The sequence below is a fragment of the Rousettus aegyptiacus genome, unplaced genomic scaffold (genome assembly GCF_014176215.1).
Source record: "Rousettus aegyptiacus isolate mRouAeg1 unplaced genomic scaffold, mRouAeg1.p scaffold_m13_p_6, whole genome shotgun sequence".
Lineage (NCBI taxonomy): Eukaryota > Metazoa > Chordata > Mammalia > Chiroptera > Pteropodidae > Rousettus > Rousettus aegyptiacus.
This window is the reverse complement of record NW_023416309.1, coordinates 115,235,520-115,500,677: the sequence shown is the minus strand read 5'-3', so window position 1 is coordinate 115,500,677 and position 265,158 is coordinate 115,235,520. Positions and strand designations below refer to the sequence as shown.

Below are 265,158 nucleotides of genomic sequence, written 5' to 3'. Positions count from 1 at the left end.
ACCGATCGTTTCTGGACACCGTATGGCAGTAGAGAATGAATATTCATGATCGCTCAGGTGTTTATAATAAAATACACACCCGATGGCATCAGAACATTTATTTTTATTGTGGTCTACACTCTGTTATTCTCAAAATGCACACAGGATTGCTGCGGAAAACAAAATTTATGTATACGCTAGTACTTGCACAATGTCCACGAGATGGCACCAGAGGACAAATTGCTCAAGACATGCGCTGCTGTGTTAGTCCCAAGATTCACACGAAATGGCAGCAGAAAAAAAAAAAAATTATAACGACATTCCCTGGGGTGTTATTTTTTAAATGCGCACGAGATAGCACCACTTTTTTCCCCGTGACATTCTCTATGGCATTATTCCCAAGTAACCACCAGACGGCCTCAGAAAATAATCCTGTGCTCACGTACACCTGGATGTTATTTTCGAAATGCCCTTGAAATGGCAGCAGAGAATAACCTCATGACGTGGCCTCCCGTGTCTTTACACAGATGCAAATGAAATGGCAGTAGATAAAGGTGATTATAATGACGTTACTTTGGGTTTATTTTCAGAATGCACCTTGCACAGAAGCAGAGATAACATTTTAGGATCTGCGCTGCGTTATTACTCCCAGAATGCCCACCAGATGGCAGCAAGAATAAATCTTATGACACTCGTGTTCTTCTCAAGATGCACAATGCATGAAGGCACATAAGGAATATTTACGATAACCTACACCAGGTTTTATTCCTGAAAACTCCACCAGGTGGCAGCAAAGAGTAAACTTTTTTATTTCGTACAATCCGGTGTTATTCCCCAAATTCCCACCTATGACGGCAGGAAATAAATTTAATGATGATGTACACTTGGGTGTTATTTTCAAAGTACCCACGAGACGGCAGCAGAGAAACACTCTTCATAATGACATGCCCTGGGTGTTATTTCCAAAAGGAACATGAAAAAGAAGCAGAAATAACTTTGAGCAGCCCTGTCATGTTATTCCCAAATTTCCCACCGGATGGAAGCAGAGAATGCATATTCATAATGAGCTACACTTGATGACCGATTTTCAGGTGTTATTCCCAAAATGCACAGCAGATGACTGCACAGGATAATGATTAACATTTCATGGCCAACACTCTGCTGCTATTCCCAAAAAGTCCACGAGATGGCAGCAGAGGATAGGGAATAACATTTCATGGCCATCGCTCGGGGGCTATTCCCAAAAGGCCCACGAGATGGCAGCAGAGGATTAGGAAAAATATCTCAGTACCTAAACTCCGGTGCTATTCCCAAAAATTCCACGAGATGGCACCAGACGATAAGGAATAATATTGCAATACCTAAACTCTGGTGCTATTCCCAAAAAGCCCACGAGATGGCAGCAGAAGATGGGGAAAAACATTTCATGGTCGACACACTGCTGCTATTCCCAAAAATCCCACGGGATGACAGCAGAGGCTTCGGAATGATATTTCAATACTTAAACTCGGTGCTATTCCCCCCAAAAGCCCACGGGATGGCAGCAGAGGCTTAGGAATAATATTTCAATGCCTAAACTCTGGTGCTATTCCCGAAGAGTCCACGAGATGGCAGCAGAGGATTAGGAAGACTATCTCAATGCCTAAACTCTGGTGCTATTCTCAAAAATTCCACGAGATGGCAGCAGAGGCTGACGAATAATATTTCAATCCCTAAACACTGGTGCTATTCCCCAGAGAGCCCACGAGATGGCAGCAGAGGCTTCGCAATAATATTTCAATACCTAAACTCCGGTGCTATTCCTCAAAAAGGCCACGAGATGGCAGCAGAGGCTTAGGAATAATATTTCAATACCTAAACTCTGGTGCTATTCCCAAGAAGCCCACGAGACGGCAGCATGGGCTTAGGAATAATATTTCAATCCCTAAACTCTGGTGCAATTCCCCAAAAAGCCCACGAGATGGCAACAGAAGATAGGGAAAAACATTTCATGGTCGACACACTGCTGCTATACCCAAAAAGCTCACGGGATGGCAGCAGAGGCCTCGGAATAATATTCCAATCCCTAAACTCTGGTGCTATTCCCAAGAAGCGGAAACCCGGATCCGCGGAACCCCTGGGAACCCCTTGGTCCGCGGAACCCCTGGGAACCCCTTGGTCCGCGGAACCCCTGGGAACCCCTTGGTCGGCGGAACCCCTGAGAACCCCTTGGTCCGCGGAACCCCTGGGAACCCCGGGTCCGCGGAACCCCTGGGAACCCCTTGGTCCGCGGAACCCCTGGGAACCCCGGCTCCGCGGAACCCCTGAGAACCCCTTCGTCGACGGAACCCCTGAGAACCCCTTCGTCGACGGAACCCCTGGGAACCCCTTGGCCGCGGAACCCCTGGGAACCCCTTGGTCCGCGGAACCCCTGGGAACCCCTTGGTCCGCGGAACCCCTGGGAACCCCTTGGTCCGCGGAACCCCTGGGAACCCCGGATCGTCCGGAACCTCGGAACCCCTGGGAACCCCTGGTTCCCCGGAACCCCAGAACCCTTTTATCCCCGGAACCCCGGCGCTCCCGGAACGCCCGGAACCTTGGCACCCCTGTATCCCGTGCCCCGATACAGGTCGGGGCTGAGGGAGTCTCGTTGTCCTTTGAGTCCTGCCAAGGTACCACCGCAGACAGGCAAGACGCACAGGCTCCCTGGAGTATGTGTGTGTGTGTGTGTGTGTGTGTGTGTGTGTGTGTGAGAGTGTGTGTGTGTGGCTGTTTGCTGCGGCCTGTGCGAGCAAGAAGGCTCTCGCCGCACACGCGTGCGCGCTCTCGTGTGTCTCGGCCTTTCTGACGCAGCTGGTCAGTCCTGCTTCTCGTCCCGGGTGTGCGGGCCGGCCTCGCGCTTGGGCCGAGGGCACCTGGCTGTCGGGTGAGAAGGGCGGGGAGAAGCGTGTCGGAGGAGGTTTGAGGCCTCCGGCGGGGCGGGGCTGGGCGGGACGCGGCGTGGCGGGTGGGGGTGGCCGGTCCCGCGTCCCGGGAATGCGAGCACACTCCCAACGTGTGTTAGAGACGGTGGTCCTCGGGGCTCGGTCCTACGGAGCCCAGGAAGGAAAGGGCCTGGAGCGGTGAGAGGAAACAGCCCGGGGACTGGCTGCAGGAGAGCAGGTGAGGGCGGGTGAGGGCGCGGGCCCGCGGCCATTGGAGACGCCCTTGGGCTCGGCCGCCCGCGGCGGACCACAGAGACAGCGAGCAAGTGAGTGAGCAGAGCCCAGGGACATCCAGGGGCCACCTGGCTAGAGGGCGGCAAAAGGAGGGGGCGGCAAAAGCCTACGGCACCCGGCCTTCCCACATGGTCTCCCACCCAAGTAATAGAATAACCAGGCCCGACCCTGCTTAGCTTCCAAGATCAGACAAGTTCAGGCGCATTCAGGGTGGTAGGGACTTAGACGGGAGAGCCTGTCGTCTGCCGCCCCAAGAGACCGAGCCTGGCCTCCTGGCCGCTGGAGACGCCCACGACTACACCGTACCTCCTCCTTGGGGGGAGCGCTGGGGGTTCCGCTAGAGAGGTGGCTGGAGCGAGAGCCAGCCGCGCTAAGGCACCACCACAGCCCTTGAGGGACTGAGCGGAGGGACTGGGCGGGCGCTCTCGCATCCCGGACCTGCCCAGGCCGCAGACCACTTGCCTTCCCCGTCTTGGCCGTTCGGCAGGACCACGGCCCAGGCGTGCCTCGCCCATCTCTCGGCCACCTGGGCAACAAGGAAGGTGCAGCCCTGATAAGTTTCGACCTGGCCCTGAACCAGATCCACCCCTCCTCTGCGCTCCCCGGCGGGGGCTGAGCGTGACCTGGCCAGAACCACGCGGAGACACCGGCCACACCACCAGGCAACGCTTCGCCCGGAAACCTCACCTTCCGCCCAGTGCCCTCCGCCCTTGAGGCTCGCCCCTCCCCCCCCCCGTGGAGCCCAGGAAGCGAAGGGTCCAGAGTGGAGAGGAAACAGCCCGGGTCTGGCTGCAGGAGAGCAGGTGGGGGCGGGCGATGTCGCGGGGCGCATGGACTTTGGTGCAGCCCTTAAGCTCGGTCGCCTCCCCGGGACCCCCGGAACAGCAAGCGACCAAGTGAGCAAGTGAGCGAGGGCCCGGGGCATCCAGGGGCACCCCGGCTGGAGGGCGACAAGAGGAGGGGGCGGCAAAGGCCTACGGCACCCGGTATTCGCGGTCTCCCATCTAAGTACTAACCAGGCTCAACCCTGCTTAGCTTCCAAGATCAGACGGGATCAGGCACGTTCCGCGGGGTACAGCCGTAACCAGGAACACCGTCGCCTGCATTCCCAAAACTTCGAGCCTGGCCTCCCGGCCCCCGGAGACGCCCGCGCCTGCACCACAGCAGAAAATAAATTTTATGACATACACGTGGGCGCTAATTTGAAATGCATGTGATAGCAGCAGAGAGAACTGTTCACGAGATGCGCCGCTGTGTTATTCCCCCAAATCCCACCAGATGGCGGCAGAGTGTAAAGTTTTATGATGACACCGATCGTTTCTGGACACCGTATGGCAGTAGAGAATGAATATTCATGATCGCTCAGGTGTTTATAATAAAATACACACCCGATGGCATCAGAACATTTATTTTTATTGTGGTCTACACTCTGTTATTCTCAAAATGCACACAGGATTGCTGCGGAAAACAAAATTTATGTATACGCTAGTACTTGCACAATGTCCACGAGATGGCACCAGAGGACAAATTGCTCAAGACATGCGCTGCTGTGTTAGTCCCAAGATTCACACGAAATGGCAGCAGAAAAAAAAAAAATTATAACGACATTCCCTGGGGTGTTATTTTTTAAATGCGCACGAGATAGCACCACTTTTTTCCCCGTGACATTCTCTATGGCATTATTCCCAAGTAACCACCAGACGGCCTCAGAAAATAATCCTGTGCTCACGTACACCTGGATGTTATTTTCGAAATGCCCTTGAAATGGCAGCAGAGAATAACCTCATGACGTGGCCTCCCGTGTCTTTACACAGATGCAAATGAAATGGCAGTAGATAAAAGGTGATTATAATGACGTTACTTTGGGTTTATTTTCAGAATGCACCTTGCACAGAAGCAGAGATAACATTTTAGGATCTGCGCTGCGTTATTACTCCCAGAATGCCCACCAGATGGCAGCAAGAATAAATCTTATGACACTCGTGTTCTTCTCAAGATGCACAATGCATGAAGGCACATAAGGAATATTTACGATAACCTACACCAGGTTTTATTCCTGAAAACTCCACCAGGTGGCAGCAAAGAGTAAACTTTTTTATTTCGTACAATCCGGTGTTATTCCCCAAATTCCCACCTATGACGGCAGGAAATAAATTTAATGATGATGTACACTTGGGTGTTATTTTCAAAGTACCCACGAGACGGCAGCAGAGAAACACTCTTCATAATGACATGCCCTGGGTGTTATTTCCAAAAGGAACATGAAAAAGAAGCAGAAATAACTTTGAGCAGCCCTGTCATGTTATTCCCAAATTTCCCACCGGATGGAAGCAGAGAATGCATATTCATAATGAGCTACACTTGATGACCGATTTTCAGGTGTTATTCCCAAAATGCACAGCAGATGACTGCACAGGATAATGATTAACATTTCATGGCCAACACTCTGCTGCTATTCCCAAAAAGTCCACGAGATGGCAGCAGAGGATAGGGAATAACATTTCACGGCCATCGCTCGGGGGCTATTCCCAAAGGGCCCACGAGATGGCAGCAGAGGATTACGAAAAATAGCTCAGTACCTAAACTCCGGTGCTATTCCCCAAAATTCCACGAGATGGCACCAGACGATAAGGAATAATATTGCAATCCCGAAACTCTGGTGCTGTTCCCCAAAAGCCCACGAGATGGCAGCAGAAGATGGGGAAAAACATTTCATGGTCGACACACTGCTGCTATTCCCAAAAATCCCACGGGATGACAGCAGAGGCTTCGGAATGATATTTCAATACTTAAACTCGGTGCTATTCCCCCCAAAAGCCCACGGGATGGCAGCAGAGGCTTAGGAATAATATTTCAATGCCTAAACTCTGGTGCTATTCCCGAAGAGTCCACGAGATGGCAGCAGAGGATTAGGAAGACTATCTCAATGCCTAAACTCTGGTGCTATTCTCAAAAATTCCACGAGATGGCAGCAGAGGCTGACGAATAATATTTCAATCCCTAAACACTGGTGCTATTCCCCAGAGAGCCCACGAGATGGCAGCAGAGGCTTCGCAATAATATTTCAATACCTAAACTCCGGTGCTATTCCTCAAAAAGGCCACGAGATGGCAGCAGAGGCTTAGGAATAATATTTCAATACCTAAACTCTGGTGCTATTCCCAAGAAGCCCACGAGACGGCAGCATGGGCTTAGGAATAATATTTCAATACCTAAACTCCGGTGCAATTCCCCAAAAAGCCCACGAGATGGCAACAGAAGATAGGGGAAAACATTTCATGGTCGACACACTGCTGCTATACCCAAAAAGCTCAGGGGATGGCAGCAGAGGCATCGGAATAATATTTCAATCCCTAAACTCTGGTGCTATTCCCAAGAAGCGGAACCCCGGATCCGCGGAACCCCTGGGAACCCCTTGGTCCGCGGAACCCCTGGGAACCCCTTGGTCCGCGGAACCCCTGGGAACCCCTTGGTCCGCGGAACCCCTGGGAACCCCGGGTCCGCGGAACCCCTGGGAACCCCTTGGTCCGCGGAACCCCTGGGAACCCCGGCTCCGCGGAACCCCTGAGAACCCCTTCGTCGACGGAACCCCTGAGAACCCCTTCGTCGACGGAACCCCTGGGAACCCCTTGGCCGCGGAACCCCTGGGAACCCCTTGGTCCGCGGAACCCCTGGGAACCCCTTGGTCCGCGGAACCCCTGGGAACCCCTTGGTCCGCGGAACCCCTGGGAACCCCGGATCGTCCGGAACCTCGGAACCCCTGGGAACCCCTGGTTCCCCGGAACCCCAGAACCCTTTTATCCCCGGAACCCCGGCGCTCCCGGAACGCCCGGAACCTTGGCACCCCTGTATCCCGTGCCCCGATACAGGTCGGGGCTGAGGGAGTCTCGTTGTCCTTTGAGTCCTGCCAAGGTACCACCGCAGACAGGCAAGACGCACAGGCTCCCTGGAGTATGTGTGTGTGTGTGTGTGTGTGTGTGTGTGTGTGTGTGTGAGAGTGTGTGTGTGTGGCTGTTTGCTGCGGCCTGTGCGAGCAAGAAGGCTCTCGCCGCACACGCGTGCGCGCTCTCGTGTGTCTCGGCCTTTCTGACGCAGCTGGTCAGTCCTGCTTCTCGTCCCGGGTGTGCGGGCCGGCCTCGCGCTTGGGCCGAGGGCACCTGGCTGTCGGGTGAGAAGGGCGGGGAGAAGCGTGTCGGAGGAGGTTTGAGGCCTCCGGCGGGGCGGGGCTGGGCGGGACGCGGCGTGGCGGGTGGGGGTGGCCGGTCCCGCGTCCCGGGAATGCGAGCACACTCCCAACGTGTGTTAGAGACGGTGGTCCTCGGGGCTCGGTCCTACGGAGCCCAGGAAGGAAAGGGCCTGGAGCGGTGAGAGGAAACAGCCCGGGGACTGGCTGCAGGAGAGCAGGTGAGGGCGGGTGAGGGCGCGGGCCCGCGGCCATTGGAGACGCCCTTGGGCTCGGCCGCCCGCGGCGGACCACAGAGACAGCGAGCAAGTGAGTGAGCAGAGCCCAGGGACATCCAGGGGCCACCTGGCTAGAGGGCGGCAAAAGGAGGGGGCGGCAAAAGCCTACGGCACCCGGCCTTCCCACATGGTCTCCCACCCAAGTAATAGAATAACCAGGCCCGACCCTGCTTAGCTTCCAAGATCAGACAAGTTCAGGCGCATTCAGGGTGGTAGGGACTTAGACGGGAGAGCCTGTCGTCTGCCGCCCCAAGAGACCGAGCCTGGCCTCCTGGCCGCTGGAGACGCCCACGACTACACCGTACCTCCTCCTTGGGGGGAGCGCTGGGGGTTCCGCTAGAGAGGTGGCTGGAGCGAGAGCCAGCCGCGCTAAGGCACCACCACAGCCCTTGAGGGACTGAGCGGAGGGACTGGGCGGGCGCTCTCGCATCCCGGACCTGCCCAGGCCGCAGACCACTTGCCTTCCCCGTCTTGGCCGTTCGGCAGGACCACGGCCCAGGCGTGCCTCGCCCATCTCTCGGCCACCTGGGCAACAAGGAAGGTGCAGCCCTGATAAGTTTCGACCTGGCCCTGAACCAGATCCACCCCTCCTCTGCGCTCCCCGGCGGGGGCTGAGCGTGACCTGGCCAGAACCACGCGGAGACACCGGCCACACCACCAGGCAACGCTTCGCCCGGAAACCTCACCTTCCGCCCAGTGCCCTCCGCCCTTGAGGCTCGCCCCTCCCCCCCCCGTGGAGCCCAGGAAGCGAAGGGTCCAGAGTGGAGAGGAAACAGCCCGGGTCTGGCTGCAGGAGAGCAGGTGGGGGCGGGCGATGTCGCGGGGCGCATGGACTTTGGTGCAGCCCTTAAGCTCGGTCGCCTCCCCGGGACCCCCGGAACAGCAAGCGACCAAGTGAGCAAGTGAGCGAGGGCCCGGGGCATCCAGGGGCACCCCGGCTGGAGGGCGACAAGAGGAGGGGGCGGCAAAGGCCTACGGCACCCGGTATTCGCGGTCTCCCATCTAAGTACTAACCAGGCTCAACCCTGCTTAGCTTCCAAGATCAGACGGGATCAGGCACGTTCCGCGGGGTACAGCCGTAACCAGGAACACCGTCGCCTGCATTCCCAAAACTTCGAGCCTGGCCTCCCGGCCCCCGGAGACGCCCGCGCCTGCACCACAGCAGAAAATAAATTTTATGACATACACGTGGGCGCTAATTTGAAATGCATGTGATAGCAGCAGAGAGAACTGTTCACGAGATGCGCCGCTGTGTTATTCCCCCAAATCCCACCAGATGGCGGCAGAGTGTAAAGTTTTATGATGACACCGATCGTTTCTGGACACCGTATGGCAGTAGAGAATGAATATTCATGATCGCTCAGGTGTTTATAATAAAATACACACCCGATGGCATCAGAACATTTATTTTTATTGTGGTCTACACTCTGTTATTCTCAAAATGCACACAGGATTGCTGCGGAAAACAAAATTTATGTATACGCTAGTACTTGCACAATGTCCACGAGATGGCACCAGAGGACAAATTGCTCAAGACATGCGCTGCTGTGTTAGTCCCAAGATTCACACGAAATGGCAGCAGAAAAAAAAAAATTATAACGACATTCCCTGGGGTGTTATTTTTTAAATGCGCACGAGATAGCACCACTTTTTTCCCCGTGACATTCTCTATGGCATTATTCCCAAGTAACCACCAGACGGCCTCAGAAAATAATCCTGTGCTCACGTACACCTGGATGTTATTTTCGAAATGCCCTTGAAATGGCAGCAGAGAATAACCTCATGACGTGGCCTCCCGTGTCTTTACACAGATGCAAATGAAATGGCAGTAGATAAAAGGTGATTATAATGACGTTACTTTGGGTTTATTTTCAGAATGCGCCTTGCACAGAAGCAGAGATAACATTTTAGGATCTGCGCTGCGTTATTACTCCCAGAATGCCCACCAGATGGCAGCAAGAATAAATCTTATGACACTCGTGTTCTTCTCAAGATGCACAATGCATGAAGGCACATAAGGAATATTTACGATAACCTACACCAGGTTTTATTCCTGAAAACTCCACCAGGTGGCAGCAAAGAGTAAACTTTTTTATTTCGTACAATCCGGTGTTATTCCCCAAATTCCCACCTATGACGGCAGGAAATAAATTTAATGATGATGTACACTTGGGTGTTATTTTCAAAGTACCCACGAGACGGCAGCAGAGAAACACTCTTCATAATGACATGCCCTGGGTGTTATTTCCAAAAGGAACATGAAAAAGAAGCAGAAATAACTTTGAGCAGCCCTGTCATGTTATTCCCAAATTTCCCACCGGATGGAAGCAGAGAATGCATATTCATAATGAGCTACACTTGATGACCGATTTTCAGGTGTTATTCCCAAAATGCACAGCAGATGACTGCACAGGATAATGATTAACATTTCATGGCCAACACTCTGCTGCTATTCCCAAAAGGCCCACGAGATGGCAGCAGAGGATTAGAAAAATATCTCGGTACCTAAACTCCGGTGCTATTACCCAAAATTCCACGAGATGGCACCAGACGATAAGGAATAATATTTCAATACCTAAACTCTGGTGCTATTCCCAAAAAACCCACGAGATCGCAGCAGAGGATAGGCAATAACATTTCATGGCCAACATTCTGGTGCTATTCCCAAAAAGCCCACGAGATGGCAGTAGAGGATTAGGAATAATATTGCAATACCTAAACTCTGGTGCTGTTTTCAAAAAGCCCACGAGATGGCAGCAGAAGATAGGGAAAAACATTTCATGGTGGACACACGGCTGCTATTCCGAAAAAGCCCACGAGATGACAGCAGAGGATTAGGAATAATATTTCAATAGCTGAACTCTGCTGCTATACCAAAATGCACACCAGATGGGAGCAGAGGATAAGGAATAACATTTCATGAGAAAAACTGTTGTGCTATTCCCTAAACGCACATGAAATGGCAGCAGAGGATGACGAATAACAATTCACGACCTAAACTCTGCTGTTATTCCAAAAAAGTACGCGAGATGGGAGCAGAGGATAACGAATAACATTTAAATACCTAAACTGGTGCCACTCTTAGAAAGGACACGAGATGGGAGCAGAGAAGAGCATTTCCCAGCCTTAAGGGCTCTGCTCACCATTAAAATAAAAGTCCAGACACTTGGTACTTACCTCACTTTGAAGTAACTCCTGTCCTTTGCATACCCCTTCTCCCTTCGGGCCACGCCCCCGACACTTCCCCTGTACCTCCCCGCCTCGGTGGTGTCCTCTCCCCCTGTCGCTGCTCCCCAACCCCTCCCTCAGGCCCTCCCAGCCCCGCTCCTGTCCCCCTCTCCTGTCCCCGTCCCGCCTGAGTGGCAGGCGGTCTCCGTTAGACCGACCAGAGCCGCAGCGGGGACAGGAGCGGCAGCCATGGCCGCGTCTGGCATGGACGAGCGCTCCCTTCTGCATCTTGTGCCCCGCTCGGGCAGCGTCACCCCCACCGTGCCCCCGCACTGGCCCCAGAGGTGATGCGGTGCAGACCTCTCGCCGGTCAGAGGCTGCCCGCACTTTGAGCCATCCGGCACCGTGCGCACGGCTTGGAGGCGGGGAGGCCAAGGGAGAGCACGCACGCCTCACCCCTTCATTCCAGGCTTTGGCCGGTTCCCGGCCATCCCAAAGGTCTCGATCGGCTCTCTCGCATCCCAGGACTGATCAGGCCCCGGGGCCACCCTCCTCACCAGTCTTGGCCGCTCGGCAGGACCCGGGCCCGGGTGTGGCCCGCCAATCTCTCGACCACATGGGCACCTAGGCAGGTGCGGCACTGTCAAGTCCAGGCCGTGGCCCTCACCTAGACCCGCCCCTCCCCTGCAATCCCTGCCAAAGCCCAGCAGGACCTCCCAAAAAACACGCGGACACACCAGCCAGCCACTCCACCAGACGACACTTTGGGCCGCAACCTCGCCCTCCATCCAGAGCTCTCGGCCCTTGGGGCTCTGCCCGGTGGACGCCAGGAAGAGAAAGGCCTGAAGAGGAAAGAGAAAACAGCCCAGGGCTGCCGGCCACAGGAGAGCACATGGAGGTGGGCAGCGGCGCGAGGAGCATGGACGTTCGCGTAGCCCTTGGGCTCGGGCGGCTGCCCGGGACCCCCGAGAAAGCGAGCCAGCAGGGCCCAGGGGCGTCCTCGGGCACTCTGGTTGTAGGGCGGCCAAAGGAGGGCGTGGCAAAAGTCTATAGCACCCTGTAGCCCCAGGAGGTCTCCAACCCAAGTACTAACCGGGCCTGATCCTGCTTAGCTTTCGAGATCAGGAACATTCAGTGCGGTATGGCCGTAGACGGGAGAGGCTGTCGCCTGCCGCCTCGAGAGCTCGAGGCTGGCCTTCCGGGCGCCGGAGACACCCGCCTCTACAGCACACCACCTCCTGTGGGGGTGCGGGTTTCCGCTCGGGCACCGCAGGCCTTGACCGGTTCCCAGCGGTGCGGAGGTCTGGGTGGGTGTTATCGCATCCCCCGACTGCCTAGGCCCCAGCCGTCCGCCTCCCCAGTTTTGGCCACTTGGCAAGACCCAAGCCCGGAAGTGGCCAGCCATGCTCTCGGCCACCTAGGCACCTAGGTACCTGCAGCCGGGCTAAGTCAGGCCCTGCCCCAGACGCACACCTCCCCTGTCCTCCCCACCGAGCCGTGCCCAACCTGCCCAAACACAAACGGAGCTCCCGGTCACACCCCGAGGCATCGCTTGGGAGGGACGCAGCCCTCGCCCTCCGCTGGGACCAGGGACCCACCCAACCCGCTGCCCCTGGCCTTCACATCGACTCTCTGCATCGAGAGACAGACAGAGAGAGGAAGAGCTGACAGACAGAGGGACGGAGAAACCGAGACAGAGCGAGTGACCAGGAGGGAAGGAGAAAGGAGAACACAGGCCGCCAGGGCGCGAGGCCCAGTGAGAGCCACGAAGGAGGGGACGGAGTCGCCGGGCAACGGGAGGGCCTGCGGGAGCTGGCTGCAGTGAGACACAGAGAGACAGTGAAGATGAAAGGCACAGAGACAGAGAGACGAGAGAGGAGATCCCGCGTCCGAGAGAGCACAAGCCCGGGCCCGTCCGCGCAGAGAGCGGGACAGGACACGCAGACGAGTGCCGCAACGCAGAGACGGAGCCTGGCTGTGACCCCGAGACCCTGCGGCCGCCCTGAAGGGGCCGCTCCCACAGCAGAGGGTGGTTGTGCCGGGGCTGCGATCGGGTAGGGAGGCGGTTCGTGCCCCTGGAACCCCGGAACCCCGGAGCCCAGGAACCCCTGGAACCTTGGCACCCCGGAGCCCCCGGAACCCCGGCACTCCTGGCACCCCAGAACCCCCGGAACCCCGGAACCTTGGCACCCTGGAACCCTGGAACCCCCGGAACCTTGGCACCCCAGAACCCCAGAAACCCTGGAACCTTGGCACCCCGGAACCTTGGCACCCCTGTACCCAGTGCCCCGGTACAGGTCGGGGCTCAGGGAGTCTCGTTGTCCTTTGAGTCCTGCCGAGGTACCACCGCAGACAGGCAAGACGCACAGGCTCCCTGGAGGATGTGTGTGTGTGCGCGCACGCGTGCGTGTGTGTGTGTGAGAGTGTGTGTGTGTGGCTGTTTGCTGCGGCCTGTGCGAGCAAGAAGGCTCTCGCCGCACACGCGTGCGCGCTCTCGTGTGTCTCGGCCCTTCTGACGCAGCTGGTCAGTCCTGCTTCTCGTCCCGGGTGTGCGGGCCGGCCTCGCGCTTGGGCCGAGGGCACCTGGCTGTCGCGTGAGAAGGGCGGGGAGAAGCGTGTTGGAGGAGGTTTGAGGCCTCCGGCGGGGCGGGGCTGGGCGGGACGCGGCGTGGCGGGTGGGGGTGGCTGGTCCCGCATCCCGGGAATGCGAGCACACTCCCAACGTGTGTTAGAGACGGTGGTCCTCGGGGCTCGGTCCTACGGAGCCCAGGAAGGAAAGGGCCTGGAGCGGTGAGAGGAAACAGCCCGGGACTGGCTGCAGGAGAGCAGGTGAGGGCGGGTGAGGGCGCGGGCACGAAGCGGTTGGAGACGCCCTAGGGCTCGGCCGCCAGCCGGGGTCCTCGAGACAGTGAGCGAGCCAGCAGGGCCCGGGGGCCACCACGGGAACCCTGGTCAGAGGGCGGCAAAAGGAGGGAGCGGCAAAAGCCTACAGCACCCGGTATTCCCAGGCGGTCTCCCATCCAAGTACTGACCAGGCCCGACCCTGCTTAGCTTCCGAGATCAGACGAGATCGGGCGCGTTCAGGGTGGTGTGGCCGTAGACAGAAGCAGATGTCGCCTGCCGCCTCAAGTGATCGAGCCTGGCCTCCCGGGGGCCGGAGACACCTGCACCTGCAGCGCACCTCCTGCGGGGGTGCAGGGGTTCCGCCGGTGAGGCCTTGGCCTCTTCGCAGTCCTGCGGGAGGTCTGGGTGGGCGCCCTCGCATCCCGCGACTGCCCAAGCCCCGGGCTGCCTGCCTCCCCAGTCTTGGCCTCTCGGCAGGACTCCGGCCCAAGTGCGGCCCGCGATGCTCTCGGCCACCTGCGCATCTAGGCACCTTTAGCCCAGCTAAGTCCGGGGTCCAGCCCCGACCCAGATGCACTCCTCTCCTGCCCTCCCCGCCGAGTGCTGCGCGACGTGCCCCAAACCGCGCAGCGACACCGGCCACATCACCAGGCAACGCTTTGGCCCGCGACCTCGCCCTCCACGCAGAGCTCTCGGCCCTTGGGGCTCGGCCCCGCGGATCCCAAGAAGGGAAAGGCCCAGAGCGGAAAGAGGAAACAGCCCAGGGCTGGCTGCAGGACAGCAGGTGGAAGCGGGCGGTGGCGCGGGGCGCACAGACGTTGTGCAGCCCTTGGGCTAGAGCGCATGCGCGAGACCCCCGAGAGAGCGACCGAGCAGGTTCCAGGGGCGTCCAGGGTCACCCTGGTCAGAGGGCGGCAAAAGGAGGGAGCGGCAAAAGCCTACAGCACCCGGTATTCCCGGGCGGTCTCCCATCCAAGTACTGACCAGGCCCGACCCTGCTTAGCTTCCGAGATCAGACGAGATCGGGCGCGTTCAGGGTGGTGTGGCCGTAGACGGAAGAAGCTGTTGCCTGCCGCCCTAAGAGCTCGAGCCTGGCCTCCCGAGCGCCGGAGTCACCAGCGCCTGCAGCGCACTTCCTGCGCGGTGTGCGGGGTTGCGAGCGCCAGCAGCACTAAGGGAACGAAGTCCTAACCGGTTCCCGAGTGCGGAGGTCTGGGTCGGCGCTCTCGCATCCCACGACTGCCCAAGCCCCCGGCCGCCTGCCTCCCCAGACTTGTCTGCTGGGCAGGACGCCGGCCGAGGTGTTGCCCCCCATCCTCTCGGCCACCTGGGCACCTAGGCAGGTGTGGCATTGCCTCGTCCCTGCCCTGACCAGCCCAGATAAGACCCACCCCTCCCCTGCACTCCCGCCGTGGCCAAGCCCGACCTGCCCAAAACCAAACGGAGCCACCGGCGACACCACCAGGCAACGCTTCAGCGGGAGACCTCGACCTCCCCTCTCCGCTCCCCGGAGGCCAGGAAGGGAAGGGCCCGGGGCATTCAGAGGAAACAGCCCAGGGATGCCTGCAGGGTAGCAGGTGAAGGCGGGGTGTGGCGCGGGGCACTTGGTCGTTCGTGCAGCCCTTGGGCTCGGGCGCCTGCCTGGGACCCCCAAAACAGTCAGCGAGCAAAGCCCGGGAGCGTCCAGGGGCACCCTGGCCAGAGGGCGGCAAAAGGAGGGAGCGGCAAAAGCCTACAGCACCCGGTATTCCCAGGCGGTCTCCCATCCAAGTACTGACCAGGCCCGACCCTGCTTAGCTTCCGAGATCAGACGAGATCGGGCGCGTTCAGGGTGGTGTGGCCGTAGACGGAAGAAGGTGTCGCCTGCCGCCCTAAGAGCTCGAGCCTGGCATCCTGGGCGCCAGCGGGAAGGAGGTTGCCGGGCGGGGGGTGGGGGTGGAGCGGGTGGCGCCCGCCAGGGGACGGCCAGCCAGCGCCAGCCGAGCTATGGCTCCGCGGGCTTTGGCCGGTTGCCAGCAGTGCCCGAGGTCTGGGTGGCGGCTCCTGCACCCCAGGACTGCCAGGCCCTGGACTGCCCGCTTCCCCAGTCTTGGCTGCTCGGCAGAACCCCAGCCCGGGCGTGGGCCGCCAATCTCTCGGCCGCCTGGGCATCTAGGTAGGTGCGGCCCTGACAAGTCGCGTCCCATACCTGACCCAGAACCCCCCCTCCCCTGCGCTCCCGCCGTGGCCGAGCCCGACCTGCCCAGCACCACACGGAGCATCCGGCGACACCACCAGGCAATGCTTTGCCCGAGACCTCGCCCTCCGCCCAGCGCCCTCCGCCCTTGGGGCGCAGCCCGGCGGAGCCCAGGAAGGCAGGGCCCGGAGCTTTCAGAGGAAACAGCCCACGGTCGGCTGCCGGAGAGCAGGTGGGGGGGCGAGGGTGCGGGGCGCGCGGCCGTGCTGGTAGTCCTTGGGCTCAGGTAGCTGCCCGGGATCCCCGATCACGACCTGGGGGCGTCCAGGGGTACCCCCGGCTCGGGAGCGGCAAAAGTGGGGGACGACAAAAGCCTACAGCACGCGGTATTCCCAGGCGGTCTCCCATCCAAGTACTGACCAGGCCCGACCCTGCTTAGCTTCCGAGATCAGACGAGATCGGGCGCGTTCAGGGTGGTGTGGCCGTAGACGGAAGAAGACGTCGCCTGCCGCCTCAAGAGCTCGAGCCTGGCTGGGCCTCCCGGGCGCCAGAGACGCCCGCGCCCGCACAGCACCCCGGGCGGGGGTTGCGCCCGCGAGGCGGCGGCGAGCGCGCGCCAGCCGCGCTAAGGCACGCGGGCCTTGGCCGGTTCGCGGCGATGCCGGAGGTCTGGGTGGGCGCTCTTTCATCCCGGGCCTCCCCAGCCTTGGGCACTCGGCATGACCCCGGCCCGGTGTGGCCCGCCATCCTCTCGGCCACCTGCGCACGTAGGCACCTGCGGCCCGGCTATGTGCGGTCTCAGGCCCTGACCAGGCGCTCTCCTCCCCTGCCCTCCCCGCCGAGCCGTGCCCGACCGGCCCAAACACACGCGGAGCCCCCGGCCACACCCCGAGGCATCGCTTCGGACGGACGCAGCCCTCGCCCTCCGCCGGGACCAGGGACCCGCCCGGTCCGCTGCCCCTTGCCTTCACATCGACTCTCTGCATCGAGAGACAGACAGAGAGAGGGAGAGCTGACAGACAGAGGGACAGAGAAACCCAGACACAGAGCGAGTGACCGGGAGGGAAGGAGAAAGGAGAACACAGGCCGCCAGGGCGCGAGGCCCAGTGAGAGCCACGAAGGAGGGGACGGAGTCGCCGGGCAACGGGAGGGCCTGCGGGAGCTGGCTGCAGTGAGACACAGAGAGACAGTGAAGATGAAAGGCACAGAGACAGAGAGACGAGAGAGGAGATCCCGCGTCCGAGAGAGCACAAGCCCGTGCCTGTCCGCGCAGAGAGCGGGACCCCGACTGTGACCCCGACACCCTGCGGCCGCCCCGAAGAGGCCGCTTCCACAGCAGAGGGGGGTCGTGCCGGGGCTGCGATCGGGCAGGGAGGCGGTTCGTGCCCCGAGCCCTGTGCCCCGGGACAGGCCGGGCACCCAGGGAGTCTCGTTGTGCTCAGAGTCTTGCCGGGGGTCCCGCCGCAGAAAGGAAAGACGCACGGGCTCCCCGGAGTGTTTGCGGGGCAGGGGTGGGGCCACTAGCTGCGGCCTGTCGCTCTCGCCGCACATGCGCGCACGCCCTCGAGTGTCTCAGGCTCTCTGACGCGGCTGGCCGGTCCCGCTTCCAGTCCCAGGGGTGCGGGACTACCTCGCCCCTCTCCGAGGGCACCTGGCTATCCGATGAGAAGGGCGGGGAGAAGCGCGCTGGCCGAGACTTGAGGCCTCGGGCGCAGCGGGGCGGGTGCTGGTGGTTGGTCCTGCGTCCCGGGGGTGCGAGTGCACTCCCAGCGTGCGTCAGAGACCGCGGTCCTAGGGGCTCGGCCCCGCGGAGCCCCGGAAGGGAAGGGCCCGGAGCGGAGACAACAGCCCAGGGCTGGCTGCAGGAGAGCAGGGGAGGGCGGGAGAGGGCGCGGGGCGCCGGGCTGTGCGGATAAAGCTTCGGCTCCGGAGCCTGCCAGGGACCCCCAAGACAGCCAGAGAGCAGGGCCGGGGGCGTCCAGGGGCGCCCTTGCTCGAGGGCGGCAAAAGCAGGGGGCGGCAAAAGCCTGCAGTACCGGATAGTCTCAGGTGGTCTCCCATCCAAGTACTGACCAGGTCTGACCCTGCTTAGCTTCCAAGATCAAACGAGTTTAGGATGGTATGGCTTTAGAAGGGAGAGATTGTTGCCTGACGCCCCAAGAGCTCGAGGCTGGCCTTCCAGGCGCCAGAGACGCTTGCGCCTACATCGCACCTACTGGGGTGGGGGTGGGGGTCGGGGGGTTCTGCTGGCGAAGCGGTGGTCAGCAGGCACCAGCCGCGCTAAGGCACCGCGGGGCTTGGCCGGTTCCCGGCAGTGGGGAAGGTCTGGGTGGGCGTTCTCCCATCCCGGAACTGCCCAGCAAAAAAAAACTTCTCATGATGACATATACTCATCAGTTGTTCCTAGGATACACACTCTATGGCAACAAATGATAACTTTTCATGATAACATACATTCATGCGTTCTTCAAGTGATGCCCAGGATGACGGCACAGAATAACTTTTTCCAAGGATACACACTTGGATGCTATTCTCAAAATGTCCACCCAATGGCAACAGAAAATGGCTTTTTCTTAACTGTACTCTAATGTTATTCCCAAGATGCACACTACGTGGTGGCAGAAAATGAGTTTTCATGACGTCCAACACTCCGATGTTATTACTAAAATGCCCACCAGATGGCGGCAGAAAATAAATTTTTCTAATGACATACACCAGGGTGTTATTTTCAAAATGCCCACGAGATGACAGCAGTGAATACTTTTTCATGAAATGCAGTCCTGCATTATTCCCAATATTCACACAAAATAGAAGATACAAAATCCTAAACAACATGCCCTCCAGTGTTATTTTTTATATGAACACGAGAGAGCAGCACACATGCACTGTGGTGTTACTGCCAAAATGCAGACTAGATTGCAGCAGAGAATGAATGTTCATGGTCACCTACACTTGGGTGTTCTTCCTAAAATGCCCACCAAATCGCAGCAGAGAGTAATTTTTTTGTATTACTTCTGCTCTGACGTTATTCCAAGATGCACAGTTGATGAGAGCAGAAAATATTTTATCATGATGGCTTACACTGGACTGTTATTCCAAAAAATGACCACAGGATTGCAGCATAAAATTAATTTTTATGATGACATACACTAGGTTGTAATTTTCAAAGTGGCATGAGGTGGCAGCAGAAGATAGTTTTTCATGACATACACTTCCCCGATTTTTCCCAAGATGCACATGAAATGGCCACGGACAGTAACTTTTCGCGACATGCCTTTAGGTATCGTTTTCAAAATGCACATGAGATAACAACTGAAGTTATTCTTTATGACATACATGGGCTGTGGTCTTCTTCAGAAAATGGCCACCAGATGACAGCAGAAAAAGAATATTCACGACAAAAGCTCAGGAGTTATTCTTAAAATGCCCACCAGGTGGCAGCAGATAACAACTGTTATTACTTACACTCTGGTGTTATTTGCAAGATGCGCACTGGATAAGGGCAAAAAATAAATATTCATGATGGCGTACACTCGAGTGTTATTCCCCAAATGCCCACCAAATGGCAGCAGAAAATAGTTTAATGACATACATCTCATACACCTGAGCATTATTTTAAAAATGATCACAAGATGGCAGTAGAGAATAACTTTTCGTGAAATGCACTGTGGTGTTATTCCCAAAATACCCACGTGATGGCGCTCGGGTGTTGTTCCTAACATTCCCACTAGATTGCAGCAGAGAATACCTTTTTATCACATACACGCTGGTGATAACCAAAGCACACAGGATGAGAGCAGAAAATAAATTTTCATGATGGTCTACACTCGGGTATTGTTCCCAAAATGCCCACCACATTGCATCTGAAAATAAATTCTCATGATGACATAAACTTGGGTGTTGTTATCAAAATATACGTGATATAGCAGAAATAACTTTTTGTAGCATGCATTTGGAGTTATTACTAAACTACCCAACAGATGGCAGCGGTGAATGAATATTCATGACACTCAGGTGTTATTCTTAGAATGCCCACCAGATGTCAGCAGAATATCTTTTTATTACATACTTTCTGGTGTAACAAAGCACACAAGATGAGGGCAGAAATTTTTCATTTTGATCTATACTCTGGTATTATTCCCAAAATTCCCACCAGATGGCAGCAGAAAATAAATGTTTATGATGACATATACCTGGGTGCAATTCTCAAAATGCCCATGAGATAGTTGTATAGAATAACTGTATGACATTAACGCCTTTGTTTTTCCCAAGGTGAACACTAAATGGCAGCTGACAAAAGATTTTCATAAAGATATGTCATTGTGTGTTATTTTCAAAATCCACACTTGATAGCAGCAGATATAACATTTTATGACTTGCACTGTTGCGTTATTCCCAAAATTCCCGCTAGATGGCAACATAAACTAAATTTTTATGATGATATACACTGGGTGTTATTTTCAAAATCCCCACGAGATGACAGAAGAGTATAACTTTTCAGGACATGCCCTTGTGTTACTCCCAAGATGCACATGAAATGGCTGCGGAGAAAAACTTTTCATAACAGCAGGCTCTTGGGTGTCATTTTCAAAATTCACATGAGATAGCAGTAGAAATAACTTTTTATGGCATACACTGTGATGTTATTCCCAAAACGCCCGCCAGATGGGGGCAGAGAACGAATATTCATGATGACCTATAATTGGGTGTTATTCCCAAAATACCCACCAGGTGGCAGGAAAAAATAGATTTTTATGATGACATACACCTGGGTGTGATTTTCAAAACGCCCACGAGATAGCAGCAGAGAATAACTTTATGACATGCACTTATGTGTTTTTAACAAGATGCACACAAAATGGTAACTGAGAAAAACTTCATAGCAACAGATCTTTTTCCTTTTTACACATAGAGCATCTGGCGCAACAGGCCTTTGAGTTTAGTTTCAACATGCTCATAAGATAGCTGCAGAAATAACTTTTTGTGACATGCCTTTGAAGTTATTCCCCAAATGTCCACCAGATGGCAGCAGTGAATGAATATTCATGATGACAAACTCAGGTGTTACTTTAAAAATGCCCATCGGATGGCAGTAGAGAAAAAAAACCTTTTTACTATGTTCAATGGTGTTTTTCTAAGATGACCATGAGATGAGTGGAGAAATTAAATTTTCCCGATGACCTACACTTGGGTATTAGTCCCAAACTGCCTACCAGTTGACGACAGAAAATAAATTTTTATGGCGACATACACTTGGATGTTATTTTCAAAATACCACAAGATGGCAGCAGAGAATAACTTTTCATATCAACATGTCCTGGGAGCTATTTTCAATATGAAGACACAAAAAAGGCAGAAATTACTTTTCATGACCAGCCCTGTGGCGTTATTCTCAAATCACCCACCAGATGGCAGCATATAATGAATACTCATGATTACCTGCTCTCGATGACATACATTTGGGTGTTATTTCCAAAATGAACACGAGACGGCTGCAGAGGATAACAAATAACTTTCATGACCTACACTCGGGTGTTATTCCCACAATGCACACCAGATGGCAACAGAGAATAGCTTTTCATCATGACATTCACTTGGGTGTTATTCCTAAAATGTACACGACATGGCAGCAGAGAAGAGTATCTCCCTGCCTTAAGGGCTCTGCCCACTCATTAAAATAAGAATCCAGATTCTTGGTACTAAGCTCACTTTGAAATAAATCCTGTTTTAGGATCTTCACATGCCTCATCTAACGTACTGCTTCCATTTACCAAATGAGGCGGGAAATCTATTATCTCCATTTTACAGGTTTTTAAACTGAAGACTGAGTCTACCACAGTTTTGAGTCCAGGTTCCTACACTAACACAGGAACCTGGACAAATAGAGTAATCCAAATAATTCCTGCAGCATCGGGTTGAATTTTGGTCATTCTCCTTGAAGAAAATCTGCACATAATCCAATGGTCCAGCTTGCCACGTACTCACCCAAGCTGGGTGTTTTGTTTTGTTTTGTTTTGTTTTGTTTTGTTTTTTGTTTTGTGGGACTTGGACAGGTAGCTGGGGATGGAGACAGGTTTGGAGGAAGAATGTGGCCTGCCCCATCACAGGAGTACTACCAGCATCAGAGTCTTTTAACAACTTGCCCACTTCCATTCCTTGGCCAGATAGTAAATTAGGCTTTGTAGCCATATGGCCTCTCTGAAGTACTCAACTCTGTCTCTGTAGTGCAAAAACAGCCATAGTATGTAAATGAAAAACATGGCTGCGCATCAATATCACTATTTACAACAACAGGCAGCCAGTCCACAGGCTGTGGCGTGCTGATCCTTGGTTTAAAAAAGACCTAGAAATTCTAGCTTGAAAAATATGCATGCTACTTCAGAGAGCAGCTTTTACTCTGCCTCTCACATTTCACCAGAAGTTTCACACCCACCCACCCTCCCTCCCACGCACAAAGTTCCTTAACGTGTTTTTCCTTGGGCTTTGCTTGAAGATGTACATATCAAGCCAAAGTCAGAACTCTACTCACTCACATACTCTCTCTCTCTCTCTTAAGCAAGAAATTTCAAGATGTGAAAAACATGGGGGGGATTTAAAGTGGCCAGATATATATATATAGATATATATATATATCTATATATATATATATAGATATATATTTTAGAAGAAAATACTTCATGAGAATTTTGAGGAGAGAAACTTACATTGTAATGCATTAAGAACAGTCCTGAAAAATAAATAAGGGAACAGTCCTGAGATTGTTTAAAATGTTTATTTTCTTTAATTTTGACTTGAGAAGTTTTTAAATATACATTAGCTATACTAAAATCAAGATAATGGGCCAAAAATGGAGTCATTTATGCTAAACCCCACATCACTATAATGAAAATTACTTCGATTACAGTTCTGGCTCTCCCAAAAATGGAACCTTAAAGCAGTAGGTCAGGATTTTCATGATCGGCACTACTGAGGTGATCTGCCTGGTAGAGCCCATGCCAACCCTTAAAGGTGAGTAACCTGCAATAACCCATCCACTGCTTTGCTTAGTACGACTTTCTCATTTCTATCCTCTTCAACCTACAAAACTTTTTACCCTTTATAGCTCCTCTGATCAACTTTCTCTCTGCTAGATGGGATGCTACTCAATTCGTGAATCACTGAATAAAGCCAGTAAGGTCTTTAAACCTTACTCAGTTGAATTTCATTTTATTAACAGCTATGAGGTGATTCTGTGACTTTTTTCAAAATAGACTCTAATATTTTTAGAATTTAAAACATTTCGGTGCTTTTATTTCATCAACGTCAATGACTGCAGCAGCCACTCACAGGGTGTATGCCTCTGTGGCTAGCTGCATGGGAACACTTTGATGCTGTGTTTCCTCATCGGTGAGAACCCTTCAGCCTCCATACTCCAGAACTGTGAGAAATAAACGTTTATTGTTTTAGCTACCCAGTCTATACTCTTCTGTTATGAAAGACCAAGTGACCAAGACACCAAGAAAAATTAAAATATGTGTCCACAAAGAGACTTGTACGTGAATGTTCATAGAACATTTACATACAAAATAGCTTATAACTGGAAACAACCCAGCATAAATGAACAAGAATGGATTAAACAAACTGTGGTATATTTATACAAGGAAATACTCCTCAGCAATTAACAGAAACAAGCTATTATACACACAAAAACATTATGCTATGAATGAAATATGTCAGCCACAAATGAGTATATACTTTGCTATTCTATTTATATAATATCGTAAAGCAGACACAACTAATCTATGATGATAGAATAAAATGAGTGGTTTTGGTGTATGGGGGTTGCAGATTGGGTAAGGCACAAGGGAACTTTCTGGAGTAATAAAACTGTTTTTGTATCTTGATAGAAATATGGGTAATACAGGTGTACGTTTTTATGAAAATATTTAAGTGAATTCATAAGATGAACACATTGTACTATATGTAAATTATACTTTAATAAAAAGGAAAAGAAAGAAGATAAATAGGTGTGAATTTCAAATTGACACATGAGGGTGCAAAACCACATGACTAAAAACCAATAGAAATAATAGAAAAGAGACACGACACAAAACAGCTTCATGTATCAGAGTTATCAGACGTAGGCAAAAAAAAAAAAAATTATGTGCTTTCCATGTTCAAGGAGCTTGAAGACAAGATGGAGAATTTTTACAGAGAACTGTAAACTACCTAAAGTGACATGGCTGGTTTGAAAAATGACCAAATACAGATTATAAAGCTAAAAAAAAAAAAACATAGCTAAAAAAAAAAAAAAAACACAAAAAACTAAGAGCAGATTAGATGCAGCTGAAAAGAGAATTCGTGAACTGTAACATAGTTAATCCCCCCTCCTTGCTTTGGGGAGTTCAGCCACCCTCATCTCACAGCACTGAGGCCACAAACCAGCTCCACCAGCAAGGGCATGCCGGAGTGACTTCTGGTGTGGATCAGTGATGACCCAAGAGCTGTGTGTGTTCCAGGAACCGCTTGTGTTCTCAGGGGAGTCTCACCTAGCCTTTCGTGCCTTGGGTTCCCACACAGCCTCCTGTAGCCACACGCTTCCTCACCCTTTCACTGGCATGGGGGGCTGGAGGGGGTGCCGAGAGGCGCCGTCAGGGCACAGGAAGCTCCCAGCGCATAGACACTGGCCACAGGTGTTCTCCCATCCAAGCCTGTCATTCCACTACGTCCCTGGTATGACCTGTCAGCCCAAAATACCACACCGCAGCTGAAGGCGCGGCTGGAGGTCCTTTTCTGATGGGCACCCTGGGCCAAAGCTGGAGAGACTGGCCTGAAGGGTTGCAGACAAAGACTGGCCACCCCCTCAGGGACAGAGGCCCTCACCAGACAACGTCCCCACACTGCAGGTGGTGCCAGAGAGAAGCTGCCTTTCCTGCCCGTCCTCCAGCCTTGTACATCTGCTCTTCCTCAGTCCAGGGCACAGTCTCCTTCCGCCGTGTTCCCCTCCTCCGAAGCCCCAGCTGCCAGGATGGAGCGTGTGGTGGCAGCTGCCCTGTGGCGGAGTGCCTGAGCCCAGACAGGTGCAGGGCTGACTCCTGGCCCTGCCACCCACTCACTGAATGACTTCGAAGAAATGGAAACTCAGTGTCCTCGTCTGTCAGATGGGGTAACCGCTCCGTGTCAGGGGGCCGTGAGGGTGCAGTGAGGTGGTGATCGGCACTCGCTCTCCCTCCCTCTTCTCTCCTTAGTCCTTTCTTTACCTCCTAGAGGACAGACATATCAAGAATTAAGCGAATCGTCTCCTTTTGGCAGAATGAGCTGTCCTATTGGTGTCCGAATAGCCAAAGTCCCCCTAAATGCTAACTCTGGCACTCGTGCCAGCTTTGTCCTCAAGACGGCACTGCCCACCGCCCCTCTCTGGTCTTCATACCCCTGCTCCTCTCCACACCCAAAGTCCATGCCTCAGCCCTGGCCAGCGCCTCCTCTCACCAGTCTTCTCACTGCTCTCCCTGCTTCCAGTCCAACCTCTACACTGTGACCAGTTTGACCTTTCTAAATTAGGGACCTAATCCTGTCATTTTCTGTGCACAGAGCTGCCAACAGGCAGCACGGACACGACCTTCCAATCTGGGCAGAGAACACGCACTGCCCCGAGCCTCCTCGAGTGCCCTTTTGGGGGTTCCCTGGAACAAGGGCTAAAGGGCTACCGCCGGACACAGCGGGGAGCCTCAGGGAATGTCCACAGCCTCAGCCTGTATCCTGTAAAGAATTTTCAACATCATCGGCTAGAAACCCAACCTGTAAAGACAAGAGGCTGATGAATTGTAGGGCAATTCTTGAGCCCCACCCCTTTCCTGATGGCTACGTGTTACTCAGACATGAGAGCATTCACCTCTGCTGGGGTGGGGGGGGGGACCCAGACGTGGCAGCCCAGGGGCTGAGCACCCAGCGGGCTGCTGACAACCTGCTGTGGCTCAGCTGCCCAGGGACATTGCTTCCTGAATAAAACACAGCCACAGCTGTGTTCCCCACCCCAACTCCCCATGAAAGAGACATGTGCCAAATCCCAACGCTAGTCCAGGGTTGGTAAAGGGCACTGGGGTCCAAGGAACTTCTCACCAAGGGCAAGGAGACTCCTGAGAGAGGACCCCATAGGAAGAAATATTTTAAAAAGGGCCTTGTTATTGCACCATGGGTCTTCTATTGGTCGAGAATGCTGTGACACTCACCAGAAGAGGTTCATCTCACTTCTTCACAGATGACTCTCCGTGAATACCCGAGACTCCTTGAACAAATCGGAAAGCCCGGGTTGGCCGAGGTGGTCACGTGCAAGCCCCAGAGGACCACCCCCCCCTGCTCCAGGGGGCCAGAGGTATGGCATTACTGCATGGAACACAGACCATGGCTGGACTCAATTCCCAACAGGAAGGCCAGCACTGCCCGGCCGGCACCGCCCCGCCCTGCCCCGCCCCGCCCGCGGATCCCAGGCGGAGCGCTCGCAGCGTTCGGCGTACACGATGACGAACTGCAACTCCCAGAATGCCTCGGGCCACGCCGCTTCCGCTTCCGTAACCGAGGACGGCCCTTTTCCCAGAAGTCCCCGGGAAATCTCGGCCTCTAGGTACCCCTCCTGCAGCTCCGGACGGAGGGGGCGGGGTCTGGGCGTCTCGGCCAATCAGAGCCGCAGCCGGAGTCTCCATGGTAACCACCTCCTCCTGCTCCTTCAGCGCTGCGGGGTCGCGGCCGCAGCCTGAGGGCGCCGTGAGGACTGGCGCGCGCCGGGCCGGGCCTCCGCGTGCGACGCCCCCAGGCCCGGGGAGGGAAAGACGGTGTGAAAAGCTTGCAGACACTGGAGGACTCTGGTCCTCTGTGGAAACTGTTTCTAGCCAAGTAATAGGAAAAAGCCACTTCTGAGATAGTTGGGACAGTAAGGAACTGTTGAGTGCGTGGCATTTCGCAGCAGGTGCCTCGAAGGCCATCCGGAGGTCGGCTGTGTTCGTTTTTAATCTGCCAAGAGCTCAGGCAGTCTGGATCGTGGAGCGGAGCAGACCCACGAAGGACTGCAGCCCTTGCCAACAAAGTCCCCTACTGGGCCACTGCAGCAGTGGCGGTGGGAAGACCCATCCGGCTGTTCCATTTTCTCATGTTCTCTCTCTGGCCAAGCCTGCAAAGACTTAGATAGCACTCCACTGAAACTGCAAATGTTTATTTGCTGATTACGAATGTAAAGAAAAAAAAAAGCATAATCATTTTGGAAAATGCAGAAAAGTACATATAGAAAAGCAATACCAGAAGGAAATACTCCAAACTGTTAGCAGTGGCTATTTGGGGGCTGTAGAGATTAAAGATGCTTTTATTTTACCCTGCACACTTTCCCATATTTTCCAAATTTCTGCCATGAATTAGATTTATTGCTTAAAAACTTTTTATTGTCACAAAAAGTTTTTAATACTTATTTTTCAATTTATAGAAAGGTTACATTGAGAAGGGGGGCTTACGGGGGACAGGGAACTTGGCCCTGCAGGCAAGGACTTCTGCCTAGGGGGAGGGAGAAGCTGTGGATGTTTCTAAAGAGGGAGCACCATGACTACATGTCTGTCTTTATAAAGGATATGGGAACAAGGGGACAGCAATGGTGCAAGAAATAAACAAAACACAGAGAAGATCACATGAACTTGGTTTAGGCAAAGAATTACTAGACTTGACTTCAAAGGCACAATCCATAAAGAAAAAGAAGTGACAAATTTGACTACATCAAAATTAAAAACTTATGTTTGGCAAAAGACAATGTTAAGAGAATGAAAACAGACATAAACTAGGTGAAAGTATTTTCAAATTGCACCTGTGACAAAAGAATTGTATTTATAATCCCTAAAGAACTCTCAAAAATCCAATAGTAAAACAAATGACCCAAATACGACTGAGAAAGGGCTTGAGACAAGCCTCCACGGGAGAATATGTGTGGACGGCAAATAAGCACATGGAAAGGGGTTTCACATCGCAGGCCCCCAGGGAAAGGAAATTAGAACCGTGGCGATGGACCGCTGCATACTCACCAAAATGGCCGAAATCAAAACGCTGACAACACTGGGTGCTGACCAGGAGAGGAAGCCGCGGTGCCTCGCGTCCACTCCCGGGAAGGACGCACAATGCTGCGGCCGCCCTCGCCAGCAGTAGGCACTTTCTTTGAAAGTCGGATGTACGTCTACCCCATCACGTCTGGGCATTTACCCCGGAGAAGTGAGAACTTACATTCACACAAAAACCTGTGCGTGACTGTACACAACTCTATTCCACGGTTGCCGTCAAACTGGTCAGCAATCCTGCCCCCAATAAAGAGGAATGGGCGGGCTGGGCCCTGCAACCCACATGCAGCTCAGAGTCCCAGCAGGAAGAAAAGCAGACGGTCAAAGGTCAAAGGTCGCACACTGTGCATCGTTAGTAAAAGACAAAACTGCAGGGAAGGTGGTCCAGGTGTGAGTGGGGGGAGGCTGTGGTTATGCTGTTACATAAATCCATAAATGTGTTACAAGTACAGAACTGTATGCCAAAGAACTGTTAATTTTACTGACTGTAAATTTAAAGAATTAAATTAATTTTAAAATCAATAATGAGCAACTTTACAAGTAAAACCCAAACCCATCCCCACAGAGCCATCTTGCTGCTGAACCTGTCGCAGGTGAGCCCAGAAGCAGGACAAGACCTGAGTACCCAGAAGTCGCAATGAAAACCAGGTGAAAAGCAGGTGAAAAGTTATGGTGGGAAATGGCAGCACCGGTGGTGAAACCCTGAGTGTTTCCACTCCGGAGGCATTCCAGGTGCAGGAACCCCCGCCCCGGCTGGCGAGGAGGGCGAAGTCATGAGTCAAAGGGGGCTCAACAAAGTGTCAGCTCGCAGCTGAGTGTCCTAGACACTGGAGATCTGGTCCAAACTCTGATTGTTTCTTTCGGGCGACCTGTCCCACGTTCCCTCTGCCATCTTCAGTTAGCTTGTGCAGAGAATCATACCAGAGTCCCGAAGCACCAAAGGAGCGAGACCCAGGAGTGTCCCCAGCGGAGGACAGTGGCCACTATCGTGTGGTTCTGGGGAGGCTCGTGGGCTGAGCAGGTGCCGGTGGGGTTCAGACAGGGGGGAAACAAAAGACCAGTTCGGTGAAAAAGCATATGCACACTTACCAGCTGCGCCAAATCCGTACGGAGTCCCCAGACTGTTTTCTGCTCTCTGCAGCCCGTTCGCTGTCCTGCCAAGAGTCACCCCTTGGACCGGGGCTCAGGCCGCTGGTCCCTTCCCCGCACCCTAGCGGGTCATGGCACCAACTGGCCCTCGCTGGGAGCCGGTGTCCCTTGGCTCACACACCCGCAGGCGGCGCTTTGCATGACCTGAAGCATGCCTACCCTTGGAGGAGGCCGGCAAAGTGGGGCGCAGGGGAGGGCCCTGGGTCTCAGTGTCCAGCCTACCCCAGAGCAAGTCTGGGACCAGCCCCGCGCCTGGGGCCAACTTTTGCCTCTGCCTTTCCTGCCTCCCTATGAATTGGGGCCCGGACGCGGGCCTGACTGCCTGCACCTCACGCTGTCGGAACCGTCTGTCTGGGTCTAGGGATTCGGCCTCCGGGCGGCCGTGCACGCTGGGGCCCCGCGGCCAGCAGGTGGCGCTGCAGGCCCGCTCGCGAGGAGCGGCCGGCGTCCCGGTGGGACCCGCGCGGTGGGACCCTCGCTGGAGCCGGGCGAGGGGCTGGCGGCCTCGGCGCGGTGCTCAGAGCGAGAGGCCGGGAGGCGCCATCGGGCGGCGGCCCGAGGCAGAGGGCGGAGCTCGGGGACCCCTGCGCCGCTCCCCGCGTGTTTTAAGCATTCTGCTCAGCCCCGACGCGATGCTCCAGCGGGCGGGAGGACCCAGGCCTAAGGTGCGGACCCGCATCAGCCCCGCTGGGCTCTGCGGGGCTTCGGCCACTTCCTTCCTGCCCCGCGGTCTCGGGGTGCGCCTGGGGCCCGGGATCCCAGCCTGTCCGCCAGGCTGAGGGTGTGAGCCGTGCAAGGGTGCAGGAGTGTCTGTGCATGTGAGTGTGCGGGTGCACTGTGGGCACGTTCTCTGTGTGTGCGGACACGTGTGCGGTGCGTGTGGTGTGGGCGTAAGTGTGCGGACACGTGTGTGCGGTGCGTGTGGCTGGGTGTCTCTTGGGGTGCACGTGTGCCGGGTCTGCACACAGAGGGTGTCTGTGCCTCATCTCTTGCTCAGTCAGATACTCAGACCAGTTGCCAAACTCAGGGGTCTCCAACCTTTGTGCCCCCAGGGGCGGGTGCTCTTCTGAGCACCTAACGGCTAAGGATCCGAGGCGGAGCCGAGGCGGTGATGCTGGCGCTGGGGAGCGGCTGCAGGGGCAGATGGAGCTTCGCTCGCTCCCTGGCCGCTCACCTCCTGCCGTGCGGCCCGGCACCGGTCCATGGCCTGGGCTGGGGACCCCGGGCCTCGCGCATGTGTCCACAAGGCGGTTCTAGGCCATCTCCCCTCCCATGGAGCGTGCCGGTGGCGGCAGACAATGTCCCAGCTCTTCGGGTGACTCCTCCCTCTAAGCCCCGACGCCGTCCCTGCTGGCCCCAAAGGTGCCCCAGACATGGTGGCCACACTTGAAAGGGGACACTCGGTGAAACTCACCAACTGCCCTTTGCTTTCAGAAGCAGCGGTAAGTCACGTTTGCTCACATTCAGCAGAAAGTCCAAGTGCCTGGGTTTGGAGGTCCTGTGGCCACACTTCCCAGAGCCGGAGGGTGACGACTCTGGAAGACTCCGGGGTACCGTGCCAGCTCGTGCCCCCACCCCCGCCACGTCCCGCCTCTGCCCACACTACAGGCACGGCCAGCTAGCACGTGGGTTCCGTTTCCTGGCTGCCTCGCCCACCCTCCTTGGGACACCCCACCACCGTGACCCCCCTGCGGGGTGCCCCAACAGCTCCCAACAGGGGCAGGTGTGTGTCCCACAGAGGAAGCCTTCAGAGAGAGCTGTCCACGCGCTGCACACTGGCGCGGAGACAGCTGGAGCTCTGTAGGGTTCCAGGACGCAGGTCCCGAGCCTTCACTTATGGACTTTGGGGCGCCAGGGCCGGGCAGTCGTGGACAGACGACGAGGGACAGTGGCCGTGGACAGGCTAGGGGGGCGCTCAGAACCCCCACGCAGCCCCAGCGTGGAAGCCAGGACCACGGCCAGGTCCCTCTCTCGGGGCTGCACAGCCTGGAGTCCAGTCTCGGGGGTCAGTCTGTGCTGCTCAGAGCCCCCCGTCAGGCCGCACCAGGGCCAGGGGCCTGGACGGCAACGTGCAGACGTGTAGGACCCAGGTCAGGAGCAGAGCCAGTCCTCACCAGCACCCTGGCCTCAGCGTGCTGGGCGCTGGGTGCGCGAGGCCTGGGAGGCATGCCGTGGTTGCTCTCTGTGCTCGGATGCTGAACATCGCCGTTTAAACTTTGTAAAAAGAAAGCTCGCTGTCCAAATATTCACCACGTGGTGCCGCCCATGGCAGGCGGGCGGCACGGACGAGCAGGGGCTGGGCCCGCGGGGAGTCGGAGGGCAGGGCGGAGCTGGGGGCACCGGGGCGGGGGCAGACGGGGCTGCAGCGCGTGCCCCGGGACACTCCGCTCCCACTCGCGTGCGCTCACAGGCTTGACACGGGAGAGACGTTTGCTACACCCGACCACAGGTGCCCCTCGCCAGCTCGGCGTGAGTGGGGCGGCTCCTTGCTGAGACCAGGGCGGACCCTCCCTGTGCCTTTGGCCATTAGGACCTGCGGGTCCAGGCACAGGGTCTGCAAACTTTTAAGAGCCTGTGAACATAACCAGGGGGAATGACTTTCAGTGGCTCCAAAATATGAAAAGGGGACTGCCTTTGAGCCTCCGTGCTCCTCTCTCAGGGGACCCCACAGGCGTCCGTTTGGGGGGTTCCCTGGAAAGGCCTTGTCCCCGCACGTGTCCCCCTGCAAGGCCTCTCTGCTCCCCGACCCCAGGATGCCCAGCCGGAGGTGGAGACGGCACCCCCCCCCCACATTGCAGATGGGGCCAGAGCCAGCCCCCCCCCCACCTTCCCACTGAGTCGAGCAGATGTGAGGACATCTGGGAGGCGCGGGCCCCCCACCTGTGCAGCCAGCGCCTCAGGCCCTGGGCTCAGGGTCCAGTGCACGAGCCCCCAGGGTGAGGCCCGCACCCGGGCCGGGGGCGGAAGGCAGGCCGACTCCCTTGGAGGCCGCTGGCCTGGTGCCCCTGACCCCCGAGGGACCGCGCTGCTCCGAGCTTCCCGTCAGCACAGACTGAGAGGTGAGGCTGACATCGCGAGGTGATGATTCGCTGCCGGGTCCGCAGGAACGCGGCCTTGGTGGCCCCCACTCCCGACGCGCCCCTCCCCGCCCCCCGTCAGGGAGGAGTCTGTGACTGTCAGTGCTCGGGCCCTGGGCTCCTGTTGTGAGCGCGCTCGCTGGACGTCAGCCCCCAGCGTGACTTGAGGCCGCTCGTCGGCTGCCCGTCCCTGCCCCTGGCATCCCGTGCCTTGCCTGTCGCAGCTTCCTGGGAACCGGGGGCCGCAGAGGCCTCACGCCAGCACCTCTGGCGGCAGAGGGGCAGCTGCCGTCCCGCAGCTGGGGCTCGCAGGGCGCCGGCCCCCGCCGGCCGAGCCGATGCCCTGAGGCCCCCTGGGTCCCCGGTGACCGTGTGACGTTTCCGTGTGGTGCTCGCGCGGCCAGAGGCCCAGCTGTGCCCATCGGGCATGGTGGACGCGCACTCGGTGCAGCCGCTGACGGCCCGGCGTGCGGCCCAGGCGGAAAACCCGGCAGCCGTATCTGTCCCCAGGAACAAGCGTCCCTAGGCCGGGCAGACCTGTGGCGCGCTCGCCCGTGCGCCTCGGGCCAGCGCCTGCGGTTGGCGGCAAGGGAAGAGGCCCCGGCCATCAGTGACGTGGGCGGAGGCGGCCCCTGGGTCTGCACTGTGCTCCGCCTGGCGGGTGCGAGGCACCCGAGGGGCCCGGCCGAGCCGAGCGCCCGGGCGGGGGCCTGGAGACGGGGCGCATGCCCGAGGGGGCCGAGCCTGGTCCCCGTGTTTCCTGACGGCGTGGCATCATCGCGTCCGCTCGGAGGTCTATTTTTAACTGGTTTATGTATTTCTTGTATGAGGAAGACATCAACTTCTGTTTTAGTCTGTTTTACAGGAAAGTGTTGCAACTGTGCTCAGCTCAGGGACAGTGAAGCCGCAGGCGGCAGGGGGCCCGTCTCGCCCCCCCCCCCCGAGGCCCCGCGAGGACTCACCAGGCTCGCCCGCGGAGTGGGGCCTCGGCGGGCAGGTCCTTCTGCGGGGTGAACACGCTGCTTCCTCGTGCTCCAGGCCTTGCAAGGCCGCCTGCGGCGTGGGCCGGGGGACACGGGCTCCCACTGAGGGCCGGCCTAGCCACGACCTGCCAGGGCCCTGGGCAAGGGACCGGTGGCCTGAGCCCCAGTCCGGTCCCAGGCCAGACACCTGGCAGTGAGCAGAAGAGACACGGTCTGGGAGCCTGGAGCAGATCCGGCCCCTGGGGGTCTCGCTGCTGCAGCTGGCCCCGCCCCCAGCACCCGCCGCGTCGGACGCTCGTCCCCCCACTGTGGGGACACGCAGGGCGGCCGGGGACCGAGGGGCCAGGGGTCGCCTGCCGCACCAACCCTTTGGAGGGTCTCGCGACGCCGTGGGTGGCCAGCACACCCCTCCTCAGGCCGGGCCCGTGGTCCTGCCCTCTGACAGAGTCCTTCCCTCGGCGGCACCGGCCGACCTGGTGACGCTCTGGGTGGCGGTGTCCGGGAAGGGTCTCGACTCGGTCCCCGTGCTCGCACACCCTCAGCTCCACGTCCCGCCAGGCCCTCGGCTCCTGCCCCCTCCTCACCCTCTCCCCTTGCACACTCGGACCCCCATCAACCACCAGGGCCACCACGCCTCGTCCACCAGCGACTGCCAGGCTGCCGAGTGGCCCCCAGGAGGAGGGGCTGTGGGCCGGAAGGCAGCGCGGTGTCGGGCCCGGGGGTTTGGTGGAGGGTGGGTTTGGGGAGGGAAAGCCCCGAGGCTGCCCCAGCTAGTGGAAGGGGGCTGCACAGCCAGGGGCCGGGCCCCGTCAGGCCAGACTCTGCAGGGGTCTCTCGGAGCCAGTGCCCGGGGGAGGGTGTCCGCGGCGAGCCACCAGCCGCCAGAGCCCGGGCCCCAGGGCCCTGTGGGGAAGGCCCCGTTCAGCTCACGCAGGTGCTGCCTGCCCAGGGCAGGGCAGGCTGCCGCCAGGGCCCACCTTTCACAGGTGAGGCAGCTGGGAAGCGAGCCGCGGGTCCAGGGCCACACGCGCAGCCCCGTCTCGTCCTCGGCTCTGGGACCCCCTTGGCTGCTTTCAGGGCCTCTCCGAGCTTGCCTCGCCCAGCTGGGTGTGACCACAGGAGCCCAGACGCCCGGTGTGGTCGCCTCTGTCCTGAGGCCCCCAGGGTAAGTGGGGCACCTGCAAACACAGGTGTGGGTCTCACTCCGCCGAGTCACCTGGAGGCTGCGGGGCTTCTCCCTGCCCAGCCCTGCCCCCAGGTTCTGTTCTGGAAGAGGTGGGAGCTGCCTGGAGGCCCCATGGGACACATGGCTCACCCCTGGGTCCTTCGCACAAAAGTGCCCGTTCAGTCCTCACACAGACCCTTTCGGAGAAGAGAGCTGAGGCCGGAGAGGCTCAGCGAGCGGCCAGCACCCCGGCCACACAGGGCAGGGCAGGGGTCCAGCCCGGGGAGCCCAGCCCCGCGGCCTGTGCCGAGCCCGACGCTGTAATTTGTGTCTTGCAGACTCACGATGGCTACAGTTTCATGTGGAAAAACGGTTCCACTCTGTCTCACCCTATGCCCCGAAATAAGCCAGGATTGGAGGCGGAAGCGTAGCCACAAACGTGCGGGAAGGAGAGAGAAGGGCAGATGCACGCGGCCTCAGGAGCGCGAGCCGCAGACCCGGAGCCGGGGAGTAAGCGGCCGACGGCTCTGGCTCTGTGCTCCGTGAGGCCTTCCGCCGATGGACAAGCCCCGCGGGGAAGCGGAAACGCTCACGACAGCCCGGGGACTAACACCTGCAGGTGCACGCGGGGTCCGCCATTCGTCACGCGAACGGGACCCCGCGGACCGGGGAGAACCGACGACCCAGCAGACGCCGGCAGAGAGGGGCGGACGGCACCTTCCTGAGGCGAGACGTTCACCCTCCGTCCCGGTCGCAGAGGCCGGAGGAGGGGAGGGTCGCAGGGTCCGCGGCCAGTGTCCCTCAGCAGCGTCGCAGAGGCCGGAGGAGGGGAGGGTCGCAGGGTCCGCGGCCAGTGTCCCTCAGCAGCACCCCGGCTGCTTCGCTCCAAGGTCCCCGCCCCACCCCGTTCCGTCCCCTCCCCCCAGCGGTCACTGTGTCCCCATCGCCGATGTGCGAGGCCCCGCGGGGCAGCTGCCCCTGCCCCGCGGCCCCGGGGTTCAGGGAGCGGGGGGTTCAGAGGGTGTAGAGTGGGCGCTGCCCGGCTGCTGGGCCGGCCTGGAGGGCACGTCCCTCCCACCGGGCGACGCAGGCCCAGGCCCTCTGCCGAGCGGTCGGGGGGTGCCTGGCCTCCCGTCCACCCCCAGGCGGGGCACTGCGGCCACCCCACTCGGGGGGCTCAATGAGCCCGAGTCTCAGCCGCCGAAGGCAGGATGGGCCTGGCCTCAAATGCGACTCTGGAACGTCCAGAACAAAGCACTATTTAGGTTAATGTAGCCAAACCGAGGTCCCGGGGGGCCGCTCCCCCCAGCTAGGGGTGTGTCTGCAAAGAATGACCACAAACTGGAGTCCGTCCCAAAGACACAAGCCCCAGCCTCCCCCGGGCAGCAACTGACCACAGGCCCTGGGGGACTGGGGGTGCAGTGGGCACAGCATGGGCTCCGGGGGCCCCAGAGGAGAGGGTCCCGGGGTCCGGGTCTCTGAGCTTGTGCAGCTTCGCTGAGCTCATCTTCCTTCCTCTGGGGCGCCCGTGAACCCCTGGGCCCGCCGGTGCTCGGGGACAGGCATGGTGCCAGAGAAGCGGCCCTCACACCACGCAGCCCCCCGAAGGGCGTGAGGGGCAAGCAGGGCCGCCTCGCCCGGCTCCGAGCCTCCCCCCTCCGGGGGCCCTGCTCCGCCCTGAACGGAGCCCCCAGCTCCCGCCACGGCAGACGCCAACCCGCCAGGGGACCGCAGCGGGGTCTGGGGACTTACACAGGCAGAGCCCGGGGGTCGGCGGGTCCTCCTCGCCTGTGGCAGGAGCGAGGGGCTGAGGTCAATCCCCAGGGCACAGAACAAGGCCCGGCTGCCCACAGGGAGCCGGCTGGGGGCAGCGAGCGGCCGAGTCTCTGCAGCGTCCACTTCAGGACCGCCGCCGAGTGACGGGGCCTCTGTGGACGCCCTTCCACCTCCGACTCGTCAGTGCCAGGTTGCCCGGGCCCCAGAGGGGGGCAGCGAGGGGAGACTTTGTCTTCGCTTCTGACAGAAGCCATTTCTGCACTAGACTGAGGAGGCCCCTTCCCAGGAGCCAGGCCAGGCTCAGCGGCTCACGACAACCTCACGATGCAGCCACGGCCGCAGGTCGACATTTTAATCGGCCTGAAGGAGCCGCGTCCCCTGCGTGCCACGAAGTCATCCCCCGTGGCCCAATACGCACGAGAGTCAGCGGTGCAGGCCGGGCCGGGGCCAGAGCCGGGCCGGGGCCAGAGCCGGGCCAGGGCCGGGCCAGGGCCAGAGCCGGCCCGCGTCCCGAGTGGCACGAACCGCCCCAGGGGTTCAGCCCGGCTCCGTGGGGTCGGGCCGCACGGGCCTCCACGGGCTCCCACGTCCGGCACGTCTCTCGAGCTGTGAGACACATGATCCTGGCCCGTGGCTGCCGCTGACAGGGGCTGGGCTCGGTGTCCCGTCCAGACAGTGGGAGCCCAAGCCTTGAGGAGCGGGGCGTGTTAGCGCCCGTCACAGGGCCGGCCCTCGGCAGACAGACCTGTCATGCCCGGAGCCCGAGGGGGGTGCCTCTCCTCGCCGGGGGACGCAGGGGTCGCAGGGGACACGGGGGTCCTGGGGGACACGGGGGACACGATGGGTCGCGGGGGTCCTGGGGGTCGCGGGGTCGTGAGGGTCGTGGGGGTCGCGGGGGTCGTGGGGGTCGTGGGGGTCGTGGGGGCCGCGGGGGTCGCAGGGGCGGCCGGCGCTGGGTCCCGGCCCCGTCTTTGCGAGCCAAGGGGCAGGCGGACGCGCTCGTCCTGGGTGGGCCCTGCCTCCAGTTTTTGGCCCGTCCTGGGGCAGATGGCAGGGCCCCCCCACAGCCCCGCCCCCTGGCTCGGAGTCTGGCTTGGCCGTGACCTGGCTGACGTGGCGGGGGCGGCGGGGGCGGCGGGCGGGCCCCGGGGGCTCCGTGGGAGGATGGCAGGCGGCGGGCAGCCCTGGAGCGGGTCCTGCCCGGCCACAGACTCTCCGCCGGCCGCTGGGGTCACTGCGGCAACAGCCGACCTTCCGGAAACATGGCTGAGGCACCGCGGGGCGAAGCGGCTGCTCCAGAAAGCTGGGAAATGGCGACTGGCGCGATGTGGAAGGCGCCCGCGAGGCCCCGGGGGCGGGTGCGCCGGCCGCGAGGAGCTCTCCTGGCACAGGCCCGGCCGCCGCGGCGCTCGAGGACAGGGCCGGGCGCCCGGACGGCGGCCCCTCGGGGCCCTCGGCCGCCGGGACACAGGTGAGGGGCCGGGGACATGGGTCGCCCGGGGCGTTTGCCGCTGCGCAGCGCCCGCGGGTCGCCCTGCGAGGTGACTGGCGGGGGCGCGGCCGGCGGGGCGGGGGGCGGGGGGTGCCCTGCAGTCGGGGCTCCTGCCCTCACGGCATTTCTGTGTTTTCAGTGAGAGCCGGCCGCGCGGCCACCGCGTCTGCCATCCTGTTATGAAGGAAACAAGCCAAGGAAGGGGAGCAGAGACAATAAACAGCGGTGAGCCAAGAGGAAGCGCGGGGCGGCGGGCTCCGCGCCCCCAGACGGCACCTGCCCTGCGCCCGCCGCCTCCGTCACTCAGCCCCCGGCGGCGAGGCCGCTCGTCCCTGACCCGCGCTGGCCAGGCCCTCGCCCCTGCTCCGGGAAGGGGGCCTTCCCGGGACCCCTGCCAGCGCCCCGGCGCCCCACACCCTGCGTGGCCTGGCCCTCGACAAGGGGCTCGCTGTGGGAGCTGTGGGGAGGGGCAGGGAGCGCCCGCCTCTGCTCCCTCTGCTCCCAGGAAGGCGGCCGGATGCTCTGAGGGGCCTCGGAGGCCGGGAGGCGGGGGAGGAAGCGACGGGGGAAGCGAGAGGGGTGCCCACGAGCGGCTCTGCGGGAGTGAGGGAGCTGCCGCCCAGAGCCGCCCGCATCCTGGGGGCCTGCGAAACCCGGCGTTTGGCGTTTCGCAGTGATGGATCCACTGTGCTGGAAAACGAGGGGGGGAGGTACCTTGGAACCCAGCGAGGTCCCAGGCTGGACCCGAAGGTGACGCGTAAGCCGGCAACGGGGCCCCTGTCGCTTGCTTCCGGGGGACCCCAGCTCCGCCACCTCGAGGGACGAGCGGCGCGGCAGCAGCCGCGTGAAGAACCGCGAGCCTTTTCCCCCTGTGCCGCGGCAGAGCCGGCAGTTCTCGCGCCTGGAAAGCAGAGCTTTAAATCAGTTTTGATGTCAGCAATGCTATTTTTTTTTAACGTTCAGGTTTTGCATAGCAAGTCCGTCTCTGCTTCCTATAGCTAATGCAAAAGATAAACATCAAGCCAGTTTGTCCAAATTACAACTGATTCGAGCTGAAGCAGATAAGATTCAGATTAATAAGGATTTTTCTTTTCTGAGGTTCTCCGAATGGAAGGTGAATGCCCGCCACCCCCACTCCTCCTGTACCCGCCGTGGGCTCACAGCCTCCCTCAGGGGCCGGAACCTTTGCCCAGCGCAGAGGCTGGTCCCGTCCTGAGCAGCCACGCTGCTTCCTGTCCGTGGACGGGGCTGGATTCGGGGTCACGCCACGCTGTTGCGCTCCCCCTGCTGCAGGCTGCCCCGGCCCAGCTGGAAGAGCAGAGCCCTTCCCGGGGGACACGGTCCCCGTGCAGCTTGGGTGACCAGCCTCTGCCTGACGGACTGTGCTGCCCAAACTAACGGGTCCCCTGCTCAGAACACCGGCCCTGTGATGCGCTCCGCCGTCTGGACGGCTTGGGCGAGGGCATCCTGCCAGGTCTCGGGGCTTCTGTTTGTCTTCAGGGGACCCAGAGGGGTGAGGGCGGCCTCTGGCTCCAGGGCCACAAACCGCGGTTGGGAGGTCGGCTCGTCGAGGACAGGGTGCCGGGTCCCTGGGGGCTGGGCCCCTGTGAGGCCGCACGCGGGCCTGGGGCAGCCGCGACTCGGCGCTGGGCGTCTCGGCGACGCCGCGGCGTGACAGGGAGCGGGGTGAGGATGCTTGCTGGTAGGGGTCCCATGTCAGAGGCGAGAGCGGGGCCCCCACAAGCCTTAGGGTCAGCACACGGACGTGCCTGGTCGGAGGGCCCCAGAAACCTCCAACTCAGGAAGCCACGAAACAGAACGCTCTGTGTCTGCCTCTGCCACGTCCCCGGCCTGTGAACCTCGGAGCGGGGGGCTGTTCCAGGCCCCTCCTCACCCCACCGGCCCCTCCCGGACACCAGCGGCATTCCTGCACTTGCCCAAGCCAGCCCAACGCCTCCTCCCAACAGGGCCAGGCAGTGACCGCCTCACCCCGCTCCACTGCCTCAGCCCCTTCCCCCCCTCCCCCCGCCCACCTCCTTGGGGCGAAGCCAGACCCCCTGACGAGCCTCCCAAGACCCTCCTCCGATGGCTCTGTTCCATTGCCAGCCGCCAGCCAGCCGGGTCCCTCCCTACATCACCACCCAGGCTCCAGACGCAGGGAGCATGTGAGGACACTGCCCGGTGCAGGGTGGCGGGCAGCCGCGCCCGTGGGCACAGGCGGGTCGTGCTCTCCGCCCTGCGCCTGAGCCGCCCGCCCGCGGTGGCTGCAGCCCAGGCCGCCCTGGCTGCCCCTTTCACGCCCTCGCCTTCCCGGAGCCCCCTGTGCGCAGACCTGTTCACGCCCTACATCCTGCTGTCCCAGGAGCCGGGCGTGACGCCCCCACGGCCACAAGGCCTCCGCCCCGCGGACCGCAGCCCGCTCCTCCCGACCCTCCGTCAGGGTGCACGGGCCTCGTAGGGCCCCCCGCGTTGCTCCCGCCAGGCGCAGACACGGCGCCCGCTCCCTGTGGCGCGAGCTGCGGGCTCGGCCGGCGTCTGTCAGACCCGCGCCCCCTGCCCCAGCGCGGTCGCTCCCCTCCGCGGACCCCCGCTCTCCGCCGCGAGCCCCTGACGGCCCCGGGGTCTGGGGACCACTTCGCTGGCCGTGGGCCCTTCTGCAAACCGCCTGTCACACCACCTGCCCGTTTCCCACCGGGATTCCTGCCTTTTCTCAGAGAGGAATTTCTTGTGTTCCAGGGAGGGGTTGTAAAGCCCTCGGCCACACCCGTTGGTCAGTTAATTTGGGCGACACTTCCTCAGTCACCCTCTTGGAGTCCAGCAAGTGGACGTGTGGCCGCCGTGCCCAGGCCCGCCTTGCAAACGAGGAGACCGAGGCTCGGGGACCCGGGGCGCTGCCCGGGGGCCCTGGCCAGGTGCTGGCTGTGTCCCGCCTCTGCAGAACTCGGCCACACAGCTGACCCGACGGGCCGGGCCACAGTGCTCACGGATGCCAGCGTTTGCTGAATCCAATTTTCGGTGTTATGAAAGGAACTTTTATTTTCATTGAAAAGCCCAAAAGGTTAAATTCAGTGAAATCACTTTAAAATGCTCCTTCTGTGTCATGTGACTGGTCAAGCGTTTCATTTTCTGCTCTGACTGCAGCCTCGGTGACCTGCTCCACAGGCGGAGGCGCCAGCGTCTGGTCCCCCACCTTGCCTGAGGAGTGTGCCCAGGTGCCCCCCGACACCCCGGGCAGAAGGCCAGGGTGTGTGGCCGACCTCCACGCGGTCAGTCCGGGCTTCGGGGCCGGACACGCCACCTGGCCCCGCCTGGACAAAGAGCCGGCTTCGCTCTGCAGCGCTGTGACCCCCCGTCCCCCTGCCCACAGCCCGGCCACCAGGTGGGTCCGACCCTGCGCCCGGGGAGGAGGCACCACGGGGCCGTGGCCTGCAGCGTGTGCGCAGGGCGGTGGGCAGCGGGCAGCGGGCACGGCTCTCGCAGGAGGGAGGGGACTTTCTGGACAAGCTCGAGCCCCACGGGCCCCCCCGCCGGACGGAGCCGAGGCCGCGGGTGAGGACAGCGGCCCGTCTGGGCCTCACAGCCAACACCGCCTTCGCGTCCTGTTTTCTCCGGAGCTGGCTCTTGAAAACAGGGTCACCTCCCGGAGAGCCAGCGTTTCCCGCCAAGCGGACAAGATGAAATAGTGCGCCTGGCGCTCAGGCCTGCGCCGCGCCCAGCCTGAGTCACCGGCCGCCGGACCGAGGACGGGCTGGGGGCCGAGGCGGGAGCTGCGGGCGGCTCCGGGCACGGCAGAGCCTGCGTGGGGCGCTTGCCAGGCTGTCGTTAAAAGTGTTTAACAATGAAAAGCACAAGGCCTTCCTAGGAGGACAGACGCGCCAAGGGCACGGAGGAGACCGGACCTGCTTCTCCTCCTCCCTGGGGGTGGGGGGCCCCCGAGGGGCCGGCCGCCAGGCGCCCGCGAGCTCTTGCTCCCTGGCAGCCCGGGCTCGGTGCGGGTCCTGCAGGCGTGGACAGGGGCACGGTGTCCCTCTGCTCTTTGACCCCGAGCCACCAGGCCTGGCAGTCTGAGTGCCTGGGGCTGATGTCTTCCTAAGTCACCTGTCAGGTGACTCCTGCCGGTCGGGCTGGTTCTACAGCGTCTCTGAGAGCAGAGGCAGGTCGGCCAGACCAGACCCTGCTGGACGCGGAGGGCGACCCAGGGCTGAGCAGGCCCACGCGGCTGCTAGACACACGCCTGAGCACCTGCCGGGGACCAGCCCCCGAGGGGCGTTGCTGGGTCCCCGCTGCCCAGCACGTCCTGGAGCAGAGGAAGGCCAGACAGCCCACCCCAACGGCCCCCAGGCTCCGGGAGGCCGTGGGCAGGGCCCATCTCTCGGAAACGGCTTCTGGGGCTGAGGTCAGAGTGCCGCACACCGCAGAGGGTCACTGCTGGCCGTGCACCGCCCCGCGGGCTCGGGGACGGCCCAGCTCCCCTCCCACTGCTGCCTCGGGCCAAACCCGGGCGCCTCCGGCCAAGCCCTCCGCACCCCGCCAGCCCGTGTCGGTCCCCGTGCTTCCGAGAAACCAGGTCCGCGTGCTTCTGAATCATCCGTGCACGGCAGCCAGATGGAGAAGCCCAAGGCGTCAGTCCCCGGGGACGCCCCAGGTCCTGCCGCCCTCGTCCAGCCCCTCCCCTCAGCAACAGGAAGCTCCTGTCGGCCAAGAGACACGCGCCCGGCTTCTGGGAGGGCTCGGCCGGGGCCGCAGGGACGAAGGCCCTGCGTCCGGTGACCACAGGACCTGGGGGCCCAGCACCCGCCATGGGCGGCCTGGGGCGGGGGCCTATGAGCTGGGCCCCGGAGGAGAACCTCCGCCCCGCAGGGGCCGAGCCAGGCCCTCCCTGTGCGTCTCTGGGGTCGGAAGTGGGCGTGGACTGTCCCAGCACCAGAGCAGCCCGGGGGCGGGGGGGGGGGGGCAGCTCTGGCCCTGACCTGGCACCCTGGCTCGGCCGGCACACGGGGTCCCGGGCGACCACCTGTGACTGTGTGGCTGGGTCAGGCACAGCTGAATCCCCACAGCCCGGGGTTAGGGGCTGGGGCTGGGGCTGGGGCTGGGCCCGGGGAGGATGGGTGCCACCCGGCTCAGCCAGCGCCTGAGCCAGGGTCCCCTCCCCGACGACAGGGGCCGCCTGAGAGGTCTGGCCCTGGGCGGGTCCAGGGCCGGCATGCTGCCAGCCCCTCAGGCCTCGTTGTGCCCGGCGGCGGCCGGACCCGCAGGGCTCAGCCAGGGGCCCCGTCACGGCCTCTGCGGACAGTTCTCCCTCCCTCACGGTCCGCCCTGCCTTGATCCCACTCAGAGCCCCGGCCGCTCACTGAGTTTGGAACTGCGCAAATTGTCACCACAAATAAATCGCGTGTGTTCGCAAAGCGACCAAGGGAGTGATAAGCCAGGCCGCCCCTGCGCCCAGCCCTGCCGAGCCGAGCTGTGACCCCGCCAGCCCTGACTCGAGCCCTCAGTGCCCGGGGCCCGGCCCACACACAGGCTGCTGCGGCTCCTGCCTCGGCGTCCGTGGGTCCAGCCCCAGAGCCGGACTCGGTGCCTGACGGAGGAGCTGGCGCCCATGCCCCCCTGCGGGGGCCGCCGGGCGCCTGCTTCCTGGGCTCAGACGGGAAGCGCCTAACGGGACAGTTCCGTTCCCGCCGCGAGGCGCCCCATGTGTGTCCTGGAGGTCGGGGGGTCCCGTGCCACCCTGCACAGGTCTTCGCTCCCAGGGGCGGGGCCACCGAGGGTGGACGGAGATGTCTCTAGGGGTCCCTGGGGGCCCCCAGAGGCCAGGCTGGACCCCCGCCTTGGCATCCAGAAGGTTTAGAAAAGTCAAGCCCAGTGAGTTTGCGCACTAGTTAGGAGCAAGAGAGTTGTCCAGTCGCCGTCCTAGGCGAAGCCGGACAGGACCCTCCACGTCCACTCGGATCTGCCCACGGACCTCAGGTCACGCTTGACGACGAGGCCGGGGCAGCGGTGCGGGGGGCCCACTGGCACCAAGTCCACCCACGAGCCCCTCGCCGCGGCTTTGCTGCTGCCTGTCCACCTGTCCTGCCGGCCGCAGAAGCAGCCGGCCTGGCGCGCGGGGCCCCTAGCGGGCGACGTGCGTCCTGAGCCGGAGGCCCTGCGCCTCATTCCCCAGGCCGTGGGGACTCCACCGATGCGCCCCCTGCCCTGCAAGACCATCCTCGGCTGCCCTCCCCGGGGGTGGAGCCAGCCAGGCTCCAAGGGGACCTCCACTCAGAAACGGCCCTTTCATCGGCCAGGGCTTCACCATTAGAGAGTCTTTCCTTTGGCGTGGATGGTCCCTGCTTCCGATGCAGAGCGGGCGTCCGGATGCGGAGGGCGGCAGCGTGTCATCAGCACCAGCCCTGCCCCGGGCTTTGTGTGCCGCAGGGGCCGGGAGCCGGCGGTCAGTGCGGCGGGGGGAGGACGGTGAGAGGCGCCCACCGGGAGGACGGGGGCTGCGCGGCAGGGCCGGGAGGCCCCCGCGCGCCCCAGCCCAGCCTTCGCTCGAGGCGCTCGTGTGGCCTGAGGCGGCCGACTCCCCAGGGCCCTGGCAGGGCCGCAGGGCTCCGGACACAGCTGCGTCTCTCGGCGCCGGCCCCCGGCCCCCGGCCCCCGGCCCCCGGCTCCCGGCCCCCGCCTCGTCTGCGGAGCCAGCGGGGAGGGTTTCCCACGGCCGACAGGGGCGGCCGTTTGCAGAGTGTTCAGGGTCTCAGCTGTGGTAAACCCACGCGCTCTGTTAGGTGCCCTGCCCGGCCCGAGCTGCCCTCCCGTCCAGACCCCGACGGAGGGAGGATGCGGGCACCTGCCCCACCGGTGCCCGCCTGGGGCAGGGTGTGGGCGGCCGCCCCGCGGACCCCTCGTGGGTCCAGGGTCAGGCCCTTCTCCAGTTTGGTGCAGGGACAGCCGGGCTGCTGGTGTTCGCAGCTCCTGGGGACGCTCGGTGCTCCTCGCAGGCCGAGGCCGCTGGTGTCCGGGCCCTGGGGAGAAGCTGCAGGGCAGGGGCCCGAGCCCACGCCACCGGGCGGAGCTCACGCACCGCCTCCTGCAAGGGCCGAGTGAGGCCTGCACACGTCCACGGACGGACAGGGGAACGAGCCCGGCCCCCAGCCCTGAGCAGCCCCCCGCCCAGACCCACCGCCAGCCTGCATCGGCTCCCCTGCTCAGGGGCCGGGTTCTGCACCCACAGAGGACAGGAGCAGGGGCCTCCCGCCTCCTCATCATGCCTCCAACAACCCTGGGCCAGAGCAGGTCTGCCTGCTGTGAACCCCAACTCTGCCTCAGCCCCCACAGACAGCCGGGCACAGGGAGACCCCGGCCCCTCCCAGCCCCCTTCAGCCCCCAACCCCCAGCCCCTTGTTCCCAGACCCAGAGGGAGGCGCGCCGTCCTCTGAGGGAGCGAGACCCCTTCCCAGCCTGGGGGTCCCCCTGCCACGGAGCCCACTGCACTCGCCCTTTATGCTTCCTGGAGTCTCCTGAGCCTCCAGCGGGCGGCGTCTGCGAGCCGGGCAGCAGGGCGGGCACACTCCGCAGGCCTGACTGGGCACCGAGGGGTCTCCCGGAGCGGGGGGCGGGGTGGGGGGTGGTGCGGGGCCACTGTGAGGAGCTGGGGTGAGTAGGGGTGCCGTAAGGGGCTGGGGCAAGTGGGGGGCACCGTGAGGGGCAGGGGCGTGTGGGGGCGCTCTGAGGGGCGGGGCGAGTGGGGGGTGCCGTGAGGGGCTGGGCCACCACGGGTCCACGAGGAGAGCGGCCGTTCGAGCCCATCGAGGCTGAAGCCAGGCCGGAGGCTCGGAGGCCGGCAGGGCACGGCGCCCAGAGAGTCCTGATCTTGGGCATCAATCTTGGTCTGGGGCAGATGCTTCCGCATTCAAACTGTAATTTTATTCTGTGAGATTAGCTGAGGTCATCGGTTAAGAGATAAAAGACAACAGAAGGAGGAAGGGTAGGGAGAGAAAGGCGGCAGGCGGCCCACGGGGGGGCAGCTGGGGGGGGCCGGGCCCCTCGGCCCCTCCTCCCTGCAGCCCCGCGGTTTCTCTCCCGTAGGGTTCCCTGCCCTTAGCCGTTTGATTAAACTTTTTTTCTGGTTATAAAGGGTTTATGAGTCTATACCCATTTTTAATGGCTGCAGACGGAACTTCACGCCTGGGGACAACCCGAGGTCCAGGTCAGGGCGGCACCCCCACGGGGGCTCCTGCGGAGGGCCCTCCTGCCCCGGCAGCGTCTGGGGCTCCAGGCGTCCCCGGGCTTGCGGCCTCATCCATCAGTCCAGTCCCCGCCTCCTCTGTGCCTGTGGCCGGCCGCCCTCTGTCCCTAGGACATGGTCACTGGATTTAGGGCTCACACAGTTACCCCAGGATGGCCTCGTCTTAGTCACATCTGTGAAGATATTTTTTGCAAATAAGGTCACGGTCACAGTCACAGGCCTGGGTTAGGACGAGGACGTGTCCTAACCATTCGACTTGTGACAATGCCTATTGTGGACAGCAGAAGTACGAAGGGGGAGACGTGCACGTCCCCAAACCCGGGGACCCCGGGGGGCGCTGGCGGTGCCCCCGCGTTCGCCCTTGGCCGTTCCCGGACACGACGCCGGGAGGAAGCCCGGGAGGCCCGACGCCCGTCCGCGTGGGGCCCCCTCCCGTCCCCGCAGGCACCTCCACAGCCCGGCAGGTCGTCCCATCGTGCTCGTCCCCCGAGACGGGGACAGCGCCTCCCGGCCTTCAGGCCTCTTGGCCGCCCGGGTTTTAGGGCCGCACGACGAGTCTGACCCTCGTGTCCTTGACAGTTTGCTGAGAGCTGGCGAGGAGCCAGGCCCACGGGAGCAGAGTCGCCACCCGCCCTGAGCCGAGGTCTGGGCGCCGGGTCTGCCCTTCCCGGCCGTGGCCAGTGCCGTGGAAACAGGCCAGGGGTGACCGTTGTGCGGTTCCCTTCCCCCCGGGCGGCTCATCGAGAACAGAGTGGACGGTCCCGAGGCCGTGCTCCCTCGAGGCCCCAGCGGGGTTCTCCCCGACCTGGTCTCCGGACACAGCAGCCGCTCGGGGCAGCCGCTCGTGGGGATCACAGTGGCACCTGTCTCCACGTATTTGTTAGCAGTTTGGAGTTTCACGGCTCTGAACTGGCCATTCACGGCTTTCGCCCCGTGTCTGCTGGGGAGACACTCTGCCCCAGGGGACAGTCCCCAGAGAGACCGGCTCTGGGCCGCGCCCGCCACAGGCAGAGCCCCAGGCCTGGGTGACGCTGGCCACCCGCTGAGCCCGTGGCCGGCTTCCCCTCCGCCTGCCGGGGCCACCGATGGGCTCCCCAGCTTAGCGCTGTGGTGACGACCCCCGGCTCTTTCCCGGGACGTCCCGCAGAGAACGGCCTCTGCAGGAGCCGCCGGCGACCGCGCGCGCGGAGCACAGACCGTGCCGACCGGCAGCCGACGCGGCGCTGCGTGTGCCGGTTCGCGCGGCGGGAAGTTTGGTGCTGGGGTCCTGCCGGCTGGGGAGAGGCACAGCGCCGCGTGGAAGCCGCTGGTGACGGATCGCAGACAGCTGGGGGGACCAGGCCTCGCTGCGCCCAGAGCTGGCAGCTGAAAATCCACATGTTTAATAAACAGACGATGACTCAGGGTGTGAGAGGAGAAGTGGGAGGCCCTGAGCTGGGGCCAGGCATGGGGCTCGCGCCCCCGCGGTCCCCTGTCCTTGACCCTGAGCACGGCGACCTCAGGGTGGGTGCGCGGAGGCCCCGCTGTCGGTGCCAGCGAGGGCTCAGAGGGCGGCAGGGCCAGGACAGGGAGCTGCAGCCAGGGCGGGGCCGGGAACCCTCCCCTGTGCCAGCCCCCCACCATGCTGGGCAGGGTGTCCAGGACACACAGCCTGGGGGCGTCGGGGAGGACGGGCCCTGTGAGGCCAGGCGGGGCTTGTCCAGAGGCCGGAGGGCACAGGAGCAGGAGGGGGCGCCCTGGTGCAGGGCCCAGGGACAGGGCGGAGGATGGGGGCGCACGCGCCCCTGGGGGAGCCGGGAGGAAGTGCAAGGCGAGAAGTCCCCCCACCACCACCCCACTGCCCGTTCTGCACCCCGCTGAGCCCTGCGCCAGGTCCACAGCCCTCTGTGCAGCCAGGTGTCTCGTCTGTGACGTTTTCCGGCCCCCAGAAACTTCCCGACACACAGCAGGCGCTCCACAAACGCTGAGGGAGGGGGGGACGAGCCAGGACGGCTTGCCCAGCAGGACCGGGCCGGTGCGGGCGGGCGGGGGAGCCCAGAGGCCCCCAGAGGCCCGAGGCTGCCGGGTGGGGGCCGCGAGCAGTGCCGGGCGCTGGCCACACCCAGGGGAAAGGTACAGCGGAGGTCGCAGCCAGCGCAGGCCGGGGCAGCTGCGGAGGCGGGGGGCCCTCGGCGCTGGCGCGGGCGGAGTCGGCGAGGTGAGAGGTGGGGATCGGGTTCTGCCAGACCCACTGACGTCCCCCTGCACCCCGGACACGGCTTCCAGGGCAGAGGCTCACGGGCAGGGCCTTCCCCGGGCCCCTCCCGGCCCTGGCCGTGCCCGGGCAGTGGCCCCACGGCCACACACCTGTCCAGGTCGGATGTCCGGGGAAGGGGCGGGATGGGCAGGGTGGGCACGGGTGCCATGGGGAGGGCCCATGTCCCCCCCCCGTGCCCACCGAGCCGCAGCTGTGGGCAGGCGAAGGCCGGGACCCGAGCTGAGCACGGGGGCAGCTTGCCCCACGTCACCCCAGCAGACGCACGGCGGCACCGGGGGCCGGCTGCTCTCACCAGACTTTCGAAATGACAAATTTAATTTAAAAAACCACAGTGCCCAACAGGACACAGCTGGAGTCGAGGGCACGAGGAGGGGGGACAGGAAGAGGGGAGCCCCACCTCGAGGAGACGTGCTGGATGCCGAACAGAGGCCTCTCGTGGCCACACCTCTGGGAAAGCGACGGTGACCGTGAGCGCTGACTGAGGTGCGCCCCGTGAACACGGCCCTCTGTCACGGCATGACAGGCTCCAGTTCCCGGTCACGGGGCCGGGGTCGGGACACGAGGACGGGTCTGCCGCCCCACGCCCCGAGGACGCCGCGCGAGAGGGGCCCCGGGGTGCGGCGCACGCCCCAGCTGACAGCTCCGCGACGTCTCCCAGCGGCTTCCTCTCACCGCCCCGCCTCCGTGGCCGGGAGTGACGTGGCCCGCTGTGGGACTTCCCTTTTGCAGACTCTGGGTGTCTCCGCGTCTGGCCACCAGCTCTGGCCCCGGTGGCCCGCCCGTGGGCGCGTCCCTCCGCCGGGTCCTGCTGCCCTGCTGGGCCCACGCCTGCCTGTCTGCAGCCCCGGAAGCGCCCGCGCCTCCCAGGACGAGCCAGGCCCGACTCTGAGCCTCCTGGTCTGGGTCCAGGTCGCATGGGCTGGCCCCGCCCTGTGCAGGAAGCCCGGCTCTCCCCCACCCGTCCCCACTCTGCAGGGGGTCCTCTGCGCCCCAGGAGTCGGGCAGACGCGCGGGCCGTGAGGGAACCCAGCGGCAGAGCCAGAGCGAGGCTCCTGACCAAGCCCACGGCCCGCCCAGGCCCTCCGCCGCCTCGCTCACCCCTCCGGCCGCTCCCGACCCGACGGCCACAGCGCGCAGCCCCCTGCCCTCCTGCAGAGGCCCCCACCTCCGTGGGCCCTGGGGAGGCGTGCGACACCGGACAGAGTCTGTCCCCACCGCGTCTCCAGGCCAGGGGAGCAAAGCGGGACCCGCTGACCCCAGCGGGTCCTGAGCCTCCTGTGCCTGCTTTTGCTCCCCGAGTCAAAGGAGGGTCACTGACCATCTCGGGATGTCCACAGTGAAAGCGGGGACGGGGCGTCAGCCGCGCCAACACCCCCGACTCTGCAGGACCCCGGCTCCCAGCCGCACGCGGGACGGGGGCGGGGGGCGCCATCACCTCGCAGGTCGGGGGGCGTCCGTCCGCCGTGGAGCAGGAAGTCCCCACGTGTCCCCACCAAAGGCTGGGGGCGACATCGCAGTGGAACGGCCTCTGAACCCCGCGCTGCTCTCTGCTCCCGAGTTCCCAGCAGCCGGGGGAGTGCGGGGTCTGGGGTCGCGTGCGGCCGCGGGGTCACGGGGCGGCGACCGGGCCGCGTGCTCCTGACGCCCAGCGGCCGCCGCGTGCTCCGCCTCGTGGAAACACACAGCGGCCCCGCTCCGGCACACGCCCCGTCCGAGTCTTAAGCCAGCGGCAGCTTTCCAGTCGCGGAAAAACTGCCTCTGGTTATTTTTCTCGTGCGTCTTCCCTTCCGAGGCCTGCAGCACGGGAGAGCCGCCTGCCCGGGGCCCTCGGCCCTGCCGCCGTGGCGCGAGGGCCAGTGTCTGCCCCAGAGGGAGCCCTGCGGGGCCGGACTGGGCCCCAGAGGCAGAAGGGGACGGGGCGGGCGGGCCGGGACGGAGGCAGGTTCTGTGGGGCGACGTCCCGGGCAGGCAGCAGGGACGACCGAGGTCGCGAGACGCGGCGCCCCGGCGGGCACACGGGTCAGGGCGCGCGAGGCCACGCTGCGGGCGGACGCCTGTCCCGGCCTGCTCCCCCCTGCCACGTCCCAGCTCGCGCGCCTGTTGCCCCTGGAAAACGCATGTGAGACAGGAGCGCGGTGTGGGGGGACCCGGGCGGCGCGGAGGCTGCAGCTCACCCAGGCTGCGGACGTGACGCCCCCCCGCACACCGCGACCCAGGCCGCCGGGCGAACGGCACCCCCGGAGCCCCCCGCCCCCCTCCTCAGACAGGGTGGCCTTCCGGGGCGGGGCTGGGGCTCGGCCTTGTCAGCCGGTGTCCCGGTCTCAGCAGCCGCCTCTGTCTGCACGGGACTTGTCCCAAGTCACAGAATCGGAGTTGGGCAGGAGGCAGGGCCGCAGGCAGCCCCCGCGGGACCCTCAGGAGGCCAGCGAGGGAGGCGCTCGCGCCACGTTGGAGGCCTCATCCCCGTCGGAGGCCTCACTCCCCGGACCGGCCTCCCGGGGCAGGACCGCTCAGACCCCCGCCCGCGGAGGGTGCATCGCCCGGGAGCGAGCAGGGTGTCCCGGCCCGAGCGCGGCGACCTCTGCCCTCCAGTTTCCCCCTAACTCTCTGACGAGTCGGCCACGCAAAGCACAGAAAGGGAAGTGAGAGTGAGGGCCGGGCCGGGTGGGGCTTCCTGCCTCTGGCCCGGGCCGCCCTGGGTGGACCCTCCCCCGCCCAGGACAAAAGTCCACTCTGTCGTCACCCGAAACCTCAGCGCCGCAGGTGGAAGCTTCCGGATCTTCGGCTTGCCGTTTTCTCTTTCAGAGGAAATCGTTACCGCTCGCCACACGGTGCAGCTGGCATTTTGCACGTGATCGACCCGTAACTCCCCACGACGGTGAAAACAGGGCCACGGCTTGGACCGGGCGGGGAGCACTGGGCTCGCGCTTCGCCTGCGGCCGGCGGCCGGGCGCTCCGGGGGCCCCGTGCCCACAGGGACCACGCTTCCGGAGAGCGCCGGCTCCACGCGCCTCCCGGTCCGCGTGTCCGATGAGTGCCGGGCTCTCACCAGGGCTTTGGGGCCGGGTCGCCGAGGGTGGCCTCTGTGGGCTCGTGGGCCTCTCTCCCTGACCCCGTGTGACCCAGGCCCCCGGGCCCCGGGGTGGACATTCCGCAGGCCCCGGGGGCGGTTCGCCTGGGCTGCACCCAAGGTGAGGGTGCCTGGGCCACCACGGGGACACGCATCCTGCCACGGCGGGGGGCCTGTCTGGACCTTCGGCTCGGTCACGGCGAGCTGGGGTGGCAGCGGGGTGCCGTGCTCTGCATCCGCCCCGCGCCCCTCCTCAGCCTGGACCAGCGCCCTCACGAAGCAAAGACACTCAAAAACCCCTGACGCGTCCGCTGGGTTTGCCGCCCGCGGCACGGGGGGGCAGGAAGGCCAGGGACTCCGCGGTGTGGAGCCAGGACGCCGCGGTGGCCGAACGGCCCGCTTCGCCGCTCGCGGGTCTCCCGGGCCGCCTGGGGTCAGGACAGCTGCACGGGAAGCGGCCGGTACCGAGGGGACACGGCGCCGTCATCACTGGCGTAGAAACGGAAGCCGTACGTGCACGCGCTCGTCCTGAGCCGAAGGGCACGTGGGCCAGTGGCGAGCCGTGCCCGGTCCACCGGCCCGAGTCACTGGCTCAGCCCCGGGCCCCGAGGGGCAGTGCCCGGCCCTGCTGTCGGGGTTCGGAGCTCAGCGGGAAGACAGGGACCCGCGAACGCTTCGCCGCGGTGCACGGCGCACCTTGGGGAGCAGGGTGCTCCAAGCAAGGGCCAGTCACCGCCCAGAAGGTCCTGGGCAGGCGGCGCCTGCGTGGCCGATACGTGTCCTCGGAGGAGTAAGGGGGGACAGTCCCCGCAGGCGGGTCACGGAACCAAGGAGTGGTGAGCATGCAGGAGCTGATGGGGATCAAGGGGCTAAAGGTCAAAGAGCGACCCAGCAGGCCGGCGGGAAGTGGGCCCCCCAGGGTGACTATGGGGTGGGACCACGTGCGGCCTCTGCGAGCCCCAGAGAGCACTGAGATTCCCCTAGCCGTTGCTGCTCGCCCGGCCACAGCGGGAGGAAGGGTCCCTGAGGGGTGAGCAAGGCGGCCGCGGCCAGAGCCCTCCGGGTCAGGACCCTGGGGGTGGTGCTGACTGTGTGCCCCGGCGCCCCGACCTGCGCACCGGGGACGGCGAGGACCTGCTTCCTGGGACACGCGCGGCCGACTCGGGACCAGAACGGGGAGCGGAAGACGCCCACGCGCGTGGGGGCCCGGCGCGCGGCAGAGGCGGCGCCTTGGGGCGCGGAGAGGAGACAGACTTTAACGGGCACCATCGGAACGGCCCGGGGGCCACCCGACGTCGGGCGGCTCTCCCCGGACCCCAGCGAACTCCGACCGGGTCGCAGGCCTAACGGCGCCGAGGACAACGCAGGAGAAGCCTTTCACGACCGACGAGACCCAGAAGCCATAGAGGGGGATGAAAACCTCTGACTTAAAAAAGTTTCCCACGGCCAAAAAGTGGGGAGACGGACAGACGGCACGCGGGAGACGGACAGACGGTGCGCGGGAGACGGACAGACGGCGCGCGGGAGACGGACAGACGGCGCGCGGGAGACGGACAGACGGCGCGCGGGCGTCGGGTCCCAGGCGAAGGGCTGGTCTGCTCACACGCAGAGGGCACCGCTCTGCAGGAAAAGCCACAGCAAACGGCCTCGGGTTCGTTCCTGCCGGGGAAACGAGTATTGCAACCGCCCGAGAAGCCGTTTTTCTTACATCCGATCGGCAGCAGCCAAGGTCCGCCACGGCCCCGGTGGGCAGGGTGGGCGGGTGTGGGACGGGCGCAGGCTCCGTGCGGTGGCTTGGACCTCGCACTTCCGCTTGTGAGGACTCCTCAGACGAGCGTGAGAAGTGGCGTTTGGAGCGACACGTCGGTCCAACGCATTCGCACCCTGAGCACACCAAGGAGGAAGCCGGTCAAGTTAATTGGGGCAAGCTGCATGCGAAATAGTATGCAGCTGTGAAAAAGAACAATTTCCGTGCCAGCACGAGAAGATCTCCAGGCGGCAACGTCAGACGAGGCGGGCAGCGCCTGCCGTGGGCTGTGCACGCTGATTCCTTCCGAAGGGGACAGGGCCGGCCACCCCGGTGTCCGCTCGGCCCGGCACCGCGGTCGGCGTGCGCGGGCGGCAGGGGGTGGAGGGGGGCTGCGGCCTCCTCCACCGCAGAGGCTGAAGCACCGGCTGAGCCGTCACAGCGCCCGGGTGCGAGGACCCAGCATCTGCGAGCAGGGTCCGGACGCCGGACATGCGCAGCTGAGCGGGGGGGCTGGGGACGGGACTCGCACGCAGCCAGGCACAGCCCGCACGCCCCGTCCCTGCTCCGCCAAGCCCGAACCCCAGCGCCAGGAAGTCCTGGGCAAACGCGGCCACCACGCCCTCGCCAGGCCACGGTGACCGCCGCCCCACCCCAGGCGGGCCCGCCGCGGGGAGTGAGGGCTCGCGGCCTCGCTCGGGGGCGAGGTCGGTCTCGGTCACGGGCGAGCCCCAGTCACGCGGAGGCTGCCAGTGGGGTGTGCACTCTGCACACGTGTGCGATCGTGTCGCGTCTGGTCTCGTGACACTGGCAGCAACACCTCGGCCCGTGCAGGTCAGGAGAACAGGCTTCAGAGCGGTGTGAGCCCCGCGGGCGTGGGCGTGGGGCCCCCAACCAGGGACACCGCCAGGGCAGGGTCTCCCGGGGGCGGGGGGCGGGCCTGCGTGACTGCCCGGGGGGGCTGCGGCCTCCTCCAGCACAGACACCCCAAGCGGTAAACCTCACTGTGCGTGAAGTGGGCGAGCTGGGACCCCCGCCCGCCAGCCGGCGACAGGCGGACGTGACCTCCGACCCGCACACCTGGCTGAGCTCCTGGAGGTGACATGCATTCTCAGTGACTGTGCGTGGCAAGGGCTGTAGGAAAGGGACATGCGTGGAGGCCGACGGCCTTTGGCTTCTCCGGGGGCCCAGGGTCGAGGCCGGTGCAGGGCCAGCTGAGCCGAGCGGCCCGAGCCACAGCCGCGCCGGCCACGTCACCATCCCACCCTCCGTCTGCCTGTGAAACGGGACGAGGGGCTATCGGGAGCAGCAGGCCTCCCTGGCCGCACGGGCCAGGCCTGACCCGCGGGCACAGCCGCGCGCGGTGTCCCGAGCAGGGCCGGGCGGGGCCGGGGCCTGGGCGTGGGTCGGCAGGGCGTCTCCGTGCAGGGGCCTCTCTGCCCGCCCGCCCTGGGGCTGGCCACACAGGGTGGGCACGTCCCCCACCCGGCCCCCAGAGAACCGGCCTCCTGCGGGAGCCTCGGCTGCTGGGCCCTGAGCGACAGGCCCTGTGCAGGCCACCGGCGCCCCCACTCGTCCCGCTCAGACCCCACATCGGCCCCTCTGCCCCGGGGCCAGGCCGGGCTCCGCCTGCGCAGCCGCGCGCCTCCGCCCCACGATGCTTCCTGCTGACGCCGCACATTGCTGCTGGAGCCCGCGCCTCGCACGCAGCTCCGCGCACGGCCAAATGTGCCGACGCAGCCGTCTGTCCCGTGTCGCAACTCCCCCTCTCAGCAAGTTTCCAGCTGATGCCTCCAGAGGCGCCCAGGCCGAGCGAGACTCTCAGTTCTCTGCCGGGACCCAGGGCGCAGCAGGAAAGGCAGCTCGGGTGACGTGTCAGGGCCCAGGGGACCCACCGCCTGTGAGCGTCTAACCGCAGCCATGAGGAAGTGAAATCCTCTCACTGCAACGTCCCTGGGCCTGGGCAGGAGCCCAGAGGTGCTGGGGGCCCCTCTCAGCAGCTCCTGCACCAGCAGCTCCAGCACCAGCAGCTCCGGCGCCAGCAGCTCCAGCACCAGCAGCTCCGGCGCCAGCAGCGCCGCCCCCGCCAGGTGGGGCCCCAGCGATGAGCCGGGCCAGGGAGTGCCAGGCCGTCTCCAAGGCAGGGCCCGTGTGTGCTCCCTGCTCCCGGCAGCGCTCGATAAAGGCGGGTGACGGACACGGACACAGGGACTGAAGTCTCGACTGGACACTGGGGGACCCGCTCGCCCCCGACCCCCTCGCTGCCAACCCTGCGTCTCCGTCCGGGCTCCCGCGGGTCTGACATCGTCCTCGGCTGGTGCGGCAACCGTCACAGCGCGCCGGAGGCCACAGGGCTTTGAGCCCTTTCGGCCCGTGGCCCGGGCCCCCCGACCTGGACCAAGCACCCCAACACCTCCTCGAGTCGCGCGCTATGTACACAGTGCTTCTGAGCTTCCCGAATTTTTCTACGACAAAACAAACAGAATAACTCCCAGGCGGCGAGGCCAGTGACAGCCCCTCGTCCTGCCGTTCTTCGAGTCCTTTCGCAGGGTCCGGGCGACGTTGCCGCAGGCACAGGGGGCCCCCGGGATCCCGGGGCGCAGGCCTCTTGGGGACGGTCCTGCTCCCGCTCCCTGTGTTCCCCCGTTCTGCACCGACCTCTCTCCCGGGCTTCCGGCTTGGGAAAGCGGCTTTGGTCAGACGACAGCCCTCACACCGTTACTTCTCATACACTGAGCCCTTGGGTGCCACTCCCAAACCCCTCCCCAAATACGTCAAAAAGGACACCCGTGGCCAGAACGTCGACGGGAAGACGCCAACACGTCCTCAAGCCATGCTCCCGGTTTCCCTGGTGGGGAGGCCGAGCAGGCTCAGAAAGCAGAACCTCGGCCTCCGCTCTAAACCCAGCGTAACCTGAGGCGGGGCCTGCACGGTGAAGCTCCCTGGCAGGCGGCCGCTCTGCGGCTCCGGCTCCAGCGAGCGCCAGACCCGGACCCCGCGTGGGGCTGGCGGCCGCCCCGCCTCCCCGCCCCTGGAGGGCGAGCGCCAGACCCGGACCCCGCGTGGGGCTGGCGGCCGCCCCGCCTCCCCGCCCCTGGAGGGCGAGCGCCTGGGCCGCACTGCTCGCCCGGCCTCACAGCGCCGCTGCGGACCCACGTCCTGCTCCTGTTTTCCGGGGTTCCCACCTGGGCGCTGCCCCGCGAGGTGCCCCTTCCCCGCCCCCGACTCCTGCCTCCCGCTCTGCTCTGTCAGAGGGAGAGCTGCACACCACGGAGTCCGCATGGGAGGCGCAGTCCAGGGGTGCGCAGCGCCTTCATCGCACGTCTCATTTAGAAAGCGCAGAGGATGGGGCCGGCGCCCTGGGCCGCCTCCCACCCGTGAATGGAGTTGCACAGCGTGTGGCCTTTCGCGACGTTTTCCTGGAGCACGGGTCGGGGGCTCCCCTCACGGGTCGGGGGGCTCCCCTCACGGGTCGGGGGCTCCCCTCACGGGTCGGGGGCTCCCCTCACGGGTCGGGGGGCTCCCCTGAGCCGCGAGCCATCCTGCTTCATCCCTTTGTGTGGCTGAGCAGTTCCCATCGTGGGGATGGACCATGTTCAGGGGACACCCCACCTGGCGGTTCCCGTTTTGGGGTCTTGTGACCGGCGCCGGCGGCCTGTGTCTCCAGGCCTGAGTCTAGACCGAGCGGGCCGCTGCCCGGCCTCGCGCCGGCTCCCTGCGCGGCCGCGTGAGGGGCTTCCAGGCTGCCTCCGCCGCGGCCCCACGGCCCCTCGCCCCCCCCCAGCGGTGGCGGGCCCCGTTGTTCCCCATCACGGCCCTCGCCAGCACGTGCTGTCGGGCTTCGGCTGCAGCCGCCGGCCGGCCAGGCCCAGGTTCCGTGATGTTCTGCTTTCAGGCGGCTGGTCCGCCCTGCACAAACGCCTGGCCAGGCGTCCGCCCCTCGGGGCCCGGGCACCCCTGCCTCTCCGACTCCCCAAGGCCCCGCACACCCAGTCTTCCACAGCGGCCTCGGGCACGGCCTTCCAACCACAGCCTGCGGCCTCGCCTCACACGAGTTTATTAAATAAAGAAGCGCGTCACGGCCGTGATTTGCGTCAAGGCCACTGTGAGGGGCCGCCCGCCCGCACAGTGTGGACGGAGGGCTCCGTCTCACCCGCACCCGCGGGTGCGAGCACGCCACCGCAGCTGCAGGCGGGCACAGGCGGGCACCGTTCGCAGGCACCGCCCACCGGCCCCGCCCCGGCCGAGGTCTGAGGCCGCGTCCTGGGTGCGGGCGGGACGCCCTGCTGCTCCTGCTCCGCGCCGGGCTGCTCCACGAGCTGTTGCTGCAGAACAAGAATCGGAGACTCAAACAACGATGCACATGGGCGAAGCTCAGCTTCCGTGGCTCGGGAGTTCGGGGGCCACCTCGCCGTCCTGGTTTGGGGTCTCTCGTGAGGCGCAGGACCCTGTCACATCACCGCTAATCACAGGGCAGCGCGGTTCTCACTCTACGCCGAATGTGCACACTCAGAGGACCCCGATTCGCCCGCGTGCCTGGCCCCAACGGGCGGCCGTCACGTGGCCGGGGATGCCGGGCCTGGCTTTGTGGCTCGAATGGGGCCACGTGGTGAGCCACCCCCTAAAGGGAACCCGAGACCCTCGCCTGACCTCGCAAAGCAGAACCACTGGTGCCGGGCGCAGGCCGGGGGGGCCGTCACGCCCCGCCTCGCCCCAGGTTCGGAAGGCACCCCAGCTCTCTCTTACGCACGCCGCACCCTCCCCTTTCCAGGCCTGACCACACTGCCCTCCGTGCAGAGGGCCGTCTGCCTGGCCCTCCCAGCAGCCCCACTCCACAGCCTCGAGGCCTGGCCGCGGCCACGGCAGACCCGGGCATGGTTTCCTCGGACGGCGGGTCACTCGCGGCGCTGCCGGCTCGCACCGCACGGGCCTCTCCGGCGGGCCGGCCCCGGCGGGAGGGCCTGCGTGACATGCAGCGCGGGCCGCGGCCGAGCGCGCGGATGGACACGCCCTTCTTATTCCCACACACGCTGCCTCCGAAGACGGCGCAGCGTCACCTTTCAGGGGTAAAACAGATCCTCTCGACCCCAGAAGTTTCACGAGGCCACACCAGCCGCAGTGCATGCCTCCGCCACCGCCCCGGCCCCCGGCCCCCCGCCCCGGCCGCCCGCGCTGGGAGGGTCTGAGCCGTACCCCGTGTCCAGCGAACAACGGGGCGCGTGCAGGGCCTGGGGGCTCTGGCCTCAGGGAACGCTGCGAGCAGCTTTTTTCCTTTTTTAGGTAAAAATCCACATACACAATTAACCATTCAACCATTTTAAAGTGTGCGATTTAGTGACGTGTGGCCCTTTCACAATGTGGTGCAACTGTCACCTCTGCCCTGTTTCAAAATCTCGGCATCACCCTAGGAGGAAGGCCCGTGTCCACCAGCAGGCACGCCCCGCCCCCCGAGCCCCCCGGCCACCGTCTGCGCTCTGCCCCGAGCCCCGGCCCCGACCCCTCTCGGGTCACACACGCGTGGCCTCGCGTGTCCGGCTCCTCTCGCGTGACGTCCGTTTTCAAGGCCCGTCATGCCTGTCCGTCCTGGGGCCGAGCAGCCGGTTCCGCCCCAGACATGGGCACCGCGCACCCGGGCAGGGAGGCTCGGGGGTCTGTGGGGCGGGGCGGGGTCAGCGTGTGGGCCCTGGCCGGGCCCTGGCTGTCCAGCATGGCCAGTCGCCCTCGGAGGAGGGCCACTTGTCTCGAGGAAGGTGCGCTGGCGTTCGGCAGTGACCGAGCTCGTGGAGGCCCCGGTGCCGGGCAGGGGAATGCGTGGGAATCGGTCCTCGCCCAGGGCTGCCTGGGTCTGCTGGTGGATAAAGGCGAAGCTGTACGTGGAGGTCGTCTACGCAGGAAAAAGGTCAGAGTGAAATCTCCCCACCACGAGCATGGGGTCGCTCACACCTTCGAGAGAGAACAGGGCCTTCCGGACGGGCCGCCGGCTTCCGAGTGGCTCACGTGTCACTCGTGGGCTGGTTTCCTCCATGGAATGGGAGGGTGCGGGGGAGGCGCGGAGAGGCGTTTCCTGGTGGGGTGGACACACACGGGGTCACACACCCTCCACCAGGGCCTGCGGGGTGGGCACTGGCCCAGACCGGCCCCTCTCCAGAAAGGGGCTCCCCCTCAAGGAGAATGAATGTCCGTCTGTGAGCCCCAAGCAGCCTCCGCCCCCGCCCACTGAACACCCCGCAGGCAGCCTCCGGGGGAGGACATTCTGCCCAGGGCGGGGGCGGGGGGCGCTGGATCACCCCGACCCGCAGGACAGCAAACACAATCAGCAGCAGACCCGGCCCGTCCCTGCCGACACTGTCATCGGACTTCTTGGGTTTCAAAGTGAGCAGGGTGGCGGGGCGGGGTCTGCGGACGCCAGGCCCGGGGTGGTGGGGGCGGGAGGGAGAAGGGAGACCCCAGCGCGGACCAGCCGGGCCGAAGGCGGTGTCGTGGGCCCGGAGGGTCTGCGTGGGCGACCGTGGCCAGTGACCGTCACCAGGCGGATGGGAACCTGGGCCCTGGGCCGGTTATGGCCCGAGACCTCGCGGGCGCCCCTGGGTCCCTGCCACAAGCCCCCACCTCAGTCCTCAGCCCTGGCCCAGGGGCCCAGGCTCACGGCCACACTGGACGGAGGCCACCGGCACCAAGTGGCGGGGGCCTTGGCAGCAGAGCCTGGGGGGGCCGGGCTGGGCGGGCGCCAGCATCGCGTGTGCGTGGCGGGGGTGCTCGGCCCACTCCCTCCCCGACCCTCCCACAGGGCGGAAGCCTCTGCCTCTGGCTGCTGAGGCCCCAGGAGCTGCCATGGCAACGAGCTTCACTGTGACCCTCAGGAGACCCGTGTGACCAGCGCTGCCGGTCAGTGGGACGTGTCCTTCTCCCAGCGCCCGGGCCGAGCCTCCGGGGCCCGCGGGAAGGACGGGGTGGGGGAGGTGCTCGCCGCAGGGCCGCCGGCAGCTCCCGCGGGAGGAGCCGTGAGCCGCCGTCCCTGGTCCTGCGACTGCCCGCAAGACGCTGAATTTTTAAAATCAGGCCAGGAAACAGTCTATATCATGCAACCCTAATTTTGAGAAACCCCAAACAAGCCCGCGTGTATGTGAGTAAAGAAGTCGTCCACAGCAGGGGTCCCCGCCGCCTGGGCCCGGAGGGTACCGGTCCGTGGCCCGTTAGGAACCGGGCCGCACAGCGGGAGGCGAGCGGGGGCGTCTGCGGCCCCCCCCCCCCCCCCCCCGCTCCGCTGCCCCACCCCGCCTCACCGCCAGGCGTCAGGTTCTCGCGGGAGCACCGGTCCCCGGTGCCAGCAAGGTTGGGGACCGCTGGTCACAGAAGTCTGGGCAGAGCCTCCTGGGGTGGTGACATGGAGCACTTTCAAGGTCCCTTTTTAAGTAGAGCCGTCGCTTTGTGATTGTAAAAAACAAGCCCCTCAAAATCTGTTCTCAAAAGCAGGTGGAGGAGGGTCCCACATGCCCCAACTCACGGCGGGTACGGCCACGTGCCCTGGAGACTCAGTGAAGATTCACACCCACCTGCACACGCCCGTACACATCCGCACACGTCTGCACACACCCACACATGCCTGCACATGCCTTGCATGCTCTCACACATCCACACACACCCGCACACACCTGTACACACCTTACACGCCTGCGCACACCTGTAACGCCAGGGCCAGGCTTCGGCGTCCCGTAGGGTGGGAGACGTCCCCCTCAAGGGCCCATACTTGTTCCTCCCGGCACCTTTGAGTCTCGGGGCCCGGCCCAGCAGAGGCTCTGCACCGTGCTGCACACACCCCGGGGCTCGGGCCGGCGGCCTCTCGTGAACCCCCAGCAAACCCCCAGCTCCGTGGCACCTGCAGCTCCCCCACCGGGCCAGACTTGGGAGTCTTGCCTGGCTGGCCACACGCTTTTCAATAAGGACACACACTCCACCCCCACAGAGAGCTTGCTGCCCGCGGGGGCACAAGTAGACAGGCCACGCTGTGGGGGTCCAAGGCCCCCTGCCGGCCTTGACCCTCCTCCAGGAGGCTGGTCCTCAGGGACTCGGGGTGGAACCCTGCACCCTCTCGTCCCCAAGCTCCAGGCACAGCGTCTCCCGCTTTCTGTCTCACCATGGGAGGGGAAGGGACTCGGCACCCTGGCCCTGTCGGGGGCCCACGCGCCTGAGGACGGAGGTGGGTGCCCTCCCGCGGAGCGGGGTTTGCCGCCCCATCACCGCAGTCAGGCACCGATTTGCTCCCTGGTTCTCTGTCGGAGGAAAGAAAGGGCTCAGCTCCGAGGACAGGGTGCGCTAGGCCGGAAGCTGCACCCCAGTCCTGCGTCCGTGGTCCTCATCAGGGAGAGGGGGACGAGTAAATGCGGTCGCCTTGCTTCAAGCAAAAGAGTGCGCGGTATTTGTAGCCCGTTCACAGTGGCTCGACTCACAGTCCCAGAGGTGGGGCCAGCCCGAGTGTCCGGCGGACAGAGGGTGAACAAAGCCGGCCCACCCAGGCGAGGGGACACGACTCGGCCTCCAGGGCAGGGCGTCTGACACCTGCGTCAGCGTGGACGGACCTCGGGGACGGGCATGACGCTCAGCGAAAGAGGCCGGTCACACAAGGGGCACGTCGTGCGGCCTGGCTCACCCGCGGTCCTGGCGGTGAGGATGCCAGGGCGATCCTGGACGGCGCACGCCACGGGCTGGGGGTGGGGCCGTTGGTCAGCGGGGTCAGTGTCGGTCTGCACGATGGAAAGTTCTGGAGATGATGGCGGTGGGGGCTGCACACCCTGCATGTCCTCAGTGCCATGGAGCTGCGCACTTGGCCGTGGTTAGGGTGGAAAAGCACGCGTGTGTGTTACCACGAGAGAGGTTTAACGTATGTGCAACCCCGTGTGTGCACACACACACGCACACGGACACACGGCTTCAGCCACTCTGGAGAAACTCGCCGGCGGTTGGCGGGCCGGCTCCGGGAGGAGATGCCCGTGGCTTCCCGTTCTCCAGCAGGGGCGGCAGCTCCCTCCGGGTCCCCGGTCCCCGTCCCAAGGAGCAGAGGTTACAGCACGCGCTGCCCTCCCAGCTGGGCGGATCTGGGCGGAGTGCCACACAATGGGGTCATTCAGCTGCTCTGAGCCCGGCCCGCCCCTCCCCACCCCCGCTGCCCTGGGGGGCCATGTCACACCCTCCCCACCTCCCTGCTCCCACGCTTCCTCTGGCCCTGGGCCACACATGCCTACTTCCCCGGAGGACAGTCTTGATTTGGGGGACGGTGGGAGCTAGCCTAAAGGGGGAGACACTTTCCCGGCCGGCCCTCTGCTGCCGCCTCAAGTCTCAGCAAAACACACAGCACTGGTGGCATCCGTGGGGCTTGTTACACGTACTTACATGTACTCCCCGGACGCGCAACCATCTTTCCGAGAGGCGCATTCTTGGGGCGTCGCCAGGCCTCCACGCCAGCACCCCGGACTGTCTTCCTGCATTCCTGGGCCGTGACAGCACCTCGCTGTGCTCGGCCAGATGTGTGTGGAGCTGGACAGACACTGCAGGCAGAGCCGGGGCTGGGGGCAACCGGTCCACCTGCATCCACCAGCAAGAGCTGTTAGGACCCAGCCCCCTGGGCATTGTCCCTAGAGCCCTGGGTGACTGCCCGGTCCCCTGCTCTGCAGAAGGGAGGCCCCACTAGGTCTGAGGTCGGTCCTTCCTGCCAGCCAGGCTCAGCCAGTGGCTTCCCAGGGGCTCGTGAGGTGCAGCAGAGGGTAAAAGCCCTGCCCCTCCAGGCCCCTCCAGGCCAGGCTCGGCGGCTAGGTCAGGGACCCTGGGGGACCAGCTGGGCAGGGAGCACTTACCTGACGAGTATGTGGGGTCAGAGACCACCCCAGGAGCCGCCAGGAACAGCTCGTCCCTGCGCCGCCTTCCCCTGGGCTGCCTGGGGATCTGGGGGCGGGGGACCCCTCACTTGATGCTCACTGACGGCGCTGTCACCTGCTCGGAACCCCGAGCTACGGCCTCGGCTGTGCGGCCATGGGCCTGCGGCTCACCCTGCACTGAGGCTTCTTCACTTGTGAAATGAGGGCGACCACGGCACATCCCGTTGGGTGGCTGTGAACCAGCGGAGTGTGGGGCCGCAGGCGGTGGTCCAGCCGTGCGTCGTGGCGGGCGGCGGGGTCGCTTCCTTCCAGTCGGGGCGGGGCGGGGGCCTGCGGCCTGACCCCTGACCCCTCCTCCCGGGCCTGCAGCCCACGCTGACCTCACCCCCCTCTGTTCCCTGTACAGAAGAACCTCCGCTCCGCCCCCCACCCCAGGAAGCAAGAGAGAGGGTGCCCGAGGCCAGGCCCGGACCGGGGGTGACCAGGTGCAGCGCCGTCTGCGCCGACCTCGGGGACGGGGGACGGGGCTGCTCGCTGTTTTCCTCTCGCTTTTCCGAGCTTTTCCACGTTACTCCCATGCATTTTCACGTGCCGTTTGGATCACAAAGCCCTGGTTTAGCAGTCCTCAGCACGGGCCTGTCCCTCCTTCACAAAGCCTTCTCCGCTGTGGCCGGCCCGGCCCAGGACACCCCCCCTCCCGGCCTGAGCCAGGACACCCCCCCCCCGGCCTGGCCCAGGATCCCCCCCACACACCCGGCCTGGCCCAGGACACTCACCCACACGCACACTCACGCTCACTCACCCACATGCACCGTCACACGTGCACACTCACACTCAGCCACACGCACACTCACCCACACACACTCATGCTCACTCACCCCCATACTCACGCACACATGCACACATACCTACTCATGCACACTCCCGTGTGCACAGCCATGTTCACGTGCATATATTCACACACGCACTCACACTCACGCACACACGCGCACTCCGCCCCCCTTCCACACCCCAGTCGGGCTCCCTCCTGCAGGTCCCCTCGGGCCTCTGCGCTGGGCCCACTCCCTCCCCATGATTCCCCAGCATTCCTCAGCCTTGCACGTACACGGGCACCCTCAGACAAACATACAGAACACGCATACGACTGCACGCACAGACCCCCGGGTGGCAGTTTCTGTTTTGGGGGCCTGTTCATTCCCAAAGCATTGGCGCGGCGTGGCACAGCTGGGGCCCGGCCCGTGCCGCACTGGCTCCGACCTGGAGCCCCCCCTGCTCTGCCTGGCCGGAGGCCCAGGGTCAGGTCCGGGAAGTGCATGTGTGCACGCACATGTGCGTGTGCAGCACTGTGTGTGCATGTGCGAGCATGTACGTGTGTGTCTGTGTGCATAACGTGGGGATATACCCACGTGTGAGCATGTGGGCCTGTGTGCGTATGCGTGTGCGCGATGTGGGAATGTAGACATGGGAGCGTCTGGCATGCATGTGTGCATGTGCTGTGGGCATGCATGTCTGTATGTGCGTGTACATGTCCATACATCTGTGTGTGCATCTGCGGCTGTGTGTGCGCACACTGTGCATGTGTGCACGCATTCCGCGCACGTGCCCTTATTTGCATATGTTTGTGTGTGCATGCATACCGTGAGCACGTCACGCACACGCAGGCATGTGTGCGTGTAAGCACATGCGCGTGTGCCCGAGCACGCACCTCTGTGCATGTGTGTGCACACGTGTGTCTGTCCTTGCTCCCGCCTCCTCGTCTCACACACTCCCAGTGTCTGTGATGGAGTGACGAGCTGGGCACTGACCATACCAGCTGTGTGGGCTTCTGGCGATCGATTCAGACTTTCCCAGCCTGTTTGGAGAAGAAGGTCCCACTGCGCAGCATGAGGAGACCCGGCCCCTCATAAAAATTAGAAAGTTGCTCGCTTATTTACAACCAGGAAGCTGGGCATCTCAAAGCCTGGCTTCGTGAGCAGGAATGGCCAGTGGGGAAAAAGTGAGCCTTAGCTCAGCCCACTGGCCTCTGACCCCCTTCTAAACAGAGAGGGCCCACCGGTCGCTGGCCTTGCACGGACCCCGCAGAAGTCCGGTATAAGATTTCCGGCGCCGACACATGGTGTGGTTTAAACCTGCCACAGGGCTGGGAGCATGGGGGCAGGGCCGGCTCCCCCGGCCCAGCAGGGAGACCCACACCCAGCCCATGGCCGTGGCCACAGGCCCCGGGACGCAGAGAAGTTAGCTTGGGGGATGGCCACGAAGTGGGCTAAGCCTGCTCCCCAGAGACTCAGACAGGGGACGCGGATGCTCCAGACTCACAGGTGTGGTGGCCGCAGACGCCCCGCGCTGAGGACCAACCCCATCGCCACATGCCGCCCTCCTCCGATACGGTGCGGTCTGGCCAGGAGGGTCCTGGCGCTGACTGCGGGTCCACAGCGTGTTGCCCTTGGGTTGCACACGAGCTCTGCCCGCCCTGGACCCTGAGGCGCAGGGCAGGGGCGGATGCTCGGGACAGGGCGGTGCCTGCCTGCCCTCCCCTTTGTCGTCTCATGGGGCCCTGGGCCTCACCTTGGGGGAGTCCGAGCAGCACAAGGAGCAGGAGAGGCCACCATCTGGGGCCAGACGGAGGGGGCGGGAAGTCCCAGGTGCTGACCCTTCCTGCCAGAGTCTCAGGCCAGCCTGGTCCTGGTCCAGTGCGGGCCCCGGAGCCATCGGAGCCCAGGTGGAGACCCCCCTTTGTGTGTGGCCTGCGGACAGGAGGGGGTGACAGGGAGAAGGCCCAGGCCACTTTAGCTCATGGGGGTCGCAGAGCAACCGCCTGAGGGGAAGGGGCCTGAGCACCGGGCAGAGACAGAGCTGCCCCAGGGTGTTGCTGAGGGCGACTCAGGACAGGTGAGCCAGGTGTGGGTGGGCGGCCCGGCTGCACTGGAAACAGCCCTGGAAACAGGAGGCACAGTGAGCCGAGAGGCAGCAGGCTGCAGTGCGGCCTCGTCAGCCGAGAGGCACACGGGGCGCGAGCCGAGGAGGAACCGCACCTGCTTCGCGGCCCCCACCCGCGGCGAGGGGGTCAGGCTCCCAGCTGAGGTTCCGACGCAAGTCAGCAGGCTGCTGAAGGAGGGTGCGCCCAGGCACCAGCACGGCGCCGGTGCCACCCAGGGGCCCCGCCCAGCCCCCTGGCCCCGGCGAGAAGGGCCATGTGAGCGTGCGTCTCCTGCAGCTGCTCAAATTCCCACAAACTCACTGTGCTCAGATCGGCTGGTTTGTTGCACACGGTTCTGAGGTCACCCCTGACCCGAGTCACTGGCCGGAACGAAGGTGTCCCGGACCCATTCCTCCCAAGCACCGGCGAGACCCGTCCCAGGCTTCCCAGCTTCCCTCAGTCTGTGGCCCGTCGTCATCTTCACGGCCACGGCGCGGGCTGAGCCCTTCCCCCACGGCCCCCTCGCCTGCCTCCCTCTCCCCTCAAGGACCTGGGGGGCGACAGTGGGCCACCAGGCGACCAGAGTAATCTCCGCACCGATTGGCGGCGTCCACCCCCACCTTCGCCACGCGAGATGATGACATTTGCCTGCTCCAGGGGTCAGGATGGGGACATCTCTGGGGCCCATCATCCTGCCATCCACGGCGGATTCAGGCAGGCCATGACCAGGTGACAGACAACACATGGACCACATCATGGGCAGGAGTCACAGAAAGGCTTAGTCACGTGGCCAGGTGACAGGGAACCACAGCCGACTCTGGCTTGGTGACCTGTCCCTTCCCTGGGCCCCAGCCGTGTGCGTCCCCCAGGCCTCCAGATACTAGCTGAAACCCCCTCATCCAGGCCTGGCTCAGGCTGCACCCCACCCCCTACTCTACAGCACCACTTCACACCAGCACGGTCCAGGGTTGGAGCTGGGGGACACCCCCAGGGAGAGGGGGACTCCAGGCTCCCAATTCTTGCCTGGCAAAGAAACTGAGGGCCCCAGGGGTGACCGGGCGTGCTGGGCCAGTCGGCCTGGCCTGGGGTGTCCACTAAGGGCCCTTGCCACTGGAGCCCAAGATGGAGACACCCACAAGCGGTCTGAGGTTCCCCTGGGCCCCAGCCGAACACGCGAGTGGGTGTGGGCACTGGCCAGATCCGAGATGAGCACACGGCCCCGACACCTGTGGTCTCGCCCACCTCGGCTCCTCCGGGCCCGGGCCTGATGCGAGATACAAGGCCCACATCGGGGTGCGATGGGAGGCTGCAGCTGGGGCACAGGTGGTCAGGACAGGGAGAGTGGGCACCCCTGGGCATGGGGGGCCTACGTCGCTGGGGCATCCAGGCCAGCGGGAGCAGAGGGCCAGGGCCAGGGCCCCTGGCCGCATGCCCATCGGGGAACACAGAGGAAGGAAGAGCCCAGGCTGCTCAGCCCAGGACAGTGGTCAGCAAGTGGGGGCTGCCCATGGGGGTCGCAGGCCACGGAGCTCAGTGTGCTTCTCCTGGTCACAGTTTGCTGGCAGGTCCAAGCCAGGGCTCTCTGCCCTGGCGCGGTCGAGTAAACTGGCAAGAACAGGGTCTCAAAGCCCTGAAGCCAGGAGCCGAGGGCACCCCGAGTCTGCCAGGCGGGGCTATTTCTGGGGCTGGCCGGGGCCTTGGCTGACCTGCGCAGTGTCCGGGCCCGGGGCGAGCTGGGGAAACGCACAGGAGCCGAGGTCTCACTCCCCACGGCCCAGCAGTGCAGGGAAACTCGTGTGGGGAGGGAGGGGGAAGGGGGGTGTGGGCTGGCAGGAGAAGGGGTGGCGGGCCAGAACCTGGGGGTTCCGACGTGCCTCCCTTTAACCTCTGGACCGACCACCGCTCCGCCCCACGGTGACACAAGCCAGCTCGGCGGAGCTGCCGGTCAGCAGGCAGCTCTCTCGGAGACCCTCCGGGGGCCTCGCCTGGTCCATCCGGGCTCCACGGAGTGCAGCCTCCCAGAGGACAGGTGCAGGCGGGCGGGAGCTCTGCTCGGTGTGCAGTGGCCCGAGACGCCCACGCAAGGCTCTAGGCAGCAGGTAGTGGCCCCTTGGGCTGCCCCAGCACGGAGCAGCCACACCCCGCTGGGGGGCTGCTCAGCTCACAGGCCAGGGAACAGGCTGCTGTGCACCCTTTACCAGGGCTGGAGCCTCTACACCAAACCCACCCTCTCCCCCGGCCCCGCCCCACGGGGCAAGCGCTGCTCTCCCAGCAGACTCGACCGTGAAGCCTGCCGCCCAGGCCAGGGCGGCCCCGACGCTTAGCCTCATGCAGAGCGACCCCGCTGTCCAGCCCTGACGCCAGTGTGTGGTCACCAGGTCTCATCGGAGCCCCTCACCCCTGCACTGAGCTGGGGAGGAACCCAGCCGAAACCGAAACCCGACATTCTGGTTCTGCAGCCTGCTCGTGACAGTCAGCAGGGAGGAGCCCACAAAGCCCCAGAGCGAGCCCAGGTGCAGGCCTGCCCTCCCCAGGAGAGCCACAGGTATGCACCAGGACCTGCTCGGTCACCCAGCGAGCCGCTTCAGGTCATGGTCCTGCTGCTTGCCGTGACCTGCAGGAGCCCTCAGACCTGAGCCCCGGCACTTCCTTCAACACACGTCTGAGCCAGTGCATACCTGTGTTGGCTCACACCTGAGCCAGCACACACCTGAGCCAGAGCACACCTGAGCCGGCACATACCTGAGCCAGTGTACACCTGCTGGCTCACACCTGTGCCAGAGCACACCTGTGTCGGTTCACACCTGAGTTGGGCACAGCACCTGCCTGTGGCCACATGGTGCACCCAAGTCTATTCAGCTAATGTGAGGCTCACTGGCCAGTGTGTGCCTCTCCCAGGTTGCCCTTGGGAGAAATCACCTGATTCATAGGTGACACAGGCTCAGGTCTGATTATTTGACACCCCGGTGTCCTAAGTTTGTATCTACCCCGAACCTGTGGATGTGAGCGTACCTGGAAACAAGGGCTTTGCAGATAACAAAGTCGGGGGCATTAGGGTGGCCCTTATCCAGTGACCAGTGTCCTCATAAGAGAGGAATTTGGACACGGGACACACAGAGAGGACAGGGTCTTGTGACAATGACACCGGAGCCTAGACAGATGCACGGACAGGCCAGGGACACCAAAGACTGCCAGCAGCCACCAGGAGCTGGAAGAGGCAGGAAGCGCCCTCTCTGAAGCCTGGGCAGGAGCACGGCCAGAGACATCTGGACTGCAGCTCCGTGGTGTGAGGGGACAGGTGACCTGTTGGAGGCCCTGGTTTGGGTCACGTTATGGCAGCCACAGGACACTAACCCATCCTCGCGGACGTGGGCTCACTGACCAGCCCTGGGTGTCCAGAGATTCGCTGTGGGCTCAGACACGGGGAAGTGGGGTCAAGGGCAGGGCCTGGTGTAACAGGAAGGGGGAGGGTGGCCGGGGGTGGCCGTGCAGCATTCCTGGGGCGCGGGGTGACGTCGCACTCGGAGCTGGCCCCAGGCGTGCACCGGCCCCAGCCCAGCTCGTGCACACCGGCCGGGCCGTGGACACCGCGCTGCTGGTCCAGCAGGCGCTGTCTTCACCTCTGCAGGGAGACGGCGTGCTCCCCGAGCGAGCATCTGGCAAAGCACGTTCTTTACAAGTGAAAACGAGAAAAACTGAAGTGTTTGGCTCCATAAACCTCCATCGTAAGCGGCATCTTTGGGTGGGCCTCAAGCCGTGGCAAAACCCGGCGCGGGCGTCCACCACGGACCCCAGCACGTTGCCCGGCCCCGCAGCCGAGCGCGGTGGCCTCGACGCTGCAGAGGACTGCACGAGGGGCCACTCGGAAGTGTTTCAAGACACTGTGTGAGGCAGGATTTTGTTTCCTGTGGGCGTTTCTTTTTAAAAAATATATAATAACTTAGTTTGCATTTTACAGCATTTCCGACCAGTTGGTCAGGGACCTCGTGCGAGCGACGAGGACTGAGTGCCGGCGTCCGGCGTCCGCGGCCTCAGCCCCGCGGTCACTCCACGCCCATTTCGCAGGGGTTCAGGCCCCGCCCCTCGGCGTCCCTGTACACCCTTCTGAAGTCCTCGAAGCGCGGGGCGCAGCCAAGCCGGGCCTCCCCGAAGTGCATGTGGCCGGTGAAGAGGAAGTCCCCGGGCCCCGGCCGCACGCCGCACTCCAGCAGCGTGCGGACGCGTCCCCGCCAGCCGCCGCCCTCGCCCTCGGGGGCCGCCCGGAACACCCTGCTCTTCTGCCGGTAGACCCGGCTCACGCGCAGGTGGATGGCCGACTCCTGCCGCTCGGGTTCGTGGGTGACGTTCTGGATGGCGCCTCGCACAACTGCGGAGGGAAGGAGACGGTCAGCGAGGTCAGCAGTGTGCCCACTGAGTGGACAGCGTGTGTCCGCGCTGGCAGCGGGCGGGGCGGCGGGGAGCCGACCCTGGCTCTGCGTCCAGAAACTGTCGCTGAGGGGCACGGGGCGCGCACAGGCAGCCCCGCCCGCGACAGACACGGGAGAAACGCTGCTTCGGCTCTTCCGGACAAGGAAAGTGACCACAGGCCGCGCCCCGGTCTGCGGCAGGGTGGGACACACGCGAAGCCCAGAGGTGGCGGCCGGGCCGGGCCGGGCCGGGCCGTAGGAGCGGAGGCGGCCTGCATGTCCTCCAAGAACCTGTCCTCGGGCGGGGGGCTCAGCCGGCCGGCTCCCCGGCAGCAACCCTGCCGAGGACACCCACCTGTCACATCAGAGCTTGTGCCACCGTCATGGCGGGCGGCTGGGTCCAGACCTCAGCCCACTGGTGCACCCGCGTGGGGCCTGCTGAAGGCGGGGCTCTGAGGTGACCTCAGTGCAGACCGGGAAACGCCCAGGGATCACCCTGAACAGGACCCCGACCCTCCCCTGCCTGGGCACAGATGGGTCCCTTCTCTGGGGCTGGAGCCTCTCAGGGTGCACACCCCGGGACGGGGTGGGAGGGGGCACCAAGCCCCGTGCTGTCTGAAGCCCCCGCCCCCGAGAGTTTAGTGCCGGCATGTTCTCCCGGCCCCAGGGGACCCCTCAGTGGCGGGACGGCGAGCACTCACCGAAGTCACTGGTGCAGACGGCCAGGAGCACCTCGGTGTCACTGCACGGGCGGCAGGGGGCTGCAGGGGGACAGCAGGGGCGTCAGGCAGGGCTGTGCCGTGGGGGACGCTGGGCCTGGGGGACGCCGGGCCCGGGGGACCCCGGACGTGCACTGGGGCTTGGCCTCAGGGCCGGCCTCGCCCTGTCCCTGCTCTGCTGGGCCTCGGGGCCCGGCAGCCCCGCCCGAGTGGAGGAGCCACGTCCCTTACACTGGCTGCCCTAGCCCCCCTCTCTCTGGCTTCCACATCCACACCCCAAAGTGCAGGGCCACCCACTCACCCATTGCCCGCTCCCCAGGCCCCACCGACTCCACTCCGGAGGGGGATGAGGGTCCCGCTGGGGAGGCCAGTGAGGCCACACACTACGGGCTTCGGTGACCTGGGACGCACGGCCGCCTGGGCCCTCGTGAGACCCCTGGGGCGGTGGGAGCCCCGCCCCAGACCGCTGGGCCCTGGACGGCTGATGCCCCTAAACACCTCTGAAGGCCTCTGCATCCAGCCCAACTCACGGAAGCCCGGAGGACGCCCGACCTGCGGCCGGCTTCCCAGCCACCCACACGGGGCTGTGGGGGGGCAGAAGCAGGGGCACTGAGGGCCCCCACGGTGGACCGAGTGTCCAGACCCCTGAGCTGTCGTCCGGCCCCAGACTGGGTGGGTGCGGCATCGCAGTACAGCCGCCCGGCTCCGACCACGTCGCCAGAGGAGGAGTGACCTGCCCACCCAGCTCCAGGTCCCCGGCCTCCACCCTCCTGTGGCCTTTATTTACACGGGTGGACTCCCCACTCTTAAAAAAGAGAGTGGCTGACGGGGGTCCCCCATCCCTTATCACTGGGGACTAGCTACCGATGGCAGCCTGATGGAGGCCACTGCACAGTGGACTCGGAACCAAAGGTCACACAGCACTGTGGGCATCGGAGAGGCTGTGTACCGCTTAGAGGTGGCATTTTATTCTGGCCTGTGTGCGAGGGGTGTGGGGTAGAGGTCTGACCCCCATCCTGTGGGCCCCCCGGTGTGCAGGATCACAGGCCCGGGATCCCTCTGCAGGAGGGGGTGGCCTCGGCAGCTCAGTGGCCACAGCCCATCTTCGGGCTCCCCCACAGAGCAGCCCCAGGGCCCTGGGGGTCCAGGTGTGCTGGTGCAGTGGGGTGGGAGGTGAGGTCTGCAAGAACTCCTCAGATGTGCCCCAGGCTCCAGGCCAGCTGAGACAGGCCAGGGGACAGCCCACAAATGCCCAGGCCACGCACCATGGCGGGGGCCCAGGCTCGGGCACAGCCGACCCAGCCTAGAACCGTGCCCTGTGCCCCAGGCCCCGGGCCCTGGCCTGGCTAGGAGAGGGGTGGCCCGGGGAGCTGGTCAGCGGCCTGCAGACCCTCCTGCCAGAAGCCTCAGTGAACTGACCCGTCCACGGCTGAGCTGACGAGGCGCCCCCAGAGGTCCCTGCTCACAGTCTGAGGGTGCCGCATGGAAAATCCAGCCCGCAGTGCCCAGAGAAGCAGTCTGGAAGCAATTATTCATCGGAGTCGGCCCGTAACGGCTGTGGAATGCGCTGGCTGCGGACACACGAGCCTCCCTTCCTCACGGGGAAGGCGGGGAGGGGGCGGCCAATGGGCCGGTTGGAATTCTGGCCCGAGTTTCTGGGGGCGGGGAGGGCTGGGGTGTGGACATCCCAGGAAGATGACTCTGGAACGTGTATAAAAGGAACCAAATGCAGGAGAAAATGACAGGCCAGGGAGCCGGGCCAGGGGCCGCCACAGGGACGCAGGTGCGGACACAGGTGTGGACGCAGGTGCGGGCGGCGGGCGGGGGAGGCCGGCCGCGGGCCCTCGGCACAGGGGGGCTTCACGGTGACTGCGTGCTGCCGCCTGAGGACAGCTTGCTGGGCGCGCACACGGTCCGGAGGGCACACTGTGCGAGGACGCCGGCCGGGGTTGGCTGGTGACAGGTGCCAGATGCAGTTTTAACGGGGGCAGAGGGAAGGAGGCAGCCAGTGTCAGCTGAGACGGAGCCAGACCTACGGTTAGGGTTCCCCAGCGTCGGAACCCCACCACGCGCCCCAAACGCCGGGCCCCGATGCCCTGCGGGCAGGGGCCCCTCGGCCTCCCCTCCTCCTGGTGAGGAAGCCGGCGGGGGCCACGCCCTTCCACCCCAAGGTCCAGAGATGGGGGAGACGGAAAACGGCGGTGCGGTAATCACAGTGGCCAGAGGAGCCGCCGTGCGGGGCGAACCGCGGAAAAACGAAGTTCCGGTCTGTTTCCAGGGGGGTTTCTTTTCACTTCTGGACTTGGCTACTGCCCCATGGCCACCGAGGCCACGCCAGACTGTGGCGCCCCAGGGGACCCTCAGCAGGGGCTCTGCACCCGCCGGGCCCCACCCGCCAAACAGCCGGCTCTAAAGGGGACAGGGAGATGACACCCACCAGCGACTGTGGGGCCAGGCTGCCCACCACCACGGGGCCCACACACCCGCAGCGGGGGCATGTCCCTGCATTCGCAGCCAGCACGGGCCCGTCCCCAAACCACGGACGTCATCGGTGGCCGTCACCAGGCTGCGCATGTGGCAACTGTCGCTGGCATCGCACGGAGTGGGGTCGTGGCCGAGCGGAGCCCCTGCTACTCGCCCTTGAGGGGCGAAGAGACAGAGCGGGACCCACGCCGCCCGGGCTGCCCAGCGGGCCGAGGGGTGCCCCGGTGCCGCAGCACCGGACAGCAGCCCACACTCCTTGCCGGCCGTCCCCATGTCCCCTGGCCCTCTGGGTGGGGGTGCCCGTCTCTGAGTGTGCTGGGACCCCCGGCAGGACAGTGCCCCCGACGGGCGGCAGGTTCCGGCACTGACCTCAGCACACAACCCAGGCGTGGCCTGGTGCCCCCCCACCCGTCGGCTGCCCCCCCTCCCTCATCCCTGTCCTGCCAGGTCTCTTGAAGAGGTGCCCGCGTCACTCAGGTGCCAAGGGGCCCACGGAGGAGTGCGGGGAGGCAGGTCCCCCCACCTGCTGTGTGGCAGCCGAACCCGACAACCCTGGGCTGGCGTCGCCTCCCGCCCCCTGTGTGGCTCATGGCAGGGAGGAGGCGTGTCCGCCCCCCGCAGGCAGGCTCACTGCTGCCCGGGCCAGGGGCGTCTTCCCCTCCGAGTCACGGGTCAGCTCACTGGGTCTCTGGCAGCCGCAGCCAGAGCCAGGGCAGGACAGAGCCATCCGAGAGCCCACGGGCCCGGGCCTCGCTGCTGCCAGGTGGCCGGGCTGACATTCCACATTACGCACCCATTCCTTCGGCATTAAGGGCTTAGGGGCCCTGCCCTGACGGAGGCGAACACGGTGGGGGGGGGGGGATGCGCGGCCCCAGGACGGGATGCGTGTGCCCCGCCCGCTCCCGGTCCTCTGGAAGCTCGGGCACTCCTGAGCCCCCATCCTGGCCCTGACAGTCACCGCGTGTCTGTGCGGCCCCAGGCCCCAGGCACCGGGCACGCGGTGCTCATACTGCCTGCTGAGGCCCTAGATTTAGCACAGACACCCCAGGGTTGGGAGGGTGTGTGGGGGGTGGCAAGGGAACCCCTGACACTTCCCTCCCAGAAGTCCTGGCCAGCCCAGACGCTCAACGCACAGCCGTGGCCACTCGGCCAGTGGGGGTCCCAGGAGGTGCATGGGGAGGGGCACAGTGAGCTCTGGCAGTGATCGGATGACCGGCCCCGTCACGGGAGCCTGCAACCCCACAGACCTGGAAACGTGGGCCCGGGGGCTGAGGGGCACCGGGCCTGCCCCAGGGAGGACAGAACCCGAGCCCGGGCCCGGCTCTGAGCCAGCCAGCTTGTGAGCGACACTGGACTGTCTACCAGAAGGTCCAGCCTCTGCGGGGGAGTGCCAGGTGTGCAGTGGGAAAGCTGACGCCCACGCCTGTGAGAACCACGGGGCGCGGGTGGGCCAGCGGCCCGAGGCCCGAGCCCCACTGAGACCCTCCTCGATGAAAGGACGGTTCGCACGTTCCCAACACCTGCTCCTGGCAGCGTGCGGCCTCTCCAGATCCTGTTTTCACTCCAGGCTCGCCTCCAGGGCCCAGAGGGCCCCCCACCCGCCCTCCCTCCCACGCTCCCCACTGGTGATCAAGGTAAGGGGTAGTTGTGGTAAATTCTACTGGGTCCCGCGCGGCACAGCAGCTTCCAGTGCCACTGCCTGAGCGGTGCCACCTGGGCAGGCAGCACCTGAGGGTGGGGCCGCACCCCTGTGGTCCTACGCTGAGCTCTCTACCAGACCAGTTTAGTTTGAGAGAGATTTAAAGTCCTGAAAACTGATCTAAGCCAAGAACACAAAACAATAAAGCATGGGTTCACGGTCAGGAGGAAACTCCACGTTTCAAACCCTGCCAGGTCCGGCTTTCCCCAATCAGGTCTGTCTGTTATTCATGGAATTGCGGAGCCGGTGCTGTACTTGGGGGTGGCCCACCCCTGAAGGCAGGTGCTGGCACCTGGCCACTGCTGACAAGTGGGGCCAGGTCATGCCGGTGTAGGGACCCTGTGCTGCCCGGGGGGCCAGGGTGCTCTCCATGCTGGGGACCTGTATGCACCATGGGGCATTAAGGTCCCTGCCTCCTGCCATTGTCCCAGCCAGCCACCCGCTGAACGGCTTTCTTAGACTCTGCTCCCACAACACCGGAAGCTCACGCGGCCCCTGGAAAGCACCCTGGTCCCGGCTAGAGAGCACGGTGGGCCCGCTGGCCCAGCCCCACACCTCACATTCAGGCATTGTCGTCTGCCCCTCAGTGCGAGGGCGGACCTTGGCCGGGGTGTCTCCCAAGGCGCTGACTCACCACACAGAGGGCAGGACCCACCCTGAGCGAGGGCTCGTGGGGCCACTGGCTCCTGCCGGGTCTCCGCCCACCCGCTCTGCCGGCACCCCCACCCACATGCACACAGGACCCTGCGGAGCTGTCTGCTTGCCCCAAAGACAACGGAAAGAAAATATGAGGCCAGCCCGCCAGCTTCACTCGCTCACACCCCAGGCACCCAGAGGTCCTCCAGAACCCCGGTTCCCAGGTCATCAGAGCCCCTGCGACACAGGCTCGGGCCCCAGGGGCTGCCCACCTGCGGCCTGCTCCGGGCGCCCTGCTGGGGTCTTCGTCCACTCAGCACTGGGGTGGCGGGTCCCCACTAGACACCTACCCACGAAATGCCTCCAGAACGCAGGACCCGCCCTTGGCTTCCGGGCGTCACGCTCCGCCCCTAGACGCAGATCAGCCTGGTCCCCCCTAAACCTGACGTTCCAGGGGCGCAGCCGGGGATGTGGCGGAGGGGAGGCTGGGGCGCTCTGAACCATAACAGTACCCACTCAGATCACGCTCACGACCAGTCCAGGGGCGATGGGCCCATGGGCGCGAGGACCACGACCTGTCCGGCTTTGCCCTGACCCACGGCCACTCCCGGGACGGTCGCCCTCTGCAAACACACTTCCCGGAGACGAACATGCGCCGCAAAGTCCCAAATGCGCGCAGAACGGAGGGGACGCCATGCGTGTGACGCGGCGACGCCGCACAGCAGCCCCCTGGAGGGCCCGTCCGCGGCACCGCGGGTCCCCCGCCGCCGGACCCACCGGCCTGGGGCACACACGGGGGTGGGGCGTCCGCAGAGGCTGCGCTGCGGGGCGGTGGGGGGGATCGATCTGGCCAAGGAGGACGGAGGCCCCGGGCGCCCACTCACCCGACGGGGCGTGCAGGTCGCGCCCCGGCCGCCGGCCGCTCAGCTCGTACTGGAAGCCCGCCGACCGCCTGCCGATGCCCTGCTGGGGCGTCGCCTCCACGAACAGGCCGCCGCGCTCCAGGCCGAAGCACCGCGCGCGGCCGGGCCCGGGCTCCCCGTCGCGCACCAGCAGCTGCAGCTCTCCAGTTTTCTCCAAATAAATATTGGCCCCAGAGGAGTCTGGGAGGGGCTTGATGCACAGCGTCAGGTGCCGGGAGGGCGCGAAGGTGTTGGGCCGCAGGTTGACGATGAGAGCGCCGGTGGGGTACATCCACTCCACGCTGCCCGCGGAGCAGCGCAGGTACACCTGCTCCACCTCCTTCCGGTGGGCCTCGTGCGTCAGCCCGCTGCGGAGGGAACGAACACGCCGTCAGCCACGCCCGCCTGCGCGCACCTGCGCGCACTTGCGCGCACCGCCCGCGGCAGGCCCCGCCCCGCTGGCCCGAGGCCCGAGGCCTGGCGGTGCTGGCAGCCCTCACCACCCGCGGCCACCAGGCCTCCCGGCCTCCCCACCCCCACCTCCAGCCATCCAGCTCCAGAGTCCAGGGAAGGTGGGGCTCCGGTGAGTGCAGGTGGCATTGGCATTTGGCTCCCAGGCCCTCTCGACACCTGGACGCTCAGCGTCTGCTAGCCATGAGGCTGCGGCATCAGGCGCCCGTGCCCTTGGGGTTCCCCTGAATTGGGGAGGTGACAAGGACAGTGGAGGTGAGAGCCAAGGAAAGGATGGGTCTCCCAAAACACAGTCAAGGAGACACCGGAAGGACTCGGGCACCAAGCCAGGTTTCAGATCACCAAGCCCCGGCTTAGCTTCCCACTGAGCGTGAAGAACAGCAGCCTCGCGTGACAGGAGGGACCAGGGGTGCGGGGCACGTGCAGTAAACGCCCGGCTGCGGAGAGTGGTTTACGATTCACTTGGTCCCGCTAGCGATTTAGGGGCTGAGTTTTCTTTTAGTGACTCACAGTTGGGATTAAGTGTTTCTATTTTTCAAGGTGATAATGTGGCTGCTTTTTCATTCATGCACAAACTCCAAGACCTCGCATTGCTGATCATGTGTTTTTTTTTTTTTTTAAAGGAACTAAAATGTCATCAAAGCGAGATACAAAAGTAGGGTAAAGTTCCTCACCAAGGGACAGACCCAGACAGAATGTTCAGAGAAGCCGAAGGTTAGCAGGCACCTCTTCCCAGGCGGATTTCTAGAGAACCAAGTTAATTTCACTCCTAATAAACGCTAAAGAGGAAAAAATTGAAGTGTTCTCTACTCTTGGTGAGACAGGTCTTAGGCTTTCAAGAAACTGAAACCATCAAAAACGTTCAAGCTCCTTTCCCCTACTCAAAAATTTCATGTAAATGTCAGTTTGTGCTAATGGCTGCAGGCAGCCCGTGACTTCAGCTAAGTGTTTTATTACATGATCGATCTCGGACAGGTTCACCCACATTCTCAGGATTTTTATGTGGCATAAACAAGGCTGCACTCAGAGCCTGGTCCTGACTGTGTACCAGAAACCCTTTTTACAGAGAAGAAAACACAGGACACATGGTTTGCATTTACTGTTGGTGACTCATGCTTGGGCCCCAGAAAACCTCACTTTTCATACCACGGCCAGCTGCAGGCTGAGGCTGCACCATCATCCTGCAGACCACATCAGAGGGAGGTGTCAAGGAGGTGAACCCTTCCTAACCCTGCTCCCCAACCCACAATGCCCTGGGTCATGAGCAGCCAACCCGGCCTCAGACGCCTACAAATTATAGTCAGATAAAACTCATACAAGCTCATCTGGCACATATGTGAGGATGGGCATAATTATAATGTTGTGTGAAAAAATTAGACTAAATGGTGAGTGGTTGCAACAGATGATTATAATCGCCTCAGCTCTTATGTAGCCAAAACAAACTTTATCATAGTGTCCCTCCTCTCTGGTCTCCAGCTTCAAGGGTCAGTTAGACGCTTGCCCAGGCCTAGGCACCAATCCTCAATTCTCTCTCCCACAAAAACCATCCCATCCAAGGCTTGACTTTCCTCTCGTTGGAGAAGGGGGGCCCTGGAGGTTGAGAGAGTGGAGACCCCCACACCAGAGGCTTTAGAGAGCCTCATTAAGCCACCCTAATCCAAACAGTGGGAGAAAAGCAGAGAGGCCCACCCCTACCCACATCTCAGGTAGGGCAGAGGGAACCCTTGTGGGGATAGGTGGCCGCCCCACGGCTGCTTAGAGCAAGGTGGACCCCAGTCTGGGGGCTGCTGTTTACCAGCCTGCACAGACGACCATGCACACCCACAGGGTGCGCCTGCCCCACTCATTCATAAGTCACCGGCTGAAAGGGGACCAGGAGCGCAGCGAAGGTGGACACACAGGACGGCACCCGTTACGCCACCCTTTGCCTAGCGTCCTCCCCGGCCCACGGGGAGGGTCATGCCCTCACCCACGTGCTCCTAAAGCGTCCAGATCCACGAGACGCCAGCACACGATAACGGAAGAGTTCACATGAGCATCAGCAGCATGCGACGTGTGTGCAAGACCTGCATTTAGACAAACGTCTGCTCAGTCCAGGAGGAGCAGCTGTCCCTCAGCCTGGGACCCATGGGCTCTCTGAGGGATGTCAAGGACTCCTGGTCGGTCTGGTGCCTACCGGAAAACAGAGCCACAGCTCTCACCACTGAGCTACCAGCACCACAGCAAACCTAAAAAGCCTGTTTATGGAAAATTGCTGGAGGTGCAAAAATGCACCCTGCCTGTCCTGGTCATTGATGATGGCACGTGACAATTTTCACACTGACATACAAGCAATGTGCTAACTGGGCAAAAATAAAATGTCTCCTGATGTTGTGACGAAGCTACAGGACGCAGAGAGAACTGGCTCTGTTCAGGCTCAGAAAACCACGGAGGCTGATCTGACCTTGGATTATGTAAACGGAATTGATGCATTCTTCTTAAAAAAAGAGTCCACAAGTATCACTCCCCAGCTGGACACACCCAAGGAGAACTTCTATAGAAAAGACAGCAAATTACGACTTGATGCGGGGTCTTTCTGAAGGGGTCGGCGTGGTGGCAACAGAGCCCACCACTCACACCCACAGCCTGGCTCAAACCCTGAGTCCCCAGAAGGAAATTATGGTCACTTATTCACTAAAGTTGGGAGGAGCTTTAGGTCGAGGGCCAAGCCCAGGCCCTGCTGACTGAAGTTACCTTTCATTTCCCCACCTGGCAGAGGAGATGGCCCAGGTGTGACATCCCTGAGTGCCCTGCCCAGAGCAGTGGGAAAGTTCATGGTCCACCTTTATGACCGCTGCCGGGTAAAGCTCTGGGCGGGCCCTGCTGCTGCACAGGGCAGGGACTTCAAACCCGCCTGCCTCATGCTCAGAAACACCCAGAAGCACATTTGGACTGTCAGCTGGGAGTGGCCAGCATCTTAAAGGGCAACTCCCTCCCTATCAGGGGATCAGAACCCACCTGTGTATCAGGTGCACCTCCCCATGCTGTCTTTAGACTGTCTCATGAGAGCTACAAGCCGGCAGCACACCCTGGCTGCAGGCAAGCAGCCTGGAGCATGCTGACACCTGGACGGTTACACCACCCTGGCACCCCGGGTCCCAGAACGGTAGTCCCCAGGTCCCGGGGCTCTGCAGGCCCGGAGGACAGCTGGGGCAGTCCTAGACCCGCACTGGCAGTGAGGGAGGGAGGGGCAGCAGGTAGGTGCCCAGCCTTTCCAGGTAGCTAGAAGGGCCTTCCCCACCCCCTACCGCAAAGGCCTTGCTAGGCCAGGAGCTGCTTGGCCCTGACCAGCCCCCACTCTGCCCCCCCACCCCCGCTCCGCCCCTCCCCCCACTCCCGCCCCCAGCCGCTGGCCCGCTCCAGGCACCGCATCTTCCGCATCTTCCGAGTACCTGGAAAGGGCGTCAGCCCCTCCCCGGGACACTCGGGCTCACAGCGGGGGACTGGGTTTCTGTTTCTGACCTGCTCAGGCGGGACACCTCCAGGCCTCAGTGTGGGGGTGCACTGATTCGCTCAGCAGAGCTACAAAGCTGAGAATTTAGCGACTAGCAGTGGGGCGGGGGCAGCCCCAGCAGAGTGTGTCAGAGCAGAGGCGCGCGGCCAGCTCAGCGCTGGCGCCAGCCTTCTCCAGGCCAACCCTCCCCCAGAGCTCGGCTCTGCCCCTCCAGCCCCCCTCGCGGCTCCTCCATCCCAGCTCGCAGGGAGCAGGATTTCTGCTGCAGGCGGGAGGGTGCCGGGTCCAGCCTCAGGGGCTCAGGACCTCTGCTCTAGGAGGGGCGGGGAGCGGAGGGAATTGCCAGCGTCCACGGAGCACCGGGCTGTGAGCGCCACGATGACCAGCGGCTGCCCTGCTGACTGGCACCACCACGACCTTCTCGGAAAACCGTCTTCACTCAAAATGACCCCGTGACCCCCCCCCCAGGTGCCTGCAGCTGAGTCTTCCATCAGACAGGGCCAGGGGCTGGTCTGGGTTCTGCTTCTGGGGACACCCCGACACCCGGACCGAGGGCAGCCCAGCCCACCGCGCGTGCGGAGGCGACGCGCATCGCCCCGTGCAAACTCGCGATCGGCAACTTCCGCGGCTCGGGGCTGGCTGCTCCGACCGCCGGCTGCCGGCGCGGGCCAGGGCGGCGCTGGGCACGGCGGTTTCTCATCCTCGGTGGCTGTGCCCCGGGCACCCCGCCCCCGCACTTGTGACTTCACTCCCTTCTGCTTGTCACACTTCAGTGTTTAAAAGTCCTCGGCTGCCACAGCGGAGAGGCGTGAAGGGGGGTCGCCCAGCCCAGCGTCCGCGCTGCCAAGGGCGGCCTGACCTTCAGCAGGCGGGGGCGGGGGGCTCCGCCAGGCCTGCACCCGGCCCCACGGACAGGTCCCTGCCCGCACCGACGTGGTCAGCGCTGCGGTCAGCACGAGGGCCCAGCTCGGTCCACCGAAGCCGCCGCCCCCTCCCCCAGACCCGGCCGACCCTTCCCACCCGGTCCTGAGCGCGGGCCCAGCTCCTCGCGGCCCAGGCAAGCACCTCCTCGCCGTGGGCAGGGGCCGGGAGGGCGGCCACGGCGCTCGGGGACCCGAGCGGGGACCGGCAGGGCCGGGCGCGAGGCGAGCGGGCTGCCGGCCGGGAGTGACCCGCAGCGCTGCAGGCGCGGGTCCCCCGAGCGTCCCCGAGCCAGGGCACCAGGACGCTGCGGGCTCTTTTGTTCTAGCACCGGGGGCGGAGGCGGAGGGGACGGCGCTCCGCCCGGAGAGCGGTCCCCGAGCCCCGCGCGCTCTGCCCGCGGGGAGCGGCGCGGACCCCGCCGGGGTCGCGCCGCGCGGACTCACCTCCCCTTCCAGCTGCACAGGTCGCTCGAGTACTGCGCGTCCGCGCCGCCCAGCAGCACCGCCAGCAGCACGGCCAGCGGCAGCAGAGGCGGCGGCGGCCCGGGGCCCGGGGCGGGGGACCTTGGCCACCGCCGCCCCGCGCGCCCCCCGGCCGCCCGCGCCGCGCCCCGCATGCTCTGGTTCCCGCTGCGCGCCCGCCCCGTGTGCGCGCCCACCGAGCAGACCCTCGACCCGCGCGGCCGGGCGGGCCGGGCTCCGAGTCCCGGAGGGTCACGTCGCGCGCCCCCCGCGCGCCCGGCGCGGCCGCCTGCCCATCGCGGCCGCTGGGGCCGCCGAAGCCGCGCGGACCTCCGTGCTTGCCGCCGCCGCCGGAGCTCTGAAGTCGGCGGGTCAGCAGCCCGGGTCCCGGCTCAGCTGGGGGGCGGCGCCCGCCCGGCCGCTCCGCCCCGCCGGCCGCCGCGCGCCGGAACCCCGCCCGGCGCTGGGAGCCCGGCCCCGCGCGCGCGGGGGCGGGACGCGCTTCGGGGGCACCGGGCTCCGGGTGCGCGTGGCCGGTTGGGACGCCGCCGAGAGGGGGGGTTACGCGGGGTGGAAGAAGGGGCCGAGCGGGAAGAAGACGGGGAGGCAGCGCGAAGGTGGCCTGTACGACGCGAGGGCGGGGTGGAAACCCGAGACCCAAGTACGCGCAGACCCCTGCCCGGCGCCTGGCCAGCGGAGGTCCCGCCCTGTGCCGCGGCCCCGAGGTGCAGGCTGAGCCCGGAATGGCCGCTGGGCCGTGACTGGGCCGCCCACGTGTGCCAGTTTGATGTGACCAGCCTGAGCCCTTCGGGGAGGTTCCTGGCTCCCGACCCTCCGCAGAACCAGAGCGTGCTTGGCGGAGGTTCAGACTCCATCCGGTTCTGGGGCTGGCGGCGGGAGGGAAGGCCCAGCCGGGGCCGGTCATGGGGCCGACCGCCCCGCGCGGCGTGGGCTCTGGAGCACCCACTCTGCGGAAAGGATCTGGGTTTGCTGCTGCTCCCGTGAGTGACAGCACCGTGCTGCCGGCGCCCCCCACTGTCCCCACTTGAGCTGCCCTAGTACCTGCTTCGCCAAACCCGAGGTGATTCTTTGGGGGCGGGGGGCCTCCTGTGCATCTAGGGTGTTAGCAGCATCCTGGCCCCTGTGAGACGCAGCGTGGTGAGCAGCCTGATGACAGCAGCTTCCTCACCAGGCAGTCACTGGGGCCACTGTGTCCCTGATGTCCAGCAGGGGAGACAGGGCACAGGACGCCCTGGCCCAACAACATAGGGTCCTCCTCCAGCTGCGGGGCCAGATGCGGGGCCTTGAGCTGTTCTGGGTGGGGACCTCAATGGCCCCTGGAAGGTTGCTGAGGGTCCACCAGACAGAAATGGGCAGCGGTGGCCCTCAGGGCAGCCACCCCTGTGGTCACAGAGCAGGCTTTTCCCTTCCTCAGACTCGGGTTGGTGCGGGCTATGGCTGGTGGGTTGACCTGCTTGGTTCCAGGGCCTCCAACAGCGTGTTGTGGGGGAGAAACCGGGATGTGCCTGAGGATTTCTTTTCCAGCCAAGATACATGTCAGGAGGAATTTCAAGTGACCTGGGGGGGGAAGGGAGTGACTTTGGGTCTGCTGATTTGCATATGAACCTTTGTCCTCCAGTTAGAGGTTTGGGGTCTAATGGGTTGGAGTGATCACTCTCTGGGGAGGCCTGAGTCTGCAGGGCCCAGAAGAGCCGGGACAGGGAGACAGCAGCCCCAGGAGCGATGCGGGGAGCGGAGGCCTACCCCGGACGGTGGTGACAGGCGAGGTCTGTTCAGAGCAGCCCTGGAACCACGCAGGTCAACCCACCCAGCTGTAGCCCGGGACGCCCCTGCTCCCTCACCTCGGGACGCAGGGGCCACTCTGAGGCTGGAGGAGGGTCCCGTGTGTGCATTGTGGACTTGGGGCCTGCTGTACTCCCCACACCCTATTCGGAGTTGTTGCCCCGTCACTTTGACGAATGGGTGAAGCGAGCCGCCACCCAGGCCACTGGGGAGAGCTGCCGTTGCACATCTGGAACCTGCAGCCACCTCAGCCTGCGCGGCATGTCGACCGGCACGGCGGTGTCTCGGACCTGGCGCCACACGCAGCTCCCTCACGAGCGGCCCTGCCGGGCCGAGCATCCCCAAGGGGCCTGCGGCTCCGCTCGGAGGGCCGGCTGGGGGCATCTTTAGGGGCCCCACGTCACACAGGCAGAGACCGACCTGCCCAGAGACTCATCAAGGGGACAGATCTTGAGAGTTTTATGCCACGTGAAGTAAGAGCAGAAACCACATAACTTCATGCATACGTGGGATGTAAAACGACAGAGACAAATGAACTAACAAAACAGACAGGAACAAACTCGTGGATACAGACCACAGCATGGCGGCGGCCCGCGGGGAGGCGGGTGGGGGTGGACTGGGTAAAGGGGTCAGACACACGGTGACCGGGACGGAAGGGAACTTAGACCGAGCGCGCAGTGGAGCACACAGACACCGGATTAAAACTTTTGTTTACCTGGAATTTACATAATGTTTCCTCAATAATTTTCATTTAAAAAACACCTACTGACTGCTGGACCAAAGGGGAGAGACGGTCTCTAGGGTGACACGAAGCAGTTCCCATCCCAGGCTCAGGGCTCTGCGCCCAGATCTGCTCCCTGAAGCTAGGACAACACTTGGCACACATGGGACGTGCATTTGTCAAAACCCAGAGAGCGCAGAACACGGGAGTGAGCCTGCAGCTTCAGTAATCGGTGTCGGTGTCGGCTCATGGATTGCGCAAATGCGCCCACCGGGTCGAGACTCTAGGGGGGACGAGGGAGGCTGCACGGGAGCTCCCACACTCCGCTCAGTGCTTCTGTAAACCCAAAACTAAGTCCGTAAGTGAAAAGTTAAGGTAACCGTGGCTGCCCGGCCGTGTTCTTGAGAGAATTTGATAGGATCTTGAGAAAGGGCCTGGCCTTGGACTCTCAGACCTGCCATAGGCCCGCCTTTCTGGGGACATAGGTGCCTCTGGAGGATCCCTGGAGCAGGAATTTCCAGATTTCCCTCCTCCTGATGAGCGGGGTGCAGCCCCAGGTGTGGCCACAGCAGCAGAACTGGTTCCCCAGCGTCACTGCTCCCTAGAGGCTTATGCTCCAGAGAGGCTGAGGGCCTTCGGGCACCTCTGCACCTGGCAAGGTGGGGCTGTGATCCCCACCCACCCCCACCCCGGCTCTGCAAAGCCACCTGCCAATGAGATGTCCCGCAGAAGGGGTTCCTGGTGCTCCTGGTTTCAGGCTGTTGGGGGCAGGTCACGTTTGGGGCTGAGGGCAACAGGAAGGGGTGCGTCATGGCTGGCCGAGGCTGCCCGGCGACCACCCGTCCAGCTCTGGCCTCCCAGGTCATTTCTACCTCACACTTCCCCCTTTGAGGTCATGTCTGTTGACCTTTGCATAAGGACATGATTATTGTAATTGTGGTCCAATGATGTGTCACAAGTAAATGCTTATAATTTAACATTTAGCAGCTGCAGGGAGCAGCTTATAATTACAATGCGAGCCTGCCGGGAGACCGCTGGTGGCCTCAACATGGCACCATGCACCTAACCACCTCTGAGCCCAGTTTGCAGGCACAAGGCCGCTTGTGCTTCAGAGAGCAGTGGGTGGCAGCTAGGGTGTGAGTGAGAGGCGCCTGCCAGGGTGCTGGGGGCCACGTGCTGGGCATGGGCTTCTGGCCGCCGTGTGGGCTGGTTAGAGGCGCCTGTGGCGGGTGCATGGGTAACGCCACCACTGTTGTGAGTCACAGCAGCCTTGGCTGTGAACAGACAGAGGCCCGGGGTGGTGAGCCACAGCGACCCCCTCAGCCCTGACACCAGCGGGAGCGTCTCAGCATTGGGGTTCCCTGAGGCAGCACCCCACACAGAAGGAGGGGCTCGGATGGAGGAGGGCAGGGCTGTCCCCACCCTGCCACCCGGCACTGGGCCTGAAGAGGCCAGGTCAGCCCGGCTCACGCTGCGGGTCTAGCTGGGGACTCAGTACAGTGCAGTCGCATTCGCATTTTCTCAGTTGTCCCCAAAACCTCTGATGGCTCCCACGCTGTGCCGTGGGAGGGTGACCTTGTAGCCCCAGGCCCGCATCTCCGGAGCCACATGCTCTTCCCAAGCCTGAGTGGCGGAGTGGGGGGCCAACCCCACCTCCTTTCCCAGAATGCCCCGCTCCTGGGTGAGCAGGTAGGAAGGCAGACGGCGGGGGTGAGGGGTGGGGGGCTGGGGGTGGGTCAGGGGTGCTGGCTCCCAGCTGGGCACAGCCTGAGGTAGATGACGACGGGCCACAGAACACTCACCGGCCCGCGCCTCCTCCCCAGCCCCCACAGGTGCATGTTCCTGCCACCCTGAGGCTGCACACAGCCTGTCCCCAGGTCCCCAAGCTGGGCCGGGGCCAGGGCGGTGACATCCAGGGGGCGGGGCCCAGGCCTCCTGCAGGGCGCGTGCAAGGCTGCTCCCAGCCCAGCAGGCTGCACCAGGCCCTGGAGAAAGGACGCAGGGCCAGGGCCCGCAGCCGTTCGGGAGGGCGCACCCCACAGCGAGGACCCACAGCGAGGTCCTCTCTGTGTCCTGCAGTGCTCGTTGAGTAGTCTGAAGCTGCAGGGAAGGCCGGTGCGTGCGCCAGCCCCGTGCAGCCTCCGACTCGCCAGCTGCTAGCACAGGGCACTTGCACCCTGCGCCCCTAAATATCGAGGAGGAGCCGCTGGCTGCCAGGACAACAGCCGATGCCGTTCTGGTGCCATGAGTCCGCCACGGAGCCTCCCGGGGCCTTGGGGTCCCTCAGTACAGTGAAGTCGCATTCGCATTTTCTCAGTTGTCCCCAAAACCTCCTATATAAGGACCATGGCCCCCCACGTGGGAGTGTTTCTCTGCACCAGCTTGCCTGGCCCCCTGGGGGCTCACCAGCAGGTGCTGGCGCCTGCCATCCGGGCAAGCGGGTCTGAAGGTGCTGAGCTGGCTGCCTCATTCACATCCGAATTAGCAGCCACACCCACTGACGGCTGGATGTGGGGTCAGGGGAATCCTGTGCCCGCACACAGTGGCCTGTCAACATCAGTTGGTCCAGGATGCTGGGAGTCTGGAGCAGAAATGGTGACGGGGGCAGCCTGGGCCATCAAGCGAACTGGGTGTGAGGCCCCTTCCCCGCCCCCAATGAAGGGGAGGCAGGCGCCCCTGGGGTGAGCCCCACCCACCCGAGTCCCCTCTCAGGCCCACGTTGTAGGGCACGCCGTGCCCTGGGGGAGCTGCACAAGCCCGGACGGGTGTGAGGGACGGAGTGGACGGCGTGTGGGTGGTCACTGCCGGGGAACTTTCCAGATGCACCGGGCTTGCTCCTTCACGGCCCCGTCTGGGAGCCCAGAGACAGGCCCTCCCTGGCTCAGGTGTCGGCTGCACCTCAGTGGCTCAGGCCAGGTCGGCAGGTGGGGTTGGCTGTAAAACACCCTCGTCCATAGCTGGTCAGGTGGGGCTTTGTCCCCTGCCATGCAACTGGCCTGTCCACCTGGCCCAGCCCTGGAGAGGCCACATTGGCCAGGTGGCTCAGGACTGCCCCCTGCTGGAGGGGCCGAATGTAGGCCTGGGGGCCCTGGAGCATGGGGGCAGGGGACGGACACCTAGAGATAGTGGAGAAGGCCAGAGGGTGTCGCTGCGGCCACAGGCCATTGTCCACTCTCCCTCAGCGCCATTCGGATGGGCCGGGCGAAGCAGGTCTTGGATGCAGGCAGGGTCCCCTCACTGAGTCGATAGCCGTCCTGCCATGGGGCGGGACGTCCGTAAGCCCGGTGGGCTTCGGCTCCCCGGAGCCCAGTGCAGGGGAGGGTGCTCACAGGCTAGAGGCTTGGGGCCCCCAGAACACCAGGCAGGATGGGTGTGGAGTGGGGGTCCTGGGGGGCGATCACTTGGCAGACCATGGAGATACGGCAGGGCTCAGAGAGGGATGGGCTGGGACCCGGGGTGGGGGGCAGATGGTTTGAGGAGGGGAGGACCAGGTCCCCCGTGTGGCTGCTGGACATTTACACCTGAGGTCACCAATCTGGACAGAGACCAGGTCAACCACGCAGTGACCTGACCTCAGTACGAACTCCGCTTCCAGCCCAGGAAGGCCGTGTGCCACGTGCACCATCGAGAAGCAGAGGGGTGGGCGCCGGGAGCAGGGCCAGGTACCGGGGGCCGAGGGGGGACCCCGAGCCATCAGCGCAGGGCCCCACTCCGCCGCGGACTGGACTGGGCGCCCCGGCCGAGGCCCCGCAGCAGCCCCTGCGGGGGGGACGGGCGGTGGCCCGTGGGGACTCGCTCCTCGCCCCCGTGACCCCGAAGTCGGGACGCGTGAGAGCGGACACTGGGGCGCAGTCGCCAACGGCAGCGGCGGGCCGGGCCTGGCGGGGTCCCTGCAGGCGGCAGGCCCAGTCCGCGGGCTCCCGCGGTCCGGACGGCCGGTCGGCCGCAACGTGGACCTGGTGCGACGCAGGGTGAGGGGTTCCGAGGGCCCCGGGGATGGACTGCCGCCCGCATCTGAGGCAGGCGGGTGAGGGCGCCACACCCCGAACAGCTCTGCGGGCGGCGTTCTCTGGGGTCGGGCCCACGGAAGGAACCGCGGCCCCTCGACGGGGAGCTGAAACGCCGTGGGAGTGACCCCTAGGCGCGAGGTCGCTGCCACGAGCCACCGCCGCTTCGGGAGGGCCCCCCGCAGACCTGAGTCCCCGGCCGTGGGTCATGATGATCCCAGAAGGGAAACAGGATGGAGGCCGTGCGCTCCGGCTTGACGTCTGGGCCAGGGAACCAGCGTCCACCCTCGACATGAAGACAGTCACAGCCCCTCGGTCAGCTCTCGGGCCTGAGCCAGAAACCCTGCGCGAGGCGGAGGCCACACCCGCTGCCCACGGCGGTTTCATTAGGCTTCCTCCGGCCTTCCTCAAAGAACCCGTGGCCGTCCGGCAGGGCGGCCGTGCGGGGGAGACGAGCTGGGCCTGTCGTGGACGGCCGGACACTGGCTCCTGCCGACACGAATCCCAGGGGACACAAACACAGGCGTGGCCACCCGTCCCCGGTCAGACCGCCGGCTCGAAGCGGTCAGGCCGTCCGTGGAGTTCTGGCGCGGACCCGCCTCGTGGTGCGCCGCCCACACCCCTCCTGCGGGTCCCCCCAGCTCCGGGGTGCTTCATGGGAACAGACCTTCTCGGCCACCGGCAGCACCCTCGTCGGTCGCCGGCCCTGTAAAGCGAGGGCTGCTGCGCAGGCGAAGGCCAAGCGGGAGCCACTGGGACCGTGGCGCCCGGGGCCATGCCACACGCCTGGAGGACGGCAGAGCAGTGCCGCCGTGGGGGGCCCGCTGCGGGGCGCCCCCACGCACTGCCACCTCCCTCTCCCAGCGGCCTGCGCGCGCCTGGAGGACGGCCGCTTCACCTAGGCCCAGCCGGGCGGTGACTCCAGCCGCAGCAGCTGCGCGGGGGGCGGCTTTGCTGCTTGAGCGACGTGCAGCTCTCCGCTGGTTCTCCGTCCTGTCGCTCACGCCCGTCGCGGTGTGGCCCCTTCCCAGCACCCACCCTGGCTCTGAGCAGCCACCTGCCCGCCGCCTGTCAGAGAAAGCGAGGTGCAAAAGCTTATGGCTGTGCCTAGGGAGCCACTTGAAGCGCGTTAAACCATGCTCCTTTGTTAGAAAGGAAGATGGGCTGTTGGCAAGAGCATCTGCGGTTCTGGGGCCCGCGGCTCTGGGGCCCGCGGTTCTGGGGCCCGCGGTTCTGGGGCCCGTGGTTCTGGGGCCCGCGGTTCTGGGGTGCTGAGAGGCAGATGGGCTCCCCTCGGCCCTCCTGGCCCTGCCCCACTGTGCGCATGCTCCCCCGGCGCTCCTGTGCGGTGCCAGCGTGCACTGCGCGTGCGGAAGGCCTGGCGGGCCGGTCACTGCGCCAGGGCCGCCGCGGTGGCTGACCCTCCTCCAGTCCCACAGGTCTGCTCGGGGCCGGCCAGGACCTGGGGCAGGGTGTGGACTTCGGGCCCCCTGTTTAAAGAACAAGGTGCCACGCTGGGAGCCAGCTGTAGTTTTCCTTTCCGTGGTCAGGCTGTCACCCCGGGGGACGGAGCGCGGGCCGAGGCGCCAGCGCGGGGGCCAGAGGAGAAGGCAGTCGGAGTCGGCTGGTGTCAACAGGAAGCCCTTTTGTTGGCGTCTTTGAATTCTGCCTGTTCTCAGTCCTTTCAAGTCCAGCCGCGGGCGGGCAGAGCGGCTGCCATCTCCCCGGGTGACCAGCCTCTGAATGTCCACAGTCCCCTTTCCTGGCGCCCGCCCAAGCCTGCCTACACCACGGTCCCTCCTGACCCTCTCTGGGGTGTCAGGGTCCCCCGCACCCCTTCAAAGGGCTCACCCCAGCCCAAACCCCCACTGTGAGCGGGAAGCTGTGGCCCTCGGGGTGGTGGGCGGGGTGACCCCGGCCACTGATGGAAGCCCCCGCTACAGCTCCCTGAGGCTGGTGTACACACAGCAGGTGCCCAACGGGACTGAAACAGGATGGATTCTAAGTCCAGCAGATGCTTCCTCGAAGGCCCCAGGGGACCAGTGCCCCGGGCTGTCCTCGGGGGAGGGGTCCTGCATAGTGTCCCCTTGGCTGCTGGGCGTCTGCTCCTCATGGCCCACGGCTCGGGCCCTGGGAGACTCGTTGCCTGTGTCTGTCATTCCGTGTACTGCGTCCCCGAGTGCAAACGTGGCCACCCCAGCTTCTGACCGCCCCCCGCCCCGACTGGGAAGAGGCAAAGGCCGCTGGACTAAGAGGCATGGCTGGGAGCGAGGGCCGGAAGGTGGGAGGGAGGGCAGGCCTCACGTCAGCCCCAGGCCCTCGTGGGCACCCACGCCAGCTCTGCAGGAAGGAAGGGCAGCACTGTGCTCGTGCTGTTTCCGGCACCTTCCGCAGAGGGGCCTCCTTTGGCTTCGTGAGGGGCCTGGGTGGGATCCCACCCCGGTGCCCGCCGTGAGGGCCTGCTGCCCCGGTGCGGTGCAGCTCCAGCCGCACCGCAGGAGCCACCCCTCGGGCCGCCCCGGGGTCCCCAGGGTGCACAGGGCTGTTCCCGCCAGCACCTCCTCGTCCCCTGACACCCCTCGCCTTGTTTTCTTCACTTGCTCGCTTGCGCGTGGACCGCCACGCACCCTGAGCGGATTAGGCCTTTTCCTGAAAACCCTCCTTTCAGGAAGGCGAGAGGGTGTTTTCCTTCCGAGGAAGGTAAAGCTGAGAGGACGTCGGCCCGTCCCATGTGGGTTGGGGCCTCAGCTCCACTGCCCAGTGGAAGGTGCGGGTCCCACACCCAGCCAGGCGCTTGCTCTGAGGCAAACCCACGTAGTTCCTGTGCTCCCAAAAATGTCCAGCCAGGAAGCGTGAAACCTCAGAAAGCAAAAATAGCCGTGCCTCTCCCCAGACGGCCTTCTCTGCCAGCCGCAGAGCCGCGTTGGCGCTGCCACCCTCCCCGGTCCTGGGGCACCGTTCCCGTCATTTTAAATCTGAGCTGAGCTGACCCGACCCCACCCCGCCTCATCCCAAAGGACCTGAGCTACACTGTCCTGAGCCCGAGGCCTTTACCCGCGGCCTGCGCCGCGGGAGGGGGTCGGAGGGTCTCCACGAAGACCCTGTGGTCGGCGGGACTAAGTGCCAGGCGCGGCGAGCGCAGCGGAGGGGGCGAGCGGGCTGGTCAGACCGGTCAGGACGCGGAGCTGTGGGGGCTCTGGGCAGGCTCCCCAGGCCCCCCGCAAAGCCAGGGCTGGCGGCGGCCAGCGGGGCCCGCGAGGCTCCGTGACAAGGGCCCCCAGCGTCCAGGGCGGAAACTGCCGTCGTGGGACGGGGGCCTCTGTCCGGGGTGACGGGCCCTCCCGCCAGCACGCCGTCTGCCCTTTCCGTCACCTTTCGCCACTGTAGCCACTGACAGGAAGCCAAGGTGAGGTCGCATGAGGGTAGCAGATGAGCACGGGGGGTCGGCCACCTCTGTCCAGCCGCCCTGGGCTCGCGTCCTCCCTGTCACCTCCCTTCACCGTCAGGAGGCAGCACGGCGAGTCCCGGTCGCTCAGCGGGCCACAGGCCAGGCCCTGGGGGAGCGGTCCCGCCTCCACCTCTGAACCTCCGAAGGGCTCCGGCCTGAGCGCATAGGGCAGGTCTCCCCCCGGCCTCCCCGGCCTCCCCGGCCTCCCCGCCCTGTGAGTGCCTCCTTGCGGGGGACGGGACGTGGGCCAGGCCGTGGCTGGGGGGAGCTGAGGCGGAGACCCTGCGCCCCCCACCAGTGACACCTTCGCCACTTCCATACAGATGTGTACGTGACTCAGGAGGGAACCCCGTGGGAAACAGCAGCGTGGGGACACCTCGGGTGTCCTCACCAGGTGGGGGTGGCAGGGCCGAGGGGACTCGCTGGGTCTGGACTCCGGGGCTCTTCGCGGTGACACAGCCCATGGTCCCTCAGGATGGGAATCGCATCTGCCCTTGACGGTGCGGCTGACACAGCAAGGCGTCTGCCAGGCAGGGTCCCCCGCGCAGGGCCGGCCACCGACAGCAGGGTCCGCAGTCAGCCCGAGACGTCTTGGCCATGCAACCTCCCAGGGCGAGCGGGATGGAGAGGGGCCGGGCCTCTGCGCCCTCGTCCCCACCCACAGGGGCTGTGCCGGCTTCGTCCGGTCTGCCCCCCCCACCCCCGCGAGGCCACCGAACAGTCCCAGTCCTCTGAGCGCTGGCCCAGGCCCTGTCTGTCAGCCACCACATCTCGCTGGGGCTCGGTGACCAATTGTCCCGGTTTTCTGGAATTGAGGGGTTTCCGGGATGTGGAACTTTTAGGGCTAAAACTGAAGCTTTGAGCACTTGGAGATGAGCTGGTTAAGGCAGTTGCCACTGAAGCTGGGGGAGGGGCCCGACCTCGGGTGGCCATTCCGGCAGGAATCTGCCCGTGGCCCATGGCACTGGAGAGTGTAGCTCTCGGGGAGCCCGGACTATGATCCGACTTCACCGTCCACACTGGTTAAAACAGCCAGACGCACGCGGCCAGCAGTTTGCGTCAGTCACACAGCGTGTGCCGGGGTTTGGCAGCCGTCTCGGCTTGCAGCGTCGCGTTAAAAGGCAGTTTGCAGTTCTGAGTTACTCTGATAATGTTACTAGGCCTCTACCTAGATTCGCGTGTGGACACGGCCTTGTTTTCTAGCTTTGGTTACAGGGCGAGTTAACCTGGCTCCCACTCACGCATTCTTCCATTTGTCCCTGTGCGCCCACCGCCAGCAGCGACTGCCCTGGGCCCGGGGGCTGCAGGCGAGCCGGCTGATGGCACCGTCGAGGAGCTGCCTTTCCCCAGGTGACAAGTAGACACCGGGGACTCACGGCGCCTCGGCGAGGGGCAGCGGCACCTGTGAGCCCCACCACCTGGCTGCCTCAGTGTGAGTGAGGTGCTGACGGCCGAGCTGCCCGTGGGCAGAGCTGTCCCGGGCCCTCCCACAGCCCGGCCCTGGGAGCCGTCGCCCTCGCTCCCTGGCCGCCCCGTCCTGGCCCCGCGTCGGCAGCCGGCTCACATGGCCACCAGACTCTGCCAGCCGCAGGGAGTGGGCAGTGGACACAACGACCCTTCCCTGCCCGCGTAGGGGAGGGACAGCACTGGGGGGCTCGCAGGAGGACTGTGGGCAAGCAAGGACGGCAGGGCGGTGGGGCCTCCCACAAGCGGGCTGCAGGGAGGCCCTCGAATGCGAGAAGCTAAAAGCGTGTCCCCGTTTGCACGCACATAAGTGGATGTTCTCACTGCTTCTCAGTGAGACGGCTCCAACAGCCAGGTCCCTGGAGGGAGGAGGCGGCCGGTGGGGTGGCCGTGAGGCCACTGTGAGGGCCGGGCCCCAGCCCCTCGCCGTCCGAGGGTGCCGTCCAGAACTGGGGGGGGTGCGCGGAGGGCCCGTTCGGCTCCATGCCCACAGGATGGCTTTGCCACACCCCGGCGGTGCTGGCTTCTCAGAGCAGCGGCACAGAGGGCCAGCGTGGTGCGGACCCCCAAGCCCCCATTCCCACAGAGACGCTGCACATGCGTGGCCTGGCGGGAGGGGACACGGGCTTGGCAGCGGCAGAAGCCCTAGCAGCAGTTCCTCCTGGCGGGCGGCATCGCGTTAGGTCTCAAGGCTGCTCACCTGGTGCCCAAGTAACTGGAGGCCAGGCCTTTGCATTCTCAGCCGCTGCAGGGAGAACGAGAATTGTGCCGCGGTGTCTCCTGACAAGGGCCCGTCGAGAACGCTTCCAGCCTCCAGTCTCAGGGGCCAGGGAGGCAGCACTGGGGCCCGGTGGTGGCTGTCCCCAGCTCAGATTCCCCAGTGGCTCCAGCCTCCAGTCTCAGGGGCCAGGGAGGCAGCACTGGGGCCCGGTGGTGGCTGTCCCCAGCTCAGATTCCCCAGTGGCTGCTAGAAGCCCTTGTCAGCAGTTCAGAGTCCTGCCTGACTTTGGGACCCAGGTGGCCCGTGAGTGGGCAGCATCGGGGGGTGTGGCCCTGGGAGGCAGGAGGCCAGGTTTCGGGCCGACAGAACAGACAGCACCTCACGGGGCGGGACAGCTGGCATCTCCCTCTCTGTGTTGCCCAAATGCTCGCTCTGCCCCATAAAAGGGGGACCATCAGGCAGGGTCCCATTGCAGGACACAGCCCCCGCGGTGCACACTGCTCCTGAGGTGGCCTGAGGTGCGCCCCCCTCAAACGCCTGGCCAGGCCTCCAGCTTCGACAGTGACTTTAGCATGCGGTCACCCCTAAAACCTCTGGCTTCCCCACCCCTCCTCCAAGTTCTACCAGACATGGATTCATCCAAGCCCTTTCTCCCACTGGTGACGTTTCGTATAAACGTTTAGGAGGAAGACGCCTGGCTGGCCTGTGCATGCAGCTCACACCGGCACCCGTCGTGCCCCTGCAAGCCGCCCCGAGTCTGAAGGTCAGGGGGCTTACCTCCGTTCAGCACCATCCCCACATGCCAGTTATGCAGTGTGGTAGCTGGAGGGGACACTTGCGTTCTGTTTGTCTCCGTCTGCCTTTTCGACGCACCCCAGGCTCCTCCTGCCTCTGCTCAGCCCTCTCCACCCTTGGGTCCTGCCTCTGAGGCTGGCAGGGCTGCCACACACCATTCTAGGCGGGCCTCACCTGGCCTACAGCTGGCCGTGTGCCCGGAGCTTGGGGACACCTGTGGGATCATGCAGTTCCCTGCCAAGTCAGGGAAGGGAATGCCCAAAGGGCCGGCACAGATGACAGGTCCAAAGCATAAAGGCTTCTCTCCTTTACGCTCAGGTACAAATCCTCCAGGGCTCTGGGAAGGTCAGGGGTGCAGCTTTAGTTGCCCATGATGGGGACCCCTCAACAGGGCACACTGGTCCTGGCCCCCCTCCGTCCCTGCCTCACTGCCCTGCCCCCAGCTTTCTGGGACCAACCCTCAGTGGGCAGGCCCAGATTCAGGGTCTGCTTCTGGCTAAGGGAGCAGCACCCAGGCCGAGAGGAGCACTCTACGTGACACCCGAATGCTCCCACCAAATCCACACTGAACGTTTGCCCCACGGTTAGTTGGATGCTTCCTGTGACGGGAACCTCATTACTTCCTTCAGCTAGTGGGAAGTGCAAGCCGGGCTTCTTAAGTCAACACTGTGAGTCTTGACTAGCCTTTAAAAAACGAGGGAGTAGAAGAGATGACCCCGATAACAATGTCTACACAAGGGAGCAGCGCGTGACACCTCGGACAGCGGCTGCTCCCTTGTGTAGACATTGTTATCGGGGTGCTCTGCCGCCACAGGTGCCAGTCTCTTCCCTACCTGCGGTGCTGGGTAGCCCCCAACCTCCCAGCAGCATCCACGCCCGGGCGAGTTCTAGCCAGAGCTCTGCTGAGGTGCGTCCCATCAGGAGACTTGGAAAGGACGCTTGCTTGCAGGTCTCGCAGCGGGAGTTGTCAGGCAGCACCCAGGCCGAGTTCAAGCTTTAACAACAGCTGCTGTTGTTAAAGCTTGAACTCACCCTTCACTGACACATTCATTGCAGAGCCCTTGTGACTCTGGGCCCAGTGTCCCCATGCCAGGTCTCTGCTCCGACACCAGCATCGCGAGAGGGCTGCTGGGCAGTTTTAAAATTGGGAGGTCCTGGCCGGTGGTGCCGAATCTACTGAACACACCAGTAGTCACCAGTCTGCATACACAACAGCTAAAAATACAGAAAAACGTCGCCCGGTGAACTGAAGGCTGTGGGGGTCGCATCGCTTCCCCTTCAGGTCTCCTTGACTTTGCTCATCATTTCGTCCTGCCGCATCCTCCCTGTCGCTCTCGGGCCGCGGGGGGGGGGGGGGGGTGGGGGGGATGGGGGGTGGGAGTCAGTCCCCAGGGCCTGGGCTGTTGAGAACCTTCCTAGGCATCCGCCCAGCTACAACCCTGCATTGCTGAATGCCTCCTGCCACTCTGAGTGTTTGCAAAAAGCAGATTCTAACCACATTCTTACTAGGGTGAAGGCAGTGAGTGAAAAGCACATTTCTGGCAACAGGAGATGAGCAGCCGAACCCAACCCTGACGCACGTGCCATGGGGTGCCAGCCGCCATTGTGACCCCATTCTCTTCCTGCCACAGGCTACTGTGGCCCCAGCTCTAAAGCCTTCCCCACATCCTGGTTGCCACGAGGTGACTTTTTACCAAGTCATTTGAAATGAAACTATTCCTAATACACCAGTCCTTGGAGAGCATGAGATCCTTGAAAACACATTCTCAGACTGCTTTGTTCCGCTGTCGGAAAGGCTGCATTTTTACGCATCTGACGTAAGAGTTTCAACTTATACAAAAGTTTCCGCAAAGTGATGCAGTTTAAGGAAAAATCACATTTGAAGTTATGCCCGAAAGAGAAGTGTGTCCTGGCAGGGTGGCTGTGAACCCGCTCCTTAAGTTAGATGACTTGGGACAAACCCGAGTGTGCAGGCACACAGTGCTTGTGGCAACAGGTCAAATGTTGGGCTCCTGCTGGCACTAGACTACCTGGTTGACGTCCCCAGGGCCCTGTTCACTGAGAGGCGCAGGTCTTCTCAGGACCACAAGGCTGCCAGGAGGGGGTTTTGGGTGACCTTGCTGAGCCGCGGGAGCGACGCGCCGCCCAAGCCGCCTTCCTCAGTCCCACCTCCGCAACACTCTTTAGGGGAGATATCAGGTGTCTTTGTCCTCCACTGGGGTCAAATAGTGCATATGACATGACCCCCGCTTCCTTTACACACACGACCTTTCTTTCTACAAGGGCCACGCGCACAAGGTTTGGATTTTAGGTCGTGAGCTTCCGGCCCAGGGTGGTGCCTCCGCCAAAGCCAACGCGCTTTTCCGACATCTGACCCGACCGAGGGCTGCGGCGTTGCCTCCCCCGGGCGGGGGCAGGCCCTCCGGGGGCCAAGGAGAGGATCGGGAAGGACGCCCGGCCGAGGCCGGCGCCCAGGGCCGCGAGCCGGCGCCCCGCGGGCCTCCCGGTCCTCCGGCCGCTCTAGGCCGCGCCTCTCCACGCCCCGCCCGACCGACGTCTCCCTGCGCCAATCGGAGGCGGCGAGGCGCCCGCGCACGCGCCGCAGGCCGGGGTGGGCGGGGCGTCCCGAGGAGCGCGGCCATGCCGGCCCAAGTGGTAGGTGGCGCGGCCGCGGGTCGCCGCCGGGTCTCCGGCCCTCGGCCCTGCCCCGCCGCCGGCCCCGCGCCCCCCGCAGCCCCCTCCGTCTCCGCCCTGCGCCCCACCTCCGCGCCCCGCGAGGGTCTGCGACCCCGCAGCCAGCTCCGGCCGGAGCGCGGACGGGGTCCCTCAGGGCCCGTCTTTGACAGAAAGTCGCTTGAACTAAGTGGTGTAGGTCCTGAGAACAGTAAAAATGCTCTTTCCTTTAAAAAATAACTCTAAGGTACATGTGTACGTAGACAAGGGGGCTGCTTTTGCGGCCGACGCCGGTTCCGGAAGGGGCGTCAGGGTGCCGGGGGGCCCTCGGAGCACGCGCGCCCGGGGCGCGTGGCGTCGGGGGCCTCGGCGGCGCCGAGCCGGGCGGCTGCCTGCAGCGGGCGTCGGCGCGGAGCTCCGTGCGCGGGTGCGTCGCCCACGCGCTCTCCCGCCTGGTGCTAGTCCCTCCTCCCGCGAGGGACCTGTCCGCTCGCTGAGTGCGAACTCGGGGGTCGGGCCCTCCACACCTTTGGGTCGTCCGTATCGCTTACTGCGGTAGAGTGCAGAATGAGGACAGTTCCTCTAACCAGTTCCTGTTTTGTGAGCAGTCAGGTTCCTGGTTTTACTCTAGACACTTGAGAAATTTCTGTTTTATCTGCGCTCGATGAGAAAAGGACAGCTGCAAACCACAACGAAGTAAGGGCGAAGGAAAAGAGATGGGGGTCACCTCCCTTTGTCACAGCACCCGCTCCCCATGCGTTGATAAAGCACATGTAGGGGGTACATTTTCTCCAACATTGTGGTTTACCGAAAATGGTTATCTCACTAAGAAATGGACCAACCAGTGATTTTCATTAGTGGATTGGAAGATACACAGATGCTTGTTTCAACCAAAACGTGGTGTTTCTGACCGGTGATAGGAAAACACATGAATTTGCCATTGAATTAGGAAAATTTATGATGCCTCTCGGATTTTTGTTTCCTTTTCAGAAGCATCTGAAAGACCAATTCAGGGAAATGTAAGACATAGTAAATCTTATGGAGCGAAAGAACACTAAGAGCTTGGAAAGGAGGCCTAGACACCTTGCACGTTGTCCGGAGGCCTGACTCTGGGTCGTTCTGTAAATCGGGCCTTGTGGGGGAATGAGCGCTTGCGAAGGGCAGTTGAAGCAGAGGAAAGGGAGTTCAGTTGTCACACTTGTGTGTGTTAACCCATTTCTTTTGAATCCCAGTCTGTGATCCTCCCAGTCCACGATGCTGAGCCCTGGCTGGACGAGTGCTTGAGGTCTGTTTGGCAGCAGGACTTTGAAGGCTCCATTGAGCTCTCCGTTTTTAATGACGCCAGTAAGGTATCCATGAGCTTCCTGTTGGTGATTCAGCCCTAGTGTAAGTCACACTGGAAGGCTCCGTGGGGAGTGTGCTAACCTGCAACGTTCTCGCTTTCAGGACAAGTCCATGACTATCATTGAAAAATGGAAAGTGAAGCTAGAAGATTCTGGTATCCTCGTGGTCATTGGAGGGCACAGCTCCCCCGCTCCGCGAGGAGGTGGGTAACAGGCGTGGCTTAATCAGCCGTCGGGATGGGGATGGTTTCTTATCAACTTGAGAACTGCAGTGGGTTCGCGTTGCTCAAATCCTGAGTAACACTTGAGTTTGCCACTTTTTACACACCTACTAGGCCTAAATTCCTTACGCTTTGTTAAGGATTTGTATAATACCACTACTCACTCTTCACTCAGCCCGACAAAAAGCCGTCGGTGTTTTTCTTTCAGGTGTACTTGATTATTAGTCACCTACTTCTTAAAATTCTTTTTTTGCGACATTAGATTTATTTTTGTCCAATTTTTTTTTAAAGAAAAGAACCGGCTTTTGGTTTCATGGATGTACTATTTTGTCTCCTCTACTTACACTCCGATATGGGTTATTTCTTCTGCTTACTGTGGGTTTAACTTGTTCTTTTTCTAATTCTTAAGGTGGAAGCTGAGGTTGTTTCTTTTCTAACAGGCATTTTGTGATGAGTTCTCTATTGCTATAGCAACCTTCCACAAATTCTGATACGTTGTGTTTTCATTTTCATTCAAAATGGTTTCTAATTTCCTTTTTGATTTCTTGCTTTATGGGTTATTTAGAAGTGTGTTACTTAGTTTCCTAATATTTGAGGAATTTTCTGTGTATCTTTCTGCTTTTGCTTTCTAATTTAATTCCTCTGTAGTAAGAGAACATACTTTGGCTTGAATTTTTTAAACTTAAAAAGATTTGCTTTATGGTCCAGGCTATAGCCTATCTTGTCAAATGTTCCATGTGCCCTTGAAAAGGTTGGGATCTGCTAGTGTTGGGTAGTTTTCTGTGAATGTAAATCAGGTCGAGGGACCTTGTTTAAATCTGTATCCTTGCTGATTTAGGGTCTTCTTGTTCTATCAGGTATTGAGAGGGCTGTTGAAATCTGACTCCAGATTTGTCTGTTGTGCTTTCTAGTTCTATCAGCTTTTGCTTCTGGTAATATTTTTGCTCTGAAACTGTTGTTCGATAGTAATATAACTGCTTGTGTTTTATTTTGACTGGTATTAACGTACTATACCTTTTACATTCTTTTTACTTTTAACCCCTTTGTGTCTTTATATATAAATGGTCCCTTCCCTTGTAAATTTTTACAGACAGTTGTATGGATTTTTCTCTTTTATCCAATCTGACACTCTCTGCCTTTTAACTGGGATGTTTATACTAGTCGCATTTAATGTGATTACTGATGTGGTGAGATTTGAGTTCATCTTCTTGCTATTAGTTTTATATTAGTTGTGTCTATTCTTTATTCCCTTTTCCTTTTTATCTGTCTTCCTTTGGATTAATCACATGTTTTTGTAACAGCTTTATTGAGATGTGATTCACATGCCATACAATTCACCCGCAGAGGACATGGTCGAGCGGTTTTCATTGGATCCACAGGTGTGCGCGGCCACCACCACAGTTAGTTTCGGGATGTTTTCATCGCCTCAGAAAGGAGCCCTGTGTCCTTGAGTTATCACTCTCCATGTCCTTGTACCCCAGCACTGCACAACCATGAATCTCCTTTCTGTCTAAGGATTTGCTTGTTCTGGAGGACATTTTATATGAATCATGTAATACGTGCTCTTGTGACTGGCTTCTTCCATTTAGCCTTACGTTTCTAAGCATCATGTTATAGCTTACATCACTACTTCACTACTTTTTATGAGAGAATAATATTCAGTTGTAGAGGTGTGCTGTGCTTTGTTCATTCACTTGTCAGTTGATGGGCATTTGGGTGGTTCCATCTTTGGGCTGTTGTGAATAGCGCTTGTATGAATTTTTGCGTACAGAGTTTTGTTTGAGCACTGATCCTTAGTTTCTTTGAGTGTAGACCTTGGAGTTTAATTGCTGGGTCATATTGTAATTTTACGTTTAACACAGCGAGGAGCCATAGCAGCTGGACCATTTTATATTCCCACCATTCCAATGTCTCTCCATCCTCACCAACACTTTGTATTTTCTTTCCTTTTTTTAATTTTTTTTAACAGCCTTCCTAGTGGGTGTGAAGTGGTTTCTCATTGTAATTTTGATTTGCATTTCCCTACTGACTAATGATATTGAGCCTCTTTGAATGTGCTTGTTGGCCGTTTGTACATCTTTGGAGAAATGTCTATTTTAGTTTTCTGCCTATTTTTCATTGAGTTGTTAGTCTTTTTCTTGTTGAGTTTTAGGAGCTCTTTATATATTTTGGATACTAGATCATTATCTGATATATGATTTGCGAATAATTTCTCCCATTCTGTGTGTTGTCTTTTCACTCTCTTGAAGATATCCTGTAATGCACAAGTGTTATGATGAAATCCATTTTTTTTTTCACATGTGTTTTTGGTATCATATTTAGAAACCATTGCCACATCAAGGTCATAGAGATTTATCTATTTTCTACAAAGAGTCTTACAGTTTGAGCTCTTATTATGTAGGTCTTTGATCCATTTTGACCTAATTTTTGGACATATTGTCCCAACACCATTTTTTTAAAAGACCGTTTTTCCTCTATTCAAAGTCTTGCTACCCTTGTTGAAAATCATTTGACCAAAAACATATGGGTTCATTTCTGGACTCTGTTCTCATGCCAATACCACACTGTTTGTATTACTGTAGCTTTGTGATAAGTCTTAATATTGGGATGCGTGATTCTTCCAACTTTTTTTTTAAAGATTGTCGTGGTGATTTGGAGTCCCTCGCAATTTTATATAAATTTCCATTTCTTCAAAAAAGACCATTGTGACTTTGATAGGGATTGCATCAAATCTGTAGGTCTACTTGGGGAGTATTGTCATTTTAATCATATTAATTCTTCCAATCCATGAACACAGAATGTCTTTCTATTGACTTAGATCTTTTTAAATTTCCTTTATCTTTTATAATTAAAAATTTTTATAAATCAGTTATCGTAAAACATTTCAACTTGCTTCTGAAATGTGTAAAGAGAAATTATGGTTCTTGAAACTAGTATGAGTACCCTTTTAAAATACTCTTTAATTAAGATGCTTTCCATTTTCCATAGTAGAATGAAATCCATTGAAGGCATTCAGTCACTGTTGTGATTGTGTGTCTTATCTCCATTTTAAATTCAAGTGTTGTCTTTTGTAAAATACTTTTTATGGATTAGATATCACATTTGTATGTATTTTATCAATAACACAAATGAACTGTATTATTGTGCAGAAATGGAAGCATCCTGCTGCCTCTTTGAAGGTGGGAAAGGCAAGTTCATGAGGATCCTGCATTGCACATTAATAAAATGATGTTGATTTGATATACATGAAAGGACATATTTTCCTATAACAATATTTTCTTAAATAGGAAAAGACATATCAACTTGGATAACATAGATCTAAAGTATCTATTTTCAGGAGTGCTGAGTTATTTCACTTGGATTAAGATTCATTTACCATTATTTTGTATTATAATAGAGCAAAACATTTCTTAATAATGTGGTCACTTGCTCAAATCAAAATAAAGCACAATCCCACCCTCTTCTCTCCAGGAGTAAGGAATGTTGATGTCACACTGAGGCCTGAGTTTTTCCTGCTGTGACCATGACAACCAGCTTCCCTCACAAAGGGTCGGGCCTCCCCAAACATCAGGCCCTGGCACAAACATTTGACTTTCTTCAAGGCAATGATATTAAAGCAAATTCCTTGTCTCTGCCAAACAGAAGACTCGTTGTGAGAAACTTTAGCCTCCGCAGTGGGCAGCGTCCTCGCTCATCGCCCAAACCCTTGGGTTCGACTTTTCCCCTTCTAAGCCCTACCTCTAACAAGCAACGTTTTAAACAGAACTCCTGCTGATTTAAGCGTGGTCGTGGAAAGCCTCTTCTACTTTTCTTTTCCACGTGCAGCTCCTTGGTTTTGGCTGCCATGAGGTCTTTCTTTGGGCCTTGCTTTGTGGTGACGACGGAGATTGGGCGACAGCTGTTTGGGTGATGGCTGCCAACCCATCCCCAGGGGTCAGGAGCTGGGCGTCTGCCTCCTTTGGTGCTTTTCCTTCTCTGCGGTGTTGTACCTGTGGTTTGTTGAAATCTGGGAGCATTCTGCTAACGGTCGTGGGTCGGTTAAGCTCGAGGATTAATCCTGAAATTAAGCTGCTTCCTGTGTTGAAAAAGGCACTGCTCTGGGTCACAGCCTCTAATGACCTGAGTGAGGGCAGATGAGTGTCCTCTGTTGCAGTGTGGTTGACCCTGGTGCTCCAGAGAGGGGCTGAGTGACAGAAGGGGCCCACCCTCCCTCCCCTACCTTGGAGGGGTGCTTTCCTTATAGCAGCAAACCAGGGAGTGCCTTGCTGTGGCCTGAAACCAACAGGCTTTGCTGGTGTCCCCGGGGACCGACAGCCTTCTCAGCTTGCCTTGGCCTTGAGGACGAGATGGACTTACCCTGTTATGTCTGCACACATCTGTTTTACTTTGTTTGACCTTTCTCCATGGCACCAAATCTGAAACTGTCTGGTTAACACAGTTCAGGTGTGTCCGCAGCCTCTTCCTAGGGACAGTGGGCGTCCTGCCCCTCGAAGTCTCTCAGCCCCTCCTTTTTGGGCTAAATGTCTCCACCAGGCTGCCTTGCCCTCACCATCCAGACTGAGCTTGCGTGGTGTTAGTTTCTGCACACCGTGCCCTGTTCGGAAACCTCCAGGGAGGCTCTGTCCCCTCAGCCCGACTGTCAGTCCCTGCCGAAGCCAGCCTGTGCTACCCGGCCTCTGCAGCCCGGGCGCACACCGCCTGTCGCCCTGTTTCTCACGCAGGACGTGTGTGCTCTGCATGGCTTTCTCTCCTCTTAAATTCTGATGGTGTCCGGCCCCCCCCGCCCCCCCCCGTGACGGCGCCCCCTCTTCGTAAGCCCCGCGGTTCACATTCGCAGTGAGCCACAGGTCGCCGTCTCACTCCTTCCCCACTCTGTCGTGATCTCTTTGAAGGCAAGGGCTTTCGAGACAGGCATTAAAATATATCCATACAGAGAAGTACACCTGTCAAAACTGCAGCTCCGTTCTCACCACGTGAGCGCAGCGTTTAACCACAGCGGCCCCCCCCGTAGCCCCCGTGGTCACACCCTTTTCCCCGGGGCACCCACTCCTGATTCCCAGTGGCACGGAGGAGCTGGCTGCCAGGACACCACAGGGCGCCTGCTCTCGTGCCCAGCGGTCATCCACACTGCACGGCCTGGCGGCGTTCATTCCCCTTGCGTGGCGGCTTTTCCTCCTTCAGCGGGGTTCTTACGAGGTCCTGTCTTGGCGGGCATGTGGTGTTCTGTGGGCCCTCGCCCAACTGGAGTGCTAGGTCACAGGGTGTTTGCGTGTTCGGATGCGCCCGCGTTGGGGGGCTGTTTGCATCGCTGCCCGGCTCGCTCCGGGAGCCTTTACCAGCGGTCGCACACGTGCATGACATGCTTTCGCCAGGTGACCACGCCGTGACTCTTATCAGCAGAGACATTATGGAAAGCCTTCCTGCCAGAATCTGCTCAAGTACTTCCATTCAGGGACATTTTGATTTTGTTTTTTAAAAAAATATTCCCCAGGACTTAGGTTAGTGCCGTGCTCAATGAAGGTTTGCAACTTTGCCTTGGTCCCACGAGCTTGTCCTCCTTGCGTGGACTGGGGCCAGGCGGGCTCGTCGTGTCTTATCACCATGTTTGTTGTGTTAGCCACTAAATATGTCGTTTTCTTCCTTTTCACTCCTTTAAAAAATGACCTGATTTTCCAGTTGGTAATGCAAAATGATTCTAACTTTCTTATAGTATGTATTCCATGAAGTTTTATGGAAGAGAATGCTATTGAAAATCAAATTATAAAAGAATTTTCTCTCTTTCTCTTCTAAACAGTTGGATATTCTAAAAACCAGGCAGTAGCACAGAGCTCGGGGCCCTACCTCTGCTTCCTGGACTCGGTGAGTGACCCCTCGTTTTATTTAAAGTGTATGCATGTACGGTGGTTCGGTAATTAAACGATCTTATATTTCAGTGTGGTTCTTGAAAATCATTATTCTGATATATTATGATCATACTTAGAAGTTGAGGGTGATAGATTGCTGCCTAACTACCATAGCACTTACGAGTTAATTTAGTCTGATAATTAAGGTTGCACGAGAAAGCAAAATTGCATAGCACAGAACCATATGAACAAAAACGCAGATAAACTGGGAAAATGTTGACAAATACAGTACTTAAAAAAGATAGGTAGCCTTAAATATAAATAACTCGCATAAGGTGATGAGCAAAGAAAAATAGGTGGAAAAGAAAGGAGCGGGGGCTAAATGAAGGAGGATGTGCAAATGACAAACTTAAAAAAATTTAACTCATTGGCAATGAAACACAGATGAAGTTAGTGAGCTACTAACCTTTAAAAACTGAGTTAACAAAGCTTTTTAAAACTGTAGATACTGAAAGTATGAACTGGCACTTTTGGCAGCATCATTTTGCATTTTGTATCAAGAACTTTGAAAATGCTATGCCTTTGACTCCTAAATTTCACTTTCAGGTATTTCTGAAATTCTGAAAAAAAGATTTTTGTACAAAGAAGCCTCACTGTCCCCCAGCCCACCCACCCACCACTCCCGCCCTAAGACAGTGCCACCCCCTCCCTGCAGCCCCTCTCTTTCCTTTCCTGGGAAAAAGGTATGGGCTCGTATTTCAGACCCAAGACTTGAGGGTTTCAGCTGGCTCAAGCAGCATCCACCGAGAGGCAGGTGGAAGGGTGGGTGACCCCTCATGAGGGGCCCCGCACACAGGTGAGGACATCTGTGTGGGCTGTTCCACTTTGTTCCCTGAAAGAAGAGAAATTCCCTGCTCTTCCGGCTCCTGTTTAGAAAGGTGTTCCTTGCACAGAGGGACAAGAGGGTCCCCAAGGAAAGGGCTGGCGAGGAAAGGGCTGGCGTGAGCCCTGAAGGGCCAGCCCTGAACCGCTCTGGGGGTGGAGCCAGCGCCTGATCCCCCGGCAGCAGTAAGCCTGGGAAATGTTTCTTATTGGCATGGAGTGTTTTCATCCTAAGGCTCAGGAAAGTAGTGGGGGGGGGGGGGGGGCTGGCCGTTTGGTCCGCTGCTGCACCAAAGTGCTGGTTCTGAAACCCAGTGGCCAGCGAGACAGCCTATGGGAAACGTGGAGCTCGCCGGTGACCCTGCTGTAACCCCTTCAGAGTGCTTCTTTCCAGCCGGCCCGGAGCCCGGAGCCCGGAGCCCGGAGCCGGCTAGCCCCTGGGTCACCTCCACCTGTGCCCGCGTTGCCCCAGGTTCACAGGTGGGTGGGTGCTGGGCGTGGTGCGCGTTCCGGGCGGAGGCTCCCTCCACGGCGCCCCGAGGCCTGAGCTCCCCGGGATCTGCATCTTCCCCAGTGCGGGGTCCCCTGTCTTCCTGAGTCGTGGACTGTGTGGCAGCAGGGACCTCCGTCTACAGCCCTCTGTCCCTGCGACCTGGAAGGGGATGAAGGCAGTGACCCCGCCCTGGAGGGGCTGCAGCGGGGCTCAGGCTCGGACCTGCTGGAGACTAGGCGGGCGGGCGGCAGTTGTAAGGAAAGCTGTGTGGAAATCGCACCCACAGGGGACGCTGTCTACTCTGCGCAGACCCCAACCCCGCTCAAAACCGGGCCTGTCCGAGCAGTGCCCTCCAGCCCAGCTTCTCCACGTGCCCCCTCTTCCTGCCTGGCATGCTTCTTACCTCGTCCCCAGTTAAAGGGAAGTCCTTCCTCAACTCGGAGGGACAGAGCGGAGGGACAGAGCGAGAAGCCGGGGCGGGAGGGGGGCGGTGCTCCGGGGCGGTGCAGTGAGGGGCTCGGGGAGGGGTGGGGCGGGACTCGGAGCGCCTGGGGTGGGGTTCTGTTGGAGGTGCTGTCAGCAGAGTAGAACGCTCACTTGAATTTCGTATGTGTTCAGTGAAATGGCACGTTTGGTTGTAAGTTATTTTTGTTTTGCTATTACAGCTGTAGAAAACTCACGTATGCGTGTGGATGGGTGCTAGAGGGGACGGTGGAAAGAGCTTCGGAATTATGATATTGTGTAGTACTTCACATGTCTGGTATTGTTGCGAAGGAGTTTATGCAGTAAACCCGGACTGTCATAATATTTGTAAAAAGTATCATGGAGTGAATTCAAATTTAAATTTTTTTGTAAATATTGAGTATGCTTTATTAGAGACACTATTTTAAAAATGAACTTGACTGTTATTTCCATATAATAAAATAGACCCAATTAAGCGTGCATTCAATGAATCCGACAATTGTGTACACCCACGTAGGACCCCTCGGTCAGGGTGTGGACGTTTGCATCGCCCCAGAAGTTTCCTTCTGCCTTTTCGTAGTCATCCCTCAGTCCCTGAAGCAAGTATGCCTGTTATTTCTGTAATCTAATTACCTAATGATCTGTCCTCTTGGTTAGTTTTTTTTTGTGTTACAGAACTTCATATAAATGGAATCATGCACTATGCACCCTTGTGGTTGGCTTCTTTTGCTCAGCATAATGTGTTTGAGATTCATCCATATCGTCGCTTACTCAGTAATTCAGTCTTTCTTGTTGCTGAGTTGTGTATCCCAGTGTGTGGATAGACCACAGATTGTTTGCCTGTGAAGTCATCCCTTGGTGGACATTGGCAGTGTTTCTGCTACTTGGCTGTTAAGAGTAAAGATACTGTGAAAATTTGTGTGGTCTCATCGTGCACATGTGTATTTGTTCTCTTGAGTACATATCTAGGGACAGAACTGCTAAGTGACATAACACACGTACGTTTAACTTAGTGAGAATCTTGGAAACCATTTTCGAAAGAGAACGACCCATTTTACACTTCCACCAGCAATTTACAAGAGTTTCAGGCCTGCATCCTTGCCCACACACAGAACCGTCTTTTCCATTTGAGCCTTCGTGGTGTGCGTGAGTTGTGTCTCACTGTGGCTTTGGTCTGCAGTCCCCTGATGCCGCAAAATGTGAACATTTGTTTGGGCGCTTATCGATCAAGCGTCTGTCTCCCGTGTGAGGTGTCTGTGCCAATGCCACACTGTAGCCTTACGTGCAGATCGTAATTTGATACTGTAAGTTCACTTGTTCATCTACTTCAGTATTTTTGGCTGTTTTAAAAAATTCGTTGGCGTTTTTAAATAAATGTTAGTCATTTTGTTGATTTTAACAAAACCTATGAGGATTTTAATTGGAATTTGTTTGTTCTATAGATGAATTAGGGGAGACCTGACTTCTTTACAATGAACATACATCCGTTAGTTTGCTTAGGTTTTCTTTACGTTATCTCAGTAACCGAGTATAGTTTTCCCAGTAGAGAGCTTACAGTCCTTCGTTAAATTAATACCGTGGTATTTGATTTTTCAAAAAATATTTTTATCAGCTTTATTGAGATATAATTCACATAAAATTCACCCAATGGAAGTATACAAGTCAGTGGTTTTTACTTTATTCGAAATGCTGTGCAACCATCACCACCATCTAATTTTAAACCATTTCCGTCACTACAAAGTATAACGCCCATCCATGCCCAGTAGCAATTAGTTACTCCTCACGCTTCCCTGCCCCCCTCCCCGCCCTAGGCAACCACTGGTCTTTCTGTCTCTGTGGGTTTGTCTGTTCCAGACATTTCCTGTAAATGGAATCGTGCAAAACGTGGCCCCTGTGACCAGCTCCTTTTGCTCCACGCAGTGTCTTCCAGGTCCTGGTGTCACTTTATCCCTTTCTGTTGTTGCCTCACGCCACACTGTGTTTATCTTTCTGCCATTTAGCCATTCCAGGAACGTTTGGGTCGTTTGCACTTTTTGGCTTTTATAAATAATCCTGTGAACATTCCTGTACAAGTTTTGGTGTAGGTAAATGTTTTCTGCTCTCTTAGGGGTATGCTGAGGCCTGGAATTGCTGGGTCATGCATATAGTAACTCCATGTTTAACATTTTAAGGAATTGCCAGAGTGTTTTCCAAAGTGGCTACTCCATCTTACATTCACCAACAATATATGGGAGTTACTTGGTGTTGCGATACTGTTATAAGAAGCATCATTTAAAACTTTGAAGATATAAAGAAATTAACTTTTATCAGTCTTGTATCTAGAAACCTTGTTAAACTCACTCTTAATTCTAATATTTCTCTGTATTTTCTCTTGGATTGTTTATATACACAATCACTTTCCCTCTTTATAATTCTATCTTTTATTTATTTTTCTTGACTTAAGTCTCCGTAATTTGTTAAATAGAATTCATGAGAATGGGCGTTCTTGTCTCCTTCCCAATCTCAGAGGAGAGAACTGAAACCTTTCACTGTTAAATAGCTTGTTTGCTGTAGGTTTTTACCTATACATCCTTAATAAAATTAGATACATTCCCTTCCAAAAGCTGGAGAAATGCTGGATGCCCCAAGACAAAGAAAGGGTGCTGGGTTGGGGCGGGGATGCTTTGGAGAAGGGTCGTTGCTGTCTCTCCATTTTGATGGCTCACCCCCCGCTGCGACCTTCCTCCCTCTGCAGTCACAGGGCCTCTCCTTCAGCTGATGCCGGCAGCCCTGGTCTCTGCAGCGTGGCTAAGGGACCTTCAATGTCAGGAAGGGTATTGTGTCTTCAGGGTAGCGCTGGCTAGTGCTGAGCATATGATCTGCAAGTATTTTCTCCCAGTCACTTTCTCATTAAATTTATACCTAAATTTTTGATGAATACTGTTTTGTCAAATTTGTCTTTTTATCACTTGTGCTTTTGTTATCGTATCTGAGAATTCTTTCATTAATTCAAGGTCACCAAGATTTGCTCCTAAGTTTTTAAAAGAGTTTTTAGTTCTGGCTTTTGCATTTAGGTCTGTGACTACTTTGAATTAATTTTTTTGTGTGCGACGATGTCTGCATCATCTTTTTCCTTACGGTGGCCCACTTGTCCTAGTGTTTGTTAGACTGTCCATTTAATTGCCTTGAATCCACCACGATCTCAAAGGTTATTTCTCTACTCTCAATTCTGTTTTACTGATGGATGTACTATCTTTAGGCCAGTACTGTAGCTTTTTGGTAGTGAGTGTTGAGATCAGAAAGTATAATTCCTCCATCTCACGTGCTCCTTTGGGAACACTGTCATAGCCATTCCAGATCTCTTGTATTTCCATAAGAATCTTAGGATCTGTTTGTCGATCTCTGCAAAAAGAAAGTTGAGATTTTGATTTGGATTATATCAAATCTATAGGTCAACTTGGGGAGAATTTCTTGTAATGTTGAGTTTTCCGACCCACGAATATGGAATGGCCCCTCCCCTTCCCTCCCTGGAAGCCTCACCATCCTGGGACCTTGTGACCCTCAAGACTGAGGCTGCCAGCTTCCCGTTGTGTATCTTGTACAGCTCTTACCCTGAGGAGGTAGCCCACCGTGGCCTGAGCTAGAAAATCTCGTGGGTTTAACAGCCCCCGACTCCTCAAGTCTTGAGTGGACTCTGCCCCCGGTTTCCATCTCGTGCAGCCTCCGAGGGTGGCCAGAACCGCAGTTCTGAGTGCCAGCTTGCGCGGGTCAGTGAGGGCTGCGAGGTAGAAAGTGTGTCTCCTCTCGGTTCATGTCTTTCTGTAGATTTAGGCCCAGTAGTTCCCTACTATTCTGTTAACTCTTGCCTTTAAGACTTTTAAAATATTTTAGACAACTCCCGTAGCTGAACAGAGCAGAATTGCTTCGTTGCCATTAGCTGGTCTGTCATTCCTGCAAGTGGAATGTGGAAGCGTTTTCGCATGGTTTGGACCCCGCTCTAGCTTGTACAAGCTAAGTAGCTAACCATGGGCATGGAACTTCCCTCGGGCTTACTTACAGAACTTTGATGACTATCGAAAGAGGAGTGTACGCTGCGTGTCTCGTGAGTGGGAGCATGCACCGAAAGGCAGTTCGGTCCTGAGCAGCTGCTGCATGTTTTCGACAGGTATTTCCGAGGGCCGGCCAAGCACAGGAAGGGGGCTGGTCTGGGTTCTGGAAGATCATGCGATGTCCCTGGATGAAGTGTGCCGCGGATGAAGTGTGGGGCTAGAGGTCAGAGGTGTGCTTCTTTGAGCGCTCGCCTGGGCTGGGAGGAAGTGGGTTTGCTGTGCTGCCGCCGCCGGCGCCTTCACGGGGTCCCAGAGGCGGTCGCACTATGGCGGCAAACCAGCTCCCACCCTGCCCTGTGGCTTCCGCAGCCTCCCCAGCTTTCTTCTGGAAATACCCCTGTGGCCGTGCGTTGGCTCTTACCCCTCCCCACACGTAGCCGACACAGGAGTCAAAGGCTGGTTTAGGTGACCCTAGGAAATATGTAGAATTCTGCACGAGGCAGCCAGATACAGGAGCCACTCGGCAAGAATTTGATCAACAGCCCCTCCCTTTCAGGGAGCGCCCCCCCCCCCCCGTTGTCTCTGCCCTGCTGTCATGATGCACCCGTGTCGGAGGGCAATAGGCTGACTGACCCGTGGTCTAACTTCTTTCTGTCCTCCTCACATCCCGCCCCTCTCCATCCTTTTTAAGGTTCTCAGCCCCAGCTGGCCATGCACACGACTGTGAGCACACTCCTGGTGGGGGCCAGGCAGCCCGAGTTCCCGGTCCCCTCTTCCCCTCCTGTTCTGAGTTTTTCCCACCCTGGGCTCCTTCCGTCCCGACTTCACCCCTGCCTCCGCACATTAGGTGCTGGCTTCCAGCTTCCGCTCCCAGGTCATTAGATTAGCACAATGCTCCTAAGGCCATCTGCAGAAATAGGAAATACAGATACAGGTCTTTTAGTTTTCTCTTATCTCAGTTTAAAGATAAATACCTTCCCAACATTATTTTTAGTTATTTTGTTGTGTACATCTAAACCTTTAAATAAAACATTGAAACTTTTTTGATCAGTCTGTCAACTTGGAGCACTATTTTTACTTAGACAGAATATATCTATAGAAAATGTGTGAAGCCGCTTAATTAGGAAGCAGATATCTGTGTGAGTGCCTTCAAAGTACACGCTGCTCCCGTCCCCTTGCAAAACCACCACAGTTCTGACTTTTGAGATTATAATTTTCCTGCTTTATTGTTCACATGACATGTGTTTCTTAAATAACACGGTCCATCCTGCTTGATTTTGCATTTCTTACTTAGAAGTACGTGTGAAATTTATGTCGTCTATAGCTGTGATTTAGTCTCACTGCTGAATGATGGCGGCACTGTCCACAAGTTACTTGTCCACTCTGGTGTCTGTGGACAGCGGATCGTTCCCGCATCTGTGCTGCTGTGAAGTCTGTGTGCGTTGTCTTTTCCTGACCGAGGAGTGAAGCCACTGGGTCTCGGGGCTCAGTCTCTTCACACTGGACGCGCCAGGCTGTCCCCAGAGCGGGCACCGCGTGGGAGAGTTCTTGCTGCGCTGTCGGCACTGCCCCCCCCAGGCTGTGGCCGGGTCGTCCCCGACTGTCGGGATCTGGTGCCCGGGGTCACGTCCGAGGCGCCTGCTCTGGTCTGTTGGGTTCCTGCCTCTGCCGGCCTCGTCCGTGAGTTGCTCACGCGCGCTAAGCATGTGCTGTTCCCTGCAGGACGACGTAATGATGCCGCAGAGGGTGAGGCTGCAGTACGAGGCCGCCGTCCGCCACCCAGCAAGTGTGAGTGCCGCCGCCGCGCCCGGTCGCTGCCGCCCTCGGCGAAACGCCCGCCTCGGAGCCCTCGCCAGGGCAGAGCTGCCACCGGCTCGTCGGAGGGTGACTGGCAGGCGTCTCCGCACACTCGGGGGTTTTCCTTTGAGGCGGATGTGCCTCTCATTTGGGGCAGCACCTGTTACTTTAAACGGGTGCAGAGGGTTTTTGGTCTTGTTCCCTTTTGTTTTAAGAAGCATTTTAGAAGCTGTGCACCTTGGGCATGAAAACGCAGGTTGAAAGCTATAGTGTCACAGGTCAAAATAATTATTCTTGCTTCCTTTTTGCCACCAGGGACCAATCAGTTTGCTAGCTGACCAGCCGCTCACCTCCTGCTGTGGGGCCCGGCAGGGGCGGGGGTGGGGGCCCCTGACCTAGGTGACCTCAGACTGCAGGCCGTCCTTTCTGGGGGGCCCAGAGGCAGGCGTGTCCTCCGGGTGGCCTCCCCGCACGCTGGGCGAGGGCGCTCTGGCTGCACAGCTCCCTTCCCCAGCCCCTTGACCAGCCTCTGGTCCCTCCTGGTGGAAGTGGCACTGACCCCCGGGGTCGGCACCCTCTCACCTGACGGCCGAGGGGACGGCATGACGGCCGCAGTCATGCGGAGCTGTGGCAGGTCACGGAAGGCCGTCCGTGGCCGCCGGCGCCCACTGTTCTGGCCTCGTGGCCTGCACTGCCCCGGGGTCAGGCTCCCACGGCTCCCCGTGCTGTGCGGCCGGCACCCATCCGCACCTTCACTTCATACTGCCATCGTGTCCCGAAGGCGCACTGTGTGCCTGCGCCCTGCTCTCCGGGTGCCCTAAGGCGCTGTCCGCTGGGGCTGCCGGCTGGCCTGGGAGTCGCGGGAGCAGGGTCCCGTCTCAGTCGTTTGTGTTGCACGTGAAACGCTGCGACCCGCCGGGGCTCGGTGTTCGTCGTGCGCGCGGGCCGCGGCGTTCGCGTGAAGTAGGGTGACGAGAGGGAGGGGCAGGAGCAGGAGAGAGTCGGCCACCGCGCTGGGCGCTGCCTCGAGGGGCCAGGTGGCGGGCGGGCTCGGCTGTTGTGGGCTCGGCCTCGGGGCCGCGGGCTGGACCTTGGCCCTCAGCCGTCACCAGGTCCCCCATGGGGGACCCCAAACCGTGCTCCCGAGATACCGGGATTTCCTTCTCAGTGGCACGAAGGGAGCGATGAGATGCAAGAACAGTTTCCCTCGGCGCCGTCCCTTCGTTGGGAAGCGAAGAAAGTGGCAGAGCGCGGTGGCGGCCAGCGGAGTCGGCGGCGGGCGGGGCGCCCATCCCCGTCGGACAGACGGACAGACCAACGGCGCGCCGGCTTCGCGTTGCGTGCAGTCGGGAGCGGCCAGTTCTTGCCAAGCTCAGATGGCGCTGACGGCCACGCCGGCGGCCTGGCCGGCAGGCTGAGCCTTCGCCGGCTCCTGTGGAGGGAGCGCCACACACGCGGTCCCCTCCGCCCGCGCAGGTGGGCGGGTCGTCCCGGGTGACCGCCGCCTCCTCAGAGGCTCACACGCGCCGTTTCTGGGCATTTAAAATACATTCCCCATCGAAACGTCTGCAGAATTCTGTTGCTGGTGGCGGCGTTTTAGAGCGGAGGCACTTTCAGATGTTTTCGGGTTTTTCACTTCCATACTGAAAAAGGGGACACGGTTCTCTCACCCACAGGGTGCTCCGGGCAGCAGTCCAGGCTCCGGCTCCAGCGGGCGTGGTATCTGGGGCGGGGAGGGATTTGGAAGGAATGCAGACTGTGCAGGTTGTCATGGCCTTCATTAAAACTACGTCGGCTTGCATTTTTATGGTTTTGTCAAGTTCTAAGCTAGAGCTTTTCTCGCTGACCTCTTGTTAAGCTCACCTGCTGGTCAGCGGAAACCGCACCCTCCCTCCGTGTCTGCGCAGACCTCCCCCCTCCCCCCCACAGGTTGTCAGCGGAGGCCTGCCCGCTCCCCCCAGAACTAAGCCGCTCTCAGGGGTGCTTACTGTGGGCCTGGGTGTTGCCCTACATCGCGACCTACAAAAATATTAATTTGCAGTTGCTGGTTGGTTGTTATGTCAATTATGTTGTCCAGTTAGTTCGGAAAGAATGGAATGAATGCTGATTTTTAAGGCATTTACAAGGAAAGCATTTAATTACAGAGGAAAGGCCCCTGGCCGCAGCTCGGTGAGTGGCGTAAATGGCTCGGGTGTGTACTCCCTGCAGGACTTCTGGGCGGCGTTAGGCAGCTCCCACAGCAGCGGTTGTCCACCCACCCACTTACTGAGCATTTCTGAGCGGGGTCAGCTGTGGGACAAGAGCTGGGGGGGGGGACTGTGGTCAGTCCCTCCCTCAGGTCACCTGCGCAGGGCACCCAAGCAGAAAGCCCGGGGCAGGCCAGTCAGGGTGGGGGCAGTGAGGGGCCGTGCCCCCAGGAGGGGCATCCTGGAGCTTTGCCAGCCCGTTGATGGTCCGTCCCTCCCCCTTGGGCTCAGGGTGACAGCAGGACTACCCTAGTCTCTGACATTAGTCCCCAGGGAGCTCGCGTCAGCAGTGAGCTCCTAGACATCTTGCCTGGTGGCCCTGACTCGAGGGCGTGCTGGTGGGGTGGCAGGAGTCTCGGAAGGCAGGACGTGCCACCATGGGCTTTGGGCGAGGCCAGGACACACCCAGTGGTTCATTGGGCTGTCGCTTGAGCGCTGCTTGTGTGCGGGGTGCGGTGCCAGGCCAGGTGATCATGGCAGGCGGCGTCCCCAGGCATCCGGAGTCTCTGCCCTGTGACGTACTTAGTGTGCGTCCCGGGGGCCGTCACTGGAGAGGCTGCCTGGCGGGCTTCACCAGCTGCCATGGAAACAGGAGAAGAGCTCAGCTTGCACTCAGGGGGCCTCTTAGGGAAGGGAGGGTCCTGTGGTTGGCCTCTGTTTGCCCTGTGCCCAGGCCAGCGTCCCTTTAAGGAAGTGTTAAGGCAGACAAGAGACCCTCCATCTCCTCCCCATCGCCAGCCTCAGAAGCTCCAGTTTCACATGATCCCCACCTAATCCTCTTTCGTGATGCGAGACCCCTATCAGCGTGGTTCTCGCTTTCATCAGAAGCGGCAGCCTGTGGGAAGGGGTTTGTGGGAGCCCAGGCCCTCCCTGGTGGGAACAGCGTTAAGTCAGCTCACATCCCAGAAGGAGCCCGACGGCCGACTCTCACGGTCTGGCCGGAGACCGTGCTCTCAGAGGGCTGGCACACACTTGGCCCGTCTGTCACCCCCGAGCAGCTGTTCATGCCGCTGCGGTTGTGGGGCTTGGGGCCTTTGGGGTTTGCGTACAGAGCTTAAGCCCCTTTATCGTCATATTTGGGAATACCTTTGGAGCCGAGGGTTCCTACCCCACAGCTTTTGATCAACATTTCCAATTTTTTCCCTCAAAATCTTTTCTGTTCAGCAATCAAATGCAAGACAGTTTCGACAAGACCAGAAAATAGATGTAATAGACAGTGAAAAAACTATGTCCTGGTCGGCTGAGGTGTGGGGAGACCTTACACTGGGCAGGCTGGTAATTCAGGAGCCGTTCTGACTCACAGCATTGTTAGCATGTGCTTTTAGGGGCGATCTGTCAAAGGGTCACAGAGAGAAGTCAGCAATGTGTAAAAAGAGTGCCTCCGCCAGGTGTGCTCGATGGGAATTAGAAAATGGACAAAAGATATGAAACGGCGTCTCACCGAGGAGGCCGGGCACGTGGCGCACAGCCCGTGGGGAGGGGTCCGGCATCACGCGCCATCCGGGAAGCGCAGATTAAACCACGGTGAGCTCGGGACACTCCCATCAGAAAGGCGAAAGCCGGCAGCAGGCGACAGCCCGGGGCGCTGGAGAGGGGCGCTGGGTCCCCAACACGCCGCCACACCGCGGTGGGGAGCAGGCGGTGCGGCCGCGCGGAACACCAGTGTGGCAGTTTCCGGACAGATGAAACCTGCACCTGCCATGTGACCCAGCGGCCCCAAGCCCTGGGCGTTTGTCCCCCAGAAATGAAGACGGTGCGCCCACAGAAGCCTGCATGTGAGCGTCTGTACCTGACAGTGGTAGGACTAAAGCCGGCGGTGCCTAATAGTGAGCAGTGACGTCCAGCCCCCAGCGGGAAACCATGCAGGCGTCCTGCAGCAGGCGGAACAGACGGGGTTGTCGGCACAGTGGAATATTTTTCAGCCAAAAAAGGAACGAACTGTCATTAAACACGATAGCCTGAAGGAACCTCCAGAGAACTGAGGAGTGTGGAAAAAGGCCGGTCCCAAAAGGCTCCGCACTGCGCGATGCCGTTCGTGCAGCATTCTCGAAGGCAGAGTCACAGCATTGGGATGTAGGTCAGCGGCTGCCAGTCAGGGAGAGGCCTGAGGGGTCCTTGTGTCCCTGGGCTCCGTGGTTTTTCAAGAAACACCATCAGAGAAACCACGTGAAGGTACACGGGGTTCTCTCTGTTGAGTTCTTCTACATGTGACTCTACTGTTTTCTCCAAAAAAAAGTATAATTCAAAAACCCAGCAACGAAAAAGGCAGGCAGGGCCGTGCCAGAGCTCTTAGCACGGCTGCACGGGGGGGGGTCTCCACCACGTGCGGGGCTGTGCGGGCCGGCGGTGTGGCCACCGGGGCATCCTAACCAGGAGACCGCTCGGGGCTGGAGGTCTTGACACTGGCTTGCTCCGCTGGTGGGGACGGCAGTCACGGAGGGGGTGTTGGCTGCGCCCCACGGCTGGCTGGCTTGTGAGAACCTACAGGGCCCCCCGCAAGGGGCAGACACCCCCCAGCTGAAAAGGGGAGAGAGGCGAGTTCTCTGCCTTGGCAGCCTGAGACTACAGGTGCTGAGGGTCAGGAACCCCGATAGCTGCCACAGGGACCAGCCCCTTCCACACGTGCCTCAGACTGCCCGAAGGACTGGACATTTACCTCTGAGCGTTAGAGGCGTCTGGACGGACTGCGGTAGACGCCTCAGCAAGAGCGCAGTGACCTCCCTCGGCGTGGCGGTGCCGTTGGAGGGCGGGACAGGGCCAGTGGTGTGGAGGGAGCCAGTAGACGGCCAGGAGGAGGCAGGGCTGGCTAAGCGGGTCCTCCAGGAGGGCGGCGCCTGTGTGGTGGCCCCGTGTGCGCTGGACAGGGAGGCAGCCCTGGGGAGCGAGCTCTTGGCGCTGTGGCTCTGCTTTACTAGAGGGCCCTCCTTTCGGGAGGCGGGACCTGGCACTGTCCATGCTTGCTGCCCAGAGGCGCTGCGGGGCCTGCCGTGCACTCGGAGTTGGGGCTCAGGAAGGGCGCTCTGGAGGCAGCTGGGTTTGAGGTTGCATGTTGGTCCTCTTGATTCGAACCCATTGAATGGGGAAGCGTTATCTGTGGCCAGTCTTCAGCCCAGCCAAGGGCAGGTCAGCTGTTTACTGCTGTGACAGGCGTGACTCAGGACCGTCCCCAGAATGCGCCCGTCCCTCCAGGAAGTTCCCCTAACCCGACCCAGAGGTGCCAGCATATGCCAGGTGAGAGGCACACAGGCAGGTGTGTGCACGCGTGAACTCGCACCATCTGCTAAGTTCTGTGTGTCGCTCTTTTGCAGATTATAGGCTGCCAGGTGAGGAGAGAGCCCCCCAGCTCCACAGGACGGTACACGCGTTGGATCAACCAGCTGGCGGCCGACCAGCTGCTCACCCAGGTGCTTCTTCCCCCGCCGACATCAGCAATTGGTTCATTCCTTAGCCCGTGTGTTTGCCCACCTCCTGGGTGCCAGGTGCTCACTGGAGAGGGGACAGCATTTCAGAAGAGCCTGTCTGGGAGGGAGCCAGAGCCAGAGGGCGGAGCTCTGCTGGGAGGGGCCACCCCCAAGGCCGGCCACCTGGAGGCTGCTGGTCTGGGGACAGGAATGCACTGCGCGGAGTCGTCCCCCAGGCTGTCAGAGCTGGGCCTGAGCTGGAGGGGGCGTGGGCGGGCCTCCAACAGGACTGCCGGTGAGGGGTGCAGTGGCCTGGGGCCGGTGGGGGGGGTGCTCTCGGTGTCCACTGTGGGGGTCCCAAAGCCCCAGGACATCGAGTGGGTCCAGTCCTGAATGGGGTCAGCAGCCACACAAACCTCCATTCATCGGCTGCAGCGCGTCAGCAGCCACATGATGCTGCATGACAGATCACCCCCAAACAGAGACCCGGCACGGTGGGCCCTGCCTGTGGCAGACACTCCAGACTCTGCGTCCAGGGCCAGCTGCTCCCAGAACCTCCCCACAGCAGGGCCGTGGCGATGTGCCCTGCAGGGCAGGGCCCAGGGCAGGGGGGAGGGTCAAGGGGAGCAGCCACCCCACACCCACCAGGACATGGCTCAGAGGCCTGGGAAGGCACCTCTGTCCTCACAAGGTGTCCACATTTCAGGTCCCCTGTGACCCTGCTGTGCAAGGAAGCACTGTTTTCTCAACTCTGAATTTTGAAAACTGGAACCCTGTGGAATGGGATGTTTGATGACACTTAGCTTTGAAGTTAGAGCTGTTTCCGGCTCCGGCTTTCCGTCCACTGGACTCTCGCGACGAGAAGGGCTGCCCGTGGACGGGCCTGGGACGCACCCCGTGCTCTGGGCGATCTGAGCTGCTCACCACTCCCGGTCGGCCCCGCGTGTGCCTGTGCGGCAGCCACCGGCCCCCTCCCGTCTCCAAAGCCGCGTCTCTCGCCTGTCAGCCGCAGCACACACCGTGTGCGCTGGCCCTCAGGTTAGGGGCTCCGCCCACAAGGTTGTCCCTCCCCCTTCAGATGCCAGTCACAAGTCCAGGCTGTCAGCCATGCTTCTGACCAGCTGGCTGTAAATCGAAGGTTCCCTCGACTCCCTCCTGGGGTTCGATCATTTGCTGGCACAGCTCACAGAACTCAGCGAGGCGCTGCTTACCTGTTCCCGGCGCGTTGTAAAGGATGTGATAGAGGACACAGATGAGCAGCCACATGGAGAGTTTATAGGGGAGGGTCCGGACGGGCCCTGAGTTCAGGGGCTTCGGTCCCAGTGGAGGTGGGCTGGCCACCCTCCTGGCATGTGGATGTGTCCATCACCCCAGGAGCTCGTCAGGTCTTGGTGTGCAAGAGGGCAGCAGCTAGGGCGGAAAGTTCCAGATATCTAATCACTTGGTCAGGTGACCAGCCCCACCCAAGTCCCCTATTGGCACAAACTCGGGGTGCTCAGTAGTGGCTCAGGAATGGCAAAGACACGGCTGTCACTCAGGAAATTCTGACGGTCTCGGGAGCTCCGTGCCGGGAACCGGGATGAAGGCCAGATGCTGCTTGTCGTCCCCTCTGTCCATGCTCGGGGTCAGCTTGTCCGTCTGCAGAGTCCAGCTGGGGTTTGGAGGGACGTGCATTTCCCCACAGGGCCAGTTTGGGGAGGACTGGCACCTTCGCCACGGCGCGCCGTTCCACCACGGACGTGGTTTGTCTGGCTGTCCAAATCTTCTTTGCCTTTTTTGTATTAGCATTTGTAGTTTTCAGCATTTTTTGGAGCAATCATAAATGCTGTCGCGTTTCTGATCCTGGTTTCTGGTTGTTCGTTGCTGACACACAGAAGTACAGGTCCTCTGTCGCATCCCAGTCAGGTTTGGGTAGTTAGTGATTTTCACGGTGTGGATTCATTTCATCCGAATTGTCAGGTGTATGTGCTTGAGTTATTTGCTAGTATTCTCTGTTCTTTTAGGGTGTGCGTCTGTAGTAATATTTTCTCTTTCGTTTTTGATATTAGTAGTTTGGATTCTCTTCCTTTTTAAAATCAGTCTTGCTAGAGGTTTATCAATATTATTGATCTTTGCAAAGAAGCAGCTTTTGGTTTGTTTAATTTTCTCTGTTTTCAATTTTACTCATTTCTGCTCTTTATTATTTCTTTATTTTGCTTGCTCTGGGTTTGTCTTGTGCTCTTTTTTTGCTAGTTTCTTAAGGTGGGAGCTTAGGTTTTCTTTTGAGATCTCATGTTTAAGCTCAGCATGTAGTGCTGCGAACTTCCCTTCGCAGTCCAGCTGCGTCTCACAATTTTACGTACGTTTGTTCTCATTCGCTTCAACGTGTGTTTAATTTCCGAGATTTCCTCCTTGACCATGGACTGCGCAAACGTGTGTGTGGGTCGCTGGTGCTGTGCGGGGCCCGCGTGGGAGACGGGCTGGGCACCACACACGTCAGCTGCCCAGCCACTGCGACTTTGGGGGTGCGAGCGGGCATCATCTTCTTTCTGCTGTCTGATGTGCACAGGCCTGTCCCCTCTGCAGCTGTCGGGTGCTCTGGCTGAGACGGGGTGTGGGAAGCCCAGTTCCCAGCCCTCTCTGGCTCACGCAGCACAGCCAGTATAAGGAGAGTCCTCTTTGAGTAGAGAGAAGCAAAGGCGTGAGAGTAATCAAGTTTCCCGGAACGCAGGCTGTGGGCACCAGGCTACGAGGGCCTCTGGTGTCCAGCACGGGGGGCGGTGGGGGAGAGGCGGGCAGTCCCCCGGTGTCCAGCAGGGCGTCCACGCCCAGGGTTGAGCCCGGGGGACGGGCATGCAGGCAGGAACGTGTGGTCTCGGCTTTCTCAGCAGCACAGACGAGTCCAGGAGCTCCCGGGACACGGCCTTCATGCTGAGCTGTGCGCCTGACCGAAGTACCTGCCCTGTGACAATACAAGGACTTCGCTGTGTAGGGCTCAAAACAGCTCTCTCCCACAAAACTTCTCAGGCGTTTCCTGGAAGGCACTCCGTAAAGTCAGGGAACCAGTTATGAAGGAGGAAGACATGGGGTCCAGGGGACAGGCCCGGTGCCCAGGAGGGCCAGGCACAGTGTGTCTACGGGAAGGAGTGAGCGTTCTATGTACAAGGAGCACACGTCTTTTTTAAAACATGGAAATGCCCAATTAGGGAGAAAGGAAAGGAGCCACAGGTTTCCATGTACCAGGAGGGTGTGACGGAGGGGATTCCAATCCGAGTGACCCATCTGGGACGGGTCCAGCTCTGTCCTGGTGTCCTGGCCACAGGGCACCTCCAATTCAGACTGCTCGCCAGGCATCTAGGGACCCCTGCCCTGGGAGGCCCCTGCCATGGCCCGTTTACCTGCTTAGCTCCCTTCGGGCCTCCCATTCAGCACAGGGGGAGGCGAGGGGGCCGCTGGGCAGGGACTCCGCCCCCTGGGGCCAGCGCGTGCTCTGCCGGCCGCGGGCAGCTCCACCCTGGAGGCTCCCGGCCCGCGCTGAGCCAGGCCGGGCCACCCTGCTGTGCTTCTGCAGGACCTCGTCAGCATGGGTCGCCCGGTCCAGAATTGGCTGACGAGAGTGCCAGCCGTGGTGATTGCCCTGGGGATGCCCCACGCTCCTCTGTTGACAAGGGCCGGGAGAAGCACGAGAGGGCAGCTCGCCCTGCCCCCGGGGTCAGATGCAGCAGAGCTGGCTGTGGGGAGCAGAGGCGGGCTGGCCCTGAGGTCCAGGGCTCAGGCCACACTGCAGATGGACAGTGGCCCCAGTAAGAGAGCACCGGAGGCTTGACCCGGACCGGGCCCGCCCCACGTCACTGGAGTGCACACTGCGGCCTCCCACGTGGCCTTCCGTCAGCTGCGTGACCGCCGGAGCGCGGTGTCGTTTTCCATGAAATGCCAGAGTTCAGCCACAACACCCAGACCCTTCAGTGCGTGTGACGGTCACCTGGAGTTACGCGGCCAGGCTCAGTGAAGGCGACTTCTGGCTGATTTAGAAGACGGTGTGCGGCTGACTCTGACGGGTGAGGAAGTCCCCAAGTTGGCGGCCTGTGTGGGCAGGGGGTCCCCGGGCCAGCTCTGTGGCCGCCCCCCTGCCCTCCGGTGACCTGCGGCCCTGTGCTGGGGCCTTTCCGTCGCTGGGCTTCCCGTCCCCCGCCCGCGGCGGGAGCGCCCTCTGCTGGCCGCTGCCGCGCCGTCACCCGAGCCGCAGACCCACCTCCAGCGACGGAGCGAGCGAGGCCCAGCGGGAGCCTGCGGCCTGTCTGGCTCCAAGGGTCGCAAGTGCGTTGGGGCAGCCTCTGCACCCTGCGCCTCGTGTGCTCCCCACCCCGTGGGGGGACACGGGCCTCCTCCAGGCCCGGCACAGGGCCGTTTTATTCGGATGGCAGGCAGAGTGTCCCTCGGGTTAGGCCAGGGTGGCGGGTCTGCTCTGCTGTCCTGTAGTGACTGTAGCTCGGCCAGGCCGTTCACGCCCACCGTGCCTGGGGCTGCTTTAGCAGCATGTGGCAGAGCCGAGTGCCGGTGACACAGACCTGAAGGCCCACAAGGCCTAAAGTGCTGGTGCCTGGCCCGCTGTAGAGCTGCCAACCCCGAGCAGCGGGGGTTGAGGTTGGCCGAGCTCTCGTGCCGGGGTCTGCGGTCCCCAGGGCCTCTGGTCCCTCGCAGCCCTGGCAGCAGGGGTGGAGCCGGGTGCGATGGCACCTCCTCCCCCCGTTGCTTATTTTTACATTTATCCTCAAGCGATGACACTTGGAATGTCTGAGCTGTGCATCGTGCTCGTGAGGCCTATGCCTCCCACCAGAAAGCAGGCCAGTGGTGGATGGGGTTCAGTCTACCTCCTACCTGCTGACGTAGCTCCCACCCCGCCAGCCAGGTAGCAGGTCAGTGGGCCAGGCGTCAGCTCTGGCACCTCCCCAGGGGCAGAGGACGGAGTGGGACAGCAGCTGCAGCCCCCACCACGGCCTCCCCTGCCGGCCTCGCTGCTGGGAACCACTGGGCTCGGCGCCGCTCGGCACCGTCACCTGTGGCTTAACTGCTCCTTGGACTTCCACAACTTCCTCCCACCCCTCACCTGCCACACACAAGCCCATTTCAGGAAAAGGGTCTTTCAGCAAACGTGGCCCTCCCTCGCACGTGCTGCGCTGCGCGGTTCCACTGACGTGCTGCCGGTCCATCAGGGGCCCAGCAGGCACGTGCCGTCGTGGCGTCCGGTCTCTGGCTTCTGACGCTGCCGTAGCTGTGGCCGCTGCAGGCCAGCTGTGGGTCGTAGAGTGGGGTAGAGGGCAGCCCCAGGTGTGTATCATTAAACGCTCGGAGACAACCTGTGGGCAGGTCAGCCCCTCCACCTGGTGGCCGAAGAGGATGAGCACCGGACGCTCCGCCCCCCGGGAGGAGGTGGTGCTGGCAGGTGCCGGCGAAGCAGGAGCTGCCGGCCCGGCCTGCGCCTGCCGCCCGCTCAGGCTCCCCGCGGGCCTGTCCGCTGTGGGCCGTTGGATGGCCGTTTCCCATCTGTGATTCGGCAAGTGTTTCGTGGAGTCAGACGTAGTCCATCTGGACCTTTGGGGCGAGTGGAGGCAGCCTCACGACGGTCGCTTGCTGTTGGCTGGGCCAGACGCGCACGGCCGGTGCCAGCCCAGCGCCCCGCGTTCTCAGCGCCTCTGAGCGCTGCGGGGCGTACGGAAGCGGAGACGCAGCCAGTCCCCCGGGCGCAGGCTGCAGGGCACTGTGACCAGTAACGGCCACAGCAAGACCGAAGAGGGGCCTGAGGAGGCCGTCGTGGCGAGCCGGCGTGTCGCTCGGGTTTGAAAAACGGTGGGCTTGTTCCGATGGGATGGGAAGAGGGGCCCGGCCCGGCGCCCTTGCTGCCCTGTCCGCGCCTGTGCCCTGGGCCCGTGGCCCCTCAGGCAGCGCGGCTGCGGGGAGAGCTTGCGTTAGGCGTGGGGCTGCGTGCGCCCCGAGCCGGGACGGGGTGCGGCGTGGAACCACGGCTCCCCTCGCAGGCCCGCACCCTGGGGCGGGGGGGGGACACCAGCAGTCAGCATAGAGCAGGTCGAGTCGTCCGAGTCAGCCCTGCCCACCGTCCCCCGGCACCCCGCGAGCCTCAGACCCCGGGGAGCCTCACAGAGAAACCGAGTAAAGCAACCAGGTGGCTGAGGCTGGACGTGGTTCCTTGTCGACCCCGGCACTGCCCGCCCGGCTCGGGGCCCAGACGGGGGTGAGCGCGTGCAGGGGTGGCTCCGGCCCCGACCCCGGCGACGCGCCGTGCACACCGCTGTCCAGGGCAGCACGCGGTCATCCCTTTCCCCTTCTGAGGCTGGCGGCCAACGCGGTCCCCGGGGCCGACGTCAGGGCGTCTGCCACGGGGCAGGTTCCTCCCGGAGGCTCCAGGGCTGTCCTGCCTTCGCACCTCCTGGAGGCCGTGCCGTCCTTGGCATGTGGCCGTGCGGCGCTGACCTCCGCTTCTGTGGGCGCGCTCCCTAGTCCTCCTGAGTTTTTGGCGTGCTAGAACGCACGAGACAGAACGTGCCCCAGACGCCGAGCAGCACGCTGGCACGGTGCCGCCCTCACCACTGCCCCTGTCTGCCTCCCCTTCCGGGGGCCATGGAGGCCGCGCCCGCCCGCCCCGGGGGCCGCCACGCTGCCTGCCGCCGGCTCTGCGACCTCCCTGCCCCGCCCCTCCCGTCCCCCGCACGGTTACGACCTCCCAGCGGCGGTTCAGCTCGTCCCCTGTGGCTGAGTCGTGCTCCGCTTTCTGTGCCGCCGATCATCCCACGTTTGCGGTCACCTCGCGTTTCCGTGGACACCGTGTGGCACCCCCCGCCGGCTCCTGGGGCTCGTGCTGCGCGCCCCGGCCCTAGGCCGTCTGCCTGCGTCCCTGTCGTCTGCCTCCGGTGAACCCAGGACGTGGGGAGCTGCCAGGCCGTTGGCGCGGCGGCCGGACCGCCTTCCTCTCCCAGCAGCGGTGAGGAGGGCCGGCGCCTCCGCGTGCCGACACCGGCTGCTTCCTGGCTTTGTCTTCGGTCGTGTGCCGCTTGCAGCGGCCGTCCTGGTGGCGGTGAGACCTCGCGGGTTTGGTTCACGTTCCCTGACGGCGAGTGGCGTTGAGCCTCGTGGGTGTTTTCTTGGCCGTCCGTGTCTTCTTTGGGAAGCGTGTATTCAAGTCCTTTGCCCGTGTGAAAACTGGGCGCCTTGTCTTTCTGTTGAATTCCGTGAGCTCCTGGCTGCATGACCGCTGTAGACGTGTGGTCCGGCGGGGTTTTCTCCCCGCGAGGCCCCTTTGCTGTCCATGGCGCCCTTCGGAGCACAAAGGTTCATCACGCCGTGACCTCCAATGCGTGTGCATCTTTCCTCGGTCACCTGTGCTTCTGCTGTTGTACTCGACAAGCCGTTGCCGAGTCCCGACTCACAGCAGTTCCCTTCTAAGAGTCTTGCAGTCCAGCGCTGACATCGGACCTTTGCTCTGCGTTGAGCTAATTTCTGCATCTGGTGTGAGGCGGGGTCCAGCTCTACACGGAACCCAGCGTCCCCAGCACCGCTCCTCAGAAAGACGTGCTCCCCAGGAGGTGGCCCGGGCCCTGTGGGAACAGCCGCCAGGTGGCCCTCTGGGCTCGTCTGCCCTGGTCTGGTCTCTCTGCCAGGGCCACGCAATTTTGATTTCCGTACCTTCGTAGTCAGCTTTGAAACTCACTTCCTGGGGAATGTGAGTCCTCCAGCTTTCTGCTTGCTTTTCAGGATTGTTTTGACTGTTTTGGTTCCCTTGAAATCCCATGGCTTTTAGAGAGGGGGGTGTGGTCTCGCTCCAGGCCCCCGACCCCCACCCCAGGGCTCCGGCTCCAGGGCGCACACATGTGGACTCCTGGGAACACGGGCCGGGCATGCTCTAGGTGCCCCTGCTGTAGGCCTTTAGCGGAGACCTTTAGCATGTTGGAGTCACAGAGGCACATTTTCTCTCTGTAGGGGAAAAAAATGACCAAAGCGAAATGGAGGTCTTTGGGAAAACGTGAGACACGGCGCTGTACAGGAAGATATCCACGTACAGCACCTTTCTGTCCTCCGCCTCCCACCCTCCCCGGGGGGCCGGTGGGATCTGCATGGTGCGGGGGGCGGTGCCGGCCTCTGTCCACGGAAGCGAGGGACAGCCCCAGGCCCCGGGCGCCTGTCGAGCCCGGCCACTCCCAGCGCGGAGAACAGGAAGCTCGCTGGCAACGCCGCGCACCTCTGGGGGACTCGGCCGGGGGCCACCACCTGTCCTCAGCCCTCCTTGTGGCCCTGTGTCCCGCATCTGCAGAGGGCTGCCGCGCCGTGCTGGCAGGGTTCCAGAGCGCCTGCTGCCCCGGCCTGTGGGCACCGTACGCGGCACAGCCCTCCCCCCGGCCTGGCCCCTGGGCCCAGAGGCTGCCGGCGGAGGGGCGGGAGAGCTCACAGGGCTGCTTGCTCGCGGCCACCCTCGCCGCTTCCGGGGAGGGCTCTCCCTGCCGTCTGGTCACTCTCTCGATGGCGTCCTTCGGTGCAAACACTTGCACGTGGATGGCGTCCAGCTCACCTGCGTGTCCTCTGGCTGCTCGGGGCCCTGGGGTCCGGCCTCGGAGCCTGTCCCCTGACACGAGGTCGCGAAGGGCTGGCTGCCCCAGCATCTGACGCTGGGCCCCGGCACTTCCGTCCCCTCTGTCCGGCGCTGCCTTAGTTTTTCTTCTCACAGTTCAAAGCAGTGCGTTTCCTTTGATTTCCACACGAGCTTCATCTCGAGTCACAGGAGGGGCCAGGGGCTGGACCCAGGGGGCTGGGCCTGGCCACTGCGTCCCCTCGCCCCCGCCTGCCACCTCTGCCGGGGGCTGGCCCCCGCTCACCTGGCGGTGAAGTTCCTTGCGCCGTTGCACCTGTAGAGAAGGGACTCGCAAAGCAGTGTGTCACTTCGTGAACGACGCTGCGGCCTTTGTGACGAGCTGTTCTCTCAGTTCTGCCATGTCGGTCCCTTCCAGGCTTTCACCTCCCACGGCCCGACCGTGATCATGCCGACCTGGTTCTGCTCGCGAGCCTGGTTTTCCCACGTGGGCCCGTTCGACGAGGGCGGACAGGTGAGTGTGGAGTTCTCGGGCTGAGGGAGGTGCTGTCATTCCCAACAAGGTCCCCGCCCTGCCCACGTGCAGGCACCGTGGCCTGGTGGGGTTCCAGGAGTGAGGGAGTCACCAGAGCTGGTGAGGAGCTGCCCAAGGGTCCCACGGTCGCTGAGAGTGAGAGCCACCACCAGGCCGTTTGCGTGCCGCGGCCTTGGAGGTCGGCTGAGCCCCTTTCCTCTCAGGGACTAGGGAGCCCGGTGGTGGCCCAGAGGCCCTGGCAAGGCCGAGGCCGAGTGGCCACGGGCTCACAGGGAGCAGTCAGCGCAGCCGTGGGCGGCCCTCCTGGGGCTGAACTGGGCCCTGGTTTTGCGAGCCAGCCAGGCAAACGGGACCAGCTGGCCTTGAGCCTGTCAGGAAACCAGTAGCCATTGATGGGGTTCAGGGATACCTGGGCCGTCCCTGAGCTCCGCCTGTTGCTGAGAACCAGGACACCCGCCCCTAGCTGAGGAGCAGGGTGGCCGCAGCGGCTCAGCCCCGGTGTGCGATGGGGGGGCGGCCGCCCTCCCCCTCTGGTCCAGCCCGGGGCTGAGGGCTGCGTCTCACGACGGCAGCCAGCGGAGGCCCCGAGGAGCCCGAGGAGCCCGTGGAGCCTGTGGAGCAGCCCCGCCAGCAGCAGGCATGCGCGGGACTGGCGGCGGGCCGAGTGCAGTCAGCGCGGGGGCCTCGTGGAGTCGCCCTTGCCCAGGCACGCTGCGCGCTGGGGCCGCTGGGTGCGGTGGACACAGGCTGTGCCCTCGAGGATCGAGCGGGCCTGGGCCTGGCAGGACCCCCTCTCCAGGCCCCGAATGGGCACGGCCGGTTTCCATGAGTGGACACGGCCTCTTTCGCCCGCAGGGTGTGCCCGAGGACCTGCTCTTCTTCTACGACCACCTGAGGAAGGGCGGCGGGGTCGTCCGCGTGGACCAGAGCCTACTCGTCTACCGCTACCACCCCAGCGCAGCCACACACTCCGTCCTCGAGTATGAGGCCCCTGGCCAGGGCCAGGTCCCGTGGGGGGGTTGAGGGGCCGGCCAGGGCCACGTCCCGTGGGGGGGTTGAGGGGCCGGCCAGGGCCACGTCCTGGTCTTGCGCGTGGTCACGTGAGGTTGCACTCTCGTGAGGGTCCCTCGCACTGAGCTGGCGGGAGCCCCACACACTTCTCACGTGCTCCCCAGAGGGCTGGGTGCCCTCTCCCCTGACTGGGGACGGCTGCCGTGGACAGTGCTGAGCCATCCCTGCTTGGGGCATCACAAGGAGGCTGGCCACTCCCTCCTCCCTCTGCCCCCACTGGGCGGCCCACATGCCCCCCCCGGTGCCAAGGCCAGTGGCCTCGGCCGCCGCTGTGCCAGGCGGCGCTCGGGGCAGGACAGGTGTGGAAGGTGCAGGCCGCGTGGAACAGGAAGGGCGTGTCTGTATTTCCTTAGTTTGAACTATGTGTGGCATCTGTGTGCACACGCGTGTGCATGTGTGCGTGTGCGTGCTGCACTTTTCTCACGCAAGTTCCCCCCCGGCCCGCACCGTCCTCACGCGGTCCACGTCTGGGGACAGGAGGGACGGAGCCCTCAGGCAGGCCTGCTCGCATCTGACTGCTGCCTCTGCCGGGCCTAGCCCAGCGTGTCTGTCGATGCTGGTCGCCCAGCGCAGCGACCTGTCTGCTCCCCAGGCGCCACTCTGGGGCCTGGGGAAACCCGTGCCCTGTGCCCGCACGGCCCGGCCCTCGGCGGAGGACAGCGACTCCCGCAGCGGGTCTCGGAGGGCTGTGGAGGACGCGGGGCTCCGGAGGGGGACGTGCCGCTCCCCGTGCCGCCCGGCACAGACGGGCCACGGCAGGTTCCCAGCCCGCCGAGCCCTCGAGCCGGTGTTTCAGGACGGACACCCTCAGGGACCAGCCAGTCTGGGGCGGCACTCACGTCCGGGCCACTTGGACCCTCCTTCCCCGGGTCTCCCTCTCTTCACGCTTAGACCCACAGTGGGAATCTGCGCCACGGGCAGCGTGACGTAGGGGTCAGATCCGTCCCTCCCCCCAGGCACCGCTGACGGGGCGTCCTCCCTGCTCCCAGCCCGGTCTGCCGGCCCTGAGGCCTCACGCCCCATCCCGCCGGCAGTGCTGAGCTGTCTGGCGGGGGCCGCCCCGCCGCTGTAGACGTCCACAGGAGCCTGGCTCTTCGACGGGAGTTTCCCGCAGTCCGTGTCAGGTGCCTGGTCTGAGTCACGGACGTGGCCGTGCCGACCAGAACGACCTAGAGAGCCGGCACGGCGCACGGGGGCCGCCCGCCGTCCTTCGGCAGAGGATGCGCTTTCCAGGACGTCCCGTGTCCGCCTGGCCCAGGCACCTGCTCCAGGGCAGGCCCCACACGGTGCCGCCCGACGCGCTGCCCCACTGCCCCTGCCCCTCACGGGGGACTTCGGACGTGACACCTGCCGCGGCGGTCTCCTCTCGCTTGCGGGGTGAGCAAGCCGACCCCCGCGTGCAGCCCACCGCTCGTCCGCAGGGGCGGCTTCCTCTCTCGGCGACGCTGCGTGTGGCTGGGCCTACGCGAAGTGTCACGGGCTCGAGGTGCGTCCCCCGAGCTCCCCACGTGAAGGGCCACCTGGCCAGGGTTGGGTTAGCGTCGTTGCTGGCCCCGCCCCCACATCTGGCCGCCCGGTATGGCTGTGATTGCGTGTCCAGCGTAAAGTGGGCGGGTGCCCAGCCGTCAGAACCTGCCCAACAGAAAGGGTGCAGACCTCGCCGAGCCCGGGAGCCGCTGCCTTGAGGTGCCCTGTGGTCACCCGGTGACACGCCAGGCAGGGCTGGGGGCCGTGGTGGGCTGTGGTGATGCACCCTGGGGACACGGCCTGTACCAGGAGGGACCGAGGTGGGGCCTGCGGAAGGCGCTTCCGGCATCACTGTGGCTCACGAGAGGGTGTGCAGCCCCCTCCAGGTGCAGAGGCTTCTCTGGGGAGGACCCTGCTCAGTTAGGTCCGCTGTGCCCCAGAAACCCCCAGCCGTCCAGGTTCATAGGCCGCGGGCTCACGTCTGTCTGCACTGAACTGCGACAGCTCACGTGTGGCCTCCCTGCCCAGCTGGCTTGGCAACGACAGGCCACCTGGGCCCGGCGTGGCCTCCAGGTCTGCGTGCGGCACAGGCCCCGGAGGAGCCCTGCCCGAAGACCCTCGCCATCTGGGCGGCTTCCCAGGACACGGAGCCTTATGGTGGGGGCGGGGGGGGGGCGGCGGCCGTCCAGGCCCCTTGGCCTGTGTTTACCTGTTGGCCACGTTCCCTTGGGCGCCCCATGTCCGGTGCGTGTGGATGTGAGAACAGCACGTCTCAGGGGCCCTGTGGGGCCGTGAGGGGCCGAGGTGGTGCGACCTTGGCCACGTCGCCCCAGGCTCACCGCACACCACTCGTCCGTCAGCAGCTGGGGCGCTGCGTGCTGGGGGCCGAGGCGACGAGGACCAGAGAACGTGGAATGGGGGACGAGGACAGAGGGGTTGGCGGGACGACACTTTGGGGCTGGAGCCCACCTGCCTGGTCATGCCCTCCCTGCAGGACCACCATCTGGAGCCACCGAGTCCGCTTCCTGGAAGAACGGGCCCTGCCACACTGGGCCACCTTCACCATCTGGAACGCCGGCCGACAGGGCCGCCGCCTCTACCGCAGCCTGACGCCGGGGGCTCGGGCCAAGGTGCGGCTCGGCCCCCATCCCCCGCCCTGTTCCCCGGCCCCCCGGCCTCATCCCCCCCCCCCGCCCCCACGGCACTGTCCCCGAGGCTGACCTCCGAGGCTGACCTCCAGGTCCTCCCCAGGTGGTCGCGTTCTGTGACGTGGACGAGAAAAAGATCAAGAAGGGCTTCTACTGCTACGAGGATTCCAAGGTGTGTGGCCAGGAGCGGGGACCTGGTCCCCAAGGGTAGCCACCCGCAGGATGCCATCCTGGGCCCTGGGTGTGATGCTGCCCAGGACCTTCCTCCTGGAAAGGCCACTGGGGCCACCTGTCTTCTGGCTCCCGAGTCTGGGACCATCCGTGATGCGAAGGTGGCCGGGTGGGGGGACAGGTGCCGGATCCAGCCCCGGGCCGCTGTGACCGGGCCCCGGGCGAGTGCTGCGGGGGTGCGGGTGGCGCGTCCACCGTGACCGCGACCGTGGCCGTCTCGTCCCTCAGGAAAGGCCCCGGCCCCGGGTGCCCATCGTGCACTTCCGAGCTGCCCGGCCGCCCTTCGTCATCTGCGTGAAGCTGGTGAGTCTGGTCCGCAGTGCGGGCTCCACGGCCATGTGGCTGGGACGAGGCCCAGGTCGTGAGCGGGGTGCATCTGGCACGTGGCTGCGGTTGTCCACTCCCTCGACTTAGGCCAGCTCTGGTCTCGTGTCCACCAGGAGGCCATGGGCTAGGGCGGGAGGTGGTGACTGCCGCTGTTGTGGGGAGCCGGAGTAACAGTCACTTCCAGGCAGGCCAAGGGCCACCCGGGGTGTCGAATGACAGGTGGCCATGCTCCCTCATAAAACTGGCCGCATTTCTATAAAAGCACTTCGGGGGACATGCCAAGTGCCTGATGTTCCTCAGATGTGTGTCAGGACTCGGTGTAGACAAGTAGCTCCCATGAGAGCCGCAGGGGAGAAGCGGTCACCATGAGGCCCTTGGCCGAGCACCCAGTGACCGCTGTCCTGTCCGTCCTGTGTGTGGCCGCAGGGGCACAGTGCCCAGGCTGTTGAGCTTTTTTCTTGGCTTTGCTGTGTGCTGGGGTCCCGCAGTGAGGCTTCCCGGAAGAACGGGCCCCTTCTCGCTCACCCGGGGGGCTGGGTCGTTGAAGGCACTCGTCGTCTGGTAACACGCCACCGTCACGCCCGTGATGAAAGCTGTCATGGGGCCCTGGCGGTTTACGGCCCAGTGATAGGGACAGCACAGCTGTGACATTGCGACTGAGCAGACATGAAGGGTCTCTGGCCCGCAGCAGGTCTCGGAAGAGGCCCCCCCACACCCGGTGACGTGGTGACCTGTGGGCTGGTCCCAGTCCCACCCCCAAGCAGGCTTGCTCGGGACCATGCGGCTCGGCCACTGTCCCGCCGACTTTGGGAGCCCCTTTGTGGCTCGGCGTGTGGCCCGTGCCTTCTCCCAGCTGGGACGTGTCTCCTCAGGTTCTTCCCAGGTCTGGGTTTACTGCACTCGTCAGTTTTCACGTTTAGGAAGCTTCGGCGTGATCAGAAGGACATATTCTCGTGTATGTACACGTGTGTGCGTGTGCAGTGTCAGCTTTCACGTGACTCCCTGAGCCACCCCAGTGATGGGGGCCAGGGTGGGGTGGCACTGTGCCACAAAGGCTCATTGAGAGGGGACAGTGCTTGGCGGTGATCAGGGCCCCATGCGGTGCTGTCGGGCTACTTAGGAGAGGCCACAGGTACGGACACAGGCCGCTGGTCCCGGCAGCTTCCAGCGATGAGGGAGGTCGAACCAGAGCCCAGTAACCAGGGCGCCCAGGAGGGGCCTCCCTGGGGCAGCAGTGTTTGCGGGAGGGAGGCGGATGGGCGTCCACTCCAGCTAGCAGGAGACAGGAGGCGACCAGGACGCGCCTTCCTCCCCCACTGCGTGTGGAGCCGCACACCACGCCTTGTGCTCGGGGACCCTGTGGCCCCACACAGTTCCACAGCGCGGCTTCGCCCACCCGCTGGCCAGGCCTCCGAGGACACGTGTGTGTGCAGCGGGGCCAGGACGCGCGGGCGGGGTGGGGGAGGGGGCGTCCCTCTGCGCTGGCGGTGGCTCGTGTGGGCCCCAGTCCCCGTCTGCACTGACTGGCATTTCTCAAGAGCGGCTCGCCACCATGTTCGCAGCGGGCCCAGCCCGGCCGTGTCCTGCTGCAGGATGTCACCCCCACTAGGCCCGGGCTCAGACACTGGGCACAGCGGCCAACCTCTGCCATGCTGGGCCCCAGGTTTCGTTGTGACCTTTGCCAGCTGCAACCCGTGTTATTCAGCTGCTTCCACAGAACCAGTCACCAAAACTCAGCCCAAAACCACACATTTATTGCCCCGTTTATGTGGTTCAAAAACTCAGACACCGCAGGTGGGTCCTCAGCTTCGGGGTGTCGGGGAGCTCCATCATGAGGCAGGTCAGCAGGCTGCCCATTCCCATCCCCCACTGTCCCTGGAGGGTCCAGAGTGCCCGTCCTCACAGGTTTCTTGCAAATTCTTCCAGAAGTAGCCAATGCAGACACAAGTGTGTGTGACTTTTTAAATAGCAACATATTATATAGTTTTTCTGTATGTTGCTTTTTTCACATAATAGTTGTCTCGGGAGATCAACTCCATGTAAATCTGTGAGCACCACCTGACTCCGTATGTTTTTAGTAGGGAAATTTTCCAGCAGGTCCAGCCATGTTACCATGGCAACCATGCACCCACCTTGGGCCGGCCGTGTTCTGCAGCTCCCCCACCCGGTATCGAGGCAAATTCTAGCCCATGTTGTGCTTCATAACATCACCGCCCCACCCAAAAGCTCTCGATGTCCCCGAGGTGGTGAAGTCCCCCGCTGCGCACGAATGTGGCTCACCGCACTGGCTGGCACGTCGGGCCCGTGAGGTTCCATGCGGGGCATCAGACGCGACCCGCGTCTCCTGTCTTACGACTGGGTGAAGAAGCCTCTCGGCGGCCGGTTGTCCAGTGTGCGTCTCCCCAGGAGACAGGAAGTGGGTGGCTCTGGCAAGGGGCGGCCGCTGCCACTGTCCCCTGCTTCTGCTGTCGGCTGGGGGGACTCTGTGAGGAGGGGCTCTGGGGGATTCGTGCGCCTCATCTGCAGACACCCGCGTCCCAGCCGATGGATGTTTGTACATCACAGCCCAGTCGCCGACCGACCCGCCGTCAGGCCATTCTTTGCTGTTTAGATAATGCCGCACCTCACGTCCATGGGACTTGTCCAGGCGGCTGCACAAGTGGCTGCTGGTCAGAACCCGTTACGTTTGGATCCCACTGTCCTGGAGGCTGCCCACTCTGCATTCCCAGCAGGGCCCCGTCTCCAGCAGTGACGCCGAATCCACCGCTTTGCAGGTCGCGGGGGGAGAGCAGGTCGGGGCCTTGGGGCTCTGCTGGGGCGGGGGGCGGGGGGGGGGCGCGCCGGGGGCAGCTTCGCTCGTCTCCCTTTTGGTAAACTGGCCTTTCCATCGGCCCCTTTTCTGCTGGCCCATCAGTGTCTTTCCTCACGGAACAAGAACAAACCTGTGTCCGTGATACGTGTTGCGAATTTTGTCATTTGAATAAATCGGTATTTTGCAATTTAGAGATAATCAAAATTTTTTTCATGGCTTTCGGGGTTTTATGTATTCTAAGTGATTCCTCATGGTGAAATTTTTAAAAGCTTTGTCCAATGGTGCTTCTTGGACTTGTATTTTTTTTTTTTTTTTTTTTACCTTTGATACAACTGGAATTTTGTTACAAAGATTAAAGTAGGGATCCACACTTTCTGTTTGGACACTCGGCTGCCCCAGCGTCCTTCGGCGAGCGGTCTGTTTCTTTCCCACAGTGAAGTGCTGATTTTGCCTGCTGGCCCTGAGCAGGCATGGGTCAGTCCCCTGCACACTGACCTGACCGCTCGAAAACCAGCACCATTTACCGTAGCTTTGCTACATTTACCGCTCAGTAAGGCTTGTCTTTCTTCATTGTTTTCAGAAACTTTCTCACACTGTTCTTTAAAAATCTTTTCATCTTTAACTATTAACATACTCAGGAAATAGTTGCTTTCGTCAACAAAGTTTTATTAGAGCAGATGGCATTATGACCACAAACCCAGAAATGTTTCCCATCTGGGTCCTGACCGCGGTCCTCTCTCCAAAGCAAGGACAGTTGGGGGCGGGAGCTTCATCAGCGGCCGACTGTAGAGTGGGGGTTCGTGTCCCCTGCCCAGGTGGGGGCGGGGCCTGCCAGGGTTTCAGAGCCAGTCAGGAGGGGGCCTGGATCTGCCCTGTTTATTAAGGGGCCAGCAGAGGGGACTGTCTAGAATCTCATCTTCTTCCCCAAGCCCCTGCGGTGGGTCAGCTGCCTTCGACAGGGAGGAGCTGGGCCAGGCTGGGCGGGGACACCTCAGAGAACCCATCCGCACCCCCCGCCGGTGGCCGACAGGACATGGTGGCTAAAGGCCTGCAGTTTCCCTTTCTGGCCTTGTCTCCTTCCAGCCTCTCCCGCCTCCCCTCCCCGTCTTAGCAGTGGAAGGGTCCACAGTAGACACCTGGCAGGGGGCCTGGGGGCCTCGGGCTAGGGCTGAGGGGTGCCTGCCCGTCTTCCCGCAGGACCTCACGGGGGGCGCGTTTGAGGACAACCTGCAGTCTCTGAACCTGCTGGAGGGCCGTGACTTCCTCCACTTCAGCTGACAGGCCCAGCAGCCATGGCCAGGTGCGTGCGGCCCTCCGGGGTGTGGGACTGGGCTGTGGTGACGGGAGGAGGTCCGGTAGGGGAGACGGCGCCTCGGGCCCCTGGGAATGTGCAGGTGCGGGTGGGGCCGGGAGGCAGCGCCCTGCGTCCTGCATGTGGCCAGCCCTGTGCCCAGCGGGAGCGCTAGCCTGTTTTCGCTGGGGTGACGTTCACGCCGCGCGCTGTGACCCACGCTGACCCGCGTCTGTAGCACGCGCACACCACGGCTGAGACCCAGGGCGGCTCCTTTGCCCTTGTCTGCCACCCACCCCACCCCCTGCTCCGCGAGCTGGCTCGGGGCTGGCCCGGGGCCCCCCGGAGGCGGCCACGAGGCCATGCCAAGGGGGGCGGAGGCTGTGAGCCCAGCTGTGGGGCCGGGGCCCGGGCGGCAGAGGGCGGCCTGGCAGCGCTCGTGTGCCGGCTGGGCCGTGGGGCCTGAGCAGCAGGCCCGCGTTCTCGGCCGTTCGTGCCTCTGTCTGCTGCTGCCCACGCGGACCGCCGCCTCTTGCAGACGGGGGCACTCACGCCACAGCCGTCAGCCACGCTGCTGCCCCTCGACTCGGTCTCCGTGTCCCTGTCGCGTGGCAGGGCACTTCTGCAGGTCCTCCAGGACCCGCTCAGCTGTGTCCATGCGGAGGTTCACACCCTTGAGCGTTTTCCCTGACCTCTCGGCCACTTCCACAGGTGAGCGCCTGTCAAGTCCTCGTGGGGCTGACTGCTGCGTGTGGCCGGTGACGTCCATCCCTTCCGTCCTCTGTGGGAACCGGCTGCGCCCCTGCCCAGGTTGGTGCCCCCTCCGCCGGCTGCATGGACGACGGTCGGCAGCTAGTTTACCCGGCGCCCATAGGAGCGTCTGCAGACCACGTGGCCATGTGTGTCCTGGGGCCTTCCCCCAGCGTGACAGAGAAGTGCCCTGCCAGCCCTCTGTGGGCCAGGCCCCCACTCACTTGGTGCTGCGGCCGCTCGGCCCCAGTTCTAGGTGGGGCCTGTGCCCAGCGCTGCCACCCAACCAGCCCAGTAGGGCTGCGTGCCCACCGCCGCGCGGGCTTCTGCTTCACGCCTGGCAGGTGGGCGTGCACGCGGCCCCCCAGCAGAGCTCGCCCCCGCCCCATGTGTCCCCGTCCCAGAACCACCCAGAGGCCACCTGCGTCTCCGCGCTTTCTGGCACTCGGGCCACTGCGGTGGCACACGTGCCCCCCTGCTGTCTGCCGCTGGGGACAGTGTCGGTCACAAGGGTGAGGGGCCCCTCCAAACCATCAGTGACGCTCAGGTGGGCCCGGCGACCACAGCTCTGACCAGTGGGGTGACCAGTGGGGTCTGATGTGGCTGAGGTGAGCAGAGGCTGCTGGACACTGTCTGCTGACCAGTGGATCGACTGTTTTCCTTGAGTTCCAAAGTCAGAGCAGCATTGAAAGGAACTGCCACGACTGTCATCGGCAGGTCCGCGTGGAGAACTGGTTTCCACGTCTCAAAAGGCTGTTTCCCTGGAATCCCTTACTAATCACACTAAAAACGGTTCTATTTCTCCTCAGAAAGTGCTTGGGTGGTTTTCTGCAGCCAAGGTCCAGACGCTGCTCTGCAGGCTGTGTCCCCTCCCCGACCTGCCGCATGTCCCTGTACCTGGCGGGCGTGCGAGTGGGACCTCGTAGTGCGGCCTCACATGGTCTGAGGCTGGTCGCCTAGGACCCCGCACTGAGTGACACCTGCCAGGCGAGAGGTCTGGCTGACCTTCCATCTGAAATGGAAAACTCCCTGCATGTTTTCAGGCTTAAGTGCAATAAAAGTGAAGCTAAGCAGTTAAAGCCTCACAAAACGTACAAAAAGCTCTCTCTGGGGGTTAAAGGTTGTTTGCCACCAGGTCCAGCACGTCCAGTGGCTTGGCCCAGGCAGGAAAGAGCGCGTGCCCGGCACGCACGGCCCCCGAGGGCGGGACGTGGCTGCCCAGGCGCACCGTCACGCCAAGGCTCCCGGTCCCCAGGGCGACACCGCTGGCCACAGCGTTCCGGCACACAGCCCCGCACGGGGACGGCTTTCTCTGCCCTAGACCCAGGCGGGCAGTGCGCGAGGCGTGCGTGAGCGCCACACGCTGGCCAGCAAGAGGCACCACCAAGGCGCGGCGGCTTCCCTGCCCTCGAAGCCTCTGACGTTTCGGTGTAAGTCTGAGAGCACGTCGCTGGCCGGGCCCTGCTGACCAAGGCCTGGAGCGGACGCCGTCTCCGCAACGGCACACGGGAGGCTGCAGGCGGCCCGTCCCAGGCCTCATCCCCACCCCAGGCCACCCCCGACCCGGTGTGGGCAGGCCGCGGCAGAGCAGCAGGGAGCCCATGACCCCCGTGGCCCCCAGCCTACTCCCTGCACAAGGCTGTCCCCCGCTGGCCCCGCCAGTCACCCTCACTCCAGACGGTGTGAGACACACACACACAGACTGCTCAGCACATGACTTTATACAACTGAAGACGAAAGCACCTCATCGCCCCAGGTCGCTAGCGTGCAGGACACGTGTGGAGAAAAAGCCGCATCCACAGTGACCAGCGCCGAGTCCCTCAGCATCCGTCCTGGCCAAGCTGCGCCCAGGTTTTCTGTGCTGACCGCCGTCGGCTGCTCCTCCCCGCCGGGCAGGGCTCCGCTCCTGGGACTGGCCTCAGCAGGCGGCGGGCTGCAGAGGACACGTCACAGAGTCAAGCCGGGCGGCCCCGTCTCCTGCAGGGCCCTGGGCCTGTGCCACCTCCCGACGTGCCGGGGCCCCGTGCTGACACGGCCTGCACCGGTCTGACTTCACCGGTGCGCACGTTTCCTGATAAAAACGCAGAAGCGTGTTCACGTGGGGAGCGGGTGCTGCATCAGGCCCTGACACGGGGCACCGCATGGTCACGTGCTCAGGCAGCCCTCCGCCCCTCAGTGTCACCAGGGGGCCGAGCAGATCAGCACCTGCCCTGCACCTGGAGGAGCATCTGCGGGGTAGACCCCGGAGTAGCGCCAGGAGGGAAACGGAAAGCCCCTCAGAAGTCAGCCCCGGCACCCACAGGAGACGCACGGGTGAGCAGGGCATGGAGAAGGGCTGGTGGGAGGCAGGCCAAGAATGAACACAAGTCCCTGGGCCAGCGGCTCTGTGCCCGGCCCCTGGGGACGTAGGTCACAGGGCCCCACAGCCAGGGCAAGTGGGAGACGGCGCCTCAGAACCAGGGCCGCAGGGAGACGGCAGCCAGGGCTTGGCGGGCGGCGCGGTGGCCAAGGACACCCTCAATCAGTCCAAACGTGCACAGGTGAGGAAGGTGGCGAGCAGGAGTGAGAACAGAACAGGACAACGGGCGGGAGCCTGGGTGGCCCCGTCGCATGAAGCGTGAGTGGACGAGACTCCAGACAGACAAGGATCAGACCGGGCCAGCCACCGACGAGGCCCGTGCGGACGCGACCCCACAGCAGGCGGCGGCGACGGGAACGCGCGGACCACGTGGCCGCGAGGACCCAGGACGTCGGCTCGGAGCCGACGACTGCAGACGGAGCCCAGAGTCGCAAGGGAGGGCCACCCGCCAGGGCGGCGTCCGGCACCCAGTGACAGCGCTCCAGGGCGTCACGGAAGGCGAGGACGAGGGCAGGACAAGGCTGTGCTCAAGGTCCCAGCACCGCTGAGGTCGCCCCCGCACCTCGGGAGACGGGTGCTGCCAAGTGCGAACTGGCCTGAGAGCAAGGGACTGGGCACGGCACCCTGAGGGCACTCGCCCTGGGGGGGGCAGTTACCACGGGAGTCACCGCCAGGCCGTCTCCAGCACAGAGACCTCCTCTCCCCTCCAGCTGGACCACAGGGAGCGGGTGGCTCAGAGCTCCAGGAGGTGCCTGGGAAGGAGGCATCGCTGACCGAGCCACACGAGACGAGGCCCACCGGGGGCCAGTTCACAGGGTGCCCCACCCCCAGCCACCTCCCCAGCAGGCTCTGGCATCGTGACTGCGGTCCAGCTGCAAGACACACTCCAGAGAGAATGACCCAGGGACCTCAAGACACAAGGACGAGAGTGCAGGACACACGGGCCCCCAGAGTCAGGGACCAGGACAAAGGGGTCGAAGCTCTGGAAACTGCAGCTGCATATACTGAACAGAGCGGCTCCCAGACAGACACACAGCCTCACACGCGTGTGGGCGGCTGCCAAGGGCTTCAGCGGGCAGGTGGACACGAGCAAACACAGATGGCCAGTGTCAGCTGAGCTGGAAACCCTAAGAAAGGACGGAAGGAAGGGCTCGAGACCGGGCACTGGCAGAGACGAAAATGCCTCTGCTAGGCTCCCGAGACCAGACACAGCCCAGGAAAAGGTCGGTGAGCACAGGCCAGCGTGGACTCCCCAGGCCGAAACGCAGAGAGGAAAGGACAGGCGAGGACCCGAGATGACCGCACGAAGATGGGCAACCCGTGTCCCCACGCGGCGTGAAGCCCTGAGTGTCCCTGAGCAGCTGGGCGAAGTGGCGCATCCACGATCAGTGACCTCCGGGCGCACCAGGCAGCCTCGGCCAAGTGCCTGGCGCTTCACTGTGCCAATGACGAGCCGCGGCCACAGGTGGTACAGGGACCCACAGGGCCCCGAAGAGTCAAGACCACCTCGCAGCAAGTGAAACCAGGGGACCAGGACAGCTCAGTGTCGCGACCTGTCCGAAGACCCACACTCGTGTCTCTAGGACACATAACCCACGCCTGCCCCCGATGGACGAGGGACCCGCAGAGAATGGAGACTCCCGCGAGCCGCCGTGTGGGGGCTGACCGAGGACGGCGGGGCCGCCGCCGCCAGAGTGGGCCGGCCAGCTGTGCGTGGTGAACACGCCCGCTGACCCTTCATCTTGGGCACGGCGGGGACCACACAGAACCCTGGTGTCACCGAGCGCCTCAAAGGGGACAAGGTGGGAGGGCAGGGCCGGGCGGCGGGGCTGCCGCCTGAGCCGGAAGCCACCTGCCCAGAGCAGAGCCCGCGGCGCGTGCACACCTCCGCCGAGGACAGCCACGTGGCACTGACGGCCTGGAAACGCAGAGACCGCAACCCGCAGCGGCCAGCACGACCCCGGGCAGGCGCGCCGCCCTGGAGTCCAGGCTCGTGTGGCGGGCCCACGCAGAGCGGGTGTGGGCTGCGCGGCTGCACAGGGACCAGCACCCACTCTGCGGGGACTCCCTCCTCCGCAAAGCTCAGCCTCTGCAGGGCCGGGGTTCAAAGCCGGCCTCTCCAATGCCAGGGGGACAGCCCGTGGGGCCCCGGACGGGAATGTAGGGGCGAGGCAGAGGGTCTGCCTGGTCCCCCACCATCAGTGCATGCTGCTGCGGCCACCACCTGGGCTGCTGCAGAACCCCCGGGCTGAGCCCGACCGTCCGCCGAGTGAGTGTGGGACTTGGGTGTCCCGCTGACCACCCGGGACAGGGCGCAGGGCAGGGCCCTGCAGCCACGATGCGCACAGCGTGGATGAGGCGGCTCCGCGGGCAGACAGCAGCAGCCCAAGGAGGCCCTGTGTGCCGACAGTCCCCAGGTGCGCGTGTGTCCAGGGAAGTGGCAACGGGGACACTCAGCAGCAGCAGGCGGGGCACGAGGGGTGTGTTTCCCCGCACGCGGGCAGGTGCGTCGGAGGTGAGCTGGGTCAATGCTGGCACCTCCGAGTGCCACAGCGGCGCTGGCCCTGGGTGTCCCTGTGCGCTTACCTTGGGGACCAGCTGGGGTCTGGGCACTCCAAGGAGGTCACATAGGCGGTTCCTCTGGCTTCGCACGATCGGGAGCTGTGCGTCCCTGGGGAGGGGGTGTGAGTGGCGTCAGGCCCCTGGACCCGCAGGGGGCCGGCAGGAACCCCAGGGCCCCAGGCCCCCCGCTCAGGCGGGGGTCACACCTGCCCTTCGCGCACTGCAAGGGCTCAGCCGCAGGCCCGGGGGCCCAGAGGGGCACGGAGGGGCGGGGACCCCCTGCTCAGGCGCATGGGCTGACTCGGCACGTGGGCTGCTTTTTAAGTTTTGACTTTAAACGTGTTTGAACTTAGCAACACCATGGAGAAACACTGGGCATTTCTCTCACGTAATAAATGGCATTTTCAAACTTTCTGAAGTTTTTTTTTAAACAGAAAAGAATGATGTGGGGGGGAACGAGGCCCAGACACGGAGCGGGAAAGTGGACCAGGAGCCCTGGGCACAGGGCTCGGGCCCCTCCTCGCTCCGTCCTTCCTCAGCCGAACGCGTCAGAAGCTGACGCAGCGCGTGCCGTGGCACCGCCGTGAGCCGACGGCCCGGCGGGACGTGCATCCTGAGTCAGCCACCGGTTCGCTCAAGGAACGGCCTCGTTTCAGCCCTGGCCCATGCGGGTCGGGAGGACCCACCTCCGCACAGAGACGACAGCGTCCCAGGCCCCCCCCGCGGGGAGGCAGTGACCTGCAGGTGACGAGAGGCTCCACTCCACCCACCACTGCCCCAGGTGACCCCAGAGCCGAGGTGGGGCTGGCTGGCAGCCTCGCCTTCCTCTCCCCCCTGGGCTCCTGGGGGACCGTGCGGGCAAGAGGGGGACAGCGACAGGCTTGGGACGCCCCCGTGGCCCGCGGTGCTGCACGGCGAGCAGGAAGGGCCCGCTCACCAGGCCGTGCCGCCGAGCACAGCCACGACCTCGTCCAGGACGTCGGCGTCCACGGCGTCGCTGTAGGTGAGCACCATCTCGTACAGCTGGCTCGCTGTGCTCTTGCGGATCTGGAGCAGACAGCGCAGGTGGGCGGGGAGCACAGCACACAGCAGGGGGGCCCCCGCCCCACTCGCACCCGGGGTCCACTCTGCGCCCGCCGCCCAAGCACCAGGATGGCCAGCACTGGCGTCCGGCCCGGGCCCCAGCCCACCATCGCAGGGAACCCCGGCTGGGCTGCCGGCCGCACGGGGCCCCGGGGCACTCACCACGGGGAAAGGGTGGCAGAGCAGCAGGAGCAGCTGCAGCAGCACCTTCTTCCGCACGCCGCCCGGGAACTGCACCATCCCACAGAACCTGCGGGGCCGGGGGCGTCAGCGGGCCCCGGCCACTGGCCAGCGCCGTGACGGCCCCGGGTTCAGCGTCCACGCCCACTGCCGCCTGAGGCGTCCAGACCACGCGCCCAGCTGTCCCGACTGCCAGTGTCGGGAGCTGGTCAGCTTGGGGGCCGCTCGCCCGTGGGATGTGCCCTCCCCGCAGACCAGGACACGGGAGCCCTCGTTGGCCAGTGGCTTATCCACGATCGCTCTCCACTGACGCCAGGACACACGGCTGTTCGCGGCCTTGGAGAGGTCACGCTAACGCAGCACCTGGTGGCCCCACTGGCCGTCCCGCCCAGCAGTCTCTTGGTCACTTGGGACTCACACAGCCACGCTGGACCGCAGCTTCTGGACGTCCTTGGACTTCCTGATCTCCTCCTTACAGAGCGCGAGCAGCCGCACGCAGAAGGGGTGGCTGCAAGGGAGGCACGGGGTGTGGCCTGAGCTTCCGGGGGCCGCTCGTGCCCGCAGCTTGACACCTGATGACCAGGGGCCCACGTCCCTCAGGGACACCTGTCCTCGACAGGTGCAGCAGGGGACAAACCTGCCTCTCCGCCAGCCCCCGGGGCCCCGCAGGGCAGGGGGCACCCCACTGCGTGCCCCGGTGGCCGGCCCCCATCGCCCAGCCGCGAGCACCTGGCCAGGTGTGCTGTGACCCCACCAGGCTCCACGCAGGATCGAAGGAGGGTCAGGCAGTCGAGGGAGCGGCACATCCCCCCCCCCCCGCCACCGCCTGCACTCAGAGGCTGCATGGCCAGGCGGTTGAGGACGGGGGGCCAGGGCGGCAGGGCCAGCGAGGACCCCTGGGACACGGCCACGCCCCTCATCCGCGGCGCCACAACCACGGGCCCCACCGACCCTGCCCCGGGCCAGTTCTGGACGCAGCGCGGGCTGAGACATGTCGGCCCAAGTGACGCTCTGCCCCTTCCCTCTGGTGGCCCTGCATATTGGGGGGCGGGGGGAGTATAAATTCGTCTCGCCAGAACCCTGGGCAGAGGCACAGGACAGACTCCCCACCACGGACGGAAGTGGCCACTGCTCTGGTCACCGCCATTCAAGGTCTGGCAGAAACTGGTCCCGTGGCCGTTCTCCCGTCCGCGCGGGATAAAGCGGACTTTGACCCCCTCGCCTCGCTGTCGCCCGTCCACGGGGTACCGCGCCCACCCCTCCCTGAACTTGGTTCTTTCCCGCTTCACCCCACGACTCACGGAAACGCCTGTCGGAGACCAGGCGACCATCACGTCCCCCGCCTCCCTCAGCCTGCTCGGCGTGGGCCAGGGACGGCGCACTGTGACACACCGCCTGTGGCCGCGCGAGCCCCTCCCAGTCCACTGCCCGTCCCCGGTCACCTCCTGCCCCGTCCACAACCGGCCCGGCCACCAGGCCCCTGGCCCTGCTCTGCCTCCCACCTGCACAGCTGAGGCCACAGCTGGACTCCCCCGAACCAGCCCCTCCTGTCCCCCCACCGCCCAGCCCCAGCCTCGCGGGGGCCTTCACTGTGCACGACTCCGAACACTGGAAGAGCCCCCCGATTCTGCCCGGGGTCTGATCAGGGTCTCCTGACAAGGCCCACGGCAAGTCGAGCGGCAAGTGCAGCAAACGCACTCACTCGTCCTCCATGGTGAGGACGGCGAAGCAGCCGTGAGCCAGCATCTGGTCCAGCGTCTTCAGCAGCGGCACGGACACCCTGTGGGCAGAGGACGTGCCGTGAGACCCAGGGGCCGCCGCGGGGCCGGGAGGGAGGACCGCGCCGCGTGGAGCAGGAAAGGCCACGGGAGGGAAGGGCCGGAAGGTGACACGGCCCCACTTCCAACGTGACAGTGGACAGAGCGGCCGAGGTTTGACAAGCCTGCGCGTCCGCAGCCTGGGACGGGTGACAGCGACGGGGGTGCCGCAGCCACCGACGGGGACGGGGTGGGGGCATCGCCAGCGCGGCCAGGGCTTCCTCCAGGACGTGCAGAAAACCCAGAGATCAGCAGCAAGGAGGGAACATCAGGCAAAAGATCCAGGCAGGGCGGCGCGCAGGACGCCCCGGCAGCCGGGGGGCCCCGAGAAGGCGCCCACAGCCCAGTCAGGATGGACACGAGCAGAGAGCCCCGGCACGTCGCCATGGGAATGGCCACAGTGACAACAGTGACAGGGCTGACCAGGCCAGGACTGCAGGCCGGGTGCGGACGCGGGCGCCTGGGCCATGCAGACGGTGTCGGCGGAAACTAAGCGGCACGACCACGGTGGACAAGGGCCGGCGGCTTCTGAAGTCTTAAACACGCGCCCAGGGCGCTGAGCCGGGGCTCCCCTGACGGCTACCCCGCAGGAGGGCGAGCGCCGTCCATGCGGCCTGTACGCAAACGCCCGTCGGGGCTCCACCTGTAGCGGCCTCAACTGGGCGCAGCCGGTGCCCTCGCAGGCGAGCGCGGCCGCGCAGGCGGCGACTCTGTCAGCGCGCGGACCCCAGGACCAGACGCGAGCGGGGCCCCGGGCGCGGACCCCAGGGCCAGGCGGCACAGCAGGAGCACCAGGCGCGCCCAGGGCGGGGCGCGGCGGGGCCCCGGGAGGCCAGGAGCGAGGGGACAACGTGCTCGCGTCTTTGCGGGGACGGCAGCCTGCCCCGCGCGTGCCCCGCGCCTCCCTGGGAATGGCCGAGCCTGAGCCTCCGCTTGCCCAGAGCTGCGTGTGCTTCTGGGCCGCACCGTGGTCCCGCTGCCCGGGGCCCACGACGACCCTCGGGGCCGCGGCGAACACCCCTGCTCCGCCCTCAGGGACGAGCAGCCGGCACGTCGCTGAAGCGACTGGTCCAGAGAACGGTCCCGCTGGCCGAGGGCAGGTCGACTGCGACGTGCCGGGGAGCCCAGGTCGTGGGGCGCCGCGGGCACGCTGCCCCCAGCGCCTTCCCTTCTGCCGCGCACAGCCCCCTCGCCCCCGGCCCGGCTCAGTCCGCGTCCCTCGCCCGTGCCCGCCGCACCCCGAGTCCCTGGGGCTCTGAGCACCAGAACCACTGCTGACCTGTCGTTGAGAAGGTTGTCCTCGAAGACCCGCAGGAGGGTGCCCCCGAAGTCCTCCAGGGCCCGAGGGTCCTCCTGAATGCCCCGCACGTGAGCCAACAGGCTCTGCGTGGAGTGCCGCACCTGTGGGGAGAGACGCCCTCGTGGCACGGAGCCGCCGCCTGTCCTGCGGGGGCCTGAGCCACGGCCAGACCGCGCGCCCGGCAGGGAGGCAGGCTGGCGCCCAGCGTGCACGGGAGCTCAGCAGACACGGCCGGCAGCGTCCACTGGACGCAGGACAGGACGCCAGACCCTGGCGGCGCGAGCGGACGCTCTGAAGCCCTCCCGCGCCACACACGAGCAGCCCGGGGCTCCTGGGCTCAGGCCCGCCCAGACGCCGCACGGCCAGTCCCAGGCACGGCCTGCACGGGCGCAGCTGGAGCTGAGAGCTGCAGGCACCCAGGGTCAGCCTGAGGCTGGCACGGAGAAAAGTGGCACCTGAGACCCCAGCTCCGTCGAGCCCTGTGGCCTGGGCACTGACCGGCTGCTGCAGGAGCCAGAGCGAAGCAGGAGCAGCCCCCTCGGGGGGCCAAGCCCAGGCACCGAGCCATGGGGCAAGTTACCAGAGGGTCACAGGAGCATCAGAGCAGCTTCAGACCTGCCCCGCGCTGGACAAAAGCAGGTGAGAGACCCGGGGGGCAGGGGCCAAGAACGGGGCTGAGCCGCCCACAGTGCCGAGAACCCGGAGGCCCCCGCTGGGCCCGGCAGAGTAGAGCTGTGGGCAGACACCGAAGACGGCGAGAAGCGTGGCCAGGTGTGTGTGTGTGTGTGTGTGGGGGGGTGCGGGCGGAGGCTCCACGTGGTCGGGTCCCGTTCAGAGCAAACGGAAGCAACGGGCGACCAGGCAGCAGCGCCAGGCAGGCGGAGCGCGCGGCGCCCAGACGACAAGACCCCGGGGCAGGCGCAGAGCGGCGGCAGGCGGGGCGCGAGGGGGGGGGGGCTGCAAGTCTTTGAGCTTCCTGAACAGCTCCCCGCCTGCCCTAGGCTCCCCGCTGGGAAGCGCCAGGCGCCGCCTGTGCCCAGTGGATCGTCCGCACCAACCGCTGCCGGGCAGACGCCCCCCCGACACGGCCTTCCTCCCGAAAAGGCCCACGAGGGCCCGGGCGGAGGCGGGCGGGCGGGCGGGCGCTCACCGTGGACTCCGTGAGGCCGCCCACGGACACGACCAGCCCCAGCAGCACGTGGTAGCGGTAAGAGGGCAGCGCCAGCAGCCGGGTGACGCGGGGGAAGGCCTGGGCCGGCGCACTCCAGTTCACAGACGCCACCTCGGACCTGCAAGACAGCCGCAGCTGGAGGGGCCTGCCGCCTGGCCGGGGACGGGCACCAGGACCCCCAGTACCTGGGGAAGAGCTGCTCCAGGTCGCCCCGGTGGGGCACGTGGGGGACGGTGGGGCCGGCGGGGCCGGCGGCGTGCAGCAGCGTCAGGAACACGTGGGCGGCGTGCGCGCGGTACCGGTCGATCTTCTCGCTCGCCTGCTGGGCCAGGCAGCACATGAACCACTCGCAGCTGCGAAGCCGGAGCACACGGCGTCGGCATGGCTGCACCTGAGGGCCCCTCGGTGCGCGCACGGCCACAAGCTGGGGGGGGACCCCGGCACAACTGGCCTGGCGCCCAGAGGCCTGGGCACGGGGGCGGGGGGCGGCAGGGAGGACAGACTGGGCCCAGGGACTGGGGAGGCAGAGGACAGGACGACGGCATGTGGCCGGGGCGGGGGGGAGGGAGAGGAGCACGGGCCGGGGGCTCTGCAGAGGCCTCGGGGGGCTGGCAGGAGCCCACGGCCCCCAGCGGGAGGAAGCAGAGGAGCAGCCGGGCCCAACGGCTGTCGTCCCACTGGCCTGTGCCCCGCGGGAGCCCCCGGCTGTGGTCGGGAGACAGGGAGGGCTCAGGCCCTCTCCACACACGGGGGGCCCGGGCAAGAACACTCACATGGGAGCCTCAATCAGCTCCGGCTGCTCCCTCCCCAGCAGAAGCGTCACGTCCATCAGAGTGGTCATGGCGGCCTCGCGGACCCTGCGGGGACAGGGAGAGCCTGCGGGGACCGCCTCGCGGTGACAGGCGACCAGCCGCGCGGGACGGGCGCGCTCCGGAGACCGAACCGTGGGCTTCAGGGGATGCGTCCTTGACACGGCGCGGGCGGCGGGCGGCGGGCGGCCTCTCCCTGGCAGGCGGGGCCTCCTCACAACGCGCCGAGGTCGAGGTCGCAGGCTCAGCGCCTGGAGGCCAGGCCCCAGCCCCGATGCCTGCAGGGACAGCCCTGGCCTCCCACGGCTGTCGAGCCCCGGCCCCTGCTCCTCACGGGCGGACACTCAGCAGGGCGCCCGCCGCTGCTGCCAGGTGCTTCCTGGCCAGGGCCACTGGCCACTCTGAGTGACCTGGCACAGCCGCCCATGAACACCGCGCAGAGCTGAGATCGCACTGCGGCTCGGCTCCGGGTCGGGAGGGGGGCAGTGCACAGCCAGGCGGGACTCGCTGGGCAGCGGGGGGGCACGTGTCACCAGGGTCAGCAGGGATGCCCACGGCTCGGGCGCCCACCCTCCCGCCAAGGAGTGCCCCCCGCGCACAGGGCAGCAGCATCCGAGTGCGGGGACGGCCGCCAGCTGCCGGGAGGGGGAGGGGCTCGGACGCCCGGGTGCGGCCGCCAGCGGCTGCTGCTGCGGCCACGAGACTGAGGCCGAAGAGAAGGGAGGGCAGCGTGGCCCCCGTGGACGCTGCCTCTGTGGGCGCGGAACCCACAGGGAGAGGCTGGGGGCCCCTTCCCGCACGATGCTCGAGCCCCAAACCCCAGATGCTGGCAGCTGGGTGGGTCCTCATGCAGGAGGAGCGCCAGGCGGGCCCGACCCCAGCCCCGAGGGCACGTGGTGACCTGCCACACCTGACGCCTGTGCGAGGAAACCAACAGCCCGAAGCCCCCAGTTGTGACCTCACAATTTCCAGACTTAATTAAAATGACATCATAAAAAAAAAACAAACGCTAAAACGAGAAACGCTAATGGAAAAAAACAAAAGAGAAAAAATGACGCCGAGCAGGAGAACCTTCCGCGGAGCGTGAGGCCCTCCGGGGCGGCCCCGCACTGCCGCGGCGAGGGTCCCAGGACGGGGCTCGGGCCGTCACCGGGCGCCTGTCTCCTACTTACTCAGCTCGGCGGCGAAACCTGCCCCCCTCCCGTCTCAAACTGAGGTGTTGTCTGGGACAACCGGGGCCACCCAGAGTGGAGGGGCCTCTTGAAGGGCTGCACCCGAGGAGGGGGCCCCTCGTACAGGAGCGTGGCCAGCTCCACAACGAGGCGGGACGGGCCACGGCCCAGCGCCCAGACACGGCCTGCTGTGGCCACAGAGCCCTCGGCCCCGGAGGAGACGGGCCGGCGAGTGCCCGCAGCCTCCCGCGGTGCGGACTGCGGGCGCACAGCCACCGGATGGCCTGAGGTTCCCAGATGACAGACGAGCCCCGCCTGCATCCGTCCGAGGTCACGAGGCGCATGCAGGCCGAGCCCCGGACGCCAGCTGGGGACGAGCACGGAGAGGGACACCCCAGATGGAGGAGACGGGGGACAGGCCGGCAGACGCAGCGAAGGCGCGGACCCGACTAGAACGACTCCCCACGAAACCGCAAAGGCACAGGCCCCCCGGACGGCACCCACTGGGGAGCTGCAGGCCGCGGGCGCCCAGGGCAGGCCGTCCGCAGATGCAGGGCCCCCACGAGGCGCACGCGGGCCGAACTAGCCACCCACGGAACAAGCTGCCCCCGCGTGTCCCCGCTCGACGGGAGCCCTGCCGCGCCGTGCTGTGCGCGAGGGACAACCGCCGAGAGCCAGGTGCCCTGACGCAAATGAGGGGCCTCCCGCGCCCCCCCACCAGCGGCCAGGCTGTGCTCGCGTGGCGGGCAGGGACCGCGCTGAGGGGCAAGGCTGAGGAGCGCGGCCCCCCCACCCCACTGCCAGCCGGCCTGTGGGGGTCCCCGGGGAACCCGTCTGCTCAAGCCCTGCTCCCAGACGGAAATCTGTGCCTGGGGCCGGACTCTGCAGGGGCCCCCGGGGCCCCCCGCCCCCTGCAACGGCTGGGGGCCTTGGCACCCCGCGGCCGAGCGGGGACCAGGGCAGCGAGCAGAGCCGGAACTCCACGCAGCGCGGATTCCTCGGGGAAGCCTGACGGGTGCGCACGCGGGACCCTGGCCCACAGGGCGTGCCGTGCTCCTGGGAGTGGGGGGACCGGGCAGGACAGTGACGGCAGACGCCGGGCGTGGGACCACGGGCCGTGGCGGGCGCGCCGCCCCCGCTGGGGGCCCCGAGACGCGCGGGGTGCCGGCCTCACCACGCGCCCACGTCCCCGCGGCTGTCGGTGGTGTAGTCGCCTAGGCAGCCCAGCAGCGTGCAGTAGATCTGCGGGACGGTGGCTCCGCACACGACCTCGTCCGGGGTGCCGCCCGCACTCACGCCGACCGTCTGGCAGACCCTGGAATCGACAGTGCGGACGGCTCACGCCCAGGCCCGTCCGGGCCCCGCACGCGGGCCTCTGCGCGCTTTCTGACGGACGCGCACAGGACCCTCAGCCTCAGTGGGGTCCCAGCGTGCCACCCAGAGACACGGGCTGAGAGACACTCCCCCCCGAAAGCACGTTTTCTGGCGTCTACGCTCAACAGACAAGCATGCAGGGAGGCCGTGTGCGGCCGGGCCCCGCGCCTCTCCCACCCCGGCGAGACGGGGACGGGGCGGCGCACGTGGACCCTGCCGTGCTCTCGGGGGGAGAGCGCGGAGGGCGCCGGGCGGGCGCGTCTGTGACGAGGACAGGGGCCCCCCGCACGCGCCCCTCCCGCCTCCCCCGTGCCGGTCCAGCTCCCCGCGGAGAAGTGACGACAGCCGCCCAGTTGCCAGGTCTGGGGCGGAGCCGCTGGCCCCCCGGGGTCAGGCGAGTCCTCGGAGCAGGAACCAGGGAAAAGGGCTGCCTGGCAGCGGGTGTAGCGGGCTCGCCACCCGGCGAACACCCCGGCCTCAGGGCTGGGAGGCTTGAGGGCGCGGTGACTGGGCTCACCTGGAGATGGCCTTCAAGGCGTCCCTCCTGGACTCGGCAAAGCTCACGTCCTCAGGGGAAATGTGGGTGACAGCTCCTAAGCCTGTTAGGACCTGGAAAGCCACAGCGGTCATCAGCGGACCACCGGCCACGATGACTGTACCGCCCATGCAGTGGAGTTTTGGCCCAGCGTCCGGACGGGAAGGACACCTGCAGGGGGTGCCGGCCCCGTCGCCTCGTCCTGGACGAGCTGCACCCCAGAGCCAGCCGGCCACTCCCGTGAAGCTGACGATGAGCCCGTGCCCCGTCCGCTCACGCCTGCACGGGGAGGCGGTGGCAGAGGACAAAGGACGCGTCTTCCGGCCCCACAGCACGGACAGCAGGGTCTGGGTGAACAGCCCGTCACTCACGGGCGCTGAGGTGCGCGTGGCCACTCTAAGCCCCGCCCTGCCCCAGGCCGCCATCCCCGAAGGGTGAAGTACCACACGGAGCAAGAGCGTGACGGGGGCCTGTGCTCCCGAGGTGGCCACCCTCGGGCTGACGGGAACGCAGTGCGGGAAGCCCACCCTGGCCCGGGAGACCACGGGCAGTGCCTGCAGAGGTGGGCGCTGCGACATTCCCCCGGGGGCCAGGCGCGCTGCCCGGAGGACCCCCTGGGGGGACATCGGGGCGCGGCCCCGACGGCAGAACCAGCGTCCTCACCGGCAGGACGAAGGGGCAGTCTGCGCGTCCAACGACAGGCCCCCTGCTACGAATCGGCCGCCGGCCTCCCCCACGGGGCGCCCAGGACCGGTGCCCCCCGCTCGCCCCGCGGCCACCAGCAGGTTTCCAGGGGCTCCGCCTGACCAGCGCCCACCCGCACGCGCCTGGCCGCCTCACCTGCTGCAGCATGCCTTTCAGCATGGGGGCGGGAAGGGCGCCCAGGGCCAGCGAGAAGCCGCAGCGCGTGGTCTCCTCCAGGCTCCGGAGCTCTGCGAGGCACTGCCGCACCAGGCCGCCTGCCAGGAAGCGGGCACGGGGTGACCGGGCCGTCCACGGCTCGCCATGCTCTGTGCGCGCGGGTGGCCGTGCCAGGACCCACACGCGCACGCCCCAGCCCGGGGTCGGGGCCACTCACCGAGCCCCGCGGGCCCCGCCTGCCCCGGCGCCTGCGCGCAGGACTCGCTGCAGAGGGCGCCCAGCGCCGACACGGCCGCCTCCTGCAACAGAGCGGGCGTGAGTGGCCCCACGGCCGCCGGCGCCTCCGCACTCAGCCAGCGGCCGCTTGTGAACGCCGAGCGCTGGAGGAGGCCGTCCCGTCCGCAGGGTGACGCGTCGCCGCGTCAGAGGCAGCGGCGACTTGACCCTTCCGTGCAAACTGGAGCGAGAACGCGGTTCCTCCTGCCACGCGAGGCCGGTCCCGCGCCCCGCCGTGTGCGGGCGCCGGCCCAGCGGGAGCCCTTTCTGCGCGAACGTGCTTCAGCTTACCGCGTCACGCGTGTGGAGCGGGGTGCCGCTCCTGCACCCTGGCGTGCGTGCGCCACGCAGGCCCCTGCAGAGGAGGGGGCACGAGGAGGGGGCCGCCGCCCACGTCGCCCCCCGTGCGTCCTCCCCGCTGGGCGTCTCACCCCGAACCTCCCCTCCTCCATCGGCGCGCCGCCGGCACGGTGACCCTCGGGCTCTCGAACCCAACTGATGGAAGTGACTCGGGGTCCAGAGGACACCCCAGGACAAACGCTGGCGCGAGGCCGCAGCCGCGGAGGGGGCCGGCACGTGCTCCACGCGCACCCGGCCACCGGCCCGAGGTCCCGCAGCGGCCGACATCGCCATCCGCGCCCCGGGAAAGCGCCCAGACGGTGAACAGAATAAAACCGGCAAGACTGGGCACCGCCGGCTGGACTCGCTCTCCTGACTGCACGTTACAGGCAACACGGACACCGGCTGGGAGCCCAGGCGGGACCCCGGCACTCGCCACCCACCCGGTCAGTTTGTGAGGCCCGTGAAGCACACGGCGCCCGGCCACAAACCCCGGAACGTAACGCCGCCCGCCCCAGTGCAGACAGCGGCGAGGCCGTGCTCCACGCACCTTGATCTGCTGTCGGGAGTGGCTGGACATGAGGTGGAGGTTTCGCAAAGTGTCGTTTATCAGCCATTGCCAGCCTTCTGTCGAAGAAGCGAAAGACTGTTTAGAAGAAGTTAAAAACCACAAACTTGTAAACCAAAGCGGCCGCTGAACGGGACAGGGAGCTGGAGGGCCCCTGGGGTGGGCGCGCCCCGGGCTCCCAGGGACGCCGTCTTCTCTGGCCGCGGAAATGCTGCCACTCCTGCGATGGGGACGTGTTTGTTTCAGCACATCTGCGAACTTGGGTGGTCTTCGCCTGTGCGCCTCGCTCGAAAGGTGCCCCTGGGCTCCCCAAAAGGAGCCCCCGTTACGGCTCCACCGGATCCAGCACTGGCAGAGACGCTGCAGCCGCTCGGCTCCCCCCCCCCCCCCGGGGCACAGGCCGTCCGGGGCTGCAGGGGCTGGGGGCCCTGCTTTCTGGAGGCCATGCCTGCTCCCCCCTGGCCTCACAGCGGCCTGGCCGCCCGAGTGGCCCCGGCACCCACTGCAACCCCCGAGTCGCCCGGGCTCCGGTCACCCATCTGGCACAGCCAGGGCTCTGGGCAAGGCCGGGCTTTCGGAGGACAAGGGGAGGTCTCCGCCTGGGGGTGCTGGGCACCCACACCACGCAGGGCACCTCGCACCGTGGACTGCCTGCCAGGTGTGTCTTGACCTGCCCTGCGAGCTGGTTCTGGAAGGACGAGCCGCCGGCCCCGTGGGTCACTGAAGGGGCTTACTCACCGACGACGGCGTCGCCGCCAAGGGGGACCCGGCAGAGGGACAGCTTCTCTATTAAAACGCACACTGGAAAGAGAAAGGGCGGAGCACGGTGTGGTCTCTCCCAGCGCCCGGGGTGGCGGCCGTCTGAAAGGCCACCGTGCCGGGGGCAGCGCCAGGCAGCTCGGGGGCGTCTGCAAGGGCTTAGGGTGCTGCATCCCTGGTCCTCACGGCTCCCACCTCACGCAACCCGTGACCAGGGACATGGCCCTGCCCAGCACAAGGGGCCCTCGGGGCCGTGGGGGCAGCTGGACGACTGGCAGGCCCACCTGTGCCTGCAGCCAGCCCCCCGCCACCCGCCGCCCACCCCGACACACCGCTGGTGCAAGGCGGACCGCACACGCTCCCAACTGTGACGGCTCACGGGAGGCCAGGTCCGGTCACACCCCAGACAACGACCGCACCGGGTCTAAGCTGACTGCAGCCACGCGGCCACGGGAAACAGCACTGTCCCCACGGAGCTGGTCAGCACTCCCCTGACCACCTCCCTACCCGGTGAGGCTGAGCACCTGCCATCAACTCAGGCCGCCGCGTCGCACTCCTGAAACGCCAGGTGCCTGCTGCGCCCGACCCTCGGCGGGCTGCTTGCCTTTCGCCAGCAATCTGCAGCCCGTACGAGGCTTCGTCTTTCGACGGCAACACAAGGACTGCCTCTACGTGCACGTGTGGTCTGCTAACTACACGGGGTCCGCCCTGCCACACAAACGGTTGCACCGTTTGCTTAAACGAACATTAGGTGTCGTTACGCGTCTGACTGCTCTGCGATGCTGGGGGCGCTGGGAGGGACGTACCGAGGGGTCAGGCCCATCGCGGGGCGCAGACCCCGGCTCCCCAGGTGGATGCGCGTGTGTGGGCTCCTTACGCTATTTCTCTCTGCTTTTGTGGAGAGTTAAAATCTCCCAAGTTAATATGCTTTTTAGGGACCAAAGTTACCCTATAAGGCCACTAAAAATTCCTTTGAAGCTTTCTTAATTGTACTTTTGTGCCTAAGGTTTTATTTAACGAGCGACGTGGGTCGGGGTACGTGGGAGGCAGGGACGCGATTCCTCGTCCCCCACACGGCCACCTGTGCTGGCTCCGTGGGTCCCGTCGGCCCTCGAGCTCGCCGGGCAGGAAAGGCCGTCTTTGCGAGCACCGGCCCCGTGCGTTACCATGTGGGGCGCCGTTCCCGGCTCCCTCGCTGTTCCTGCTGCCTGGCTCCCCAGGACGGACCACGCTGTCCCGGAGCTTCAACACACGCTTTAAAGACGGGAAAATCCAAGTCTCATTGTGTTTTAGGGTAATTTTCTCGTTTCCTTTGCATAGGAACTTCGAGTACATTTTATCAAGTTAAAAAAAAAAGACCCAAATAAATGTCGAACATCAGTGGCAATTTAGGGAAATGCCAGTTCGACCACAATGAGATGTCACTGCGTGCCCGCTGGACGGCTCACACTGAAAACGGCGGTAACTGCGCATCCTGGGAAGGGTGTGGAGAAGCTGGACCTCTCCCGCACCGGGTCGACACCGGTTCTGGACTTTGCCGTTTTTGTAGATTTGTTTGGTCACTTTTGGGAAAACTCTCGGCCACTGTTTCTTCCACGTGGCTCTTCTGTTCTCCGCCCTCTGCTGCTGAGACTCCAGTCGTCCCCGGCTGTGCCCGTCCACCTCCGCCCTCTCCCCCTCCCTCCTCGGTTCTTCCTGCAAAACCTGCGACCTGCTGAACCGCTGTTAACCCCAGAACCCCAAGCCGGACGACACAGAGAAAACGCACCCTAGATGCACTGTGCTAAAACCGTGAACACCAAAGAACGAGCAGCCGGGAAAATCGGCAGGCTGCCTCCACGAGAGGGAGAGCGGCAGGCGGCTTCTCGACGGAAAAGGAGAAAGCCGAGAACGGAACGCTCCCCGCGCGGTGCGGGCAGACGCGCTCGCACGAGCCAGACGAAAACTCTAAGCCAGCAAGAACATCCGCTAAGAAGGACAGTGAAAAAAGACATTTCCGGAGAAACCTCCGAGTTCATCGGGCACCGTGGAGACACCACGGCGGGTCCGGCTGCGGGACCGCGGGCTGGGAGGCCGGAAGGACTGCGGAGCCGAGCAAGGACGGACGTGTGCGCCCCACGGCGGGACGACTCTGCCCGGGGGCGGGCGACGACATCCTGTGTGACTCGGAACAGGCGCAGCCCCGGACGCTGACGGACGGGGACCATGGGGCAGGGGGGCGCTGGCCCCGTCTCCCGCTGGGGGCCACGGCGAGGACCACCCCACCCAGCTGCCAACCCTGTGGTCCCCGAGATGCAGCAAAACCCACAGGAACTGAAAACCGGCGTCACGTGAACACACGGGAGCAGCGGGGTGGCTGCGGGCCCAGGGCTGCCACGTGCAGGGGTGACCGAGACAGACAAGCCGCCGGCCCCGTCACCGCGAGAAACTATGCCCGGCAAGCACGACGGCATTGAAAAGAGAGGAACGCCTCCGGACCTTCTTCCTCCCTCCAGGGTGGGAATGGAGTAGCGCAGCCCACAGCCGCCGTCCGCCGCTCAGACCTACCTGCTTGTCTCATGAGTTCTCCGCCCAGACCCCTGAAAATCAATGAAAACGGGTAAAACCTCCGGTCACGCACAAGCGCCTGCAGCGCCGCGCCGCACCGCGTGACGGCCGTGCCTTCAGGCTCCAGCAGCTACTGCGGCGGGAGCGGAGTTCCTCACCGCGCCCACGAGCCGCTCTCTGACGGGTGCCGTGACTCCCAGACACCTCGGGACCCCACAGGGCGCTCTGCTCTGCAGTCTCCCCTGGACACCCCAGACCTTACTGGTAGGAACAGCATCACACACCCACACAGCGCAGACTCCAAACTCAGTCCAGCTCCACGAAAACGGAAGGAGCTTGGCGTCGTTCTCTAGCGGAGGTAGAGACCCCCCCGCCCCCACACTCCCGACCTGGGAGACAGCACCCTGCCTGCTCTGGGTGCCTGGGGCCTGAGGCTGAGCGCAGGGGGCTGGTGAGCGTGAGGGGGACAGCACACGACGGGGCGCAGAGACCTTGCGTCAGACACTGGCTTCCGGCTGAGACAGAGGAAGCCGCGGACTTGTCCTCCTGCCCCGCGCGATCAGACAGCCAACCCGAGGGAGTGCAGAGGCCTGGGGGGAGGGTGCGGCCCAGGGGGCTCAGGGCGCCGGGCTGTGCCGTCCAGAGCCTAGCTCCTCCGGAGGTGAAGGCGCGGGCCCCGGCTGCTGGGTTTTGGGGCGCTGGATGGAGCAGGCAGCTGGAGCTCTGCAGGCGCCCACGTGGGCAGACCGTGAGCCGTGCCGGCAGGACTGCCCAGACCCCTACACACTAGCCGAGCGGTGGAAGAGTCACGTGCAGGAGAGGCGGGACACGCGGGGAGCCCCCGAGGGCGGGCGGAAGTGTCCCACCAGCCGGAGCAGCAGGGCCTGGCGACGCCCGAGGCAGTGGCAGAGCCCCCGGCCAGGCCGGCCTGGCAGCCGACAAGCGTGCGACAAGCGTGCGACAAGTGTGCTCGGCATGGGCCCCGGAGGCTCCCGCTGGCCACGGAGCCGACGCCCGCCAGAGCGCCACAGCCAGCACCAGCACCGCCGCGGGGGCGTCACACAGCCGGGGCCCGGCCCCCCGCGGGAAGCGCCCGGGACGACGACCCACGCTGCGGGGGACCCTGGCAGGGGCCCCCGGGGACGACGGCGGCTTCCGCGTCTCCCCTGCACGTCTCCCCGAGTCCCTGGGTGCCTACGTAGCAAGATCTTTGTGAGACGCCCGTGCGACGTCTGTCCATGGACGCCTCCGTGGCCCGGCCGGGCGCAGACCGCGGACCCTCCCTGTGACCTCGCCGCCCGCATTCCGTCTCTCTGGGGCTGAGGGCAGCGTGGCGACCTGCTGCCTTTCGGTGGCCGCAGCCACCGGCCCTCACACCCACCCAGGCAGCATCCCCACGCGCCAAATGAGCCTCGACACGCTCAGAAAGACCAAGGTCAGACCCTCCCCGGTCGCACGCGGCACCCAGAATGTGCGCGGAGCCCCGCGCACCGGCGGCGACAGTGCGAGCTGACCGCCGCCCGCGCCGACAGCGTGTTCTCCTCAGAAGGACACAAAACGTCGGAGCTTTGCGCTCGGGAGGCTTACCTGTACAGCTGACGGTCGCGGAGCTGAAAACAAAGAGGTGAGAGTCACTGCGGCCACTGGCACTGTCGGCAGCACCGCAGGCTCGTGGCCCGGACCGTGGGCGACAGCCGGCGGCCGTTTCGGGGCTGGGCCGGCCTCGGGCATGGAGCCCACCGCACCCGGGGCGAGCACCTCGCCCAGCCCACGTGGATGGCCTCACCGGGAAGGCGCACCGAGGCACGGAGGTGGGGAAGAGGGCTGCCAGCCCGCAACTTGACGTCACGGGGTCCTGTAGCTTCGGGGCTCACGGTTCAGCCCTGACGTCCGGGAACCCCGGGAGCCCAGAAGCACGTGCACCGTCACCCCGGGCAGTGCGCCCACGGCTGCCGGAGCGGTTTCAGGCCCAGGCCCTGGCCCCGGCGGCGTCGGGAAACTGAGGCCCCTGCAGGTCCCGTGGGCCAGTGCCCGGCCACCCAAGTCTCTGGGGGAACGTGGCAGGCCACATGGGGGCCGCACACGGGCTGCGTGCTCCCTCCACCGGGCCCTGGGGACACTACTGTGAGCCAACCTCCTTGTCCACGGCAACCCTGGTCACTGGCCTGTGGCAGGTGCCCGGGTCAGCCCACTGTCCCGAGCCGGCCATGAGGCGGGCGAGCAGAGCTGAGGGCCGCACGATGCTCCAGCACACGCACCTGCTGCTGGATCTGCTTGAGGCCCCACACGGCCCTCGCATCCAGGTAACTTCCGGGGGGCCTGCAGAAGTTTAAGTACAGCGCGTGAGGCCGAGCAAGCCCTCGTCCCCTGCCCGCCACACCTGCCCCATCCGTGAGGTGGCCGTGAGGACCATGTCGTAGGGGGCTGATGGCAGAGACAGCCCTGCAGGGAGGCCTGGCCGGTAAGACTGGCCCCAGCTGCAGCCAAATGTGGGTCTCAGGGGGGACCCCGCTCCCAGAAGGGCAGGGTAGCCCTGGCCCCACTGTGCAAGCCGCGGGCTCCTGCGGAGACTGTGCGTCTGGGTTTCAGGAGGTGTGGGCCCAGCACCCACACAAGCAGCCCCAGCAGAAACCTGGGCACCTCCCTCTGCCCTCCCCTGGGGCCGCACGGCCATGTCACAGCAGGTGCTGGAGCAGGGCACTGGCCCCTCTGCCCTGTCTCCTGACTCTGCCTCACAGGCACTGCCAAGCCACCCCCCCCCCGCTCCAGCTGGGCGAACAGGGACCCAATGCAGACACACGGACACACGGACACGGGGCGCAAGGGTCCCGGTGCACGGACGGACGGACGGACACGGGGCGGGCGGGGTCCCAATGCAGACACACGGACGCGGGGCGGGTGGGGTCCCGGCGCACAGACACACGGACACACGGACACACGGACGCGGGGCGGGTGGGGTCCCGGCGCACAGACACACGGACACACGGATGCGGGGCGGGTGGGGTCCCGGTGCACAGACGGACGGACGGACACGGGGCGGACAGGGTCCTGGCACACAGGCGGACGCGGGGCGGGCGGGGTCCCGGCGCACGGACACACGGACACAGGGCAGGCGGGGTCCAGGCGCACAGACAGGCGGGCGGACGTGGGGCGGGCGGGGTCCCGGAAGCTGGCCCGGCAGGCCTCCCCTACCTGTCCTCCTGCTTCTCGAGGGTGCGCAGGCTGAGGGCGATCTCGGCACAGGCGAGCACGGCCCCGTGCCGCGTGTGCAGGTCCGGGCTCTGTGCCATCGACAGCAGGCGCGGCAAGACTGCAACGATGGGCAGGACACGGCGGCTCAGCGCCCGTCGGCTGGGCTCAGAGCCTGAAGGCCGGCGTGCACCCCTGCAGGTCTCGGGTCAGGTCACTGGCGCACCAGGTCTTAGCCTGAAGCCACCGCCAGGCCAGACTCCTGGGCCCCCGGGAGCGGGCGGCAGAGGGGCTGAGGACGCCACTCACTCCTGGGGCAGCACGCGCTCCCCAGGCCCAAAGCCTGCGCCACGGGGGGAGGGCCCAGACTGTTCTCCACGCCTCCCCTGCCGCACGCGGCTGGCAGTGTCTCTGCCGGGGGACAGAGCAGGACAGGGCTGAGCTGTGAGGCTGTTGCACGCCTCGGCTCAAAGCAGAGAATGCCCCGAGGGCCCCTGTGCTCCGGGGACAGAGAGCCGGAGGGAGGGTGTGGACAAGGAGCCGCGTCCACACGGGCCTGGGGTCACCGCAGTGCCCTGGAGCCTGGACGCCCCAAAGGGCTGCCGCTCCTGGGCGTGGCCAGGCGGAGGCTGTGACGGGGCAGCGGGTGGCAGGCTGGTCTGTTCGAGCATCGGGGACCCCCTCATCCTGGGCGCTAACGCCCCTAAACGGGAGGGAAACACAGTGCCACGCAGCACCCAGCAGGCAGCCAGGCCGCCAGCTACAGGGCACTGGGGGCCGCGCCAGGCTGCATGGCAGGCTGCGACGCCGCGGGAACCTCAGGAACCAAGCCCCGGGAGTGTGATGCCCCCCCGCAGGCGGGGCCCGTCCCTCCGGACGCAGAGGCACGGGTCGACCGCGCACGGGCCACTCACGAACGGCAGTGGGAGAAGGCCTGACGCCGAGGTCTCTGAGTACTTCTGCCTCCGCTGAAACCAGACGCCTACGCGCTGGCTCCGAGCAGAAAGCGCAGGCGGGCCGAGTGCGGGCCCCGCCCCCGGCCTGCGCGTGCGTGCTGCAGACGGGGTGCTCCCGAGGCCACGGCCGCCCAGGAAAGAGCTCCCTTTCAAGTTACTACGCTATGCGCTACTTCACTTGCTTTTTTAAAAACCTACTTCTAGAGAGTGCCGTATGACGGGGTGCGTCCATTCCCTGCTGTGATCTGGGCCCCTGGGGACACACGTGCACAGTGGCCGCGGCATCGGACCCAGGAGAGGCTGTGGCACTGGTCTGGACTTCGACCCGATAAGCGCAGACCAGTTCTTGCACTTCTCGCAGGAGAGAAACACGTTGTTTTCAGCTCCCCAGGCCCTGAAGCCAGCGGGCGGCCCGGCCTCGCACACGCGTGTACGTCTGTGGAACACACGTGTGTGTGTGTGTGAGAGAGAGAGAGGTGCCCACAGGACGGCCAAGGCACACCTACCGTGAGTGGCACTGTACTCGGGCGCGAGCTGGGCCAGGTTGTACAGCGCCTTTGCTGACAGCTCTCTGATGACCCTGAGGGATGGGCACAGAAATTTTGTTAGTTCCTTTAATTTGATGATTCTAGCTTCATTCAACTCATAAAAAGGAGAGAAAGTATCCACAAGTTATCAACTGGCCGCTGAGTCAAAACCACTAACTAAACACACACAGACAAGTCAGAACCTCTGATGATAACAAATGCGGAAGAGACTTTACCAAGGGAATCACCTAAATGCGGGTCCCTCTCGGGGCACAGCTGCCACCTCCGAGGTGCTGGAGGGCAAACGTGTCCCTACTGCCCACACCCCAAGGGACACAGAAGATGCTGGGAGGACCGTGGGAAGGCCCGAAACCACAAATGTTTAGGAGACGGAAGAAGCTTCACGACAGACTTGGCGATGATTTCTTGGATATGCCACCGAAAGCACAGGCACAAAGTAAAAATAAACTGACAGCAGATAACAGGTAAGTTGGGCTGTCTTAGAATTTACAACTTCTGCGTGTCAAGGGACGCGATCCAGAGTGAAAAGGCGCCTGCAGGATGGGAGGGCGTCCGCACACCGCGAGCCGGGTAAGGGGCCGTGGCGACCACATACGAAGGACCCTACGGCGCGACAGGAAATAACTGCATTTAAAAAGGGGCGAAGACAGGAAGAGGCATTTCTCCAGAGATGAAATGCCGACAACCAACAAGCGCACGAAAATATCTTCAACCACAACGATCGCTGGGGAAAGGCAAACCAAAACCACAATAAACTATCGTTTCCCAACCACTTAAAAAGAAAAGACACAAACAAAAGTATTGGTGAAAATTTGCAAAAACATAAACCCTTGTGCGTTGCTGGTAAAAATGCAGTATGGTGTAGCCATTAGGGAAAACAGTATGATCTTTGAGTTTCCTAAAAAAATTAAAAGTAGAATTACCACACGATACCGCAGTTCTACTTCTGAGCGTGCACCCAACAGGACCGAAAGCAGGGGCTCGGAAGACCTCCGTGCGCCCCAGTTCGCGGCAGCAGGCCTGACGGCCAGGAAACGGGCGCCCCTCGAGGGCCCTGAGCGAGCGGCTGGAGGAAGACGCTGGTGCGTCCCCACGGCGGAGCGCGGCCCAGCCCTGGGGGGAAGGACGTCCCAGCTCACGGCACGACATGGCTGGGCCTCGAGGACACCGTGCTCAGTGACATCGGCCAGTCACAGGGGGACAGACACCGCGGGACGCCACTTGCGCGAGGTCCCTAGGGGAGTCCAGCTCCCAGAGACAGGACACAGAAGGCAGTGCCGGAGGCGGGGGCGCTGTTTAACGGGGACGGGGCGTCCGTTTGACCAGGCGAAAGCACCTGGCCGACAGGCTGCACGGCGCGGTGAAGGCACTGGGCAGCGCTCACCGGCACGCCGAGGACAGTTAAGGAGCCACGACGTGGGCTTTCCACAGCCGAAGCTCTTAGCTAAGAGGAAAAACGACAGACGAGCAGCCGAACGGCAGGCGTGAGCTGAGGCGTGCCGACGTCACGGCGACACAAAGGCAGACCCGCCGGCATGCCGTCCCCGAGGGACGCACAGGCTGAGTGCCGTGAGGGAGCCGGCGCTGCCACGGCAGGGCTGGTCTGCGGCCCGCCCGGGCCCTGGCCCCCCTTTGTCCAGCCCCAGCTAAGAATGAGTTTCACGTTCTCAAAGGGCCGTGTGAGGAGAACAGCGACGAAACGTATGGGACGGCGACTGAAAGCGTTTGCTACCAGCATCTTTAGAAAAGAGCCTGACGACCCTCGACAACATCCAATCACACGTGAAGACGAGAAATTTACCGTGAAACCGAAAGGGACACTTCCTAAAGGGTCAGTGGGTTAGGAAGATGTGAAAACTAGAGGGACATGCACCCGGCGCGAGAGCCCCGCCAGAACAAACGAAGGAAAGCTGACCGAACCGACAGGAGGACGAGCACTTTGACGACAGCTTAAGGTTGCAAAAGCCCGACTTCGGCCCACAGCCCTGGGCGACCTGCTCGCAGCTCTGGCCCACACGCCTTGCTGCCTGACAAGCCGGCGGAGCAGGCACACTAGCTAATCTCTCCCGGGTTCCGTGTACAGGGTCTCTGCTCCGAATCACGAGTCTGTCGCATGTGCAGTCACGCCTCAGGCGTCAGCAACGTGCGCCGCTCCACTCAGGAGCCCGCGGAGAGGGCGAGCCCCGACGGCATGGGCGGGCGGCCCGGCCTCGTCCAGGCAGAAACCGACCAGAACTGACTTTCCGCAAGAAACACCCGCCCTAAACCGGGATTCTGGCCGTGCCACCGGCCGCAGCTGCTCACGCCCGCAGGCCCTCCTGTCCCTCGGACCCACGTCCACGCGGCAGCAGCCACACCCAGCTCCCCAGAGGGAAGAACTCATCACCCCAGGGGAGGTGCCAAGGGCGGCGGCCCCCGACTGCTCATTCCTGGGTCCACCACAGCCGCCCCCGGAAGAAACGTGTGTAACTGCCTACAAGACGGCCAGACACCTAGGACCCCTCGTAGAAGGGGAGAGCTACGGAACCCGCCGGGCTTCCAGAACACAGCCGACCAGGGGGGCCACGCAGAGCAGAGCGGAGCCGGGGCGGGGGACGCGGGGTGGCCGCCGGGGAGATGACCCACATCCCTGCGGCCCCAGGAGGCGACCTGCCCTCCGCCGCACGCCGACAGGAGCGCGTCCACACGGAGCACGCGCCTGACGGACTAGGCTCTGGGCTCCGGGAGAGAGAGCGGAGGCCGCGGCCACGGCGCTTCTCAGGGGTCACTGTGCAACAGCATCTCCACGACCAGACGGTGCACGCGAAGCTTAGAGCCTCAACTTACTCCTTTGGAAAAAAGGAGGAAGTCCTTCTGGACAAGAAAGGTGACGCGATGCCGCGGTTCATCGCAGACGCAGAAGCACAAAACCTACCTGTCCCAGTGGTTGACCTTCATGGTGACCAGGTGATCGATCATTGGCTGTGTGTACTCGGGAAAGCCGGCAATAAACGTGCTGAAAAAGAGAGCGTCCGGCGCCGGTGAGGACGCGGAGGGCGCCGCAGCCACGGCTGCCGCGGCACACGCCGCCGCTGGGCCTTCACCCAAGGGAACGGCGCGCGTCCACGCAGCGACTCCGAGAGGAGCGCCCAGGCCCAGGAGCTCAGACCGGCCCAATCGGCTGTCACAGGCGAACTGCGCGGCACCCTGGGCAGCCGCAGAGCGGAAGACAGCTCGGCCCGGGGAACGCGACACTCACGGCCGCCAGACCCATCGCGCACAGGAGCGCGGCCTCCCACGCGAGCGGCACGCTGCGAGAGCCCGGGGCGTGCTGGGCACACGCGCTGCACGCACACTCACTCTCTCCACACACGGATGGCTGGAGTGCAAACCATACCCTAAAAACAAGGCACGTCTCCCAAAAGCCCGCAGGAGAAATCCTCAAAATAAGCTCTGAGCAGGACAGCCCTTCTAAGAATGACTTAAATCGCCGAAGCCATGAAAGGGAAAAGCAGTGCATCCAAACGCAAGGGACAAAGGAAGTCACCTGCCAGGAAAAACGCACCACTCAGGACAGACGAAGTCCACGTGCCTCCACGTGAGCCATGACCCAGACCTCCGGGGATGACGCGGGTGGCTGGGAGGAGGGGCAACGTGGACCGGGTCCTCCCCGAACACACTCTGCACCGAGTTACACCGCGCACGCGCCGCGCCTACTCCCAAAGGCGAGCTTCTGCACACCACCCTCGACCATGCCCCGTCGCTCGCTCTGAGCCTGCAGCCCATCCACACCAGCCACCGCACGCTCGGCCCTCACGTGAGCCGCACAGTGGCTGACAGGAAGCGGCTGGCCCAGAGAGCCACAGGACGGAAAGGACGGCTGCGCACAGGTCCCCGGGGCACGCCGCGCACGCGCCCAGCCCCGCCCCCCGGGCACGCCGCGCACGCGCCCAGCCCCCCCCTCCCCCCGGGCACGCCGCGCACGCACCCAGGCCCGCGTGGTGCCGGGCACACGTGCCTGCGCTACAGGGCTGAGCGCCAGGGTGCTGGGGCGGGGTGGCCTCCGCTCTGGACGCGGGAGGGTAGGGAGGAGAGGCCCGTCAGAGGCAGGTAGGAGTGGAGCCCTCCATGATGGCGAAACAGCGTGCAGAGTCGGAGAGAAAACCAGCAAAGCCAGACAGTGGACAAGGCCGGGCCAGCATCCAGGAGCTGAGGACTCCAGATAAGCTGGCAGAGAGGCAGCCTGTGGCCTCACGGGGACAGCCAGGCAGAGGCCACCTCCACGCCCAGTTGGAGCTCGGGCACCAGCTAGTGGCCGACCTAGGAGCAGGTGCGTGCAGGAACCAGCGGCCCAGGCCGCTCTCGGCACCTCCGGGGCCCTCAGCTGTCTGGCCGAGCACAGGCCGAGGCGGAGCCCACGGGGGCCGCGGCGGCCTGCGGGGACAGCAGGGCTCCCGTGGCAGTAACAAGATGCCTCCAAACGGCACTTTGGACAGATGACCGGGGCCGGAGGGGGGGCGGCGGCGGCAGCTCTGCCGGCGTCCAGGACAGGAAGAGCCGGACACAGCTGAGAAAGCAGGACGAGCGCGATCAGAGGTGCAGAAGTGACAACCAGGCCGCCACCCGGATGCCGGGAACGAGGAGCAGCAAAGCAGAGTCGGGACACACGGAAAGGAACAGCTCACTGCGCGGTTCCCTCGGTCTGGAATTCCCAGTGGCCAGGCAGAGGCAGAACTGTCGGGAAGCAACCTGCTCAGGACACGCAGGACCGCAGCGCTGGAGGCCTGGACGACGCCGCGCCGGTGACTGCGGGGCACGTCCCGCCAGCGCACGGCCGGGCAGCAGGGGCACGGTGTCCACCCGGCCAGACCCGGACGGCACGGCCGCCCCCAGCCGGAGAGCAGGGACCTGCCGTGGGCCACGGGACGCAGGCTCCCGAGTATCGTCAGCACTGAGAGCGCCGCCGGCCACTGTGGGCGCCCCATGCACTTGGCTTTGGCCCCGGACACCAGCCTCCAGCGATGCGGACGTGCCTGGGCCCCTCACGTCCGGGCTGCACAGCTGAGGGCCTGACTGTCCCCAAACCCACAGGCAATTCTCCTCACAGAAGCACCGTGCTACGAGTGCCCCCGGACACCTCTGGCGGCTCTCGAACACCCCTCAAGCTCCTGGCAACACCCACCCAGCTCTGGGGACCCCGCCTCGTGGGCCCCATCTCCTCGCCCCTCGTTACCAGAACTCAGTCAGTGACCATTCAGAAAGCAGTCTTAACCGTCACAGCGCATCCCGCAGCCCTGGGGTAACCCGGCTCCTTGCCTGGATCGGAAGTCCTCGCCTGCCCCCAGCGGGCCCTGCTGATTGTGGGCCCTGCTCTACGGGGCTGTCCCCTCGACACTGGGCCCCACTGCCACGTGCCCGTTCTGCCCACCCACAGTCCTGGCTGGCAGCAGGACCTGGACGGTGCCCTGTACGGCTGCAGGGGAGAGCCCCCTAAGTGCCCTGTGCTCGTGGCGTGTGCCCATGGACCCCGGACCTCACAGGTCTGCCGCCCCTTGGCCACGATGAGAGTGACGAATGCACCCTGAAAGAGGACCTGAGCAAGGTCACGGACCACTAAACGTCTCCAAAATGCAGACCACGAATCACGTCATAAACGTCAGCAACAGGAAAAGGCTAAAAACCACTGTCCGCCCGCGAAACGGGGAAAGGTGGGTTGCTCTCCACACGCGACACGCACTCAAATATCAACGAAGAAAACGGGGGACACTGGCAAGGTGCAGGGGCCCCGCAGCGGCGGGGAGGGGCGGGGCGCCGGCTGCGGAGAGCGTGGCCACACGTCGGGAGAGGCCCAGCGCCCGCGCCGGCTGCGGAGAGCGTGGCCACACGTCGGGAGAGGCCCGGCGCCCGCGCCGGCTGCGGAGAGCGTGGCCACACGTCGGGAGAGGCCCGGCGCCCGCGCCGGCTGCGGAGAGCGTGGCTTCCGCAGCGTCTGCACAGCAGGCGTCGGCCTCCACCTTCGGGTACCACGGCTGCGCACCGGGCGCCCTCCTCCCGGCGAGGCCGACACGTCGCGTCCCCACAGCAAGCCGCTCCCCAGCGCCACAGCAGGCGAGGTGGGACCCCGGAGGCCACTGCCCGGCACCTCGGCCCGAGTGTAGCTCTAGTGTGACTCCTGTGCCTTGAGGTCAGGATGCTGAAGGCCCCTCCCCGACCTGACCCCCCCAAGCTGCAAGCACCGGCGCAACCCCGACAGGGAAGCGCCGTTTCATCCGCTCATCCGGGAGAGGCTCGGTTACTTCTGATCCGAGGTTTCACCGAGGGGCTCGCGTCATGTCGGGCACCTGGGAGGAAAGCTGCTGCCCGGCAGGCAGCGCCCAGGCCGGCTCGCGGCCAGCCCCGCGGGAGACCAAGGCCGCGACAGACGTGCGGACGATCAGGGCGCCTGAGGGACGGACGGCGACCGGGGAGGGTGCCCACCCCGAGTTCGCTCCTGAAGCCGACAGCCCCTCTGACAAGGGTGCCGGCGCCCCTCCACCAGGCCCTGCGCCCCGCTCCCGGCCGCCCCGCCGCCGTCCCTGCGGGCCAGCGTGCGGTCACGGGTTTGCACAGGCGGAGGCGGCGAGCGAGCCCCACCGGAGGGAGGCGGCCGTTCCGGTGACAGCTCCCAACCCCACCTGTAACTTGCCGCACGTACAGAAAGCACTGGAAACGGGTTTCTGACCCCTAAGGCAAAGGGAACACTGTATTTTGCAGTGAATTATCAAGAGCTTACCTTATAACCAGGAAACAGTTAGACCTGTTACCGACAGCGAAATAGTCAGCCGTGGTCAGAATATCGAGTCCATGAGGAAAGGCCCCCTGAGGAAAGAGGAAAACGGGGGCAGGTGACGACAGTGTGAGCGAGGCGCGTCCCCACGCGGGCGGCCACGCGGCCCACGTCCCCAGGCCCTGCCCAGGGTGGACGCCCTGCGACGACTATTTGAATCACTCAAATACGTTCTTCTCCCAACAACTCAGACATTTCAACATTAAAATTCTCTAAGAGATCTTTCTTTAAACCACACACTAAAAAAGACAGGAGGTTTCAACTGGACCAAACCTGCCGATGTAGTCGCCCCGGGCCCCGCCCAGCAGCAGGACCCCGGCGGTCACGGGAGGGGTGGGCGCCCGCCCGGTCTGAGGAACCAGCACAGGGGCCCGAGGCAAGGAGAGAGGTGACAGGGAGGTGCCACATGGAGGTGCGACGGCCGGCAGCCACCCAGACGCCGGCTCTGAAATGGGGGCGCAGAGGGGAGCCCCAGCCTCCCAAGGACATTCGCTCAGCCCCACCCCAAGTCTGCAAGGCTCCCTTGATATAGTGCTTGAACGTGTGAACACAAACGTTCTCCTAAAACGCCTTCAATGACAGCTCCCAACCGAGGAGGGGGCAGGCCTTCTAGCCAGCACCCCCAGGAGGCAGGCGAGGGGCACCCGGCCCCCCAACCCTCACTCACCCCAAAGGCGGGACGTGCAAGGGAGCAGGGCAGCTCCCGCTCACATGCGAAGCCCCCGTGAGTGACGAGCAGGGCACTGAGAGCGACGTGTACCGACTGCCGGCCCGCGCCCGCACTCACCGACACGGCCGGCGGGAGCCCGCGCGGCCCGGGGCGCGGCCGCTGCACCCTGTCGCTGAGGGCGCTGGGCGCCCGGAAGGGCAGCTCCGGGGTGGAGGCCACGCACGGGGCCTGAGGCTGGGGCCTGGGCTCCGGCCCGTGCTGAGGACCCCTGGGTGCCCATTACTGTGGCAGCCGCGACCAAGGGGGCGGCCTGACTCACAACCACAAGTAAAAGCCGGCCGCCTACGGCACGGCTCAACGCGGAGCAGGAGTCGCTGCCACGGGGCCCCCCTGCACCGCCCCCGGCTCGCCGGCTCCCGCGCCGCCTGCCCGCCCTCCAGCCCCCTGTGCTGTCCTCCGGTGCCTGCCTAGGAAGTCTGCACCCGTGCGTGCACGGCACCGTCCAAACAGCTCTGAGCAGCCCCGGGACGGCGACGGAACCCGGGGGCCGCGGCCGAGCGTGCAGGACGCAGGCCCGCGGGCTCACAGCAGTGAGGCAGCTCTGCTCCCAGGCCTGTGGGACAGCGGGCCCTGGCGGCACTCCTCGGGAGCAGGCCCTGCTGGCACGCCACCCTAACGCCCAGCACGGACTCCCGGGATTCCTCCGTTTCACGCACGGCTTCCCTCCCCCGGTGCCCAGGCCACCCACCTCAGCCCACCCTCCACTCCCTCAGGAGCGAGGCTTCCGCTCAGGGGCCCCTCAGGTCTGCAGCCTGACGCCTGCCCCGATGCCCTGCAGGCCTGTCTTCTGTCATTCCCCAGCACGACCTGCTGACCCCCGCCCAGCGCACTCGCCACCAGCCCCGACCCCTCTCCTGGCACCCTCGCCTCTCACACCCACCCCAGCCTCTCTGGACGGGACCTGCCTCCGGCCTGTTCTCCACCAGATCGGCCACACCGTGTGAACAGCTGAGGGACAAAGGCCACACCCTCAGGCCAGGATGACCAGTGAGGACAGAGCCGAGGGGCATGCTGACGCTGGCGAGTATCGAGACGGGCCATGGGGTTGGTCGATGGCTCCCGGAAGCTGGCTCGTACCTCGCGTAGGACAGGCAGGGTCACGACCCTGTCCCTGTGAGGCCAGTCCCTCTGCCCACATACCCGCAGGGCCCGTGGGCACCTGGAAGCATCGGGTGGCCCCAGCAGGGCATAAGGCACTGACTTCTGACAAGTGTGTGTAAAAGTACAGGTTCAGGTTTCCTATTTCCTACAAAACACACTATTACCGTTTAACACGTGTGTCGACACTCACCTGGGTCACGTGACGAGGGATCTGTGGCCAGAAGTCACCGTGTTAGGTACTAGCTTACCCCACAAATGTATCACCCACATCCAACATCCAGTTGGGAACTCAGTTTGTGGCTTTCAACACTTGCACCTCTAGACCTACAGGGAGTTTTAGGAGCGAGGACTTTCAGAAGCAGCCGTACCTGTCTCCCCACATTCTCCTGGAACGCGGCCTGAGGGGCAGGGAGCAAACAGAAGGAGTGAGGGAGGCTCGCACCCCGGCGGGAGATTAAACTCGCGACACACGGCCCATGGCTTCATCTCTTTTTCCCATAAAGGCCCTCGCTGTTGGCCGGTCGGAGCCTCCGCGGTGGTCGGTCGCCCTGTCTCACGACCGAGCGCTCTTTAAAACCACAATTTAACGTTTCACGCTCACGAAATCAGACACACGCGGACAAGTGGCCTTGGCGCTACTGACGCGCTCACACCAATGCCCGCATCAAGGCCCCGGCAGGGCCCGGCACCAAGGGCAGCACCGGCGCCCCCCGCGGCCCCCGCGGCCCCCTCCCACGTGCGTCTGGAAGCGGCGCTGCCGCGTCATCCTCCTCGCCTGCGCCCGAAACTGAGGCTCCGTCGACAGCTCCGCTGCCCCAGCCAGAGGCCGAGCGTGGCCCAGGTGACCGACCACCAGGACGACAGCCAGGCGCAACCGGGATCATGCCATCGACGTCCCCAGCAAGTGCCCTGGAGGCAGAGCCCTGCATCCGCCACCTCTCCGCTGTCCCCGGGAGCACGGGGCCCGCCTGGCTTGCGGGGAGCAGCGAGGCCCTCGCAGCCCGACCCATGTGGGTGACTCTGGAGGCAGGCTTGGCGTTCTCAGCAGCCGGTGCAGCCGGCAGGGCCTGGGCGGTGTGAGCCGAGCTGGCCTCTGCCCCACCAGAGGCTCCGAGCCACCTGCTCTGGTCACATCTGGGTCTTGCTTGCAGAAGCCACTTTGTGCCCCCATCAGAATGTGGCCACCTCGGGCTGCGTCCGCTCACCTGCCTGGCACTCCAGAGGTGGCCGTTCTCGACCGGCCCGCAGCGGGGCGCTGGACCCTGCCAGCCCGCCCGGGGCCCGGAGACCAGACGGCCGGGACCGTCACGCCACCCTCGGCCGGGCCCTCACCAGCTTCCCTCACTGTCCCCACAACAGAACCACCGGTGCCATGTGTGGGGCCCGTCCAGAGACCTGCTCGCTCAGCGGAGCAGGCACCGTTCAGAGCCTCACAGCACAAGGACGAGGGACAAACAGGAAGACTTACGGAGGCTGCTCTCCTGCAGTTTACATTTCGGTCGAACACGGTGACGATGACCAGCGCGCTGTGGAGAAAGGGTGAACGGTTACTCAGGAGAGGGTGAGTCTGTGATACCAACTGGAGAAAGCACCTGTGTGTTCACGAAGCCCCCGCCACCCCCCCCCCTGATGGTCCGAGCGAGCGGGGGTGCGGGGCGCGGCTCGAGGCCCCGCAGCGGCCGACACGGCCTCGGGAGGGGGTGAGCCGCGTGAGGGCGCACGCACACGCCTGCGAGCAGGCGGAGTCACGGGGCCTGCGCGACACCTGGCTGGAGAGAGTGCCCAGCGGACGAGGGCCGGCAGTGTGGGGGCCGGCAGGCAGCCAGCAGAGCCCAGAGAGGACGACCGCCCCACACCCGCCCAGAAGCGGCGGCCAAGGACAAGAAACAGGCATTGGTTGTCACGCAGAGCCCCACAGAAGGCCACGTCTCTCCCCGGCCAACCACGACCACGTCGAAAAGCTCTGACCCGCGTCAGGCCTCGCTGCCTCGCTGGCCAGGCAGGCGGCAGGGGCGGGCCAGGGGCGGAGCGCACGCAGGGGCAGCGCAGTTCCCCGGACACTGTCTGTAAAGGAAGCGGCATGGCAACTCCACAGAGCCCGCGGCAACCCGGGGCCAGGGCCGGCGCCCCCCACGGGAGGTCCTGACGGGCCCAAACGTGCCGCTGAGCGGGGTGCACCGCCGCGTGCCAGCCGGGCTCGAGCACGGCGACGCGAAGCTCACCCCTCGGCCGGCTATGCAGCGAGCTACCACGGCGAAGCCGACCAACGGCTCAGGCGAACTTCTCCCGTTATGTTTGCAATTCTTCTTTAAGTCTAAAGTTAGTTCGGAATTAAAAGTTCTTTTGAGAAGAAACTACCTAAAACTAAAAGATTCTGTTAGCGTCTGGGGCCCTCTCTCTCATCACTCCTTTACTAGTTGAAGTGGAAAGTAATTTCAGCAAAACTCTTAACAGAAAATTATTCCTGTGTTGTCTCTAAACCATTATATTACCCACCATGGAGACAAAATGACATTTTAAAAAAATATTGCGCTTAAAGGAAATGCATCTTACTGGAGCAGGAACATTTTTAAATCCGTTGATTCTATTTCAACATTATAATGGTGGTTAACAAAATTCTAAAAATCATTAAACTAAGCAAGATGCGTATTGTGACCTTTCAATAACTAGAAACTACATAACTACTGTTCTTAACAACAACAACAACAAAACAGTATTTTAGTCTACGGCCACGCCACACCTGACCATGGCCAATCCCATCTGATCGCGGAAGCTGAGCAGGGCCGGGCCTGGTTAGTACTTGGATGGGAGACCGCCTGGGAAGACCAGGTGCTGTAGGCGTTAAATAAAAAAATAGTATTTTAATCTAAATGTGTTCTCAGAATTAATATAAATTTAAGTACTACATGGACACGTAAGAACGTCCTTCTAAATCCACAGGATCACGTCTGTCCTGGGAGAGACGCTAACCAAGCACGTCCTCTTTCCTTCGACACGTGGGCTCCCACTTCTGACTCTGATTCAGACTAAGAAAACTACTCTAATTTCACACTTTAAGGACAAAACTGGCTCATCTAGAAATATGAGTATGTTTCAAACAAAAACAGGCAGGATAATCCTAGCGAAACGTAAACACGAAAGGCCCACAGGCCCCCGTCCCGCAGGCGCCCCCACGTCCTCCTCAGCGAGAGGAGCGGCATGAGTCACACACCTGCACCTCCTGTCCGACGAGGGGACGTGTCGGCTGGGGCTGGACACGTCTCAGGTGTCCTCCCGTCTGCTCTCGCTGCGGCGGCCCGGAGTCCTGCAGGGGGCCCCAGCACGGCGAGGCCCTGTGTCAGGCGGGAGGGCCCTTGCTCCTGATCCGAGCTGGGGAGCTGCAAGCCTCGGCCTGCCCCGGGCTCCAGGCGCCTGGTTTTCATTAGCAGGTACAGCAAGGAGCAGAAGACCTCGCCCCAAGCTCGATTTTTTTTGGTTTATGTGACATTTCATAGCAAAAAACAAAATACACCATTTTTACCTTAAGTAATGGTAACTATCATTTAAAAACCAAACAACTTTTTAAACATCCAACTAGTAACTTGTTAGCCACCCACGGTGCTTGAAAGCTGCCAGTCAAGTGATTTCTCCAGAGAAAAGCCAGCGCCGCGCACGGCTGAGGGCGTGCGGAGCGGCGCCCGCTCCCGTCAGTGAAACGCCGGGCGGCTCGAAGCACTTTCGCGTCACCGCGGAGCTAGCGTGGAGGCTGCGTGGAGAGTCACCAGGTGGGCAGCAGGGGACACTGGTCAGCAATCTCGAAGCGCGAAAAGGACTACCCTCCCCTGGAAGCCTGAAAATGTCTGGTGAGGACGAGATGTAGCTCTGAGCCAAGCTTGCTTGCCATTCCCGGTTTCGAGGCCAACCTTGCCCTGGAGGAAGACATCGGGGAGCCAGTCCCCGGGCTACGGCTGGGACGGGCGGGGCCTGCAGCCTGATGTCAACAGCACTCAGCTGACAAGAGAGTTTCAGGTGAAGAAATCGCCCGAAGGCAACGGCCGGCACCATCACCATCACCATCGCTGGCAGGGCTGGCCTCTTTCCTCGTTGCAAATTAGCTGTGTGGTTGCCGGAGTGTTAGGAGCGGCCGGCCTTCTGCAAGCCTCAGCCCTCTGCGCCTCACTGTTCCTCCCCCGAGGCTGCCTGGCTCCTCCACAAAGAAAGTGTGGCGCCTCTTTGCGTACAGGGCTTAGGGGGCAGGCTTCCAAAGCCGACCACCACTAATTCAAAACATGATTGAACGCCTATGAAGACTTCCTCTGCGACGTTTGTACAGCAGAGGGTCTCCGAGCCCCTTCGCAGGAAGCTAGTGGCTGAGCCCTGCCCCGCCCACACGGCCTCTGACCTCTGGCCCTGTGTGGGTGGCCTGCGAGGGCGGGTCCCGCCCCGTGACCACCACCGCCCCAGCTTTCTGTCACACCTGTCTGCTTCACCTGCAGAACCACGTTTTGATCTTGCCTGTTGACTTCTGCAGGATCCACGGGAGAGTTTGTGAAAGTCTACTTAAAGATACCAAGATTTTATCGTGTGCCAGGATTAATGGGCTTAAAAGCTGACAATTAAAATGTGGTCACTTCCTACAAACTAAGGAGGCAGATCTCGAAGGACACACCTAACCGATACTCCCGGGCGGGGAGGCGCGGGCCAGCAGCGTCCTCCAGGCTCACCTGGCACTGTGACTCACCTTCCAGCCACCTCCCCGCCCCCTGGTGCCTGCAGCCCAGAGGGACCAGGAAGGGCTGGCACACGATTTCCCTCGGAACCTGCCCGACTGGCCTGGAAACCTGCCGGGCGTGGCTGCGAAGGGCACACGCCAATCGAGTCTGGGGCAGGCGCAAGGAAGGGGAGGAGGGGACCTTTCCAACCAGAAACTCAGCGAGGCCACTACCTCTGGTTTGGTTAGGAGATGCCAGAAAGGCAGGCCTCCAGGTGTGGCTCTGCATGAGCTCGGCAGCAACCATGGGCACACACAGGAGGTCCAGGAGAGCACCTGCCCCAGGCGCGTCTGGGGCGGACGCTGGCCACCCCACCACGATGGGCGCTCTCCAGCCCTCGTGTTTAGTTAGCAAAGCTCTCAGAACACCTCCTGGCTCGGAGGGCCGAGTACTCTGAACACCCACCCCCACCTCCCCATCACGGTCCTTGCACCGTGGGGCGGTGGGGGTTCACTCAGAAGTCCCCTGCAGGGTCCACAGGACCCCCCCACAGACAGGCATGGCGCCACCCTCTCAGCTACAAGCAGACGTGCAGAGTCACTGTCCTCTGACATGGCGGACCGACGCAGGCTGCCCACACAGAGCGGTCGCTGTGCCCTGCAGATGCCGTACTTCAGACAGCGACACGGGAGACCAGGGCCCTGTCGCTGTGGCGGGCCACCCGGCTGGGCCCCAAGGCTGTCTCCCCACTTCTGAATGATGGAGCAGCACGTGCCAGGGCCTCCAGCCGCCATGGAAACCAAGTCCCTTCCTGCACACTGAGAAGGGCCCACGCAAACCCGTGTGGCATTGCGGCTCCGTCGGGCCACTGTGCAGACCGGGACCAGGCGTGTGTCCAGGTCCTCAGGCATGTGACCCGCCCAGACCTGAGCTTAACACTGACTCGGCTTTTCACAGGTCAACGTTTCATTTCATAAACCTCCCGAGATGACGCTGTGACATGCTGAGGCTGAAAGAGCCTCCCTCCCAAAAACCCAGCGCCCTGGACGAGAAAGAGCCCCTATCTCCATCCCACGTGTGCCTGAGGACGTCTGGGGTGGGGACCACCCGCCAGCACCGCTTCCTGCAGGTGGCACCGAGGTCTGTGACTGGCGCTCACACCCACGGTGCCGTAAGCAGCTTTGTCCCATGTGGAGGACAGGGTGCATGAGGGGGACAAGGGGACAGGGGCCCGGCCGCCCCGAGAGCAAAGCCTCGCTCCGTTCCCACGTCCCCAGCCGACCCTGGAGCCTTTGGCCCAGCTGCTCCACGGAGAGCCCCCCCCGCCCCCGGAGGAAGGAGAGGAAGGCCGCTGTGACGAGCATCAGGCTGAAGAAGCGCGTCAGGGCTGTCTCCCCCGGACCCCTGCAGCCGCGGCACGGCCGCCTCGAGCTGGCGCCTGTCAGCACCGGGCCCTGGACAAGCGCCCACCACCACGCAGGGCCCACGCCTCCCGCCCAGCGCCACAAACTGAAGGAGACAGGTAGCGGCATCGAGGAACTGTCACTCTGCGACGCCAACGCAGAACGGAGCTGCTCCCACTTCTGGTTACGGAGCACCTTCCCGACAGCCGAGGAGGGCCCAGGAGGGCAGCGGGACGTGCCTTCACTGCAGCCACACAGCGACACAGCCTGGTTACGCGGCCCGGGGGCGGGGGACACGCCCTCAGGCAGGGCCTGGCCCTCACCCATGCTGCGGACCTCAGACCAGCCAGGGGCCCTCGGGGACGAGTGAGGGACAGGGGCCTGGGGGGCCTGGCCTCCGGCACGCCGGGCCTTGCTGGTTCTCCGGGACCACTAGCCTCTCAGTCTGCCCTCCACTCGCAGGGAGGACGGGCCAGGAGGCAGGCGTCCTCACAGATTCCCGGGGATGCATTAGCTCCCGGAACTTATCAGCACCCTCGGGCGGTTCTGCAGATTTGCTCTGATCCGGTGGAGACTGACAGACAGGAGCCAGGTGTGGCCCGAGGTTCCCTGCTGCACCAGGACTGGCGAGATGGAGACGGGGCTGCAGCCCCCGGGTCCCGAGCCACGCGCGGGGGCTGGCGGGGCCCAGCTTTCGGTCTCATCCTCACGCAGTCTGCTGGCAGAAAGGTGCGGCCTGGCCAGAGCCAGGCCCGTGGCGGGTCTAAGAGCTGCGGGGTCTCCTGCTGCCTACAGGCATCACGCACAGACTGAGGGTGGCATCTCCCAGAGAGCTGCGGGGACCTGAACGTGGGCTTAGAACTCCCTCCCCGGTCAAAATCGTGTCGGGGCTGGGACCAGGCTCAGTGCCCCTCCTCTGGCTACTTAACAGGAAGAAATAAAGACCTGACTTTTTTCAAGCTAAAGGAACTTATTGCAGCCCCAAAACAGAGGAACAATTTGGAGTGCAAAAATTAACCTAACAATTCCCTCCCATACCTCGGACACATTTGTTCTGCATTTTTCCCAAACAAGGGAAGAATAGGTCTTAAAAGCGGGGCACGATGGCACAGGCAGACACCTCCAGGGGCTCCAGCGGCGCACACGCCAGAAGCCCCCGGCCCGACGCACCCTCAGGAGAGCCCAGGCCGTGCGGTGGGCATGGCGCTCCGCCAGGAGGGCGGAGAAAGTGCCTTCCCGCCTCGCACGGCTGTCCTCAAGGGCGCTGGGTTTCGTGTCAAAGGTGGCGTTGTCGCAGGGGAGCATTCAAGGGCGAGGACATAAACATGAGAAAGCGGAGGCCGGGCCGCGCCCAGGCCTCAGCAGAAGTGGTCGCTGTCTGAAGCCGCCTTCCGCCAGCGGCCCTGTGCGTCCCCGGAACTCACCTGACGGCCTCACCTGCCGCACTCCCCAATGTGTCTCTGGGTAAGACGTGCCCGCAGAGCTCAGTGCCCCTCACCAGACAGAAGCACGTGTCCCCACCTGTGTTCCCCCCACACCCCGAGGCCGAGGCCCCTTACCCAAGGCCCCCGGACTCACGCCAGCCAAAGCCCCAGGTGTCCCCGCCGAACACGCCAGGCCACGCCAGGTCCCCGTCCGATCAACCCTGGAACCCCGTCGCCAGGGTGTGCATGCCAACCTCCCGTGGCGAATGTGGGAGGGGCGGGGAATGGGTCCCGCGCGCGCGCACGCCCCCGGGACCCCTCAGGACGCGCGCGCTTTACTGACCTCGCGATGTCGGCCACGAAGGGCTGCAGCTCCCGAGGCTCGTAGGCGCGCGCGAAGGCCCAGCACACGTAGCAGGCGGCGTCCCTGACGTTGGCGCCCACGCTGCAGGCTCCCCGCCTCTCCTCGTAGGTCAGCGCCCGCAGGATCACGGTGACAACTGGGCAGAGGGGGCAGAGGCTGTGAGCGCGGGGCCCGGGGGGGCACCTCCTGCCGCGGCGTGGCCGTCGGCACCGCAGCCTTGCCAGAAGCAGGCGCGGCCGGCAGACCACGCTCACGCGGAAACCGGGGCCACCAGCCCAGGTCAGGTGGAAACGTTTGAAGCTGCTCAAAACTTACACGAAGAAACGGAAGTTCCTACCGAATGGCACAGGAACACCTGCAGGGCCCGAGACCCCGAGTGCAGACCGCGCGCCAGCAGAGGGCTGCAGGTGCGGCGGGCACCAGCCCCTGGAGCCCCGTGACCCCGTGCAGCACGAGAGGGCGCGGAGCGGGGGGCCGGTGGGCGGCGGAGGGGCCCACTCCACTCGGGGGAGCCTCAGAATCGAGACGAAAGTGATAAGGAAATTGAGCCCGTGGCCACCGCTGTGCTGCTGCATCGACTTCAGGAGCAACGTGTGTGTCTAATTACCTAAGATACCTGTAATGTGCGCAGTAACTGATTAGCCTGGTCCCATGTGAAAATGTCTACTATTACATGAGTGATTTTTGATATAAAGATGTTATAGGATTTTAAGAAATATTTCGAGAGTACTAGAATGTTTAAAGGAGCTAAAATTTTACCATTTTATGTTGTTTATTAGATTTATGTATTTCGAGTATGAAAGTTTCGCTTATTAGAGACATGTCACTTAAATTACTTTAAATTACTTAAAACTATTGTTCATGCATAGGATTTAAAAAGTATAAGGGAATTGAATTTTATAAATAAACCAATATTTAAAAGCTTCTTGATTATAGTGGAATATATAATAGGAAAAAGCTTAAGAAAAATTTGCAATTTAAAACTTAAAGATAAGCGTCGGCAGCCGCACCACCCTGAGCACGACCGATCCCGTCTGATCTCGGAAGCTAAGCAGGGTTGCGCCTGGTTAGTACTTGGATGGGAGACCGCCTGGGAATACTGGGCACTGTAGGCGTTTAAAAAATAATAATAAATAAATAAAATGACATTTAAAGATAGAATATTAATATTTTTAAAAAGTCACACTAATTGGAATTTTCAGAAAGACCACGGTGAAAGTCCCAATTTGCTGATCCAAAACAGACAGCGGGGCTGCCGAACAGCGCCCTGAACAGCGAATCCTGGGGTTTGCCAAGCACGGAAATGAGAAGAGTGAACGTCTGTGCTCATGGGATGGGGTGACCGCGCCCCAGGCGCTCAGCACCGGGGCCAACCTGCTGCCACTGCTCAGCACCCGAACCGTGACGCCGCGTGACAGGCAGTGGGCCGGCAGAAGCCACGGCCCACACGCCCTGGGGCCGGCCGGCCGCGCGAGGCCACGGGGAGCGGGCCCTGCCACCGTGCGCATGGCCACGGCCTCCCGTGTTCTGCGGCGGCGCGGTCCCGGCCCCCTGCACTTCCCAGAGTAAAGCCGGAGTGGGGTCGCGGCCCACGCCGGGGCGCGTGGTCCCCGCACACGGCACGTCAGCCAGCACAGGGCGGCGAAGGGGGCCAAGCACCGAACAGAGACAACAGGGAGTGCGGCCGGGGGCCGGTGGCGAGAGAAACGGGGTCACACGAAGCGCCATGTGATCGAGGCAGGACGAGGAGACCAGCAGGTGCCAGGCCCCCCCATCAGCGCACGCGGCCTCAAGCACGCCCTCTCCTTCAGCAAGGCTGACGCCGCAATCCGCGGTCTGAAAAAACACACTCCAGGTATGGATTTAAGAAAAATAAAGTAGCCATTGTTAGCACATGCAGCTCCCATCACAGAAACTGTCTTCCGGGAAAGTGAACCTAGGAAAAAAAGCTCAGACCAAAAAAATCACAAGAAACAACTGAAGGACTGTGAACACCAATACCCCTTCTGCCTTTTTGATTCTATAAAAATAGCAACATTAAGAAGGATTTGATTCTTTATTTTATACATAAGAAGTAATTATTTTTCATAAGATTATAAAATGTTCATATGTTTTACTAAAAATCACATAAAACACGTACTCGAAAACGAAAAGCTCGACGACAGCACGTGGTCGGTAACACCTGTTTCAAGCAGGCTGCGGGGCGCAGGATGCTCGCTCACTCACAGGAGCAGCGGTTTGCGGCGCCTGCTCTCCCCGGGGGCGGCCGGTCGCTCCAGAGCGTCAGGCACATGGATGCTGAGGTCACTCACGCCTGGAGCGGCCCTCGGTCCCCACCTGGGTGTGGGGAGGACCCCCGATGCGGAGTGCGAATGCCAACCGGACAGGAGGGCATGGCCGTAGCTGCCGAAGATTAAGTAGATCCCTCCACGCAGCGATCTTAAAACTCGTCTCTACTAGAACACCAAATCGGTAACACTTAAAACTGGTCTTCAGTTGTTTTACCTGGGAAAAATTCTAGTTTACCTCAAATTACACCTAGTTTTCTCATGCTGCTCATACTTACTTTCTGTGCTAATAGGATCACCCGTCCATGGCCCAACAAATGTCAAAGCTAACAGGCTGTGGCCCACAGGACGAGCATCACTGCCGTGCCGGAGCCCTGGGAACCGTCGCGGCGACACAGCCGACCAGCCGCTCCTGGGCAGGACCACTCGGCAATTCTGTAGCCTGAGGAATTCTAGGTGCTAACTGCTGAGTCCCAATTTATCGGTCCACTGGACAAAATCAATTTCGAAACAGACAACTATGAATGACAGCGGTCAGCACCTCGATGGCTACTTCAGGACAATTACTACATTTAGAAATGCTCGGTGCCCCCGGGGAGAAGCCTGCCTCCGCGTGGACACAGCCCCCACCTCTGAGCTGCTCAGCCCCCAAGGTCACTGAGCTCGAGGGGGAGCCACTCCCGTCGTATCCCCAGAGCCTGACTCCTGATCCTGGAGCCCAGCGTCTGTTCCCAAGTCAATTGAGACAGGACCCGAAGGCCCTACTTCCGCTGGCTGGTAAGGCCGAGCAGTCGTGGGGAAAAGGGCGCAAGCTGCTGGCCTGGAGCCCACTCGGCACAGAGGCCTTCCCACGTTTTGACTGGCATTTATTTTTGGTAAAACTGAATGGCCAGTAGGTCCGACCACAGGTCCAGCTGGCCACTTCTGCCTCAAGGCGTGGAAAAAGGTCAGCTGTGAGAGGGCTGGGAGCCGTACGCTGGCGCTCAGGCTCCCTCCGACACGCGAGACGAGTGGGGGTGCCAGCTGGCCCCCACACGTGCCCACGCAACGCGTGAAGGGGCTGGCTGTCTCTGTGCCCTCCTGCAGAGCTGGGTCAGAGAAAGAGACCCGAGCCCGCCTGGCCTCACGGGCCTCACTGCCAGAGCCACCCTCCTGTGTGGCCGAGCCACGGCACCGCCCGGCAGAGCCCCGGCGCCTGCGTTCACCGCGGTCCTCAGCACAGCCTTCGATGTCTTCGCCCCGCCACCCTCCTGCTCGGAAACCTCGGACGGCTGCTCCGTAACACCTGCGACCAGCATCGGCGCAGACGCTCAAGCGCAGGCAAAGAAGTGGCTGCCAGCCACCCAGAAGGGCCGCACTGCCGGCCGGGCCTGACCGAGAGCTGCAGTCCCCGCCAGCACGACGGGTCACTGGGGAGCAGTGCGAACTGCAGAAGGCAAAACAGCTCAGGAGAGAAAGTGAGGTGACAGATTTCTTTAACAAGAAAATCAGATAACGAGCCAATTGCTTCCAGTTCATCCCCGGATTGGTGGCGAGTTGTGATCTGGGGTGAAGGGTGGGCAGGCACGTCTGCTGCTCCTGGGCAGGGCCCAGAGCTGCCCCCTGACCCCTCGGGCCTTGCTCAGACGCCCTCATGTGAAAGGGTACCCCAGGCTTCCGGCTCTGACATCCAGGGACCCAGAGGACAAGAGACTGACCTCCCCGTGCCCATACGAGGCACTTGTTCACGAAGCTTGGGAGGGGGGTGGTATATGGCAGAGAAACAAGCCCTGCCCTAAACTTTCAGAACAAGGCATTATCAGAGGAAAAAAATAGAAACCAGCTCTTTCTACATTCAACAGGTTTAAAATAAGGGAACTCTTCAACAGCTCTGAACAAAAGCTTTCTCATGGTCCCAATCACAACTGCTAATGCCTGTCAGGTACAGACGGTCCCCAGAGGGCTTCCTTTTGGCAGCCCAGAGTCCAGCAATGTAACTAAATGCCCTTCTCTCTAGACAGCATGTCATGTGTCCACTGCCAACCGCCTAAGGACAAAGCAGCCTCCAGGTGAGAGGAGGGACTTAACCCTCAGAGTGCCGCAGGCCCCAACTGCAGGGTCTGCAGTGTGTGCATCCCAGGGCACGGGGAACTCGGTGTCCATAAAAAATCTTCACATCGTCAGCCCAAAGCTATGTCTCTTGGTAGGTAATAAACTGCACTAACTTAAAAAAAGTATTCACCGCACTGGGCATGTCTCTGAGGCTACACGGGGTGATTCTCCCCAGGGCACAGGGCCACATCTCCCAGGATGCACCGGGCATGTCTCCCAACTGCACGGGGTGATTCTCCCCAGGGCACAGGGCCATGTCTCCCATGATGCCCCAGAGCCAGGGGGAGCAGAAGTCACCGCGCCGCAGGAAAGGGCCGCGAGCAGAGCCACACTCAGACCCCAGAGCCGCCTGCCCAGACTCTGGCCCTGGAAAGCGCTGGCGTCCCGGGAGTGGGTGTGGCCATCGCCACAGACGGTCTGTGTAGGCCACCGGCACAAACGGCCATCGTACCTTCCTCAAAAATGCAGTCCGACTCGCTCAGAAAAAGCCAGTGTTGAAACCGCCCGGGAACAGAGGAAGCGGTGCACAGAGTGTCTGCTTCCGCAGCTTGGTTTTCAGTTCCCACGGGGCGATTCTGAAAAACTGTCCCCAAGGCTCTCGGCTGGCCCGAGGGCAGCCGTGGCCGGCCGTGTGGCCATGCCCAAGGCTCTGCTGGCCCCCCAGCCCACTGACACGGAAACGGCGTCCGGCTGGTCCCGTGGGGCGTGACGGGGGCGTCACCCGGGCACCCCGTCTCCGCCCGTCGCACAGCGGTGCTGCGCCGAGAGCCCCCTCCGGAGCCTGGGTGCAGAACGAGACCCGCCCGGCCCTGCCCCTGAGGTCCAGAGGCCAGGACGGAGGCGCCCTCGCCAGGCGTCGGGCGCGCGCCCGCCGCACGTGAGGCGCGTGGCCGTCGCAGAGCGCGGCAGCCTCCCGTCCTGGCCTCGCTTCCCCCTCGGGAGGAGGGCGGCCGCGAGCCCGGTGCCGTCTCGCTGGCGGCGAGACCTCCTGAAACACTTCCGCCGCCAAGCAAGGCTGAGCCGCCAGTGCCCTAGCCCCCCGGTGTCCAGGGCCGGCCCCGCCAGGCCTCTGCCCACAGCCCGCCCCGCAGGGCCTGAACCCAGCCTCGACCACGGGGAGGGCTAGGCGCGCCCTCGGGGAGGTTCAGCAGCTTCCCCCGGGCACAATGACGAGAGAGAAAGTCAGTGAAGTTACACAAATCTGCTTACTGTCCCGAACAGCTAGAGAGCCAGATCAAATCTGTGTGACGGGCGGAATCTGGGGGACACTGAGGCTGCCTCTGAGCTCTCCGGAACACTGCCTGCCCAGGCCTATGTGGCCAAAGGGGGAATGTCCGTCCCCGAACGGCCCACAGAATCGCTCCTCGATAAGGGGAGGGAGGAGTAACGACTTCAGGTAATCTTTCAAAATAACTTGCTGAAAACGTTAACACATTTTTCTCCCAACCACTGGAATGCCTCCATCCGTTCCATTAAAAACAAACTGCAGAAAGCAGACTTCCTCTCCCAGCCCGTCACCGCGCTGTTCGGCACTCGGCCCACAGAGACCCTCACGCACGGGACCTGGACACAGAGGCGCAGGGCAGCGTCCTCCACAGCGGCCGCACAGCCGCGCCCCAGAACGCTCACCGGCAACAGCAGGGAACAGACCCGTCACATACGCAGCCACCTGGACGAACCTCAAGGAAATCACGAGGGCTGAAAACAGCCGAGCTCAAAACGAGATACAAAGTCAGAAACTGACAAATTCGGAAACAGGAGCAAAGTGGCTGTCCGAGGGGCATGTGGCATTTCTGGGGGAGATCCCGCCCTTGGGCCCGGGGAGCCACCGGACACCGCGTCAAGGTGCTCTGAGTGCCTGTGCCTGCCCTGCAGCGTTATCTCGTCTGTGCGGAAAACGGAACGACAGTCCCTACTTGCAATAGCAATAAGACTCTATGTGAAGTATCTAGGTTTTGAAAGAAATGTGTAGAAACTGAAAAAAAGCACAAAACTTTAAAGGAGATGCACTCTCAAGAACAGCGCAGCACCTTCTAGAGGAAGGGCCGAGGCACCCACTCTTCACCAACCACGATGAGGGGGGGTCCGGTGCGTGGACGGGGCGCGGGGGGCCAGGACAACGGAGGAAGCTGATAGGGCGGTTACGTCAGCCGGGCCAAATCGCGAAGTCCTGACAAGCGCGGCGGCGACACAGGGCCACCTGGGCCCGGGGCACAGCTGAGGCCTGGGGCTCGCCGCCTGCCTGGGCCCGAACCGGAGCCACCCCCACACTCCCACGCCAGCGTCAGCAGTGGGCTCGTGACCTGTCCCCTCGCTGGCTGCGCTCCACCAGTGTGCGCCGAGAGACACACGACACACTCGGCACTCGCCGATGAACACAACTCACCAACGCAACCCAAAGCGTTCGAGGTCTCACAATGTTTTTAAAACGAAAACTTCGAAACGGCTAGAAGAGCAGACCCACGTTTGTGTGCTTAGGGTGTGAACGAAGTTCCAAGGAACGGAGAGAATCAAAAGGAAGGGACCGGCAGGTGATTCCGTATGAAGTGTTTCGAACTTCAAAAGACCGATTCATTAGGAGTTTTAAAGCAGATGATGAACGAGGTGTGTGCGCCGGGACACGGCCCTGACCGTGGTCACGCACGGAGCTTGTGCACGGGACCCACGCGCGCCCCAGCGCTGGGAAGACGAAGCAGAAGGTGAGCGGAGCCGGAGAGAAACGAGGACGAGGGAACTGGCCCTGCGGGCCCCGGGCCGACGGCGATCCCGGGACACACGTCGGCCTGGCGGGCGGGGGCACGGCCCACGCCGCACCCACAGGCCTGTGGCCGAGCGTCTGCCGCGGACCCTGAACGACGGGCTGGGCACGCGCCCCGAGGCGACGGGCAGCCGCTGCTGTGCGCCAGGCTGCGCGCCGGGGGCCGGGGCGAGGCGGTGAGGGCCGCTCTGCAGGCAGGGGGCCTCCGGCGGCGCCGCCAGCACTCGAAACAGTGGGCCTGGCCCTGCTGGGAGGTGTCCCCAGGCCCCGAGAGACCCCGCCCTGCCAAGACCACAGTTTGTGACGGCAGAAACAAAGCCCTGCTGCCAGGCAGGGGACCAAACCACAACGGGGCAAGTCATGCTGCACCCCAAAGGGGGCTTGGCAGGAGGGCCCTCCGCCACGCGCGCCCTGACTCCGGGCGGCAGTCGGCACCCCTGAGTCGCTTCGGGAGGAGGGGCAGCCTACGCACCCCATGGCACCGTGGGCAGCTGCGTCTCAGAGTGGCAGCCCGGTCAGCCCAGGACCTGGACGTCCAGCAGGCACTGCGGGCGCCACACTCGGGGACCCGCACGCACAGCCCTACACGACAAAGCAAGCTGTATGGCTCGGCCTCCCCGTGTCCCGACCCAGAACACCTCACGATGCACGCGCCTGATCTTCATGGTCACGACACAAGCGGGTTTACGCTTTCCCGCCATTCGGGCACTGCCCGGCCACCGGGCCAGGCCGCGCGGCAGGTGAAGGTCCACCCTGGGCACAAGGCCGGAGGCGCCGTCTCTGGTCCATCGGCCAGCCAGACCCCTGAGGCCCGGTCGAGAGTGGGGACGATGGCCGGCGGCTCTTTTCAACGTCATATTCACAGGCTCGCCTTGGAGATGGCCCAGCTTTGGGCCCAGACCCCCGCCACACAGCAACACACCACACGGGGACCCCCAAAACAGTGACGCCCCCCCCACCGCCGCACAGGGACCCCCCCGCACGGCGAGTGGCGCGAGCGTTGCTCCCCGGGGAGGACGACGGCTGTGCTGACACTCCTGTGGCCACTGGACACGGCTACAGAAGCCGCTCACGCGCCCGGATTGGAAACGCGGTGGTGCTGCGGGCCCGCGGCGAGCCCGACCGCCTCGCGGGGGCCGACGGACTCCGCCTACCGTCCCCCCGCGTGCGACGTGGGCCGGCGAAGGGGAACGAGCCACAAAGGAGTCGGCGTCACAGTCCACGCTGACACCAGCAGAGGTGACAGGAAGGGAGGAAGGCGAGCGCCCTCGGAGCGGCACCCCAGCCCGCCCGGGGGGCAGAGGCCCCGGGGACGTGTGGCCAGGGCAGAGTGTACGTCACCAGGCACCTTCCTGCCCTCCGGCTGCCGGGTCCCGGCAGGGGTGAGGAAGGGACCAAACGTCAAAGACGGGCCGGCTGGGGGACGCTGCTCTCCTCAGCCCCCATGGCAAGGCAGGGTGACAGGGGCACCTTTCGCGGGGCTCCTGGTCAGGTGTCTGAACAGCTGCTGTCTGTCTGGCGCAGGAGCAAACAGTTCCAAACTCACCGGCTTCCAGCCGACGTGGGCTCAGCGTGTCCCCCCGTGTCCCCTGCCCTTCCGTGGTGCCACACCACGGCCCTGTCGCCACGCCGGGAGCACAGGCTTCACGTGACCCCTTGTTCTCACGCACTCAATAAGGACAGCAGCCAGGAGAGTGCTCTTTTTTTAAAGTCTGAAATTCAGAGTTTAAAGTTTTTTAAACGTCGCTTTTTGTGGACTGTACTGTAAACGACCTAAACAAGCCTCTTTACTGTATTAGGAGATAATCCCCCATCTTTCTTTAAAAGATCAATTAGAGCAGGAGACACAGTAAGACGGACGTGAGCTAGAGCACCTCCCCGTTCAGACAGACCACCTTCCGCAGGGTGCGACTGCTGCTCGCTGCCCAGGTGGGCACGGCTCGCCCGGCGGCCACCCTCCGCCCCGCAGGGTGGCAGCCAGTCTGCCTCAGACACGTCCCGGCCACCGCATCTCCTGCAACAAGCACGATCCTCAAGGCTGACTGGCCACACAGAGGCCCCGGAATTCGCTGGGCGGCATGTCCTCCTGCGCGAGGCTGTCCTCCTCTGAGGCCCGGCCAGGACTGACACATCCTCGTCCCAAGGCGGCCTCCACACCTCGTCTGTGCCACCCGACGGACACCCTGCAGGGCCCGGAGGTGGCATGGGCTTCTCCCCCGGGACCCTGGGTCACCCTGAGCGGTCTGGACCACAGGCAGGCCAGGCGGGGAACGGGCTGTGAAGCCACCCCCACGACGTCCTGCAGAGGTCAGTATGTACGACTTGAAATTAAACCACAGAGTGAAGAAAAACTACGAAACCTGCTCCTAAAAATGGGATCAACAAGAAGATCGCTTAAAACACCTTCGAGGGCGAGTGTGGCGGACGAGCGGGTGCTGATGCTCGTCATGGCTGTGTCTCCTCAACGTCCACAGAGACGTGACGCACGCCGTGCCACGGCTGAGCGCCGGGGACCACGTGGACCCAGTCCGTGCGGCTCCTGCCCAGGCGAGCGGCCCGCCAGCAGGGGCTGGCTTCTCAGCCCTTCCCGCCCCCCGCCCGGTGCCCGTGCACGGCCTGCTTCGTAGGAACCGATGCTCCGGTCCACGCTCAGACCCTGGCGGTGTTTACAGAATTACGGGAAGGCGCGAAGGCCCCCCTCACGCGTCCTCGTCCCGTCCACGCAGCCAGCAGCACCTGGCCCTCGGCCATCGCCCTGGGGCACTGGCTTCCCAGCAAGGCCAGCCTGGCTGAAGCTCACGCCTGTGTCACTCCGAAGGAATCATACTTTGCGAACGACATGCCCCTGTGGTCTCCGCAGGACCCTCCTCGGGGGGCGGGGACAAAGGTGTGAGTTCTCCCCCCATTTCCCTGTCTGTCTGTCTGTCTGTCTGTCTCCCCCGCCACTCCCACTAGCAGACCACGGCGGACGAGCACCTGTCCATCCTGTGCCTCGCCGAAGGCCGCTGCAGGGAGGAGGGGATGTGAGCATGCTAAGGGGACACTCCGCCCTGCTCCGCTCAGCCCAGGGCCACTGCCATACGAAACGCCCACAGCTGATGACAGAGTGGCCCAAGGACAACTTGAAAGACGCAAAAACAAGCGTTCGGGAGAATTAAAGGCTTAACCAGGAAGTGAGGGGCCAGTTCTGCCACTGACTCACCGCCCTGGCCTCCCGGCCGCCGAGCCCAGACCGCCAGCAGTCCCAGGAGCATCTCCACAGCACCGAGGCTCTGAGCCGGGGAGCTGGGAGGACCATCCTGTTCCAGACCCCACCTCAGCGAGCTGAGGGTCACTGTCCCTGACCTGCAGGAAGCACGAAGCCCAAGGTCAGCCAGCTAGCACCGGATGGCGCGGCGCGGCGTGTCTGCTCCGTGGCAGGCCAGCTCCTGTCTTCGACCGGTTAGCGCCGAAGCGCCCTTCCCCAGTCGCCAGCGGCTTACGGCTCTCTCCCGGGTCCCTGGCGAGAAGGGCCACGGCCGGCCGGGCGGGCGAGTGTGGACAGCAGGCTTCGATCACAGACTCAGAGTCTCTCACAGCCACACTGCCCGGTGGTCAAGCCTCAGCCATGGCCCGACCTCCCCCCACCCATGACCTCGCCCTTGGGCCGGGCCACGCCCAGGCGAGCTGGGCTTTCCCTCCCCTTGTCCAGAAAGCAACGCGACCCCCACACCTACGGGCTCCCCGAAGAGCCCTGCCCTCACGCACGCCTGAAGCAGCCCGTGCCCCGACCGGGGCCCTGGTTTCCATGACTCTCCTCACATGCGTCCCCCGTGCCCACTTCGAGGCTCACCCTCGCTTCCTGCCCACGTCCACGCTCGCCCGCCCGGCCGGCCGTGGCCCTTCTCTCCAGGGACCCGGGAGAGATCCGTAAGCTGCTGGTGACTGGGGAAGGACACTCTCTTGATGACCTGGTTAAAGGTCAGGGCTGGCTTGTCACTAGCCCAACACTGATGTGCTGGATATTCGCGCTTTTGCCTCCGGCTGGCTGCCTGGCCTGAGGCAACAGCCTCTGCGTGTCCCTCTGTGGCAGGACAGCGAGGGGCACTTCTCAGGGCCCCACCCTGGGCTCGCTTCCCTGAGCCAGAGAACCTGTGTGGTGACCTCTGGCCACCCAAAGCTTCCACAGGGCGTGCACGGGGCTCCCCACAGGTCCACCGGAGGCCGAGGCAGGAAGGCACCTGCCACACAGGCAGCCGGGGCTCAGCCGCGCACTGAGCCGCCGCCCTGGGCCCGGGAGGCTGTCGAGGGAGCGGCCTCCACACACAGCATGTCCACACTGGCCAGCCTTCGCCCAGAGGGGCCAGAAGGACAGACACGGGTACAAAGACAGCGTGGCAACCTCACCCCGGGCACATTACAAACCAGCCTAAGCCACGTCCTGCATCCACACGGCCCACCCAGCCAGGCAGACGGTCCTCAGGGCAGCGTCACCGGAGAAATGCTCACGCACTTTCACGAGCAAACCTGAAATTCAAGTGCAGTGGGATTCCCCAGCTGCCTCACCGGTACCTGTGAGCTCCCCGGCAAGTCGGCCGCCCTGCACTCTGTCTCACGCCCTGATGGGCCTGCTGCTCAAGAAGCTGACAACGAACTCAGGAAGACGTGGAAATTCATTTAGTAGGTAAAGGGTTTCTTCTACGTAATGAAATTTCTTATTAAAAACTCATACACAGATTTTACATCGAAACAGCATAAATGTCATCAACGTGTCTAAAGAACAATAAGTCACGTGGCCAGACGTTACCTGGAGCAGTGTGTAAAACACACACAGCTGCGCCACCCTCATGTTCCTGTCACGACCCTAGCTGTGACCCAAACTATGAACTACTATTCCTAAAAATAACGCAGGTAAAACCACGTGAAATACAGGGTTCACACGGCTTCCACACGTACATGCTCAGTATAAAGGCTAAACACGTATCACTTTGACATGCTTTATACTTTCTCATTCAACTATAAATTCTTTGAAAAGGAATCTCAATTAAGGAGTATCAAATACTTAAAAGCAAAAAAATTAGATACTCTTTGAAAACCCATCCAATGCATGTGTATATACAGTCACACCCCCGAAAATATTACACACCAAAAAGACTAAAAAGAAGGAATTAGCCAAAATGACAATACAAAGATATTCCCAAGAGGATAAAGACAACCTACAGGATGAGAGAAAACACTGGCCAACCCTACGTCTTACAAGAGTCTAGAATCCAGAACATGCAAAGGACTCTTACGACTCCACAAAAAGGCCAACAACCCGCTTTTAAAACAGGCAAAGGACTCGAATCGATGTTTCTCCAAAGACATGTACACGTGGAAACGGGCTTGATACTTAGTCACTAGGGAAGTGCAAGGCAAAGCCGTGATGAGACACCTACCAGGTTGGTCATAATAAAAAATAAAAACGAATAAACAAGCACAGACAGTACCGAGTGCCGGCGAGGACGTGCAGAAACGGGGTCCCGCGCACGGCTGGCGGCTCCCAGCGCGTTAGAGCGCCGTGCGACCCCTAAGCAGAGCCTCCAGAAACAGGTGTGCCAACGACGGCCCGTACACGAGCGCTCCCGGCAGCCCTGTCCACAGCAGCCGAAAGGCGGTGACAACCCACCGTCCTTCAACTGGGGGACGGAGGCAAAGCGATCCACCCGCACGGTGGATTATTTCTTAGTCTCGAGAGGAACGCGGCTCTGACGCATGCGGCGTCGCGGACGAGCCTCGGCGAAGGGCGCCAGACTCAGAAAGGCCCGTGCGCTGTGTGACCTCGTTTACGTGACATTCCCGGAAATAACCCGCGAACACAGAACGCAGGTGCGGGGCTGGCCGGGCCGGGAGGGTGACGGGGCCCGGCACCGGGCTCCTTCCGAGGGTGAAGAAAGCGGCTGGGAAGCAGACGCGTGCAAGGGACCCCGTGGGCGCACTAATGCGGCCGCATCGTCCACTCTCAGACGGCTAGTGGCCGGCTTTGTGACGCGACCTTCACCGCGATTAAAAACACCGCCAGGAGAGATTGTTTTTAAGAGCGAACACCTTAGCTCTGCCTTCCTGATGGCTCCTGAAGCCGTGAGGCCCTGCGGGGAAGGGCGGCAGCTACAAGCAGGAATGGGGAGGGAGCCCACATGGGGCAATGGGGCACCCACACAGAGCGGAGCCTGGCAGGGCAGTTCGGAGTGACAGCGGGACCAGGAGGACGTCCGGGGAGGATCCCCAAGGTCAGCATGTGGGGGTGAGGGGGCCAGAGACCAAGCACGGCAGAGGGTGCCCACACAGCGTGAAGCCTGGCCAGCAGCGTCAGCCAGAAACACCACCAAGAAAATCACCTGATTTAAACCCAAAGGAGCTGAGATATTGGAACATTCAGCTAACAATCTTATAAAACTCTGCATGAAATGTTCAGTAAAAGATGAAAGGAAAAATGAGCCACAAGCAAGACATCAGAAGTGACTGGGCAATTTACCCGTTCAGACGGACACAGTCTGCACACTGCGCCGCACACAGACCTGACGCACGGGACGTGTGTAACTGCAGGGGCCGAAGCCTCGGCGTCCGGCTCCGACGGACGAGGCCCAGGAGAGCGGGGCGCGGGGGGCATGCAGAGCTGACGACGTGACTGGTGCCGCGGCCCAGAGGGACGAGCTCAGAGCTGGAACGACGGGAAGGGCGGAGACACCGAGCACCACGCGGGTCCCCAAAGGAGAAAGCGGACAGGAGAGACGATCACGAAGAAGGGCTGAGAACTTGCCAGAAGTGAGGAAAGACGTAAGTCAGATACAGAACACGAAGCATGCTGATAAATACAAAGTCCACACCTACACTCATCACGGTGAACTGCAAAACACCAAAACGCAGAGAAAAATCAGAGACGCCGCCAGCAGGCGAGGGCCGCGCGCCTGCAGCAACGGCCTCGCGGGCACCGGGGGCACCCCCCCCCCCGCAGCACCGCAGCAGGACGCGCCGCCCGCCACGCCGCGCCCCGAGCCCCCAGCGTCCGCTCGGCCCCTCGTTCCACTCCCAGGTCTGGACCCGAGAGAAACGCACACCATCGGCGGCGGCACCGTCCCCAACGGACGGCGGGATCGACCCGAATCGCCATCGCTGGGCGCGTGGGGCAACAAGATGGGGTCTTTCCACAGGCCGTGGGCTGAGCCGCCCCACAAGGGTGTCTGTGGAAGCCCCGGCCTCAGGGCCGCACGATGCGACTGCAGAGGGGCCCCCCAAGGGGTCCCTAGGGGGAACTGAGGTTGCACGGGGGGCCCTGATCCAACCTGACAGCCGTCCTTCTAAGAACAGAGCAGGACACGGACTGAGGCGCGACCGCGTGAGGACAGAGAGGGGAGGCGGCCGGCCGCCTACAAGCCGAGGGGGGCAGTCTCAGGAGACACCCGCCCCGCCAGCACCTCGATCTTGGACGTCCAGCTTCCAGGCTGCAGGGGAGAACGAAGTCTGTCTAAACCACCTGGTGGGGGCACTCCGTCACGGCGGTCCTGGCAAACTCACGCCCCATGCCAGGGCACAGGCTAAGCCCTGAGAAGGTGATGCCGAGGGCAGGCGGCCAGGCCCGGGGCCCCCACGCTGCCCCTTCACGAGAAACGCCCACAGTGGGCCGGCCCACAGAGACAGGAGAGCAAAGGGTGGGTGCGCAGGGCTGAAAGGGTGGGGGTCTCGGGGTGACGGCTAAGGGCGGTGCCGTTCCTTCCCAGCTTAAGGGAATATTCTAGAATTGACTGAACATACCGGAAGGCATTGAACAGCACGCGTTAAATGGGCGAGCAGTATGGAATCAAAGTTCTGTCTCAACGGAACTGTCACAGGCGGGTGGCCATTACCCCGACCCGTAAGCGCGGCCGCACCACCTGCCGCGCTGCCGGGCTCGGCGTCCGCAGACTCTGCCAGGCGGCCTGCCCGGTCACCCTGCTTCCGCCCACGACATCCCCGCACACCGGTCAGCAAAAGGCGATCTCGGTCCTGTCTCCGCGGCGCCGCTGCCACAGCCCCCAGCGAGATGCCCAGCGAGGCTAGGCCCCCTCTCGCTTTCTGTCAACGAGCCCGGAGTTTCTCTCCTCCACGGGCCTTCCCGAGAAGCCCCTGCTGGCTTCGTCCCCTCGCCCCCTGCTTCCCCCTGCCGCTGATGTCCCACGCGGCTCCCGGGGCCCTTCCAGCCTGAGCCTCCCCGCGCGCGCTCGGCCGGCAGACGATTTCTCCCAAGGGCCAGAGCCCAGGAGCCCGGGCTTCACAGGCCAGCGGCTGTCTTCCTTTCTTTTTTAACAACGTTTAAAAAAGGAAAAACCCTTCCTGGCTCCAAGGCTAAACAAAAACAGGCCGGGGCCAGCCTGGGCCCGGGGGCCACAGTGTCACAACCACTGGTCGAGATGCGAAGTCCCTCCAAGTTCACTGTCGGCCCAGCTCACAGGCTCCGAGACGCAACGACCCTGTTACCACCACTTCCACCTTCACACTTCTGCTGTAAACTGGCGTCAGGATCCCTTCTTCGATTCATGTGTTATTTAGAAATCTGTGTTTTCAAACCGAAAATCCAAGTCTTACCTTTATCTTTACACATCTGACTTGTAATTTCCTTGCTTTCTGGTTAAAGAATGCAGTCTGTGCACTAGCCATTCTCTGAAATGTCTCGGGACTTGTTTTCCAGCGCGGAGGACACGTAGTGTCGCCATGCCCTCCAGCGTGCGGGGGGGGGGGAGTCCCCCCCAGTGCCAGCCGCACAGCCCCGCCCAGGCCCCGGTGCAGAGCTGCAGCTTCTGTCGACCAAATGAGACACCCACGTCTCCCCACAGGTCCTCCCTGCTTGAGCATTCATTCACTCTGGCAAGTGCAACTGCAGAGGGCCTGGGACACCACTCACCCACTGGCCGACTCACGACGGCGGCCGTGAGCCCCCTGCGGCCCTGCGTGGCTCCAGGGCCACTCGGGGGACCTGCTAGGAGAGGCGAGGGCCATGCTGCTGCCCACAGAGGCCTGCTCTGGCCAGGGCTGCGAGGGAAGGGGCGCCCATGAGAACCGAGGCCCCAGCCCGGCCGTGCACACCCTGAAAGCTCGCAGAAGCCCAAGCTGAGCGGGGCCGGGACTGGGGTGTCCAGGAAGCAAGCGAGGGGCACGCGCAGATGCCACAGAGGGTCTGAGCCCGAGACCATGAGCCGCAAGGACAGCGGCAAAACCCAGCCTGGGAGACACAGGAGGACAGACCAGCGAAGGGTCGGGGAGACGCGGAAAAGACCCCAAACTGCGTCTGCCGAAGCACGAGGCTCACTGCCAAGGAGGAGCCGGGACTCGGGACTCGGGACTCGGCCGCGAGGGCCGAGCCCAGGGCGACCTGGCGCCAGCCCAGGGGCCGGCTGAGCGGGCTGGTGCCAGGCGCTGGGGCGGCCAGGGCAGGGGTGGCGGGGCGGCCCGCGGCGCAGGCCCCGCCCCTCCGTCTGCTCGCGGCCCTGCCGGCTTAGGCCCTTGTCACGTTCCTCGCAAAGGCTGTTCGCAGCACGAGGGAGAAAGGAGGAGGGAAGTCTGTGAGGCAGCTTGAGCTCTCCCTGTCCTTGTTCTGCGGAACAAGATGCCTCCCGGAGGCGACCGTGGGCGCACCCACGCATGAACAGCCCCCTGCAGCGGAACGCCACGCGGTGGGGTCGGGGGTCACCAGAAGCCCTCCAAGGCAGCGGCCCCAGCCCCGGCTCAGGCTTCAGGTTTCGCCTGAGACTTCTCGGGGGCCACAACGACAGCACCAGAAGGAGCAAGGGCAGGGGCCCTGTCGGAACAGGCCAGGGGCCCCCCAGACCCCGCTCCCCGCCCCCCGCAACCCCCACTGTGACGGCTCAGGCTCCCGGGTGCTCCGGGCAGCTGTCGGCTGGGCGGGCCCAGGACCTGAGTGCCACACACCAGAACCTGTGGCTCCGGGCCAGGGAGGTGGGGGGGACCAAGGCCTGCGTGCCCCTCCCCCCAACAAAGCAGCCCCAGCTCCAGGAAACCCCAAACGGCAGCACTGCTGGAGCCGCAGGCACGTCGAACTCCCCGAGCTGCGCACAGGGCTCCGGGCACGTCGCCTGCGCCGTGGCCCCCACGCCGTGGCCAAACCGACCCCACTGTCACTCGCCTTCCATGCCCCAGTGTTTGGTGGTCACAGGAGTTTTCTAAAACGGGAACTCAAGGGCCTCGCTGAGGGAGACGCCGGCCGCCTCTCCCAAGCCCTGCACCGGCCGTACGTGGCTCTACAGGGCCCCAGGTGCCAGCCTGCCACTCGGCTCGTGGCAGGAAGCCCCCAGCGCTCTGCTGCTCCCATGCCACTGGCCAGAAGCCGGGGCTCCAGGCCCAGCGGGCAGCCTCTGCACAGGCACAGGCACAGGCCCGGGGTGCACGCAGGCCCCCCAGCTGGCGAGCACCCAATCCACCCCAGAGCTGGCCCCTCTGGTGCAGGACGAGCCTCAAAGCATGACCCCGAGTCGGATGGCACGGCAGAGCTCAGCACCCCAGGCCTCAGCAAGAAGCAAGGGACATGGGAACAAGAGTGCCATGGAGAGGAGAGTGGCCAGAGAGGCAGCGTGCCACCGAGCAGGCCGCAAATGCCCATCAGAAGCAGGACGGGGTGGACATGGGCGGCCCCAGGGCCCCGAGACCCTGCACGCGGCCGATGGCCTGGAAGCCCCAAGGGGCCACCTCTGCTGGGCGCACGGAGACCATGGTGTGGGACATCAGAGAGTTACCCTACTCCCTGCGAGAACAGGGTGCGTGTGCACAAGCCACGCGTACGCACAGCTGCCCTGCCCTCCGGGAGCCCAGTCTGCTGGGATGATCCCACCAGGTCACCAGCACACGCCCCAGGGGAGCAGCACGCGGCCATCGCACCTCACAGGACCCAAAGGGTGGAGCCTGCATGGCAGGGGGCCTGCGCCAAGCCTGGGCACGGAGCGCCCCTCGGCCTGGAGCCACCGCTGGCCCTCCCGGGCTCACACCCCGCGACCACCGCCAAATCAGAAAGGGACGCCGACGTCGAGCTCCGAAATTCCTGTGGAGCTGTCATTTCCTTCCTCCTCGCCTCTGGGTGCAGCGCCCCGAAAGACAGCGAGCGACTACAGGTGTGGCCGGAAGCGTGGAGACCTGCGCCCTTCGCAAAGGCTGTTCTGCGACAGCTGCCACTCCCGGCACACATGCTCGGCCCCGAAGGGCGCGCACAGGCGCCTGCGGCATGCCTCCCTGCGGACGGGAAGCCCCGGGCCCGTCGGGGAGCGTCCCGGTCACGGGGCTGTGCCCCGCGGCGCCCTCGCCAGGCCTCCCTTCGCAGCACGACGGCGGTGGCCGCGGAAGGCTTTCGGCCCCCACACCACGAGGGTGGACGGTGCCACGTCACAGCGAGACCCAACGCCGTGGCCGGACTGGAGGGCTGCAGCCGCGCAGGCCACACGGAGCTGCCGCGAGCGCGCACCCGGCCCCCCGAGGCCCAGGCGGCCAGGAGCGCACGCGGCCCCCCGGGCTCCCGCCGACAGCACCCCCGAGCAGCCCTTCGGCCGCGGTGCAGCGCTGCTCCGCTGCCCTGCAGGACGGGCGCCGGCCTCTCCGTGCTCTGCGACCGTGACCCCGCTGCGGCGGTCCCTCGCGTGGAGCCCGGCTGGGGCCCGGCGGGTTCACGCAGGGGAAGTGCTTGCCACAGGGCCCCGCTCCCAGCAAGCCGCCAGTGCCTGCCCGCGGCTGCCCCATCGCTCCCCCTAGGGGCCTGACCCCGGGCACAGGTCTCCAGGTAAGAGTGGGCGGACGGACGGCGCGGGGGCCGAGTCCCACTGCCCGTGACACGAGAGGTTCCTTCCTTCTTAGGCACAGGGCAGGGAAGGCGCGCACAGCGACGTGGGGACCACTCTCGGGGGGCTGCAGAGTGTGGACGAGCGCATGGACCACGGAGCCCAGCCTGCGTGCAGCGGAGGCAGCCAGGCCCTCCCCGATGCGTGCAGCCTCCCCAAAGGGCTCACGGCCTGTGGCTCCAGATAACTTGGGGGAAGGGGGGCTCCGGGGACCGCCCTGGAAGGAGCACACCCCGCAAGCCCCCATGCGGCCAGAGACAGCAGCCGGGTCTCACAGGTGGGGAGCAGGGGCCCGGCCGCTGTGGAAGGGCTGGAGACGAGGCAGGGAGGGCCCTCACCCTCCCGCCTGCCCCGCGCATCGTCACGACCCTCAGAGAAATGGAAGCCACTGCGACTGCTGCATGAGGCCCTGAGAAGGCAACGCCCAGAGGACAAAACCTCCTGGAAACCAAAACCTGTAACAGCACGAAAGAAATGCTGGAAGGGCTGAGCACCAGGGCGAGCTAGCGGAAGAGGACCGAGGGCGGCGGCCGCGGGAGCGGACAGCTGCCCACCCAGACCCCAGCACCACCGCCGGCACAGCACCCTAGCACGAGCAGGACCAACCAACGACGGGCAAAGGCCCGGGGGCTGCCTCGGCCTGCAGCGGGGGCCACACGCTCCACGTCCTGACAGGGGACTTCGGGCCCCAAAACGCAGCGGACCAACTCCAGAGCTCCGCGCCCCGTGCCCGACGTAAACTACACCTTTAAGAGAAGCACCGTGACCGAACCCTAACGTCCTGCTGCAGGGCCGGGGGGTGGTGCCGCGGCGGCTCACCTGCACGTGGCTGAAATGGGCTGGCGGGCGGCCACCAGAGCCAGGCGCGAAAGGCCACACAGCAGGAAGTGCGCGCGGGGCCTGGGCTCGGGCGCCTGAGCGTGCGCCCTGTGAAACGTCCCACGTCGGCAGTCGGAGGGGCACAAAGCTTCCCGACAGCGGGGCTGGTGCGGGGCTGACCTCTGGCCCGGGGTTCCCCCCCGGCCGGGCAGCGGGGGAAGCGGACACGTCCGCTCACCCAGCCTCTCCACCCGCCATGTGCTGCTCGCCAAGGCGAAGGTCAGCCCAAGAGACGAGACGGCACGGGACCCAGGACGGGGCCGGCACGGGGGAGGTCAGGAAGGCCCAGGACGGGGGAGGCAGGCGAGCAGGCAGAGGGGCCGGAGGAAACGCTCGTCTTCGTGGAGAGGAGCCAACAAGCAGCACTCAGAACTGGGGGCAGGAGGGGTGGAGGGGACGGAACTGGCAACGGGCCACGTGGCTCGGCATCACGGGGAGTACCACAGCACTCCGCTAAGCGGGGTCCAGGTGGTGCCCCACGCAGCGACGGGCAGGGGGTGGCCGCTGGGCGGCCCCTGCCTCGAGTCTGGCCGCTGAAGTGCGGCGGGGGCCTCGTGATGACTGGCTGTCCGTCGGCCTTTCCGGGGACCAGACGCTGGCCTGTGCTCTCTCTGAGTCCTGAGCCACGGAAGCCCAACCACCCCCCAGAGAGGCCCCCGGAGGGAGATTAAGTGGACAGGGAGGGGTCCTGCTGTCCTCTCCAGGACACCCGCAGGCGAGTGGAGCCATGCGGGAGCCCCCAGACCGGGCACCTGCAGCCCGACACCGCGAGCACCGCCAACGCCCACGGGCTCTGAACCGCCGGCAGAGGCCTGCCCAGACTCCCGAGCCGCGGCGTCAGGAGACACGGCGCAGCGGTGCCCCGGCCTGCGTCTCGGGGCGGCCTGCTGCGCAGCAGCAGTGCCGAGACTTCCACCGCTGCCTCTCACTCTAAGTTACACGGATGTCTAACACGGACAAGTCACGTAAAAATCTCCTTCGCAGAATCTGGCGTCCAAACAAAACCCAGTAAAATCCTAAGTCTGAAATTTTCAACAGACAGCCAGGACCGGGCCTGGGAAGGCCGGCCCCGCGGCACCTCCGAGCCGGGAGCCGCGGGGAGCGAAGCCCAGCAGCGCACGGCACCCTGCCCCGCCCCCACACTGCCGCGCGGCAGCCCCACTTCCGGAGGGCAGACAGGCGGGCTGGCAAGCAGTGTCAGGGGGGAGGGGCACCACGGGCTCAGGGGCCAGGGTCCTGCCTACTTGCAGGGGAGAGGCAGGGACGGGGCGAGTGCAGGACCCCCACGGCCGCCAGGGGTAGAGCTCCGCCAGGGCGCCCCGGCGGGCGGCTCGGCGCTGCCCCGGCCTGTGCTGGCAGGTCTCTGCGGCAGCAGCCCGGCCATCTCCCTCCCTCCCTCCCTCCCGGCTCTCGCTCTGGCTCTGGCTCTCGCTCTGAGGCAGGACGGGGACAACGTCGGCCAGGCGCAGGGCAATGGGAGAAAGGCAGCTGGGGAGGAGGCCGCCGGGCCGGGGCCGGGGCCGGGGCCTCTGCGGCTGCCGGCCTCCATCGCGGGGCGGGCGTTTCGGACCAAGCCCCAGTTCTGCCCTGCTGCGCCCCGTGGGTCACACATGCTGTCTTGATGACAACATCAGGCACTTATCCGAGCCTGACCTCCGCCCGGCGAGTCTCTGTGCTACCCGACAGCGTCTGGGGACGGTAACAGGGCGCTCCGGAGCCTGGAGGGAGCCCCTGGGAGCCACCCGAGTGGCGCTGCCCAGGGCCGGTGGGCGAGGCCGCTGCGAGCGGCTCGGTGGGTGCAAGCACGTGGGAGCAAACGCATGAATCGTAGCTGCGGGCAGGAGGGAATATCAGGTGCATCTCTACGCCCCGAGGGCTCAGCTCCTGCACTTAAACCCCTCCCACCGGCCGGTGCTCCAGTTCCAGAGAGCAGCCGGCGTGAGAACAGCCTGCTCCCCGGGCGCCGTCCCCGTAGCCACCGCTCCGCAACCCCAGCACTGCCGGCCCCTGGTGAGTACCTGCCTTTTCTTCTCAAATCCACGTTTTCTTTCCAAACTACTCTCAGATGGAGCTCAACTCCCTGGCTCAGTGAATCACTTGCCCTGCTCTGTGCTGGAGGATTACTCAGGACCCAGCAGGTGCACCGGGCAGTGGAGACCATCCTTACAAAACTTTAATAAGGCTCACACTTGATTCAAAACCTATGAACATGCTTACCTGGAGATTAAGTCCTCATTTCTACCATAAAATTTGTAAAATTTAAAACAATGCTTAAACTTATATTATTGCCAGTTTCTCACCTTAAAAATAAGCTATGATGAGTATCAACATAAAAGGATCTGTACGTGCGCTGAGACAATTGCTGATTTGAATTTACATCTTAATTTTAAAACTTTTTTAAGTTTAAAGTAGGTACTGTTTTGAAATATGGGTATAAAAAAAAACTTAAGGAAACTGGATCCCTGTATATACAAAAGTAGAGCTCTTTGCTTTGTGAAGTTTTTCATAGGCCTGTGTAAGAACAATTACTGACCAGATCCCTGGCCAAGTCTGAGCCAAGGCAGACGTCGCTTGAGCAAAATATGTCTACATGGGTTGTCCTAATTATTATTTTGTACTGACAAAGCCCTTCCAGAGCTTTAGGCTGGTTTGGTTTTGCCTTTGTGAGGGTGAGCGGGGCAGGCGCGCCAGGCTCGGGGCTCCGGTGACAGGCCACCGCACGCTGAAGCTGCCCCGCCGCTCAGAGCGTGCGTCTGTAAGCTGGGACCCCGGCTGACAGCAGGAAGGGCCTCCAGTCGTTCCCTGGACCCGGGCCTCCGAATCACACTCCAGGAAGCTGTCCTTCTCCCCAGGTCATGGCTGTCCTCAAGTTTACTCTTCGTTTTAAAGAACCAGAAGTCTGGGAGGGAGTGGTGGTTAATCACTGGAAAAGCTCAACTGGAGTAAAACTCACAAAGCTCGTTCTTGCGACACCCCAGTGGGTAGGCGACAATGGCGTGTCCCTGAGTTATGCAATAACGCCACCTCACAATGTCGTGGTTACAGCACGCCCTTCAGGACGTCCCACCTGCCGGGCCCCGTGCCAGGGCCTCTGGAGGAGTCTTCGCGTGAGGCCGGAGCGCAGGCTCACGGGCACGACGGGCTCGGCTGCCCAGCCCAGCACGGCCATGTCCCATAAAGTCAAGCTATAATTACCTCTATTGTGTCCTATCAAAGTTCAAAAAAATCTCCTCCCTCGCCTTTTTCAGAGTTCAGACTCCCTAGAAACCTTTAAACATGCCAGCCACTCGCCCTGGCCCTGACGACAGGCAGGCAGGCATCCACGCTCAGGTGCCTATCGAGTCGCTGGCAAGTCAGCACTTCAGAAACGAGCAAACAAAGCCCTGTGGCCAACCGAAACCGCGGGCTGCTCGGAGCCGTGTGGGCAGTTCCGTGACTCCCGCCCGCTGGTGTGAGCGGCCAGCAGGGTGGACACGCGTGGCCACAGGGCCACCCGCGAGGCCTGCTGGCTTCACACAGCACACGTCGCGGACGCTTGAGAAGGCACAAAGGGGCTTTCCCGGCACAGGAGGGCGCCCCCGCGGAAGCTCCCAGCGGGCCCCGGGCACGTCAAGTCACCACCCCCACCTGCTGCCCTCGGGGTGGACACTGCGCCCACCAGCTGCTGTGGGTGGCTCTGGCAGGGTGGTCACCGGGCTGCCTGCGGCACACAGGCACAGGGGAGGCAGGCGGGGGCCCGCGACCCCGCAGGCTCTGAGCACGCCACGTGGGAGTGAAGGGAGCCCGAAGGTCCTGTCCCCCACCCAGCCCCCCACGGGAGAGGCTCCCACCCGACGGTGGAAACATGCGGGCGCCACAGCCCGCACAGGCCCTGCTCCAGCAAGCAGCCCCTCAGCTCTGCGGACGAGCGTCAGCACGGGCACGGAAGCGCGTGAGACCCCCTCGCCGCCTCCGAGGGCCAGTCCACCCCAGACACAGGGGCGGCTCAGGGCTCCGCGGCTGTGGCTCTGGCAGACGCTGCACCCCAGCAGCGGCCACCGTGCCTCTGTCCCGCGAGCCCCGGGGCAGGAGCAGGGACACGCCGTTCCCCAGGCGGCCCCCTCGAAAGCGGACGAGCGCCTCCGTTTCGCCCCGCCACTCCTCCGGCACCTGCGCAGCCCAGGGAGCTCGCCCGTCCCCACGGGCACCTGCAGCGGCCATGACTCCTGCTTTAACTGGTGACTGGTGCAGCCCTGAGGTCAGTTTGGCCAGAGTCACCGACACGGCGGCCCCTGGGCGTCCACGCAGGCTGGCCTCCCAATCCCGAGACCCTGAGTATGCCCCCTTCCTAGGACGCGGGCACCCCTCACCCTGAGACTGTCCTTGTGAGCCAACCGAGGATGGGAAGGGCCAGACCGAAACTCTACACACAGCCTCATTTCAGTGAAAAAGGTGCCTGCCGACATGACAGCCGTCACCTCTCAGATCCCTGTTTTGGGTGACACTGTGACTGACACCTGAGCCGCCTCCTGTGAACTTTTGAGAAAACCTACCCACGTGGGTGTATTTATATTTTCGCCTGAAGTACCAGCAATACCAAGTAACGCTGCATGTAAACCCGAGGTCCCCAGCTTTTCAGATCCCGAGGGAGCTCTGCCCACCTGCGCTCGCGCCCTGCGGTGTGGGGGGCGGGGCTGTGTCCACTCTCGGTATCGCTGGGGCTCTGGGCTCACACCTGACAGACGTTTTGCAACTGTCATCATTTTGATCATGCTGCTCGCAGCTAGTGATGAAATCATCAGTTTTCAGATCTCTGCCATAACATATCCTACACGATCATGGGAAGCTGCCTTGCAGAGGTTCTCACGCCTTCAGAACCAGGGAGCGTAAGGGGACGTGCCGGCACAGGCCCCGCTGGCTTATCGAGCCGGCCCGGCCCTGGCTGGGATGAGTCGCTTCCTGACGGAGGCGAGGAGGCTGTGCTTTCGTCGCCCAGGGCATATCTGCCCCCCAAGGAACAGGCCGGACTCACGAAGAACTTGTTCCCGATTTCACCTATAATAAGAGGGGAAATTAGGGCTCAAAGCTATGAGTGTGCGTTTTAATTTGCTGGGCTCTGACAAAGCCTCGCCGCTCCCGCGGCCGCACGCATTGGAGAGGAGGGGCAGGGTGGCCTGGGCACCAGGCGACCCACACCTGGCTCTGCCCACGGCAAGGCCTGCTGAGACGGCTCAGGGACCCCTCTCTGGCTGTGGGGCGCCCAGAATCTCCCTTCTCACTCAAAACGCATGGCCCGCCGCTGGCTCTGCAAACACTTCCAGGAGGCCGCAGGCCCCCGCAGAGCCTCCGTCCCGCTGGGCGCCCTCACAGCCAATGTGCCCCTCTGAAAGGGCCGGCCGCATGAGCGCACCAGAGGCAGCAGTGTGAGTGGTGGTTTGTCTTTTTAAGAAACATGAATAAATGAGTAGATAAACCAGTTTGCTTAGGAGAAAATCTGACAGCTTGCTGAGAATCTATGGTATCCAAGTGAAAATTAAAGCTCCACCAGAAAAAGACCCATCACCCCCCAGCTCACCCCGCCCCCCGTGTGGGATGCCAGGAGCAGAGGAGCAGCTGTGAGAGCAGCTCTCGGGTGTCCCCTGCCCGTGGGGGAGCTGCCCTGACCCCGGCACAGGCTCACGCCCGTGGGGGAGCTGCCCTGACCCCGGCACAGGGCTGCCGCTGGGCCTCTCTGTGCCATCCTTGCCTTTGAGGTTTACTGCTGAGCAGCCTGGAAACCAGCAGAAGCTGAGGGCTTTTCCTTGTCACATTTTCATGCAAATTCGAGTGCTGGGCCTGGGTTCCTCACTTCCCAGCAGCTGTCTCCACCCCCTCACTCTCTGACAGTCACTCCAGCAGCCAGCGCGGGATCCTCCCAGACTCCGGCTTTGTTCTCAGGCTGGGAGGCAGAGCGGCCTCTGCCGGAAACTGGGCTGAGCCTGGGGGCGCTGGCGGGCAGGCAAAGCCGGACCCTCCACGAAGGCACCTGGAAGGCTACACACTCACAGCCCCTCCTCGACCCAGGGTCCCGGAGGAGGGCACAGTCCCGTGGCCACGGGGGTTGCCGCTGCTTCTCAAGGACCTGGGTGGGTGTGGCCTGAGGCTTGGATGGCCCAAGGCCACTTCCTAAAGGTTAAAGGCTGGATAGCTCCCTAGCCTGAGCCAGCCACCTCTAAGCAGGCACCTCTCGCTCCTGGGTACCCCCCCAACCCACCCTCCCCCCAAAGTGAGGGCTGCGAAGCTCTGGCTCTGCCACCGGGAGGAAGGCGCAGGGCAGGCAGGCTGGCCGGTGCCCCGGCCCGCCATGCTCCTGGTCACCCGACCGGGCAGAGGCGGGGGTCGTGCGCCAGCTCACTGCCACCATTCATAAGGTGGCCCGTGGCCGGTCACTCACAGACCCACTGACGGCCCCTCGGAGCCCTGGGAGGCGGCGCGGGCGCTCTCGGTGGAACTCCGGGAGCAGGGCGGGGCCGTCCTGTCGCAGTCCCTCCGTCGCTTGTGATGCCCCTGCAGAGGACGCAGTGACTCGCCGAGCAGGGCTGACCTGTCGCGGGGCACCGCTGCACGTCCCAGCCACACGGCCATGGTCCGCAGTGGACACACGCACACAGACCCAGGCCCCCTGCAGTCGCGCTCAGCACACACAACCAGCACGCCGTGACGCCGCTCAGATCCAAAACTCCGAGGACAGGGCAGAGCGGGACCCCAACACTCGGCCTCCTCAGTCCACAACCTGCTGGGCATCTGAGGCCTCAGGTCACAGGGTGAAAGTTCCCCGAACTCAAGAGAATTCAGGTGTTCTCAGACTTGACTGTGACCATGCCACACAGGACACTCCTCTCGGCCCCAAGACTAATTCTTTCGGGGCAGCCTTGAGAGAACAGAAGGCATGGGCGGGGAGGGCGCAGGCGGCTCCGAGCAGGGGCAGCTGGCGCCCACCCCGCCCCAGACCCCGCACCCCACAGCCCGCGCCTCTCCCGGTGCCTTTGCCCTGCTTGACTCCCGCTGCCCACTGCGAGCGCGGGTCCCCGCCAGCCCTGGGCTGCTGCTGACTGACGCTCTGCTTCTCCACTGCAGCTCCTGGCCCCCGGATGAACGGGACTGGCCTCGGCAGGCCTGGGGCACGTGCGGCTGGCGCCAAGTAAAAGCACGCGGCCAGAAAGGCCAAGAGAAGCGGCCACACGCTCTTCACGGCCAGCGAGTCTGATCCGAACCCAGCAGCCGGGAGCAGACCCCCGGGAGGACAGCGGCAGGAAGATGAGCCTCCTCAAAGAACGGAAACCGAAGAAGCCGCACTACATCCCCAGGCCGCCGGGGAAGCCCTTCAAGTACAAGTGCTTCCAGTGCCCCTTCACCTGCAACGAGAAGTCGCACCTTTTCAACCACATGAAGTACGGCCTCTGCAAAAACTCCATCACTCTGGTGTCGGAGCAGGACCGCGTCCCCAAGTGCCACAAATCCAACTCCTTAGACCCCAAACCAGCCCACCAGCTGGAGCCCACTGCGAAGCTCACCCCCTCCAAGTCGGCCCCGAACGGGCTCCCGCACCCAGACGCCAAGCTCTCGCTCGGCCTCGCCAGGGAGGATGCCAAGGAAAACCTGGCCGTGCCCACACGCGTGGCCCATAAGGGCCCTGGGCAGAAGCCTGCTCTGCCCAAGGACGCAGCACAGCAGAGCCCAGCCCCAGAGGCCGCCCAGGCCGCTCCAGAAGGCCTCGTGCGGCCGTCGGCCTTTGTCCGCGTCACAGAGCGCAGACTCACAGGGCCCGGGCCCGCCGAGGCTCCTGAGGCCCGGGCACTGCCCAGCCCCACGGCCAAGGCCGCCACCTTCCACCCCAAGTCCGCGTTCCACGCGCCCGGCTACCCGTGGAAAGTGGGCCCGCCGCTCCTCCCGCCCGAGTTTCCCCCCAAAGTCCCAGCTGCCAAGGGCTTCGGCCCCCTCTCCCCTTACGTGCAGCCCGCCGTCCCCGAGTACCCGCCTCACTTCTACACGGAGCATGGCCTGGCCACCATCTACTCCCCCTACCTACTGGCCGGGAACCCGCCCGAGTGCGATGCGGCCCTGCTGTCCGTGTACGGGGCCCCGGAGCAGAGACACTTCCTGCCCCAGCCGGGGCCGATGCCCAAGCACGTGCCCGCGCCGGCCTCCACCTACGAGCACTACCGGCTCCTGCAGCAGTTCCAGTCCGCCCTGCCCGTCCCCTACGGCTTCTTCCGGCCAGAGCCCGCCTTCCCCTCCTACGGGCTCAGGCTGCCACCCATGGCCAGCCTTTCCCACGATCAGAGCTCTCACCTCCTGGAAGAGGCCGCCCCGGTCTACACGGCCTCGGGCCCATCCAAGGCGAGCTCCTCCGATGCCCACAGAAAGCGCATGGGCTGCGACAAAGAGAGCCCAGCTCCCGAGGCCGAAGACCCTTCCAAAGACGGCCGGAGGGACACAGAAGGGACCAAAATGAGCCCGCGTGCGGGCAGTGCGGCCACCGGCTCACCTGGCCGGCCGAGCCCCACTAACTTCACGCAGACGAGCCAGCCGTGTGCAGGGCTGTGCGGCCGCTCAGACAAAGCCACCCTGGGGAGGCTCCCGCAAGCAGAGCACAGCCTCACGGCCTTCCAGCCTATCAGGAGGAGCACGGAGCGCCCAGGGGCCCAGGCCCAGGACAGAGGCCAGTCTCCCACGAGGTAAGACGGGGCCCCTCCCACACCCCCGGCACAGCACCCTGGGCCATGCTCCGGGAGCAAGGCCGCGGCTGCTCGGCGCGTCCCCAGCAGTGCTAAACAGGAGGGGCCCCCACTAAGCCTCTTCTTTGCTTCCTCCAGCCTTGAGGCCACAGACGACAGCACCCCGGCTCAGACCAGAGGCACCACCGAGGGCGCCGAGGCTGAGTCTGCCGGCGCAGAGGACGACAGCCCCAGGACGACCCCGCTGAACCTGTCCACAAAGCCCGAGGCCCGGCTCGCGGCCCACGACTCGGTGTACGGAGACTTCGCAGAGCTGCAGGATGCACCCCTGAACCTCTCAGTGAAGGACCCCTGCAATGCCCTGGCCCCAAGGCCTGCCGTCCGCAGCCCACCGCGAGAAGCAGAGCCTGCTGCCGCCCCCCACGAAACTGAGCCAGAAGGTGCCGGAGACAGGCCAGCCCCCACGGAGACCGACCGAGACAGCTCTGGCACCGAGGTCCCGGCCACAGCCGCCCCTGGGGAGGCCCAGGACACACGGGCGGTGGACAGCAGTGATGAGCAGAAGCAGACGGCTGCCGTGGCCCTCTGCCAGCTAGCGGCCTACAGCCCGGGCACTGTCCGGGGGGGCGACGGGGAGCCTACAGCCCAGGAGTCCACCTGCCAACGAGACACACCCGCCCTCGATGCCACGGACAACCAGGAGCCCCAGAGTGACCTCAGACCAAAAGCGCAGAAGAGGACAAGCCCACGGGACGCAGGCAAGGCCCAGCAGGGGGCCAAGAAGCCCAAGCCGAGCGACACGGCCAGAGTGCTCACGCTCCGGAGAAGAACGCGGGTCTCGTAGCGCCCGCCGCCCGCCCGCCGCTGCGGCCTCTGCGCCTTCGCAGGCGGACTGCAGTGCCCCGAACCTTCGGCGGCACCTTCGTTTCTCATCTGGTCTGTGGTTACGATGCAGTTTCTTTTCTTCTCAAAAAAATTTAAAACCTGCAACTCTATGTTTTATAACTACGAGGCATGAGCATTAAGAGGTGCTTCCGCTCTGGGTTGTAAAAACGTTTGAATGACGTACTCAGACCGATGAGCGAAACGTCAAATGAGACACAAAGAACTGAAATGTAACTCTTGGGTGTAAACAACAGAAAATCTCTTAAAAATACTTTTCTTATAAGCAACTTAGCACTAATACGAATTGTTTTAACTGTGTTTTGAAGCGATTACTGGAAATGCCAGAAAAAACCTTTTTCAGTACTAGCATTAACATGCTGTATATAAAAACACTGTGATCTGTTATGACTGAATGACACTCAAACACAAAGAGGCTATTTATATAAGTAATTTATTTCCATTGGGGAAAATGCATCACGGGCGAAGCTGTCATCGACATGGTCTATTTCCTTATGCCACGGCGAACTTTCTGACTCAGCCTCATCTTTCACTTCCTAAAATAATGTATATATTGCTAATTTTCCAATAAACTCATGGGTAAACTTTAAGAACACACAAAATGAAGACAAACATGAACTCTGTTATACTTCAGAATATTTTGCTGTAATAAACAGTCAAAAAAGAGAACAGGGCTGGGAAAGCAATTAAATCACAGAAAGAACGTGTTTGTGAGCTGTGTGTGAGCGTGTACATGTGAGCACATGTGAGCGTGGGAACATGTGGGTATGTGTGAGCACGTGTGGGCACACACGTGTCAGTGTGTGGACGTATGCATGAGCACACATGCATGTGAGCACATGTGAGTGTGTACGTGTGGGCGTGTGTGTGCACCTGTAACCAGTGGCCGTCAGGCCTGGCCTGTGCCCACCCTGGGGCTCCTCGGAGACCATCCGTGGGTCCTCGGGCGTCCGCGCGCGCTGGAACGGGTTCCCGGGGCCTCGGCTCCCCGCAACTGCTGCGTGAGAGCAGGCCGCCAGGCGTCCCAAGCCCCACGCCCCCTTTCGCCACTTCCCAGAGGGCATCTCTCATCCGACGCCCGGCCGGGGTGTCAACCAGGGCCCCTGGAAAGGGCGTGTGGTGCGGAGGGTGGGCGTGAGTCACCTCAGCAGAACGTGGGAGGTCCCCACAGAGCTGTCAGGTGAGATCAAAGGACAAAGGCTGCTAAAGCAAAGAAGCCGCACCCAGCTCCCTGTGCAAGTGACAAGGCCTCTCGGCTTAGTCTGTAGGGAAGTTTTTACTTTTCAGCTCTGACACATCAGGCAGAAGCCTGCCTCGCTCCAGGCGGAAGCACTCCTCACAGAAGATCACCCGGACTAAAAGCCCATCCTGTCCGCAGCTGCTGTCCAATAAAACATTTCACACTGCTATTCTGATTAACTTTGTCCCAATAAGCAGGTCCCCGAAAACCCAAACTAGAAAAAATTTAAGTACTTGGCACCTCACAGCCATGGGGAACGTGACCGTGACTGTCCGTCCCGACAGCCTCTTGCTGAAGGTCCGCCACAGGCACAAACGCACGAGGGAAAACTCTGAGAAAAGTGGACGGAGACTCGGGTTCGAGAAGTCGGAGGAGAAATTCCCACAAGGAAGAAGGTCTAAGCACTCCTACGAGGAGCGGGGCAGGTGGGAGACCTGTGACGCCCGGGCCCCGCTGCACACGTACGGTCGAGAGGGACGGGACGGCGTCATTCTAAAACGACGGGCTTCAGGAGAGCAGACAGCATGCCTCGCGACAAGCACAGGGACTTCAGACGGAACCACCAATGTCGCCTCAAGAGGGGATGCAGAGATGGTCGCCCAGGAGGCCACCGCTACAGGCTGCCCCAAAGCATCCAGGTGCCAGGTGAGCCCCATGGGCTAGGCCTGCGGGCACCTCAGGCAGCCAGGTGCCCCCATCCAAAGGCAGCAGTTACAATCCCCACCCTACAGCCCGTGCACAGCACCCGCGCACGCCTGGGCCCTTCCGTCTGTCTGACGGGACCCGAAAGCAGGACGGCTTCCTGCCGACGCCGTGCCTGCCGCAGGCCAGCAGTGCGGGGCCGCTCGCTGAAGCAGCGTTCCAGGCCCAGGACTCAGCGCCTCGCACTGACACACGCAAGAACACAGGCCCAAAGGCTCCGAGGACGTGAGGCTTCGAGGCCCGCCCAAGGGTCAGGCAGGCATCACTTTACGTGACGAGAACCACAGTTCCCAACCGCCCAGGCCCTGCCTCACCGCCACGGAGGTGATGGCCTCAGAGACCGCGGGGCCGGGCCACAGCTCTTCCAGGCCAGTGCAGCATGCACGGCCGGTGACCAGCGGCCCTCTTCACCCACCCAGGGCACGAAGGCGTCCTGGGCTCCATCACGAAACCCCGGCCGTGCTGAAGTGTCGCCTGCTCCACCTTTCCACAGTCACACGTGACCCGACATAGGAGCTGAAAGCTTCTAGCCTTCACACATACACACGACAAACCCGCAGAACATCAAATTCAGCATCGGCACGTGACCCAGCAATTCCACCCTTAGGCACATCCCCAAAAGAATCGAAGACAAGGACTCAGACAGACACGCTTGAACCAGAGTTCACAGCAGCCCTGCTCACAATGGTCACATGAGCCACGGCGCACAGACGGGGAACGCGGAGCGTCCACGCAACGCAAAGCCGCTCCGCCATAAGAGACGTCCTGGCCCTTGCTGCACCTGGCATTAACCCCTGAGACTACACGCCAACACTCGCCGGGGTCCTGGAGCAGGCGAGCACCTGGGGACAGACAGACCAGTTCCTGGGGGGGAGCAGTGGGGAGCTGGCCTTCGATGGGGACAGTTTCCCTTTGGGATGGTGAAAAGTCTTAGAAACAGTGATAATGGCTGCATGACATCGTGACTCTAATTACTGCCGCTGAATTGCACACTCACAAATAGTTGCTGTGACAAATCTGTTACACGTTCTACAGTGTTTTTTAAAAGTTAATCGTGAAATGTGAGAAAACCACTGAACTGTGTGTAGACTTTAAATAGAGGAATTGCATGTGAGATGAATTCTACCTCAATAAAGCAGAAAAAAATTTTAAAAGGACCCTTGAATTGCCATTGAAAGTTTTCTGAATGCTGACAACGACCTTTCTCACTAGTCCTACCAACCGCCCAGAGCAAACTGCCCCCATCACGGGTTTTAACTTCGGACCGAAAGCCACGCCCCACAGGGACGGAACGCAGGGCAGGCGTGAAATGAAGCGTGCAGCATTCGTTCACGAAGCAAAACACGCTAACGGCAAAACCAGATCCCTCCACGCGCTGGGCCCCGGCGTCTCGTGACGTCCACACGGCCAGGAACGTGCAGCACCCAAAGCTGCACGCGTGTCGGGACGGGGGCGAGCCGGGGCCCGCCGGGGGCGCGGGGCAGCGCGACCCCTCCCGGGGCCCGGCTGCTCTCTTGGGAACCCAGGCCCCTGGGGCCTGTGGGGACCGACACGGTTAGGACAGGCCAGCACTCGGCAAGTGGGAGGGCCTCGGCCACACGCGGGCAGCCCCAGAGGAGCAGGCTGACGCGGGCTCCTGGGCAGAGCTGCCGCAGAGGGGGCGCCGCCATGCCGGTGCCCCGCCCCCGCCCCGGTGCGGCGCGCCCCGCGCACAGCCCACTGAAGGGGCGCCGCCAGGCAGGAGCGAAGGCCGCCCTGCGCCCTGCGCCGCTGCTTTTGAGCGACAGCTCGACACGCCTCCTTTACTGCGCCCACACCCACACCCACACCCACACCCACAGCCTCGCGCTGCCTGTCTGTGACCGGCGGGCACTGCCGACACCGTACGTGTGATGGGCCACACACGCCGGCCGGCCTCAGACACGAGCAGCGAAGGGAAGGTGCTGGTTTCCTCCGAGTGGACGGCAGTCGGCACCGCCAGGTGTGGACTCCAGCTCAGTCCACGTCGCACTCGCGCGCCCACACTCACGCGCTCTCACACACACCTGTTTTCACAAGTACGTCACTCAGGAGGGAGTAAAGGAGTAAATAAAACCACGAGAGCAACTCTCCACGCCTGGGGACAGGCGGTTTCTCAGGTCTGACACCGCAGCAGGCGCGACGGGCGAAAACACACAGGAACTGGGCCTGACGAAAAGGCCGAACCCCGACCCTCCGAAGGGCGCCAGCAGATCACCAGCCATCGGAGCGATGCAAACGAGAACCACGGCGAGATGCCACTTCACACCCGCCAGGACGGGGCACCGGAGAGGAACCGACCCCGCTGGCGGGGACGCGAAGGGCACCGCGGCTCCTCACGGCCGGTGTCGTGCGCCCAGCGGCCCCCTCCCAGGTCCAACGCCGAGAGGGCCGAAACCGCGTCCACGCGGAAACCTTCCGCGGGCGCCCACGGCAGCTCCGCTCGCAGAGCCAAGATGCCCGCCGACCGGCAACGAGACTGGCGGACACGGCACAGGCCCAGGCGCGGCTCAGTCCTCCCGCCGCGTGCCGTGACACGGGGGACGTGCCGGCGGCGCACCGAGCGCGAGAAGCCCGGCACGCCAGCGCACTGCTGCCGACTCCGCTGCTCCGCGGCGCAGCCGGCACTCGCGGGGGCGCTGCCAACCTGCCTCTGCGCGGCGCCCTCAGTCAGGGCAGGGGTCCCCCCGCAGGGCGTGTGGGCCTGTGGGGCGCAGTCCCGGCTGGGCCCCTCCACGTTCACAGGTACCCCTTCCTTCTGCCCAGAGGTGCTGGTGGCCACATCGCAGGATGGTCCCCGCCAACCGCAGACAGGGCTGCACGTGGCCGCAGCCCCACAGTCCACCCCCACGTGGCCAGGCTCACCAGCTGGGACACACAAGCCTGGGGCTCGCTGATGCCTCGGCGCCGGCCACACAGCGCCCGGCCTCCCTGCTCAGGCCCACTGCCAAGCTTCCTGAGACCCTCCAGCCCACTCCTCACAGGGTGAGCCTTGTCCCAGGGGACAATGGCGTCACTCTGGGTGGCACAGTGGCGAGGGTGAAAAGTGGTCCTGGGGACAACGGCGTCTCCAACAGCACAGCAGTGAGAGGCCCCAGACCCGAATGTGCAGGGCGCCTGAGGCACTAACGCCCGCTGCAAGGAGCAGCAGCGACCGAGACCCAGGCCCATGCGCGCCCCGGGGACACTGGGCCGGCCGGTGAGGGGCAGGTGGGGCACGTGCCCATGGCGAGGCGCCCCTCCGGGCTGCAGGCTGCCCTCGCAGTGCAGAGCGAGTGCGCCACACTACTCACCGTCCGTCAGCCGAGAAGGGAGCAGCAGGCCTCTCCTGCCCAGCTCTGCCAGCGCCAGACACCCCCCATGCCAGGCGTTGTCCGTCTCCTGAAAACTGAGAGCACACAGGCGCCTGAGACCAAGCGCTCCCCGCCAAGGCCCGGTCTGCACAGTCCACGCCCGGGGGCCTCTCTGAAAGCTGCCCCTCCCCCCCGTCTGAAAAGACCCACTGGCTCAGGAAGGGGAGACTCAATTCGGTTAAAGATAACGGGCCGGATCGGTCCCCCCGGCAGCTCCCCACACGTGAAGCCCTATGCACTGCCACACAGAGTGTGCGCAGCCCACAGCCGTGCATGGCCGGGTGCCCCGGGGGCTGCACACCCCACTGCCCCCCACCAACGTGCCGAGCCACCGAGGGCTCACAGCACCGCGCTCCCTCCAATGCCTGGGGGTGTTGGCCGTCCCCAGCTGCCCACAGCCGGCTCCAACTGAAATCGAGATGTTTCTGCACTCGTGAAACAGAGACTTTCAACAAACAATTCTAACGCCAGTTAACCAAGTCAAACGTAACATTTTACGTTTAACAAAAACGTTCCCGGAGTGGCTCGGAAGCGCTTTCGTTTAAAGGGGCGACTCTGGCACTTAACGTGTGAGCTTCATCGTTTCTTACATAGATGGAGGCCGTCGAGACATCCCACACTTCGCTGCCCGTGTAAACACAGAGCTGTACTTCACCAACAAGCAGGAAAAATCACAAAGCTCTGTGCTAAATTAACTGGATGGCAAAGAGTTCTAGGAAAAACCACCAAACCGCACTACCGGCCGGCAACAAGCTCGAGAACTCGGTCAGGAGAGCCGAGGCTACCGTCCACTCGGCAGACGCCTGGCGAGCGCCTGTGCGCCAGGCCCTGCCCCAGCCCTCCAGAGATGGAGTAACCGACCCAGACACAGGAGCTGCCCCTGGGCTTCACCATCGACCGGTGACATAATTCCAACGGTAACTATTTAAGTTACATATATTTTATTAAATGTCTGTCCCAAATGCTATACAACTGATTTCAAAATTTAATACTGGCACTTTGCATAGTTCAGGCTTTTCATTGGCGAGAGACGTGGCAAGCGTTTCATAAAGATTCGGCACCGTTTGAAAGAGGCTGAGAAAAGATCAGCACTGAGGCAGCGCGACCGTCGCTGAACACTTGCCGGCCACGCAGACTCCCGCTGGCCACGCAGCGGGTGTGCAGTCGCCGGCCTACAGCCGCGGAAAGATGGCGTCACCGTCCATCGGCCGTGGCCTGAGGGCGTTTTACAGCTGGCGAGCCAACGTGTCCTGCCTGCGCCGCTGGCCCCTCCTCTGTCCACTCCCAGCAGACACAGGGCCTCTGTGGGACTCCGGAAAAGGTGCCCCCTCCGCAGGGCGCCCGGCAGGCAGCTGGACCTCAGCCCCACTCATGCCCCGAGGCTGAACCTACACGGCAGATGAGGACGTAGACACGCAAAACACGGCCATCGGCCTCGCGGTACGAGCTGAGCCGGGGGTTGCCAGCACTCAGCCAAGGGGCTGAGGGCGAGGTCCTGCCCCAGACCGGGGCCCAGGGCAGTGCCGGGAGGGCCCAGGGCCCGCAGGAGGGGAGGCAAAAGCGAGGGGCGGAGTTCATGCTGCCCATGCAGACAGCGTCCTGCAACATCTGGCTCGCTGCTTTGGGCTGCCGGCCTGGGAATCAAGGCCAAGACCACTCCCACCCCCACGACCTGGCTACGGAAATCGGAGGTTGGTAAAACGACAGAGCGAAGGCAAGGAAGCATCTAAGCCGACAGAGCTGAGGACGGGGGGTACAAGACTGAGGTGCGGGCTGGGCCAGGGGCCACGCACCTGCCCAGAGGAGCGGGTTCCAGGACAAAGGCGTCCAGTGCATTCTGCCGAGACGTGGCAGGGCAGGGCTTCCGGCCGAAGCACAGCGGCCAGAGGCGTGAGGGAAGGCCACAGCGCTGGGAGGGCCAGCGCCAGTGTGAAAGAGCTGGATTAGAAGACAGCATCGCAGCACCAGCGGGCACGAGCAGGGGGAGAAGAGAAAGAAGAGAAAGTGCCGGAAGCAGACGGCCGGCCCCCACGAGAGGGGCTGGGAGGGAAGGCTGCGGGACCCGGGGTCTCAGCCCTTCCCACCCTCCAGAACCCACCCGAAGCGCTGTCGTCTCCTAAGAGCAGGACGCTCCACCACAGCCACACCAACGGCCGCCACTCCGTGCCACCTCTGCTCCCGGCCCGTCCCAACGTCATCGGCACCCCCGTCACCACACGTGAGGAGAGAAAGGCAGGACGCCGCCCTGCGACAAGCCGGCAGAACCGCCACGCAGACAGGGAGGCACACGGTGGCACCTGGGGACCCCGCGGCGTGCCCCACAGCGACCCCACAGCGACGGCGCTGCCTGCACTCGGGGCAGGCTCAAGGCGGAGTGCAGGGAGCCCCCTGCGAGGAGGGGCCCGCGCTGGGGGCCGCCACGCACCCCGAGCGCCCCGCGTGCCGACACCACGTGCTCCACACGCAGCGGCCGTCCTAAGGAGAGCAACGGCTCCCGAGGGCCGGAGCGAGGCCGGCAGCCGGGCACACGCCGCCAGCTCTCAGAAACGCCTGCTTCTGAACCAGGAGACCGGCGCGGTGAGGCGCTGGGGGGGCGCTGGGGGGCCCGCCACGGACGGCGCAGGCCGCCGGCACCTCTCTGCCCACACCCGCGCCGCGGCTCCTCAGACCCTCCCACACGTGGCTGTTTAAATTTAAATCTGGCAAAATTAAGTAAAAGCCAAAACTCAGGCCTCAGTCACACCCGCCTTTTAAGGTGTCACAGCCACGGGTGGCTCAGGCTGCCACGGAGACGGGCGCAGGACACTCCACGGCCCAGAGTGGCCTCTGGGAGACGCGGCCCTCGGCTTCACTCTCCAAGAGCAACCGTGCGTGTGTGGATCACCTTTTCTTAAGATTTTTCAACGTAACGGCATCTAAGCTGGTAGAGTGAGCGTACCAGAAACAACTAGAGCTCTCAGATGCACTTCAGAAACAGGAGAAAAACTCCGGAGGCTCCGACAGACAGCTCGACTGAAGCAAACGTGAAGGACAGCTTCCGGCCCAAAGCGGGGCCCCCTCCCCTCGCCACACGCACCTGAAGCAGTCCAGCACCGACCCGACCACGTCGTCCGCCAGCTCGTGGGGGAGCCGCCCAGCGATCCTGCCGACCCTGGAAGAGAAGCGGCGCCTGCCACTCAGCGCCGCGGGGCCGGCGCAGGGCTGCGTGCCGGCTGAGCGGCCGTCCCCAGCCACGTCCTCCCCTCCAGAGAGCGAGACGGGCCGGCTAAGCCAGAGCAAGTCCAGCACGTGCTCTGCCCCACGTGACATCCCCAGCACCGCCAGGGAGCCCCGTGTGGCTGACCTGACAGGTCTATGAGCCTCTGAGGACTGACGACCGGGGGATGTGCAGCCAGTCCCTGATGGCCACTGGCACCCAGCGCCCTCCAGCCCCTCGCACCTGGCAGCAGCCCCACCTCCACACTGGATGCCACCCATGGGCTCCCATCAGGCCACTTGACGCAGGATCCGCACCCCGACTAAGCCCCGGCCGGGGCAGGTCCTGGCGGGGGCAGCAAGGAAAGGCAGACTGGAAGGGAGACGGGCAGAGCGGGCGTGCTCGCGGTCCTGAGCGAGAAAATCGCGAGCCCCAGGGCAACCTCGGCACAAGCAGCGAACGTGGATCAGAACTCGCGGCACCTTTCATGACCCTCTCAGCGGCTGGCGGCCCTCGGCGCCCCACGACGCGCCGAGCGAGTGAAATGCTCAGCAGCCCGTGGGTGTCTCGATCGTAGGCCGTCGGCCCCCAGGCCCAGACTCCCACTCAGCGAGACGGCAGGCACCTACCCTTTGGCCGCTGACCACCGCACGATCGTGTCCTTGTCCTTGAGCCCGCCCAGCAGCTGCTCTGGAAGAACACAGGGGCAGGCCCGTGAGCTCCTAGTCACTGCCTCCCTTCCCCGCACTCAGGTCACTCAGGAGGGTTCCACGACGCTTCGTTTTTAAGTCGTCGTTTAAAGCCAACTTTTGCCATTGTTCCCAAGACGCGGATCCACTTATCGGAGCAGTCACGGGCATGAAGCGCCAGGGAGAGAGGCCCGAGCCCAGAGAGGACACAGAGGCGCTCTACTGGGGAGGGGGTCTTGGTGACAGGCCAGACTATGGGAAAAGCCACACACAGGCCCACCGGTGGGGACGTCGGCGGCCTCCAGGAAGGGGCCGTGCGAGCCCAGTGGTGGAAACCCCGACGGGCACCAGGCATGCCCAGGAGGCCTGACGCAGAGCGGGGCCTGAGGCCGAGCCGGCTGGGGCGCTCTCTGCGACAGGGCGGGCGGGGGCCCAGGGGCAGCAGGTGCAGGCGCAACATCTGCTACGAGCAGGGCGTGACCGCCGGCCGGAGCGGCCCGATGCTGCCCTTCGCCGCGGGAGGCTGGGGCGGCCGACCGCCGAGCGCTGCGGGGCCCGTGGCAGATGCCGACTCTGCCCCATGTGCCGCAGGAGACACCACGGCCCCTGGGGTGCGAGTGCGGCAGGGCTGGGGGGTGGGGGCCCGCACCCGGGGAGGCGTGGGGGAGGGCAGTGCACTGGGCGCTGAGGTGCGCGGGGAGGGCGTGGGACGGAGGGCAAACAGCGGGGACTCTCCGAGTCCAGGCCCCAACGGCCGTCGGTGTGGATGCCCACGTCAGGAGGACCCGCGACTGCTGGGCAGCGGCCACGTGCTCACTGAACAGCGAGGACGCCTGTGAGATGCCACGTGACACCGGCAGAGGGGAGAGGGCTGTGCGGCCCACGCGCCTCAGAGGTGCCAGCTGTAGCCAGAGCCCCTCCCGCCCCACGAGACGACCTGAGTCGGGGCCACACACCTATCACGCTCTCCACCTCCTCGGGGACCTCGTAGTCCTCCTCGCTGTCTGGCATCTCGAACTCTGTCCTGGGGTCTCTCCGACTTGGCGTGCAGAGCTGCAGGTTAGCCACTAAGGAGCGGCAGCCACGCTGGTACCTGCACAGACCACACATGACCTCAGACCTGCGGTCTCGGCTCGGAGCCTCGCAGGCAAATGATCTTCACGACTGAAATCAGCCGAGTGTAGCTCGGAACCTCAAAGGCTGCTGAGGATTCCACGTGCTTACCGAGCCGTGCTGGACAGGGAGAACGCCGAGCTCTCGCTGTCGTCAGCAGAGCGCCAGGGACCGGCGACAGCCGGTCCGAGTCAGGACCCAGACTCCAGGCGGCACAGACGCCAGGCGCGGTCAGGGCCCGCCGTGGAGAGGCGGGAAGTGCCCATGACAGGAGCAGCGGGGTGCGCGCACACCGCCACTGGGCGCGGCCTGCCACAGCGCAGCGCCCTTCCCCTGCGCTCTGCCTCCTGGCCCGTCAGAGCCACCGTCGCCTTAGACGCCCCGCTCAGCCACTGCCAGCCCCCTCAGCCTGCCCCCCGAGTCACTCGTGGGCGCCAACTGCAGCCCTCCCCCGACCCAAGCGGAGGCACCGGTGCAGCCTCCCGGGGCACAGGCCCGCTCAGCCCCGGTCCTACACTGCTCCTGAACCTCCCGGGGCCTCGGCGTGCCCGCTGTAAGATGACATCCTACCCAGAGGGCTGTGACAGGGCTGCCGAGGGGCTGGGCGCCGGGCACTGAGGCCGGGGCCCTTCCCTCCGGAGGGTGAGCAGGACACGCGGGCCGGGCACACGCGGGCCTGAGTCGAGGGGGGCCGGGGCAGGCCTGGCGCCCAGAAGGGGCCCAATGGGATGGCATGCGGTCGACTCCGAAGCCAGGACTCGAGCACCAGCTCGGGCACTTGACTGTGACCTTAAACGAGTCACTCTCTCTCTGGGCGGCAGTGTCCAACTCTGTGAGAGGACGGTGGCAGGCAGTTCCCCAGGTGGCCCATCGCCTACAATCTCCTCCCCTAGATGCAGCCAGACCCAGTGACTCCCTTCTGTGGGGACCAGGCTCTGAGGGGAGCCAAGGAAAAGGCCAAGACTTCCTTGCCCCTACCCCAAGCCCCTGGGGCAAGAAACTGTGGGAGGCCTCCAGCAGACAACCCGAGGAACTGAGTGCTCCCTGGGCGGGGCCTCGCGAGATGGCAGCGGCCAGCTGAGACCTGAGGTCACCGGCAAAGCCACACCCAGGTTCCAGACCTCCAGAAATGGTCACCCTGAAGATGCACTGCTTTAAGCTGACAAATCTTGAGATACAGTTACGCAGCTGTGATATTGTGATTTATAAGACTCCTGCTGCGTCTTGGTCCACTTCTGGATTAAGCCGTCTTTGTCATGTTAACGAGGTGGCTTTTGGAAAGCCCCTAAGAATGGGGGCTGGTAGCCAGGGGAATGAACCACGTGACCTGGGGTTTGAAACCTCCAGTCCCACCCCCAGACTCGGGGAGGAGCTAGGGCTGGAGGTTGAATCAACCAACTTCCAATGGCCAGTGACTTAATCACTCGGGTCTATGCACTGAAGCTGCAAACACACCCCACTGGATAGGACTCAGGGAGCTTCTGGGCTGGAGAACGAGGGTGCTGGGAGGGTGGTGCCCAGGGAAGGGATGGGGGCTCCCCACCCCCTCTCCGGACCTTGCCCTGTGCACCTCTCCCACCTGACAAACCCCTAATCTGGTGAGTAAACATCTCCCCAGGTTCTGTGAGCGCTGGAGCAAATTAAGGGACTCCGAGGCGGGGGTCGAGGGCGTCTCTGGTCTCCACAGTGGTCAGAACCACAAGTGACGACCTGGACTTCCAACCGGCACAGAGGGTGGGGCAGTCTCGTGGGACTGAGCCCTCGCCCTGTGGGGTCTGCAGGGAGAGCGTCGGAGCGGAAACGAGCAGGAGGCCCACGGGTGCTGGGCACGCACCCACGGCAGGAGGTGTCCGCGGCAGGGCGGCGGCAGCGCTGGCCACGGGGAGATGGCGCCGGCCCCCAGCCCGGAACCAGGCAGGCGCCGCGCGGGGCCGCGCCAGGCGGCTTCCCGTTCCAATGGGAAGCGCACCTCAGCTCTCCCGGGCCTCGGCTCGTCCCCTCGGCTCCTCGGCTCCTCGGGTCTGGGAGCTGCCTCTTCACGCTCGCCCGGGGAACCCCGCCGGTTCTGTCTCCCTGAGAACCCTAATCCGGCACTGAATGTTAACTTCCCATGGTGTTTCAGAAACTAACCACTAACATTTAGCCTCATAAACAACTTCTTACAGAACAAGCTGTGTGCTGAACACCCAAAAGGTACTTCAGTGAAACAAAGCACACTTTTCTGGAATTTGCTAAAATTGGAAGCAAAGGCAAGAAGCTAAACTTCATCAAATAATTCCTCCCAAACCACACAGATCAGTACTTGAAACAAATCTGAAGGCTATTGAAAAAAAACAGTACAACATAGAAAAACCTATTTCTGGGAGAGCCAGAGATTCAGAAGCAATCACCACAGGCCGCCTCCCGGCCGCGCGTCCACCGACAGGCAAACACGGCTCTGCTTTCAGAGTAAGCTTGAGGGATACGCTGGGTGTCTCTGCGAGGAGCTTCCCACTCGGACTTGGGAACCGACAGGGAGCTGTCCGCACAGCCCGTGAGCAGCGCCGCAGCGCGCCCGAAGGCCGCACGCCGCGTGCAGTGCGAGGCCGACCTTTCCTCGTGGCCACTGCGCTGCGGCTGCTCTGACGGGAAGATGGCAGGGCCAGAAGAAAACCGAAGGGAACGGCTCCTTTCAAAATCGGACACGCTCGATCGAGACTGAGGCGTGAGCGCAGGGGCTCTCCACCCGCCGGCCCACTTTCACAGCGCCGAAACGCAGGCGGCCACCACATTTCGGCCCCGCCAACAGACACGCAGGCCACGCGCAGTCGCCCTGGTCCACCAACCTCCACTTCGCCACCCTGGGCTTCAGGAAGGTCAGGCCCAGCCGTTGCGCGAGCTTCACCCCGAGTTTCCGGAGCAGGGTCTGGCTGCTGTCGGGGAGTCTGCAGCCGTCCAGGCACTGGAGAACGGAGGCAGCTGCAGGCGAGAACACAGCGACTCAGGCTGCGGGGAGGGCCGCCGTGTCTGACGCCCACCGCACCAAGGCCACACGCAGCCCACGCCACGAGCCCCCACCGCAGGCCGCGTGGTGGCCTGATGCCGAGGCCCGGCCCTGATGCAAGAACACCCCTTCGACCCGTGTCATTTACCCCGTGCAGCCAGGGCCGAACCTGCCCAGCCTCCCTCCTGTGAAGCCCCACACAGAGGCGGGGCACTGAGGAGCCCAGAGCGGCAGAAGCCGGCCTCGGCCGAGGCTGCCAGGAGGAAGGACACACCGCGGATGGCACGAGACCACGCGACGGGTCTGGTGTGTGTGGGGGTTTGCAGTCGACCCACAGGGGACCCACATGGCACCGCACCGGGGTGACAACAGCAGCAAGCGCGAGGCGGCCAGGGCGCCCGCCGGGCAGGAGAGGCCCCGTCGGCGCGGAAGCGCTGCCAGGGCCATCCGGGGACATGGGGGGGGGCAGGAACGCCGAGGCCAGCAGGGCACAGGACAGCAGGGCACAGCAGAGGCACGGAGGGCGGGGTTTCAGGACACGGTGCAATGGCATCTAATTTCCTGAAGGGCTCGAACAGCACTGTGGCTAACGGGGGGGGGGGGGGGGACGACTGACGGTCCCTGTGCACGGGACCCCGAGGTCGCCGGGTGAAAGGGCAGCGATCACCACCCACTCTCTCAGGTGTGACAGCATCGAGCTGTGTCCCTCGAGAGTCCCTCTCTTTCAGAGACCTGCCCCAGGGGCAGGCGCCGGGTGTGGTGCACGGGGCGAACGCGGCAGTGTGACTACCCATCTGGGCCTGTGACAGAAATGGGGGCTCCCTGGGCCACGCTCTCGTCCTTCACGTGTTTGAAATTTTCAAGATAAATGCTTTTTCAAAAAATACTCAGCTATTTGAACTACTACGTGAAGCTGATTCATATACCTAACACACAGGAGTTCCTCTTAGTCCAGGTAGTAAACCTCTCTGCAGCAAGAATCGCCGTACTTATTTTTATAAACTGGGTTTGGTCTCAAATTAAAAGAATGAGGTAAAAGGGCAGAAGGTGTGGCCATAGCCATGGGGAGATCGCAGCGGCGATGGTGGCCCCAGGAAGCGAGCCCAAGGCTCTGGGCTGCATCGCGATCGCCAGGGACCCAGAAGCCAGGCCCGGTGCCGAAGTCAGGAATCCAGACCTTCCTTCCACACAAGGCCTACAGATCGAATTATCAAAACACACATGCACGCACAAAACAAAACAAAACAAAAAACCAGAACTATGAAAATGTCTGAACGTAGCAAGTTACCAACTTCTGCACCTATGAATAAAACAGGAAGGGGACACACTCGATCATACGCGGACACACGGAACACACTGTCTTCCAAATAAACCTTACCATAGGGTAAACAGTCTTCACGCTTTCCGTGTTTAAATATTTGTGCCTAAAAAAAAAAAGGTTCTATTAAAATATTGCAAAATCATTTACAAATTAAAAACGAATTATCAAAACTATCCATTATGTCTTCCAGAGCTTTTCTTCTAAATGCTCGGCACCCAACAAGAGAACAGTGTCTGTACGTGGCAAAGGCAGGCATCGGAGCCTGGAGGGGGCACCCGCAGAGCACGGCAAGGGAGGGCGGGGAGGGGGCTTCCCCGCGGACCTGAGCCCGCGCTGAAGGCTAAGGGCCTCAGCCCAGCGGAAGGAGAGGCACGCACCCCGCTGGGTTTGCCCCCGCCTGTGCACCAAGACAGCGAGGGACAAAAGCTGCCGCTGGACACGCCGCACACGGCGAGGGGCCGAGGGTTTCTCCCGGAGCCTCGCGTTCCCAGTCACGGAGGAGAAAGGCCCTCTAGCTTCTCGTCCACTCCCACCTCCTCTTGAGAGCTCGCCCACTGCGCTGGTTCCCTGGGCCCACTGGACACCGACCACGGGGGTCCTAGTGTGCAGGCTTGGGCTCACCTCCCCTTGTGGCCAACGACCGCCTCCAAACTCACAGGCCTTGCCCGAAAGTAGAACACCCCACGAAGCCCCCCGGAAGCCCCCGTCAGAAGTCACGCGTGCTCCACGCTTCCTGCCATTACCGCTCCCTCATCCACTCGGCCCAAAACCAGGACCAGGACCGCCCCGGAGCAGGGCGCGCCACACTCTGTAGCATGCGCGTGCTACAGAGCAGCCGGGCGGGATCAAAGTTGGATGGCCGCACTCTGTGGCGGTCCCTGACAACCGTCCCATCCAGAGACGGGGCCTGCGGGGTCTCTGCGCCCCTACCCCATTACAACACACGCCTGATGGGAGCGTGAGTGGGTGTGGCCCCCAAGCTCCTGTGTCCCATCTGTGAGGCGCAGGGCGCAACAAAAGCCCAGAAAACACTGACGGCGGTGACTTTTTCGTTCTCAGGGGTGACTTCTTGTGTCACCGATCGATCTGCTCACGACGAAGTCCTTCTGTCTCAGCATTCGCCAGCACTTTGACATGCCCTGAACAGCCCGTGCAGCAGTCACAAGCCAAGCTGCCAGCGACGTCGAGGTGCCCCTGTTTACACAGCGCCCCCCCACACCTGCCCTCAGAGGGGCCTGTGCTCCTCTGCGAGCGGGGAGAGCGGGGAGGGGTCACGCGCAGCCCGGCAGACAGCGCACCCTCCCGCTGCATGTGAGCCCAGTGGAGACGCCGGGAGGAAGCGGGGAGAGCCGACGCCCGGGGACTCGCGGGGCGCAGCGCCGAGCCCGTAGCAGGGCCGAGCGCGGCGAGGAGCCGCCCGCCCGGAGCCCGCCGAGAGCCTGCCCCCGAGCGCCGCCACTTCCAGCCCAGGCTCCGCTGCGCGTCCTGTCCCGGTGACCCGAGCAGGGGGCGCGCACACGGCCAGGACCCAGGGCGCACAAGCGAGCGCAGCGCTTGCCCTGCGCCCGATCCTGGGTCCCCTCTGACACCCAGCTATCTTGGGGGGCGCCACTGAAGGACACACAGGGACCATGGGGCTGGGTCCGGCCCTCATCTGGAGGGAGCAGCGCTCTAGGCCAAGGGCCCCGGGACAGGAGGAGGGCAGACCACCAAGGGGGCAGACAGGTGATCGCCAAACCAGGAGCGGAGGGCCGGCTAGGCCACACCTCGGAGCCTCCTCCGCGGGACCCAGCATCCTCGTCTGTCACGAGGCAGGGGGAGGAGGCACAGGCGCCAGGACACATACTCGGGACACATGGTGCATCCAAGGAAAGAGGGCAGGGGCCAAAGGTCAAGACGCAGCGGGGGTGGGGGTGGGGGGGTGTCTGCTGCCCACACGAGGAGCCTGAAGGACACCTGCCTCAGAGGGAGGGGCGGGGGCAGCCAGCCTGCCCCTAAAGATGCGGCCTCGGGGGGAGGGGAGTGCAGCCTGCAGGGGAGGCCACAGGCCGGGCCTGACTGGGGACTGGGCCCCGACTAGCAGGCGCACGGATGTGCTCCCGCATCTGAGAGGCAAGGACAGCCTGCAACCCGCACGTCCCCTTGCCCTCCAAGCGTGGGCCGGCCGGGCTACCTGCGAGCACACACCTGTCCAGCAGGACGTATCACCTCATCACACAGCAGGTGTACAGACCAGGCCTGCCAGTGGAATTGAGGGCGTGCCACCAGGCACACAGGTTTCGCCATGACTCATGCCACCCCCATGCTGCCTGCCCCGTACAAAATGCTGAGTTTACAGGAAATTAAAGTGGTGTCAGCTGGCTGCTCATCCTCTTTATTTACACCAACGAGCAAACGGACCTGACAGAACCTCACTGCGCCGAATGCACACACGTCCGGGTAGCTTTCACCACACTGCCCTTGACCCAGAACCCAGCCGCAGGCGAGCACTGTACTGCGAAGCCCGTCTGGAAGTCTGTCTGCTGGACAGACAGCACCTTGGACGAAACCATGGGCAAGCCACGCCCCCCCGGGGAGTGTCTTGGGCCACAGAGGGGCTTCCCTTCCCAGGGCCAGTGGCCCAGACACCACCCCAGGGAGGAGGTGACAGCTCCCTGCCCGGCCGCCTCGGCAGGGCCCCGCTCCTGTTGCTACAGCTGCCCCCAGGGCAGAGGAGACAGGCGGTGGGGGGGGGGGTGCCAGGCCACCGCCACAGACTCGCAGGTGACGGAGTGTCCGAGGCCACTTGTCACGTGCTTGTTTGCCACGCTTCTCCCTCCACAACGCGGACCTCTCTGTCGGGGATGAGACAGGTGCGGAGGCTCTGCCACGCGGGGGGCCGCGACCCCAACGGCTGATGGACTGAGCACGCCGCCCCCACCCCGACAAGCAGGGCAACGCCCCGCCCTCCCTGCCCCAGGGCCGCCCGCCCCAGCGGGAGAGGCAGCCCGCACGGCCGTCAGCTGGCATGGCGTGTTCCAGCGGCAGCCACCCAACTCCATCGTTCTCCTTCCGTCGATTTCTCAATTCGCATTAATCCCGACTCTCAGTGCGTGGCTAAACCAAAGGGGGTTTTAGGAGGCTGGCGCGAAGGGGCCTTGCAGTGCGGCGACCTTGCCAAACCCTGCTCCCCTCCCTCGAGAGCTCACGGCCGTCGGGGGGAGAGGGCTACGCTCCAAGGGAAAAGGACCGGCTCCGAGTTTCGATGGTGCGCGTCACGAGTCCACCTGTCCTGCCGAACCCACACTAATGAACAGGTGGACGAGAACGAAGCCAAGTGCATCAAAGGGAACAGACGCAGCCCTCAAGCATGACACGCCTGCAGGTCCCGGCACGCCGGGCGCCAGCCTCCGCCGTGCAGGTCTGGCGAGCTCATGGCGACACCGCTCCCCACTCTCCGCTCACCCGCCCAGGACGCTCGGCGCCCCACAAGCTCCCTCCTGCCCAGGCGGCAGCACAGAGCACGTCGCCCCTTCCAGCAAAGGAAGGGGGGCCTGGCGCCAGAGGCCCAGGCTTTCCAGGGGTGCGCCGGGAACCCGAAGGCCCCAAAGGGCTGCTGTTGGGCGTGGTTGCATTCACCCCCTCCTGGAACCCCGGCGGCTGCAGCAGGCAGGTGCCCATGGCGAGTGCTGGGGTGCGGCCACGTGCCTGCGCCCTGCGGGGATGGGCCCTGCCAACCAGCAAGTGGGGTGCAGGCTGGCGTCATTCCGCCTCTGGGGAAACCTTTCTGTTCCACAGGAGGAAGAGGGAGAGAGAGAATGTCCCCCTCCGCAGGGGCCACCAAGACAGCAGAATCAGAAACGCTGCCACGCGGGCCGATGTGGCCACGCAGGGACGCGCTGCCCACGCCCGCGGACGGCAGCCTGCCCCTCGGAGCACCGGCTCTGCTTAAATGTGTGTCTGCTGCCTGGGAGGGAACACTGAAAATACGCGAACTCTAGAGCCGAGCAGCAGGATGAGAAGCGTGCAAGCAGATGCCCAGCAGCAAGGCGCCTGCGGAGCCCAGCACGGCCCCCAGGGCCTTCCTGAGTCGAGGAGCACGCTCCGAGGGCAACGCCAAACCCGAGCCTCCGCCGTGCTCGTCGCCAGCTCGCCTGAGCACACGGGCCGCCGCTGTCTATCACAGGGAGCCCCACCACAGCCGGGCTGGGGCCGCACGGCTGCCCCCGTCTGCGGGTGCCTGAGACGGTTAGAGCGGGCTCCAGCCCCGCCCCCCGGGAACAAGGTACCCTACTGACCCAGCTGCCTTGATGGGCACATATAGTGGCCCCTAGAGAATGGCTTCTGGACCAGGGGGCTGCAAGAGACCCTGAGCCTGCGAAGAACCCAGGCTCCTGACTGGGTGAAGGTCACAGACGTGAAGAAGGTCACAGACGCCAGCAAGGCCGAATGTGCCCACCCCTCCTGGAGCAGTGCCCACGCCTGGGCGGGCCTGGCTTTTCCCCGCAGGCCACAGTGGACTGACAGGCTCCAGCTACATTTCGTCATACCTTCCATTGGTTTCTCCATGACCTAAGACTGCTCGATGTGACTCACGGAAAAAACTAAATCCACTTCTACCCAAACTTTCGAACAAATCACCTCGACCCCATCAGCATCCTTCACCAGAACTACCTAAAACAAAAAAGGCACTCCCTCAGGATCCACGCCGCAGTGGCCCAGTGGCGGCACACGCCGTGACCTGCACCCCTGCTCTGGGCAGCCTCCCAGGAAAGACGCCGCCACAACGGACCCCCATCACAGCAACGACGCCACAGAGCCCAGCAAAACCCTCTCGGCACCACCCCCACGTGCCGCTGGGATCGAGCTCCGTGCGCATCTGAACACGCCGTCGCCCCAGGTTTCATCAGCATGACAGGTGTGGGGCCGTAAAAAATTTAAAACCCTCAGAAACAGAAAATATTTAAATTATTAAATTTTTAAATGCCTATTATTACACACCCCAGAGAACTTAAAACATGTGCTCAAATACTTATACACCAAAGTTCAGATCAGCATAATTCATAACAGCTAAGAATACACACAAGCAGAATATTACTTGGCTGTAAAAAGCAACGAGAATGAAGCTTGAAAACATGATTCTAAATTTAAAAAGCCGGATTCCATTTGTACCAAATGTCGAGCACAAGCAAATCCAGAGACAGAAAGTAGGTCAGCAGTGGCCAAGGCCTGGGGATGACGGGGTAGGAAGTGGCTGCTGATGGGCGTGCAGTTTCCTTTAGTGATAAGAATATTCTGGAAGTGGATGGTGACAGTCACACAACCTGTGCATATAAAAAATAGCCACAGATTGACACACTTGGAAAAGGCAAATTACTCATGGTACGTGAACCGCGGAACAGCTTCTTTAAAACTGACACATATCACATTTATTTTCAGGATGAAAGAAGGCATATAAAAGACATACATCCTGAACGGGCTAACGAGTTCTATTTTTTCCAAGTTTCTCATTCAAATGTCTTGGAACGTGATCCCCGGAGCGGCGATCCCTCCTGAAAACTCTGGCGACAGGAAGGGAACGCGACGGAGGCCCAGCTGTCCGCGCCCGCCCGCCCCGCGCCCGCCCGCCCCGCGCCCGCCCGCCCCGCGCCCGCCCGCCCCGCGCCCGCCGCCCGGGGTCAGCGCACCGTCGGCCCCTCGCGGCCCCTTCTGCCCCCTCAGGATCTGCGCCAGCCAAAGAAAGTGACGGGTCAACACCCAGAAGAAGGCTGAGCCACGCCAAGCACCTCCATTCCCACTGCCCACGGCGCCCTGCTCCCCCGACGAGGGCCGAACGGGGCCTGGCCCAGCGCACTCTGGGAGCAGAGCCGTGAGCCGAGGGCTGCAGGCGCGGCCCACTGGGAGCCGAAGGCCGCGAGCGCCTCAGGGCGCGGGCTGCCCCTCTCTCCTGCCGCGCTGAAACCGCCCCTCTCCTCGTCAGCAGCAGCAAAGACAAGGGCACAGATGAGCCACGCAGGATGGCCGGGCAGGGGTGCCGAGCCTTCATTTACCCTGCTGTCACAGACACCCCGCCCTGAGCGCCTGCACAAAGCCGAGCTTCCGCCCGCCCGGTCCCAACCATCAGGTCTGCAGGAAGGCAGGCAGGCCCCTGCGCGCCCGCCGCCCCAGCCCCGCGGCACCACTGCCCCCTAGCGGCGACGTGCGGCTGGCTCAGCCCATCTCCACTGAGGCAGGATGCCTGGCTGACAATCCAAGGGGCAGGTCTCCCAAGACCGCTCCAAAAGCGCACTGCGCGGCACCCCGTCAGGGCTGAGCACCTCCCTGCGCTCCAGCTGCTTCCCACTGCAGTCAGAGCACACAGGCCTCGCCGACAGCAGAGTCCCCCCACCAACCCCTGGGGCAGTGTTTACCAAGGCCTGCAGCGTCCCGTCCATGGCGATGACCCCCTCGATGGTCTGGAAGGAGGATCGGGTCAAAGTGGACAGGCTCCAGTCCAGGAACCCCGCCATTTTCTTCTTTTTGACATCGGGCCGTGTGACGAACCTGCCGGAAGGAAACAAAGAGGCCGGTGACAGCTCGACTCAGGCCCTGACTCATGAGCACCCAGCCCTCCCACCGCGTCCTCCACCAATGCGCCACCCCTGGCACGAGTGGTGTCCCCCTCCCAGGACAGTCGTCCCCCAGCACTCCCCGGCCTGAGAAACGGAGGCACTGCCCCGACCGTGACCCCCACCCCAGTGGTGACGCGCCACCACGACCTCCGAGGTCACACGCAGGCCCCACGGCCCCATCTCCTCCCTCCTGAGCGCCCGCTCGACCCAAGGCCACTTGTCACAGGACCACCTTTACCTGTCCCCACCGCTGCCGGGGAGCCCCGCCAGCGCCCACGCCCCTCCCCCTCCGGGGACAGACGCCGCCGCACGCAAGGTCGGCCCACAGCCGACTCGCACCTCCCTTCCCCCATGCAGAAGTCTGGCTGGTGTCCACAGCCCGGGTGACAACTCATCTCTGTGCGCCCAAAGCTCAGACAGGGGGTTCCAGCTGCCGCTCACCCTCTTATGCACCTGGTCCAGGCTGGCAGCCGCCTCCAGCTGCCCCACCAAAGCCGGGCACAGCACCGCCAGCCAGCCCACGCGCCCATCCCCAGCTGTGTGCTCGGCTCTGACACGGCCGCTCAGGCTGAGCCCCTGCCCTCCTGGCAGAGCTTGCACTCTGGGGGCAGAAACACAGGGAACGAACCACGAACACGACGGAAACCGCTGCGTGAGGGGCGGGGGAGCTCTCCGAGAGGCGCGCGGATGACCCTCACGGGCAGGTGTGACCAGAGAGCATCAGGAGGAAGGCCACAGGACTGTGAACTGTGAGGGCCTCACACTCCCCACAGCGTGCCACAAAACGTACTTGAGGAGGGCTTGACCCCAACACCGGGGAAGCAAACCCTCATTTCTAGGTGTGCCCACCGCTTTCTCCTCAGGTTTGCGCCAGGCCAGCTACCCAGTAAGGGTCGGCATGGTTCCGACTCCCCGGGGGCACCCCGGCAGCTCTGCAAGGGCCCCCCCACACCCCACACAGCCCCTCCCTTCCCTCAGGATGGCCACCCGATTTCCAGAAGCTCGGCCTGCGGGTAAAACAAAGGCTCCACAGCTAGCTTCCTGTCCCCTAGCCCTTGAGGTCACTGGTCACCAAGACTTTATCAAGCTTCAGGATGCTGGCTGACAAAGGCAAGTTCACACGCCCTCCACAAGATGCTGTCTCGGCAGAGCTGGGGACCGGACCCCGTGATCTCGCTCACCATCTGCCTCTCAGGCGACCAGAGTGTGCAGCAGGTTTGGGGACCCAACCTGTTTCCTTGGTCCCATTTAAAACCCCATGATTCTGGGCCCACAGGATGAGGGTCGTGCCCACAGCAACCTGCTCCTGAGTCTGCCCTGAGGCCTCAGCCCACGAGCTGGAGACGCCAGCACTCACAGGACATCTTGTGCAGGCCCCGAGCCCACAAGGGGCTGCCCGTGGAAGGCGAGGGCACAGGCCCAGCGCAGCCCACCAAGCTGACACTCCAGGGACAGCGCCGGGTGCTCCAGGCTGCGCACCTGCTCACCACTCGCCCACCCCTGCCCCTCCGGAGAAGCCTGTGCATCCTGAAGACGCGGCTGGGGCCTTGGCCTCCGGGTCAAGCCCCACCCCGCTGCAGACAGTACCTGGCATGAGAGCCGGGCACTCCCTGCGCACCCCTCAGCCGACGTCCACTCCCGAACGAACCCCAAAGGTGAGTTTCTAGACTAAGCTCAAAACCTAAGGCTCCTTGCAAAGATTTAAGCATATGATACTACATTAAAATTTTTTGACATTAAAAAAAGGAATATGTTTACAGAAGAGATCCAAGAACAGATAAGCAAAAATGAAAAAATCTCCCTCCCATAGATGGAACACGTACATTTATCGACACGGGACCTCCTTCCTACGCACCAACAGCCTCAGCTCCTCCGCTTCCTCCCCGGTTAAGAGAAATGACCCGCTGCCCACCTGGGGCTCAGCTGACACACGCCGGGATTTCAGGGGAACACTGAGCCCTCCTCAGGAAGGTAAGCCCACAGGAATGGTCGAGGAAACCTCAGCTAGACCTGTCGGAGGGACACAGGGCAGCCAGGCAGAACACTGGTGGGCACACGGCCACTCCAGACCCTCAGCAGCACCAGCACCGCACACTGCCTAACTCAGTACCTGAGTGAAACAGCGCAGGTGGAGGGCAACCTGACTCTGCCTGCACACCTGTGTGCGCACGTGCATGCATGTTTAAAGAACATCGCACATCAGTGGGAAAGTGAAACGGAGTCAGAACAACTCGCTCCCTGCCAGGGGAAAAGGCAACCATGTGCCCTACACCGAGCGGTGCACGGCTGTACGTCAAACAACGAAAACGCAGAAAAGCACGAACAACCATGTGTGAAACCTCTTAATGAGACTTCAAGCACGAAAGTAAAACAACACGCAAAAGGAAAAAGTTAGTTTCGACAACAGAATTAAAACGGGAGACCAAAGCAGAAAGTAAAAGGCCACCAGCCAGCGGGGAGATACACAGCCCGCCCCATCGCTGCAGGTCAGCACCCCTCACGCGGAAAGCGCAAGCTGCTGGAGACAAGGCCCCGAGAAACCCACGGGCGCTGGAGGTCAGGTCGCCAAGGGTCACTGAAGTGTAAAGCCTCGCCCGCTACCAGAGTGCCCCAAAGCTGGACGATGACAGAGCCGCGTGCCTGACGGCAATGTGAAGTTAGCAACAAGGCAGGACTCTACGCAGAGACGGTGTGGTGCACAGCCAGCGTCATAACGGCACGAAGGACAGAAGAGAGACAGCGCGGGCGCCATGTATCAGAGCCCAGGCGTGTGGGGCTTTTGCTAATTCTCTGTGTTCCAAAATGTCCAGCTTTTCCACACGAACCACACCTTGCTTCTCAGACAGAAACACCTGCTTTTAAAGAACGCCATGGATGAGAATAAACACATACTTCCCACTGAAGACTCTCTACGAAGTAACGCTTGAGTCTGAGCGTAGCGTCAGGAGTCACATACAACATAGCCGACGTTTAAGGCTGTTAATAAAGGAAACAGCTGTGGCTCCAGCAAGCCGTGGGAGGAGGCCATCCGACCTGGCAGAGTGCAACGGACCGGCAGCTCCTCCCCGAACTATCAGAAAACAGCCATTGCGGACAGAAGCCTCACGCCGCCCACCCTTCACGCCCACAGCCATCCGGTAACGACCCGCGGGGAAAAAGAGAAAGCGAATCAGAACCTGCCTGGAGCCTGGGACGAACTCTGAGGAGGGTTAACCTAGAGTAGCTCCAAGAGCTCTTCCCATTCCAGAACACTCCGAGAGCGCTGGCTGCATCCACCTGCAGCCTGGCAAATCCGGGCGGGGGGTCGGAGACGGGGTCCATGCACTGAAAACGGGCATGGACCCCAAGGAACGCTTGCTCGTGCGAGTCCCCACGCAACCCTCCCTAGAGGACACCAGGGAAGGAAGATTGAGGGTGTCTTGACCTCTGACCTCCGTCCCCAGGGGCGCAAAGCTCCACAAAGTCGGGCCCGGCTAACTGCACTACCTGGCGGTGCTTCTGGTAGTAACACTTCTACCTGGAACCTGGCAAACGTTTGTAAGACTGCACAGCGCTGGTAAACAGGGCAAGGGGACTTCCCACTGTTCAGCCTTCCTAGTGACTGCACTCAAAACCCCTGAAATGCTCATGCTGCTCCTAGGAGCCCACCCCGAAGAATCAGCCAGAGCGGGACACAGCGTTACGGGGAACCTCTGTGACGGCAGTCCACGCGTCCCACAGGAGACCGGCCAAACACGCGGTTCGCTCCGCAGTCACGTGCACGGAGAGCTCCAGGCCTGCGTCCCCGGCTCCGCCACGCGCCCGCAGACAGAACGTGCCGCACCCAGGGCAGGACAAAGGGCAAACGCGGTTCCACCTCTGGGGGAGGGGAGGAGGCGGGAGTTTTATTTTGTATTTTATACTTTATTTCCCAAAACACATGTAACTGTTACAATTAGTAAGAAACCCATAATGCTCTTCGGCCCTTGTCAAAACCATGAGAGGCGTGTGCGTGGGGAGCCCACGGCGAAGCGCTGCAGGCGGATCGCGGGTTGCCCTCACCCCTAAAACCAGCTTCCTGCATTCTGGCTCTGCCCTGCAGGTCAGCAAGCGTCTCACCCAAATCCCCGACTGCCCTCCAAATTAAGCGTTTCTCGTCCCACTTTGTGCAAGGTCATGGCGACCTGACACCTAATCCTTTACAAGACGACCCTGAATCCCTGAATGGGGTGCTATCTATTTCCCAATCAAATCACCCAAAAGATTTTAGAGCCAATGCTCGACTTTCACAAATGTGGAAGGGACCTGAGACACCCAACTTTCCTAGTGCATTCACTCTAGATCCATGCTCCACCTCGCGCCATGCACAAGACTCAGAGAAACCGCGCCCCCCCCATCCTTACGGTTCCCAGAGCGAGTGCACTCAGCTTCCACGTGTCTCCGGCGTTCCCAGGAGACACCAAGCTTGCAGCTTGAGTCGAATGAGAGCAACTTCACCTGCTTGGGGCACGGCCCATTGTCGGCTGACACAGAATATTGGGGCTTTTTATCCTGAGCCACGATGACCCAGTCAAAGCTCACGATCCCACGAACCAGTGTGAGCCACTTCCTCCTAAGGGAGTCTCAAAGGCTCACCCGACTGCCACCACCCCAAAGCTGTAACTGCTGCACCTGCTCTACACCTGACACCTGTGCTCCGCTCAGCTGCTGGGCCTATCAGGCGGCCGGGGGCCCCTAACAGCACCGTCGGTGGCCACAGCAGGTTCGGAGATCTCCCGCACCCCCTCAGAGGAAGCAACAGGACACTGGGGAGTAGGAAAGACCCCAGGCCCATCAACCTAGTGTCTCTTTTTTTAAAAAACAGCAGAAAAGAAAAAAAGCTTTATTAGAAAGGAAAGCGCACTTCCACATGCGGAAGCAGGCCTGAGCAAGAGAAGCACGGCTCGACAGGCCCAGTGACCCTTTCTGAGGACAACACGGACACACACGCAACACGGAAAAGCACGCGAGATAAACTCGCAGAACGCATTGGTCACACGTGAACCAACGAGGCCACAGGGGCACCAGCGGGGCACTTACTTGGACACAACGACGGCAGCCGCGTCTCGGGCCTTGTCGCTGACAACCAAGTAGGACTGCAAGAGAGCACAGAAGACAGGCACTTTACACACAGCGTGACTCTCAGGGACCCCCACTCCGCAGCCTCCAGAGAGCCCCCGCTCACAGAGCTCAGGGGCCAAACTTCGAAGCTGCATGAACCGCTGCTGACCACGAAGCAATGGCTACAGCGGCCAGCTGCGGCACGCACCTCCAGGTAAGTGCCAAATCCACAGACGGCGTGTGGTCACGCCCCGGGAAACACACATTCGCAAAAACAGCAGGACGATGAAGCGTGTTTGCTGCGACAGCATCACGGCGTGCCCCAGGAGCAGACGTGGGACGGTCGGCACTCCGCGAAGGACTGCTGCGAAGAGAGGCCTGGGTCTGGTCCGAACGCCTTTCCTCGGAGGCTCGTCTGCGAGGGGTCCAGCTCTCACCTCACCTCGCACAGAGCCCTCCCCGGCAGGCTTGCGGGCAGCACCACGCAGCGCCAGAGCTGCGCCAAGGCACCGGCCCCCACGGGCGAGTGCGCTCGGACCCGAGCACACCCAGACACGACGGCACTCAAGGCTGCACTGCTTCTGGCAGACAGCCAGAAACAACTGTCCGTCCACGAGAGACTACTCAGAATCAGGGCACAGCAAGCACCTCCTCCCTGGGCGACAGAGGGAGACATCTTACGGACAAGGACAGACAGACGTCCTGCCGAGAGCCCTCCTTCCAGCAGGCAGCGCCGTGAAGTATGCAGGCCTGGCAGCCGGGGTTCAAATGTGGACCCACCAGATTTACAAGAAAACAAACCAGTGAAGTTACTTATTTCTGTGCCTGCTGTCTCCCCGGCAAGATGAGGACAGAAACGGCGCCCTGCCTCATCAGCAGGAGCAAGTGAGTTAATGGCGTCTGGCACACAGCGGTGCCCACCAGATGATCGGAGCAGGTGCGGCAGGCAGAGGGCTCTGGTCCTGCTCCTGGCCTCATGCCCTGGGTAATCCCTCCCGTGTGAGGTGGACATGGCGATTTGCTTCCAACCAAGAGAACGTGGCGGGGAAGGGATGTCACTCTATGACCTGGTGATGCACCAGTGACTTCCATCTTTCTAGCAGACCCTACCCCTTACGGGCCGTGGCAGAATAAGCTACCCTGCTGGGGGGCACCCACAGGCCAAGGGACAGCCTGCAAAGAACCAAGGCCCCCAGTCCATCAGCCTCGGGAGCCGACTACGGCCAACTGCCCTGAGCATCTGGGCTGCAACCTAGGGAGACCAAGGCGGGGGCCTAGCAAAGCCACAGCCCAACCCCAGGCTCCCCGAAGCTGCAGGATAATAACCATGCGGGGAACTACCAAAGTTTGGGGTGGCTTTATACGCAGTGATGGATGATGCAGGACCCTGCATCCACGTGCGCAGTCTACATCAGGAGAGGTCTGAGGACACACGGGCGTTACACTGGAATTTGAGAACTTTAATATCCTTCGTGCTTCCCTTTACTTCCTAGTTTTCCTAAAATGGTCATGTATTATTTAAGTTAAACATTGAATTAAAAGTTAAATTAAACGCGGGCTTTATTCTCTCACCATTGCCCCGTGGAACCTGTCATCATTATGCTTAACACAGCATCTGCAGTATCTACAAAGAAATGAGACCTGCTACAGTAATCCGCCCTGACCTCTATATGAATTATCACAATTTCGGAATCATTCACAGAATAGAATTTTGCCTCACTGAAAAATAGTGACAGCAGCTGGATTAATCCGTAAATGTCACAAGTGCACCTAAAAATCGACGAGGGAGACAGCATGAGCATGCTGGAACACCAACTAGAGATGACTGCGTGACCACACTCACCTGTGCTATCTCAAGAATCCGGTCCATCACGGACTTTCGCGTTTGCTCAGGTTGAGTGATGAGATTCCCATCAAGGCGTGAAAAATCAAAGGGGATCAGGCAGGTCATGGAGAGCCAGAGCAGAAGCATGTAGCGAGTCTCCCAAGTCTGAGGGGTCAAAGCAAAGGGAAATGACCCCCGCGTAAGGACGGAGGGAGCCGCACTGCCTGCTGCCCACCCTGCCCACTCAATGCCCACCGCACCAGCAACCTGAGTCGGGTACAGACCATAGTCAACTCCTCCGCATCTCCCCCGAACCCCACCACACACCCATCATACGGACTCGGCTGGTTGGCCCAGCAGACCAAAGAAACAGCACAGTGAGCAAAGAAAAAAATCATACTGCATCAGTATGACGGCTTCTCTTCGCTGGCACCCCTCAGTGAGCAACTAGCCTTTGAGAAAGTGAAGAGCAGATAAAGAGATGAACAGAAGACATAAGAAAAAATCCTCAAGTTCCAATCGAAGACAAAGGCTCTTATTTTCAGTGGTCAGTAAAACGAGACTCCACCTTGGCCCTGGACTCTCCTTCGGCCGAGCAGCAGAGGAGACTGGGAAAGGCCCACCCACACCTGCCCGAGCCAGGTGCTCGCACGGAGCCGGTCCGCAGCCATCACAGGCGGAGCAAACCTCTGAGTGCCCCGCGCAGAGAGGCGCCCCCACTGCAGGCCTGATGCTCCCTCAGACAGGCCAGCCGAGGAGGTGGCATCTGGGAACCTGACCTCAGGAGGATTCCCGCCGTTCCCTGACAAGGGTGCCCCTCGGTGCCTAGACTGTACAAACCACATGCTCAGTGGAACACCTGCTTGCCTCTGGGAAGCTGCGATCTGAACTTGTGCTCGGCAGAGAGCACCCACGTGAGCCGCCCCCAACAGAAACCCTGGACGCTCGTCTCTCAGACCTTCCGTGGATGACACTTCACACACTTCACACGTGTTGTCACAACTCAGCACTGGCAAATTACAAGTGCTCTGAATGACACAACTGGGAGAAGGCTCTGGAAACCGGCCTTCACCCCTGCACCTTGTCCCTTTGCTGATTTTGCTGTAATCATAAATCATAGCCATGAGGACAACTGTTGACCGCTGTGAATGGTCCTAGGAAATCCTCAAACTTGGGTTGGCCTTGGTGACACCAACAGTTGTGTTCCAAGCTAGAAAAATCAGATGGTGATACACTGATCACCACCCTGCAGGCAGGCACGTTTTTTCTTTTGTAAAGGGCATATATTTGAAAGAAATTTAAAGTGTCACATGTAAAGAGAGAATGCCAAAAGAATAAAAGAAACAAGAGTGATACGAAACTACTTAGGATAAAACAAACGGGAGGGGAGGGCACCAGAGAAGTGGGGCAAACGAGGGCAGAAAGGGGAGCTCCGAACAGAGAGGGACACTCGCCTCGTGGTCCTTAGGGTTCTGATCCGTAATCAGATCCAAAACAGGCTGCACATCGGCTACCTCATGTGGAAATAAACGAAGAAATGTTTTATATCCTCGAACCTGCAAATAAAAAACGCACTGATCACATAATTATACAATACATACAGTAGCAAAATAATCTCTTTCCTCATCAAAAATCAACACCTATGCCACCCAATGATCAAAGAGAATTACATATTACAGCAGTTTGACTTACTAAGACCACATAAAACTAGCTTTGCTTACTTAAGTTGTTTCATAAATACATCTTCTGCACCAACGAGACTAATAAATTTCACATGTGGTCATCAGAAACACAGACATATTATGAACTATTATATGCGCCTTCTGACGCTTATGAAGAATAAGTCCGGGAGAACCTCAAGGGTCCCCAAATCCATTACAGCTTCCACAAAATACAGGGGCACTACAATTCAGGAGGGACCCTGCGCTCGGCCAACTGAGCTGCAGAGAAGTGTCCTCACGGCCAGCCAGGCCCCGATGCCCTCTCAGTGGCCGAGGGCGTCTCTCCGCCTCAGAGCAGGTACCACCGCAAGGTGTAGCCCTGCAGAACCACAAACGCACCCTGAGATGGCCAAGCCCCTCCTACAGACAAAACCAGAAGCTACGCCGTAAGTGCAGCATACGGACGTCACCTGGGAGCGTGTGAGAATGCAGAGCACCAGGCCCACCCTAGACACACTTGCTCAGAATCTTCAATATTAACAGGGCCCCTGAGACCTTCATCTGCACATTCAAGTCTGAGAAGCACTTCTATGTCCACCTAATCTGTTTGCTTTTTCCGTGTAAAAGCTTTTCCGAATTAGTCATATGTGTGTGTGTCTCTCTCTCTCTTCTCTCTCTCTCTCCCCCCTCCCTCTTTTCCCCTTCCTGGCTAGGTGGTACCTGATCTAGTCAAATGCAAAATGCTAAATATCTGAGACATTGCTGCAGCCAAAGGACCCCCTGGATCACTGATATCTGACCCCACAACTTATGTGTGTTGACCATCTTCAAAAGATATAACATTGGGAAGGTAACTTCTGGACCAAGTACATGGAGAAAGTTTTCTGTCAGCTACAAAGCGCTATGCAAATGTTACCTTGGTAATGATGTAAAGAAATTTAAAAGCCAGATGTACAAGGTCAGCTGGACACGTCTTATCTTGCACTATATCCAACAGCAAGTTCATCATCCATTCTAGGGAAAAAGATATACACTTGCGTAAAATTAAACATCAATATGGTATTTAAACAAAATACCCAAAGAAAAAAGGGTTCATTTAGAAATGTAAGAATAGTTCAATATTAGTAACCCTATATAATCCAGATATCAAGAAAGCAAAAGGAAAATAAAAACATTTGCATCCTAACAGTTTCTAAAAGGGCATTAGAATTAATACATTCCTTCCTACTTTTAACATGCAGGAAAAACAACCTTATTTTTTAAAAATATCCCATCTCAAATCAGTATCCAACACCATGCTTTACAGAAGACACCTGCTACAACTACCACGATTTAGCATTGACCTGGTTCTAACCAACGATACAAAATCACCCCGACAACCAGGAAACTGGACACATACGGGACAGCTGCATCTGCGGACACTGGACAGCAGACAGTGCAGTGTCCAAGCCAGAGGGTCTGCGGCCGCCGGGGCTGCCTACCGGGGAGTCGTTTTTAGAGTTCAGTGCAAGCAACGGGGACTCAAGCAGAGACTAGGGTTCAAAGACAGCACCGAAGAGGAAGCGAAGCAGAGAATGAGCTCCCAGAGTCTGCAGGCGAAGAGTTCACGCATAGCTCACATCGAGCCAGAGTGCCGAGCACCCAGAGAACCAGCAGACATTCCAGAAAAGTCCTTCCTTAATAATAAGGCTAAATTAGAGAAAGACTAAAGAAAAAACTAGACCTGCCCTGACAAACCTTAAAAAGAACTGAAAGGATATAGCTGATCTGCAACTCATTAAACCGCCTGCCAAACTCTGTCACTCTAAAGACGAACAACTTCAAACATCCAACGTATGACAACCACGATGTCCACCAACTACTCAAAAAGTACTAGACGTGTGATTGTCTAAAACTACTGTGATTCCCAACAGGAGGAAAAGCAGTCGTTAGAAACAAGAAATGACAAAGATGGTAGAGTTATCGGATACAAACTTTAAAACAAGGACTATAAATACTTCAAATATGCTCAGGGACATAGAAGAAAACAGTAACGATATGAGACAATATAAGATTTTTAAAAACACAGAACTTCAAGAGCTGGAAAAAACAAAATCTGAAGTGAAAAATTAACTAAAGGGAACTATATAGAGGTCTAACCGATGTACTGTATCCTTGAAACTAAATTAAAAAAAATTAAAGGGGATTAACAGCAAATCAGACACTGCAGAAGAAAAGATGGGAGAACTCAAAGAGCAACGAACACTTCCACATTAAGGAGGGATGACTACAAAATATCTGAAGAAATAATAGCCAAAAATTTTCGAAAATCAATGAAAACCACAAACCCATTTCCGAAAGGTTCAACAAACTCCAACCAGGATAAACGGGAAGAAAACCAGACCATGACATGTCACAGTCAAATTATTAAAAACCAGCAATAAAAAGAAAACTCTAAAAGCAGCCAGAAGGAAAAGCACAGGTTACACAGAAAAACAAAAAGAATGAGGACTCCGTGTCTGAACCAGATCAAGATGAAAGACAGGGACATGGTTCCATAGTGCAGTGGTCAGCACGTCTGCTTTACACACGGGAGGTTCTGGGTTTGCACCCCAATGGAGCCATGGTCCATGGTCTACAGCCACGCCACCCTGAACAAGTCCGATGTCTGATCTCGGAAGCTAAGCAGGGTCGGACCTGGTTAGTACTTGGACGGGAGACTGCCGAGGAAGACCAGGTGCTGTAGGCAGGTATGCTGCACGCACGCATGCATGCATAAACAAACAAACAAAAGGCAGGATCACACCTTCTAAATGCTGACAGAAAAACTGTCAACCCAAAAACACCAGAAACACCTTTCAAAAATGAAAGTGCAACAATCAAACAAAAGCCAAAAGAATTCCTCGCCAGTGAACCTGCACTAGAAGAAATGCTAAAGTGAATTATTCAAGCAGAGAATAACTGATAATGGGCAGAAACTACAACCTATAGAGACAAAAAAATAAAGATGAAAATGGTAAACACATGGATAAACAGTAAAGACTTTTCTCTCCTTTTTAATTTATTTGAAAAAAAACTGAAGTAGAGATTGTGACGATGTAGTTTAAGGTTTATAACAAAGACAGAAGATGCACGACGACAGCACAGGAACGGAAGGGGAGATGAAAGATGGTGCTGTGGGGTGGACGGTGCCGAGCCCGGCGTAGGAAGGCCCAGGGCACGTCACGGCCTCGTGAAACATCAGCTTCTAGAAACGCTGAGGCAGAAAAGGTGCCTGGAAAAGAAACTCAGACATGGGACCTGGCATTACTGGGTGAGGGAAGACCATGGAACCAGACGGGCTAATGACCAAGAGTTACTCGCCTGAGGCGGAAGAGCTAGGAAAGCTTACCTTCTACAAACCCATTCATTACTTGAAAGGGAAGCTGCCGCACGGCACCAGCCCAGTCCATAAAAAGACACGTGTGTGCACCATAAAGCCACCCGCGCGCCCCACACTCTCACGTCTTGGGTCCCAACAGTCCGTGGGGCTGGCTGGCGATGCCGACAACCCCCACCCCGTCTCCCAGGTGAGGAACTCGGGTTCAGGGCAGCAGAGTAGGGGCTGGGCCGTAAACCCAGGAGGTCTGGCCCCAGGGCCCATGTGCCCGCCCCCGCCCCCGCCCCACCCTGCCTTTCAACTTACGTTACTACTGATACCCTTCTCCTTCCCAAGTACACTGCCAGAAGCTTGTGTTACTTTCCCCAGGAGAAAAAAAAGTTACTACCCCAACAAAGCAGGTAAAAAAATATACAGTGAGAAACAGACAAATCATTCTCCTTAAGTTCAAGTTTAGCAAACCCCAGCCTCACTGCTTCTATCCGTAAAACAAAGATGCCCTGCTTAGATGCTGTGAGGATTAAATGGTGAGCCAGAGGAAGCACCTGGCCCTGTGTAACAAAGCATGCCCAGAGGCAGGCCGATTAAAACATACAAGAGCAGAAAACATGTTCTTGAAAGAGCGGTGAGGAAGAAAGCAGCCCCAGTATACTGCCCATAGCCTAGAGGGGCACCTGCAACTCACGTCACCATCTCAATTCCACTAGAACTGGCCAGCCAGGCCCTGCTAACAAATAAGACCAGGCTCCTCATCCCAACACCCTCTGCAGGCAAACGCACACACCATACACCAAAGCCTTTGCGATCTGTAATGGAATGACCAAAATCAAGATCGGCATCCGCTATTCTTACCAAGGTGTGGGTCCAACAGGTGAGGCTGCTCCTGGTAGTGGTCCATGATTACTAGAAAGAAATACAATGTGAGAATTAACATCACGAAGGCACACATACACCCCAAGCCTCCGACACCCCGCTGACTTCATCTCTGGCCCATGCAAGAGCCACCTGGGGTGAGCTCCTCAGGGCCACTGAGTTCTGGCCTCAGGCTCGTGGCTTGGTCAGCGATTGAGTGACCAACCCGAGTGGCAGAGCAAGGACTCAAGCCCAAGGACAGACTGAAGAATATGGGCTTTCCGCTCAGCCGCCCACCCCAGCCCTCTCCTGAAGGGTCGTCGTAATAAACCAACGAAGACAAAATTATGAGGAAATTTCTTCAGCTAAAATGGTCCACGAGGATGACTTTATTCAATTACAACTGTGGGGTCCTGGGGAATCATTTGATTATCTGTTGCAGACCGCTGCTGCAAACTTGGAGAGTCACCCCAAGTGCCCTGGCATGAGTGCTATCCACCACCCCACACCGCACCGGGCTGCAGGCCACTTTCGAGTGGAGCCAAGGTCGCTGTCTGCCACGTACACAATCGAGGTGGTGTCCCCAGAACCGCAGCACCACACACATCCCCTGCCCGCTCCGGGCTGCCTGTGTCTGCACCTTCTCCCGTGACCAGGAGAAAACTCAGAGATGCCCTAAATCAGAGTCTGCAGAGGGTGGAAGAGAGGACGTAGCTATCGACTGCAGGCGGAGACCAGCAAACCTCGAGCCCCGCCGAGTGCCTGCTGAAACTGCGTTAACCCGAGTGACTGTTTTCCAGAGCAGCCAAGCGGCCAAGCCCGGGAGCCGCCGCATCTTGCTTACTCACAAACTTCCCGGCCTGCTGCCCACAGCCACCCGGGCACAAGGCTCCCTTCCCACAGCTGGCCGGCCCCGCCTCCTCCCACGCCTTGAATCGACAGCTCGTGAAAATCCTTTCCAAACGCACACCTGCCTTCCCCAAACTTAAGGTACAAACGAGCGCGCGGGCAGCTGCAGGGCGAGCCCGGCCTCGGGCCAGCGCGGCTGCCGCGTAGGGACCGCGCGCCCAGGGCCCGGTCCTTGCTCTGGCTGGCACGTGGCGCCAAGGTCTGCGTAATAACACCTGGCGCCCCCGCCCACCGGCCGACGGAGCCCGTGCTGCGCTGCGGCCTCCGGACGCGTGGGAGCGGGCTGGAGGTGCCGGCCCCTGGTGCGGGGCGAGGGGGTCGCACCCCTGTCCTCATCCTGAGCCTCCCCACAGGCGGGTGGGAAGGGGACCACTACCCTCCGCGTCCAGGGGAGGCCGCCCTTGCACGACCCACGGCTCTCGCGGGTGCCGCCCCCGGGCGAGCGGTCGCGGGAAGGAGCCAGGGCCGGCCCCGGAGCAGGCACGCGGCGCCCGGCCCCGCGTGCGCCCGCACGCACCTCGGAACCGCTCCAGGGCGCCCTCCCGGGCCGAGTGGTCCCCGAGCACCGCCCGCAGGCGGCCGAGCAGCGCGCGCGTCTCCGCGCTGTCGCCGAACGACTCGAGGGTGCCGCCGAGGGCCAGCGCCCCGTCCTCCGGCCCGTCCTCCATGCCGTCCTCGGGCGCGCCGGCGGCCGGCTGCTCGTTCAGGGCCATTCCCCACGCCCAGACCGCGCCTCAGCGAGCACCGTGAAGCGGGATGCGGGATGCGCGATGCAGCCAGACGCCTGAGGCGGACTCGCGGCAGCCGACGCAGGCCCCGCCCAGCGACCTCCGACCTCGCGCCGGGCCCGCTACGGAGCGCGCCGGCCGCCAAAAGAGTGCGCGCGGAGGTGGCGCCGCGCTTGGGCGGGGTGGGGCCGGGACGCGGGGGCCCAGGACGCGGGGGCCCGGAGTGGGGTGGCGCGGGAGGAACACAGCCCTGGCGGGGCGAAGCCTGGGCGCGGGGGGCGGGCGGGGCAGGGCGTGGCGTTCGAGCCCGGGGGCGGGGGCGGGGCCTGAGCCCGTGGGTGCTTTGGGGCGGGGACTCAGGCCCGTGGGTGGGTGTGGTCGGGGGGGGCGTATGAACCCGTGGGTGGGTGCGTGGGAGCAAGTTGGCTCCGGGGGCATGGGCAGGGTGCAGTGGTCAGCCCCTGGGTCCCCAGAGGTGCCCCGCCCCCGCCCACGCCGCCTCCAAGCCCAAGCCCACCCGCTGCCCCCTGGTCCGCAGTGGCCGCCTCTGCGCAAACGCTACCGCCAGCACGTCCTGTACAGGCGGGCTCTGACCACGACGGCAGTTTGTGTTTAAGACTGTCAGAGGCTCAGGATACGTTTGGGGTGGGCTCCTAAGACTTCCGTGTCTACGGTGGGAACAGAGCCCGCTAGACAGCCACACTTTACAGAAAAGAGAATTTGGCTCTGATACTGCCACGAAATAATTAGTAGTTTTCTGAGGAATGGTAATGGTGTGGTGTTCTGACTTTAGAGACACCGGTGAATGGCCACGGTGCCCTGCAGACCCTGCCCAGTCACTGCCTGTCCCCAAGCCAATGCCTTCAAGGATGACAGCTTGCCATGTCCCAAACTAACCACCCTAGATGCTGCAGAAGTCCCAGCTGTGGGGTACACCTCACCGCCCAGGGCTCTTTCCCTGCCTTCACCCTTTTTAACCATTTGAAAACACTCCAGATGAAAAACGGGGTGAAGGTGAGAGGTTGGGCAACGGCTTCAGCCCTAATGCCTGTCCCCACAACATTGGGGCCCTTCCTTCCATCTGTCCTACCTGAGGCTGGACTTGGAGCCCCACTTAGCCCCAGAGATGCCACTTAAGGGGGGGGGGTCCATCTTATGGCCCCCAACTCTGCCTGAGCCAAAAACATGACATCAGCTTCCTCCTAAGCAACTCTAGATCTGTGAGAAGTTCTGCACCACTCTCACGAAACATCCAAAGTACCCCAGACCATGATCTGTAATGAGCCTGGTAGAGACCCTTCAGTCTGGGCACCTGGAAATTAGCCCAACTGCACAGAGGATGGAGACGCCGGGGAAACCGAGACACACAGCAGTTCCATCCCCGAAGCCCCACTGGCTTTATTAGTCCCTGTCGCGGCCTCTGGCATGGCCGCCCCTCGTCGTGTGATGGGCAGGCAGCGCTACTTGAGAAGATTGCGCATGGTTCTCAGAGACGCGCCCCGGTACTGCAGCCCGAAGTGGTTCCAGTGGTTTAGGTAGTTGAAGAGCTGGTAGAGCAGCTGCCGCCGGTCGAACCCTGGCGCTTTGGGGACCTTCTGGTGGTAGGCAGTGAAGAAAGGCCTGGGAAACCCCCCAAACATCAAGGCAATTGCCAGTTCAAACTCCGAATGGCCGTAGAAGGAAGCCGGGTCATAAATAATGGGCCCCGAGTCGTCCTCGGCCACATTTCCTGACCAGAGGTCCCCATGGAGAAGGGCAGGGACAATCTCTAGGCCACAAAACAGATCTGGGATCTTCACCTACAAAAACAATCATCACACAGGTATCAGGGGACCATGAGCCACAGTCTCCTCGTCAGATACCTGGAAATAAGGCAAAGATGGCCCAGTGTGTGCTTGGGGTCCGACACGGCACTGCCCACGAGGGCCGGAGACAAAGACCGTCCCACTGCAGGGGAGTGTCACTGCATCACTACTGACTGCAGGCGCAGGCCCAGATTGGCACCACGCCAGCAGTGCCCATGCAGGGGAGAACCTGGAGGTTCCAGTTTCATTGGCCTGTAGAATGGGAACCGAGCAGCCCGAGCGGGGTTTCCTGTACGTAACTTAGCAAACTTCCTCTACTAGTCTTATATTTCACAGTACACTCAGGTCTGCACCAATTTTGTGTCCTACCGGTTACTACATTAATGAGCTAAATAATATTTCTTCAACACATGTTGACCCCAGATTGATATACGAGTTGTTTTTAACATTTTGACTTATGTTTTGAAAGCAGACCCTCTGGGGCATCTGCTGCCCGCATCTCTAAGAGGTGAACCATTCATGCTTTGGCAGAAAAGAACAGGATAAAAGTGGACAAGAAAGTAACAGTAAATGCTAACATTTACGAGCCAGGCTCCTGTGTTCTACATGAGCTAAGTCTGAGGTTAAGTACCTGGTGACCTGACAGGTGAGAGGTACACGAGGGCCAGGTATGTCCTCAGGTCCCAGCACCTTCACAGTTCCCCATCAGTCCATCAGTCAGGCCTCTGCGTCCATGGCCTGCCCAGCTCTGCTCCAGGGCCCAGTGGTCCCTCCTCTGGCTCAGCTCTACCAGGAGCCTCATGCAAATGTTGTCCCCACCCACCCACCCAAGGGAACAACTGTGGAGCCAACCTGTAGCCGTGACCAGAGTTCTCGGGCCTCTCGGTCAGCATAGTCCTTCTCGATGAGGTCCAGCTGCGCTTGGAGCCGGTGCCGGGTGAAGAAGGTCGGCCAGTCGTCCAGCCACTCATTCACCTGGGTGACAAGACAAAGGAAGCTGGTGCTGCTGCTGGTGGTCCAGGTCGATTCTACACGGAATCTGCCTGACCCTCAGACCAACCACTAAAAACACAGGAAATACCACAGCCAGCCAACAGAGAGAAGATGAACTCATTCAAAACACACAGTTGTTCCGAAAGAGGGTAAATAAAGAGGGCAAGGGTCACGAAGAACAGACAGGACCAATGAAAAACGGCACAGTGACAGAGCCAAACCTAAGCGTATCCATCAGCACAGTAAATGCAAAGGGTCTAGATACCCCCACTTAAATGACAGACAGAGATGGACAGGCGACAGGCTGGAAAAATGAAGCAAGACCCAAGTGTATGCTGTGTACACAAAACGCACTTCACATGTAAAAGCAGAATTAGGTTAAAAGGTTGGAAAAGATGTACCATGCTGGCACTCGTCAACAGAAGGCAGGAGTGGCTATATCAGTGTGGGATGGCAGGGCAAAGACTGTCCCCAAGTATAGGGGGGAGTCGCTGCACAACGGAAACGGGGTTGATGGACGGGGACGTAATAACCCAAGTATTTCTGCGCCTAACCTCTGGCAAATAGTCCGCAGGGGCAACAGAGCCTCCACGAGACGCCCTTTGCACGCACCAGAACGGCTGATTTTTTTTTTTTTTTGGTTGTAATTTTAAAAAGCGGAAAACACCTAGTGGGGTGAGGATGGGGAGCAACCGGAGCACGCGCCCTGCGGGTGGGAACGTGCATGGCACCGCCACCTCGGAAAGGAGTCAGCGCTTTCTTAAAAAGTCCAACACGAACCTATCGCAGGCCTCGTGGCTCCCTCTCAAGGATTTACCCGAGACAGATGGAAGCATGCGCCCGCACGAACTCTCACACACGAAGGCTCACGGCGGCTTTATTTGCAAAGCAACCCGGACGTCCAGCAACAGGCAAAGCAGACTGTGGTGTGTCCACGCAGTCCGTCTGCCCGTGCTGGACGTAGGACGCACGCGGCGTCATGGCCGAACGTCCACACGGTGACGCTGGGCGAGGGAGGCCAGACCAGGAGCGCGCACACTGTGTGACTCGCTCGCACTGAATGCCCCGAATGCAAGCTCACGGTGACAGGAAGCTGGTCACTGGCTGCCCAGGTCGGGGCCTGGGGCAGGAGGGGAGATTACCAAAGGGCACGAGGGCCCCTTCGGGGTGACAGACACACTCGCCGTCCTGTCGCGGGAGCATACACGCGTCAAAACTTACCAAATTAAATAGGTGTGGTCGTTGCCTGCCAATTTTAACATCAATGGAGATTTTTTAAAAGGCATAAAGCTTATTATTTGAAGTGTCACTTTGTGCAACTCCCAGGGAGGAACTTTCCAGAGACCAGGCCTACCCTCCGTGGTCAGCATCTTCCACATGGGGACCCCCATGCTGGGTGCTGTGACCACTTGTCCCTAGGCTCTCGCCCCTGGTGCCACGTGCACCTCGCAAGCAGGTGGGAGGCCCCTCCCCAGACAGCCGGAGGGACATGGGGTGGCATGCCCTTACCCCCCTGGCTGTCCCGTGGGGTTGCTATGGCAACTGGGTGAGTTGAGCCCCATAAAGCACTTAGAACGGTGCCTAGGGAGTAGCCAAGCTTGTCGTGAGGCCGGCAGGTGGTCCCCCTGGGGCTCAGTGCGCTTGGTGTCTGAGCAGCCCAGCGCTCAGCGACATGCCGCCAACAGCTGCCACTCCCAAGGAGCAGCAAGCCTCCCGGGAGCCGGGGCCACATCCAGGGCCGTCTTGTCATAGCACAGGGGGATGGACCAGGCGTCCACCCAGGCCCCTCGCCCCCTCCTGGCCAGCTGCAGGCTATCCAAGTTGCCTCGTCGATCCTGGATTCTGAGGGGACACCCGAGGGACGCCCCGTCCCTCGTGGACCAGCCGGTTCCACCTGCTTCGCACACTGGGGTCCTGTGCATGGCTTCGTTCCTCAGTTCTCGACAGGCCACTGTGTGAGGCCAACCACGGCTCTTAAAGGCGACGTCCGACGCAGGACGAGCCTCGCTCAGCCGTGCTTGCCGGACGCTGCTGCGCCTGTGCTGGGAGACCACGGTGGGTCTGCGGTTTCTTTCGGGGACAATGAAAACGTTCCGAAGTAAACAGTGGTGATGGCTGCACGACATCGTGACCATGCTGCAAACTCCCTAGCCGCGGAGTTGGCCCCGTGACGCACATCTCAAGCAGAACTGCCACCTCTCTAAAGGCCCAGGAGGGGCACCGAGTGGCCAGAACTAAATCTCCGAGCTCACGTGCTGCTTCAGGCCTCCGCCCCGTTCATCACGCGCCCTCCCGAAACCGGGCCTTTGCACCTACTGTTCCTCTGCTCAGGGACCTCCTCCACCTGCCCCACGGCGTCCCACCCCTCTGGACACAGCTCCGCATCCCAGGTACCACGGCTCATCCTCTGCTTTCAGAAATCAGGGGTTAATCTTCCTAGTGCCCGAGGGAGGGCACGGTGTCACGCAGGGGCCTCGGGCCATCGGCTAAGCGGGGCCACCCTCGCCCAGCACTCACCTGCGGGATGAAGCCGCAGCACGTCATCGTGTGGAAGCCAAACTTGGCCGCGTGCTGGGAAACAGCTCCCTCAGCCCTCCGCCCTGGAAGCAGAAAGAACAGTATCCTCCTCGGTGGCCTGGCCTCGCCGCTAGAACAGGGGAGGTCAGGGGCTGTGCCGGCTGGGCTAGCCACGAGGCTGCGCGTGGATCAGCCGGAACACTCCCGCCTCGGGCCCGCTGGACACAGGGCTAGCTAGACCCAAAGGGGCACGAGCCACTCCCGCTTTCCTAGAGCTCCAGCAAACTCACCCCTAGCGGCCTCGGTTTCACGCTGCACTCTGCACTACGGAGGGAGAGGTCTGCAATTCGACTATCAACCACACGTCGCCCTGAGTGCCCACCCGGGGGTGTGCACCAGGCCCGAGGGAGCACGGAAGTGACCTGCACGCACCCACTGTGCTCTCCTCCTCCCTCAACTTGTCCCTGAGCTTCTGGTTGTAAAGGTGCAGCTCTGCCACCTGGTCTCCAAGCTTGGACGCCTGGCTGAGGAAGAAAGAAATGCAGCCCATTGAAGGAAGAGCAGCAGCAACCAGCTAGCAGGTTCCAGTTTTAGAGATGTTTTAAATCCCTAAAAAATTCCCTGCTCTAAGAGAAAAAAAGTGAAAAATAAACGGCAGGCAACGACCTTTCCCCCAAAATAAAATGGTGTAAAGCCACCAAGAGCAGGTGAGCAGAAGGACACCCGACAGGAGCCTCACGAGGTGCTGGGAGTTAAGAGACTAGCTCTCAGAGTGACGTAAAACTCCAGCTCCCGGCTTTTTGGAAAAACAAATGTAAATCACATATAGGAAAGGGGACGGGGGTTGGGGTGGGACGAAGAGGGCGGAGGGTGACAGAAGCACACAGTGGGGTGTGCCGGCGCCCTGTTCCCCAGCCGTGTCCCTGAACCAGCATCGCCCCAATAACATCAATGAGAAATTGTTAAAAGACCAGGAGGATAATCGTACACTACGATGTCGGCGGCGGCTGGTCCCTGCTGATGGAATAGGGGGTATCACGAATTCTTTACGTGAGTTTGTGTTTTCCACTTTTTTTTTTTTTTGCAACGAATATGCATAACTTTAACAATTAGGAAAAATGGTGGGCCCCAGATAATCCTAGAGCAGGCCTCGCGCGCCCAGGCTGAGTGGGCATGGGCAAGGGATAGTCAAACACTCTTGCTTCACGCGGCTTCGCTGCAGCCAGCCTAAAACTGGGCCCACGGCAGAAACGAAGAACTTCTCACCACTGAGGATGGCGGGTAGGGTCCCTGCCCCTGGTGACTGGACTGAGCTATGTGGGCGGCCCTGCAAGCGGCTGCACCCCACCCTCCACCCCGGCCCACACACACGCGCTCACCTGCTCAAGCTCCTCATCTTCAGGTGCTCCATCGCGAAGGCAGCCCCCCCTCCCGGCAAGTCGATGACCTTGATGGGCCGAGGGGCCCGGACCGTGCCGGTGCTCCGGAGGGCCTCCAGGCTCGCCGCCTCCCCCTCGAACATCTGCCGGGCCTGCGTCCAGAACAGCGCCGTGAGCTCGGACCCCAGCAGGGGCCCCTGCAGCCGGGCTGTGGCTCGCGGCTCCGGACAGAAGCCGCGACGTGGGATCACGGGCACACGGGACCGCAGTTACCGAGAGCTGGCTGGGGGCAAGGCCCCCGCCCTGCAGACAGCAGGTGCACGTGGCCCCTTAGGCTAGAGAGGGGCTGCAAGGGGGAGGCGGAGCTGGGGCTCTGGGTGGACAGGATGTTGACAGCCCCGCGGGAGCACTTGCTCTGAGAGGTGAGGAGGTTCCGGGGTGCTGGGGGTACTGTGGGTGCTGTGGGATGCCAGGGCGTACCAGTGGGGTGCCTCGGGGCTCAGGTGCGTGGAGGGTCTGGGGCTGGGCCTGGGTCCCCTTCCGGGTTGCCCACCTTCCTCACTGCCTCCGGCAACCGCAGCAAAAAGAGGAGGAGCACAAGGCGGCCCGGGGTGGCCCCCCTCAGTGACTGGGGCACCGGGGGGCAGGCGCGGGGAAGTCGGCTGCGCCTAGCCTCCAGTCCAGGGACCCCCCAGAGAGGAGCACCCAGCAAGGCCTGGGGGCTGGTTCGGAGCCATGTACCCCGCCCAGAAAGAGGACAGCCCCCCAACATGTCCAGACAGCCTCCACTGGGACCCAGGAGCTTCCTATTCCTACAACACCCCCGCGGATCTCCACCGTTGGGTTGGGGGGACCTCACGTTGGGGACACGCTGCCGCAGTTAAGTGTGCTTGCCGATTCGGTTTGCGTCACCTCCAGCGACAGAAGCCAGCCTCCCAGGTGAGGCCACGTCTAATTCCCGCCCAGCAAAAGAATCCAGGCTTCAATTCAGAGTGCCCAGGGGAGGCGGAGGGGGGCATCCTGGAACGGTCAGGGGGTGGGGGTGACCAGGGCCCCAAGGCTGCGCTGGTCACCTGCTCTGAGTGATCACTGAGCACCTGCTATGTGCCAGCAGTGAATGGTGAGGGCTCAGCTTGGGGGAGCTTTTGGGGTCCCGCTGTGAAGGTCCAAGGCCAGCATAACCCTGAACCCTGACCCTAAAACCGCTTCCCCGAGGGTGGGCTTAAGGGGCTCAGGTGCTGCAGTCAGACTCAAGGGTCCTGGCACCCACAAAGCAGGGTGCTGCGCCCGTCCCAGCCCTCGTCCACCCCAGACGGGGACAGTGCTGTGGGGACTGGGAGGCGTCTCTCTGGGTACCCCCCAGCCCACAGCCAGCACCCCCCCCACCACGCACCCCGGGGGGCCGGGGCGGCCCTCAGCGGCCTGCTGGGACCTGGGCACACAGCATGGCCATTCTCCTCGGGAAGAGGATAGGTGGGGGTGGGGCTGGCCCTTGGAGTCCCAGGGGGAGCGGGGAGCCCTGACCTCCTTCCCGCCTCTTCCCACCTGCTGAAGAGGGTCAGGTAGCTGAGTGAAACTCAAGGCCAGCGGCGGAAGCAGCCCAGGACTCCAAGCCCACGCCCCCCATGCTTGACAGGTGAGGAAGTTAAACCAAGCAACCGAAAACTGCGCAGACAGGCAAAAAAAATTAAAACGCGAAACCGTTCTGCCGCCGAGGAAACCCGGATCCCGCAGGAAATGCTGGACCCTGCTCGACAAGCACGTGTCAGCTCCAAGGCCGCAGGCCGACCCTGGGCAGTGACGCCAGGCCGGGCCTGGAAGGGGCCACCTTCGACCCCCTGGCGCCCCCGCCCCCCCGCGCCCCCCCCCCCGCTCCGTCCGCCCGCGCCCTTCTCCCCTCTCCCCGCCCTCTCCCCTGCCCCTTCCAACGCCTTCCCCCTCTCCAGCCCCCGCACCTGCGCCCTGTGGTTGACCTTGACGAACACGGGCCCCGCGTCCGTGTCGTAGGCGCGCCCCTCGCTGATGCCGCCTGCGCCGGGGCTCCCAAAGGCGCGCAGGGTCGAGGTGCGCAGCTCCGCCCGCAGCAGCTGTTCCATGGGCGCACGGGGACGCACGGGGACGCACGGGGAGCAGGGGCACTAGGGGGCTACGCGGAGGGACCCGGAGATGGCGCACACCGCCCCGCCGCGCACGCAAGCTCGCTGCGGCGCCGGCCGCTGTCAGCGGGGGAGGCGTCTAATCCCCGCAGCCTGCGGGCTCCGAGCGCCCCTGGTGCCCCGCCTCCCGGCCCCGCCTCCCGGCCAGGCCCAGCCTCCGGCTGCCCTCCCCTGGGAGGGGGGCAGTCAGAAAGAAGGCAGCGGGAGAGCAGCGGGGGCGGTGCCCTCCCCACGTGTCCGCACCGTGCGCCAGGGCAGCGCAGGTGGGGACCACCCACTGGGAGGCGCACAGTGCCCTGCAGGGCCTGATCTCTCTGCACAAAGGTTCCCTGAACCCTCAGAGGACCTGGGCCCAACCCCTGTCACCCAGCAGGGCACAGGACACAGCCCAGGGGAGACCTGGCTGTCCCTGGGACACAGGTCATAGGCCCGGCCAGGTCTTACACTGACCAGACGAGGCTAGAGGTTCTTAATCTCGTCCTGCCAGACCCAGGCTCTGCCCAGGGACACCCAGGGACACCCACTGCTGGCCTTGGATTTGCCCAGCAGAGAGAGGCTGCCGTGGGCCTTCTGATAGCTGGCAGCTGACCCCACCCAGGGGGAGTGGGGCTCCTGATTAGAGAAGGCCACCCTGTGAGGGACCGTCAGAGCACACGGGCACACACATGCACTCCAGACCACCCCGAGGAGCAGGTGCAGGAAGGCCCCTCGCTGTCTCCCCCCAGCTGCCCTGCAGGGCATGCTGAGAAAGCCCACCGAGTGGGGAGGGGTTTGGAGCCATCTTGATTCATAGTCTCCGTGTGGAGACTGTCCTCTCTGGAGGCCTTCCCATCTGCTCTGTGTCACCGGACCTGACAGTTCCCCAGGGAGGTGCCTGGGGTGAGCGTCTGCTGTCCCCCAGGCAGGACGGACACTCAGGTCCTGCAGCCCCGAAGCCGTCTTCGGCCCATTATGATTTCCTGCCTCTGCTTTCTCTGCTAGCTCGCTCGCGCGCGCGCGCGCTCTCTCTCTCTCTCTCTCTCTCTCTCTCTCTCTCTCTCTCTCTCTCTCTCTCTCTCTCTCAGACCCCAAATCTTTGGTGTAGAGTTGGTTCCACGGCTACTAGGGTCAGCCGCCCAGGGCCTGGCCTTGCTGCCCTCTTCCGGCAGCCAGGGGAGACGCCGGTCATGATGGGGGTGGCCAGGAGGCGGCACAAGGGGCCCCCCCGGGACTCCCGGCTCCATGCTGAGTGGCCCTGGGTCAGGACTGAGCACAGACCTGCACCAGAGTGCCTCCGCTACTGACCCACCCACCATCCTCCCGAGCCTGCCCCAGAGTTTGGGTCTGCGGTCGGAAGCCCAATGGGGAGATGTGACTTGGGCACATCCGAGCAGCCCCATGAGCTGAGTCCCCTTCCCCGTGGCAGCCAGTCCCCTGAGCCTCTGGGTCTCCTAGAAGGAGCTGCGGGAGCCTCTCAGCCCGCCTGGGGCCCGGCAGGAGTCCTGGGCACAGTGTCTGGGGTGGGGCACGGCGTGTCCAGGCCGGAGAACAACCCAAGGCACCAACAGGGTTGCCGTGCGGAGGGGTCTCTCAGGCTTACGTAGACCCTGACCATGAGGACGGAGTCCAGTGGCACGGGGAGGAGAACACAGCCTACAGCTGGGAAATGTCGCCCCACGTGTGGGGAGCCTCAGGGGAGACGCAGGGAAGGGGTACCAGGGAGGCAGCCGGGGGCACGGGCCCACCGCCATCACAGTCGTCCATCCGTCAGCCAGACAGCCAGGGAGGGCGGGGTCCTGGGCCCTGGGCAGCCGCCTGGAGCCGGGGGTGCTGTCCAGGTGTCGTGGCTAGTCCCCTGTCCCACTGAGACCACGCCCCTCAGGCAGATGGCTCTTTTACTTTTCTCAGAAACAAAGAGCTTTACTCTTCAGACCCCCAGACAAAAGGTCACAGCGCATCTGAGAAAAACTAAGAGGGAGGGAAAAGGACTATGGGGGGAGGAGGGCAAATGGCGGGCAGTTCAAACCAGCAGGCAGGGAGCGGGCGTGGGCAGCGGGAAGGAGCCGCCCCCCAGGGACAAGCACGAGAGGGACAGGCGCGGTCCACGCCAGCTCCCGCCTCCTCAGCAGCAGGGGAGGTGCCTGAGTCCATGAACCAAGTTCTTCGAGGCTTTTTGAGAAACAGGATTTGCTTTGCAAGGTAAACGGGGAGGAAGTCCCGTGACTTTCCAGGGAGGGGAATGTGGCCACCTCTTTGGAATTCAGAGATGACTGTCATCCGGCAGCTCTGCACACCGGCACCTGCCACCACTCTGATTGCCAGTTCCGAAAACATCCCGATGTGTCCACACACTTCCGCCCGAGGGAAACCCAGGCAGGGAGGCAGCTTCCCGTGCCAGCTCTTGGGAGAACGTGGGGAGGGCAGAGGCTGAGCCCCCCAGGTGCGGAGGCCGCAGTGAGCGCTGAGAAGCGCTGGCAGCCGCTCCTGCCCGGAAGTTGGTCTTCTGCCGCCAGCCCACTCTGTAAATCACGGAGTCACGCCGGAGGTGGGGGCCGCAAGGCCTCTGCGAGGGCTGCTGGAGCCCCTAAGCCCTGCCACCGCCGCAGACTCGCGTGGCCCGTGTGGCGCAGTGGCAGAGGGTGTGGCTTCCCACGTGCCCGCAGCACGGCGCCATCTTCTTCCGGGCATTCGGGGCGCTGCGGTGAATTGAGCTTCTTTCCAAACTTGCATTTTCTGCCCTTATTTTGGCTGTAATTAGTCAGGTTCCCTCTGAACCCTAAAGTCTGCTGAATGCTGCCCTTAAGTTCACAAGTGTCCCTTCCACACTGCCCTGCAGAGGTCGGCCTCGACAGAGCGGCGTACGGGAGGCCTCCACAGCCTCCAGCACCCCTCCACGTGGGGCTGGGTGCAGCAAGACCAGCCCTCTCAGAACCCCAGCTTTCTATATTGGGGGAGGGGTATCACGCACCCACATTGAAAGCTCCCTTTCAGTTGTCTAAACCCATGCTTTTAAGTCTCAAGATGCACACTCTGCTCCCAAGAGAGCCTCTGGGCCTCGCCTTCGCTGTCCTGGGCTGGCCATCTGAGCTCCTGGCATTCCGGAAGCAGCAAGTGAGGTGGTGGGGGGCGGGAAGAGCGAGCAGACACGAAGGGAAAGCGTTAAGACAAAGGGAGGGGCTCACGGGAAGCTCAATGCCGTCGATGTGCCTTGCGCTGAAGAGGGGCTCACTCGGCAGCCTGCACCCGAGACACCGGAAAGGGCAAAACCTGGGCGGGGAGCAGTGTCAGTGAGTGACAACGGAGACTCAGAGTACCCCGGCGTCCTCTGCTTGAGGCCAAAAAGCCTGTTTCAGGCCCACTCTCGTGGAAAGGATGCAAGATCGGTAGCTAGGTGGAGAGAGGAACCTCAGTCACCCAGAGTCGACTAGTGAGGGAGGTCGACGCCCTCCCAGCAGCGGAGACCGAGGCGCCGGGCTCAGGTTCCCGTCTTCAGTAAGGCACGAGCACAGCTGTCCCAGCGAGGGGCCTGGGGCCTGCGTGGGCGCTCGGGACAGCGGCCCTCTCCCTGGAAGCCCTGCCTCTGAGGCCGCCCGCAGGGCAGGCACCTCCTCCAGCTCTTCCCTGTGACCGAGCGCTGCGCCCACAGCCCGTCCCTCAGGTCTCCCATTCGGTCAGGTGTGAGGACAGGTGGTGGCTAATGTCGGGGCACCGGTTCCACGACTGGTCCTTGAAATCATGCCTCTAAGTTGGCACGCACCCCCGACGCCCCACCGGAGCCGCGCGGCCAGCCCGGAAGCCCGGGCAGCAGAGGCTCGCCCGCAGGTGACAGGGGCAGCCACGCGCTTTCACGGAACAGGGCAGCCCACAACGAGCACCCCGGTGGGTCGAGGGGCCTTTGGGCCTGAGGCTTATACAATTTTGTTATGAATACAAAATTAGGTACAAAAGTAAATATTTTAGAATGAACAATACCAACAGATGGCAAAGTTCAAAAAGATGAGCGGCACGGCACCATCGCGAGGGTCAGGTAGCCCAGCGACATTGTTTGCCACACCTCGGTGACGCCCCCCGGGGACGCTGCTCCCCGCGCTCTCGCCCTCGTGCACACTCCCCTGCGGCCTCCGGGGCAGGGCCGCACACATCTCCCTCTGGAGGACGAAGGGTTTTCTCAACGGCTTAGTCAGGGAAAGCTCAGGCCTCGTGCAGCCCTGGTCACCTGTGCGCTGTGTGGAGAAGGGAAACTCAGGACCCCAGGAGGCCGCCTGGGGCGCAGTCAGCCACTCCCCTCGCCTGTTGCTTCCTCCGGTGACCAGGAGGCCTCCCCTGCCTCACCTTCTTAGCCTACTGGGGGCCTGCGGCCGACTCCCCAGGAGACAGAAGGCACTGCTGCCCACGCTGCTGACTCGGGTGCCCAAAACGCCCTTCGGGAGTTGGCCTACCGATGTCACGTGACTGACAGGAGTATGGAAGGAGAGCCTTCTCGTAAGATCCTCCAAAGACATGTCCCGTGCAGCGTCTGCCCACGGACTAACCTGCTCCTGCCTGGCTAACCAGAGGAGGGGGGCCCTGAGCTGCACCCTAGACGGTTCAGCTGCAGAAGTTATTCCTGTGGGGCCCTCGGGTCTGGCCCACCTGCCAAAACCGAACGGCCCGGGACAGCAGGTCTGTCACCATGCGCGGGAACGCAGCGGCCCGCGTGCCCTCGCGACAGCCCTCGCGGCCTCCGTCCCCTTGGAGGCAGCTGTCAGTTCCCCAGCATCAGAAAAATGAGCTGCAATCTCAGTGCAGGCGGCCTAGGCTTGACGAGTGCGACACACCTAAAACCGCCAGCTCTCAAAAGTGCCCTCCCTCTCCCCGCAGAGGCCAGAGCTCAGGGGTCAGCTGTGCTTCTGACGGCCTCGACTGGTGCAGAAATGAAAGCAGACAGAGAGCACGGGTGGACCGCCTCAGGGACCAGCGTCCTCCCAAACACGGGGTGCCCGTGTTTCTTCCTGCAAATGTAGTTTGACAGCGGCCTTCCACCGCCTTCACTGTTCCCCAAAGTCGCCAGGGTGCCAGGGGCCAGGGCTGCGCCAAGTCCAGAATCAGCCCTGGCTGCGCCCGCCCTTCTCATGAAGCTAAGCTCTTACTGAACGAAGCCCAGAAAAAAACCTCTTGTTCCAGAAACAATAGTTGTACCTATTTATTGTCATAATGCATTACAAAGGCTTCTTGGCCAACAGCTAGGAAAAACATTGAATTATGCTTTAAATGAGGGACAGCTCTGGCATCATTGCGGCCACTGGGGGTTTATGCAGAAGGGTCCCTTAGCATCGATGGTGCCGTGTTTCCCACTCACTGCAGCCCGAGGCGAGAAACGTGGGTTTAGTGCTGGTTTTACTGGAGGCCAAGGAACGCCAACTCTGCAAGCTTTAGACGGGGCAGGGAAGGTGGGGCGCTGAGAGCCGCAATCCATGGCTCTTAAATCTGCCGAGGATGCCCTGAGGCGGGCAGTTTGGTCCCTCCCAGAATCGCTTCCAGACCAGGTGGCCTGCGGCTGGTCCAGAGGCAACACAGAAAGCAAAGGGATTGGGCTGATGGTGGAGCCGGCCATGGTGAGGTGACCCTAGGGGAGGCTCCCGTCCAGACCCAAGCCTCCCAGAAGCCTCATCCTGAACATCCGGCTGTCACTCCTGGAGGCGGGACAGGAGCAGCTGCTGGACAGGCCAGCGAGCTCCGCAGCAGCGCCGGCGCCAGGGCCACTCCCCTAGCTAGCGCCAGGGCCACTCCCCTAGCTGCGGCCAGGCTCCCTGGTCCCCATCCCAGGTCACGCCTAGCTTGCTCCACACAGCTACGGTCTCAGGAAATGCACGACTTGGGGAGTAGGGTGGGGGGCGCCTTTCTTCCTGGCGAGTCCTTGCCTCCTGAGGCCTGAGGAGTTGGTCCCAAGCCCCTCCGGGTGTGAGGGGTGGAGAAGAGCCCAGGGGGCCGGCCCTCCAGGGGGCGAGCTCACCTGCAGAGCTTCTTCATGATGCTGAGGGAGGAGCCCCTGTACCCAGACCCGAAGTGGTTCCAGTGGTTCAGGTAGTGAAAGAGCTGGTACAGCTGCAGGCGCTTCTCGAAGCCCGGCGCGCGGGGCACCCGGCTGTGGTAGGCTGCGTAGAAGGAGCCGCTGAAGCCCCCGAACATGCCGGCAATCGCCAGCTCGTACTCCGAGTGGCCGTAGAAAGAGGCCGGGTCAAAAATGACGGGCCCAGAGGCATCCTCTGCCACGTTTCCGCTCCAGAGGTCCCCGTGCAGCAGCGCAGGGACGATATCCAGGTCGCGGAACAGGTCCGGGATCTTCAGCTGCAGGGAGGGGCACGGCCTCAGCGAGGCGGAGGGAGACAGCCGCCCCGCCCCAGCAGCTTTAGGGCACCACAGCAGCAGACGCCGGACACCCGACTCAGGCAGGGATGACGCCCCACCCACCTCCTGTCCAGACCCACGGGCCCTTGACCGCACCTGCCGCACCTGCCGCACCTGCCACGGCGCCTCGGAGCGGCGGCGCTCCCCTCACCTGCAGAGCAGACCAGAGCTCCAGGGCTTCCCTGTCCCCGGACGCCTTCTCCACCATGTCCATCTGGGGCTGGATTCGCTGCTGGGCGTAGAACGCCACCCAGTCCTTCTGCCAGTCGTTCACCTGCACGGACGCCAGCGAAGGAGAACGCTGAGCTCGGAGGACACCCAGAGCCGACGGGGGCACCCGTGTGCAAAGGGCGCCGCTAGAAAGGCGCTGCCGCAGGGCCCGGCGTGGGAGGGTGGGAGCTGGCTGGGAGGTGTGGGGCCTCCCGCAGGGGGACCAGAGACCACCCCCCACCCCGCACCCAGTGCAGAGCATTGGGGTCCACTCTGAAGAGCTGGGGGACCGTTTCTTCAGTCCAGACTCACACAGGGACACAGAGGCTCAGCTGACTGGCCCTCCTGAGCTCTGTGCCTCACCTCTGACCACCCCCATGCTAAGGCCCCCCAAGCTGCCACACTGCCCGCCAGAGAGCAGTAAAGTGACAAGGCACTTGGGGCCTGTTCACAAAGACCGCCCAAGAGGGTGTCCAGGCCACAGGTGCTGGCCATCTCAGAGGGAAGCGAGGCAGGCATGCAGGAGTGGGCAGCACGAGGGGCAGTGTGCGATGACAAATGACAGGCCAGCGAGTTACAGGCGAGTGAGGAGGGGGCAGAGCCAGCTGGAACTCCTCCAGCGCGGCCCCGAGCAGGAGGCCCTGCTGTCGGCCACCGCCACCCCAAGCAGCTTCCTGGACGATCTCCTTCAGGACCTGAGCAGTGTCCACTGCACCCCCGTGCTGACCAGGAAATCCCAGAAGTGTTCTCAAATACACAGTGGCCCCCTTCTGAGAAGCCACCCACCTTTCCCCTGAGCACGGGGCCCTCCCCACACTCAGCCTTTGCTGGCGCCAGTCAGAACGCCCTAGCTGGAATTCCCGGGGAAGCTGGGCTTAAAATCATGACACAAGCATAATCATAGTCGCTCTTCATCACGCTACCTCTGAGCCTGCTATTCAGAACGTTTCTGAAATCCCTAATTTAGCACCTTGAAATGCAGCGTCCTAACTTGTTTCCCCAAGCTTACCTAGCATATGAGGTGAGTGCACCTCAAGCCAACCTCTTAAAAGTTAGCAAAGGGAAAAGCAAAGTTCACAGCTTTCCCCAGATGTTTCTGAGCAGCTGACCTGATTCGGAAACAGGCAAAATGCTGGTGTCACTCACCTGCGGGAGGTACCCGCAGCACGTCACCACGTCAAACCCAAACTGGTCCACGAAGGGCCGCCCCGCCTGCCCGCTTCCTCTCCCTTGAAAGCAAACGGGAAACAAGAAAAACGACCAGTTCCCTTGCTTCCTGGGGCCCCGCTCTCCCAGCTCAGAGAAGCCTGGGGCCTGATGTCCCATGCCCTTCCCCACCCCAGGTCCCCGTCCAGACACAAACGGGGTCCCCGGTCGCCATGGACACTAAGGACCCGGGAACAGGGCCAGCTCTGTCCGACTGAACAACCAAGGACACCCACGACTCTCTAGGACACTCAGGAGAACAATGCTGTGTCCGCAAATGAAGAAGTCCCTCATGGCCCATCAGGACAGGGTGGCCTTCAGTGGCCAACATAGCATGTGCCATCTGTGAAAGACAAACCACTATGCCTTGTCATGGTCTCCTGCTGGCAGCTCCCCAAACGCAGAGCAAATCCTGAACTGAGCAGCCTGTGGCTTGAAGGGGCAGGACGGGTTGACTAGCAGGACCTGGTCCTTACAGAGGGTTCTCACAGGACTGGGGTCCGGGGGGACCTGCCCATCTAGCGCAGGCATGTCACAGCACAGGCTCCAGAACCCAGCACAGCAGATTCTCGGCCATCTGTTTCTGGTGTCGGCCACTCTGCTGAGCAGAGTGACCACATTGGCTGCACGTGGGTTATCAGATGTCATGGGATGAAAATACTGGAAGCCACTCGCGGAGCTAACATCACACGAAGCTCTAAGAAGGCTGGATGTGAGGGTGCCATCCTGAGCCCCATGTCCCATCTGTCTCGGGAGGGTGCCGTGCAGAAAGCCAGGGCAACCCTGACAGACGTGCTTCCAGGCAGTGAGATGTAAAGGGAACCACATGACGGGGTTTGGAGACCGGGAGACAGTTCCTGGCTTTCGGATGCGCGTGTGACGCCAGCGCACTGTGGCATTCACTGTGTTCACCGCACCCGAACGTGAGGTCTCGGGGCTGATGCTCTTCCCTTCAGCGTCAACACAGGTCAGACCCTCCCGTGGCTGTGGCATAACCCCGCCCACGCCCGCCGGCCCGCAAAACCCCGCAAAACCCCGTACCCACGGTGCCAGCTCCCTTCCGCAGCGCCTCTCCCAGCTTCTGGTTCTCCAGATGCAGGTCCGCAAGCCGGGCTCCGAGCTCTGCAGCGTGACTGCGAAACCAAAGGCAGCAGCTACGTGTGTGGCACAGAGGTGGACACACGTCCATCTGAAAGGCCTCAGGACACATAGAGCGGTTGCATATTTTGAGGATGTGGCATCTGCTTGGTGAAGTGAGGCGAAGACGAAGGGCCCTGGCCACTAGACGGTCCCCCAGCCCCACGCGAGCCTGCAGCCCAGCCCTCTGCCGGCACCGCACCTGGAGAGACCCCTTTCTCGCTGGCCTTTGGCTTGCAAAGCGCACGACACATAACGTGTGGGGCCGTGGGCTCCTTCCGTCATGTCCTTCAGAACGCTACCCCCCAAAACAAGCTTCCGGTGTGACGGAACCACTCAGAGGAACAGAGCCAGCCACAGGGAGGGCGCCAGGCACACCTGCTCAGAGGCCGCATGTCCACGTGCTCCATCACCAGCATGCTGCCGCCTCCGGGGGCGTCGAGGACCTTGATGGGTTTGGGCACTCTCACGGTGTCTGTTTTCAGGATGGCAGTTAAACTTGCCATCTCGCCTTCAAACATTCTTCTAGCCTGTCAGGAGGAAGGAGGAGGGAGAGCAAGATTACTTCTGGAAAGGTTCTATGGAGATGTGTTTTCTCGAGCCTTCGTTTTACATCGAGCCTATCCTGACTGCACTCAGCAGACAGCTTTTTTGGCTTTTCAGTGGAGTGGATGACATGTCCTAGAGCTGCACAAGAACAAGGAGGATTGCACTTTGCAGCGCGGGACCAGACTCCAGCCTCTCCCAAGGGAGGGCAGTAGGGAGCTGCTAACCTCCCACTGAACGCTGGGCGCAGAGCTGGATGCGTGCATGGGCCAGCAGGGGCAGCACCTCAGCCACAACTCTGTCCGGCCGCCGCCGTGGGACCGGCACACCGGCCTCCCCGATTCTGACAAGCTGTGTTCCAGGGACCACAGAACAGACCGCACGTCCTGCAGCCAGGGCGTAGCCAAGGAGAGGTTGTGACGCAGTTACACCTGGAACCAAAGTTTTACGACCGCCCCCCACTGCCAGGGGAACCAAAGAGCCAGGACATGGCTGGCTCTCGATTACGGTCCGTCGGCCACTTACACCCAGTGCTGAAGCCACCAAATGAACCGCTGGCCAGCACTTCCGCACACCAGCCCGTCCTTCCCTTGCCCGGAGTTCCACACGGGCCTGCCGTTGGAGACGGATTTGAGCCTTGCCTCCTGGCTCCTTGCGGGCTGACTTCACAACTAAGCCTTTTCTCAAAGGCCAATGTCATAGCACTGGCTTCCACGTGCATGAGGCAGCGAGCACCACCTGGTGGCCCTCTGCACATGCCAGGAGCCTGGGGTCGCTTTTCACCTCAATGCACTACCAAGTGCTATGGTTTCTCCTGCCTAGCTCTGGGAACCACGTCATCTTGACCGCCACTTCCATCCTAGTCCAAAAGTCCTTGTCCCCCCTGGACTTCAGCGACATCTTCCATCTGGCCCCTGCTCACGTCGCAGTGACCCTAATAGGGGGCAGATCCCACCCTGAGCCAGCGACTGCCTGCTTCCTGCACCAACAGCCCGCGGTGGCCCTGCCCACTTTCCCACGTCATCTGGGGTCCCTACCGGGCTCCAGCCCACACGCAGAGGCACACGCACACACCCCTCGTGCTCCAGGATTACAACCTACTTTTAGCTTTTCAAAGCTCCTTTGCCTCCGCCAGCCCCAAGCCTCCACGTGCCACGTCGCCTCCGCTTGGAGCACCATCCCCAATCTCTTCCCAAGTCAGCTCCTTCCTCATCGTGATTCAGATTTCAACTCAGTATCAGTTTGATTTCTGAGAAATCTTCCCTAACTTCCAAGACTAAACAATTCCTCCTCTTTAACGTAACTTTTTTGTAAAGTTAAAACACTCTGGATGCGTACGCAGAAAGTTCACAACCAGAGCCTCTGGCTCGGATCCCCGGCCAGCACAGTCAGCATCCTGCTGCCCGCTGCCCACAGCACAAGTCAGGAGGCTGGGTGCTGCTGCCCAGAGTTCCCATCCCCCATCCTCCCCCCCTTCAGGCCTGCCCTGTCCGCTCTGGCGCTCTGCAGAGGCAGAGGCCTGGCGTCCTTGTTCCATGCTGCCTCTGGTCCCTGTGCATCAGCAGGCAGAGCTAACTGCCACTGCTGCATGGAGCTCTGCCGCGGGAATGGTCCAAAACACACTGGTCCAGTCTAACACCAATGGACAGCTGGGCTTCCCATTTGGGGCTATTTCGGACAGTGTTGCCATAGCCATTCTTCTACATATTCTCGTAGTTAACGGTTCTGTGACCTTGAGCAAGTTACTTAAGTTCTCTGTGCCTCGGTTTCCTCCTCTGTAAAATGGGGGTAGTATAGTACTGATATTACAGGCTTGCTGCCACGATTAACCAGGAGCTACAACGAGCACAGTCCACCTAAACACTTTCTCAGTATACTGCCTTCAAGAGCTAGAGGTGGCTGAGAAGGAAGACAGAACTGTGTCCTAAGAATTCTCGGAGCATTCTCTTTAGGAGGTAAAGGGAAACAAATGGGCCCTGGTCATACTTTGAACCAGACCACTGGTTTTGAAGAGTAAAGGGATAAATAAAAACGCAGGAAGACCCTCTAGGATCTGGGAACCTGTCCAGGGGCCACGGCTCCCTCACAGAAACATCTACTGCTCCGTGGTCTCAAATGTCTAACTGAAGCTGAGAACACTGCTACCCCAGAGCTGACTCACAGTAAAGCAAGTGTCGGTTGGGACGCAGAGCTGCAGATGACAAGAATTTAAGGGAGGAGAACGAGCAAAAACCAATTACGCAGTCTGCAAAAGGCAGATAAGAATAATCAAGAGGCAGAGCAACTTAGCCTGGGTCATTTGAGCAGAGATGAGGAGGAAAGTGGAAGTCCAATCAAGTAGTCTTTTCTTAGAAGTCTGGAAGAAGACAGTTTCACCTCCCAAAAGCATAGAAAAGGGTCCCATTTTTCACAGAACCAGCAAATGTTTATGCCATGCCAGTACACTTGCGTAACGCACGCGGCATATTCTAGAGCAAGCTAGAAAAGGACACGTTTGGAAATAGCTGCCAAAGGACTGAAAGAAACTTGGCAAAGCACCAAGAAAATGGACTTGGATGACAAAATAAAAAATGAATAAGAACCCCCCAAAATAGTAACAGAACAATGTTTAAAAATCAACAAGTGGTTCCATTTAATTAACAGAAAATATTTGCTTCCCTTATGATCAACGCCAAGTTTTAAATTATTACACGTGCCAGTGAAGGTGGAAATACAGACACGAAAAAAGATGGATGTCACACAAGGGAAAAAATCCAGAGAGAAACCTTGGGGTAAGTCGATGTAAAAGAGTAACTTCAAGGACGAACAGTTGCTGAATTCCTGTAAAAGGGATGTGTGCAGGCTGACGTAGAGCTGATCTCTGCAGAACAAGGGCTGAAGGTCGGTCTCGCGAGAACAGCATTTCAGAACGTGATGATCCCATTTCTAGGGAAAGGATGACAGCGCCGCCATGGTGTGACGCGTAGGACGTGGTCCTGGGTAAGCGCCTCAGCCTTAGCTGAAACGAGGCATTGCCCAATCCTGCTCACTGCCGACTGGACCTGCCAGCTAAGAGTACATGCAGTGACCCACCCACACTGGGCCAAGTGACACCAACAACCAGGAGTAAGTAGCAACTTTGGTGCCACTCAGCTATTTTCTGCAGGGCCCTTGAGAAAAAGCTCACATACAAACACGAATGGGGGGAGGCTGCGAGGAACTGAATGCCTGTCCCCTCACATTCCTACGTGGACACGTAACCACCAGTGTGATGGTGTTAGGAGGTGCAGCCTTTGGGAGGTGATTCGGCAGTAAGGCTGGGAGCCTCAGGATGGGATTTACTGCCCTTATGAAAGAGGCTCGGAGAGCCTCCCCACCCACTCCCGCGAGGACGCGCGGGCCGGGGGCACTTCTGCATCACGGAGTGGGCTCTCACCGGACACCCAACCTGTCCATGGTTGTTTAGGCCGCCCAGTCTGTGGTATCGTCATAGCGGATCAAACTAAGGCAGTGGCTAGATTACTTTCAAAAACTCAGAAAGGGTTTTGATCTCTGCAAGTTCATACCCCAGGACATGAGGCTTCTGCTACCTGAACTTGTTCAAAACTCTCCGAACACAATGCATTTTCTCAAAGTAGCGGCCACACCAATCATGGGAAAACCATCCGCAGCATGCACGGTCCACACGGGCACAGCGCAGGCTCGCTGGACGCTGGACGCGCCTGGAACCGTCCGCTAACCTCCCTGGGGTTTAAGTGGCAAACCACCGCTGAGCCTGCGGTGTCAGTCCCAGAAAGACCCAGACACACCCTGTCGGAAAAGTCCGGGTCACCAAGGGCCACCCTGAGGCTGCGGGCTGTGACGGTCCTGTACCTCAGACAAGGGCCTCCAGCCCCCACACTGGACCCCAGAACCTAACTCGCGGTCGCCGAGCCAGTCGTCACACAAGAGGCCCTGGCCTCCAGCCCCCGCCCTGTACCGCAGACCCTAAGTCGGCCCACAAGCGCCCCACCCGGCCCGCAGGCTCCGAATCGCGGACCGCAACCCCCGCCCGGCAGCGGCCCTGACCTCCGCCTTGGAGTTCACTTTCACAAACACTCGTCCTCTGTCCGTGTCGTAACTCTGGCCCTGGCTGATGCACCCGCCCCCCGAGTGACCCGTGGCCTTGACGGAGCTGAAGCCCAGCTCCCGCCTCAGCAGCTCCTCCATGTTCGCTGCGCAGCAGCCGCGGACCCGCGCCAGGTTGCACGCACGCGCGCGCTGTGTCGGGCACGCACAGGATTGGGTGAGGCGTGGGGTGGGCGGGACCGGGCCACAGAGTCGCGCAGGGATTGGGTGAGGGCGGGACGACGTCCGGGTGGGGCGGGGCCGACTTGCTGTTCGGTACTCAGCTCGCCGCCTGACTCTCACCTTACTTTTAACCTGCCCTTGACCTAATGTGACCCCTGCGCTGTCGCGACCGTTGCCCTGACCTTTGCCTTACCTTGACCCTTGCCTTGACCTGAC

At 62.4% G+C, this 265,158-nt stretch overlaps 6 protein-coding genes, 2 long non-coding RNA genes, 4 other non-coding genes and 4 pseudogenes across 29 annotated transcripts; 4 read left to right on the top strand and 12 right to left on the bottom strand.

Annotated features, from left to right (window-relative positions):
• Nucleotides 1-4,147: 4,147 nt before the first annotated feature.
• LOC118604283 lies at nt 4,148-4,262 on the bottom strand (annotated as a pseudogene).
• Nucleotides 4,263-8,606: 4,344 nt separating this feature from the next.
• On the bottom strand, nt 8,607-8,721 carry LOC118604282 (annotated as a pseudogene).
• A 5,067-nt stretch (nt 8,722-13,788) lies between these two features.
• LOC118604620 lies at nt 13,789-13,907 on the bottom strand. The gene has a single exon (XR_004951785.1). It is a non-coding gene; the product is annotated as a 5S ribosomal RNA (ribosomal RNA).
• Nucleotides 13,908-14,584: 677 nt separating this feature from the next.
• LOC118604742 lies at nt 14,585-14,703 on the bottom strand. The gene has a single exon (XR_004951796.1). It is a non-coding gene; the product is annotated as a 5S ribosomal RNA (ribosomal RNA).
• A 675-nt stretch (nt 14,704-15,378) lies between these two features.
• On the bottom strand, nt 15,379-15,497 carry LOC118604498. Its single transcript, XR_004951774.1, has one exon. It is a non-coding gene; the product is annotated as a 5S ribosomal RNA (ribosomal RNA).
• Nucleotides 15,498-16,196: 699 nt separating this feature from the next.
• Nucleotides 16,197-16,315, bottom strand: LOC118604254. Its single transcript, XR_004951676.1, has one exon. It is a non-coding gene; the product is annotated as a 5S ribosomal RNA (ribosomal RNA).
• A 6,263-nt stretch (nt 16,316-22,578) lies between these two features.
• LOC118603976 lies at nt 22,579-26,253 on the bottom strand. The gene is made up of 2 exons (XR_004951554.1): nt 26,034-26,253; nt 22,579-25,067 (listed from the first exon to the last, which is right to left on the bottom strand). It is a non-coding gene; the product is annotated as an uncharacterized LOC118603976 (long non-coding RNA).
• A 43,265-nt stretch (nt 26,254-69,518) lies between these two features.
• Nucleotides 69,519-82,179, bottom strand: METRNL (meteorin like, glial cell differentiation regulator). The gene is made up of 4 exons (XM_036223431.1): nt 81,800-82,179; nt 76,451-76,836; nt 70,730-70,789; nt 69,519-69,988 (listed from the first exon to the last, which is right to left on the bottom strand). The coding sequence occupies exons 1-4, from the start codon at nt 81,970-81,972 to the stop codon at nt 69,666-69,668; spliced, it is 942 nt and encodes a 313-aa protein (XP_036079324.1). The 5' UTR covers nt 81,973-82,179; the 3' UTR covers nt 69,519-69,665.
• A 15,214-nt stretch (nt 82,180-97,393) lies between these two features.
• Nucleotides 97,394-141,706, top strand: B3GNTL1 (UDP-GlcNAc:betaGal beta-1,3-N-acetylglucosaminyltransferase like 1). 8 transcript variants are annotated; one of them, XR_004951666.1, is made up of 14 exons: nt 97,597-97,696; nt 98,682-98,798; nt 98,896-98,995; nt 104,808-104,872; nt 112,444-112,509; nt 118,073-118,168; nt 127,159-127,254; nt 128,131-128,255; nt 130,808-130,943; nt 131,065-131,133; nt 131,421-131,495; nt 135,529-135,631; nt 136,334-138,430; nt 138,549-141,706. XR_004951666.1 is itself a non-coding variant. In XM_016132981.2 (13 exons), exons 1-12 carry the CDS (start codon nt 97,417-97,419, stop codon nt 135,607-135,609), a joined length of 1,041 nt encoding a protein of 346 aa, XP_015988467.1. In that variant the 5' UTR covers nt 97,394-97,416; the 3' UTR covers nt 135,610-135,631; nt 136,334-141,706. The 8 variants fall into 8 exon arrangements, 6 of the variants coding, with proteins under 6 accessions (XP_015988467.1, XP_015988471.1, XP_015988466.1 ...); XR_004951665.1 differs by having other exon boundaries at nt 136,334-138,685; nt 138,913-141,706; XM_016132981.2 differs by lacking the exon at nt 97,597-97,696 and adding an exon at nt 97,394-97,431 and having other exon boundaries at nt 136,334-141,706.
• LOC118604056 lies at nt 108,514-111,228 on the bottom strand. The gene is made up of 3 exons (XR_004951667.1): nt 110,730-111,228; nt 110,284-110,623; nt 108,514-110,074 (listed from the first exon to the last, which is right to left on the bottom strand). It is a non-coding gene; the product is annotated as an uncharacterized LOC118604056 (long non-coding RNA).
• TBCD (tubulin folding cofactor D) lies at nt 138,076-242,455 on the bottom strand. Of its 8 annotated transcripts, none has more exons than XM_036223883.1 (39): nt 242,148-242,454; nt 240,722-240,772; nt 237,428-237,525; nt 236,305-236,406; nt 234,869-235,015; nt 233,005-233,060; nt 227,746-227,878; nt 221,414-221,459; nt 219,878-220,010; nt 216,896-217,032; nt 215,880-215,940; nt 215,131-215,205; nt 211,995-212,089; nt 177,275-177,431; nt 170,882-170,939; nt 169,782-169,811; nt 167,529-167,614; nt 163,692-163,772; nt 160,736-160,809; nt 159,277-159,394; nt 158,343-158,403; nt 157,672-157,694; nt 156,085-156,116; nt 153,517-153,579; nt 152,761-152,837; nt 151,813-151,894; nt 151,575-151,693; nt 150,717-150,808; nt 150,000-150,140; nt 147,618-147,701; nt 147,030-147,197; nt 146,824-146,962; nt 145,653-145,774; nt 144,259-144,336; nt 142,975-143,064; nt 142,539-142,626; nt 142,231-142,340; nt 141,318-141,402; nt 138,076-138,305 (listed from the first exon to the last, which is right to left on the bottom strand). In XM_036223883.1, exons 1-39 carry the CDS (start codon nt 242,341-242,343, stop codon nt 138,291-138,293), a joined length of 3,603 nt encoding a protein of 1,200 aa, XP_036079776.1. In that variant the 5' UTR covers nt 242,344-242,454; the 3' UTR covers nt 138,076-138,290. The 8 variants fall into 8 exon arrangements, with proteins under 8 accessions (XP_036079776.1, XP_036079777.1, XP_036079780.1 ...); XM_036223884.1 differs by having other exon boundaries at nt 152,761-152,834; XM_036223887.1 differs by lacking the exon at nt 150,000-150,140.
• LOC118604917 lies at nt 172,135-172,254 on the top strand (annotated as a pseudogene).
• LOC118604733 lies at nt 178,292-178,410 on the top strand (annotated as a pseudogene).
• Nucleotides 204,341-207,344, top strand: ZNF750 (zinc finger protein 750). The gene is made up of 2 exons (XM_016132962.2): nt 204,341-205,838; nt 205,977-207,344. Exons 1-2 carry the CDS (start codon nt 204,418-204,420, stop codon nt 206,680-206,682), a joined length of 2,127 nt encoding a protein of 708 aa, XP_015988448.2. The 5' UTR covers nt 204,341-204,417; the 3' UTR covers nt 206,683-207,344.
• A 1,276-nt stretch (nt 242,456-243,731) lies between the features above and the next one.
• On the bottom strand, nt 243,732-251,286 carry FN3K (fructosamine 3 kinase). 4 transcript variants are annotated; one of them, XM_036223891.1, is made up of 6 exons: nt 251,008-251,286; nt 249,053-249,204; nt 248,106-248,197; nt 247,674-247,756; nt 245,016-245,138; nt 243,732-243,978 (listed from the first exon to the last, which is right to left on the bottom strand). In XM_036223891.1, the coding sequence occupies exons 1-6, from the start codon at nt 251,146-251,148 to the stop codon at nt 243,760-243,762; spliced, it is 810 nt and encodes a 269-aa protein (XP_036079784.1). In that variant the 5' UTR covers nt 251,149-251,286; the 3' UTR covers nt 243,732-243,759. The 4 variants fall into 4 exon arrangements, with proteins under 4 accessions (XP_036079784.1, XP_015988450.2, XP_015988451.2 ...); XM_016132964.2 differs by having other exon boundaries at nt 243,732-244,157; nt 251,008-251,279; XM_016132965.2 differs by having other exon boundaries at nt 243,732-244,157; nt 251,026-251,279.
• A 5,058-nt stretch (nt 251,287-256,344) lies between these two features.
• Nucleotides 256,345-264,898, bottom strand: LOC107504047 (fructosamine 3 kinase related protein). The gene is made up of 6 exons (XM_016132988.2): nt 264,721-264,898; nt 260,506-260,657; nt 260,032-260,123; nt 258,931-259,013; nt 257,726-257,848; nt 256,345-257,514 (listed from the first exon to the last, which is right to left on the bottom strand). Exons 1-6 carry the CDS (start codon nt 264,859-264,861, stop codon nt 257,176-257,178), a joined length of 930 nt encoding a protein of 309 aa, XP_015988474.2. The 5' UTR covers nt 264,862-264,898; the 3' UTR covers nt 256,345-257,175.
• Nucleotides 264,899-265,158: the final 260 nt, after the last annotated feature.

Coding starts and splice junctions, on each gene's coding strand:
- B3GNTL1 (XM_016132980.2), top strand. CDS start 97,667: ATGCTCTTTCCTTTAAAAAATAACTCTAAG. Junction 98,996..104,807: donor CTCCCCCGCTCCGCGAGGAG/GTGGGTAACAGG, acceptor TCTTCTAAACAG/TTGGATATTCTAAAAACCAG. Junction 128,256..130,807: donor GCCACACACTCCGTCCTCGA/GTATGAGGCCCC, acceptor CCCTCCCTGCAG/GACCACCATCTGGAGCCACC.
- TBCD (XM_036223883.1), bottom strand. CDS start 242,343: ATGGCCCTGAACGAGCAGCCGGCCGCCGGCGCGCCCGAGGACGGCATG. Junction 236,407..237,427: donor TTCTTTACATCATTACCAAG/GTAACATTTGCA, acceptor TTTTATTTGCAG/GTTCGAGGATATAAAACATT. Junction 141,403..142,230: donor GTGCTCGGCGGCACGGCCTG/GTGAGCGGGCCC, acceptor CCCCCTCCCCAG/GGACGCACAGCTCCCGATCG.
- LOC107504047 (XM_016132988.2), bottom strand. CDS start 264,861: ATGGAGGAGCTGCTGAGGCGGGAGCTGGGCTTCAGCTCCGTCAAGGCC. Junction 260,658..264,720: donor AAGTGAACTCCAAGGCGGAG/GTCAGGGCCGCT, acceptor TCCTCCTGACAG/GCTAGAAGAATGTTTGAAGG. Junction 260,124..260,505: donor GACATGCGGCCTCTGAGCAG/GTGTGCCTGGCG, acceptor TTGGTTTCGCAG/TCACGCTGCAGAGCTCGGAG.
- METRNL (XM_036223431.1), bottom strand. CDS start 81,972: ATGCGGGGCGCGGCGCGGGCGGCCGGGGGGCGCGCGGGGCGGCGGTGG. Junction 76,837..81,799: donor CTGTGCAGCTGGAAGGGGAG/GTGAGTCCGCGC, acceptor TTCCCTCCGCAG/CGGGCTGACGCACGAGGCCC. Junction 70,790..76,450: donor CGACCTGCACGCCCCGTCGG/GTGAGTGGGCGC, acceptor GTCCCCCTGCAG/CCCCCTGCCGCCCGTGCAGT.
- ZNF750 (XM_016132962.2), top strand. CDS start 204,418: ATGAGCCTCCTCAAAGAACGGAAACCGAAGAAGCCGCACTACATCCCC. Junction 205,839..205,976: donor AGAGGCCAGTCTCCCACGAG/GTAAGACGGGGC, acceptor TGCTTCCTCCAG/CCTTGAGGCCACAGACGACA.
- FN3K (XM_016132964.2), bottom strand. CDS start 251,148: ATGGAACAGCTGCTGCGGGCGGAGCTGCGCACCTCGACCCTGCGCGCC. Junction 249,205..251,007: donor AGGTCAACCACAGGGCGCAG/GTGCGGGGGCTG, acceptor TTCTGGACGCAG/GCCCGGCAGATGTTCGAGGG. Junction 244,158..245,015: donor AACTCTGGTCACGGCTACAG/GTTGGCTCCACA, acceptor TTGTTTTTGTAG/GTGAAGATCCCAGATCTGTT.